Below are 288,358 nucleotides of genomic sequence, written 5' to 3'. Positions count from 1 at the left end.
TTCACCTTTCCAATCAAGAAATGTTAAAGTCAACATACACACATCGCTTGTTCAATGCATCGAGCTGAATGTGAAATGGGATGGACAAGAAAAAAGATCTCTTACTGTTCTTGTAGTAATCAGAAAAGTGCATGTCCATGTAGAGCTTCCCCTGCTTGCTGGCCAGGATGTAGGCAAGGACGGCCAGGATGAAGGCATCGAAGACGGCGATGATGGCGAGGTAGAACACCCATCGCAGCTCACAGCCTGCGGTGTTAGTGTACGAGATATCTTCCCCACACAGGGCCCGGTATGCAGAATGCTTATCCCAGCCGCTTGGGTAGATTAGGATTCCAAGAAGGAGGAAGATACCTGAGAAGAGACCAAAAGGAAAGAGGTGCAAAAGTGAATGCAATGAGATGTTTGCAAATAAATGCAAATTAATCTTTGATGGTAACTAAATACATTTCTAACAAAGTGTCTGCAGCAATTTCAAGTCAGAAAAAGAACTTGAAGAGATCAAAACGGTAAAGCAGGGCTTGACACTAACTTTTAATCTGAAAGTTTGGAGGAGAAAGCATAATAATCAACTTTGAATCTTAGTTGCCTGATTGGCGAACTGGACTGCCGCTAATATTGAGCCCTGAATAAAGAAATCACATGTCTACAGGTGATTGAAAGGGAAAATGAAGGGTAATAGAAAGCTATTATTGTATCACAATGCATATTATCAAGGTTTACAACATACCATGTACTGTAATTCTTCAAAATCAATTGAGCAGTTGTATTTGCAGAAGTCAAATGTATAGATATATTTTTCTTGCATACTATACCAGCTTCAGGAATATTACTTTACAGAAACATTTTACAAAACAAGCAAAAAATAATAGATACCTTCGTTTATTTTACCTGTCATGTCATTTCAAGAAAAACAAAAACATACACGTAAGAAACCTGAAACAGACAAAACAAAACAAGAACAAATGTATAGCCCAGTTTTTTGTTTTTGTTTTTTCATTTTAATGCACTGCAGCCAGTATCCTTCAGGACCAGCGAGTACCCAGTAATGCAAAATAAGATTGTTGCTTTTATCTTAGAATGAAACATCATCGAGTGATCAATACAAAGCTTGTATGCTACACAATAGGCCTTTGCACCAGAACAAACATACATGTAGGAAACAGAAAATTTAAATAACCATTTTTTATATGTTACAGTTGCATATTGATTATATGTTACATTTTATGTTATACAGTCACAATCATAATGCCATTTTTATGATGGATACTGTATACATGGTTACTGGGAATACATCATAACAGGCATATCAAATATCCCATAGAACATGCACAAACACTACATGTATATCCAAGACTTGCCATAGCACTTCATTTGTGTGAATACCAATGGCAGCTCTGTACATATGTTATAGTGGGTGTGATTAATATTCCATATCAATGTTGAATGATCCATTAAGAGCTACTGTGTGCAGTGCCAGAGGGAGAAGTCTATGGTACGATGATTTCAGCAAATATTGGACTTCACCCCTACTAAGTGAGATATAATTCAAAGGATCAACCTTGTTAATTCACCATACTTGATCTTTGATGATTTGTGGCATACTTTTTGTAAAGCAGAGGACTACATGTAGGTGTTACAATCATAAAGTTCTAAGCAAGTGGCAATGAAAACTGCACGTAAATGCTTTGTATATATGGAAGATAAGCACATTTAATGACTTCACTCTATTTTGAATACAAACATCTCCATGTTGCCAGTTAATATATAATTTGCCTACATGTTATAAAAAAGATAGCAGTACTTACTCTCAAATCAATTCTGGACATAACTTTGTTTTTTATGCATAGGCCTAACATGAAAAGTTTTGTCAAGTGAGGTAATAAATATGTATTACTTCAATGTACAGCCATCTTTTCCTCAACTCACATTATATGAAAGATGTGCAATGAATAAGTACAAAGTACATCATTCAAGTTATGCTTACTATGGTATTGATACTGACTTTGGAAGATTATAACCATTTCTCTGTGCAAAATGATGAAGTTAAATTTTGATTAGGCAATAGCTTTTGGTGAAAATATTTCCTTTTCTTTCTTGTATGGACATGTACATTGGAACATTGAAATTTCTTTATATTCCTTGTAAATCAGCATGGCTGCAAAGTTAAAAAAAAATATGTACATGTACTTGAGCAATTTAAAACTTTCACAAAAATGGAAACTTCCTGAAGAAAATATGTTCTCACTATACAATTGTATCTACAATGTACAGTGTATCTAGACTTTAAACATTCCATCAGCCTAATACAAGTCACAAAGTTTGCAGAGAGTTAAAACTTGCTTTCTGACAATAGGTATACTTCATGAAATCAAGTAGGTTTGCTAATGACTCAAACAAACATACACTCTTGTCATTCACAGTTGACATAAGTATACAGCGTAAATGGATTGAGTATCACATATACTGTATAGCAAAGCATTGATAGTTTATCTGACTTCAGAATGCCACTTACTGCCCTTTGAACCCAGTAGCTGTTGAACAAAGGAGACTGATTGCCCACACCTTTTGGAGACTATTCGTTGAATTGCAAATTTCTGCCTGAACGCACTTGCGAGTTTTTTTTCTTTTTCACAGCAATATAGCCTCACTCACAATCCACAGCAATTGAGTGTAACCTTTACACTATACTGACACTACCGGAGTCAAACTGTGCAAACCAACAGTTTCACCCGTGCCAACTATAATCTTGAAAGAGAAATTCATGCATGGATTTGTGTGGCTTCCCCTTTGGACGAGGCTTTTCGAATTCATGGTGAAAGATGTCATACATTGTACATGGACATCCAAGTGTGAGGAAAAACAAATATACCATCTAAAACTGTGCTAGAGGCATGTTATCATTATAACTGAAGTTAAACATGAATGAACTACACATTACTTTAATTTGATAAGAAATGGATATGAAAATAAAAGAGAAAATTCTCACAGTCATTATAAATCTAAAGCTGTTCTTGCCTTACTCGACAGAATACCTTTCACTCCAGTACCTTTCAAATTACTTTTCTAATTTCTGTTTTTGGTGAGAGAGGAAATGCAATTTACACATGCTTCTCCTCATCCCCCTCCTTTTTCTCTTTTTCTCTCTTGTTCCCTCCCTATCTCCATCTGCCATTATGTTTGTATGTTGATACATGTATGCAAAGCAACTAAGATTTTCATGATCAGCTAGCTGCATGTACACTATGATCGGCCCTATGATCACATTACAGACACTACAATCATAACTGGTAGGTATAAATGTAAATGTACATGTACATGTGTGTAGATCTATGTATGACTGTACAATATGTGCAAAAATAATATAATGAATGAAATTTATACATAATATATACACACACAATGCATGTACATGTAATTGTTCATGGTGATATGTATCCATGTGCTACATACATGTATACATGTATGTCTATAATAATGCATATAAAACTGATGTACACACATACAATGTACTGTATAATATAGTTTAAATGCACACAATGATATCATAATCATTTTTATCAACTTGGGATAATCAAGACTGAAGGTGCTGATAAACAAAGAACATAATTGAAATATAAATATGATTGTATCAACAATACAATGTACCTTCAAAAATGTTTCTTGTCATGCAATGGTGTACACTGGCACTGGTCCCAGGCCCAGTCCCAGGCCAGTAAATATCACTGTTGGACCAGCAACTTTTCAGGGATTGCTAAGTCCAACATATGACTGGTAAAATTAACAAAAATAACATTGTTTGGGCTTGTTGGAAAAAAGTACAGGACCAGCAAATTCAAGATTTGGACCAGTATTGAAAATGGGTTAGTGTGTAGCCCCGCATTATGTAACTTCAATTTTGTAGTGCAGTACCAATGAACATTTTTTTATTTATTTGATGACCTTACAGAAAATACTTTGAAAATGACATTTACCAGTATCTGTTTATGTAATGAAACTCTTTGTATGGTTGTTACACAATGTATATTGTATGTGTGCCTGCATTCATGGTTACTTCCACCATGCATTTTGAAATCATCTGCTTATTCAGCTATATATGCCATTATGATGATTCTCAAATCACTGAGCCATAGAAACTGCAAAACTCCAGGAGCTGTTCTACTCAATATTGAGGATCTTTGATATGATTGTGAAATGATGATTGCACTTGAACTGTTAATTGTATCACAACATTCAAATTGGGCTGCGAGGTAACATTATATATTATGTACATGTACACTTGTATGTAAAAAAAGAAAATGAAATATCTTTCATCTGAACACAAATAAGAGACCCGCACCAATATGACATCCTTCTACGGACATTGTCATAATCACACATTGTACATACACATTGTAGTTTATGATCCAGGGAATGTTAGTGGTATAATCACACTGTTCTCATTATATGATTTAGAGCTAGTATAATATGATCAAACTGCAAAGAGGGGAGAGATAAATGATATCCATATATACTGTGCCTCTGAACAAATAAGAGCCAATATGAGTCTTTTTCTCTAGATATATACTTCAAACTGCTTTTCTTTACAGGTCAAACTACATTGTATGCATTAGCAACTGTATAAAATGAGAACTAACATATTATTTCATGATTTGAAATGATACAATAATGGTATAGGTATAGATGGAGAAAATGAAGCACTGTCAACAGGTAACTATTTTCAAATCATGGAGCACGGAGCTACTTTTATTTCTGTAACAGGTACAGGTGATCTCATCTCAAGTTGCTCTCAGTCAAAGTACAATGTTGCTATTAATGTATTCCTAGAATGACTGATGTCTGGTACAGTAGGAAGTATAATGCCTTTCTCCTGCTTCCATTTGACCTTTGAACTACCCACATGACAAGATTTCAATGAGTATGATGTATGATGTGTACCTGCAAACCTCTACATGCCCCTAAATGAGCTTGGAGTTTGCTATCAAAAGTAGGACTGGCCAGCCCAATTCCAGCCCGCCCAATTGTGCATGATGAATGTCAGCTTTCAGAATGCAAGGTTCTCTATGTTTTCACTCTTTAACTTGCAAGGACAGACGTTAAATGATTAATTGTCCTGATTGACCTTGTTTGTTAATGTAGGACCAACAGAAAAGGATAGAGACAGGTGATCCCCAGTCCCATCAGCATGTGTTTAGGAACAAAATAAAAAAACACTGTATCTGCCTACATATACTTCAACGTCATTTTGTTTGTGTGCTTAAAAGAGTTAAAGGGATCGTATAGTTTTGGTTGAGACCTACAAACTATGTAACATGAGGTTTCTGTCATTTTTCGGTGAGATAATGAGAAACCTCTTATAAAATATGAAAGAGTATGTAATTTCACAAGGAATTCAACGTTTATATGATGAGAATCAGTTTAGAAATGGCTGAGATGTCCAAAAAGAGCGATCCTACATATTTGTAATAAAAGGTGGGTCTATTAAGATTGCTTTGTTTAACTTTGTTTTTGGATGTTTCAGCCATTCCAAAACCAATTTCCATCAAATAAACTTTGAAAGTCTCCTTAGAATGGTATGATGTCATAAGTGGTTTGGTGTATCACAAAATCCTCGTCTCCACCATTATTATACCATCCCTTTAAACATGCGTAACTGGTACTACCATGTATAATCTACACATAAGACTCAACTGTTGTGTCTATAAATGTGTGGTATACTACATGTACAGCTGTAATTTACAACTCCCCTTGACTAATAGGAATATTGAAATTTTAGTTTTTTATTTTAATGTACAGTACATTGTGTATACATGCCAAGCATGAACTTCACTATTTTATTATTTTGCCATGCATAAACACAAACACACACACACACACACACAAACCTCCAGGAGGGTGTTTTGGAGTTTTTCAGTTGTCATTAGTACCCATTACGAGGTTTTTGAAAAGTAAAAACATTAAAAATCAAAAGAACTGGATGCCCCACAATGCATTGTATCTAATTGTACTAACACAATGAAGTGGTGATTTATGAGATTCATGGTATAGAAATACATTGTATAATAATAAAATACCAAAGCAGGGATGCCAAGTTCAAAAAAAATTTATGAGTGAGATTTTCATGATTCGGCATCTCGGCGAGCGAATGTGCGCGCGAGCGAGGGTGTGGGAGGGGTTTTCCCTCTGTGGCCTCCCATGGAAGGGAACTTTTTCAATTTTTAGCTCTTAATGGTGTGATCAGGTGCATACTTAAGTGACTATATTTTACTTATTTTGAAAGACAAAAGGAAAACATACCTTCAATTGCAACTCTCACTTTAATCGTTTGAGCTATGCTCCTTATTGTAGGCCCAAGTTGCAGACTTTGCCCGATGCATGAGAAAAATGGGTGTCATGCGTGAGATCGTGAGACAGACCCTAATTGCTTGAGTCTCACTCAGAATGCGTGAGACTTGGTAGCTCTGCCAAAGATAGATTTCGCCCCTACATTTCTAGCTCTCTAGTTTTATCTTTTTTGGGGGTTAATAATGAAATTTCAATACAATGAAAGAAAACTGCGAGTCCCAAGGATTTCATTATCATGGGAGTCAACTGTACATACAACTGTACATACAATTTGTATAATGATGTGGATAAGAAATATGCATTATCATCAGGTAAATGCTTACATGTACATTTTTGTATTATAATGTTTACTTTTTAAGCGAGACATTACAATTTTCTTGCCTGTTCAATTCCTGAAATTGAAGGGTTTTTTTTTCACCATCTATTCCTATGAATACAATTAAAACTGAATATAAGACCTCATTCTCACTGTAAATCTATGGAAATGCAATGTACTGGTAGTGGTGGTTTGATTATACTTTCTTTTAACAGGTCTGATATTGCACTTTTAGAGTCTATGTTATATTCACAGATACACACACACATATTATATGTGTTTACATTGTATATGTACATGTAGAGCTTCAGACTATATAATTGTATAGAGTATACATGTATACTACATTGTAAGTATGCATATATCATATGTTTATTCAAGTACATACAAAATATTTTAATTGTCTATGAAATGGCCCATTACACTGGCGGATCCAGAGTGAGGCACATCGCTCCTCCTCTTTATTTTCTTGTTAAAACAAAAGAAATAAAAAGAAAAATGTGGGGGGGGGGAGTGTGCACCCCCTTTAATTTTGTAAAGGTGCTTCCCCTTTATGGAATACCTGGATATGCCCCTGCATTACAGATCATTTTAAACACTCTCTTTTGTACTTGAATCATTTAACAGATCTGCTCCCTGGACATACTGCACATCTAAGGTAGATATAAATATTTTTTGTAACTAAAAAAAAAAAATCCTTGAACTTGAGTAAAGTGAGATAAAGCCCACATAGATGACACTTTGATGATCAAGTAGAGTCAGTAGAGAGGTGTTGACATACCTGCACATAGCTGCAGTGTGCCGCAGATGAAGAAAACGGTGCCTGTCTTGCATGGCGATTTACATAGGAAGAGGAGCATCGCTACGATGGATAAAGCCACGAACAAGGCGGCGAATCCGACGAAGAAAGTCGCAGCCGCCATCGCGGGCACGGTGTCATTATCGGGCCCCTGGCCAATCCCGCTGTAATCCACCACTCCTCCGACGCAAGAGAGCTCCCCAGTGGTACTGTAACTAACGCAGTACTGGTAGAGGCCAAAATAGCCTACACCCCGGGCATTGGGTCCGTCCCCCAGCCAGTAGGGCTGGAAAAACACAACCAGCATGATGATGAAAAAACACAGGGTGAAGATGGCCCAAGCAATCGCAATAGCCCGGGCATTTCGGATGTAGTTTGTGTGATAATAATAAGCATAGGTCTCTTCTTTCGTTTGTTCGTTCGCCATTTTCAACAGTTTAGTACCGTGCTCCTATTCTCGGCAACAATTCAAGGAAGGCTTCTCGTTATTAGTGTTATGAATGAAGTTCGAAGAATCCGCGATCCGCCAGTTTTCATTACAATCTCACACGTTCATGAATGTATACCGCCACAGACTCATGGTGCTTCCTGCGCTATGCTGCAAACCTGTGCTGTATACTGTACTCCATCCGCTCCAAAAAAGGAACTGCAGACAGGTGATTCAGCTATCAGGGGAGAACAAACACCCAGTGCATGCATCGCTCAAACTGTATGAACGGTGCGCAGAAGGTGTCTGTGTTTACTTAGCAAGCTGTGTGACCATAGTCAGCTGCCATATATTGTACAGCCTTCAAAGTTTGGCAGGCCTTCGTGCGTGAGAACAGTTAGTATTGCATTCTTTGGATCTATTGTCATGCTAAGTAGGTGGGTAAGGGCCCCCTATAAGAGGGAGGAGGGTGCATATAGCGGTGTGTACCAGAACACAATTCCTGGCCAAAGCTTCCCCATGCATGCTCTGGGGGTCAAACACAGAGATGCGTGATTGTAATCTCGTGACAATTGAAAAACAAAATGAAAAAAAAAAAAAAAACCTGACATAAAAAATCGAAACACACACACACCCACACATGCACACACTTACTTGAAGATTGAACGTAGTACAATGTACAGTATCAAGATGACGGCAACTTAAATCCATGTAACATATATATTATTACCCATAAGAACCACTTTCCTAGAAAGAAATTCATAATTGTAGGCCCTACAACTGTTGAATATTATTAGAAATTTACCCCTTCTGAATACTGCGCAATTATGTTATTTAGATCACATGTGAACTAGAAGGAAAAAAAACACCGAATAAGATTGAAAAAAAAAAAGAATCTCTATTGTTTGGGTCTACTTGTTTTGGTGGTTTTTTTTCTTGTCTCATTGCATCATCAGCAGATATATGCATATCAGATCTTACAAGGAAAATGAAAATGATAGACATTGCAAAATATTTCAAAAATTTGTACGATATGTAACAATTCTTCAACCCATCCTAGGTGGTGATTTGTTCTTCAGAATCGAGCAAATCGTGCTACTTTTTTTGGAATAAAATCGACGAAAACATGTCACACGAATAGTAAAATAACAGTGTGCAACCCTTGTGCATTCTACCTAATTATCTACGGTGGTTTTTTTTTTTATTATTTTTTATTATTTTTTGCAATAAAATCGACGAAAACATGTCACATGAATAGTAAAATAACAGTGTGCAACCCTTGTGCATTCTACCCAATTATCTACGGTGGGTTTTTTTTTTTTTTTTTGGGGGGGGGGTATTTTTTTGCAATAAAATCGACGAAAACATGTCACATGAATAGCAAAATAACAGTGTGTAACCCTTGTGCATTTTACCCAATCGCACAACGAAACTGCAAAGTGCAGCCGAGACGAGGAGATACAAAAGAAGACGACAAAATAGGAAAAGGAGGAAAACGCATAAGAAAAATACCGTTTAGGTGTAAAGTAACCCGGATCCGCTGGACAGATTAATTTGTTGATTTGGACGATAAGCCGAACTGATGACGTAACGATTCTCATCAAAATGGATATAGTGCAGGAGACTGAGCGACACTATCCAAATTGGAATATTGTAAAAAATTGACCTACTGGGTGACAAAGGTGAGGTTAGTTTGACCCGACCTCAGACAAGGTGAACAGTTAAAAGTAAAGGACAAGAAAGCGAGATACACGAGCAGATCATATTCATGTCGAATTCATTATAAAACAATATTAAAACAAAAAGAACAATTAAGATAACGCATGCTTGTTTTTCATTGGAGACCGATTTTGGTTCATTTCTACACCTTCTAAAACACAGGAGAGGGATCACATTGCAGTGTATGAACATATTATATTATGCGAACAAAATAAGTGATTCGAATGATATAAAAAGAGTCTATGTGGTAATAGAATTCACATAATAACGTTACCGTAATAATTTCGTTCCAAATCATTTTTTATTCACTTTCATACTGGAAAAGTGTCGGTGTCATCATGCTTGGCATGAGGTTAGATGAGAGAAAGTAGGAGACAGTCATCCATTGTAGTCTGTATTTGAAGGGTTTATTTGCAAAAGGGGCTAGATCCACTTTTAGTACTTTAGAGAAAAATTGGTTTGTTTAAGAGAATTTGTACAGAAGTGTATGGAAAATCAAATTCTAATTTTGCGATAATTTCTATTCAAATGGTTGTCTGGTGGTGAAATTTACATTGTAACTAACTCAAATGGAATTCTGTGCAATGATGCTAATAACTCAATTTTCATCAAAAATGGATCTAGCCCCTTTTGCAAATGAGCTCTTCATTTGAAGGGCTTGTCTTATGTCTCAACGGTAGAGGGACAGAATATCGAAGGTTTTATATTCAAAAGACCATTGCAATTGGACGACGAAACCCGCTCAACATTGTCTTTGTCTATGTTTCAAAACTTTTTTGTTTCGTGTAAAAGCTTAATGAAACTTCTACCAACCCAATCATGTTTTCTTTAATGCAGTCAACTTGAATGTGGAAAGGCAATTCTTTATATCACTATAAGTCAGAACATTATTTCACAATATCGTTCTCCAGCCTTTTTTTTTTTTCAATTGCGGGATGATTGTTTTTACCCATTTTTTAGTCTTCATCACGAAAAAGATCACGGATCATGGCAGGACTTATACTCATGACTTTAGTTTATCATCACTGTTATGGACACACACACACACACAACACCATCAAACATTCTGACACTTATGAGGCTGATGGCGAAGAATATGCACAAAGCAACTTTATTTTCACTTGTCACGAGTTGCGAAGGATGACGGACAGATGGCGGCCTCACCCCGTCGGCTGCGTAGAGGAACTATGCTGACCATCAACATTCGCAATCAACTTATTCAGGGCTGTTGTCATAGAATACAAACGAGTATACCAGTAGCATCGAAAGGAAAGGTCTTGTTTCTTAAACATAATCTTCGGGATGTCAGGTCTTACTGGTTATTCTCTGCATGGAGGTAGAAAAGACCTCCATGTTCTCTGCAACATCATATATACACTAGAGTTACTGTTATATTGGCGTACAATGTATAGTCTTTTGCATCAGGGATTTAATATCAGACTTCAGCATTTTGCCACGAGGGACTGTCAGCGAGGTTCAGCCCAGAGGGCGGTCTCACTTCTATTGTATCGGCTGCATAAAGTGCAAGTCGTGCTGTGCTTTTCAGAATCAAAGGTTACATCAGGAGGTGTCATATACTAGTAGTTCATTATTCAAACAGCACGTAGGCCTATTTGCTCTTTACCCCTTGCGCATGCAGGAAGAGTGATTTTTTTCTCTCTCTCTATGATACCAAATATGACACGAACAATAATGACTTGCTGTTAAGTAATTATGATAATGATGGCGATAATGCCTACATGATGATAATAATTGTATTATCACTATTATTACATTCACAGATGGCCATTATCATCAGTATACTGTTATCATTACTCTTAATATTTGTTATCTATAAATCGCACGCAAAACCAAAAATTGAGCAAGAAATTGAAACAAAATGTGGCACTTTTACTGACAGCTCACTTAGTCTATCTATTGTAAGTGGCGTCTGTACACACTGTTGCCTATCATCATGATAGTACTCGGTGAAATATTGCGATATAAGAAGTTCATTTTATGATAAGAACCTCATGAGACTATATTCTGTCAGAACTATACGGTATTTCGATTCCTTTATTTCAACCTGCAAAGACATAATCACATCTATAAAGACGGAAATCATGCACTCAAGCAAACAAACCTCGGCCAAACCATTTTAATTTTTTTCACAGTTAGACACAGGGCATTGTGCATTTATAACATCGCTTAAAAGGACGTGACGTGAAATATTAGCAACTCACTCGAAAGAATTTTAAGTGTTTTCGTTTCTATAGTGGCACTTTAAGCAGTGAAGATTAGTCAGAACTCAAACTCAATGATAGTCCCGAGTGTCATTCAATCAAGGAAAGGCAGAAGCCCCATTTGTCCTCCATTTTCAAATTTCTTTCATCAGATTTTGTGGAAAGAATACATTTCGGGAATGGAAAAGTACGCAGCAATTTTACTTGATTTAGCAATATAGATGGAATAATAATTTAGATGAAAGCATCATTAGAATATTTCTTTCATCATGTCAACATAGACTTTAAATGTCTACATAGTTGCCAGGTGGTCTGATTCTATGAGGTGTAGTGGCGAATCCTGATTACCCATTATTTAAGGATGATGCGGGTGGCCCTTCGATAGTATCGGGCCTGACTTTTGCAGAGGACTTCAACTTGAACCACTATTGTGATGAAATCCCTATTGTGAGCTGTCTTTTTAGTTGCTCGCAAGAAGCGCCGCCGCGTTTGAAATCGTTATGTTATTATGAAGTCACGTTAAAGTCACACATTACCTATAGTGGTTGCCATCCAAACCATGCGGTGAGCCCATACTGTCGTCAATGATCCTGCCCTTATGTTTTGCAAATGAAGCAAATGATGTGAAACAGTATTACAGTTGTATATACATAATTATATTTTTTCTATAGACATTTGCCTGCTCACTCGCCAACGAACAACAACCATAAAGAAAATGAAGGAATAACGTGGCCCTCATTCTTGTCACGACTCACATAAATCTTTTGCTGAACTGTCGGGATTATAATATAACTTCTCATGACAATATACAATGTTCCGTGCTATGGATGAACATGGCACACACAATACAACGAACATAGTAGTGCGCGAGCATTATACGTGAGCACACAATGAGATAATCTCAATGTTGTGCTAAGAAAAAGAGAAAAAAGTAACATTTTTTTTTCCAAAACATGCCGATAACAGGATGCTCTTAATATCCCCTGGGACAGGAAACCACAGATGTTATGTTCTGCATGAGTCACGTTCAGAGTACAGTATAGATAGAGTTGCTATAAAATACAGGGAATGAATGCTTGTCTTTCCTAAGTTATCGAGTGGTATTTTGTAAAACAAAATAGGCCCTGAACAAATTTCAATGGGATATTTGATGACCAATAAATGCTTCTGAAATAATCGTCATGACCTTGTACTTTCCGGAAAAAAAAACACATGATGATAAAGATCATAAACCACAAAACAACTGGAATAGCAATGATGACGATGATGATACAATAAAGGTCATAATAATGATAATGATAATGAAAAGATGATACCATATATTGGCATTACTTCTAATTATATCAACAAGTCATCATCATTGTTATTTGCATTATCGTTGATATGTTATACTTTTATCATTTTCTAAAATAAAACGATTATAATGTTCCGATTACTAGTTATTGTGTTCAGCAGTGTCACCGCTGCTCTGTCGGATAGCCCATCCATTATCACTATTCCATAGCATCACCATCAGATGCTAGCTTTCACATCTTTGTCGAGCGGGACATGATGGGCCAAACAACTATTAGGTCCAACAAGGGTGTGCTCGATTTAGATCACTTCAGAAAGTTCTTTCACAAATTATTTCATCTCATTTATATGAATACACGTACAAGACATATGGGTCTTTATCAAAAGCCTTTTACTTAGCATAATGACCATAAGCTATAATAACATACTGAGGCCTCGTGTCTTGACTGCTAGTTTAACCAAATCTTCTACCTTGAATTAGAAAAACAACAGCTGTCGTCCATTTTCTCGTTGAAAGTCAGACTTTAAATGTTAGATGAATACACATGACCTACACATAATGTATCGAGACATCACAATATGGTAGGTGTAGTAAATATCAAGCTTATTCATTCCATTGTGTTTTGTTTAACAAGTTAAAAATAGCAAGTGCGAGATAATCCCTGTGTGGATAAAAGTGACCTGCGATACTGTATTGACCAAAACCACACACGATATACTGTTTACCACGATAACAAGAACATGCACCATTACATTTACTGTCACTTGTACTACCATTGCCAATTAAAGTGATTATTGTGTTGGTAATGTTCGTTTGCTTTACGAATTTAATCCAATCAAAAGACTCCGGAGCTTGTTATTCCGTAATAGTTGAACTTTGTACACTCAATAAAAGGATCATTATGTATCATTCAAATTTTCATTATTCATGATTTTACCATAGACTACGCCACGCTGCAAGTACAAATTCTTTCTCTTTTTTTAGACAATCGGTAGCCATACAGACGTCAGCGCCTCTCCCTTCCGTGCTTGTGTTTCTCTCTTTTATTTCGTGGCTTTTTTGTGACGGTCAAACAGTCCACGTCAACATTGGAAAAGATGCTTCTATAGTGTTTCACGGTTAATCGCAGAGCACGGTTGTTTATTCCCAGCGACCTTCTCTCGGAGGCTGTCAGGGGTACTGTTTGCATGAGGTCCAGGAGACTTTCCCCAGGATGACAATCCTTCAGGCGACTCTTCATCTTTCTGAGTGCGGCTGTCAGTTGGTTGCATTTCACCTGTTTGGTATGGGCGAGAGTAATCAGGTTGAGTGGAGGGATGACGTGATAGGTGCACCGTCTCTGCAGGATGTGGACCAGCATGGCTTCTGGCGTTCTCCCGACAGCCCTGCGCTGCATGTCGCTGACTCGAGGGTTGGCCATGAAGAGCAGGTGGGCATCTTGTATAAGCATCGGTCCCTTCCTCTGGATCAGCCTCTGCACAAATCTCAGACCAGTGACCAGGCTACTTGGTGAGTCTTCTCCTCCTCCGACGGACCTTCCCGAACTTCCGAGGTTGGTGGAAGAATGGCCGTGTCTGGTAGTCAGATCTGATATTGTCACACCTGATGACGGTGACACGGAAGTCTCAGAACGTTTGTAGTGGCCTCCGCCTGTATGAAGATTTTCATTCAGAGCGCGAAGACGAGACTTGGTCAAAGAAATCATGGAGCTTCCGTAAATCTGGAAACGGTCTGGGTGGGAGGAAAGAAGTTTCCTCAGAGTTTTCTTTCCGGCGATACAGCCAGTGCTCACAGATTGATGTCGAACCACTTGTGTGAGCAAATCTTGCGCCGAACACAACCCTTTCGTTCGGAGGTATCGCTCCATCAAATTCAGCGCCTGTGTGACTTGGTTATTGGTCTCTTGTCGGGCATCGCATAGCATCACCAACCCCGGAGGGGAAAGAAAACGAAATGTGTTTGGTTCTTTGATGACGAAATTTGTAAATTCTCTCTTGTTCGTCCCTATGACTCTCTTCTCGGCAGCGACTAATGTTCGCTGTCTCTGTATCATATCCAGCAATATTCCGACAGGTTGCGGACCATTTTCCCTCAGGATCTGGATGACTTTGTTGAGTGCAGACGTGTATGTTGACATGAAGTAAAGCATACCATCTTGCACGTGAAATAACGCTTTCACGACCGAATGGCACAAAACTATGCTCAAGTCACATTCACACATGTCATATTTCTGCTTCATTTTCACTTTCTCTTCACAAATGGTATCTATGGCGACACATCCTTCTTGCTTCGTGATAACTCGTTTAATCCAAGATATGGCACTGTGATGGTCACACGAATTGCAAATGGGAGCAGACGTAGCAGTACCAGCCTGAGAAAGTCGCTTGCTTGCCATTTTGGTTTGATCATGGAAGTTCCGACTGATCATGAAGATGTGCAAAGGATGCAACTTTCAGACAATTCAAAAGAAGCACGGTACGAAAAGATTGCCGCATGGATATTGTTCAAGTAAGACAGCCTTTGTCTTTATGCCTCAGCAATGAATTCTAAACTTACATAGAAAACAACTTCTTAGCAGTGAAAAAAAGGAGCCCAAAGTCTTGCTCTGTCGGTACCCCTTCCTGACATGTAGGCCTGTACAGTCAGTCCGGTCAGCTTTGCGAATCACGATCCGAATGTCCCGAGTGTCGGCGTGATAATATAGTTATACCTTGCTATATTATTACTCACATATGTTTTTCTAGACATAATCATCGAGAGGTCTAGAGCATCGCAAAGTAGTCAGGGGTCGTTGTCATTATCAATCGCGTTTCTTGATTCCAAGTCACCGGCCATTCCGTCTCTTCGAGGGATATGTAGGCTAGTGTATACAGCATATAATACATGGGACATTAGCCAGACAACGTCAGTGAACTTTTCCGCGTTCAATGCAAACACATGCAAACAGAGAAGAAAAGTGCGCAATGCCTGTATCGGCACGTGAACCGGTAGAAATTCTATGAAGTTGTATGAACTCTTGCGAAAGAGAAAAACGTCCAACAGTATTTATTGATTGAGACGTGTACTACATCAAAACTGAGAAACTACTTGAAAGCGACGACAACAGCGCAAAGTTTCTCGAATGGGGGGGGGGGGGGATTCTGCTGGTTTAAAATGCACACCGGCACCGGAGTATTACGGCAATTATCATGGTTAAAGGCGAAGTAATTCCATGCCGTCGAAGATTTCATCCTCATGGCAATTCGTTCGCTGTTCTGTGAGTTTAATTCCCTATTGCTGCATTAAATTGATCCTCCTTCGTGTTGTTATTTTTTCTTTTCAATATCTTCATCCCTACTATGCTCCTATTCATTCAGCTATTCAAATTGTTTTAAACGTCGAGTGATATTCGGAGTGTTACCTAACCGGGGAAAGTAGGCCTACCTCTCAACATGCCAATCGAATAGTGTCTATATAGACCTGTTTGGGGAGTTTGGTGAGGTAATTTATTAACTACACACCATCATTATTTTCTTCAACTTTGATACGTCTTGTTAATTTTGTAAAGACAATTTTATTCCTGAAGTTATTAATATGTATTTATTGACTCTACTTTATACGTAAGGTTGGTTAAAAAAAAAAAACCACACAAAGTTCAAAAAGACACATCATTCTCCTGTGTATGTATGTGTGTGTGTGTGTGTGTGTGTGTGTGTGTGTGAGTGTAACGTGTGACTTTTGAATGTAACACAAAGGAGAACGAGGAAGAGAATAACAGGAAGAAGAAGAAATCACCTTTAAAGATAAATCATTGCTCGTATCTGTATCGATAGTTAGGTACAGATCAGTGAGTTTCACCGATAAAAGACGTGATCTTCAAACAGGTGATGCATGGCGGCGCTATTTAAGTCGCTTGCTTCTATAGACTTCGATGATCATAATGGAAGGTCATTTTTTTTTTTTTTTTACAAAGAGTTCAGTGTTTGTCAGGGATATTGCTTTATTCCCGGCCTCTCATGATCTCTATTTAACTACGGTAGTTGGAGATTAGTGGGGATTCCCATAGATTCTGTGGGGATTCCCCGGGTGTCTGCTGCCCCCTCTACGTCGTACCATACACCACTCACACCTACGCCACAGCCAAAACATCGCCAGTGCAGTGCAGTGGGCACAGCAAGTGAGCGTATGACTCCGAATGAGATGATTTACCAGTTTGACTTGGACTTCGACTGCTAATCTACCGTACTCCTGCTATGATATTAATCTTAATGGTAAGTAGGTATAATTACTAATGTTTAACCTCATCCTGACCTGGCCTTTTGATCTTTCTTTGTACGATTAATAGACTAGGTTTGTAGCTAAATACGTAGTTAAATTTTACTGAGTTAGGAAGCAAGACCGTGAAGGTCAAATCTCTTCCGTCAATCTGACAATGACTGGAAAATATTGCCGTTTCGGCAGTGATTTAGTGACCAGTAGCAAGAGCCCAGAGGATTTTAATAAGAAACGCGCTGCTGCATGCTGGGGCGTGAGCAGAATCACTAGATCTATCGCTATCCTTTTCGTGTCTTTGTGAAGTTTGTGTTCACCAATAGAAGCAAATTACCCAATTCATCTTCAATAATTAAAAGTGGTTAAAGAAAAAAACAGTCTTTGAAGATTCGCTAATGCAGTCTGAATGAAAGAAAGGTAAAAGTTTAGTTGTTACTTTGAAATATCAGATATTGCATGGTGCATTTTGCACCAACTGGCATGGCCATGAGAGATGATACGTACCCTGACGGTGACCCTAAGTGAACTGCGACCAGCTGAGCTGACGGGACCATTGATTCATATGACATGAGCAAGGAGGTCTCATCTCACCCTCTTGTTCTGATGATAAATGCGGCGCATTGTTTGTTAAATGTGCCTTTGCTTTGTGCAAGATACCATGCTTGCTTGACCGAATGATCGATGTGTATCTTAAATTCAGGGATATGTTCTGCGTAGACGTCTGGCTTCACGGATTTCCCTCCTATGTCTACAGAGTAGAGCTGTAAAAGTAAACGTTAAAACATTGTTTTAAAAAACTTGTCTGGAGTAGACGGATATTTCTATCAACATGTCTACTTACATGTACACATTATTTTTCCTCTTCATTACAGGTTGTGATTTCAAAGATCGTTGTAAATTGCTGACCTGTAGACCTACTGAGTAATAGTAATAAAGATATGTAATCTTCACAGCCAAAATAACACTTACTAAAAAAAGAAAGAAGATAATTACAGGGGTGGTAGTAGTCGTAACAATTGAATGTTAATGATACACCCATAGGTGTACTCATTACTAAGCATGGTAATCAAAATACTGTAATCTTTAGCATCATGCTCTGATGATTTTTTTTCTCTCCATAAAAACAGACTGCTACATGAACACAGGGACAAGGGCTGCCATGGAGACCAATACCACTTTCTCTGGGGATGAAAATGCATCATTACCACCAGAGGAGAACAACAGACCAAAGAAGGAGGAGGAGGAAGATCTAGAGAAGGGGGAGGTGCAGGAACCAGAGGAGGTGGTGGCGGAGCGCATCTCTCTGTGTGTCTGCAGCGGATCCGGTCAGAACTCAGTTCAAGCACTCTTGACGTACCTCCAGACTGACGGGAAGATGAAGCCCTACGTGGGGAGGGTAGAGTTCGTGCGTCTGCCGTACAACGACCTTGACTCGTTCCGCCCAGACTGGAAAGACTACAATGCTGTCATTCTCTGCCACTCCATCCACAACAGACGTTTTGCTATTACGAATGTTGTGGATGCTCTCTATGACAAGTTCCTACCAAAGGCCAGAAATCACTTTGGTGAGTAGATATCCAGTGAGATTTTTCCAGAGCAACAAACTCTACATATAATTCCTGAATAGAAATTTGACAATTTTTTTTTATTATACACATGCACACCCGCACTCACACGCACACACTCGCCAAACCCAACCCCAGAATCATGTCTGAATCCATACTTAAAGTGCAGTTTACTGTACGTTAGTTTTTGATCAACCTAGTAGATAAAAAGACTAAAATCAGACTTAAAGGTTCTCTGAAATACAAATCGATGCATGTTGATTTTTGTGTTGGTTTATGTCAGGGATGATACCCTCAACATCACTTTTGCAGTGAAATGAATATCTAGAAACATTCCATATATTTTTAAGTAATTTTTCTTCAGATTGCTTGGATACACCCACAAAAAATCCTTCCAAACCAATATTCCTGTTGTGACCTAATCTGTCAATCATTGCTGAAGTACTCATATGTTTAACAAAAGACATTGGAATGCACCTTCCCTTCGACTCAGCATAACTTGCATATTTCTGTAATATTAATGTGACTAACAAAAGACATGGCGAGGGAACATGCAAGTTATGCTGTAACTATAAAAATAATTCTGATGCTCTTCTTTAACATAACTTGCAGGATCCTTGGCTCTTGCATTGTTTAGGATTCTGTTCAGAAGCAGAGATTGCTGATTTTAACTTGTGAACAATCTGTTCAGTGATAGCAAGAGGTTGATTTATGGAATATATACTCTCTGCTTTATAACAAATTGTGTCCATTACATTGATTTAGTATGTTTCAGGGATGATATTGAGGTTTGTTGAACAAATCAAAAATCAAAATTTTCAGGTGATTTTTATAACATAAAAAAAGCAAAATTGTGTATAAACATGATTAAAAAAATCTGAATTCAGATTTAAATGTACAGAATATCATGCCTGTATGTTTTATTCTTGTTGTGCTGGGATGGGATTTGAGGGGAATTTTGATTGATTGTGCCTTTGTTGTTGGACCTCGGGTGAATAAGAAATGCAGATTGAAATATTGTGCCTTTTTGTCTTTATTGTTGTCTCATTGCCTTGCAGGTCCACTAAAGGTGTTTGTAATAGTTCACGACTTTCACTGGCCAGTGAGTAACCAAGAAGCATTTTACGATACTTTCAAAAAGGCACAGCCCGCCACATTTGAGAATGCCAAATGGGTCTACGTTTGCGGCAAACTGGACGACTCGATTGAGATGTCGGTGGACGATGCCCAGGCTTTTCTTGATGCCATCAGATTCGTACACACTCAGCCAGCCCTGGATCAGTCTCCATCTCTTGCCCAAAGGTGCTTAGATTACTTCATCTCTATTAAGGACTGGATTCTCTCACTGATAGATTATGTGAGAGCTTTCTCGGAAGGTCACCAACGATCGGCTGTTCGTGAAAAGACGGGACTACAAACAGAGTGCAATGACATTGAAGCTGAATTGGCATCTGCATCAAAGGAAGGAACAGAGATGTAGCTATTTCCCGGAAGCAAACAGGGAAAATAGAGGTATAAGCGCATCCGATACTATACTGACAAAGCATTTGCAGAGTTCGACTGGTTGTGATATTAAATGTCTGAGTACCGTATGTTTTTGATGATTGCAGATTACTCTGTTTGATGCTATAAACATTTTGGTTGAAATGTTTGATTAAGCAAATGACCATATACTCGATGAGGGTCAGGACTAGCAGGCTATGAACAAAATTGAAAAAATGTTTATTTTGCAAAAGACAAAACAAATTGTAATTATGCACTAACAGGGATATGGATATATACGACTTTTAAGTACATGTAGTACAATCATTTTGGCTCCTCTGAGCAAAGGGCTAAAGTGAGCTCTTGTTGTCACTTGTTGTTTGCCATGCCTTATCTGTCAACCACCGTGTGATGTTCTTCATGCAATGGGATCTCTCCTTGACCATTTGACATCTTTACTTTCTTTTTGTAAAATACATGGTCCCATTTTAATTAAATTTGGAAGATATCATTCGTAAGGCCGAGGGATACAGTTTTGTTTATTAATTAAGCTGTTCGGGTGGCCCCCAATGGGGCCCAGGTTGGGTTTGAAAAGTCTGCAAAGTGAGTACCTGGTAACTCTCCAAAGATCCTCTCTAGTTCCAGTACCAGTGGATACTCTCACAGGTGAAGAGTGCAAGTTGTTCATGACAATGGCAGTGGTAGCCTGATCTGTGCCTCCTACAGCAATGCCCTAAAATTTGAAGTACTGATTCTAGATGACATAAATCTCCAAGTCTTCTAAAGTAGTAAAGTTGTGAAGCCCCCGTAGAGGTAGTCATTATAATTCTGTCTCTGCTAGAGGGTGTCTGAGTCTTGATGTTTTTTGGTAGTCCATTCATTCTTCGCACATAGTGCTACATTGTACTGTATGGCATTTCAAGAAAAACCACTGGATAATTTTCTGGGTACCTGACCTGTGTGTGCCACATGAGGTGTAGATGTGTGTATACATGTATATACAATTATATCAGCTTTTGGGCAAAATCCTGTTAGGTCAAAGGTCACTAAACTTTGGCATGAAATGACCCGTTTTCAGCACTATTTGTGCAATTTCTGTTCTTCTCGCATTCCTATGTCTTTACTGCTATGTACTGCTCATATTTTATATGTATGGATGACGAAAAGTAATTGCTGTCATAAAGACATATCTTTCTTTAGAGAGTGGCTGGCCATTATGCAATGAGATATAAATCAATTATCTTCCTATCTGTGGGGCAGATCCAGTTTGGCACATACTTCAAATATTTTTGAGTAGTGGCAACAAACATGGGGTCAAAGGGAAGACTGTAATGACATTCACACTGCCATATGTACTAAGCCAGTTAGGATTTCCAAAGTCCGATGGGGCACAGGTTAAAAGTAAAACACAGTTTCCATATGGCTGCAGAAACTGTTGATTTTTGCTCCAAAATGGACACTTGTGTATAAAAAATGTGTGATATAATGCTGTAGCAGCATGTGATTTCAGTTGGGTAATGACAAAAATGCGAAATATTACCCCAAAGTATGCTGACAGTATCGCATTCTGAGAACATACCCGATTGTGGTTGCTACGTAATGTTTCATAATTGATGACAAATTGGGCAATAGCAGTGCCCTTCGATTCTCCAGGCACGAGTGAATCTCATGTGACTTGTTGGGAAATACTACTGCTAGGGCACGGTCTATGGTCACATGAAGTTCTACCTACTCACTACTGAACAGGGAGAGGGTGCGTCAGGAATAAAAGTTGGGTACTCAAGTCTAAATTATTTTGTACTTTTGATCTCAAGATACTCTTAGATAGCTCATTATCCTGACAAATTCCGTCAGCCAGACAAGTTTCTTGGTAGACCCTTTTGCTGTATATTGAAAGCAAATTTCAAATGGTGGAAGATAAACTTTGACCCTTTTGAGAACTACGTTATACATGTACCTTGAAATCAAACAGTAATACTGGTATTGATGAATCTGTGTGTGCCCTGTGTTATGACCCTTTCCCTGGCAGGAGCACACTTTACTTGATACAAACGTAGTTGACGGTTGTGGCTCGAAATGGAAATCTGAAATCATCTGCGCTGCCATAATGAGCAAAGTGTTTAGCAGCAAATATTTTGTGTTACATTGTAAGAAATTTGTTGATTTTAGAATGGCAGCTGATTGCAGTTGAGCGAGTGTTGCATAATGCTCGTAAAAGCTTTAACTCTTGCATCAATTTTTTTTTCTTTGATTTTCAGTATTATATGTAAGCAAAAGGGACTAAGCAGTATCATCCAATGTTTTCATCTCTATTCTCTACCCATTAAATTTGGTTGTGATTTATCATTAAAGTGATTTTTTTGTGTGTTCATATTCATATATTAGATGTAATTTAAGACGTGTACAATATATCTACATGTATTTCTATCCAGCAAAAACATCTTTGTAAGCTGTAACTTGCCATAGTTGCCATGTTGATTTTTTGATGTTCACACTTTCCAGTACACCATTTTTGCGCATTCTGATGCAGAATTCACAGGTACATGAAATTTCTTTTGTGCACCTGACACAAAGATGACTGCATTTGATTTTCAAGGCAAGAATCGCACACTTTACCAACCTGTGATCATATTTCTCTAGACATACAGCTGTTACTGCTCTTTGTCGGTTTTGTTTTTCTCCTATTATATAAGTCAAGTTGACTTTTCAATTCATTGTCGCATCCTTGCAATGAAATAACGTGGAAAACCGGAAAACACTAACATGTTTGTTATTGTTGTTGTTGTTTTTCCTTGTGAGCAAATAAAGACAATGCAGTACTCTCAGATCATTACACTAGAAAGTATCTTGACTTTCTGGGTCATGCTGGATGTGTGTGGAAGTGAGCCAATATATATTAAAAAAAAAAAAAAAAAAAATATATATATATATATATATATATATATAAATTCCAAGCTCTAGCACACATAAAAATCAACACAGAACAGAGCTTCACGGCCAGCACACCATCATCCTATTTCCAGCAAATAACTCTTCACTTCAAGATCAGTTGCACTATGATTTCTACTATGATGGCAAAGCTGTAGGCCATCAAAGAGAATCGACTGTATGTAATTATATCATCTTACATTCAAGGTATTTGCTGTTCATATTATACACTGTATTTGTATAAATTTCCCATCTCTGATTCTTAAATTGGCAACATATGAAATTCTGGGCACCGTTTCCTAAAAGTTGTCAGTCTCTGACAACTTCAGTAAAATCCTTAGTTTTGAATGGCTGAGAAGCTCTGGTGTCTGATTGTTACCATGGTGATTGTCAGAGACTGACAACTTGCATCAATGTTTTTCTTTGATTTTTCAGTATTATATGCAAAAGGGACTAAGCAGTATCGTCCAATGTTTTCATCTCTATTCTCTACCCATTAAATTTGGTTGTGATTCATCATTAAAGTGATTTTTTTGTTCATATTCATATATTAGATGTAATTTAAGACGTGCACAATATATCTACATGTATTTCTATCCAGCAAAAACATCTTTGTAAGCTGTAACTTGCGAGATTTGCCATGTTGAGTTTCACGTGTACACTTTCTAGTACACTATGTTCACGCATTCTGATGCAGAATTCACAGGTACTTTACGAGCTGAAATTTTCGCGTACAGATATTTTCGCGAATTGCTACTTGGAGGACATAAAAACTTAATATTGGGCTCTAAAAGTTAGTTGACCCCTGCTTGTGACCTTTGACCTTGTGGTGATCATCCACTCCCCAAGGGACATCTACCATCCAAGTTTAGTCACAAATGGAGTTATGAATCAAAAGTTATGACCCATAATAGAAACGCGCCATAAAAACTTAACATTGGGCCCTAAAGTTCATTGATCCCTGCCGGACAGACGACGGAAGGACGGATGGACGACGGACGGACAGACGCCACAGGCGATCCCTTAGTTTCCCCGCACCTCCGGTGGCTCGACAAAAATCTTAGCTCTATTTTGCAGAAAACCCCATTCATTTTGGTTGAGCAGTCACAGAGAAATGTAGATTTTTGTAAAGCATGTCATGAGTCTGATTCTTCCAATTTTAGCAATTCAATGCTCTTCTGTGTGAACATTAGACAGAACTTGGAGGGAAGAGATTCCCGACATCCTCTACAAAATTCCTCATTTCTCTTTGACTACTAAAGCAAATCGAATGGGATTTTCTGTAACATGTGGGCAATGAGTTATAGTTTCATACACTGAATTTGTATTTAGATTGATTCACTGTTTTTAAAGATATTGGGTCCCATTGTAATTTTTTTGGGGGACATACTGTACAAGGTTAAAGGTTACAACAGGCAGCTTTAATTGGACCAATGAAATCTCCAGATTACATCTGGTTATCTGTGTGTCAGGGATGAAAGTGAATAATCTATGATGTATATGGCATGGAACTTGCAAAATTACTTTCTTACATAAGTATCTTGCAATATCCAATCTCATTGTAACAAGGTTCCACTGTATAATGCAAATTCATGCTTTTTTTTAAACTAAAGGAGAAACCATGTGTTGGGGCCATTGTGCAAACCCTGAACAGTACATTTATTGGTAAACTAGCAAGAGATGAGATTTATGATGCAATCAGTCCACAACACACTTGCTTTAAAAACAAATACAAATGTATGAGCACAAAAGTAACCAGAGTGAGTAGAAAATTATATGCTCAAACAAGACACAGAAATTCACACGCCTTCACCATCTAAATTCTTCTAATTTCATGAGGTAAATTCATGAGTTTATTGACCAAGTTTGCTGACACCTTGGGCATACATATCAAGACACTTTGTAGGCTACGTCTGTGACTGCATCATAACTCTTTGTTTTATATTGGAATCTCCAAACTGGTAAAGTTCTTATTTATCTTTTAAGGTTGTTCACAAATTTTACAACAATGTAAAGCTAGATTTACTCCCAGTTCTTGCTGATTATACAGGTAGTATGTAAATCTTGGCCATGGTATGAGCTAATATTGCAAGAAGAAAAAAATATACATAAATAAGACATCAACTGCTCTGTGACAGCCAGTCTCCTTCAATAATGCTAAAAATTGCTCACAAACAGCTATGTTTGAACCATTCGTGTTTGTTTAAAAAAGGCTTCAAATCTCCCTGTACATGCACAGAACTGTCTACTGAAAATCTCAACAAACAATTTATCCAGAAAGTAATTTTGGATAAAAATAGTTTTCTTTCCACAATTATTGAATGCTACATCATGACATAAACTCTATTTAATTCCAGAAAGATATTCCTATGTGGCAATGGAAAGTAGGTATTGGTACCTTAAAATCAATACGCAACAAGTATATGGTGTAGCAGCTTGTACAGCAGTTTCTCTATCATCAGTAGCAGCAGCAGCAACATGAAGAATATGGCAATTCTTTGTCATCATCTTAAAGCATATTGCTGCAGAGTCAGTTAATAGAACAATCTCTACCAAAAGAGGTGATTTAAAAAAAAATACATTGTATATACATATAAATATATATCATTTGGTTACAATGTAGACACAGTCACCCAGTCCTTTGTCTAAATTGTGCAATGGCCTTTCAAGTTTCGCATGCATGATGAAGTGTGAATAAAAGATACAAAATGATACCAAGACTAATCATGCACACAGATACCTGGCTCTTAAAAAAAAAAAAGGAGGAAAAAAAATCCACGAATTCTGAGTCAAGTTTCACTACTTATAGGACTTGATCTCCATTGCAATCAATGCAGTTCCCATGGCAACACTTCAAATGCTCCGTAGTGAACGGATGTTGCCTATCTATGTCCACAGTGAATGGTAATATTCCAATATTCCAAGGTTGCAGTTGCTGGGATATGCATGATGAAAAGGGGAAGTCCTGGATGCAAAAGCAAGTGTGGCTGGGAAAGGAGTTGAGACTCGGGCAGCTGTTATTCCATCTCATCCTCCGTCGTCATGGGGACAGGGGCTGTCACATTCAGTGAGCGCCACCCCACCGGGTCGTAGGTCCACTTGGGGTACATGCGCTTGTAGAGGTTCATCAGCACCGTGTCCTGAGACTTCATCTTGCCATCAAAGATGCACTTCATGTGGCCATGGGTGCCTGGAGGGAGAGGTGGGAGAGAGGTAGTCAGAGTAGAAACAAGTGACATTGGTCCTATTCAAGTGCTCAAAAGTGAACTTGACTAAACCAAACCATACCTTAGTGTACCATACCATACCATGCCATGCCAGATTGGGAACATTCGAGCACTCTGTGGAGAAAACATACCTTATGAGCTATTCTTGGACTCCAATTAGAACTAAGAAGGGTCACACGTTTTGTAGCAACCAACACCTTCACCTCACAGGCCAATGTTTTATACAGGTGTCCCTAATAAAAACCGACTCTTTGTATTATGACTAGTGTGTGTCATTTTTCGCGAGTAAGGCGCTATTTGCAAATTAAAAACACACGAAAATATGAACTCTTGATATTGACATGAGTGGGACAGCCCACACACATTTTTTCCATTCAGTACTGCACTACAAGATCGCGAATTTAACCACTCAAGAAAATGTCTGGAAGTATCGATTCATGAAACATTAGACTTGCTAAATACATGGTAAATACAGTATGTATCAGTAACCACATTTCCATGGTATGGCACTGTATGTTTTTATCATAATGCTTAGTATTCACTGTTAGCCTTCCATATTAAAGATAGATAAGAGTGAAATAAGCAGATGTCTTTAAACATTCAGAGAAGGTCAGAGGAAATTCAGTAAACGCTTCCAATTCTAAGTGCAAAGGCTGCAGCAGTTGGAGCTAAACTCAGCCACATATTCTTCTGACAGCAAATGTAACTCGTGCATGAAATGTGGTGAAAATTCCAGAGGGAACTATTAATAAACAGTAATTGCCACATTCTTTCAGCCATTCTTTCAAGGTGCTACGAACATATTGCACCTGCCTTCTTGCCTAGCAAAAAAACAATTCAATGCCTGTCAATTAACATGATTGTGTGCTTGCCTATTGCAGTATATATGAGGCCCCTGTGAATGCCCCTCTTGCAGCTAAGTGGTGGAAATGTCTTTGGATATGGACTACAAGGGGGGGGGGGGAGGTGATAAATCTTACCCAGTGGCTCTCTGATGTGGCCCCTCCTGCCCCACTTGGTGCGCAGCTCAATGGGCTTGAACCACATGATGTCCTCTGTAAAGAAGTGGAAGATTAGAAATCAGTGATGAATGAGAGATAGGTCCCTTGCAGAAGGAGACATGGGCACACACAAACACACACATACAATCACAACACACAGACACACACCTATATACTTGTTACATACACCCCAATGTATACACGTTAGGTGGAAAGGTATCAGAATGATAACTGCACAGCAAGGTTGCTGTGATAAGCATATCGGTAATTATCCTGCAATGAGAGATTAGAAATCTTCACTAGCACGTCCCTGCCAGACAGGGGTGTGAACAATCACAAACAAACAGACAAACAGACAACATCCAACTTCGTACATACAACACTGAATGCAAACACAAATCACACAAGAGGATACAAACAACTACAGACAAACTGACACACACTCAACTTGGTACGTACACCACTGAAGGCAAACACATTCAGATCAAAGAGGTCTGAATGATAACAAAACATGGTCAATGTGTCCTGTGTGATAGAACTTCAATACAGGCTTGTTGATTTCAAATGTACAAGGTAAATTTGGCTTCCTTGAAAGAAGGATAGAGGGGTGATGGACTGACACTACTATAACACATACACATTGAATGCTTTCCTATACTAGTGAGCTGTAAATGGACAATAGCCTGCATTATGAAACTTGGCTATTGAAGAAAACCCTACCAAATGCACACACACCTAGAAGCCAATTAAGGAAGTCATCCTAGCATAATTATGCAGCCAGACAATATAGGGAAACTGATGCAAAATTTTCAAGAGCATTATATGAAAAGAGAAATTTCATCATTGTCTCCATTTCTGCATACGTTTATGTCAAAAGATGAACATGTTCTTCCTCTCTAACCTCTGTTGAAGAACATGTATCTGACCACAGCCTGTCTGTTGATGATCTTGAAGGGATGACCACTGAGGACGACCCTCTTGACCACTATCCTGTCCGGATTGACCCCCAGCAAGGTTCCCGTGGCAACCAGGTTGTGCGTACCTAAAAGTAGAAGGATGAGAACAGCTGCATTTTAGCACTCACATCAGGAAGAGAAAACACAATGGTGTACACATCATGTGATGCTTTTTAATTGATTTATTGGGATTCGATGGTATTTATCCAATCAATCCAGTGTACATTTTGTTACATTAAGGCCATTATTATAGGCCAAATCTAACTACATCTCTACAGCAGACATTATTGAAAACTTTGAAGGTGGGATAATCATGGAGAATAGAAACATACACATGTGTGGTCATGTGAGAATATTGATTAACTTTCTTTAAGCACATTAAGAGCAGACCTCGAGTCAGGGCTACAAACTTCTGCAGATCAAAACATATGCATACAGCTACACAGTAAAAATAACAAAACCCCCACCATAGAAAAAAGAAGACATTCCTATTTCAAAGGTGATGATCATATTCTGGGTAAAAAGTGGGAAAATTTTAAACACTAATCATGCTAACAAAATTTAAGATAATCTTTTGCTTTTTGTTTTGTTTTGTTTTGTTTTTCATACAAAGCATGTTTCCTTGTTTTGGTTTCTTGTTGTTTGTGATATGAGTGAGTCTGCCCAAAATGCAAGACAGATGCAGGAATTAATTTCTTGTTTTTGCAGAAATCTGATACTTGGCACTCACCATCTGGGAGCTCTTTGAAGACCAGGACGGTGGAAGGTGGGAACATGATGGGGGCAAACACGCTGGCCACTGTGACAGCAGAGTCTTTGGGTAGAAACCTTTCATACTGTGGTGAGATCAACAGCAATGAGAAGAAAATTATATTCAAAAGTCAAAATACCTTTGTATACCTAGCACTGCAGGTGTTCACTATAATCGCTCCTTTGTATACCTAGCACTGCAGGCGTTAACTTCACCCACTACTGTATCCTGGCATATGTGCACGCACAGGTACAACAAGTACAAATTAGAGCAAAAAACAGCAAACGGTTTCTTCAACCGCTGCTATTTTCCTGCCTTTTTACTAGGCATTCTATTGTGTATTTGTTGTCTTTTTTTTTCCTTAATCAGCATAGAAATCAGCAAATTTTCATTCCCAAACATTACAATCAATTCATTCAATATGTCAGCAATCTTGGTGCCCATCAGCACTGCTGATAGGGTGCTTATTTTTCCTTGTTTTTTTCCCGGCAACGGAAAAAATGGAGTGCGGTGTATACACAGGTGCACCTTATACAACATCATTTATGGTACAAATATTACATTGTGTTGGAAAGAAAAAGAAACACAAGATCATAATCATACAATTGTAATATGTCAGCAGCATGGGATAACAAAGCCAAGCAAAAGCACAAGCAATTATGATGGAGCTCTACATTGAACAAAGCTGTGGGATTAAAGAAGTTGAGATAATAACCAAGGTGCAGAGAGCGGAAATGTTTTGTTTGACACAAACATAACACTGTGGTATCAGTAGAGACACCAGGAAAAAAAAAGAAAAATCTGTGTTTATTTACTGATACGGCAGCTGTACTCTTCCTACCTTGTGCTTGCCTCCAGACGTGTGCTGGGAGAAGATTGGTCCTGCCCTGAATCGCCGATACCCAACCTGAAATATCAGCGGCTCCTGCAATGCAAATTTAATATCATGTACAAAACAGTCTCAGAATTCAAGGAACACATATGATTTCACTGCTTATGCATACAAGAGATGTGGGGGGAAGGACATCACTTTGGTGATGTGGGCCCTCTGTTGTGAACATGTTTCTATACTTGCATTTCCACAAATTTAGTTTCACAAATTTCCTTCACCAAGTATATAGCCAAATCTGTATGTCACCCTTAAATAATGGCAACATATTTCTATGGTCTAACAGGTTAAAAAAAACAAAAAACTTGTAAAAAAGTATACCTATGATTCAGTAAGGATGAATTCCAAAAAAATTCACTTTTCTAGCACAATGAAAGAGCACTTGACCAACCGTTTTCAGAAAGCAGGGGGGATAATTGTTACCCTTAACATGTCAGTATCAAGTAGACAGAATTTGTAATTTTCATGAAAAATGAATTTTTGTGGAATTCCCTTTATATTTTCTTTACATTAGTAGTCTCCTCGTCCAGCGGTTCCAAAACCAAAACTTAAAAAATTCATAACTTTTGCATTGACTGTCCAATTTTCCTCAAACTTTCACTGATGAGTTCTACTAATGTTGCTGCTTTCACGCAATCCACATTTCTCTTTGGGTTTTGGTTTCCTTTAACAGAGGGGCAGAATGTTATGGGGGAGAGGAAAAGCATTTCCAGTTTCCTCCTTTCTGTAACTTTTTAGTAAACTTTCAGTACAGCTTTTAAATCCACTGTGCCTCATCTCGACCTCTGACAATCTAAGCACACTTTGTCACTCACCTTTGACTTGATAGGATCAGTGAAATCTGGATGCCTCCTGATGGTGAAGTGAAGTACAGACATCTGCAATTTAAAGCCATGGTGTAGACAAGGGTAACAACTTCCATGAATGCTTCTCAACTTTGCATATGTTGCTGGTAAGGCAATGACCCCCCCCCAAAAAAAAAAAAAAAATGAAAATAAAATTGTCATACTTTTGATGATTAGAGCAATATCTTTAAGGCACACTTATTAATTGGCATTTGAATGTACTTTTTCATATTTTGATTTGATGAACAGGTGTGTATGTGCCTGTAAAAGAACAATAAATTGCCACGCCTTTCAAATTTGTTACAATTCAGGCAAAGGGAAGTTTATCCAACCAAAGAGGGTTAGAGCTGAAATAAACAAGTGGTACAAACCACAACCGAACCGACGTTTTTATGAGACATTGGACATAAACGTGGCTGGGGATATACACCAAAGAGAACGAAAGAGATATATTTACACATATAAAAGAGATATACCAAAGCAAATACACAAGAAACATAATCAAAAGAATGAAAGAGATATACTGAAGAAAATGAAAGAGATATAATAATATTCAAGGGCTATACTGAGATAATGATAAAGATATATACTGCAGATAATGAAATAGACACCTTCTGTTCATGAGCCAGCAAGCCAAACACCACCAGGGAATGTAATGGATCGTAGTCATCTGCAATTACAATAGTCACAAACAAAAGAGAACAAGAGCATTAATCTTTACTGGGTACATCAAAATGAGCAATATTGAAATGAGAGAGATCACAAATAAGACAAGGAAAAGTAGAAATTACGCGGTGCGTAACATATGTCCCCGCCGGAAGTAGCATTTTGTAACAAAATGTGCAATATAGGTAAAAAATCAAGGTCAAAGGTCAAAGAAGTCAAAGGTCAAAATTCTGTGTAGAAGTTTTGAAGCCCTCACCTAGTGCCATCACATAAAGCAAATGGAATCGAAATTGGGTTAGAAATGGCGAAGGAGTAGCATTTTGTAGCCAATGTACAATATAGGTCAAAAATCAAGGTCAAAGGTCAAAGAAGACAAAGGTCAAAATTCTGTGTAGAAGTTTTGAAGCCCTCACCTAGTGCTATCACATAAAGCAAACGGAATCGAAATCGGGTTAGAAATGGCGAAGGAGTAGCATTCTGTAGCAAAATGCACAATATAGGTCAAAAATCAAGGTCAAAGGTCAAAGAAGTCAAAGGTCAAAATTCTGTGTAGAATTTTTGAAGCCCTCAACTAGTGCCATCATATAAAGTAAACGGAATCGAAATCGGGTTAAAAATGGCGAAGGAGTAGCATTTCGTAGCAAAATGTACAATATAGGTCAAAAATCAAGGTCAAAGGTCAAAGAAGTCAAAGGTCAAAATTCTGTGTAGAAGTTTTGAAGCCCTCACCTAGTGCCATCACATAAAGCAAACGGAATCGAAATCGGGTTAGAAATGGCGAAGGAGTAGCATTTTGTAGCAAAATGTACAATATAGGTCAAAGGTCAAGGTCAAAGGTCACGACTGAAATTCTGTGTAGAAGTTTCAAAGCTCCCATGTAGTGCTATCATATAAAGCAAACAGAATCAAAATTGGCTCATAAATGACAGAGAAGTAGCAAATTGAAGATTTTGATCACACACGGACGCACACACGGACACACGGACACACGGACGGACGGACGGACGGACACACGGACACACACACGTACGGAGCCCGTTTCATAGTCCCCTGCTCGAACTCGTTCGGCGGGGACAATAATACAGTCACTCCATAAGATTGATAATGACAATGATGAACAGAGGACAGCAATGAGCATTCTAGAGTACATCTAGATATAAAGAGCATATTACACACCCTGACTACTAAGTGCAAAGTGTAGCAGAAGACAGAATGTAAAGCAATGCAAACACTAATAACAGTCCACTCCTGTGAAATTTCAATGCACTGTCCACCACTCACCTCACGGAACACTTGTTAATTCTGTTCAGCTTTATTAGCTGCAAATTTAAATATCCTACTGCAAAGAAAACTCAAGAAAGTGTTTAGCATATTTAGCTGCACATCAAAATATCCTTTCATGATAACATTCAAGAAGGTAAACAATACATTTTATTGCAACTGATTGGCAAATTGCCGTTATCGACGTAACTATCCACCGATTTTTCAGTTTTTTATTAGTAGCCGTGATTAAAAATTATGGGAATATATACTCGTGTCGGATTCAAACCAGCGGTCTACTGTAAGGTTAATTTGTTAATCAGTTGCAATAAAACCAACTCAAATGCAAGAATTCATTAATTTCATACAACAGATTATGTTTATACTCACCAAAGACACTTCTAGGCACATCTGATACGTGGATAGTGACATAGTTGCCAACCTGGAAAGCAAAGACAAATATATTACTAAACAAGTGAATAAAAGTGAATAAATTCACAAATATGTTGATTCCCATCAATAAAGAAACAGCAATAGAGAATACGAGCATATATAACAAAAGCAACTTCACAATCCATGGCAGCAAAAAAAAAAAAAAAAATGTAGTGCTTTCACTAGAATATAATGCATCTGTGGTCGAAACAAGAATGACTTGTACACGATGTCACAAGAACATCTAACTAAACCACTGTCACATCCTGACATACCAGCAAGCAGGGAGGGGTGCATACCGTCATATCATGGTTTGAGGTGAAATGTACATAGCTGTCTACTGCATATGCCATACATTTCACAGTCTATTTGTTTTTGTGAATTTCAATAGTTCATCAATATATGTGAGATAAACAAGTCATGGAAATATTGACTGCCTTAACAGAAATGTCGTGCACATCATCTCTTAGGTGGGAAATCTCTTAATATTCTCTCGAATACAAATAATTCTTATTCCTCATGCTGCCACAGTGGTTATCGACTGCAGATTCAACAACAGCTATAGCATCTTCATGGCAATTACACCGGTCTGCTAGTTGCATAAAGCATGGTAGAGAGTGACTTTTGATCATGGATGACAGTTTCTAATACCTGCCTGATGGTCACAGGTTATCCCACAAACAATACTGTAAAACCAGAAACATTTGCGGCATGAAACTTTTGCGAATTGGGGCCGACGCCCTTTTTCGTGGCATGTAACTTTCATGAATTGGTGACTGGCATTCAATGCATTGTGTACATACAAAAAACTTTCGTGATTCTTGGCTCCTTGCGAAATTTGCAAAAGTTTCATGCAAGCAAACATGTCAGGTTTTACAGTAAGTCTCATCAGAAGACGAATGGATATCTGCAACTTCTGTACACAGCCATCCCTACATATTGTGCCACAAAACAGACATTATCTTTTCTATGTACGTATACAAGCTGATACCAGAGTCACACATTGTTGCAATGTCAGTATGGAACATCTGCAGGTAGTTGATAAATTTATCCTAACAGAATTTTGCAGTAAGTGTGTCACTAATCAGTGCACAAAATTTGTGACTTGTTACCTTTGCACACTAGTCAGAGGTGTTGCAATCAACCACCAATTACTACGGGAACACAAGTGACGGTGCTGTCGTCTGCGGACTCACCTCGGCCAAACTGTCGCTCTTGGTGGCCAGCACCCTTTTCTTGGTCCTGTCAAAGCTCTCAAACTGGAAGATCCTGGCGTAGTCATGGGGGAGGTTTTCCTTCGGGTCCCACGGTGATGTGCGGAAGCTCTTCAACCCCCGATACCTGGTATCGAAAGAAGGAGGAAACATTTTTTTTTTTAAATGCATCGAGGGAGGGAAGGGACTTGGAAGAGGCTAAAGTGAATAGAAATCTCTAACACCATATCCTGAATAAATGTTGTGCCATGCACACCACAAAGGTATAAGGCAAAAACTACCAAACAGTATCTCTTTGAAATTGTTTACATCGAAAATTCATATGTTCCTGACAGAAACAAAACCACAAATAGTAAGAATACTCTTCTTACATAAGATATGTGAAACTACATACTTCCAAGTACTTGAAAGCAATCATAGAAATGAGTAAAACAGAGACTACTTTTTGAAATATCACAGTTCACTCGAAGGCACAAATACTTTGTCTTTTACATTGAAATGTGAAAATCTATCACATCAAATCAACAGCAAGTCATAAACACCCTTGTAAATACATAAAATGACATACACCTTGTCCTAACATTACATTATTGAAAGTATCTACACTTAATAGCTTTCAGCAACAGAATCATCCCATTGCTTCTAACAATCAATAATGTCTTCTAGATTTGATACATGGCACATGCAGTTCCTGTAAGTGATACTTATTTTTTCTCTGCTGTAATGTGACAAATGCCTGTTCTTACCTTGCAAATCTCACTCTGGCATTTGTGTGCATCGGTGTGTCTATCTCATCTGGGAACATTTCATTCATCCGTTCTTCTCTGTACTTCTCGAGCCTTTCAGGGAAGGGGACCAAGAAAAAACAAATGCCATCATTTCCCCACCAAATGTCTTCAACTTGTAAGGTGCAAAACATAATTACTCCTACTCTAAATTGAAGAGAAAGGCACAAACATCACCAAAGGCAAAAACAAAAAAATGATAATGACTAAACTTGAAGTATCGATGCTTACATTTTCCGCTCTGCTTCCTCGTCAAAATGGACGTCGTAGCTCTCCTTGCTCCCGCCACTGATGCTGACCTATCAAAGAAAGTGCATTGAGAGGCAAAATATTAGATTATTTATCCACGCCATTTGTTACCACTAATTTTTACTGGCAATAAGATAAGAGTGCTAGAAAGTTGTGAATCATGAACTGTCTCAATTCTGTCAGCACATCAATACTCTTAACACTTCATTAAAAGTCTTCAGTATTACAACACAGCATTTCAGTTACATGTATGAAAATGCATGCAATAATGTGATGACTAACATTGCCAGAAAGTCATGATATGACAGGATTACTTTGTGAAGTGATTGAAACAGACTTCAGTGGCAATTGTAGGGCAGGCCGTCTGCCTAGAAAACTCACTGTATAAAGGATGCTAAGATGTAACAATAGAGGCTCTTGAGAGCCTCTTTGAGAGCCTCAATGAAAGAGATGAATGAAAATAAAACTTGAAAAGAAGTACATGTCCATCTGTACACTTATACTTTCTATCTTTCTCTCAAGCTTACACAAAAATCGATTTTACACCCACCCACCTACAAATTATCTACCTGCAAGTACATCAAAACAAAGATACATATATACACACAAATATATGTGCGCACATAGATATAACTCTGTAAATGTCCCCACTCACTGTGTCAAACTCCATATCATCTGCCTCCGTCCCACCTCCAACCACTGACTCTGAGTCCGCTGATTCTGGTATAGGAACATCATCATCATCATCCTCAGCTTCACTGTCCTACAGGGTTTGTAAATAGATGTAGACCATCACAAAATAATCCCAGCAAATAGAAAAAAAAATGTCAAGAATAATAACATCAAATTCTTAAGATTCAGAGGATCATTTATCACTGGTATCAGTGAGTTATTACCTGGCATTAATATTCACAGATACTTGTTGGTAAACAGAGATTGAAAGCTGGTGAAGGCACAAATACAATCAACCCAATCTGGAATGTCTCCCCAACCCATGTCACTGGGAGATGCTTGGCCTGAAAAAGATTAAGACTGGTATGTTTATAGAATGATGCTATTCATAACTCAGGAAATGTTTGAAGTCCAATATGTATCCTGTCTTGTAATGCACAAAGATTGTGGAGAGCAATTAACTTTGCACATAGTTATATAAATCATGTGTTCTATAATACTACAGAACTTTCTCTACTCTTTGTTACAATGAGACAGAGTTGTTGTGCAATACTCAAGTTGAATTCCTATGGAATGCAATGGAGCAATGTGATATCATGTAGACGACATTTAGACTGAGAAATGCAGCCAATATACCTCTTCATCTCCAGTCTCGTCATCCTCATCATCTTCCTCATCGTCATCGCTCTCAACGATCCATGTCGCCTGGTAGTCAGACGTGCCCTTTGGTACTCTCTTGACGATCTGCTTCTTGTTTTCCTCTTGTAGGGCTGCTACATCACAGAGAAAAAGAGAAAAACAGACATCACTGCTTGGTTCACTGACGAATGAAAGAAATTACTCTTGCGAAAATATCCTCTTATCAACAATACAGAAACTGCACAATATTGACACATCTTCTTTTGGAAAGTTCTTTGCACCCTGTCATAACCCCGTGCACCTCCACAAACATGAGCATAAACAGACAAACAGACATGCATACACTTGTAAATACATGTACACAAATAAGGGGGAAAAATCCACATCCACATCATCATACAAGCACACACACACACACACACACACACATGCACAAACATACACACACACAGACACAGACATACACAGGTTCCAGTGGTGAGTTTTTAAAATCTTAGCATGATTTTAATTGCTTGATTCTTTCAAAATACCTTAGAACTCGTAGAATTACACCACGCATTATGCCATTGACATTTTGCATCATATGGACTCATTAGAAGCACATTCTGATTTGATCCATAGCCTACTGCACCCACTCAAATGGCACAACATCTTTAGGGACTGTCTGTCCTAAGTTGTCAAATGGGTACTTCTGAGATGGGTCATTTTATCATGCACTTCTAACTTTTGATGGCATTTCTACACAAGCCTACACACACAAACTCACACAACAGAGGAAACAACACATTCTTTCTCACCTTCGGCCTCAGCGAGTTCTTCCTCCGTTGGCCATGTTTGCTCCCCGGCCATGGGGTCTGGTTCGGCCTCTGCCTGCAGGGACTCTTGGCTCTGGCTGTCAGCCACCTCCAGTATCCTGGGACCTTCTTCCATGGTCTCTGCCTCATCATCATCCTGTAATTTGAGATGGGACCACATCAGTCTTCAGCTGAGCATCGAGAAGTCAGTAACACATTGCACTGATGAGGGGGTGGGGTGGGGGGAAAGTGGAAGGGGCAGAACATTTGCAGCTCAAGCTTTTGTCCTCCCTTGCCACATACTACACCCGCTGGCAGGCAGGTTTTCATTGCACAACTGATGAGTCCTGCACATTCTCAAATAATAATTTCTGACAAGACCACCTATCCCTTGGTGGAGACTTAACAAGCACATCTCATAGACGACCACATATAGACCATTTCCGTAACTCGGATCTAAAAACTCTGGTACTATGTCTTCATAATGGCATACACACACTGGTCAATCTTTAATAGCTGACACAAAACTACATAGGCATTGGATTGCAAGCATATGACATGAAAAATATCATACAATATTGGCAGAAAGGGTTGTAGATAGCATCAGTGACTTTGCAAATGAATTTATGCAATATAAGTTAAAACAAAACAAAACAAAAAACAAAACATGGTAACAATGCACACAATAAACATTTGCATTTGGGGCAAAAAGCAACAAAGTTCACTCACAACAGCCATATCATCGCCATCTTTCTTCGCTTTCCTCTTGACCTTCCTGGGGTTCAAGGGGCAAGGGTCAGCAGGGCCATCAATTCGGGCCATTTGGAAGTCGCCATACCCGGGCAGGTGGACTAGTCCATTCACAGAGAGGGGTGCTCCTCTCATGAAACCTGTAACCTTCAGGGTTCCCCTCCCTTCCTGCAGTGAAAACACAAAGACTAGCAAATGAAAGTGAACATATTTCTTTTGCAGTGCTGTGAGGTGAAAGTGCTTAAAATTATATTGCAAAAACAAACTACTGCTCTAGTTTAAGCAATGTACCCTCTTTCCTTTACAAACTGTATTTTTTTACACAGGAATCCACAAAAAAGAGCACTTAGTAAATATACAAATACATCAAAAGTTGATGTAACAGGAATGAAATCATAAAATTTCATGCATAATTTATAATCTAGTATATCATTTATAACAACAAGTGCTTTTTCAACCTTTATACACTCAATAATCAACAGTGTTCTTGGTTTTTGTTTTTTGGTTATCACAAATGAGTCAGTACAGGCATACCTGCGTTTCGCTGGGTTCAAAAGTCACATCATCCGCCAACACGTGGGGTCGAATGTCGCGCCACTTGACCCGGTTCAGTTTCTGCTCCGCCAAGTGTCGCAAGAGAAGCACATTGTCCTGATCACTGTCAAGGGCATACAACTTGCCATCTGCAAACCTGAAAAGTAGTGAGTGAAATACAATATGTCACATGCACTTTACAAGATTAATAAGCTTGTTTTATGAACTTGGTCAGGTCAGGAACCCTTTACACCCTTTGACTTGTAGGGCAGCAATGAAGGCTCCCCATCCGTCTCTGTTGCTGACCATCCTGTAGAGAGAAGCTCAGGACTGTTTGTGGTCTGAAAATTCACCCTCTACTGTTCTTCTCCATGTCTGGACTAAGTAATATCATAGCACTATAATCTTTATTCAAGCATGAAAGCAAATACAAGAATGCACACATACATACATACACACCCACAAAAATGTGTACATGTATACAACTGACAATGAATGTTATCATGATAGAGCTAAGATATATACATAATCATATAAGCCTATACCAAACTGAGATATCAGATTACACATTCCTAATACACTAAAGAAGCACATCAAATATGGTTCTCATGATTGTAGCAAGAGAGGTGAGGCAATTATCAACATCATCATTTCTAACTGCAGCATGAATTTATCAATCCATTCCAAGTTTACAGGTGTAACATTTTTCAGCAAAACTGTTCAGCACAATCGGACTGCACATTGCTTCCCACAGCTCAATACAACAGTCCAGAGAAGCCAAGAGTGTGAACGTGTTTCAAGGGGCATGTGTAAAATGAATAACGTGAAATCTGTTAAGAACAAGATCAATGGTCATTACATGCATTTAAATCCAACGTTCCAAATTTCAGTGCACAGTTCAATTACCTTCTCTCGATTTGTTTCTGCAGGGACTTTTTGACTTCAGTTCGTTTCTTTAGCGGAACATCTTTCAGTCCCTGTTGGCAGAGGAATGAGGACAAGTGGTACTGGAATCATTAACAGAACAATACCTGAATAGTAATACCTTGATTCCTCCACAGAATATGAACCTGCTATATATATGATGACAAGGCACACAATGTGCATATTATACACAATCAAAACTCGGCTGAGATCACTATGCACAAAAACCGACAACACATTTAATATGTTCAGTCTAACCACCAGCCCATAGACCCATGAAAGATTTCATATCAACTACAATATTATCACTGGTTTTTATTTGCCTGTGAGAACATCTCCAAGACCACCATCATGAATGCTCAGTCAACAGGGTTTCACAGGTCTCAATTTGGTTGGGGATTTGGCTTGGCATTTGAAGCCAGTAATGAGAACTGTCCACTTTGAACTTATCCGTATCTGACATTTCATCTGTTTTTCAAATCATTTTCAAAAAAGTACAAAGTTAATTTTTTTTTTCTATTCAACACTGATGTGTAAATTAGCAATTATAACACTGATATGTGTAAATTGGCAATTCTGACACTGTCTCCACTGTGAAATTTTCATTACAATTCAAAGAAAATGATGACATCAAATTTTATGTGTGAAACTGAACAGTCACACTTGATTTTGATTTTGCAATAGCCTAACAATGCCTACCTGGGTGGCAAATGTGACGGACGGCAAGCCCTGGGCAAAGAGACAGGACAGGCAAAGGTCGCCCCAGTCATCCCAGCAGGCGTTGGGGTCGACCAGGCACAGCACGGTGTCCGCCGCCTTCGCCGTATCGAGAATGGCCGACAGGTTGCTGGAAGGCACGACAATGCTGAATCTCCTCTTGAATCGGGGAAGGCTGGAAATAAATTTAATCAAATCATTGAAATGTCACTAAGTACTTATTTATGAGCATGCACTGGACCTGAGATATTAATAATTTGCATGGTTGCAGTGCAACTCAATACAGCAATAAATGATTCACTAAATACAAAAATGTTCAATAGAGAGGCCTAAAGTTACATGACATATTCTTAAATGATTTTTTTCTTCTTCTTTACATACATGACACAATTGCTGATCATTGAAAATCACCTGGAATTGAACCAGATCAGCTCACATTATGATATAACTGCTGATTTGATTTGATTGACAACAAATACGATAGCACTTATAGCCATTCTCAAAAGTTTTATCCATTGATCAAGACAGTAGGAACATATTAAGATATCATGTTTACATTCCATAATCACACAAAAAAGGTAAAATTTCATCAATGCACAACACAGTATTATCGTTAAGATTTTGGAAAGATTCTGTAAGAAAGGGAATTTAAATCCTACAAAGAGAAATATGAAAACAACAGATCATACCAGATATGAAGCAAATTACTGTTGCTGCTAGGATACTCCACGGCATCACTGTCTGCTGCCCTCAGACAGCCAACGACACGGTCCACATCCACAGCACCGTGGAGGGGTAGGACCATCTAGAAATACAGAATCAAACAGAAGGAGGGGAAACATATCTGGTGATGTACAATTGTACATGTAAAGGAATGAACATGTGTATCTTGCACAGTCATATGTAGCCATTGCCAAACTACTTACAGTGGACTTTCAAATTACCAATTTCAGCTTGTGTTGCAACATCATTCTAAGCACAAATATAGGAAAAGATGCCACCACCAAGTAATCCTTTATTTCCTCTGGGTGTTATCTTTTTGAGAGCAATCATACAGTTCTGCACAAAGGTCATCATCAATATGCTCATATCCATCATTTGACATGGTTAATGCAACAAAGAATTAACCTGAATCATAAGTCAGTAAACAGGTTGCTTTTCACATAATTTATATATTTTACCTGCTTCACAATGTTAGACAATACAACTCTACACAGACTAATAAAACTGCATACAAATATAATTGAAACAGTGAGTTTAGTCACCAGAACTATTGCCATAAACACAGTTTGTAATACTCCTCAAACCCTGCTTTGAAAAAACACTGAGTGTTGTGAATCAAATAGTAACAGAGGCAATGAACAATACATGATATTGCATGGTGCAAAATGAAGTTCAGTGCACTCCCGTTACAACGAACACGGTTAAAATGAAATTCCAGTGAAAACAAAGAAATACATATTCAGCAATATAATCGGCCCTACGTTCTTTATTGTTTATTTGTCCGGTGGTAATGAAATGTCAATTTTAAGAAAGAAAACTGCCGGTCCCAAGGACTTTGTTATAACGGGAGTCCACTGTAGCCTCGTAAGTTTCTTACCACCAAGTTTGGGGGTGCATCAACACCGCCCATTCTCTTTTGGCTCAGCAGCTCATCTCGCTTTTGTTTTCGTAGCTGTAAGGCCTGCGTGGTTTGGAAGAAACCATGGAAACATGTTTGTTTGTTAGTTACTGTAAAGTTGTGTGATTCGTGTTAGAGGTTAACAAATCTACTGACTACCAGCTGGGACAACTCAATAAAGAGAAATATCACGGTGAATCTGACGTTTCACTTCTGGCTGTTTATTCTGCCATTTCTGGTGTTCACAATACCTTTCAACAACAGGGGGCGCTAGACCACATTAGTGGTTTACAACACTACAGTTACCTTCATTTCAGAGGGTCACTCGTGAAGCAATCACACCGGTAGATGCAAATGTCACGTGATCTTTGAGTAGATCCTACTTTCTCATTTCTCTACACCTGATGTGAATCACTCTATAATCAGAGAACACACTAATACTCTCACTTAAACATTTCTGGAAGACAAAGAGAAAACGATTTTTTTTTTTTTTTTCAGAAAATACTCTTCAGAAAGATAGCTGTTCTAAACTGTTAAATTCCACTTTTGAGTTACGAATTACAGAAATAGAGCAAGTAAAAGTGGCTTTATCTTCTTTTAAGTGGAACAGCTGGATGTTATTCAATGGGGGGGGGGGGGGGGGGGGGGGAGGAGAGGAGAGCTTGTGCATTCTGTGCATTAGGTACACTCATTTCTCTCATCCGAAACTGACTGTCCACAGAACTTTCCAATAGTTGTAGAGTAAAAACACCAGTTTTTGGACACTGAAGCTTTTCTGCAATATTTGTTCAACTCAAATAATACATACATCATTTAATATCTACCACAATGTATGTTAAATATATCTCACTAGTTTTTCTCAATGTTGATTTATGTAAAATACATCATAAAATTTATACTATAGTAGCCTATCACCTTGATAATCCCCCAGAACCCATCCGGCCTCTCCAGAATTCGGACACATGCTATACGCGTTCAATGTCAATGCGTGTACAAGACTGCTGAAAATGTGCCATGCCATACCTTGTTGGTGCAAGGTTGCATTGGGGACGTGGTGGTACCTGTTAGTGTCTGCGAATTCTGATCATTCAGCACTTGCATTCAACCCCTCGCCCTGTACATTAAAAGTCACTGCATCAGCAAATACAGAGATTTTGTTTTTCTTTTGTGTTTTTGAGGACACCATCAAACTCTGAGCTTGTGATGAGCAAAAAAAATCTCACAAGAGATTGGCATATTTCCTTTTTTAGCACTTTTCGGTGACCATGGTGACCCCGATTCTAAACACAGGACCTATTTTCGCTCACACTATATGGAAAAATTGCGCCGATTCTGCACTTTTGACAGCAAAATCTGGGATTTCAGATGGATTTTTGGAGGTGACTAAGGCACTCTGCTGTTGTGAACAACAGTGCCAGTATGTGAAACGATATGATGTGTGTTTTGTGACAATAGAATATGCTGGCTTGTGATAAGTGAAAGGTGTCCGCATTCTGGAGGCTGGCCGAAAACTAGAGATTTACTCTAGTTTCTTCTCGAACAAAATTCAAACCACACAGGCACAGTCATTAAGACTGCTCTATATTTACCTTATTCCTGCGATCAGCTTTGCTTAGTTCTCTCTTCCATTTTCTCGATATGGTCGTGGCATTTACTTTTCCTACAAAAAACAACAAAACAAAACAGCAAATGCGGCATGCCATGCCATCCAACACTATTACACTAACAAGTATGAGGATATCACTGTACAAAATTTTTGAACAAACTGAATTTCTACCACTGTAATGACAATAAGTAATTTATTCTAAAGAAATGAATGAAACAACAATGTCAACACTCAACAGTAGAATTAGAAACACTTGCCATGCTCACACAACTCAGGGTAGAATTTATGGATTTAAATTTACTTTAAATTTTAATATCTGAAAGTGAAACATTGAAAGAGGAGACTGATTCTCTGAACCATATTAATTCAGATATTCTGATATTGAAAATGTTTAGAATACCAGATGTTGAATGCCAGAAGTACTGCCTACACTAGTGGTGGTGTAAATAATGTGCAAATTACATCAGACATGTTATCAGTAACAGTGCAGTGCCAGTGGTTTATGGAATTATGCTTGGTACAATGTACAGTACCTACCTTTTAGTTGCACATCTATTTTCCCCTTGCTACGGTGACGTCCTGTCTTGTGTCCTTTATTTTGTTGCTTTAAAGGGCCTGCTCTGTGTGATGTTTTCGCCATTTTCATTTGACGGGTGACTTGCTTTGCACTTGGAAACTAAACACATGTGTAGGGCAGGGTTACACTGGTTGAAAATGCGTGTCTAAACACCATATTGTATTGCACAACTGCACTGATAGCCAATAATCGCATCTCGTTTATCCAGTGTGGCTCACGCACGTGTCCATAGCACTGCGTGTGCACTTTGTATGGCAAGCGAAAAGAGAAATTGTGAATTAAGAGGATAGTGGCCTTGAGATGAAAAATATTTTCTAGGCCCCCAAAGCTTCTTCAATATTTTTATGAAGATGATTTCACAAATATTATATGATGAGCCTTTAATCAAAGATAACATGTAACTATAAATCGGAAAGGTCAAATTATTAACGAACCAGTAGGAAAAAGAAGATTAGACCCTATTCCCATCAATCTTAAAAACTTCATTTTCCTCCTCAAAGTCATATGGGCCTAAACGTAAATTAATTCATCTGAAAGAAGTACGTTTCTCATATTGACTGTAGTAATGCGTAGTGGCACAACCATCCCGTTTAGATATGTAAGTAGACTGTATTTAAATCCATATTATATCTATCAATGCATGTTGTATGTTGTTTTCTTGTTATTTTTGCACCTATTGTTTGTACTCATAGGCCCCGAGATTGGGTCGAAAGAGTCAATAAAGATCTCAAAAAACAAAACAAAGCTGAATGTTGACTTAAGAAAATCCTTGTCTGACAACGTGGCAACTTATTTGTATGGGTATTCCATTAATGTAATTTGGAGATTAACATCATTTTTTTTTTTTTTTATTTCTCCCGATTTTCTTGAAACTAGTGGAGTTGTTAGTCAAGAACGCTCTGATCAAAGACTAGGTTCTTCTACGCACGCTCCGCTCTACACTCTTATGCATTGCATTTGACACGCAACCTGCCTGCTAGGTACACGTACTATATTACCTCCTCAGTAATACTGCTACCGCTTAGCAGAGAGTGCAGTGTACCTACCCAACAACAAAACCGAATTTGTTCATTAAAGCCAAGGGTGTTTGTGGAGGAACCAATACACGATTACAGGTCTTAATCGACCTACATAGGATGATCATACACACGGAATAAGGTGAGGGAAAAATTAGATTTTACTGAATAACGTTAGAAGTTTGATTTTACGTGTTTTATGGTAATGCCACTTCATAAAAACTACAAGTCGATAACTTGCCATGTTCATGATGTTATTGTTAAATTTTAATAGTGGTTGACCCATTAGTGATGAACAACGCCAACACTACAGCTACAGGACTGGCATTAAACTGCATGCTGCAGACTATTTAACGTTTTGCATAGCCTACCTCAAGTAAAATAATGTGATGCATGACGTGTGTACTAAATTGCAATTGCCAAATGCACGCGAAAATAATGAATAACCACTGTTAGTGTTACCAGTTTGAGACTTGCATGTAAATGAAATGTTATAAATTTTAGTTGTTATGTATGATTTGGGGGACTTAAGTGTTTGATCTTTGGGTTTACTCAGTGCCAGTGGTTTGAATGTCTCCACATCGTCAACCTGGTGGTTCCATGCATAGTGTCAGTTCGGGAAACCCACTCACAAGGGGGGCCCCTCCTTATAAGTAACCCGTCCCCCTTATAAGTAACCCCGTCCCCCTTATAAGTAACCCCCGGGGCACCCCTTATAAGGAGTCTCCACGCTTTTTTGCAATGTAACGCGAAAATGAAAGGACTGCGGCATTCGCTTGATTATGTCCATAAAGCTTCACAAGTTTCCTAGTTACTCACGAAATTTGAGCAAAATCGGTTTGAGGCATCATATCTAAAATCATGGATTTAAATGCGATGTCAAACGACCCATGCGAATGCTGAAATGCGAGCGATTACTGGCGTGAGTGTCGCCAGGCGCGGCGGCGCGGCAATGCTTGAGTGCAGACGTGGCGACTGAGTACGTACTCAGTCGCCACGTACTCATTCGCATGGGTCGTTTGACATCGCATTTAAATCCATGATTTTAGATATGATGCCTCAAACCGATTTTGCTCAAATTTCGTGAGTAACTAGGAAACTTGTGAAGCTTTATGGACATAATCAAGCGAATTGCCGCAGTCCTTTCATTTTCGCGTTGCATTGCAAAAAAGCGTGGAGACTCCTTATAAGGGGTGCCCCGGGGGTTACTTATAAGGGGGACGGGGTTACTTATAAGGGGGACGGGTTACTTATAAGGGGGACGGGTTACTTATAAGGAGGGGCCCCCCTTGTGAGTGGGTTTCCCGAACTGGTGTAAGTATTATGATTGTTCATCCATGTCCTCTCACACATCATTGTGAAATCGTCTTGTTTCATAGAGCAGAGAAGGTTTGCCCAAAAATGGAGGGAGATATGTTCTGGGAGGACTACGACGAAGTGATGGAGGACTACTTGCCCACCCTGGAGGACCTGCAGGCCATGGGTCTGGATCCTGAGGACCTGCAGGATCTGCCGGACGAGGATCTCTACCAGCTCCTTCAGGAGTACATGATGGGGGAGTATGAGGCGGACTACAGGGCTGGCATGGAGGCGCCGCTCGACGATGAATTCTCCCTCACACAACACATCCAGGAGTGCAGCTGGCCCGTGGCCCGCCAGGGGCTAGATATGATGGTACCATTACTGCTCCTGTGTGGTAGTCTCAGAGTGTCGGCCTTGCTGGGTAAGGATTAGCAAGTGAAGGAAGCTTTAATAAGAAATTTGAGACCTGTGAGACAAGGAGAGATAGAGGATAGCATGTAAAAGAATCTCGTGGAAAAATTAGGCACTTAACGTTGTCTTCATTACGCTATACATTTGCATGCTTGAATCAGTTTGTTTTCCAGAAGATTGATATTAAACACATTGTGGATAATAAATGGAATTTTCTTACACTCCATGCTTTAGAAATTTGTGCTCGAGTAATTTTTTTGTACTCGACTGAGTAAGATGAATTTTGTATGTTTTTATTTCCATGGAATAAAGACATTACATATTGGTAGAATGGTACATACTTGTATGTATAGGAAGCATACAAATTTGTGTTCTTCTAGATTTGTGGTTATTTCTGGTCATGCAAAATATGCAAAAAGTTCCCACTATTACAGCATGGCTTCATTTTTTTCTACTGGTCCAACCTATTTCTGTTGGACCAGTAGATAGTTCCCATATTTTACTAGTCCTGTTCTTTTCGACTGGCCTGGACAATTTCCTTTTTTTTTTTTAAAACCACTAATACCAGTCATGGCATGTTGGACCAGTGAATTTGGCACTTCCTGAACAGTTACTGGCCTGACAATGATTTTTGCGGATGTGGGACCATTGGACCAGCACCAGTGTCAAGCATTTAATTGATTACAATAATTGATTTAGTTTTTTTATTAAATCAATATAAATGGGAAATGAAGAGCAAAGTCAAACAAAAAGATAGGAACTTGCTGAATACCATGTCCACCAAAACTTGTCAACACACTTAATGTCATCAGTTGTATGGGACAAGTATTTGTACGTACAGTGTAATGAAATATGAATGGTTGTTATTCTTATTCTCTGCCAGATATTCCAATGAGTCTTCTCCATATTGTCTGCGCTGCCTCCGGACTGTTCTTGCTCTGGAATACCTTTGGAGTTCTCACGGCTTACATTGTGGGTGTCTCACTTCTGTCGTACATCCTGCTCTTGTGGCTGAGCTACAAAGGGCTGAAACATAAAGGGCCGATAACAGGTGTGGCGTGCATTGCAACACTCATTTTATGGTAAGAGCATGGTTGTGGTTTTGTTTATTTCCTGTCATTGAATCGAATACAGCATCATGTATCACATTGAAAGTAATCATAACAATCTATTTCTGATATGGGCATTGGAATTGCATGAATTCCCATTAACAGAGGGTCTGTTCTAAGAGAAATGGCTTGTAAAATAAAATGCAAGCAATTTTGTAGCTGAGGATTGCAAGGTATGTAATTATATTTTAGCTCATCCAAGCCAAAAATCAGTGAAGTCAGATAGTTAAATTGTTGCCATTATATTTTACTTTTGAAATCTTTGTGTAAGCGGTATTAATACCAGGCTGGTATGTTACCTGCAAACCCTTCAATCATTGCCAGAGAATGCGTGTAAGAAAATTTCCAGCAATGTGGTAATGAAATCATATACAACTTGTCTCTCTGTTATCTACCAGGGAATTGTGCCTGGCTGACCCCAGGGACTGGCATAGAATCAGAGGTGAGAATATTGCTTATTTGAAACACCATGCTGTGATTTATGAATTAGGAAAGTGTTTGCACTCTTTCTCTTATGCAGAGAAGTAGAAGAGTAGCGATACCCTTGAAAAAGATATAATCAGAGGAGAATTTGTGTTATCTATATGAGCCATGTGAGGATTGCATTTTGAATGAAGCAGTTAAAGGTACTTTTACCATCAGGAACAGTGATTAAAAAAATGTTCCAAGTTATCACATTTGATGCATATGTGTAGGTCAGTTGTATCACAAAACATCCTACAGATAAAAATTTTGCAACATAAAAGCGTACATCATTTAGTATAAGGAGTTATTATTTTTCTCAATAAACCATAACTGGGGACGGTTTGGTCGAGAACAATTTTATTATAACTATTGTTCACATTTTTTATATTTAAGCAATTCTTAACATTGATTATAAGGATTACAATTTTTACATTGGTTGTTTCTATCCCTAATTTCCATATTAGAAGTATTTTGAAGCACCAAAGCAGGGTTTTTGTTTCATCTGCAAATGGGAAATAATGCCTGTAAATGACCTGCTCTTTTCAATTCAAGAGTTGTGTGAAATTAAAACTTATACTGTAAGGACTGTGTCCATGTCAGTATCAAAAGCCTAATGACCTGATATTCACAGTCATCTCAAACAGCTGGTTTTTAAGATACATCTTAGTCTTTTCTCTCCAGCAATTCATTTTTTGGTAGAAAAAACAGCAACAATAGCAGCAAGTGATATTATAAATGGTAAAATTGGCTCTGTTGAGAAGAAAACATGAAAACACTAGGGTACATATCCAAGTGAAAAGGGGAAATCAAAATATTCTCACAATATGATACTGCAGTCCTGACATTGGCTATAAAAGCCATTCTCTGCATTCATTTACAGTAGTCTTGTCGTTCTTTCCCTTCCTCTCCAGGTTGTCATGAGGCTGCTAAATGCAACAAGTTATTATCAATCACAAGTCCACATTGTTCAGTCATTGTGCCATGTTTTTACTTCAATCTGATACCAAAGTCACATACCTCTTGCCATGGCGTTTTTTCATGCACCCTTTGATGTGACTTTGCAATCGGGCGAGCTGTGCACCTGATTAATCTCTAGTCTCTAAATCCTCTTTTTGTATTGCATTTGTTGAGCTTCAGTACATTGTGTAATACTATTCACTCTCTATTAAGTGGATCACAGTGGATACTAGTTTGACAGACAATTTGCTAGTTTCAAGCAAAGAGTAATCCTTCCAAGTGTGTGTCAAGTAGAAATGGGACTTTTGGTGACATTTGAAAATTTGCGAAGGGGACCCGTGAGTTTTCAAAATAGGAAATGATCATTGTTGATAGCTCAGAGTGTACATGAGGTTATTCTATTTTTAGAGATAATTTCGAGATATTGCATTCAAAGCCATATTTTCTATGATTTGCACTTTGTGGAAAAAAATATAGAATCAAGACTGAATTTGCCATTTGAACAATGGCAGTGGAAAGAAAAGTAAATACAAGCTTTCATGATCTTTATATGAGTAAAATCAGCAATTTTCTACAGTGGAGATCTATCTGTTACAGGAGGCAATACTTCGGCAAGTTTTGCAAATATCAGTCAACCCACATAATTTTACATGTATTAACCTGTTGAGGATGGTTTGATTTTGCTACAACACGCATTTCCCATAGACACTTGCCCGAGTATACTCGGGGCTCATCCTCAACGGGTTAAAAAATGGAAATAGATACACTGTAGTTTGTGTGGTAGTTATTTCTTGCCTTCATTCTTTGGTGTATATTATACATAACTTTCTTCATGTTCTGCCTTCATGATAGTGAAACAAAGAAAAGATATACCTAGATTATTCTTTGAATGTTATTGAATATAAAGGAAAATTGTTCTTACTCAATTCCTCTCAGTTTGGTATCATTTATTTGTTATTACCAAGGGTTCTATTGTCTATCTGTTAATCTTTCTAAATGTAAAAAACATTGCATTTATGTTGAAATATAATCTTGGTACTTCCGATCTGGCAATAGGTATTGAGCATTTTGTTTGTCCTCTTCTTTCTTTCTATCTTGTATAGGTGCTCAAATGATTCTTGTAATGAAAGTAATATCTCTGGGATTCGACCTAGACCATGGGGTTGTGCCTGCTATGATTGGCCTTCAAGAATACCTAGGCTACACCTTCTGTGTAGGGACAGTTCTCTTTGGGCCGTGGGTCAGTTTCAACAGCTACAAGTCCATGCTGCAACCAAACCCTCTGGTACGTGATCACTTTGTCACATGTTCCTTTGTTTTTCTTGTGGATTGATTGATTGATTGATTGATTGATTGATTGATTGATTGATTGATTGATTGATTGATTGATTGATTGATTGATTGATTCTTAGATCAATCAATCAATTTATTTTGTTCCCGTGTTTTGTAAATGCTTGTTTTGTTGTTATGTATGTATAGGTGTGTTTGGAGGTTGATACATTGTTTGTGAATGTTGTCGGACAAACTGTCTCAGTCTACATAGGTTTCAGCATGCTTTTTCTTTGTCTTTCGTTTCCTCCAAAGGCATTCACTTACTTATAGAAACAACACCCAGTATATCAGTGAGATCATTCTCTCGGTTATTGTCTGTGCTGTGTGCCATGTTTTATGCATAATGTCAATTAAAGTGATGGCACATTAGATACATCTGTGCCTTAGGAACAAGACTACACCAGTCACAAAGATATGACCCATATTGTAATGTATTTTATGAGCCAGGAAAAGAAGGATGTATGAGTATATGAAATAACTATTGACTGATCACACATGTCAGTGAATTAGTGACTCTTGTGATAATGTATATAATTATGTGATTTGCAGCAGTTAAGAGTAATATACAGGGTGAGGGTTTTTGTTTTTTGTTTTTTGTTTGTTTGTTTTTATAAGTAGTGAAGATTTTTTATGCCATGACTGACTGAATTTGTAATTTGTATTTTGTCTATTTTCATTCTTGTAAATCCATGCAGAGTTTCATGTGGATTCTCCGTGTTATTGTCAACTTTTTTCTGGCTCTCGTGTGCCTGAATGTCTCAGTCTGCATAGCCCCGTTTCTCTTTGTCCAGTATAAATCTAAGTGAGTATGCAATACAAACTTACCAAAATAAGAAATAATTTCTCATGTTTTCGTGGCTAAAAAAAAAAAAGGTGTAGAGAAACCATTCATATTGGTACCACTTGACTGTGTGCAAGATGCTCCATGTTTAACCTGCAGATTCAGACAGAAGATTTTATACAGTGGTGTATCACATTGCAGAGAAGTAGGTGTAAGGTATCAAGTCACCAACATTTATCTATACAGCAGTTGTGTAAATAAGGCAAGATCTTCAAATCAGCAAAAGAAACTGGCAAGACGTGTGGAATGTTACATTTAATGGTCGTCCACTTTTATCCTCAAAGCTGACGTAGCTAGTTTGTTCATTTCTTGTACATGCTTGTGTGGTAACAGTCATCTTCTGAAACATGTACAGTATGTATGGATTTTAGATGGGTTAGTATTCATATGCATCAACTCCCTTTCATTTGAGTTTATCATTACTCTGTTCGGGTAATCTGATTGATATTTATGAAGTCAGTGATTCATTTGTCAACTTAACTTCCCATCGCCTAATAGCACCAAATGGATTTCTGTTCAGCAAAGTAGTTTATAGTGTTACTGCTTCACAAGATTATCACATCAGTGTACATGTATATACCTATTTCTAGGCATGCACTTATCCATTGTTCGATACCTGCGGTAGATAATTTCCAAGTAGTCATAATTGCGCCTTTTTCCATTGATTGATTTCTACTGACAGATGGCTTAGTGCATATGGTGATGCAGCATCATTTCGGTACAGTCACTACTTTGTGAGCTACTTTTCGTCGGCTTCCAGCGTACTTGCAGGATATGGTGCGGTGTCACAATCAGACGGATCTGTCAAATGGTAAAACTGTGATTCTACATGCTTTTAAACCTGTTGAGGATGAGTTCCGGGTATTACTAGGGCATTTGTCTATGGGAAATGCGAGTCGTAGCAAAATCAGTCCGTCCTCAACGGGTTAATGTGCTTCAGAAATAGTGCGTCCTGGTGGCAGGTGGCCAGTTCTTAGTACATTTGTTACCAAGATGGTGAGGATATAGGTCCTCAATTTTACAGTACAGCAGCCCAGAGATGATAGAAATTGTTGAAGTTATCCAGGGATGTGAGAGTTCAGAGTTTAATCTGACCTCAAGCTTTTTTTTTTTTTTACTTTACTCAAAACCCACTTTCAGACTTACTGGAAATTCAAATGCATTGAATTGTTCACAGTTCAGTGCATTTCGTACTCCCCTAAAGTTTCTGATTTTTTTTTTCCAGATTTTTTTCCTGCAAGTACTCTCACATCTCTGATTTATCAGTATTTCTTTCTGGTCCCTACATGAGACCGGAATGCCTCATTATAACCATTTCTGTACAGTGTAGCTGCATTTCCTCTTTCACAATTACTAAGTGTACATTAAGATGGATATCCATTAATGATACAGATAATGTAATAGATATTGTGACAAATTAGATGAACATTCATTCTTGAGCCCACAGACATAAGTACTTCAATGAATGTGAGAGCAGCACTATAAACCATGTGGTTTGGGAAGAGAAGATTGGCCTGGTTGAATTAACCTTTATTCGCTGCTCACCAGGGTACATTCGAAAACCACAAGTAGCACCCATCAGCGAATATGTGCATCAAAGCATACTCTCATTGATAGCACTCGACGCCAGTCGAGATTCTTCAGCTGTGTGTCTCCTTACATAGAGATCAGTGATAAAGGTGTACTCTATTCATTGCGGGGATTTCCAAATAATCTGAGTAGGGCCATCTTGAGAGTGGATTTTCTTTTTTTTGTTGTAATGTATCTACTCTCTTTTATGTGAACACATACACTCACTTGATTTTGCTCTCTCTGTCCCTTACTCACTCTACCTACCTACCTACCTATCTATCTGTCTATCTATCTATCTGTCTATCTATCTGTATATCTACCTATCCATGCATCCATCAATCTATCCATCCATCTACCAATGGTATCCATCCATCTATCTGTGTATATGTCTATATTTCTCTTAAATATCTCTTCTACTCCCCTTTTTCTGTCCACATCTTGCACACAGGGAGTTTTCTGTTGCTAAGCCATGGCACATAGAACTGCCGAGGTCTCTAGTGGATGTTGTCACAAACTGGAATATACCTATGCACTATTGGCTGAAGAATTGTGAGTATATCTGTGTCATACCCGTAGCTACGTATGGTTCATATTGTCCTGTAGTGTTACCCACTAAACTGTGATGAAACACATTGAGACATTAGCAATGATGAAGCATGAGCACAGGCAATACTATACAGATATTGACTGGTACGGGGTGGAATATAACATTCTTTGGAACGCCAGGGAGTTATATTTTCCCAAGGGATTATATTTTCCCGAAGCGCGCAGCGCTGAGGGAAAATATGATCACGAGGGAAAATATAACTCCCTGGCGTTCCAAAGATTGTTACATTCCACCCCATACCAGTCGATATCTGTTATATTAGATGGCCTTGCCCTTGATTGTGCTTTACAGAAGAGCCTACACTAACGGCGCATAGATCTACGCTCATGTTAGCCCGACCAGACGCTGTGTGCGCGCTGTCGCGATTTTGTAGTTGTACAGCGGCGACTGGATTGTGTAGTTGCTATGCTCATGTCCTCGAACGACAGTAGGCCCCACTAACGTGATAGGCTTTAGTCAAGTAACGACGCTTTAGAGCCCTATAGTTAAATTATGCCGAGGTCCAAAAGATCAGCAGATGTTTTAACGTTAGGGTCTACTCACAAAACAAATCTAACTTTAGGCCTTAAACGTTATGGCCCACTGCACTGGGCAATTTTTATCATTTGACATAAAATTTGTTTCTACAGGTTGGCCCTTTAGTCGCTAACGTTAGAACCTAACTTGTTAGGCCGAGGGTCTAACGTTAGATCCTCTATGTCTAGATTCTAATGTTTGTTAAATGTTATAGGTCCTACTAGATAGACTCTATTCTAACGTTAGTCCTAATTTAGATCTAACGTTAGGGAGTTCTAACATAAGAATATACACGGTCTTACGTTACGTAAGTCTACCTTAACGTCTAAAAGTAAAACTCTGTAGAACGTAACGTTACAATGTAAAGTCTAACGTTAGAGTTACTCTTATTAGTGTCTAACTGTTAGTGTTAGAAGGGCCTACATCACATGTGTCCAAATTGGCTCCCCAGTCCAGTGTATCATCTTTATCTAGGCCTATTAAACGTTAGGCCCTACCCTGTGATTTTCAATCAATTTGTCTTGTGTCAGGACCGGTATAGACGCAGGCCTACCTTCTGTCATCAGGAATCTGCAACAATTTCAAAATCAGTCTTTTTTCCCCTCTGTTGCAGAGATGAACATTGTAGAAACACAGTGATTTGCAAACCAGTCTGCAAGTGTGAATCCAAACTTCGCGGGCCGAATGATATGTGCATACGTAGACGGTACATTGGGTAGCCTATGTTACACTGTACGTAACGTTAGCTTCCCGAATTCCATCCAGGCGCTGGCAGGCCTAGCGCATGACGCTACTCCGCGCCGCGCCGTGCCGTCTACTCTCTCACGTATCGTGTGTGTGTGTGTATGTGTGTGGTGACGGGGGGGGGGGGGGGTGAGTGGGAACATATTGTATCGATCCAGACTGCAGTTATCGATAGTAATCGTTTGCTCCTCCCAGTTACCGATGTGGTCCCACACACTTATATTGGTGTAATTGTTTGTTTTTCAACCGTGAGAGGGCGACACACATGGAAAAAATATATTCAGTTGACCAGTTGGTCAATATAACGAGCTGGGAGAATATAACATTTGCGATCCTCGCAAACAGCATCACGTGATGAGCTCTCGACCAATCACACACCAGAAACTGTCTAAGCCATCTAATATATACTTGTATTGTGTATGGTTTTTACGACAGTGTTTGATATCATCCCTAAGAGTCTCATGGTAATATCATAGCATCAAAACTAAATATTTTGAACAAATACATTATTTTTTGTATGATAACTAAATATTTTGAACAAATACATTATTTTTTGTATGATAATATTTTGTGTTTATCAAATGTTAAGACATTCTCTATTTTGATTCTTGAGCAAGAATGATAAAAGAGCTTCTTCTTCTTTTTTATGACAGATGCCTGAAAATACTGGCAAGTTTGAAGAGGAATGACACCTACATATATTGCATGAGATAACTGTGATATTTGCTGAGATATGATATATGGCCATTGTGATTCTTATCCTTACTGGGCATAATGTCCTTATTGATGCCCTATATATATTTTGTTCCTTTTGTTCATTCATGTCATTTTGGAATTAATAACATACTAAATTTCAAGTGAATGAGCATTTGTTTAAGGAACAAAACAAAGACAAAACAAAACACAGAACTTATTCATATATATATGCTAGATTGAGCACTTCACTGATCTACTTGAATTGGGTATATGATATTGTATTCTGAAGTTATCTCAAAGACTGATGTGCTGTGTATTGTAATAGCAGTCAGCGGAGACTGTTGGTAATATATACTGTAGCCTGTGTCACTGGACCGATATGATGACCTGAGCCATGGCATGCCTTTCTCTTTCTGCAGATGTATTCAAGACCAGCGCCCACCTGGGAAAATTTGCTGCCATTTTATTGACTTACATCGCCAGCTCAGTACTTCATGTAAGTTGTCATGAAGATCCATATCCATACCTCTAGAAGCAAGTGGGAAAATAAACTCTTTATTCAATTTCACCAAGTTTTCCTTCCGTAACGCCATCTGTGATTATTGGGCTGTCATGCATCAACTGTATACGTTGAATATTTTGTGAGTTTTTTATTTTTTGCAAATTTCGCGAGTTGGATGCTTTTCGCGAATTAAGAAACATGCGACAATGTTACCTCTAATATTGACATGATTGTAACGTGCACACATACATTTCTTCACTTCTGTACTGTGCTCCACAATCGCGAATTTAACCACTCGCAAAATTTGTGGTAAGTCCTGATACGTGAAGAATTAAACTCACTATGAAATATATGTCTTCATATACGTCTTCAGGTATTAAATTGCATCAAACTCAAGAATATTCCAGCAAGTAGTAGGAAATATCAAATGCATGCTCATACAGCTGTAATTGAGAATTGAATAGATATTACATATTAGATTGAATTTGAATGTATATTCCATTGCATATTACGATCACAATATCTATAATGCATCCTCCTATGAACATAATATTTTTTTAATTTATTTTTTAACTTGACTGTGTACAGTATGTATTTGACTAGAAATGAGGTTGTGATTTAAAACTTATCCTTGTGAGAACAAGTCCAAAGTTAAATTTAAATGCATGCAATTTTGTGACGTGATTCTCTTTACATCTTGTTGAAAATATCATCATCATTTTTCGGTTTTCATCTCTCCAATGCCTCTGTAAGGAGGACATCTGCCTGTGTGTTTCTCACTTAACCAGGGATATTTTTTCTCCTCTTTTGACAGGGCTTAAATTTCCAGCTTGCAGCTGTATTACTTTCGCTGGGCGTGTACTCCTATATAGAGCATGGTAAGATTTTGAAGGCTTTCTCAGTCAAAGAAGACTTTAGTGTGAATGCATTTTTGTTGTTGTTGCTATGATACGTAGTTTACTCTACTTGAAAAGAGAAGATTTTCTTGTTTACATTTTGATGCTCATATAGTAACAAATTGTGATTGTGGCTTATGAAGCAAAAAAAAAAAAAGATAATTATTTATACCTAAGAAAATGTGATGGCCTTACTTTTGTGATAAAGCCTACAAGTGTGGATGGGCTATTGAGGAGTAGAACAAGATTAGTTGTGAAATTTGACCTATACAATCTGTAATAATGTCATTCAAACCTTTGCCACATTTTTTTGAAAGTAAATTCCTCAGCAAATGGCAGGAATCTTGTCAAGATTTATATCACTTGTGAGAAATTCTACAACATGGGTGGTTCAGTATCAGACAGTAATGGCAAACAATATATTTCTTTGTTCATTTGAATACTTCAAAATTTTCTGCTTGTGTATGTATCTCCGCTGTCCGAGCCTCTGTGGTAATTTTGCTCCCCTTTCTGTTCAGTTTTCAGAAGCAAATTGGCGGATACTTTCAGTGCATGCATAAATGCCAGAAAGTGCAAAAATGTATGCGTGCATGAATACAAAGCCGTAAGTATATTGCCTGTTTGCAGAGTTGTCTTTGACACTTTGTGCTATTGATGCCCTGTGTGTATCTCAACATCAAAAGCGTTTCCGATATACCCATGGTATTATCTTTTATAGTCAAACAGAATTAGGTAATTTCACTCCCTTCCAATTATAAGGAGATGACTATAATATGACTGAAAAAAAATTGATGATGGTGATGATAATAATGATAGTGGTGATGATGCTGATGCAGATGAAGTGAAAAATCTGAAAAAGTGGAAAATTTGTACCCATTTAACCGAAAGGATGATGTGATTATGAGGTAAATATTGGAATTGTTTGTTTAGCCTGTACAGCAATTAAAAGGAGTACCCAATAAAGCGGTACCCAATTTGAGTTGAGACTAGAGACTATAAAAGTGTTTCAGCATGCCACTATTTTATACAAAAACCCTGTGTGGACTACCCTCATTTAACAATTACACACCACTACCACCCACCCATATATGCACCCTTAGTATCTAACTGTATATGATATGTATACATCAATCCATCCATCCATCCATCCATCCATCCATCCATCCATCCATCCACCCATTTATCTATTTATCTGTCCTTCTGCCTGATCACAGATGAATCCATTGGTCATTCTTGTGAACCTCCTCTTCAGCGGCTTGGCAATCTTCCATCTTGCCTACCTCGGTGTAGTCTTCAACACAGACTCCGAGTTGCAGGAAGAGGTAAGGAATGCAGCTGCTTTTTGACATGATATGCTTGCTGTAGCACATACCATTATAGTTAGATCAGCACACAGTATCTATAGCCATGTTCAGACGTATTTCTAGTCGGAGTAAAAATTTATGGCACGGCAATACAAATTCAAATTAATGCATATCTTACCACGACCCTTGTGTCCACACGATGGTCGTGGGAAGAATCTCCGACCAATTTATGTGCGAGGATCGGTGTAACTTCCGGAAGTGGTAGCGCCGCGCTCGTCGACCATGAGATTGCACTTTTTTTACCAGTGGCATTTGTCTTCTCCATTCTTGTTGATGGAAATGTCTGCATGAACGCTAGCTTCTTCGTCGCGATCGACTAGGTTAGAATTGCTCTACACGCGCACGTGTAGTCGCAAAATGTCAACATTGCGACTTGACCCAGGTAGTTTTACCTAGGTCGTAAGGCATGTAAGTTCATAGATACTCCGAGGGCTTGTCCGCATGGGCAATTTACTCCGACTGGCTAGTCATGGTAGCGAGATACTCCTGAGAAAACTCAGGAGTATCTCGTTCGGAGGAAGAGGTCGTGGTAAGTTCCTCCGATCGGAGGAAGTTACCACGACCTTGTTCAGACGGGCACTGCTCCGACCTATCCTCCGAAGTTACTCCAACCAAGCTTAATCCAACCCTTCTTCCGAAGTTACTGCGACCAAAATTGCCTCCGTCTGGACACAGCTTATATATCCTCCTGCACATTGGCAAATCATCTTTTGCCACTAGGTGCAACAAAACCTTGTATTTCAAATATGTCAGTTGTTCTGTATTGTAAAAAACACGGCAGCCAAAGCATTATAACAAATGGGATCACGTTTCCTTTGAAAAGCTGTAGTGACTGTGTGTTATCTGACAATTAATTAAAAAAAAAAAAAATTTTCACCAAAATTTGAGTTGCAAGGTCTTGTGACCCTGGTGATGCTATGCTGAATCAATGGGAAGGTTTACAGTGCATATAACCAAAGATGATGTACTTGTCTCTTTGTTTGTTTGTTTGTTTTTTGCTCATTTATTTAACTGCATTCGGAATACACTTTCAATAACCTTTTGTTTTCACTAGCTGCAAGCTTGTTACTGGAATATAACCCCCCCAAAAAAACAACAACAAACAAACAAACAAACAAACAAACAAAACAAAACAAAGAAAAAGAAATGTTTGTCTTATGTCATGTAAACTTATTCAGAAAGAGTGATTGCACAGGTTGGACTTTTTACAAGCTCATGAATGCCGATCACATTCAGGGATCTCTAAATGCCCTCGCGATGACATGCTTGGTTTTCAGCTCTCTTTGTTCACGACTGTCAGTGTTAACAACAGCGCAAAAGTCCTTTAAAGTAGGCTAGCAGACACGTCGCTAGTGGTAATGAGAGCGTCAATCCAAAGGTGTTATTCTCTCTCTCTTTGTAACATCTCTACTCCATCTTACAGGGCTACACAATGAAACACACACTGGACACATGGTCAAGACTGAATTACGCCAGTCATTACGTCGTGCTCGGAACCTACCTGTTCAACTGGCTCATTCAATGACCATCGTCACAATCTCCCTCCTCCCATGAAACTGGACGGGAAGATCAAAGGACAACGTGTTCTAGAGTGCACGTTGTAAAAAGTCTGGTGCCAAATGAAGGATTTGGTGAACAGTTCGCAAATTCTCATTATGTGAGCTTTTGCTGTGCCTTCTTTCAATAGTGCAGTGGCTGTATTTCATCTCTGTGAGGCTGAGCAAGTTTATATGTGCGTGTCTCATACATTTGGTTACTATTGGAAGGATAATGTGTGTGTTTTGCCAAAGATGGTTGAAAATGAAGGCACAAATGTAACTGTGGTTGCATCAAGTTTTCTTTTGGTTTGAGGTTGGCAGTGCACAGTTTCATTTTTTTTTATTTAAAGGCAAATTCTTTATTTCCATAAAACATGTTTTCATTCTTTTTCAAAAGCAATAGTTTTTCTATAGCGTTGCCTTTTTTCGTCATGACTGCTATTGTGCAGTATGTATTTTTCTTTCTTCTCTTATGCTTTAGTTCCTTACGAATTACTGTGGTAAAGAAAGATGTATGCATTGCCTAGGGAATCAACCTTTGACCATTTCAATACATGTATGTGTAACCCATTATTATCATTGTGATTATTATCATCATATTGTTCAATCATCATCATTGTTATCATGACCACTACCAGTGACAGTGCTATGCAAACACTGTAGATTTCAAGAAAGTAAATTTCAAAACTGCCACAGTTTTGCAGCACACTGTCTTTGTTGAAGGGGCAAGACTACTTAATATTATTGCTACTTAATTATAGGCAAGAAATATTTGTGTGAAATCATGCTTTTTTTAATCATCAGTAGGCAACACATAGAGCTTTCATATCATAAGCATCACATCCACGACTTATATAGACAGTATGGCATAAGAAATGACTGCATAGTCCATTTACTTTTTTCTTGTTATGGCATAAAATGTGCAAGAACTTTGCATGTGAGCTTGAATATAAAAGTGAAGAACATTGAGCAATTGTTGATGGAGATAGTCTTCCATATCCTATACCGTAAACGTAGAATATTACGCAGTGTGTCGACATATTTGTGTGCATGCCAATGTTTTTTCGAGACAGTAAACTATGTACGGAAATACTGTTCTGTAAAATTATGAACCTGTAAAATTATGAAACGGTGAAATTCACTGAAGTGAATGTGAAAAAATATTTATGCATAATTTTCACTTTTTCAGTAGTTGGTAATATTATCCAGTACCATGCAATAAAAGTACCCTATGTGCCTTGATTTAGATAAAAGTATGGATTGCCTTTACTTATTGTGTTATATGAGTGTACGTAAGTAGCAAGTATAAATTTCAGTGTGCTTTGTGCCAGAATTACTATCACATACTTGCAAGTTGTTTGTTTGGGGATTTTCATCAGTTTTTTTTTTCTTTCTTTTACCAAGTGTATGTGGGTCTGGTCTTATTCGTTCTATGATATTCATCTAATGTAACGCTGCCATAAAACTGTTTAACCTTGTCAAGTGGATTCCATTGTCCTAGTTTCTTCTTTTCTTTTCAGTATCATTATTCCGAGAATTAGGTTTTAGTAAAACAGTTTTCCAGGACATATTCAGTATGCATCTATTTAGCTCAGCTACATTCCAGTGGTATGATTACTTAAGATGGATTACAAAATATGTACATTTATGTGGTTCAGGTTTGCGGGGGAGTCAAGTGTATTATGAGGCCTACATCAAGTCTTTCACCAAGGGCGTGAATGGGTCTCACTCTTAAACACACATAATGTGTGTATTCCCTATTCATGGTGTTATTGGTATGTTAGTGTAAAATCTACTTAGTGTTGATGAATTACCATAATATAGATGTCTGATGTGAAATTTTGTTAATGTTCTGCTACTTCAAGAGGAGTTTTCAGACTTGGTGAGATCATGTGTGTCTGCAACATGAAATTCACTGCACTCAAGTGGTATCATCTGTATTGTTATTTTGCCGTGCATTTTTCATATGGAGTATATTGACATAAAAACAGAAATGAACTTCAAGAAATGAACTTCAAGAAATGCTAATTTTACTGCCCTCCGTATGCCATTTGTATACCTCTGTATACAGCCATGTAGCATTCTAGTCTTGTAGTGATAATTTCAATATGTGTAGTATTCCATTTCTATATGAACACATATTTATGACTTGTTTGTGTGTGTCTACACAATGTTCAGGTTAGGAGTACAAACCTCAAACGAAAGTAGGCTGATTTGAGGTTGAATTGGATAGGCGTCACGGAGGTCATAACGTGATGTATACTCGTAAATGCAAATGGCTTGATGACATCACAATCAATCATGGCAGATAAGGAAATTTAAGTAATATTATTCATTCACGGTGCTTTGGATGGATGCAGTATGCTGGGGAACTTTTTAACAGACAGCTGTAAAAGTGGAAATTTTCTATGGGGTGGAATTTTTGGTGTGCAATTTTGCACAACATGCAAGCTGCGGCAAAAAACAAAAGGGCACAAGTTTTTGTGCATGCTATATGTAATGTTATTCTATATCTTTGATGTGAAGGTAGGCCTTTTGTACATTTAATTCATATTTATATTGTTTGTAGCTAAGCCATAATGCAGACCAATGACCTTCTACTACAGTATATGCTGCCAAAGCAATAAACTGCCATGGCAGTAATGAGCTGTTTAATGTGCTTGCTCAATTGGTATAGACATTAGTGAAATTCATCGTACCCTGCCCAGCGAGAAAAAATACTCGCACAAAAATGTCCACTTTTACAGTATTCTGAATCCACTTGCTCTTTAGTAGATATTGCAGAAATTCATGGAGGTCAATATAAGTGAACATCCAAGTGAAAGTCTTAGCTGAAGAAAGCATGAAAGTGTATTTTTTTGTCTCTTTGTTTCATAATGATGGAATACATGTATGTATTTCCTGTATTACATTCATAATCATGTTGACAAGAATGTGAGAATCACAATAAAGACTATGATATGCCTGAAAGGTAGACATATTTGTGAGCGCATGGGACTGCTGCAATAAGTTGGTGTATGTTTGTTTCTGATGCATATGTCAAAGATGCATTTGTGTTTAACTTTTTGTGGTTATTTCTCAAACCTGACCCTAAAAACTTACGCTTTATGCAGTCATGATGAAACTGGTGAAACGGAAACAGAAATATGGATTCCGCCCTTTGTCAGATATTTTGGTTTTAAAACAAAAAGAAAGCTTTTAAAAGATTTGAAAACTTGCAGACTGCATATAGGCAAGAATAGAAAAGTGATTTTTGTTCTTTTTTTTTTTTTACTTCGATATAATTTCTCTGGTATTGCAGCAGACAGTATATGCTAAAGACTTGTATTGAACATGCCCTTTCCAGTGAGCATTTACAAATTTTAGCCTCATCAAAGGATATTTGACTGCATGTTTGCCTTTCATTTTCTTTTTCTTTTTTTGTATTCCATCCAGAATATTTTCCCCACCTATAGGCCCACCTGTTCCCTTCTTCTTTGCTGAATAAGCATTCTTTTGTTGGGAATGTGGTTCTTGTACTGTACTTAATAAATGATAACACTTGTTTTATAAAACAAGCTCCACCAAGAGTTCTGCTTTTTGTGTGTATGGTTTCTCTGGATGATTACACCAGTACATAGACAAGAGGCAGCAGGACTATACACTGTAGTTTGGATAGTGTGTCAGTGTTTGTGTATTGTTAGTGTTAGTGTAGACTGATTTTAACACAGTTTGTGAGCTAGATGCTATGTTTTCTTTGTAAGACAGGTAGTGATGTACATGTATACATACACATGTACTTGTATGATTATGTGTGTGATGTTTGTATAAATATTTGTATTATAGACAGACAGATACGGTATATAAAAAGATGTGGGAGTGTGTAAGATTTGTAAAGATTTGTAAGATTTTATTAAACTCTATGGACCCCCAATCAGGAGTGTGAGTCTCAATGAAAATATATTGACAATGAATTAGTATAGGCCCTATAAATATGAACATACATTATTTACAATAGTGAATAGGCCCTACAAATTAACATGAAATTGTGAGTTCTATTTGTGTGTCAGCTATTTTTTCACACCTCAAAAATCCCATAACTGAGAAACAACAACAACAACAAAACGGTAGATTTCCAACCACCTAAAATAAGTCACATTTTTGACAATATGGTTATGACATCAGAACAAGCCGAAATATCAGATGCCCCAAATCTCAAGATTTTTAATATGCTACAAATGTCTTTCTCATGATAAATATTTTGTGACCACAGCGTCTCTGGTGTATGGTATGGTATGGTATGGTATGGTATGGTATGGTATGGTATGGTTTATGAGATGAAATGTTCTCACAGCCAAAAGGCTGAATTGCAATATTTGTTCACACAATACATGTACATAGTTGATTAAAGAAGAAAGTATTTACAATTTTCAAATCATTCATCACTATTTACAAAATAACAATTGACATCATTTAATTACAACATTATTCATTATAAAATATATTACATTCACTACATTCAACACACTGTATGGTACGTGACAAATAGACATAAACTGAGTAAAAGGTGTGTTTGTGTGTGGGCGAGGGAGAGGGGAAAGAGAGAGAGAGAAAGAGGGGGGAGGGGATAGAGAGAGAGAGAGAGACGTTAATACCTTCACTGACTGTGCTGCTTGTGGTCCTGAAAGATTAATAATTACCACAAGGTCATTGACCACAAATATGTTTTTCTGATTTCTGCAACAGATATTAGTTCATAATCATATTATGCACATTGCATGTACCACAGAGCTACCAAGTCTCACGCATTCTGCGTGAGACTCAAGCATTTAGGGTCTGTCTCACGATCTCACGCATGGCACCCATTTTTCTCACGCATCTGGTGAAGTCTGCAATTTGGGCCAAAAATAAGGAGCATAGCTCAAAGGATTAAAGTGATAGTTGCAATTGAAGGTATATTTCCCTTTTGCCTTTCAAAATTGCTCACCAGATCGGAGGTAATAATAATTTAATGACCATGGGAGGGGGACACCCTCCTCGTTCGCGTGCGCATGCGCGCGAACGCCGAGACGCCGAGTCATAAAAATCTCACTCATAAAAGTTTTTTGAACTTAGCATCTCTGGTACCATGGAGCTGCGGAGCTCCATGTATGCATCCTCTGCAATGTTTGCAATACGTACGTATTTGGTATTTGCATACATGTAGGCTCTACTACGATGTAGTTTGACACTCTTCTGTCACAATGGTAAGCAGACCAAAAAAAAAAAAAAGAAAGAAAGAAAGAAAGAAAGAAAACTCCAGTATACTGAGTATCAATAACTTGACCGGGGTGTGTTCTTAGGTGCATGTAAGCAATTGAGTGTCTGCAGGGCCAGGGGAAAGCTTTTGTTGGTAACATATAAAATATAACATTGACATTGTTGTCAATCTCCCTCTTGGCATTCCATAGGCAGTTATCAGCTGTTGCTCAATCAATCAGCATGGGTGATGTGTGGCTGTGCACGTCGTGCCACCGCCGCGCCCGCGCTGACTGTCACGCAAGGCACAGAGCAAGCTGAGATGTCGAGGAGTCCACTGAACTGAACGTTTCTAGAGCGAATTCCGAGTTGCAAAAAAGCAGTATTCGACGATGTCTGACTCAATGACAGCACGTGAAAATCCTCGGCTAACGCAAGAAAGGCGAGGGGCGTCATTTGACAAACATGAGCTGACTCTGTTGCTGAACGGTGGTCCCCAGGAACTGCAGAGAATCAAATACATTCGTGAGTTGAAACTGTAGTGTTATACCCTGTATGCCTGGGCTGTAGGCTGTACTTTGTAGAAGAGCACCGGAGGTGATCAGTCAGATCAGGCGAGGTCCCCAGTGCAGTGGTGGTGGTGGGTAGCCTCCTCAGCAAGCTGTGCTTAATACATCTAATTAAGCAGGGGGGGGGGGGGGGGGGGGGCACTTTATTTCTGGCGCCACGTCGAACTTCTGGGCTTAATCAGCTGACCTCCAAAAATACAAATTATTATGTGCATCTGATCTCGTGATCTATCAAACCATGGCATTAGTTAAAGGACAAGTTCACCTTCATAAACATAAGGATTGAGAAAATGCAACAATATTAGTAGAACACATCAGTGAAAGTTTGAGGAAAATTGGACAATCGATGCAAAAGTTATGAATTTTTTAAATTTTTGTGTTGGAACCGCTGGATGAGGAGACTACTACAGCTTGTGAGTCATATGCGTACAACAGTATAAAGAAAATGTAAAAGAAAATTCAACATATTTTCACTTTTTTCGCATAATAATAGAGCACTTGACTTGCCTCTTTCTAAAGGCAGGGGGAATAATATTATCCATAACATTTGTCGGTAACGAGTCAGGGGAATGTGTACTTTTTTCAAAAGATGGAATTTTGTGAAATTCTCTTTATATTTTCCTTATATTGTTGTACGCATGTGACATCTAAGTTATTCATACACTGCAGTAGTCTTCTCATCCAGCGGGTACTGCACAAAAACTACAAAAATTCATAACTTTTGAACGGATTGTCTGATTTTCCTCAAACTTTCAATGATGTGTTCTACTAATATTGCCACATTCTCTCAATCCTTATGTTTATGAAGGTGAACTTGTCCTTTAAGTGAATTAAAACTTTCACTCAGTTTTATCAAAAGTTTACAGTATAATTTACATTAAATTTTACAATACTTTTCTTATATGGTTGATGAAATCAGTGACCAGGGCAGGGCAGGGGACTTGTTCAGAATTTCCCCATAAGTGTATGTCTATACAGTCGGGCCCACAACACAGTGAGTTTGGGCCCCCTACCATTCCATTCGACTGTGAATGTGATCCAGATTTGAGTTCAAAATTACAGACTCATTGGACATTGCTTGGTATGTGGTACTACATGTGTACCCTGAGAATGCTCAAGCTTACGATAGAATCTATGCATCCCACAAGCTACTACTTTGTTAGACAGAAAGATCCGTCTGTCCGGAGTCAAGTCTTTTTTTTTTTTTTACGTTATTGCTCTCCTCTGAGGGGATCCGTGAAGCCAGACTCGTCTCCGCAGAACATATCCCCGACGACCAGATATAGACCGATCTTTCCGTCAACTACTTTGTGTAATATGTTTGAAATGAAAGTGTATGTTAATTGACAGATTCATATCTGATTTAACAAGGCATTCTTCTAGATTTGTTGGCTTATCAGCAAAGCTGCCTTTATCCAAAAAAGGAACACCTACCAGCAGTATGTTCTGTATTGTGGCATAGCATCAACCTGACTAAAATATTGTAAATACCGGTACCTTACCATCATGCAGGAATGTTTTGATATCCCTCTGAATACAGTACTAAATAGCTTCAAAGTCAAAATTATCTGAAGTTGACTCCCACCCTGGCTTTACCAAGTCATATTAAATTCAAGAGACTTACAAAATACTGCTTTGTTCTCAGATGACGGCCATTTTAAATCATGGCAATGTCAAGGAGATTGAGCACAGTAAATGACTGATGCACTTTGATACCAATGCATTGATAACACCTCTGACCTCTCACTGTGCATATTCATGCAGACTGTATTTTCAAGATTGTTTGCTTTGGATCCTGCTATCAGGCCAATATCAATACAGTACTTGTGCAGTGTCGTTGTGCATTCTTGTTTATTAATCTGCATTACGGTCAAAGGTACCGGTACTGGTTACCAAAATACTCACCTTATAGCGAGGGATTTTACTGCATTCATACAGTTAAGTATATCAAATAAATTGTTTATATGAGGCAGTTTACAATCAAAATATTTTGCATACAAATCTGCAGAATCTCATTTTCTTTCAATTTTCTGCACTCTATTGCCATTTGGTTGGTTGTTTACTTTTTTAAAATCTAAATTTCAGTATAGATTATTTGTATATTTCTTCACTTGCCAAAAAATGCCAAAATGCCAACAAATTGTTACGGCTGTTATGTGCAGTTTCATTTTTTTTCTTTTTTTTCCCCTTTTTTTTTTGGGGGGGGGGGGGTGGGGGTGATCTAGGGTGATATTTGTAACATATGATAATACTAGATAATAGCATGAATTCAAGGTGTGCCAAATCCCCTCTGTGAGAGCACGCTCAAAGCGCATGCATACTATCATTACTCTGATCTCTTGATACATTATATTTCCCGCCAGCATTAGTGACAGTGCTTACTCTCCACTCCCTGGGGAGCATTCCAGCCAGTCACCATTTTACTGGTAGGCACATGCTGATCAACCACCATAAACATTCCCATCTTACCAGGTACCCATTTATCCTCCTTGGCAGAGAGCAGCAATGTGGATAAAGTGCCTTGCTGAAGGGCAAACGTGTAAGGCTTCGTGGGGCTCGAACACACAAACCCAAACCACACTATGATTCAGAAATGTGCGCTCTTATCCACTCAGCCACAACACATCCACATATTCTTTTATTTCTTCTTTAAAAAGAAGGGGGAAGGAGTCAGTTAGATTTATAAGGTGCCTATATGATACAAATTACTCATTTTTTTTTCTTTTGGTGGTGGGGGGTGGTGGTTACCACTCATATTTAAATGATTGTGCTCTGTTACTCCTGTCTGATATGATTCTCTACCAGAGTCCATTGTTCTCAGTGACCCCCACTTTGACCAGAGCTACCGGTTCACCCTCAGTCCGGCAGAGACTTTTGATCAGTCCGTGAAGCGAGCTGTACGCTGGGTCGCTGTCAAGGAGAAGTATAACCTCACTCAACCTAGGGATGACATGATCATATTAAGGTGAGAGGGACTTGGTGATTAACACATAATGTAGATATCTTTGGAACAGTCAATAGATTTTGTACAGTGTATTGATTTTGTAGATAAATCAGAATGAAGAAATGACTAGATGATAAAGAGCGTTTTGAAATTGAGATGGTGATGGTGCTGCTTCAACGTGACGGTGGTGGGTATGATGACTGTGATGGTAATGATTGTGCTTGTGATTTGAGGGACACAGTGATGATGAAGATGATGGTGATGATGATAACAATGAAGATGATGGTGATGGTGATGATGATGACTGGATGATGTTAAAGCTGTTTTTGATAATGATGATCAAAATCAAGATGATGATGTTATTCTTGTTTAAGAGACCTACTGTTGCCAGTACCACAGCAGTTGTCAGACGTAGGTAATTGAGAAGACTTGAGATAAAACATGCCTGTTTAGAACCAGATATCCTTGCATACAGTTGGTGAAAATGAATATGAGTGAATACTACTGATTTGTCATTCTGTGTCTTAATTCCCAACTTACAAGACTCTAGTTTTAGAGAGCACAGAGAGGCTCAGGTATATCCTGGTATGCCCCAAGCAAGTATTTCTACTGCCTTAATTCTCTAATAATTAATCCTCCAAAAATAGTTTGTACCATCAAGGCAAGTAGTTGCTTATTTCTTATTCACATGCCTGTAGATGCAGCACAATCCACAAATTGTTAATGAGGTTGTTAATCTACACATTGCAAATGTTTTCATTTGTGTCATCCTCAAAAGTATGATAATATCATATAATTTCTTGGTTGTTTATGCATATAAATACACATGTAACTCTTGTAGTCTCCTTTTTGCTATCCACCCAGATGCATGAACAACAACATAGGATTTGCAATCCACACACTGATGTTCATACCTTCAATTGAGCGACTTGGGACAGAGGAGCAGAAGGCCAAATGGTTGCCACTTGCCAGGCAGTACAAGATCCTGGGCACTTATGCACAAACAGAACTGGGACATGGTACAGTTTTCTGTGTTTGATTGCTTGTTTGTTATGTTTGTTTGTTTGTTTCATATTAACAGTAGGTGCAAACTTGAAAACAAATGTAAAGTTCATATGTGCCTTGCACAGGTGCATTATGTTGAGTCTATGCACAATTTGATAAATGTCATTTTTACTGGCAAGATCAACATCAGCATTGTCCTGATTGGAGTAATGTGTACTATGTTAGGCCTGTGTATTGTTTGAGTGTGTGGGTGGAGGTGGGGGGAGGATTATGAAGGTACTGGTATGTCACTGCTAGAATGTGTTTGTTGTTCTTCTTATTGTTATACCATGTCCACACAGAGTGTGTAAGGGATATAGAAATCTCTGTGTGTTTGGTCGTCTGACCTTTCTGTCAGTCTGTTACAAAAGATTTTGTCTTTTAGACTACTCTGTCATTTTTTCAGCAATTGTTGTTGCATGAGTAGGAGCATCAGCATTTATTAGATGTATCGTGTAATAGAATAGTTACAACTACACATGACACAGTCCCTCGGATAGGACATAAAATGGAGGTCCCATGTATGAGAGAGTCACAGCTCATGCACGTAAAAGATCCCGCTTCATTCATTCATCGCAAAGAGCAGGGTGTATAACCCGGTGAAGTGGTCCCACCCCACAACCAACTGGACCCCATGGAAGACCAGCTTAGTGTAGCTGAATATGGGCTATCCAGCCATCTTCACAGATGGAAAATGAACAACAACAACAACAACAACACAGTGATGACGAGAAGATCTTTCTTGAAACTGCTGTTAAATCGTTTGTGACAGGAAGTTCTTTATTTTTGTGATTCTTTGAACCAGGCACATATTTGAGCGGCCTGGAGACAACTGCAACTTATGATGAGATGACGCAGGAGTTCGTCCTGAACTCCCCTACTCAGACTGCCATGAAATGGTGGCCAGGGGCATGTAAGTGTCATTCATTTAAATCTGGATTACATCGTTATTATCTGGTATAGACAGAGCAAACTGTACATGTTGATCCGAGACCGCATCATGTTGGTTCAAAGAAGAACTAAGTAAGAGAACCACAGCAAGTAGTTTCAAGTTTCAAGTTTATTTTCCACATCTCATAAAAAGAAAGAAAAATGAAATCAATGTGATTTCATGTGAGCATAACAAAATGTACATACAGAAAAACAATCATTAACGAAATAATACACATAAAAATCAAGGTTTGTGACTCAGGATATGTGGTGAGTAGTGTTAAGCAATGTTAACAGATGTCTAATTACAATAATAAGATTGATTAGGATTATAATTTCTGAATCATCCACAAAATTCCAAATATCTCTTTGAAAGATGACTTTACTTGATTGTTGTCGTTGTTTGATCTTGTCGTGCACACTCTGTGTTTTCTCTGCAGTGGGTAAGACATGCACTCACTGCATCATATTGGCTCAGTTGATTGTCCGAGGTAAACGTCATGGAGTGCACGCCTTCATTCTTCAGCTCAGAAGCTTGGAGACACATCAACCACTACCAGGTGATTATTAGTTGTAATATTCTTTTTCTTTTTCCTCCTCCTCCAACTCCTCCTCCTCCTCCTCCTCCTCCTCCTCCTCCTCCTCCTCCTCCTCCTCCTCATAAGTTCTCTGTACTTGAATTTCTTTCATTTGTTTTCTCTTATAGTAGCGTAAAAAAAGGCGTTTGAAAAATAAAAAGGTTAATGACATTTTCTCATACCACACCATTCAGTTAACATGATGCCATAAAATGTTTCATATACCATAAAATAGCCATAGATATGTAGTATGTGATATAGTACAGTCAAACCTGTCTGTAGTGGCCACCCAAGGGAGATGAAAAAAGTGGCCACTATAGACAGGTGGCCGTTATAGACAGGTAATCCAACTTTGTGTGCATTGCCTACTTGTACATGCTGTGTCATCGTTGTATACATCTATAAGTACTTACATACATGTATGTGTGTACGTATGCACACGTGTGTTTCATGCATTGAACAGTGCCGGTGTTTATGAAATTGATGCACATCAGCATGTGTACAGTCGTGAAGAAAGCTAAACACTGATGCATTATTATGACTGAATGAGTGATGAATGCAGCGATGGCGAATAATACTGGCGATCACTAAACGTTGCCCATGAATGACTGGCACAGCTACAAAGCAGAAAAAACATGCTTTAGACAGATCGTCGCTATACACAGGGTCTTTAACAGGGTTTTTCTCGGGGGGGGGGGGGGGGGGGGGGGGATTTTTCAGTGGCCGCTACAGACAGGTGGCCGCTAAGGCAGGTTTGACTGTATGCTAGCATTTATTTCTATGATATATTATTCATGTGGTTTGTTGAATTGACTTCCTATGACACTGAGGATGCATTACATAGGATAATATTGTGTTTGTAAATGTCTGTAGTGGCCACCCAAGGGAGATGAAAAAAGTGGCCGCTATAGACAGGTGGCCGTTATAGACAGGTAATCCAACTTTGTGTGCATTGCCTACTTGTACATGCTGTGTCATCGTTGTATACATCTATAAGTACTTACATACATGTATGTGTGTACGTATGCACACGTGTGTTTCATGCATTCATACACAGGGTCTTTAACAGGGTTTTTCTCTGGGGGGGGGGGGGGGGATTTTTCAGTGGCCGCTACAGACAGGTGGCCGCTAAGGCAGGTTTGACTGTATGCTAGCATTTATTTCTATGATATATTATTCATGTGGTTTGTTGAATTGACTTCCTATGACACTGAGGATGCATTAGGATAATATTGTGTTTGTAAATGTCTGTAGTGGCCACCCAAGGGAGATGAAAAAAGTGGCCGCTATAGACAGGTGGCCGTTATAGACAGGTAATCCAACTTTGTGTGCATTGCCTACTTGTACATGCTGTGTCATCGTTGTATACATCTATAAGTACTTACATACATGTATGTGTGTACGTATGCACACGTGTGTTTCATGCATTGAACAGTGCCGGTGTTTATGAAATTGATGCACATCAGCATGTGTACAGTCGTGAAGAAAGCTAAACACTGATGCATTATTATGACTGAATGAGTGATGAATGCAGCGATGGCGAATAATACTGGCGATCACTAAACGTTGCCTAATGAATGACTGGCACAGCTACAAAGCAGAAAAAACATGCTGAATTATCGGCTCTTTGGCCGCTATAGACAGGTTGAAATGTACCGCGGGAAACAAAATTTGTGGCCGCTGGCCGCCTTAGACAGATGGTCGCTATACACAGGGTCTTTAACAGGGTTTTTCTCTGGGGGGGGGGGATTTTTCAGTGGCCGCTACAGACAGGTGGCCGCTAAGGCAGGTTTGACTGTATGCTAGCATTTATTTCTATGATATATTATTCATGTGGTTTGTTGAATTGACTTCCTATGACACTGAGGATGCATTAGGATAATATTGTGTTTGTAAATGTTGTACATATCGTTGAACTATGAGACTATTGTACCATCACATGTTTTCATTCCATCATCACTGCTTTGGTCACTCTATCCTGTCTTTCTCACGGTCATCCTGACATTCCTTTCTCCAGCCACCACCATGATTCATTACTCTCGACATAAATATTCTCCATATGGTCATTCCATCCCCATTCCACATTCCCTCCTCATGCCACCCAAGGTTTTGACTATGTAACCAATCGTTGTACAGTGTATATGTGTTGTAGCTAGTGGAGAATAAAGTACTTGCACCTTAGACTCCAAACAGGGCAGTCATGATTGTTTTATCCAGTCTCACTCTCAATGTAGATAGTACATAAAAGATAAGAAATGGCCATCCATAGGACTGATCCTTTTTTTTTTTTTTTTTTTTTTTGCTTGACCATGGGCAGTCTGGTCTGAAATTTCATACATATCATTCTCAATTTCATGCCAAAGAGGGTGTAATTAATAGACATCACTGTCTTTTAGTTCATCTTTCACTAATCGCTAGTATAATGAATACATGTACAGAGCTATTCTGTTATCTAAGTGATTTTGTTGTTGTTTTTGTATTTCCCAGTCAATATAATCATATATTTATACTGTTCCCAGTCAATGTAATCGTATGTTCGTACTGTTCACCTGGTATACATTATAACAGGAAGGACGATAGGAGACATTGGTCTGAAGTCATCCTATGCTGCCATCGACAACGGTTTCCTCATTCTGGAACAAGTCAGGATCCCAAGGGAAAACATGCTCATGAAGTATGCCAAAGTGAGTGGTGTATAGGTTTGTTTAGCTTTTCTTTTCTTTTTCTTTTTTTCTACCACATGGATATTATGGGAAGATTGTGGTGCATGATCAGAAATATGTAAAGCCATGGCTTCATATGATTCATATTGTCATGATTTCTGTCAATCTTCTCAGTCTTTTTAAACATGATATCTGACAAACAGATTTTGCGAGTTTACTGGTAATCGCAAAATTAACAACTCTCAAATATATTGCTTCCTATACGACAAATTTGCTGTACATGATCTCCAAGGTTTTAAATTACTGTCTTTCCTTCTAAAAAGAGATAATGCTTATTTCTTGTTTCGGCACAGTAGTACGGGATGCATGTGGCAGTTCCGTGTAAGAAAAGCTCACAAATCACACTCACAAAAGGATCCACAAGTAACATGTCCTCACGCGGGCCCCCAAAAAAAAAAAGGAATGTACAAATCTGATTAAGTGGTTCATTCCACACACCGTTACAAAAAAAGAGGTGATGATAACAACCTTGTGTGGTTCATCCTTGGAGATTAGCAATAGTCAGTATATCAACCCTGCCTAGGCTGCATTATGAATGAATGAATATCTTATGAGTCCGGACATGTTGTCTAGCAGATGCCACTCTATAATGCTGAGGGTGGGCTCTTATACAAATGATGCACAGGACACAGTGGATCAGTGAGAATTGGATGTGCGAGTTTAACTTTGGAACTGTTTAAACCCACAAGCACAGCGAGTAGGTTTTAGACTGTTCAAAAGTTAAACGAGAGCATCCAATTCTCACCGATCCACGAATTAGGCCTGTGCATCATTTGTGATATAAAATGGGCCCGTAAATTCATGAAATACAACCATTTTCCCCATCATGTGTCCGGTACACCTACAACATTATACAAGACTTGAGCCATGTGGTTGGATTTTACCGGATATATAGCTCAGTATGGAACAGTAAAAACCAATGCATGACAATTGACCAATCAGACTGCAGAGATTCTAAAGCCCACTTTATAAAACGTGATGTCATACTTTCTTGCTCACAACAAAACATATCCAAGGTCTCACAAGATGGAGTCTTCAGCATAGTTGGCAACCCCAAAGTCACCTACGGCAGCATGGTTCTTGTGAGGACGGCCATTGTCAGGGCGGCGTCGTACGAGCTCAGTAAATCCCTCACGATTGCAGTGAGGTACAGCGCTGTCCGCACCCAGGGAAAGATTGAGGACAGGTTGGTCACAGATTTCTGAATGGCTTGAAAAGGAGGAAGTTCAGAATGAGGAAAGGGGAAAAATTCCTTGTAAATGAAATTTTCTGCTCACATTCATCAATGAGGGGGACGCTGAACTCATTAAGGGATCTATATTTTGGCCTAATTTGTAACAAAACTTTCCAAGCTTCATTGATGAATAGATAAAATTTATTGATGAATAGATAAAGTAATGACAGTGCTAGCAATAACTAACCCAACATCTTGCAATCAGCCAAAGTAGCAAAAAAGAGATAGAAGATTTAAGGAGAAGAAAAGAGGTGGTTATACAAAAATCTGCTTGCTTAGTGGGACAAAGTTGAACTTCTGTGTAATTTTGCTTGGTTTGGTTTGGTTTCCTCTTCCATAGTTCTTGTGAGAGAAAAGTTTTTGACATCAATTTTGACATGTCAAATTCCCCTCATTTACTGTATTCAGTATGTTGACAGGAGCGGTGCTTACATGCATGCTTTTAATTCTTAGAGTGCAACTCTTCTGTATTAAAAATGCAACAACAATAAAACTTACTCCCCCTGCATCCCGCCTTTTCTTCCCATTACTTCGTCCATGACCAGCGGACCAGAGGTGCCCATACTGGACTTTCAGACCCAGCAGCAGAAACTCTTTCCAGGCCTGGCTGCCGTGTTTGCTATCTACTTTGCCGGTCAGCATCTCCGAAGGCTTTATGAGGAGAATGAGGAGAGCCTCCTGAAGGGAGACTTTAGCATTCTGCCGGAGGTAAAGCATCCATGAAAGAAAAAGGAAATGGCACCCTCTTGCTGGTTCCCTCCCCCCCCCTTCCCCCAGTTCCCGAGTGAAATTTTTTATAATTATGGTATTCATTGTCTGACTGTCATGTGTTAGCCATCAGCATAAACCATTCTACCAAAGGGATTGGCTTTGAGACATTAATGTTTTATTTTTCCTGATTCTGTCTTCTCTGTATTGTAAAATGAGGAATGTTTGCATACATTTTAATTTCGTAAATTTCGCGAGAGCCAAGATTCACAAAACTAAAATGCACTTGAAAGTTCTTGTGTACACTATACCCATTGAATGTTTGAGGCAACTCGCGAAATTTTCAGGCCGCGAAAAAAGCCATTGGCGCCAATTCATGAAAATTTCATACCGCGAAAATATTGTGTTTTATGGTACGCAAATTTTAGGTGCCCTTCTATCTTGAGGTGTGAACACTGTTGCTTATCAGTCCAGTTCTGCGTTACGGCCAACAAAGAGATTGTTTGAGTATATCAACCACTTTTAAAGCTAGAAGAGGACTATTTCCAATTACTGTGACTAACAAGTGGGGGCTACTTCTTTGAAAGGATAAGGGTCCTGTGAAAATTGGTCAGTCCAAAGGAAATCATTGATACACCCACAATGTCGATAACGATATCTAGGAGAGTGAGAATGAATTGAGGTAATAATTGTGGAATAGTTGTCTTTGTATAAATGGTCATATGGTCACTAGGGTGACAAGACCTTGTATCCCAAATTTTGGTGAAAATGACTTTTTTTTTATTAATGGTCAGATAATCAGTTAAGTGAGTCCTGTCCAAATCCTAGCTGTCTTACCCCAAAAATGAAGCCACCATGACATGTTAAAGGAAAGGCTATCCCATTTGATATAGTGCTGTGGTAACCATGCTTTTTTGCTCTCCTAAACATTTGACATTTTGAAGGTACAAGGTCTTGTCGCCCCCAATGACGACAATATATTATGAAGTATTGCCACTCATGATTTGTAGAATAGCAGTTTAGTCATGTGTCTGTTCCTACATAGTTTTACTTGTGAATTACTTCATCAGATTCATTTGCCACATTGAAAAAAAAAAAGACTGCCATAGATTTGTATGAAAGAAAATTCATCGTAACATATAGACAAGACGTGTTACAAAAAAAAATGATCAGTTGCACGTCATGTGCAAAGCGGATGAAAAGAAGCTACTCAATTGATATTATGGTCAAATGACTGCTTGACAGCTTTGAGATAAATGAAAGAAAAATATTATTCAGAGGGGGGAAGGCTCAGGTTTGAGTTTCTTCAGTTTGTCTCCCTCTACAAATGAAAATTTGTCCGCCTTGGACTACTTAACATAACAGTGTCGGAATTTCGGAGCTTGGGTATTTGTTCCATGTTCATCGTGTCACTGCCGGCAACCAGGGACAGCCTGGTGGTAGTGTCGCTCTCCGGAAAGTAGTAGATGACAGGTTTGAGTCCCACTGGTTCCTTTTTCCTGACATGTTTGTTAATTTACAGATCAGCAGTTGCTATCTTAACAAATTTTCATTTGTAGAGGGAGACAAACTGAAGAAACTCAAACCTGAGCTTTGAGATAGTTGTGGCTTTGCAGATTTTTCAAGTTTACTGAAATTCATTTGTTGTGTGTGATATCATTTTTCTCATTTTTATTCAGAATTAATTGTTCATAACCGAGTGTGATTCTTGAAGTTGGAGAATGTAATTGCAATTGCGATTTTGAATGTTATACACATCCTATATGTATAACATAGTGTCAAATGTGATTGACTGTAAGATTCATGATCAACATTCATTATTTCAAAGATGTATGATTGCTATCATCATTGTTGTTGTTGTTTTTGTAGCTGCATGCTCTTTGTTCAGGTCTGAAGGCGCTCGCCACGAGGGAGTCAGTTCTCCACATGGAAACATGTCGCTTTGCCTGCGGAGGTCACGGGGTCATGCTGCAGAGTGGTCTCCCAGAGCTCTATGACTGCTTCTCGGCCTCCTGCATATATGAGGGAGAAAACACTGTCCTCCTGCTGCAAGTCGCAGGGTGTGTGTACATTTAATACAGTGTAAATGAATGCAGATAGATACTTAGATAGATAGATAGATAGATAGATAGATAGATAGATAGATAGATAGATAGATAGATAGATAGATAGACAGATAGACAGATAGATATGTAAATAGACAGACAGACATATAGATAAATAGATAGACAGATAGATATATGAATGGACAGACATAGATAGATAGATAGATGGATAAAGTGCCATATGAATGCAATTATTATTATTATTATTATTATTATTATTATTATTATTATTATTATTATTATTATTATTATTATTATTATTATTATTATTATTATTATTATTATTATTATTATTATCACCATCACCATCACCATCATCATCAACATCATCATCATCATCATCATCAACATCATCATAATCATCATCACTTACAAGTGAAGTCCTTATTGTTACATCTATATCAAACCGCAGTCATATTCTTTTTTTTTTTTCAACTCAGGTATCTCATGAAGATTCTGAGTAGAGCTCAGATGGGTGCAGATGTGTCTGGCGTGGGAGCGTATCTGGCCAATCAGCCAGAAGACCAGTGGCGCCCTCACGACTCCCTGGATGGGGAATCCATATTCGCAGCATACAAACACCGAGCACAGAGGTATGCGTGTAGTACACTTGTAGTCACAATCAGCTGTGTGTAGATGCTCTGCAAATGTAGTGGGAAATAAAAGCTGCCTTTATCTTTGGGTGATCTTTGCACGCAGCGCCCTCAAACGCATGTGAATAAAGCTGAGGGGAGTCAAGCTTAGTGGGGTGCCCATTGACAGGTGGTCCTACTTGATACACTAGGCATCTCCAAAGGCAGTTTGGTCATATCTATTTTTTCATGTACACCCTATACCACTATTTGACTGGGCTGTTCCATAATGTCAGTACATTGGATTCATAGAATAATATGGCAGAACATAATGATGATGTAAGTGTGTTATTGAAATGTACAGTTTGATATGTTTTGAAGCCCTTTATCAAATTGTAATGATAATCATATTGGCTGAGTGTAAAGGGCATAAAGTGACCCTTTTGTTAATAAGTAGCTATCACTCAGTTGTGTACTTTACTACCATATTCAAAATGTTCAGGTGAGGTGAGCACACTTTAACCGACCCTGTTATTCATTTACCATATTTAACAGATCAGCCCCTTCTCAATCTGTAATTCTGTGATGACTCGTGGATTGTTGTTGTTTTTTGCTTTACATCAATTTTTATTGAACCATGTACTTATTTGTGTAGTTTCCTTCAAAAAAAAAATTGCCACATGTCATCAGACTCCCTTTTGAGATAGGATTTAGATTATTTGTTTTAACGAAGGATATTTACAGCATTCAATTATACTGTCTTATTGATCTGATCAATGTCATTTTTTACTGTAATGGTCAAGCAAAAAGTGAACTGTAATTGAGAACTGAAGAAAAGGAAAGTTGGGAAGGTCAGTGGGAGAGGCAATCTTTGTGACTTTTCATTTCAAGGTGAAGAGATGATTTCATTAAAAAAAGATATGCCTGACCAGTGTCATTCCTGACCTGCTCTCATGAACAGGTTGGGCCAGAAGGCTGGGGAGAGGTTGGCAGGCTTGATGGCACAAGGAATGACACAGAAGAGAGCCTGGAATGAGAGTGGTATCGACTTGGTCAAGGCAGCTCGGGTGAGATCATGGCTCAGCTAAAATGTATCCAGAATAAATTTTGCAGTAGCTCCAGGAGTTTGCAGTGGCTCGTAAAGTCATCCTTACAATTTCTTCAAGATCATATGAATTACACTGTCACTGTTTGAGTAGACTACTACTCCTTAATATGTCATTTTCATTTCTCAAGAGCATGCATGTATTAGCCTAAAATACATCAAGGGTATTTGTTTTGCATAAAGTGATTTTTGTTTTGTTGAGTATGCTGAAATGAAATACATTTGGGATCAAGTCAAACTCTTTGGATGCCCTTGGAAAGACAAGATGATTCCAGCATTTAGTTCAAACTCATCATTTATCATTCATTCACAGGCACATACACAGTACTTCATTGTGCAGTCATTCTACCATGGAGTTGAAGAGACTCAAGTATCTCCAGCTACAAAGAAAGTCTTAGAAGCCCTGTGTCGACTGTACGCCTTGTATCACGTCGAAGAGAATGCAGGAGAATTCGTGGTGGTAAGTTGTGAAAGCAGGTACAAGCCTGACAAAATTGGGAGAGGCCAAGTTTATGTGCTCGGCTTGTATTAGCTGATTTCATGTCTTTACAATGTCAGCTTCAGCATCCACTTTGATTTGTGTCAAACATCAAAGTAGTGAATGGCTCGATCTTAAGTTGTGAGACCATTTAAAGGGATGGTACAGTATTGGTGGAGATGAGAATTGGGCTTTCAACTTTTTCCGAGATACCAAGAAAACAGTTATGAAATAGTACAGAGTATACCATTGTAAGAGGAATTCAAAGTTTATTTGATGAAAATCAGGTTTGGAATGACTGAAACATCCAAAAACAAAGTAAAACAAAGCGATCGTAATAAAAGGAGGGTCTCACACTTTATTAGAATCGCTTTGTTTTGGATATCTCAGCCATTTCAAAACCAATTTTCATCAGATAAATGTTTAATTCCTCATGGAATTACATGTTCATTCATATTTCATAAGAGGTTTCTCATTATCTCACCAAAAAATGTTAGAAACCTGAAATTAGGTCTCAACCAAAACTATACGATCCCTTTAATTTGGCTTGTCAATGATGTAGAGTAGCAAAAAGTGTGTTTATATGTATATTCCTCAAGGTTCCTTCAGTGTAGTGCTTAGTTACACATTCAATTGTGGGAATGAGGGAAACAGTTTTTTGTTTTAAATGCTATTGAATCATTGAGACATAAAAACATGTTTTCAAATGATGTTTCAGAATTGGTAATGGTGATATTTCTCACTCTCAGCTCACTTTCGACAGGTGTCTCATTACAGCCATCACTTCATGGTTCACTGCCCACCTTTTTCTTGCAATGGCTATTGAAAGTATTCCTTTTTTTTAAAAGCAAAACACATATTTAGTGTGAGATCATCACTGCTTTATGATTTTGTGGACTCGTTTTATAGGATGGCTTCATCTCATCAGACCAGCTAGACTGGCTTCATAGACTCTACTTGGAGACATTCCCCGTAATTAGGTGAGTGAGCTGTGTTATTTTGATTCATTTGTCCACTCAGCAGCCACAAAGATTGCATCTTAAGGTGACATTACCAGGGTATGGTTGATGTTAAATGTTTGGAGCTAAGTGACATCTCTACTTGTGCAGATAAGACCCGAAAACATGTTCCATGAACTGTTATCTTGTGGAAATGCTTTAGGGGGTATTTCAGTTGCACTTATTGGCATAGACCGGCTGTGACACTCAAACAAAAGTTGGGCATAGTGTCAATTGAAATGCCATCTGAAATGGTGAATTATTGTTGATATGAATCTGATGACTGTAGAGTGGATCTGGATCATATATCTAGTAATGACTGGATGATGTTGAAGGCAGTGAATGGAAGGAAAGGCATTCTCAGGAATAATTTTACCCCTGCTCTGCTGACCCTGTGGCTAGCAAAACTTTTTCATCAGCCATATTGACACATAATGGTATCTCTAGATGAAATGGATTGAACAAGACTCCTAAAGGAAGGCTGCTCCTTTTCTTTCTACTACATTTGCGATATCCATATCATGTATCACATATGGGTCATCTATCTGAGCAGCAAATAAAGATACAATATGATTTTTGCAAAAATCCCTCAAATGTAATAAAAAGAAGTTCCTGAACTTTGACCTGACAACACATGTACTGTGAAACATTTTATAATTAGATACACAAATGATGATGGGAATTATGCAGGGAATTTTCAATGAGTACATTGTATTTGTCAACATATATTAGTCACAGTACGAATGTAACATGTCTACTGACCCAATAACGTATATATATATATATATTTTTTTTTTTCAGTACTACCTTCAGGGTACCCTGTTGTAACAAGGTCACTCACAATGAGGTACTGCTTTAACAAGGTCATTTCGGCGGTCCTGATTTTCCATTACTGTATGTTGCTGGTCTCATTTTTAGTACGTTTACAACGAAGTACTGGTTGCCTCATTATAACAGGGTTTCTCTGTACCATTACCAGTACTGCTAACATTACTTCTCGTAATACTATGCATGCCTGCTACCATGGCTTGGGGTTTTTAAATGAATACCAAATGCACTGGTCGTTTCTTTGCCTGGTGTTCTGATACCTGCTACGTGGCTGTGTTCCCTCAGACCAGAGGCAGTAACACTAGTGGACTCCTTTGACATCTGTGATGAGTTCCTCCAGTCCACGCTGGGCTGCTACGACGGCAACGTCTACGAGCGCATGTATGAGTACGCGAAGACGGACCCAAGAAATAAGACCGAGGTGAGTTACAGTCACTGTCCGGTACAGTGGACTCCCGTTATAGTGAAGTCCTCAGGACAGGCGGTTTTCTTTTGTTATCGAAATTTCGTTATAACCAAACAGATAAACAATTTTACTTCATTGTAACCGGAATTTCGTTTTAACCGTGTTCATTATAACGGGAGTGCACTGTACAGTGAGGAGAAGTACATGTGGAAAAGACACACTTACAAGCAATCATTTGAAAGCGAGGCAAAGAAAAAGAAGTGCTAAATCATTTTGTATTCTCAATCTGAATATTGAATTTTGTAATGAAGCCTGGGTTCAGATTTCATTGCATTCATTGTTTTCTGCATGGTACAAATTAAGAGATCACTTGAGCAAACATTCAAGTTAATTTTTAATTCTTCATTGCTAACTTTGAATGTGAAAGAATGTGAAAAATCATTGTAACAGATTACAGAGAAATATGAAGAAAATCAAATTACCACGCAGAAGGATCGCCAGTAAGCAAAGCTTAATGTTTTGGGCCGCATTCGATACACAGAAAAACAAGAAGTTATGAGAAAGTATCGATATACTGAGCTGCAACAAGACAACAAACTATTTCAGAAAAGAAAACATTAATAGACCTGTACACAGGTGATGCTGAGAAAAAGAAAGAACTAGCAAAATTGAAAGATAATGAGAAAGAGTAAGATAGAAAGTGATAGAATCTTCTATGTACAAATTAATATGATAGATGCATTCAACCAGTTGCCAGGTAACAGCTGGATGAAGCAACTGAACCAGTTATTTACATAAAACGGTTGAAAATATAAAGCAAGTCTGAACACATAAGGCAGAGTATGATTTGAGCTTTCAAAATGCCCGACTTTAGACTAATCATTCTTTTAAGTATACATTTGAACAAATATCATTAATTTACCCTTTCACTGTTGCCTGCTTTGTTTCAGGTCCATGAGACGTACTACAAGTATCTGAGGCCTCTACTCAAGGGATTGATTGCAAAACTTTGAGAGAAAGATAGAGATATATATAGAGAGAGAGAGATAGAGAGTGAAAGAAAGAGAAAAACCACGTAGCTTATATTTTACCCAATCTGGGACAATCGATAGAAAAAGAAAGAGAATGTGTTGATGAAGAAATGGTAATGGCTATTGGTGCTTACAATTCCTTGGACATTCTGTATGCTTTAAGTAATTTTGATGTAGGCACAGACAGGTCATAGATGTACCATCTTGCAAATAAATGCAATATATTCAGTGACCACTACCAAAGCATTAAGAGCAAGCACAGGCTTTGCTGCAATATCAGTATGTTTTCAGAGTGTGCTGGTCAGGGATCACAGTTATGCAAACATATATGAATATTGTACTTTGGAGCTGTTCGTTAGATATGCCGGAAAAAATACTGATTAGGTTTATTTTCTTACACGATGTTGATATCAGGGTAAATGCAGATGAAGGCACTGTAGACTATTTCCCAATAGATTATGATTATGACGTATCTGTAGTCAAAACATTTGCCATTTTGTGACACATTGGTATTTTGCCAAAAGAACTCAATTGTGATCAATTTGTGATGATTGGATATGCTCAGTTTGTTTACTTCGGATTTTGATTATGGAAGCCAGTTTTACATTGTGCCATTTCTTGTGTGTGTGTGTGCACTTACCCATGGTGTAAAACGAGGACACACATACGAACTTTACATTTAAACCGAGGATGTCCTCTGTACGCATACCATTCCAAACGGTCTGCTTTTGCATGCTTTTGCATGTAGGGGTACATGTTTGTAGGTCCTCAATTAGCATTATTGTAATAAGTCCTCGGTTAGATGACACACAGGTCCTTGGTTATGTGGTAAAATTCTTATTGGTAAAACAGCTCCTCAGTTTCCACAATAGACACGTATGTGTGTTTAAGTGTGTGTGTAAGTAAGTAAGAAAGAGAGATCAGTATTTTTACATCTTTCATATCAAAAAGAAAAAAAACAAAGAGCTAATAGTCTTCTAGTATATAAGCAGAATATTTTTAGATGAAATGGACCTCTGCTTATAAGCTGAAATCCAATTTTCTCCTCACAGTATCTGTGCAATTCTTCATCTTAAAGAAAAAGAAAAGAAGTATTTGCCTTTGTCACATGTGCTTGTAAATCAATGTACAAAGAAGAGATGTGATTTGTAGCTTATAACAATTTCTGTAAAGACACAAGACCAAAGATTGTTTCATCCTACTACCATTTATTCATCTTTGAATATTATGAAACAGTGTGCTTGGTGACTTATGTTAGGAATACAAGTAATCACTTTGTAAATCTAAAGCACTTCTTTCTAATAGCCAGAAGACATTATTTTGGGCATAAGAGAGTAAAGATTGATATCATTATGTTCTGACATTCAGAAAAAAAAATCAAGGCTCAGGCATTCTGTTGCAAGGTCTGTTTTGTCTAACATACTTTAATGTAAAATTATTTGTGTTTGTGTATACATACATCTTGATTTTGTATTCATTGCATTGGTGCATCATGGCATTCTCATTTCTTGCCAATAAGAATTTTTTTTGTTAATTTCATGTAAATTTAAAATATGATTGTTTGTACGATGCATTTGTCATCATTATTTTACTTGTGTATTTTTAATGACATTAGTTGATTTCAGATTCAGTGGTAGTGTTGGTAATGTTCCCAAACTTGAAGTCAGTCGGTGTTATCAGGTAGACCTAAAAGTACATTTTTTGTAGGTGTAATTCCAATATGATGACACAAATTTTGCTGTGGTCATGAGATAACACTAGTGTTGGGTATTGATAGTTATGATTATATTGGTTTTGGAGTGCAATTTGACTATTTTGGAGATAACACCAGCACTAGGTTTAGCACTGACACTGAACTTGAAATCACCTGATGTTTGTTATGAAATTTGTATAATGTACAGTCAACCTTGCCTAAGTCGAGTCTATCTGGACTGAAGAAATAGCTTCAACTTTGAGAATACTTGACTTATTAATATCAATAGAATATAAAAGAGAAGAGGACTTGGAAAAGACCTTCAACTTAGGTTATTATTATTCTTAAGCGAGGTCACCTTCAGCAAGGTTGACTGTAATATGATTATTGCACTGATCGATAAACCCTGTTGTTGTAAGTCATTTCGCAGACTGTCTCTGTAATCCCTTTTACTTGACCAACAAGGATTTTGGCCAAGTCTCCTTTTATCATAGGTTCACTGGGTGTGCTGACTTCCATGTGGTGCAACTTTGTGAGCCATGGCAGTGCGCTTTGGTCCCTGCTCAAAGTGACACAACTTCATACTTTCTCTCCCGGCTCTCTTCCTAGATCCTCCCCCTCACGATAAATGGTTTGCAATAGAGGATTGTTCCCCAATATTCTGGCTGATTTTGTAGGAGATCCGGGATGGGCAGCTCTCCTACAGGTTGGTTCACCTATACCCGCTGTATTCATGGTCCCAAGGTGTCACCATCTGGCTGGAATACTGGGTTGTCTGGCTCTGAATCTGACATTCTGGACCTGAGATCCGGCTTCCCCACCATCACAAGCATACCCCATGATTTTTCACATGCTGGTGGAGCCAGGGGTACTTCGACAGACTGCTCCACCTCTTGCTGTGTTTCTGGTGATACTGCCACCTTGATTTCTGCACAAGGGCCAGGAATCTCAGTGATCAAAATTATGCTTTTCACCTGCTTTAATTTGCAGCAGGAGAACGGGACCTATGCCAGCTTCCAGGTTCCTCATTGCGGCTGTGGTGTTGGGAGGAGTGGTTCCACTTGTCCCTTCCCTCTAATGGGGAATTTACTCTTTGGCCCCTGTGCATCCTCATGTAATGAGCCAAGAGGTTGTCTCTCCTAGAGAATTGCTTTCCATGCTGCTTGCAGTCATGGTTGTGCCGACTCCGATGTTCACCATCGATATGCCTGGATAAGCTTCAATGATGGCTGAAATATCGATGATACGTGTAACACTTGAAGAGACCTTTCTCAGGTGATCTGGACATGTTGGAATTCTGCTGTAGAAAGATATCAAATATGATGATAAATATATTTATTAGACTATGAGTCACCATATCGCCGAGGTGGATTTTGCCTCCAAGGTGGATTGCTTCGGGAGGAGTACTGGAAGAAGCTGGAGTATTAGGTACCTCTTCGTCAATGTGCAAATCGGTAAGGTTAAATATTGGTCTAACTTCTGCAGCTTCATTTGGGACCTGAGATGGTGCCTGGAGGACGTGACAATCCGGCTCCTACATAGGAGCATCACTACCTCCACAGACCTCGATCCATGACTGCAAAAGCTCACTAAGGAAGGGCTTCATGTGATCCACATGAATCTTCCTTTTCTTTCCATTGTTCTTCTCCTGTATCCAGAAGGTAACGTCCGATAACTTTCCAACAATCAGGAACGGACCATGCTACCTCCGTCAATCCCAGACTTTGAAGCCCTGATTTACAAATGGTTGAAGCTTTCCGACGTATACAATTTTCTACAGGTGTAGGCCCTTTCACATTCAGCGATGTCCCAACACTATTGAAGTGGAGAGGGGAATCTAGTGTCCTCTCTTGCTCTACAGGGTAGGTGTTCTTGTTGCCAGTGCACTTTGCTGGCATCTTAGTTCCAGTTGTCATTTTCAGAAAAATCACTGGCGTTTTACAGCCCTATCCAAACTGTTGCAACTGCTCTCTTGGTGTACGATTCTCTTCCAACAGTGGTCTGATTTTCTGCCTTTGAGTTGAGCAATGCCTCCTCTCCCTTTTGGACCACTCCCACCAAGACATCTAATTCAACACTGGGATGTAATTTCTCCACTGTCATGATGTGTAGCAATACAGAAGTTAATCATCAGGAATAGAGTGATTATAAGTCTCCAAGTTTGACGGTGAAGTTGTGAATGTGCAAGCAGAGTGGGCATTCAATTTGAAGGCACCACTGGCACTGCGGGTGCTACTGTTTCTTCCCGACAGGCGCTATTATTTCCCTCAGGTAGGGATCCTTCCATGCAGCCATAGTCACCTGCGGGCATATTCTATGGACAATGCAGATGTGCCTTTCACCTGCAGGCGCCTTCACCTGAGGGCGACACCTTTGGCTTCAGACCCTTTCACCTGTAGGCCCTTTTGCCTGCAGGCCTCATCACCTGCAGCCCCTTTCACCTGCAGGTGCCTTCGCCTGCAGGTGCCTTTCAGAGACTTCAACTCTCCCGCTTTCGACAGGAGATCTCTCGCCGAAACCCCACTTTTGCAAAATCTCCCGTTCTCCCGCTTGAGATTTAATTTCTCCCGCCCGGTCTCTGTGTCTCCCGTTTGAAATGATTTCTTACTTTTTGTCTTCATATGTTGAAAAATAAGCCTTATATAGCACGAGAGAGCATACGAGAACCCTAATTATTAGAGCTTCCAGGGCCCGCTTGGAACTTTGCGCTTGTGATATGCGCTTTGCGAGTTGGAGTCTCCCGTTTGCTAGGGGTTTCAAGCGGGAGAATCTCCGGATCAGAAGGTGCTTAGGGTTGGAGTCTCTGGCCTTTGCCTGCAGGCCCTTTTACCTACAGGCTCTTTCCTTCTTACCTTCACCTGCAGGCTCCTTTGCCTGTAACAGGCGCTTTCACCTGCAAGGAGAAATAATAGGCATGATATATTTACGTATTCAGAGACACGAGTCACCCTGCAGGCACTGAAAAAATTAGTAGGCATTTGTAACAAGGGCACTACTAGCACTGCAGGGGAAAGGGTCTCTCTTCAAATGCAAATTAGTATCACGTGAACATAATAATCATCATTAAGCAGTCACTTGGTCCACGAAAGCCATCCCATCGCTCCCACCAGTGTAATACAACTGGATTTCTCCAGTTACTGTGTGGGATCTTCTTTGGGTATATTCGTGGACATTTTACTCAGAGTCACAACAATCTCAATACACCGCAGTATCACGCTGAGTCAACATCATTCACCGCGATGACAATAGAAGTGGGTGTGAATTAGAAACTTTATTACCGTACTCACTGATCTGGCTGCCCATTAGGACAGTTCGCCTGTTACCAAGCATAATTTACAGTACTCGCCACATGGACGACCGATACACACAGCATAATACAATATGCAACAAAACATGGAAAGACACTGCAGACAACATCCACCTCCATTGAGAATCGGCTAATAACTCCTCACTTCTACCCCCGCCCCCAAGCGAGAGTGTATCAATGTGCGACCCGTGACCCCCCACCGAAACTCTTCCGGTCATGGGGCCACTGCATGCCCCCTATGTCCTACCAATTGTACACAAGACTTTTACTTCAGTGCTCTAAACTTATTTCATTACAATTTACTGAATGATGTTGCATTTCATGAGCTCATTCGTGACATTTTGATTTTTATTTATTTGTCATCTTTTTTTTGATATACACAATACATTCCTAAACATTCCATGCTTTTTATCAATGTTGTTACATGTACCTGCATACTTAAGGAGATCAAGAGTAACCTGGTAGTATTATTTTGCCCTGTTGCATGAACACTTTTGAACTACAATTTGCCACAAATCAGAGATTTGTCTGGAATACATCTAAGTTGAAATATTTTAAACCCAAGATGACAGCTCCTTTTGAAAAAAATAAACAAACAAACAGGTTCTTTCTTTTGAATGCAGACTCAGACACACATACAGACACCCCCACACTCACACAAATGTCTAGTCACACAGCAGGCACTGCCCTAAATCATTGTAATATGTATTATGTATATGTATATTATAATGAAGGTCTATCTGTAAATGTCAATTATCAGTATTTTAATGTGTACATGAGAAAGCAATAATGCAAAAATGATATCATCTGTAATATGCATAATAAAGACTATACCTTGCGCTTTATATGACTGAGAATAATTTCAATGTTTGGTGTCGTTATGGTCATCTCTTGTGAGCAAATGGGTAGTGTTGCAAGTATAATAATTTATGTAAAATGTCAAAAAGTCTTGTGGAAGTGCTGCTTGCCATAAAGAGATTAAACCAACAAATGTCGTTTAACTCCTCTCAGGTTCCCACCCTCCAAATGTCCCTGACACAACAGACTTGCGAGTTGAGAATGTCTTTGAGAGACTTAAATGACATGTACACAAACCCTGTCATATACAATACTAGTACACTTCTCCTCAAGATCACCTTTTAAAAAGTGCTGTGGACACAAAATGTATAAAAAAACAAAACAAAAACAAAAACTTGGTTGCAGATTGGAACAACAAAAAAAAAAAAAAAGTGGAACCTTGTTCTAAAAGCCACTGTGTTGGTATAAGATCAATAAACAGTGTGAAATTTTGTTTTATACACAAACATATCTTTTCACAAATGTGAATGGACGTGAATTGAATTGAATTCCACAGAGTGGGATGGAGCACCGTGATCAGCAAAGCTGTTTATTAGGGGTCCACTAGGGATGACCTACATGCACTGGCTGCTGACATCGTTAGATGAAGACAAAATGTTTTCGATCACAAGTGCATACTGGTGTACATGTATTTACCACTGACCACTGCATTGTGTGTAAGAGAGGCATGCGAGATAGCTCTTCTTGCTCTATCAATTGGGTAGCTGTGCAGGTGTGTGAGGCTATATATGCCATCAGTGTGTCATATGTGACAAAGTGCACTTGTAAAATACGAATAAAACTTTTTTTTGGCACAAATTTCATGACTTTTAAGACTTTCTATTTTGTATTTACAATCAGACACACACACATACACACACACACACACTCTTTATATATATATATATATATATATATATATATATATATATATATATATATATATATATATGTGTGTGTGTGTGTGTGTGTATACACTTAATTCAGGTCAGTTCATGGTAAAATATATGATTAGGTCTGTATGACAAACACAACAGAAAAGTAACTCCTCTAATCGAAATTGTTCTACTTTTTAATGAAAGGGTTTGAGCAATATAATTTGACGGGAGTGTTCCTATTCATATGTACATTTTTGATTAACTTCTGTGTGAAAATGAGAATGATCTGTTGAGTCGTGTAAGCTATCCATTATTTGACCCCTCATGCCATATCAATTAAAAAAGAAAAGAAAAGAAAGCATGTCTTACATTGAGTTCAAAGTAGGCCTACCTTAAAGTGCCATAATTATATGGAGATTTTTTGGTAGTTTCTCTAAAAGTATAAGAAAAGAATGGTAACTGGTGGCATCATATTGATGAAGAATAAAAAAATATTTACAGCATTTTTTTTTTCCTGAATCTGAATACTACATACAAGGCCAAGTCAGGGCTGGCTCATATAGGCTTAATGCCCGAGTGAGATGTATCTCGATCAAAGATGACAAACCATAGCAGTTGTCTTGATGGCGATCCTTTTACACAACCTTAGACTCCTGTAGGTAGACATATTATGCAGAGTTTTGGCTGCAAAATGAGCTAAGCGTCATTTTAAAACATTTTAAAGTATCATTAACTTATGGTCCATCGTCAGATAGAGCAAAATAAAACTTTTCCAATGATACCTCACTTGTAACATAACAAGGAATATTCAAGAAGTTGAAATTAAAGATATCCTATATTTTCTTATTATTTTCTTTGTTTTGAACAGCTTTAATCACAAATATCTCAACTGAACAAGAATGGAGTTAGCTCGTTTTGCAATAAAACTTTTCATGTATAGGCCTACTGGTAATTCTTCCGTTATTTCATGTTTGTAGCTATGAACTGTCAGATGTCAAAATTTTCTTACTCCTTACACCCTTTTCATGAAAAGCAGTCAAGGTAGATTATCTCAAGAACTTTTGTCAAAATCCTTGTATTTATGTGAATTTCAAGTCCATTCTGTAAAAGGGTGTAGGCCCATAAGCATTGATAGAATAGGTTTTCGAAGGAACACACTTGAAGAGTTTGTTTGCAAAAACCGATAAGTCCATATTTGCCAGATTGAAATATTTGCGATTAAAGGTCAAGAAAAATATAGAGAATAATAAAATTTTTTTTGCTTCTTTTGACCATAACTTCAAAAATATACCTTTATAATAGTGACCAATACATCATTTAAAAGGTATCATTTTGTACTTTATGACAGAGACTGTACTTCAAAATCTTAAAAAATGGACTTATCGGTTTTTGCGAACAAACTCTTCACTTTCTGTCCTTTATGATACCATCGTCTCTGAGCACACGATGTATGAAAATAATGATGAAAATAAGTTAAACTTTCCAGCTCAGCAGGCTCTACAATAGGGCCTATGTCCCCGCTAGCATGACTCAATGAGGAAATCAGTAATATCAAACCATGTGCGATCTAGTTTTTAACAAACAACAAAAATAAAGCAATCCATTTTCCTTCTAAATTCCCAATGTTTTGTTTTATCCTTGAGGAAATAAAAATATGAACGAGGTCAAATGTGTTCTTTTCTCAAAAAAAAATTTCGTCATGGAAACTGACGGCAACCGATTTTTTCTGTTCGTGAAGATTACAATGTATTATGTTTTTGATAATGATATTTATTAGTGGAAAAAATAAAATGAGCAAAGAAAATGTAATTCCATGGGGCTAAAACAGAAACCCCCGCCCGTGTCATAAAGATGATGAGCGCCATCTCTTGGTGAGATGTCTATTATCTGTGTTCACCAGTGGTGTTTACAGGAAGATTTCAGAGATTGTGAAAAGGTGGGCGCGGGTTTGAAGCAAGCCGCATCCGAAGTCTGCAGCGCAGCGGCCCTGCATCCACGGGTGAACCAAGGCAAGCGGCGCGGCGCCGGGTGATGATGTGAGTGCGCGCTCCATCTCTCTAGCTCTTCATCCTTCGCGTGCTTTTATTTGATGCGGCGTGAACTTCGTCTTTCTCCCCAGACAGGAGGTCTCCCTCTTCCTCATTTTTTCAGCTCATGTCCCTAATTCTGACTAACCCTGTACTGTGAATGGGAGAACTTGGTCAGGAGAGACATTGCTCGCTGCTTCTCTTGTTGTAGAAAATCTACTGTTTTCGTCAGGCTACGTGGACGACGGGATTATTGGCAGTCTTCTTGTGGTGGGCTTGGCATCAAGTCTGCAAGAAGCAGGTGAGGTCACTGTAGATGAGATGCGCAGGTCACAAGCTTTTGCTTGCAGCTACGGTTCTGTAGCTACATGTAACTGACGGATTGTTGTACACATCAAAAGGCAACCATCCATACCCATATATCACCAGGGATCGAATCAACTCAAAAGGTGATGATGTGGGCAGATAACTAGCATGTGTTGTAGGCCCTACATGAATTTTAGTCAAATTGGGTCAGTTGTTTGGTTGAAACACAATGTGAATTGTGATAGCTGTAAAGCTGGAGATGCCTGCCCAAGGACACAAGTCTTGACGACACTCACAATCAAAGAGTATTAAAATTAGTAGATTTCCTAGGTTGATTAGCACCGGGTAAGTTAACTTGGTGCAAATCACATTAGAACTGGATGTCAAAGCAAAGGCAATAATCATGCCAAAGCCACCACTTTCCTCCTCTGTCCAAATATAGTTGAATGCCAATGTGGAAAATCAGTGTCATCCTTTCGTACTTGCACAGAGGTTCATTGCGGTGTCAACATTTTATTCTAAATGTTCAAGGAGTGCAGTAATGTTCACATTGTGTGTGTGTGTGTGTGTGTGTATGTATGTTTAGACAAATTGATCAGATGTAGTGCCTAGATGATGTTGTGTCTATTGATTATAGTTCTATGTAACAGCCTCAATACCTTCAAATCTTAACTGAAAACTATCTTTTCAGCTGTAACTTTGTGAATGATGTGTGACATGTGCATTTGTGGGAGCCAGCGCCTTTGAATGTTTGTACAGAAAAATGGCACTGTATAAATGCTGTTTCATTGTCGTCGTCATCATCATCATCGTCTCAATCGAATTAGTCAAAAGAAACGTTTTCACACACAACACAAAGCCCCTGCATCATGTGTTTACTAGGTCTAAAAGATGGTTGTTTTATGGGCTGCTTGGCTTAGGTGATAACTTGCTTGGAGGTGGAGATGCCCAAGAGTTGTGTCAGGGAGTGTGGTAAGAAATCATTTTTGTTTTCCTTTTTTTTAAATGTTGTTTGAGAGTTCATAATTTATTTCTTTTAAAAAATGGTAGGCCTACCAGGTATTATGGTATTAATATCTTTGTGAAGATATTCAATGCTACTTTTTAACAATTACCTCCTTCTTGGACTTGAATCAAATGTTGATCCCATAGCAGTTTGTTAACAACCTTGTTTTGTAAATTTTGCTTTGTTATATAATTCTTTTTTTCAGGGTTTTTATATTTAAAAAGCATACTTAATTCCCCTGGATGCACTAGACCTAGACTTCCAAATACACTTTCAAGAACTAACAACCACATATTGACAAACACCCTGCAAATAAAGCAATTGTTACTCATCACCATGAAAGCAGATAAAGTCACCAAATTTTGTTTTTCTGTTTTTAGATATCATTCTGCAAACTGTAAGCTCTCCAGTGATAGGCCTACACACTGTCTCACTTGATCTAAAAGCAGATGGCAAGAAAGTAATGAGAAAGCTCTTGGGGGAGTCAGCTTTAAAGTTCAGAGACATCGGTCATCGCTGGAGACAACGAATTTGAACACTGGGTTGTAGGTCAATTCAAATTGCCTTGGTAACATGCTCTGTAGATGTAAAGTTTTGGATTTTGAGGCATGACTAGGTACACGTGTAATAAAATTTAGATGCGAGGTAATGAAGGAATTGAGCTGCATTGCATTTTTAGATAAATACAGCACTTCTTATATTTCTAGCAAATCACTTACATGTACCGGTAGTTTTCAGTTTAAAGTAAGGCTTCAATGATGGCAACTCTAACAGGGTAACGTAGATAACAAGTTTGGCCATAAATGATGTGTGCTCACAATGTCATGATGAATCTTACTCTTATTTTTATTTGGCATCAAAATCATGTACAGTGTTATTCTTGTATGCCTGCAGAATTGTCACTTAACTGCTCCAAAATGTACACATGTCAAGAAATGTGTGAAATAACACTGTATAAAACTCAATTTCAGTTAGGTAATAACAATTTTTCATCGACAAATCGGGCCACAACAGTAGCCACCGATCTTCGACACTAGAATCTCATGCAGCTTGTTGGAAAATATGATTGCTAGGGCACGATTAATCATATAGTCTACCCACCCACAATGCTGAATGGAGAGGGCTCAGGCTCTGGAATATAAGTTGTGAACTATGATCGAATTATTCTATCTGCATTGCACTTTGATCACGAAATACTCCACAACAGTTTATCATCCTCGCATAGCATGCCAACCAAGTAATTTTCTTGAATCATACTGATAGACCCTTTCATGTATTGCAAGCGAATTTCAAATGGTGGCAGAAGATGAATTTTGAGCCCGTCTGAGAACAACATGTTTGAGCATTAAGGGATGAAAGGGCTTTAAATAACTCTCCCTGTTTCCAGTACCGTACTTTGATGATTGGATCAACTAAAAAATCATACGTGTAACAATCTAGAGAAAAAAACAAAAGTGATGTGTTTTAGTTTCCTCAATATTACGGTATGAGGAGCTTTGGATGTGGTCATTTGTACAATCCCTCAAAGAAAGAACAAATCTTTCCCTGCACTTTAACTGAATGCTGCTGTAATAACAAAGTGCAGATTTTGATGATAGTGTAAATATCAAGGAAAGAATTTAATTTCATATCAAAACACTCTTTCCTTGGCTTGCCCTTAGTGATGTAGATGCAAATATTTGCTTTTATCGATACATTCAAAATTTTTAGAGTGATGAACTATTTTGAAGACTTGCCCAAGGGAAATCCATTCATTGATTTAAAAGAAAAAAAAATTGTAAAAGTATAGTGCTGGATTGAAAGTAATGGACCTAGCCATTGTTTCTATATTATATATCATGATGAAATTTTGGATCCCAAGGTTGATTTGTGTGCAACCTTTTGCATGATTTTTTTTTTTGTTTCATACATAAACAGCAATGCAATCTTTTTAGTAAAAATTGAAACTCACAGGCATCAACTATTCATTATAATTTAAAATATGAAATTGTTATCATTGTGTGACCATTTTTAACAAAATGACAAAAAGTCTAATAATCAGTATCATTATTATTTTTTTTTTTTTGGTTGCAATTACTTTGGTTTTACATTGTCCTTAGGCTATTATGTTTACTTTTTTGTGTGTGTGCAAATAGACTAGTGCGCTTAGAAACGCTCGTATAAAGCGCCATATAAATGTGATTATTATCATGGCATCTCATGTCTAGGAGCAAACTTCAATTCGAGCTGCACTCATTTTTTAGGAGTGAAGATAGTGCCAATATTCTTTGAATCTCGTAGTTGGTGTTGTCCTCTTGCATCAGCATAAAACAACCTCAATAATCTGTTCCTGCACTTCATATCCAATGTACACATCACCTGGCTAACTTCCTTTGGTACAATGTACTGTAAAACGAGGAATTTTTGCGAGCATTTTAATTTCGCGAATTTCGCGAGCGCCAAAATTTGCGAAGTTAAAATGCACGCGAAAGTTTTTGTCTACACTACATGCACTGAACGCCAGTGGCAATTCGCGAAAATTTCATGCAATGAAAAAGGCTGTCGGCTCCAATTCGCGAAAATTTCATGCCGCGAATATATCATGTTTTACAGTAATTAGGGACAGTTACTGAAAGATAAGGTACAGTGTACATGTAAGAACTGTAAAACGAGGAATGTTGCTGTGCATTTTCATTTCACAGATATTGCAAGAGCCAAGATTCATGAAATTAAATTGCATGCAAAAGTTCTTGCCTACACTATTTGCATTGAATGAATTGGCAATTCGCGGAAACCTCATGCCACAAATATATCATGTTATACAGTGATTCCTGTTAAATGCATCCAATATTGTATCTTAGTCTATTGTTCAAGTTATCCTTCTATTGTTGAATGAAGATGTGTATGAAGTGATGATTGTGCCTTAAAAATCAGTTTGCACAGACATGAGATGCGGGGGTGGGGGAGATTATTATCCTTATATTTTACATTGTCCTGCAGTATTGTCGAATCTATCATGACATTTCTTGGTTTTGGTTTTTGTTTTGTTTGTGTATTTTTTCTTTTTATGATGTAATGATGAGCGCTGCTCAGAGATTTGTAGAATACTTGTAGAATGACAACCTTGGATGTTGTGTTTAGCAGAGCAGAAAAGAGCTTGACCATACCGATGGGACAGTAGGGGACACGTCAGATTGTCGTGATTTTAATGATCTTTTTTCGAATACTCTACCTGCCTCTGAGTTTTCAGACAAGACTTCCCTGGCCGATGATTGCTTTGCTCTCTTAAACTTTTGACTTGAAGATGGTGCTCCCTTCTCTTGGGGCACACACACACACATCTCTCTACCTGTTCTGGGGGAAAAAAGGTACCACCCGGTAATTTCCTGTTCACATGAAATCCAATAACATTCACCCTTCGTCGGTGGTTCCTGTAAGTGCAGTGAACTTTATGAAGATTTGACGGAGAAAGCACTGATTCTTCTCCCTCCACTCCCACTGATGTCTGTCACGAACAGGCTTCAGCAATGTGCTGAAATGATTGTCATACAAGACACAGTCCCTTAATTGCCATAAATGTAGTGTTTCCCCGATCAATAATATTTGTATTCCTCAAAATTTGTACAAGGAAGACTGCTTCACCTTGGAAAGGAAAATTAAAGTTTTTCATCTAAGATTTTCATCTATCTATTGATTTTATGGCTTGCACTACAACTCAAGTATTTGTAAGCTAAGTGCTGCTTCTAGTCATGAAAGTTTTCTGAGGAGCAACATTTTACCAAAATTGTAGAAGTAGTAGTGGTGTACAACTTGTGTGACTTATGCATTTGTTTGTTTGGGTTTTATTTTTCAAAATAAAACAAATTGAAAGATATCGCTAGTCATTTGAAAGACTGAGTGACATTGTGGTATAAAATCCTTTTGTTGATGAAATGTTTGTATCAAATGTTGTAGGCTCCATATATCTCAATTCAATAAAAGTTGCAATAGTGTCAACTCCTTTCTTCAAATTCTGATTTGATGCTTCAGAAGCCCCCCAAATCTCTGCAGCCACCATGAACATTCATATCCCAGACTCAGTCTCAGATCTCAGATGGTGTGTACCAATGGTAACTGCTTCTATTTGTTTGTCTGTCTGTCTGTTTTCCATTCTTCTGTCTGTCCGTTCATCTGTCCATCCATCTGTCTTTTCTGTTGTTGCCTTGTTAAACAATCACTCAACAAAGTCACTGTCCTGCGGTTCATTTTTTTCATTCGTTGCCAAAGTTCAGGCGGTGGTCAAGTTTTGGGCAGTTCTTGTCTTGCCGGTAAATTGATTGGATTTGAATGCCAGATGCCGGCTGGGCGGATGCAGTATGGGTGCGCACTGTAAGATCATTCAGCGTACAGGAGACAAGAGGACTACTGTGGAGATTTTGGACCAGAGGGGGAAATTCTTGGTGACTGAACTGCCTCTCACCCTTCTCGACATCACAATTTATTTCACGGGATGGTCTCGCAAAGCTATGTACGCACTACTGTCTGAGTATAAATTTTGCGTGACGCATTTATCCTCAAATTGCATGTCTGCCTGGCTTGGGAGAAAGTAAGAGATTTCAAGCTTTCCCTCATTCCCTTCTGGGTGAGCTTCAAGGTGCAGTTAATCTACATGTCTCATGAAATATCAGTAGGTATCATTCTTGCCAAGCTTGGGGTATGTGGCCTTTATATGTGTCACATTTGATCAGGACGCAAATGCTTGACTCCCCCCCCCCCCCTCTTTTTTTCATGTTCCCACTGGCAGAAAGCAGAACATGCATGAGAAAAATGTTGTTTTATGTGCCTCTGAAACTAGAAAGTTTATCCTAGGTAGTTCTCTCACTGTGACTGAAAGTCTCCTCTACCTTTTATACTGTATGTTACAGGCTTTAAGAATTGCCACAAGTTTGATGATTGCATTGTCTTTGACAGTTTTGAAATGTAGTGTAAAAGTTGTATGATTACTTTAAACCCCCCCCCAAAAAAAAAACAAAACAAAACAAAACAAAAAAAAAACAAATACAACAACAACAACAACCAACAAAGAAAGACAGAAAACTTGAACAAAGATTTGAAGGTGTATTATTTGTCTCTATTGCAATGGTAGACATGCTTTTCATTGTGTATCTTATTTCTTTCAAAGTGTCTGAAAGTAACTTTCAGACTTCAAGGCATTTTTGTCTAAAGGCAAGGGGTTATACAAATTTGGGGAAACGGGTTGAGGAAAGTTTAGCATTCAAGAAATAAACTTTAAAAATCAATAAATTTGAATGATTTTTTCAGAAAAAATAGACATTTTCACCGAGCCACTTTCTAAAATGAAACTGATTACAAACAGAGATTGAACTTGCTGGTGATGATGTCAGCATATTGGGAAACATTTACATGAGAGAGCAATATTGATATTAATGTGATGATGCTTTTTATTTATTCATTTTTTTTTTTGGTATGCTGCCAAACTATTATGTTATACCACTTTCACTTCCACTGTCCAAAATACAAATAAAAAATTAAACACACTATGATTGGTGCATTTAGTCAGTTTCATACAGATAATTGATATATCCATTGGAAAATGATAAACACACAGATCATAGTGAAAGTGGTATTACATATTAGCTTGGCAGCATAAAAAACAACTAACGAACAAAAACAAAAAGGCTCTCCACATCAGTTATCGACACTGCCCTTTCACAGAAATGTTTGTCAATAGGTTCACATTATCACTAGCAAAGTTCAATCTCTCCATTTAGCCAGATTCATTTCAGGATTAGCTCAATGAATGGGTCTTTTTACCCACGCCGATGAAAATCGGCAGGGGGTTATGTAAAGGGTTCCGTATGTTTGTTTGTTTGTTTGTTTGTTTGTTTTTTTGTTTGTTTGTTTGTTTGTTTGTTTGTTTGTTTGTATGTTTGTTTGTTTGTTTGTTTGTTTGTTTGTTTGTGTACAAGATAACAAGAGAACGGGTAAACAGATTTGCACGAAATGTTCAGGGAATGTTTGGATAATGACAGGAAAGAATCGATTAGATTTTGGTGATAATCGGTTGACCCTTGCAAATTCTGTGTGACCTTGAAGTTTTGACCCCATGGTATAGTGACCATTCCGAAAATTTCCCGTTTCTCACTTTGCGATTTTCCGCTACCATACGAAGACATAAACTCCCCAACGATCCGACTTCGCTGCTCAAATGTTCGTAAGAATTCCGAAATTTACGTTTAGGCCTATTTGAGGGACTATGTCCTTCTAGATTTATGAAAGTTCGTTCTCCGTCATCACAAACTGGCCCGTATTTTGATGATTTTTCAAATTAACATTGATTGTTTTTTTCGTTGGAGGAGCATTTTGCTCGGTCGCAGTCACACTGCACGATATGCGTGCTCAATGTCAATGCGTGTGCAAGGCCGCTGAAAATGCATCGCGCTCTACACTGTTGGTGCAAAATTGCACCGGGGACGTTGCGGCGCTCGTTGGTGGCCGAATACTGGTGCAGTAGACATTTGCATTCAACCCTTGCATTGAATAATTCCCGTAGACACTAATCATAGGGGTAATTGCCTAGGGGGTACGTAAATTTTGTTTTTCTTTTTTGCTTTTGTGGATACCATCAAAGATCGTACACTCATACGACCTTTGATATCATCACACTCTCGGCTTGCTATAATCAAAATATCCCGCAAGAAAACGGCGTATTTCTCGATTTTTAGCGCTTTTTCCGCGACCCGTCGCGTAGACAATACTCTTAAAACTGGACTTAATTCGCGCGCGCTTGGAAAAGTTCCGATTCTGCACTTTTGACGGTGGAATTTGGGATTTTCGATGGATTTTTGGAGGAGACTTAAGGACTTTCCTGTACGTGAATGAGTGTTAATACCGTATGTGTAATGATGTGATTTGCGTGTGATGTGACTGTATAGAACCAAAGATCGTACACTTCAGTGTACGATCTTTGGTAGAACTCACTGGCTGGTGATAAAGCACACTGGCAATTAAGTGGCCGAATTCTGGTAGATGACCGAATGCACATTATGTTTACCCCGACTTTGTACTTAGGCGTAGGTCTGCCGCCTTTGACGGCCCCTCTCTAGTTTAAATTATGAAATCATGTTATTTTTCTGGTTTCAACTTACTTTGCAGATTGCTTGGTTTGGACATTTAAGGTATCATTTTTAAAAATTGATTTCCCATGTTAAACTTTGCTAAACCCTTTCCCCAAATTTGTAACCCTCCACCTAAAATAAAGAGAGAAAAAAAAAGCCAGAAATGAAAAAAAAAATGCCCTGATGTCTAAATGTTAGTTTCATAAATTTGTTTGTTGTTGTTTTTTTTTAATGGTGGATGGCTTCTCATCATTAAACAGGATATTTTGACTTAACAGTCGTAAAAGAAATAAGTCTTCCACAGATACATATGATTACATTTACGTTTGTATAATTAGCCTTTAAAAGGTATTTTTGTGGTCATATTACTATTAAAATTTCATTTCTATTTGCAATCATTCAGATACGAAAGACAAATATGTCTGCCAAACCAATTGTTGCTAACAAGCCCCATTATTAAAGTAGTCAACAACTTTAATTGCAATTTTAAATGTTATTCAGTTCTACTTACATGCTGTTGTTACCTAGCTACTGAGTCATCAAAACTGTTAGCAAAAGAGAGAGTTTATTTCATTTGACAGACACGCAATCATGAAATTATTGCTTATTATGAATTTGGGATACCCCGTGCATTTATCGTAATCATGAAAAGCAGTACATGAGAAAAACAGTAATTTGAGGAAAAGTGAGGCATATTTTAATTCTCGGTTTATTGGCAATTTCCGGATGTTGATTGATCCACACCTCGATAATTTTAGGCTAAGCTCCTGGCTAACTGGTTGTGTTGAATGATTGATTCATACCTGTGAGTATGTAATGCTGCCCTCTTGTGACAAGCCTACGTCTAATTCTACAGCTGCTGGAACAACCAAACTCACACAGGGTTGTTGCCTAATAATTTTCACTAGGCCAAAGATGTGGGCTGTTAGTTCATTTTGACAGGGTTCTGCCTTCTTCACAGCCCAAGTCTGAACTGTCAATCTTGTGAACAGCAATGAATGATTCCAATCTACAATGTAGAAGTTTGTAGATTACAGTCAACTGGCAACATTATTTATGATTCAGATGAACAATAAACAAATGTAGCAAGTCAACAGCTACTGGTACCTTGCTGTTTGATGCAGTAGACCTTCCTGTTAAAGGTACAGTTTACCTTTGGGAGCAGTGATTAAAAATTTTTCAAGATATCACATTTGATGCATATGTGTAGGTCAGTTGTATCACAAAACATCCTGCATATACCATGTAAAAATTTTGCAATAAAGCCTAAAATATTAAAGGAGATGTCACTATTTTTCTCAGTAAACCATAACTGTAGATGGTTTAGTCTATAAATATTTTTATTTCAACTATTGTTTGCATTTTGTATGTGTAACAATATTTAACATTAATTATACTGATTCAAATTTTTACATTGGTTGTTTCTATCCCTAACTCACATTGTAGAACTATTTTGAAGCACTGACGCTGTGTTTTTGTTTCATCTGCAAATGATAAATTATGCCTTTAAAGTAGTGTGACAATTGTACTTTTGTGCACAATAACTTGAGTTGTTTTCAACTCTGAGCATGCTGAGGCATGATCAACCACCTGTGCATACCACAGTGTGAATAAGTTATGCACAAATCAATATGAGAGAAAGGAAAAATGTTTGCAATGGTGTAGAAAAAAAAAATACATTGTAATTTAATGTCACAGGTGATGGCAATGTCAAGCATTTCATTAGAACAGGTGAGTGATTGCTAAGATTTCAAGATATGAAAATTTGCAATAAAGTCAAATGCATTTTAATATGTAGAATGCCTAACTTTTGTTGACATTAATTTTTGAGTAGGGTATATTGTGTCAGGTAAAGCTCAAATTTAATTAAAAATACAAGTATTGAGCTGTTTTTTTCCCCATATCTTGGCCAGTGTTGCCCATTCCTGACAGCTAACTTATCAGATTATTTGCCAGGTGAATTGTGCCATGTCATGTTCCATTGCATTGCTGACATTTTTTGGTTATTGTTAGTAATATTTTTTACAACCCTGATAAATGGGAAGTTTTTAGAGGCATGGCAGTTTTTCACTTGTACATTATATGCCAATGTATAATGGTCTTCATATTACTGGCTTTCTAATGTTATGAATAACTTGAGTAGTACTGATATATGAGGAACCAGAGTAAAAAATGGGAAAAGGAGAAAGAGCAGAGTGTTGAATAGAGATCTGGCCATGCTGGCAGTCTGGGCAGGACTTTGATGGACAGTGAAAGAAGTTGCCGAGCTGGAAGGAAAACCAATAAGTGAAAGAAATGTCAAAGCCTGAAGTACGGTCGACCCTCCGTAGTTGTTAACCTGTTGAGTGTGGCCCAACACGGTATTGAAATGCACAGTTGATGGCGTGGAAAGGTGAGTGTGGATGTGCTGTATGCAGCCAAGGAGGGATTTAGCTGGTAGGGGAAGAAAGGAAAAGAAGAGGGGGGAAGGGAATTAGAACCACAATGCTCAAGATTTGTGGGGCTTGGCATGGCATAAGGGCTTCCCAGCCCCCTTTCATATGTATGTTTTCATATGTTTACCAAAGCTTGTTCCCGGTTAGTTCCTGATGCATGACAAGGGAGGTTTTATTGACAGGATCTTTTATTTGGAGACAGACAGAAAAGTTTCTTTTTTTGTTAAATGTGTTTGTATTGTTGTCTCTTGTTTTGTGTTGTGTTTGTACTGTTGTTTTATTTTGAAGGAAAGTACCTGTTCATGCTATTCTGGGATGAACGGAAGATGCGGCCTTTTGACGTTTTGCGCCCCCTGCTGAAGAAAAAGAGCATGAAGATGGGTGGTGTATAGGCCATTGAAAGAAGAATATGCTCTCTGCTTGAAAGGGAAGTTTGTTATGAAACAGTGACTGATTTCTGGAGTGAAGGAACAAATATGTACAATGATTGTGACAAGGCAACTCGTTTGACACCATCATACTAATTTTTGATGGGTGGGTAATTCTGAAAGGGGTCACTGCGTGAGTGTTTAGAAATCAGTAGGCCTACATACAGTGACAGTCCTGAGTGTGATGGAGAATCTATGCATCAGCTCAGAACTTACACAGCAATTTCAATTTTAGGATGGATAGTAATGAGATGCACACATAACACACCCACAGAACTTGTGTTTATATGCATTTCTGTTTTCTTTCTTTTTTTTTGCGTGAAACATGGGCATAAGAAATAAGATTTGTGTGGTTGATATGCATAAATAGGACCAGCATTTTTATGTTGACATGGTATCTTAAAATTATTGTTTGGAATAATAATGTACAGTCTCTCTTTGCAACATATGCCCCATTTGTAAAGGTTTACAGCAGTTTGGACTTTGCCCTTCTGTGTACTGTAAAACATGATATATTCGCGGCATGAAATTTTCGCGAATTGGAGCTGACAGTCTTTTTCGCGGCATGAAATTTTCGCGAATTGCCACTGGCGTTCAATGCATGTAGTGTAGACAAAAACTTTCGCGTGCATTTTAATTTCGCGAATTTTGGCGCTCGCGAAATTCGCGAAATTAAAATGCACGCGAAAATTTCTCGTTTTACAGTATCTCTTTTCAGTGACTCCTTCTCACCCTTTCCCTCCACCACTTCCTCTTTATTCCTCAATCCTTCTTTCCACTCAAGCATTCTTTCCATCTCCTCTTTGCAAGCCATCCCATCCGACGCTGTGATTCCCAGTTACTGCCAGCTCCAGAGGTCTATAGGCCTAATGTATATAGGGCTTACATATCTTTTTTTCCGTTTCTTCTCGAGCTTGAATGTGCAGCAAGAATGTGATTCGTTGAAGTTCACCTTTGTGTTTTCTTCAGGATGAGGAGGTGAGAATGTGACATTTTGAAATTCACCAAGGCACCTTGTCTCGGACAAGAAAATGATGAGGAGGTGACCTGGTTTAATATAACAGGGTGTCTTGTTTAGGACAATAAAGGTACTTTGCCAAGTTTTGACAAATCACCTATTCACCTCCTAATGTGAAAGAAGGTGCCTTAACAAGTTTCAAGAAGTTGCCGTCTTGTCCATACATGCTTCTCTCCACATGTCTATTTCCTGTGAGTCTCATATGTCTCCACCTCATCCTGACCTCCCAGGTGCACTTCCTTGTTGTGTATGAGCTGAGGTTTTGTATTTCACAGGTGCCGTGGAAATTTGATGCGCAGGTAAAACAACTTTATTTATGATGCTGTCAACACACCAGCTAGTCTCATGTTTGCCCCAAAAGTTCAGTGATACATGAGATCATTTTGTTGTATGTGTTTAGTGTGTTCATGTTTATGATTTGATGAAGAGTCAATTACACTCTTTAATTTGTGCCATAATAGCATTGTTTGTAAGTGTCAATTTTCCAGTGTTTGGTATTTGATGTACAATTGGTTACCAATGTCACAATCAGTTAGGTCTCCTAATAATGCAAGGTGTTTTTTTAACTGAAATCCCAGAATTCATTTATGGGTTAACTGTACCAAAAACAAAAAGACATTTGGATAGATTTTCCTCACTGAAATGATGTGTGTGTGTCGGAAAGATGCTTGCAATCATATTGTGGAATATATTATTACTCATGCATATATTCCAGTCTTGCATACATTCGGAAGATCAAATCAATATCACTCTCTAATGCTGCCAGGAATAGTCCAAAGTGACCCTTATTTTTATATCTATATAGTAAATTTTTTGTTACTGTTGTTGTTGCAAAGACTCATACTCTTAACATGTAGGCCTACATATTATGAACAGTTGCATAGTTATACTGTATGAGGTCGAAAGAGATAGATCGAAAATGGAGAGAACGAGAGAGAAATAGAGAGCAAGAAAGATAGACAGATCGGAGGGAGAAGGAGGCAAGGAGAGATAATGAAGAAGATTTCTTAAGGGTGACGTCGAAGCTGACCATATAGATCCAACAGAAGAGTGTGAGGAGATTGGAGTGTGTGGAGTGAAGGATGGGGAGGAGAGAATACATTTTGTATGTACATTGTAGGGTTGTAATGCCGCCTTTTCAATGTGCTGGTTATGCGTGCCTGCCTGCATAAGATTTGCAGGATTATGCCACTCAAAAGGCTTACACTTGACAAAAGTGGGAAAAAGTTGACAGGATATCTTGAGCGGGTGGAATGCTGTAGGAATAGCTTGTACTGACGAGTAATTATGGCTTGTACCAACCAGTGATTCCAACAATGTTCTTCTGAAATTTTGATTGAAAAGGCATAATTTTCCTACTGTGGAAAGGAGAGAGGGATTGAAAAAAAAAAGTATCTTTTTGAAGGAATTTTTAAATACAAAAAGGCCAACACAGAGGTTATAATATGAGATTCTACTGGTTTGAGAACAAATGGGACAGTGATCATCTATTGTTCCGTATATCCAATCAAGAGATCTGCCAGAGAAGAAGTCAGAATACATTTTCAAAAGAGGAAGTACAAGAGTGCTTCAAGTTAAATGATCTCATTACATCTGTGAATTGCTTCAATCCAAGATGATGACCTGTGAATTGGAAAAAAGTAATAGTTAAGTTGACGTTTTGTGACCAAATTGTAGATCAATTCGTTTTCAGGGATTCAAGGAAGTTTGGCTGCTAAAAACAGCCTGCAGCAACATTTATACCACTGAATGCAAATCAACTATTACAAGTAGATTGATCACAAGTCCTTGATTTATGGTTGGGTCAATGATCTCCTCTCAATGAAATTTAGTAGTTTGAAGCTGTGAAGTCATGTTTCAATTTGTATTTTATGTGTCTATCCATATATTTGGATTGTTTGTGTTCATATGAACCTCATATGAGTATGACAATTTCTGACTGTTGTTGCATTTGTGTTTACATGTTTATTTATTTATTTATTATTTTTTTTGGGGGGGGGGAGTGGGAAGGGGGGTAGGGAATAAGGGTAGGGAATAAGGGTACGATTAAGGAATAGGTAGGTAAAGGGGGATAAGAAACGGAATATTAGGGTGGGGCGTACATGAAGGACAAATTAATCAAGTAATGATAAGGAAAGATAGATTTTTGTTTGTGTTGTTGGGAATGGGAAGTTGGGGATGTTTATGCAATAGATTTCATTCAAATGTGTCTTGTGTACTCATTGAGTGGAGATTAATTTGAAATTTGGTAATTTGTTTACTTGAACATTCAAGTAGAATGATTCCAGTGTACTCCTTGACAGGAGATACTATGTCATACATTCATTTTGTTTTTTCAAACATTCAAGTGGAATGCAAGACAACAAATAAAATTGAAATAAGCAAAAATTTGGAAGGAAAAAAATGTTTATAAGTGCTAATGCATAATGCTTCCAACTAGAGTGCCCACCAAAACACGGCTGTTACTTCATGAAATTTACATTTCATTGGTAGTCAGTGGATGTTGAAACATTGATTAGATTAGGCATTTTCAGAGGTCATCTTATTCTTTGTCCAGATCTGGTTTGCTAATGCTTTTCGGCAGGGAATTTTCCTATCACTTGCTCTGAAAACTCTGGTGTCATGAAAGCCAAATGGCATGAAGTGACAATCGTGGAAAAAAAAACCGCAAAGAAACAAACAAACTGATCCCTCAGGTTTGACAAAAATATCAAATCAGGAAGTGAGAACAGGTGAAGATGTGAATTAAAGATTAAAGGAAAACAGAGGGAAGACTGAACCTTCCTTCAGGATGATCACATCTTTAACACCTTGATGTTTTTCCTGGTCAACAACAAAAAAAAAAAAAAAAAAAAAAAAAGAGGGGGCGGGGGACTCGGCAGGTATAATGTTGTGTTACCATTTGATAGTGTGGTAAATAAACTAAGTTAGGAAGTGCACTTTTGTGAATGATTGATTGATTGATTGGAGATTGAGAAGAAAAAAAAGGTTGCGAGTAAGCTGTAAATGGAATTTACTCTAGTTCTACAGGGTTTACATTAATATGCGACTTGTGCAGGTTGGATAATACAATAGTGATTTATCTGTGTCTTTTTTTTTTAAAGTCCCCTGTGTTGATTAAAAAGATAGGTTCATCAGTTCTTTCAAATTTGTGAATTTATTGTTATTGCTTTTTTTTAAACTGCAGACCTTGTAACCAGCTGTGTAATTCACTTTTTTGATTACCCTGATTACTCATATGTGGATGAAATTAAGTATCTTTTTTACTTGGGCGATTTCTGTGTCATCACAATCATGTCATTCCTTTCTCATGACAATGCATCCAATAACCAGTTATTGCCATTGTGTGATTAATGGTATGAGAAGCTCTGCAGTAAAAAAACAAGAACAAAAGTGTGAGCAACTGCCCATAATGCAATGTGCATAAGAGCCATCTATCATCCCTCCCCTTATTTCCTTTTGTAAGTTCATTACTTGTAAACATTGGCTCAGCTGTGAGTAAAAATGTGTAGTATACTTGTGCTACCAGTGTCTCTCCAAGAGTTCATTGCAAGTTTTGGAAATTTTGTCAACCAAGGTCTACATGAAATCTGAATATACTGGAATGTGGGAAAATAAGATTCATAAAGTTTAAAGAGAGCTGACAATTTCCTCCACACACACACACTGGCTATACTGATGGAGTTATAAAAAAAAAAGAATAAAAACAGGAGTAAAATGTCAACATCTGTGGGAATAAGCTGAAGGGCATGAGGGGGAAGTTGGCTTGTCTGATTACTTCCTATTTCTGGTAAATCCAGAGAGGCTATAACCTTTTAATAGTAGGATAACCCAGATGTTTATGCCAATGGCGGTATAAAGAAAAAAACAAAATAGATCCAGATATATTATATTTGTGCTTGTGTTTTTGGCGTCATTCCAGTGCCAAACTTCAAATTTTCACATCATAGCTTGCGTGGTGTGTTAATTGCATCCAGTATTTGTGGAAAACTGCTTTTTGCACAGGTTTTAGGCATGAAAACATTTTATTACCCTTATTGGCATATTGGGTATTACCAGGTCAGTGTAAAACAGAACGGGTTGACTATTAAAACTTCAAAAATAAACCAGTCATGTGAGCGTGGCCAGAGGATGGCCACCCAGCCAGTTCTTAAAAACTGTGGTTGGTGGTGACTGGTCATTAGATTTTTATTAGTTGCTTGCATGTACTGGCCTGTTGTCATGAGTGCAGCCTGTACTTTTTATGCACCAGTATGTTGCAACTCAAAAGAAACAAACCCGCTGAAAAAAGAAAAGAAAAAGAATTCCCACATTTGAAGCCGGCCTTAATATGTCACAACATTCTGTTTGTGGTGATAATTCAAGATAATGAAACATGTGAAAAATTTGTGTGTGTGTGTGTGTGTGTGTGTTTGTTTCTATCTGTCAGTTGGTCTGTCTTTGTATCTGTGCATTTGTGTTCTTTTTTGTAAGGAAGTGAAACATACTCATGAAGTAGTAGACCTACTTTTCCCATGTCTGTTTGAAGGTCTCATTGAAAAAATAAGTCTGTATGAATACTGTAAAATACGGTATGTTCGCGGCATGCAAATTTCGCGAATTGGAGCCGCGACGGCCTTTGTTGCAGCATGAAATTTTCGCTACTTGCCACTGGCAACCAATGCATATTGTGTAGGCAAGAACTGTCACGTGCATTTTAAAGGACAAGTTCACCTTCATAAACATAAGGATTGAGAGAATGCAACAATATTAGTAGAACACATCAGTGAAAGTATGAGGAAAATTGGACAATCGATGCAAAAGTTATGAATTTTTTTAATTTTTGTGTTGGAACCGCTGGATGAGGAGACTACTACAGCTTGTGAGTCATATGCGTACAACAGTATAAAGAAAATGTAAAAGAAAATTCAACATATTTTCATTTTTTCGCATAATAAAAGAGCTCTTGACTTACCTCTTTCTAAAGGCAGGGGGAATAATATTGCCCATAACATTTGTCGGTAACGAGTCAGGGGAATGTGCACTTTTTTCAAAAGATGGAATTTTTTGAAATTCTCTTTATATTTTCCTTATATTGTTGTATGCAAGTTATTCATACACTGCAGTAGTCTTCTCATCCAGCGGTTGCTGCACAAAAATTTTAAAAATTCATAACTTTTGAACAGATTGTCTGATTTTCCTCAAACTTTCACTGATGTGTTCTACTAATATTGCTACATTCTCTCAATCCTTATGTTTATAAAGGTGAACTTGTCCTTTAATTTCGCGAATGTTGCTCCTCGCGAAATTCTCGAAATTAAAATGCACGCGAACATTCCTCGTTTTACAGTACTCGATTCACCAGCTCTTATTCTAATCAGGTAAAACAGTTCATGATAAAAAATCAGGCTTCAAAGTGTATCATCAAACAATATAATTTTGACTAATATCACCACTGTTCCATGGGAAGGTACCTTATGGAGTGTTGGAAGAGAATAAAAGAGACTTGTAGAATACTTTTTGCTGTTGCTGTTGGAGGAAAGGAGGTTTGTGTCTTAAATTTTGCCACCTGTTAGTGGGATAAATGATGGCTATCTTCAAATCAAATTTGGTAAAAATTTAGAGGAACTGCAGAAAAAAAGAATGTGCTGTGAAACCTGTAAGAATGCATTGAAATGGGAGGGGAAGGTGCATTTTCTCCCTGATTTTCTAATTTTGGAGTCGGCAAGACCAATAAGTTTATGAGTAGGCCCATTTACACTTGCTTGGAAAAATCATGATTTTTCTAAAATCGCGACATTTGGGTGCAAGTTGCTAAGCGACTACACCCAAACGCATTTGGGTGCAAGTTGCTAAGCAACTACACCCAAACGCCCTCGAAACATCGCCAGAAATATCGCCAGCAGGAGTGTGATTTTTTGAAACATCGCGATGTTTGAGGCGAAGTTAGCGAGTGTAAACCCCAGCTGCAGAAATATCGTGATTTTTCATCACGTGACTTTCGGTATCGGATTGCACCGGGAGTTCACGCGCGCTCCCGATCCCTCTTTGGGACGTGTAGAGAGTACGTCGGTCATTGGCCAGAGTACTGGTACACGGTACATGCTGTACAGGTCTAAATGGCCGATCCTTGATCGGCTCGTGATCTCTCACCTCCCTCTCCCTGATGAAACAACAGGGTGTAGTACATGAAAACTAGTAGCAGACCTGAAGTTCTACAACCACGTATCATCACCCCATGATGACTTAACAAAATAATGTTCTCCCAGAAATGCATTGATTTTGGGAGTGCCCATACTTCTCTCGGTATTATGTACATTGTTTGTGGAATACAGGAGTACTAACAAGTGTCGGTAAAACAATGGTGAGTTCTTGCTGTCGCCTGATAAAATACCAGTCCTAAAAAAAAAAAACGAGCCTGCTTCTCACTTTCATCATAATATCGGTGAAATTTCATGATCCTCCTGAATGCCGCTTTCATCAGCTTTCTCATACTTAGATGAAGTTTACACACCTACTACGTATGTGATCTAATATAGCAAGCTATGTAGTTTTACCATAAGTTTACACTCGAGAGAAACACAAATTTATGTGTGCATTGTACTGGTGATAAAAAGCCCTGGCTCAACGTTCCAACCAGCTAGCTGTAAACAAAATATACTGCACTGCAGTGAAAACGAACAGAATAGCGCGCGCTTCCACTCAGCTACTGCGTTGAAAAGAGGTAAATTACACATGCGCACTAACGACCAAAAAATCGTGATGTTTCGTGAAGCTCAAACTTCGCATACTTTTGCGCAAGTGTAAACGGTGGAACCAAAAATCGCGATTTTAAAAATCGTGATGTTAGTAGGTGTAAATGCGGCTAGTAATGAAACTGGGGGCCTGTTCACTCCTTGGGATAAGATATTGTGGGTAGGCCTAAAGTGGGTGAGCCTGAAAACTTGGTAAGTGACATTCTGATCTGTAACGACAGTACTTTATTACTGTCAACATCTCATGTGATGTCAGCTGGAACAGCTCCAAATGGTGATTGGGGGATCCACCCGCTGTTCAGACGCAAGCCAGTTCATACCAAAACTCGATAAAGAAACGACGTATAAAGAATAATCATATAACCGACAGACCATTCAGGCGTGGTTCAGACTCCAATCTCAACCGTTCTGGAAAACGTCGTATCGCTGCGCAGTTTCCCACTGCGCATGTTGTTATGGTCATGACATGGCTTCTAGCAAGAGGAATAGGGTCACCTTTCACACGAGCTCAGGTTAAGCCCCGTCCAGTTATACGGTTCTGTGTTCGCCATGTGTTTAGACGTACAATGGACACGATGGAATGCTGATTCGTTATCGAGTTCTAGTTTGAAATGATGCTCTGACCGTTGTTTTGTTATACGTCGTTTCGTTATACGTCATTTCGTTAGTCAGTGTTCAGACGTATAATTTCATCGTATAGCTATACCGTTTTGGTGTAGCTATACCGTTTTAGTATAAATTTTTTTTGCGTCTAAACACCCTGCCAGTCCCTGTCCCTATGTTTTTATCCTATTATTTGTCAGAGATGGCACAAACTGTAGTTTATCATCCTGTAAATTGGTGGTGTGATGTCACAGGCAGGGTGAGGGTTACAGTAGATAGCAATCTGTTGTCCTAAACCATTTCCTTGGGTTTTTCAAGGCTAGTACGAAAATGAAAACAGATCCCAGTTTTTGTTCTCGTTAAAGAATATTTGAGAGGATGTGGTATTATAATTAGTCCAGAAAGTTTGCAGATTGATAAGTGTCAAAGGTCAAAAGTCAAATGATGGGCTGTGGTGCAGAAGGTCATCACAATTCCTTCAAACTTTTTGGATTTGGGGAGAGCATGACATGATTTTTGCATGATTAGTTATATGCCGAAAGTCAGGTGCTATTTGCAAACTGAAAAACACACAACAAATATTGAATCTGATCCCAACCTGATTATGACCTGGACGCATACATTTCTCCATTCGGTACTGTACTCCACAATCGTGAATTTAACCAGTCACAAAATTGTGGCCAAGTCCTAATTCATGACAAATTAGACTTGCTATTAGGTAGGCCTATATGGCGTATACAATATTAGATATCAGCTAAATTCTCAAGGAAAGAAAACTGATGCAAACCAGAGATAGAGCTCAAGATGCGCAACAGTGGACTTTATGATTAGTGTTAAGTGAAAGATATAACCATCTCAAGAAGCTGAAGGTAGATTTTGATACTGACTTTTCTCTATTCAATAACTCTGCCTATACTCCTCTTGCAAGCACCAAAGTAGGAGTGGCTTTGACTGAGGCTAATCATGATGGGATACACTAGTGGCCTGGGAATTGAAGTTGTGAAATGCCAGTTACCTGCAGTAGACCTTGGAATCTGATTGGCAGGAAGTTGTTGGGTGATCATCCAAAACTGATAGAAACTTGTTCAGTGTGAAAGGAAATCCCCGGTGGAATTCGAACTGACTCCGGGTGAGTCAGGGGAACCGTTCCCACTGTCAGAGCCAAGTTTCTTCTCCCCCTTCCCTGACTGCCTTGCAGTGAGTAACTCTTGTTGAAAAGTCAGTGGCTTTGTGGATATCAAAATTTTCTTTGTGTTTGTTTTTACTTACTTCTCATTTACAATGCCAGTTTTTGTATCATCTCTTCATTTATGTCTTTGCATTATAACACTAATATACAGTGAATAATGAATTTAAAAGGGTGATTTCTAATCATAATTCAGATGTTGGAACCACTTTGAATCCGTAACACAAAAACTGTTTAAATTGTGCAAATGTTTAATAGGGTCTGTGATATTATCATGCAAATATCAATTTCAATCTTAATTGCAGAAATGTCAAGAAAAGGAGAAAAAGAAATGAATAAAGAGGAGCATTTAGTTTGTGAATTAATATGTCATACTGTGGGAAGATACTTGATATATAACACTTTCTTTATTCTTTTTTTGTTAGAGATATATATTATTACCAGTTTCCAGGGAATAATTTTTCAACTCAAATTTGATTAGCAATTTCAGCTGATCAACAATATTTCAAATGATATCCTGTACACTTCTATGGAAGAAAACTGCTACACAAAAGATAGTTTGTATAGCAGTGGTGTAAAAATGCATAGCAAATTGCGATGCGATACCAGGAAAATTATTCCCTGGTTTCATAAGATAATGTATGGCTTGATATAGAGATTTTCCTGACTTTGTAATCGTAAAGATTAAAAAAGACAGGAAAAAAAAAAAGAGATGAAAATGGAGCAAGATGGTTGAGTTGATATGCGTAAGTATTTCTGAGGGGAAATTTCCATATTGGCCAAAGAATGGTAAATCTTAGATTATTAGAGCTTTACAAATTTATGCGTTAATATTACAATTAAAACTATGAATAAAAAAAAAACTATAAAGAAGACACAATCAGTATGATTGATTCTTTTATCAGAGGTGTATGAGGATTGCCCACAAACGTATAGGTCCCAGTTGTCTGTAAATGATGAAATTACCACTGACAGAATACTGTAAAACCAGAAATATTTGCATGCATTTTAATTTCACAAATTTGTCGAGAACTAAGATTTGCAAAATCAAAATGCATGTGAAAGTTCTTGTCTACACTATACGTATTGAATGCCAGTGTCAATTTGGGAAAATTCATGCTGTGAAAATATCTTTATTTCATGCCTTCTGTCAAAAACCTCCAACCATTCAAAAGGACGAAGTGTCGAAGGCCAGTCATTATCATGTTTAGTGGTTGTGGATGCAATTTTCAGAGACCAACCTTGTAGCAAGAAGTCACAAAGGTGTAACAATAGTGTGATTCCCAACCCACCCCAGCCCCCCCCCCCCCCCCCCTCTTCTCCCCATTCAAAAATGGAGTACCATCAGCCCTCAAGTTGGCCTCTAAAGGTGTTAATGGTGGCACCAAAAAAATAGTGTCATTTCTTTCAGGAACATGCATATCATGCAACATGTATACTTAGTGTAGTCAGGGAGATGAAACCACCCACAGCCAAAGCCCTCTTGCCAGTAATGACAAAATATGTATGACTGCAGATGTCTGAAGAAGGCTATAGCATAGAAACTGCCAACAGGTCACACCTGTGAGGTGATGATTTTTAGGCCTATGCAGCCATGTTGATGGGTAGAAAAATAATTCCCATCATCTGAGGTGTTGGGACAATATTGGTTTGTAAATGTGTATCACAAATCTTCCTCTGTCTTCCCTCCTTGTTTCATGGTTGTTGTTTTTGGTTTGTGTTCGTGTTTGTATTTGTGTTTGTGTTTGTGTTTTGTTTTTGCTCCCAGTTGTGAGCCTTTCAGTCACTCAAGATGCAGCCTGATATTTCTTCACTATAATGGAAAGTGTCGGGCATTCTGCTAACTGAGAAGCATGCAGCTGTAAACATGATAGATAATGTGTAGTTGCACTGATGCCTTATATGAAATGGGTTAGTCAAATACTGGTTAGTGATTGGCTAAACAGAGTCACGTGATGGAGGTAAATTCATTATGTTTGCTCATGGGCGAACATTCTTGGTATTCTCCCATGGGAAAACATTTCCACGTAACAAATGACAGAAGGCCTAGGACCGCGCGTGCACGCCCAGTGAATTTGGCTCTGCGCGAGTGAGCGAGTGCGTTGTGCTATGCTGCATGCTATGCTGCATGCTATGCTGGTGGCCGTGGTTGCAAAGATCGTACACTGAATCTCTACGATCTTTGGTGGTTGACGTTGACGTAGTTGACTAACCCATATAATATAACAGATGATGACTTTTGTTGTCGGGAACATGTACCAAACGTTCCACCCTCAGGGTTTGAAATGCTATTTGGGGAGGCTATAAGTCCCTCGACTTCGTCTCGGGACTTATAACCTCCCTCAATAGCATTTCAAACCCTTCGGGTGGAACATTCGGTATGTTCCCTCCCCCGCCAGTCATCATCTATATCATGCTGGCTGATCCACTGATGATAACATAGTGATACATGGTAGATGCTAATCACTACAGGGAAATTTCGGGACAGATTAGTTATGTTCTGACGGCGATCCTTCACCTCGAGGATAAGCTGTATGGGGCGCCAAGTGTTGCATGGTCGATTTCGTTACAAAATCAGTCATTTTGTCAACGAAATAACTGATTTCGTAACAAAATCGACAAAATTGGAAAAATGACTGATTTCTTAACGAAATCTACCATGCGACACTTGGCGGCCCATAGAGCGTATCCTCGAGGTTAAGGATCACTGTCTGAACATAACTTTTGTCTATTCATATAATTGTTAATTGTATGCTGAGTATCCATGAAGATATGTCACATACCAGGTACATGTGTGTGGGTGTGTGGGTTGTGTGTATGTCTGTAATTCATGTTGCCATGGTAATATAAGTATTAAAAATGCCTCTTTGTTAACACTTTTTTTGTTCTTTTGTTTCTGAATAGTTGATTGTGCAAGCTCCTACATAGTTTTCATGGTGTGTAGACAAATAGAATTATGGCAATATGACGCAAAGTTCAAAATGCCAGAACATGCTAGTCAAAGAATACCAAAAGGAATATAAGATTGTGGGGGACCACAAAGGATGAGTGCAGGTATTTCTTGTCACAAAAACAATTTAAGGAAAAATAGGTTGCAGGAAGTACAGGAAAAGGTTGTCGATATGTTGATATTGATGCAGTTTTTTTTAAACCTACTGTATTTATCTACATTCATGCTGTGTGTGTTTATAAATTTATTAATGTCAATATTAAATAGAAATGACGCAGTATACCTGCTGGTTAGTAATACCAAAAGTGAATATATACTCTTGTGGGTGGTCTGTTGGCCAGTGATTTTGAGTGCTTCAAAATGAGGTACAGTTATCCTTTTTATGCAACTTAGTGTTGTATTGTTGCAGCTTGTATTCTTGGGACTTAAAAAAAAACCTATTTGGGGTGTCCTCGAATGCCTCTTTTGTGGATTGTCATAGTTGGCTGGTCTGATTGCTGCTTTGATTACCACACATGAGTGGAAGATTGTCTAAGGAGGATAGGTGTGTGCAGGTTGTGTCTCTAGACTGATGTTGATATCTGTAGAATGTGCATCAAAGCTTGCCCTGAGTCCAAGACACTGCAAAGAGCAGCGGAAAATCTTGATCCGTGCATTTTGTTTGACCGCCTTCCTTCGATGGGCATTATTTACCATTTGCAGATGAAACAAAAACACAGCATTAGTGCTTTATAATAGTTCTAAAATGTGAGTTAGGGATAGAAACAACTACTGTAAAAATTTGAATCCGTGTAATCGATGTCAAGTATTGTTAAATACACAAAATATGAACAATAGTTATGATAGAAATGTTTCCAGACTGAATCGTCTACAGTTATGGTTTATTGAGAAAAATACTGATATCTCCTTATATTTTAGGCTTTATTGCAAAAAAATGTATACGATAGGATGTTTTGTGACACAACAGACTTACAAATATGCATCGAATGTGATATTTTGAACATTTTTAAAATCACTGCTCCCAAAGGCAAACAGGACCTTTAATCGTTGAGTTGAGACGAGGCCAAAGATGTTGTGGTATTTTGTGATATAGCTGTCCCTCTAGCGTAAGATATTCTCCATGCCCTCATACACTCAGGGACCGTCATGAAATCGAAACCTGCGTGAGTGACGATGCCAGTGTGTTTGCTGTTGCTGAAAGGGAAGCATTGACTATGTGAAGACTCCCACAGTTGATATATTATATGTATATAGATCCTCAATATCACTGTCACTTGATTGAAAGAATGACTTCAATCGGTCGTATCTCTGATCTGTATGGAAAGGTATACTTGTCAGTCATTCCTGCCTGCTTTCAAAGACTAATAGTTGTCAACTTTCTTCTTTTTTTTCTTTTTGTAAAAAAAAAAAAAATGCTTTAATGAAGCCCCTCCCCCCTCCCAACCACCACCACCACCATTGCCACAACCCTTGCTGCCACGCCTGTCAAACGCATTGTTCCCTAGCTCCTGTCAGGGAGGTAAGTGTATTGAGAGGAACCTCTGCCACGCACACCTGACCAAGCGTTGCCGTGGAAGAGCTCTTTTTTTTTTCTGTCTCTTTAGTGAGCTCATCGGTCATGCATGGTCTTCCAGCCCCATCCGTCTGGAATTCTTCCCCTCCCTGGCTTCTTTAATACGCTATATTTGCTTTCTCACCTTTTATCTCGACTTGTCAAACAGTAGCCTTGCAACACCCTCTCTGAACGAAGGCATATTTCCCCCACCGCTTCACAGCGAGAATGTTTATGACTACGATTGGATCTGTCACAGATTGACAAGTAGATATCTCATTCTCATCTGTATAGTGCATTTGTCTTTTTTAGTATTGATTTCTACCACAATTCACCTTGCTTTGTAAAAGTGTGAAATTAAAGGGAATCATTACTTTATGTGGCTTTGTTTTGCAGAATTTGAAATTCCAAGGGGAATTTACCACAAATGTAGCATGGATTTTGTGAACGTAAAAATATATTAGTAGAACACAAGTTTGAGGAAAATATGACAATCTGTTAATCACTTCATAAGTAGGGTTCAACAATGTGAGATTTCACAGTCAGGGGAATGATCTATAAAGAAAAGGCAAAGAGAATTCTAGATGATTTCAGTTTTCTGACATAATGAAAAATCAGTTCACTTTATACCTCCTTAAGAAGGCAGGAGAATACTAATATCCTCTTATGAGTCAGCTACATATATCTAGGATATTTTTTTTTTTTTTAATTGCTTTTTATATGATGTTCTTCATAGTTTATTTATGTTGCATTTGCGTACTGTTGTGGCATTTCCATTCAGGGATGGTGGCACTTAGAGTTTTAAACACACAACTTTGAAAAATAATAATTTTTGAACAGCCTGTCCAAACTTTACTGATGTGTTGTGCCGTTGTTTCTGCATTCACTGAATTCACATACATGTATTTTAGGTAACGTCCCCCTTTAACAGCATTTTTTTCCCCCCTGCTAATGAGCTGACAGAAAGGATAGACGACACTCCAGTGGATCTTGGAATAACATTCATATAAACAAATGTATTCTGAAGTGATATCACTGTCTCTCCTTCTCTTGCAAACCCTGCCTAATCTCCTGAGATTTTGGCGAAGATTCCAACGCATGCATCATATCACAGCTCACATTACCAAGTGAATCGGCAGTGAGACATCGAAGAAGCCGCTTTTTTCTCTTTTCGCTCCCTCGATGCTCCTGTTCATTTTTTCTGTCCCTCCGTGTGAGATTAGAGCTCCACATATTCTCATGTATAAACCTGCTCTTACCATCAGTTGAATTTTGTGATGGTAGGAGCTTCTTACACTTTGAAATCATCAGGTCAAAGGTCAGTGATCGAGATGGTTTAAAGTCTGACATTCTACCATATCAAGCCATTAAACTTTAGATAAAATTTACCCATAGCTGTCATGATGACAGAAACTGTGGGAAGATGCACTGGATTACACCGTCATAAGAAGTTCTGAATAAGGTAAAAGTTGAGAAAGAGGAATTTGAATGCATGTGAGAAATATTATATGGTAAAAATCTGTCAAACTTTTGACATGTATTTTGCAAAACTATGACACAGTATGTTTGTCATGAAGACCAAGTCTGTGCCAAATGTGTTGAAGGTCTAGGGTCAAAGGTTACTGTGATATTTCAAATCACGGTATTCATGCATTGATGTTACATAAAATCGATCAGTCCATCAATTTATGATAAAGGATAGATTATTGCTCGTAAGATACCACTAATTAGGGTTTTCACATATTTGCTGAGTAATAAGTCAAGGGTTCAAGCCTACCAAAAGACTATCAAGAGTGAGAAAGAGAAAAAATGGTTGGTGCTGCTTCTGGTTTAGTGTAAACTTTATTGCCCAGGCATGTCAAAGTGAAGACAAGACATCTCAAGATAGGAGGACATTGTTACATCCACGCAGATATTTAACCTGTTTGGGACAGACCGATTTTCCTACACTGTACAACATGCATCTCCCATCTAGACCCATGCCCGAGTATACTTGGGATTCGTTCCTCAATGGGTTAACTTATTGTGTTCATCTTTTTTTTCTCTCTCTTTCTTTCTGTCAATGTGCTTACGTGGCAGGCAGGATGCGCAAATAGCTGCAAACAACCTTTTAAGTTTCCTTGATGAAAAGTTTGTGCTTCATTTGGTATGGGGGAAAAGATAAAAACAACAAATTACCTCTGGCTGCTCTAGCACTTTTTACCTTCAGCGGGTGTTACAGTTCTAAGCAGAGTCTTCACTCTCTGTGTATTTTTGTTGCTTCTGTTGTTACTGAAATAGAAGTGGAAATAGAACTGTGAATAATACTGGTAACTCTCCCTCACCCTCCCTCTGTTCCTTTCTCTTTCTTCTCTCAATTTCTTTCTCTTTCTTGGGGGGGGGGGGGGGGGGGGGGGAGAGGAGGGGGATAGGATGGGAGGAGAGAGAGTTTGTACCAGAGGTGACAAACTGTCATTCATAACTTGCATATCTTGTACTGCTACCATGCAAGCCCTTCAAGTGTGCTAATTTCAAGTTTCTTCAATGGGATGTGTGGTTTAGTGGATCACCAACTGAATCTACAAGTGTGTGTGCTTTGTAATGGTCATGCTGAATATGTTTTTCTTTTCATTCATTCATTTTTCATTTTTTTATTATTATTTTATTTTTTGCTGTTTCCTCTCAGTGTGGGGTATATTTGCCATTATGAGTCAATACATTGTCATGTTAAAACCTCTATTATGATTTTTACCGCACACAAAAAAGCAGAGGTAACCCTCATCCCGACCCCCCCCCCCCCAAAAAAAAAAAAATACCCATGGTTTTATCATAGTCTGGGAATTTATGTGTGGTTTTTTTGCTGTACAAATGATTGCACAGACTTCATTGTGACAAGCACTGAAAGAATGTGCACTGAACTGTTAATGTGTGGCAATCCATTAGGCCTATAGACAGTTCATATGTCTGTAATATTGCACAATGGAACATAGCATGATATCTGTGGAATTGCGGTTTATACTCTTTTCTTGCCTGTATACATAAAGAATTTTAATCAGGCATGTCACTGCAAATGGATACAGGTACAAGTCTCAGTATTTGCGTAACCTTATATAGTTTGCATTGGCAAGTGTTACTCTAATACTTGCGTCAAATTTAAAGTAACCTGTCTTTTGGGAATATTTCTTGTTATGGTGATAATTGGCAGTAATTAAGAGTGTTGGTGATGATATCAGTGCCAACCATGGCAATGACATTTAAGCCTTTTTGACGTGTTAATATCTAGTTATGAATTGATCAAATCACTGAACATATCATACAAATGAGGTACTTGGATTAAAAAAAAAAAAAGAAGACCTTTTAAAGATTTTGTTTGAAAATGAGGGAGCTGATAGTTTGCAGTGTGAATTGGGATCCAAACTGTCCGATCCTGTATATGTGGTGATGGAATAGGTGCAATAACCCTGCCCCACCCATTGGTTCCTTTCCCCCTCCCCCGCCTCCTCCAATTGCCCTTTCTCTGCAATCGCACACTCACTGTATACTGGAGAGATGTAAGCTAATATGGCAATCCAGGTGGAAGAGATAGAAAGCTGCCAGAGTGCTTGAAATGTGAGAATGAAAAATGGTGAACATGAGAGCATCAGGAGTAGTAAATGGCACCTGTTGTCAAAGAATGATGTTGTGGTGCTGGTAGAAAATCAAATGAAAGAAAGCTGAGTGTTAAAGAGACTGTAAGATTACTCTGGCAGCACTTCTTGTGTCCAAGAACGTATAACATGTCTGTGTATAATGTTTTGCATGGGTGTGTCTGTGTTTTTAAAATCGTACGCAATTCCGCAACGTCGTGGATAATAGATAGCTAAAGATACGCTAATCCTGTTATATTTCATGGTGTTGATATATCTGCAAATTTTGCACAAGTCAACTGATATTCACAGGAATAACTCATTATTACAATATTGACACTGGTATTACTCACAGAAGTGCCATGTGTATAATCTCTTTAGTGGGATAATACCAAGATATCAATCAAAAAAAAAAAGAAGAAAAGGACAACAATTCATCTTTATTCCATTGATGTGGTTCTCAAATAGCTAATCAGCCGCTCACAAAATTGTCTCAAGAGTCATGATGTGTGAAATATGCTTGCAAAATACGAGCTGCATGTGAGTAGTATGATATGATATCAGTACTCTATACAGTGTTGAAGTCTGCTCACTCACATTCTTTTTGAGAAAGTGAATCTAGATAAATTGACATGTTTGTACATCAAATCAGAATAAAAGGGTAGTTGTACTAGTGCTTTTCTGCATAGTCTAATACTAATAAAAGTAGTAATACTGGCAGTGATGTCCGTACCCACACACGGTAATTCCACCATCTAAGTTTTAGTGACCACAGAGAACCAATACTGCTATCAAAACTGTTGTGAGATGGCATTGATTTATGAATGGAGTGATCATGAGCCAAACATCTGGCTCTCATATCTTGTGAATGTGATAGAGATATTTTATTAATCAACTGTCAAAGTCGTAACATATGATATAATAATGATAATAGTCAAGCTTGATACCAATGCAGTTTTAATGGTGTAAAGGAAAGTACAGTGCTGGTGGGGGCAATGGGGACGGAGAGAGAGCTAAATAAAAAATGGCCTTAAATATTAATGACTGTATTACAGTCAATTACGAAGTCGTCAGTGACGGAAAAAAAGCTTGTGTCTGTTTATTGAAGTCATTGACCTACTGGAAAACAAATAATGGCAAATGATTAATGGTGCTGGGTGTCAAACTCTGTTCATAGCATATATGCTCCTTGGGGTAGGGATGGGGTGTGGGGTGACATCATAGGTAGAAGATGGTTGCCTGTGGATGAATTGGATCATCAGCTGAATATAGCTCGAGTGGTGAAATCATTGCGATAGATATATGCAGGGTCACAAGAGCAACATTGAATCTCATGTTGTGTTAAACCTCTGTAAAACCATAACATAGTTCTTTTGTGCCTGCGGAACTGTCAATCTTTACTCCGAAATGTACACTTACGCATAAGAAATATGTGGCATAATGCTTTAATAACACAATTTCAGTTTGGTAATGATGACAATTGATGTGAAATATTAAAAAGATTTGCCAGAAGTTCAAAATCCCAGAACTTCAGTACGCAATCATGGTTGCTATGTATGTAATTTTTCATAAATTACTGTAAAAGTGGAAATTTTTTTTGGTGCAAAAATAAAAACATGCGAATATTTTTGCACGTCATAACATGTTCCTCTAATACATGTCTTGATTCCACGGAATTACAATCACCTGAAATTCATCTTACTCAGCCCAGTGTGAAAAATTACTCACACAAAAAGTTCCACTTTTGCAGTGTGTAGATTTAGCCATAATCCCTTAAGGTCAAAGGTCTTTGGCATTAAGAATTTAACAAATGAATAAATGATTTAATAAGAATGTACAGTAACTTCATCCTGGAATGTCCAGTGGTATTATGACTTGGAAGGAAATGTAAAAATGAATAGGTAATTATGTATATTAGTGATAAAAGTTTCTACACAATCAAAGGTCTCTGTACTTTTAGTTAAATAGCTTTAATTGATAAGTGATAATTGCGGTCTTGGGGAAAAGGGTAGAAATAAAGATACAACTATTAGCATGAACACGACAGTGGTCACAACAGAATGTCAAGATCAAAGGTCATTGTACTTTGATTTGAAATGTGACAGGTCTATCTTTGACCCGATGGGGGCAGTCATCTGGACCACACCCATTATATTCCTTTTGATCACGTGGAAAGTTTTCCTGTCAGCCTTGCATCAACTGATTTTGAGATCTGCTCGCTCAGGGAAGTGCGTGGGAAATATTTTTTTAAAATCAAAATATGCAATTATAGGAAGATGTACGTAGGATTATAAGTATCACTTCTTTTTAAACAAATAATATTGTCCTACTTTGTTACAATAATAGTATTATAGGGTATATGTAAGTTTATGCACCAAGAAATTCTAGAGGTATTTGTTTGTTTGTTTGTTTTTCATGCTGCAGCCTTACAAGACATCACTTGGTATCTTGTCTTCTTTATCTTTAATGTGTCGTGAAGTCATAAAACATGATTTACAAGAAAGTATATGCAGGTGCAACCAACAACCACAGTAATACAAGGCCTTTAACAAGACAAGCTGTCATTCCGACAATGCCAGGGCCAATCCCTCGTAAAAGCCATCTTAAGCCCCGCACTCTTGCCACAGCCCGAACTAGGCTGGGGCTCCCGGCTCGTGTTTCAGAGCGCGACCCCAACTGATCATGACCCAATGAACCTGGCTAAGTCTTGTCAAAGGAGGAGCCCTAACTAATTGATCACAGTCAGAAATTCAAAACCAACCGCCGGGTAGCATGAACTTCTTCCCTTCATTTAACCCTTCGATTACCAGGTGCAAAGATGTGTGTTGATAAAACACAAAATGCTGTTTTGGTCTTCCCTAATAGTAGAAGTACTTTATAGAAAAGCATCAAAAGTGAGTGACTTAGGGGGCTGAAATGAGAGACAATCAGTTCTTTTCATAGCCAGCCATTTTGCAGAAGAAGAGATGCTTTGTTTGAATTTATATATATATATGTTGTTTTTTTTTTTTTTGGGGGGGGGGGAGGGGGCATATTTGGGAGAGAATTACAACTTGTAGAAGGATATTTTACAAAATGAAAAAAAGAAGAGAGACATTAACAGGACCAGTATTTTCGGAGAATTATTGATTGCTGATATTATGACCACAAATATATGATTTGATCATACATCAAAATGTTTTGCTCTATTTCATTTCAATTTGTTTTCTTTGTTTTGATTTTTGGTTTGTTTGTTTGTTTGTTTTTAATTGAACAGTACAGTAAAAGAACTGTTTAAAAGGCTAGATAAATAGCCGTACGTAATATCCGGTCTTTCCAGAAAGGTTGTGGATACGTGATGATTGTATGTGTCGTTCATCAGTTCTCGGTGTCACAGTGGAGGGCCGCCCCGGATGGAAACAGTGAATGTGGCAGCCCATGTGCCCTCATCGTCCCGAGAGACGCTCCTGGCTGCGAGATGTAATTTTGATCATTTACGCAGATGCATTTGTGTTTCTCCTTCTCGCAGATTAACTGACCGAGGGTGATTCAATTCACAGAGGATAGTCAAGAGACTCTCTGCTCCTAGATGTCACACCATATAATCGGCAGAAGCCCGCCAGCAAGAGACCAAAGGTATTTCGCACTATGAGGTGACTTTTTCACACTGTCATGATTGTTACCAGAGGAGTTGAGGAGCAACGTATCCATTTATCCATGACAGTTCAGCTTAACCCATTACTGCCCGAGCTTTCAGCAGTTGCTCAGCTATCAAAAATTATTATTGAACAGTCTAAGGCTGCCATTATATGTTTCAGTGCATTGTTTTTGTATATAGGATGTGTTTGTGGTTTGTGTGTATGTCTGTACAGTGTGTATGTATGTGTACAGTGCAATGAGGGTTAGTGTGATAAGAGTGTGAAGATGTATGTTTATTTGTTTGTTTGCTTGTTTGCTTGTTTTTGGATACTATATTTGCAAGTTGTTTCAAATCTTGTATCAGCTGTGTCCAGGCAAGGCAGTGAAAAACTGATGTATATATCGGTAATTTAAATTTCACGCAATCTTCACAAGCATTTGTTGTTGTTGTTGTTGATGAAATATGTTCACAGTTTAGTGTAGAAATCTTAGATTTATGATCATTATTGATGACATGTATAGCAACAGGATCTCTACCTTTGTCAAAAGCAGATTTTTGCTGGATATTTGCGTTCTTTAAAAGATCACTGGGGGTTTTTACCATTCGTGATTCAAAGTAGAACACATTAAAAAAAAATGCAATCAAAAACTGGCCCGTTGTATACACAATACAGAACCTTTTTGAATAAAGTTACATCAAAGAATAGTTTAATGCTGAAATGAAAGCATCAATGTAGCACATGATGTTATTGTGTGTATTGAATGCAGCACGCATGCATGCATTGTTGATCTATATGACTTCATTTACTAATTCCATTAGCCTCGAAAATGTTGTCATGTAGCGTCATAATGGAGTTCTTTACCTATTGATTACCGGTCCTTGAAAAGAGTGCCCATTCTGGGAACTACTTTGCTATTCATTTCCAGCAGTCATGGAAATTGGGTCGGGGAATATGTTAACCCAAGGTAGGTTGATGGATTGCGTGTCATTGATTGGTCAAGACCAATTATGGACATATCATCAAACATGTGATCGTTTCGTTAGAAAAGTAATGTCGGTGAAAGATAATGATACCAAAAGCAGTATAGTGTCTATTGTATACAATGCCTGTGGATGTTCCAGGCAAAAGAGACTGTGCACATTGTAGGCACATCCAAAATGGTACAATTCAATTCTCTCCTTTGGGTATCATCACATAAAGTGGAATCGGAAATAGTTACAGGAAATTATTTTTCCGGGGGGGGGGGGGGGGAAACAGTCATCAATTCATAAAACAAATTCAAGCATCTTTTCTTATTCTTTAACATAACACATAATAAACAAGAATGTGCAGTCAGTATTTCACCCTTTGTGGCACATGAGTCCAAGTTTTCTTTTTAGGCTTTCTGATGCAAACCGCCGGATGATGCTTTTCTCCCTTGTACTAATTTGGGCCCCTTTCACTGAAACATGAAAGAACACAGTGTTACAAGAAAGAAGAACTTCAGGGCCCCATTTCATAAAAGTTGATATGATAGCAACTCTTGCCGGAATGGCAACTTCCTATTGCAACAGCCAATCAGGAAGCTGGATTCTTGTTGTTACTATGACAATTGCCATTCCAGCAAGAGTTGCTATCGTATCAAGTTTTTATGAAATGGGGCCCTGATGATGGAGAATATGATGTCAAGAAAGGAGTGCTCAAAACATCTGTATAGTTATATACCATGAATCATGAATAATGCAAAATGTGGATCAACTAACTAGTATGTTTTACCATATTTAGTGTGTGTTTTTTTCTACATCCAGTTGCAGAAAATATGATTTTGAAACAAATGATTTGATTTTTCTCTCATGGAACTTCCATTTGGGTGTACCATTTTCCCATTTTTGTTTAGCCTGGTATGTGTTTTGCCTTCCAATGTATTCTTATTGTGCATTTGGTTTTGAGGTTGGTTAGCCCTGAATATGATTAATAAGTGTTACCCTCGCACTCGTCAGGGCCTGTAATGGGTAGATTCTTTACGCTCTATTTTGACATGTTTGCCACATGAGAGCTTGCGAGCTCCGTCTAGTGTAGGATATTCACTCTGAATAATGTGTCAACGGACGCAAGGCGGGAGGAGACATTATGTAGATGAAAGAGCCATTTCATACATGTCTGTCGGCTTCAAAGTATTCGGGCGGAGACTTTCCAATCGGAGAATATTAGATGCAATCATGATGAGGATGAATTGCATCATTGGCAATCAAGTCAGGGTTTTTTCCTTTCTGTCTTTGATATTTCTTTCTTTTGCATTGTCGGCAAGCAAGTCTTTTTTTTTCTTTCTGTTGTGTTTGTTTCTTTCCTTCTCTCGTTACTACGTCAGTACGAGCTTCCATGAGTAGCGGGGGGGGGGGGGGGGGGGAATAGTGCTCAAATGTGCACTTTGAGTTCAGGGTTGCAGTTCCAGTTTCAGACAGATCAAGCGATGAGAGAGGAGGATTTGGCCGAGTTGACGTGTCTCTTCTCGTACTAATGCTGGGGGATGGGATATCCTTCCAAACAGTCATTATCTTTCGCATCACGTTTTCATAAGGGGATCCATCTATTTTGGGGTTAGTTATGCCTATGCTAAAAGCAATACAATTTGCATCGTGATAGATGTATGTTTATGTATGTGTTTGAGTGCGTGTACGTGCGCATGTGTGTCTGTTTGTACGTCTAAGTTTGTCGGTGTTAGGCAAAATGTTTAAAAGTCAAAGGTCAGCAGGTAGATAATATCTTCCTTCCCAGAACCATGCCTTTAGTTTGAAGCCTGTCGCGCTCGTGGCATAAAGGGATCCTACCATTCAGTTATTGTACCCTTTGTGAAAGGGTGAACGTAGAGATGGGGGCAGGATTTCACTCTTTATTTGCTGAAGTTACAAAATCTAGAACTCACAACCTGATTCTTGTGCTACCTTGTGGCATCAAGGATGCAGAATTCAGCGAGAGGGACATTGTCCTCACACAGTGGGACGGATTCTCTTCAACACATCCTTTATAATCAAAGAGGGATAGAAGACCTATAGATTGCAAGACCATTTGTTAGTCTGACACCAAATATCAAATCAGACACAATGACTATCCCTTGTTGAATGTAATATCTGACCAGCAGTTTTGTCTGTCCTGACACCACAGGTTGTTCAATCATGAGATACTGAAAAGGGAAAATTCCTCTTTTGTAGCACCTCTGAAGGTAAATTTGATCTCTGTTGGCTTCTTCCTTTCTTTTGCTTATTGTACATAAGGGACTAAGTGACAGATTAGCACATATGGGATGAAGCTGCTCGTTAGTCTGTTCTCTAATGAAAACCCTGGCAATTGTTGTGTTGTATCATTTAGAGAGAGCTTGAGACTTATTCCACTTCCCTCTTCTTAACCCACTCGGCACTACATGCCATATTACAAAATGCCACTAACAGGAAACTTCTACACTCGTAAATAGGAATCACCTAGGAAATGTGTCTTACTCGATTGTTGCCCATGCTCTAGATGTTGTGGAAACATTATGAAGACTTTGGTTGCATAACGGAGTAAGTGCCATTTTTAAACATTTTGAAGTAAATCTATGTTCAGAAGTTGCAAAATAAAACCAGTCCAGTGATACCTCAGTTGTTCCATGAGAGGGAATATTTTTGAAGTTGTGATAACAATCATCCCATATTTTCTTGTCATTTTCTTTGTTGTTTTTTTTAGCAGTTTTAATCACGAATAACTCAAGAGGGGAGTGAACTTGTTTTGCTACCAAACTCTTCATATTATGTAATTTCTGGATGGTTAATGGTGAACTCCTCAAGAAATTCAATCTATTCAAAGACGACCTCAGTGGAATCAGTGATGTGCGTGAGCCAACATCCCTTGGTACCAAGGAAACTGCTTTCACTATGGCCATGGAAATATATTGCTGTATATCTTTAAAGGGGATGGCTAGTAACTGATCAGTGGGAATCAGTGGGAACGCTGGGGGATGATTGTTCCAATCCTTGTGGGATTCATTGAAAAGTACATTATATATCTATTGTTGTGTGAAAATTATTTGCTTCAGAATGGTCTCATATTTAAGTAATGTGCAGTTTAATGTTCCCAGGATAGCATGCCTGTGCAGTGACGGGGCATTAAACTGCACATTACTTGAATATGAGACCATTCAGAAGCAAGTAATTTTCACACAACAGTAGATATATAATGTACTCTTAAATAAATCCCACAAGAATTGGAACAATCATCCCTCAGCATTCCCACTGATCAGTTACTAGCCATCCCCTTTAACACATCTTTCTTCCTTTATATTTGGATATGAAATGTGATTCAGTAAATAATGGGGGGAAGGGGAGGAACTGTACAAAAAGATCATGTTTCAAGTAGATAATGCTCCAACTTGCATTCAGATTTCTTTCTTTGACATTGTGAGAGACTTTGTGCAGTTGTATCTCAAATTCTGTAGGGAGGAAATTAAATGCCAGGATAACATTTTTTAAAACAAATAATAGCTACCGCTGCTCCAACATCACATTCAGAAGTATCTTTTTTTTTTTTCATTAACATATTTTGCCATTCTTTTATGCAATTTTATCTCCTACAGGTCATGTTTGGAAAAATCTTCATAGATATGTTTATCTGTACTGCCCTGCATGCTTAAGAAGAGAGTAGAAATGTATATTTGCAGTGTAAGCCATGGAAACGTGGTTTTGATTGCATTCAAGCGGCAAGTAAGATGGCTGCAGTTCTGGCAAACACTTGTCTTCAAGAAAGGTAGAACGTCAGAAGAGAGAAAGCTTACAAGTTCTTCCGTCCAACTGCAGGGCAAGGATTTCTAATGGTGAGCCTAACTTCATCCTCGGGGAGAGACATCCACTGCTTGTTTGGCAAACATTAGAGATGCCCTATTCAGGTAGCTTTGGGATGTAATGTGACCTGACAGTATTTAACGAGGCATGACGTTTTCTGACAAAATGGGGGAAAACAAGAATAGTCACAAATGTACGATATGACATGCATTTTGAGCTAGGAGCTGGGACCTGGTTTGCTGCATGAGTACCTCTACCTATTGAGAAGTGCAGGGTCCAAAAATAGGTGGATCTTTGTATGATGATGGCCTGCAATTTGACAAGAATCCCAGCAAGTGTTGGCTTTTCTTTGGATTCAAAATATTTATCTTTCTTTGCTCATTCACATTTAGGTGATTTGCAGAAAGAAAACCCCCGCTAATTTTGGCATGTCAATTTACAAGATACTTTGTTGCATTTATCACTCCAGCTAAATGAGGATACCTGTATATTGTATGACAACTGAAAAGGCTTAGATGCGATAGGAAAAAAGGTTGCCAGATGACAGAATAACAGTCAACCAAGTGGAGAGATTTTGCTGTGGTTGTAATGATGAGTATTTGTTAACCCATCTACTCCCATACATGGTAGTATACCATAGACTGAATGATGGATGGCAAACCATATTCCATGGTCAGTGAGTTACATGTAATATCTATGCTGGTATGAGGGAAACCATGAGTCTTGTTTCTACTGAAAAATGAAAATTTTGATGTAATATGAGGTGATCTGTCATCAACCTTTTTAGGCGATAGATGCGAGGCAATGCGATGGATGATTTTCAGCAGAAACAGAGCGAGTACCCAAATTTGCAGTGGTGCCTGATGTCTCGAATTGCTACCGTGAGATTCCACACATTATTCAAGTGACCTTATACGCGACTTCCTGGTTCACCGCATTTAGCAAGTTCTCTCGCTTTACCCCACATTACCATACATTGCTCAGTTGAAACAAGTCACGTAGTTGTGAAATATGAGGTGATGCAAGTGTCAAAAATTCACTGTTATGAGGAGGAGTGCATCATTAGTGTATTGGGCAATTGGGAATACATTATAATTTATAGGTGAGGTTCCCCCTCCCAAAAGTACACTGTGTGCAACATATATTTTGCGGTATGACATTTCACAAATTTGGATTTTTAAGGCAATTTCGTAATTGGTTTAATTGGCAATCAAAAACCACATTGAGAGAAGTGCTATTCTTCTTGAAGAGAAGCGTTAGCAGTTTCCCATGTCTTAGACAATAAGCAACACATTTGTGTTATGTGAGGCAATGTTTTTGCAAGGTGTTGAATTCACAAATAATGCTGGATGTGTGACATTTGCGAAATATACTGCATTTACGTACACATGGATTAGGTAAATGCAGAAATTACGGAAAACACTCGGTGAAAATTTTAGGAAAATGAGATATGCCATTCTAAACTTTTGGAAGTTTTTGTTATACATGTGCTAAACTTGAATTCAATTTCAGACTCATGCTTTGTGAGCTGGGCAGATAACACCATTTTCCCAGGAAATCATCGTTTTCATTCTAATTTTTTTATATGTTATGAGAAAGTCAGCTTATTGTTGGCACACTGATTATCAGATTTGAATGTCGTATTCGCTTACCATTCAGAAAATTACTTAAAACATTTCCAATTTCATGTATGTCAGGATTTTCATGTCATTAAATCCCCCTCCATCACAAACTTTAAAAACACTGACTGAGATTACCTCCTCTGAACGTGATTGTACGTCTCGTCAACTGGTGTCAAATCCAACCAGTTGCGACAGCACGCTATTAGCAGTAATCCTTTGGAGTTAAACAGTGGCAGGGATCTCAGATAGAATTAGGCTCTCAATTTGTCCGTAAAGAGAGCTCTGTTTCTGAGAATATTTCTGTTGCGAATATCGATTTCGTGGCTGCAAGGTAGCTAGTGTAGAAGGCCATTTCTTCTGCGCACAGAAAATACAAAGAAAACATGTCTTCATTTTTCTTGTGTGCCAATTCTCCTATTTCTGCGTGATCGGTGCTAAAATGTTACATAAAGGCCATTCTGAAAGCAAAGTGTATCATATTCAGATTTAATGTTTGACAAACCTCAAACTACTCGCAAAGGGGGGAATGTCTTCCTTTAATTTACCCTTGTAAAAGTTATGTTGAGGCATAATGTGTGCAGGCATGTTCTGATACTGTTGCTTGTCTGACATAGGACTCACCACTGATATGGCATTTTGATGGGACCTCTGTGATCATTATCGTTTGCTATCCCATCTGTCATCAAAAGCTACTGTAGCCTTCAATAAAAAAAAAACAGAAGAAAAAAAAAATTGTGTGATCACAAGCTACTGTGTGACGTTCACAATTCGTTCCGAGAAAAATGCATCAACCTCATCTCACTGCTCCTGACTGGGTGTGATGTTACTCTCCTCTATACTCAAGGACTCACACGCAAATTTAGCTCATTGAATAATATCAGTCATGTTCCGGTTCTCTCGTTAATGCCCGCGCAAACAAACCTGACAGGCTACATTAATTAGCGCGCGATGAATACATACATGAGCAGAGTCAATCTCGGCAGCCACCTCCCTCGCGGCCGGCCGTCACGTCGCGTTGCGGCTCTCGCGTGTGTGAGAGAAAAGGAGAAAGAGAGAGAAGAAAGTGTGGCCGTGGAGGAGTCAAAGGACTAGAATCCAAGGAGAATGAGTCATCTTGATTATCTATTGATCCTCCGGCCCTCGGTGACAGACGAGGATCGGCAGAGAAAACATCCAGATTGGACCTGTCTCCATCTCACATTTCAGCCCGAACCCTTTCCCATATCGACTCCACTGAGTCTTCCTCCCACCACCATGCTGAATAACATTAAAACCTGGGTAAAGGATGTATTGGAGGGATCATTCTATGGTGGTACAAACGAACAATGCCGTTCATGTGTACTGTAGAGGTGGTTATTTTTATGCGAGTAATTTTTCGCGCTTGGCCGGGTGAGATGAATTTTATGTGTTTTTAATTCTGCAGAATCAAGACAGTTATTAGTTGAACGTATGACATGCAAAAATATTCATGTGTTTCAATTTTTGCACGGTTTCTGGTCCCATGAAATGTGTGAAAATTTCTACTTTTACAGTATCATATGTTTTAAACAAAGATACGTAATCAAAAGGTAGACCAATAAACCTGTTCATTTTACAGAGGAAAATAAGCCAAAGCATGCATTACAAACTTGTATCAAACTGTATGAATAACAAGGGGAGAAAGGTTTCTACTGTAACTCTATAACTGCTAAAATGCCTATCGGTCAGCACCAGAATGATTTCTCTCGTAAGAGATCTTTTCCTTTAATGATCAAACAAGGTTTACAGGTGGTTAATGACTCTTCATCCTTTCAAATAGGACACCTTTTTAACCATTTTTGGGGTTTTTTTTTTTAAGCGTCAATGTCCTGTGGATATGAAAGTACAGAATATATGATTTCATTTTTAATAGATACAGGAGAGATCTTTTTTGTATGAAAAAGAAAAGTTTTTTGTGTGCTTTGGACTTTACAGTGTGTTCTCAGTTGGTGGCTTTCCACCTGTAAAGGCCGCTAATGGATCAAAACATTGCAAAGGTATATTTAAATAGAGGGAAAATATGTTTGAATGGACCTGCTTGGAAGTTGTTTTCATTTTGTTAGAATAATGTTTTTTCTTTATTGTGCATGGCTGGTCATTCCTAGTGCCCATTGATGTGTAGACCCCACTCTGCTCACACATTAAACTTTAGAACACAAGAAATAGGCACCTATTTCACAGATTTAATTGCTGTCTGCTTTTTATTTCCCTCCACTTGACTCTGATACTTTGATGATGCAGCCTTTTGATCGTAACCACCACCACATGTGTCCCGGAGAGTGATGCTCTTTTGCGTAACCTGGCCCCATTCAGAAAGCTGTAAATCCAGCAAATTATTTGGCACAAACATTTGACCTAGACTTTAGACTTCTTGATGCGATATTATTTTCAGTTGTAATACCATGACAAAGTTTAGAAAGAGAAAAAAAATGAAATAAACAATATGAGCAGGAGTTGAATGCACAGGATAAACCACAGGCTTATGTGTAGCTTTCAAAGATATTGTGCATTTTTTAGTCTCCTGTTTACCCCAGCACCGATCGATATGAGAAACCCTACGCTGGGGTCATAATCCGCTTATGAAAAGCACTCCCCTCCAGTGGTACCAGTAATTCATGGCTGCCATATCTCTGGCACTGTTTTTTTTTTTTGGGGGGGGGGAGGGGAGGAGAGCTCTATAGTATCCCAATACCCTGTCTTGGATGATGGTGCTGGATTTATTGGGGGAGGGGGGGGGGGGGGAGAAAACTTGAACTGTGTGGGCCTCAAGTTTAAGGGAGGGCTGGCGTCGTAAATATTTTAATCGCGCTGGAATCGGCTCGGTAGCCATCGGGGTATAGCGATGAAAACTGGGCAGGGTCAGGGGAGACGGCTCCGAGATGCACTCTGCTTGAAGGAGATCAAAAGAAACCAAGATTAGTTGACTGCATGATCAAATTGAAGTGTAATTGCTTGTTCCGTGGAGAAAAATTGCTGCAATCAAATTTGACTTTTATTCGCCATATTTCTACTGTATAGGCGTAGTGCTTAAATTGTCACAGGACATTCTGGGCATGCACGCCTTTTGACTACCATGGAATCTTGTAGTTAAGTACCGGTGCAAATAAGGATAGTACACTTGATATGTGATTTCATGAACACTCTACAAAATATTACTTGAAGGAACAGATAGTTGTCACTGAAAACACAGACTTTGCAGTTATGAACTATAACATAATTCAGTGCAGAGATCACTCTGTTAATTAAAAATTATTGTATTTTGTCACTAACATGAAGAGTTACAGTAACACTGATATTCTTTGACAACAGTGATTTAAACCATTGCTGCGCGGTGTGATGAAAATGAAAGTGTCAATTGTAATGATGAAAAGCCAGTTTTGCAGTGCTTAAATCTAGCTGGATAGTGTGATTTAAGGAGCTTTAATGACATGTTGAAAGTGATAGCTATGTTTTGCAAGTTTACTGACATGAAAAAAAATCTTGATCAATTTTATATCATATAATAAGGACTAAGACTATGTGGTAATGAATTTCTAAATCGCAAATGATGCATCGGAAAAGTAATATGATAGAGTTTCAAAACCGCATTTCCTTCTTTTTAAGAAACTGTCATGATACCAGGATTCGTTGATCCTGAGACCACCCATGTCCAGCTGTATTTTTTTACTATAACTGTCCGCTGTGGTCATTAAACCTTGTTTGCTCCTCAAACATACAGCGGAAGAAACGTGAAATGATGCCCCTATTTGCCATCTGATAAGTTTGTGTACCCAAAGGTCCTTGGGGCAGTAAAAGGTCATCAGGTTATGATGAAGATATGAGATGGGGGGGGGGGGGGAGGGAGAGAGAATAGTACACTCCCCCATCCCACCCCCACCCCTTAATGAGCCAAGTTCACATACCAGAGATGCCCTAGGCAATTTTAGCAATCACTCCTAAAAAGACCTTAATCTGGCTGTTGCTACTGTGGGGTCAATTATGCAATCGGGAAGTGATGTCATTCTATCCTTACGTAACAATAGTAACAGATCGTATCTTGATGGTATATCTATTTGCCAAGAGGAGCTCTCATCTTAACTAGCCATTGTGCAGTGAGGTGTGTATGACAGAATTGTAAATATCATAATGTCACAAACTGGGTGATGCCAGGGGGCTAGTAGGCCTTACAATGGGGACAAGAAGTCAAGCTTTACTGAAATGTGAAAGGATGCTAATACAAATACAATGTATTTTTAACTATTGCCCACTGCATATAGCAAGCTTATCTGAATTTAAAAAAAAATTCAGTTAATATAGCACAGTTCATGATCAGGGGGGCATTTCATGAAGGAACTTGTCGGATAAAATATCTGACAAATCAATTATATCCAACAAGTTTTGAGAAATTCTTTAGTCTGATTGGCTGATTTCTCTGAACTTGTCGGATATAATTGACTTGTCGGACATTTTAGCCGAGAAGTTCCTTCATGAAATGCCCCCCAGGATACCATAATTTATGTCATACTCACTGCAGTACTCTGCTCCAGATAGTATTAATGGATGTAACACATTTCAATCAAAATGTTTGTACGTCACATTGGCTGATATTCAAATGACGCCCATCAAAATGGGCAAGTAAGCATCCACTGAAGGATTAACAGTCAATTTCATACCATTTTGTATAGGTTCAGTCAAACTGATTGTGACAGGGTATGAACTAGGTAGAGTAAAACATTAACATTTTCACACACATGGACCCTTCCAAGGGTGGTCATGGTTTGTTTAGGGACTAAAGAGTATTTTCACTTACACATGGACACTTCCAAGGGTGGTCATAGGTCGTTTAGAGGCTAAAGGGTTAAATCGAAATAGACAGTTCATCTGGCTGATAGAGCTGTAATTTTGATATTTTTGAAAGTATGCTTAATGTGTCTATTCCAAGTGTGGATTTCTCTCTTTCTTGTTTGTTTGTTTGTTTGTTTTGATAGCATGACAATGTTACAGGCTGGAGTTCATTGCTTCAAGATATTCATTTCATTACACCAATGAGTACACACTAGGGGCAGCAGAGTGATCGTTTGGTTGCAGGTTGGACGCGGAAGACAGAGTGTATTGAGTGGAGAATGACACCGGTCTTGCTGGATCACCTGTCGCGGATGCCCGAACTTGATCTCAAAACGTGTTTTACGGTTAGAGGATTTTAACGTCCGGTGCACACCAGGGTAGGAAACCTATACCTTGTGACTCTGTAGGAAGATGCTGGTAGGAACTTCTGGGGTTTCACACTTGCCAGAAAATACGTAGAAGTGCTTGTAATCACGTTTTTGAAATGTATTTGTTGATGTTTACAGTGCAGGAGAGGTCAAACACTAATTTCTATCGGTATAGGGCTCCTCTACCGTTCTGTAGAACACACCAGTATGATCCTCTCTGCAGACCCGAGTGACAGGAAGATCTTAAATTTGTGATACTTAGTCCATTTCTCCCTCTTTGTTTTCACCCCTACTTTATGAATATTGTAGCATGAGGAGGAATTCATATTCTTGCAAATTTTGTCTTCTGGTTCTTTGAACAGAAAGCATCAATCAATGGTTTGTACCTCAGCACTGCCTGTGCCCCAAAATAATAAGTAAACCTTGGCTAGCCCAACATTGTACCTTTTTTTTTTTTTTTTTTTTTACTCTGAGAGCATGAGTATGGTAAACAGGAAGATTATGCTGTGTGTCTCCGAGTATCAGGCATGAAGATACACCTGAGAAGAGCAAGGTTGGTGAAAGAGGAGAGAAAAATCAGGAATTGGACAGTGGGATAGGGATGTTGATTGGAAACTGCTCCCAACAGATCAAGCATACCTGCAGGTAGCTTGAAGAAGCAGACAAAGAATCATGTCGACTGTGTGAAATGAGGATGAATATCTAGAATCGGGGGTAATGTATCTAGGTCATGATAGATTGTGGAAAACAGGAACAGAAACCAGCCAAGTATCAATGCAATGTAAGGATGTTTGGTCTGGGTGCCCAGAGAAACGTTGTTTGGTAAACAAGGCGGTCGGGCTGTACGTGTAATTCTGCATGCAACATGTAATGCTACACGCTTGTTTAGAGGCTCCACTTTTTTTTTTAAGGAGGGGGGGGGGGGGGAGAAGGGAGTCGAGGGGAGGGGGTTAAACTCTTGAAGCAATGGGGCTCAAAACAGACATCAATCAAGATACAGGTGTAATTGAGTCTTAGGATCAGTTAACAGATAGCTCAACTGTCGGGCTCATCCCACAACAACAATAGAAGTCTTCTCTGACTTCTATACCTTCGCCCTTTTATTTCCCCCCTTACACGGATCAACAGCTCATTGAGCCGACCTTACATGCTGCCTGTTCCCTGCAGAGATGACAGTAAATCAAGATTTGTATGAGGGAATCCTCATTAAAGACCTGTATACTTTATCTCCTTTGATGTAAATTGGTTGAAAATCCCAGCAAAGATGTCTTACAAGTTTTAATGATTGGATGATTGTTTAAATTACATTACTGTTTGAAACGTAGGGTGATTCTGTCAGTGAGCACGAACGTGGTACACTGTAAAAGTGGATATTTTCGCACGGAAAATTTTTCGCACTCTGCCGGTTAAGAAGAGTTTCGCGTGTTTTTAATTCCGCAGAATTAAGACATCAACTACAGGAACATATGGCAAGCAAAAATATTCTCATGCTTTTATTTTCGCACTAGCTTTTTGGTTGCGTGAAATGTGTGAAAATTTCCACTTTTACAGTATTTAGTCCCAATTACCTTGCTCTTCCCTATTTTTCTCCGAATTAATATCATCAAACACAGAGGATAGTAAAACAGTTAGTGTGTCATGCTTTTTATAGAAGACTCAGGGTGCATTTTTCTTAGAACCATAATGGTGGTGACTGTCGGTTTTGCTTTATTTGTTTTTTTCTTTAGATGTGTATTGGTTTATGATTGTTATACTGACTTCACATAAGTTTCATTTCGAGTTTAAGTAATGACTAGATGCCTTGAAATTCCAAAATGCTTTTGATTTCTTTGCTGTTGTGGCCACATTATAAACAAGCTATTTGATACCATTCACACTGAGCGAATTGTTATTGTTTACATTTGAGGCAAATTTGTAGGTTCAATGGCTTTCACTCATGGAAAAGAAAAGTAAATTCTTGTTTTAACCCAGGTGAAATGATTCATTTGACATTGTTATCATGCAACAATTCTTTTCTTCTTCTGGACGTTGGATCTTTCCACTGAATGCTGTGCTATCACAGTCACAAGTGAGGCAAATTTGTATGTTCACTGAGTCATTAGTTTTCCTTACAAATCACCAAGGTTTGACCTGGCAGACGAAATAATTTGACTGGTTGCTGTAATGGTGATTGGTCTGCGTGAAGCGCTTTGATATCTCCATCTGGGCAGCTCCACTCTCAGCCTTTAAGTGCATTAAAATGAGATGAAATAAAATACAGATGTTGGGTTGCTTTGTTCCCTTTTCAGGTCCAAAGCTTGATTTATGGCAAAGGTGTATAGGTATTTACAGTCAAAGTAATGTGATGCCAGCAGCAATAATTTCTTTCTTTCTCCCTTTTTTTCACCCGTCCTTCCAAAGAATGCAAGAAAATATGCAGAGAACCTTTGAAACTGTTTGTGGATCGAGCGGCTTTGTTGATGATTATTTCTTTTCGGAGAGATTCACAATGGCAAACATGTGCTCTGTGTAATTTTGTTTAAGTGTAAGAGCAACATGCTATTGGCAATAAGGGTGTTGGGAAACACATGCGATATGGAGATGCAGACTTCAGTGATATGAAGAGACTTTGGACCATGGCGTTTTACTGGAAGAAGTTTGGAAAAAGGCTGTATGTTTAAAGGGTAATGACACAAATGTGTGTTTCAGATTGGAAGCATCACTAAGGCAACTATGATCAGGAAATGGTCAGAAACTTGTGACTGTTAAATGTTGGTAAATCATCAGTTATTGTGTCATGTGTGTACTCTAAAATAACTACAGGTCATGTGACTGAAAGTCTCCTGTTTTCATATTGTTGTTTCATCCAAGAGGACCTAAAAATAAAGTTACTTTTAATATGTCTTCTATGTTTTGCTGATACAGAACACATTATCCTGTAATATTTCGGCAGAGGCATGGAAAGTGCTCTTTGAGAAAACATTTTGGAAATTTCCATCATATAGAAAGAGGATGCCTTTATCTAAAAATTTTCAGAGGCAGAATCATGGTCCTAAATGCATTTAAGGCATTTTCGAGGGTTAGATAAACACAACCGTGTTTTCAAACATTTTTAGAAACGCTGATTTAAAACGCCATCCAAAGGGCGTTTTGAAACATACTTTTTGAAAATTATATAAGTACTGATAAGTGTTAGGGTAAGAGTAAAGATTAGGGTTAGAGTTTGGGTTAAGATTAGATTTAGGATTAGGATTAGGGGCAGGGGCAGAAGGAGGGTCTCAGGTAATTGTCCAGGGGTAATTGTCAAAGAATCCTGACTATCACCACTTTCAGATGATCAGGATGGCACGATACTGCTCTGACAGGATTTTATTTTTGCTGACTTACCAGTACTCAAAATATTGGTAACAAACTGATGGTAACTTAAATCTTTTTTTTTTTTTTTTTTGCTCAAAGTTTATTGATCCGTTGAGCCCTTACTCATGTTTTGTTTCTTTATCAAGTTTCTTTTTCTGTGATTCATTCATACTCCTTGAAATATTTTTGTTCTTGGTTCAATATTGAGTGAAGTCAAGACCACGATCTCGTGAGGACTCTCATCTCTGACTATCACCAAGCTATTTTAGTTTTGTCCATCATGTATTTCAGTTTCTTTATAATTCTGTCGGATTGACTCACTCTCAGTTTCATTTCAAATTGTGTTCTGTAAAAACACCAGCAATCATTTAGGCAGAACAGAAAATAGAAATTGCAATGTTGACTTATATTAGAATGGGGAATCTCATGCCTACATATAGGCATACACATAATTATACATACACATAGGCCTACATATAATTTCAACACTAATGTCAGTGTGAAGTATTAGGCATGGTATAGTACCTATCCAGTCACCAACTTTCACTCTTTTAAAGCTCCACGTTTAAACATAATCAGAGATGGTGGTAGCATGTGTACGACCATGCAGCTTAATTTCTTTTCCAAACTGGAGAAATAGTTATGCAGTGTCTCTTTAAGCTGTTGTCTCAACAAATCCAAGCTATTATTTTTATTTGGCTTTTTCATTTCGGGGAGCACATGTTTGAAGACTTTGAGGATTCAGATTTCAAAACAGCTTTTCTTATTTTTGTTTTCAGCAGGGTGTTTAGAATATATTTATTGATGATATATCATGTTGCAGGAATCAATCTTCTTGGAGTGTACACCAGCCATCTCCACCTATGGGATAGCTTGTCAGTGATTTTTTTTTTTTCACACAGATATGGTAAATATGGGACAATATTCTTTTGAGTTAGATCATCTATGACAAGCAGAAACAGAGCCAGATTTCATTCTCTTTTTCTGAGTAAGTGGTTTTTTTTTTTTTTTTGGGGGGGGGGAGGGTAGGCAAGTTTTATAGCTGCATACAAGTTGTCAAATATATTTGGCTTCTGCATGAGTATTACATTTTTAGAACAAAATGGAAACTAGCCGTATCTGTTAATGTTCTTTCCAGATTATGCATGGTGCTCCCAACCACAGAATATGCACATATATAAACTTGCTTCGGGCATTGCTCTCTTTTTCTTGCTCTCTCTCTCTCTCTCTCTCTCTCTCTCTTTCCTCCCCAGTGCTAAAAGTTGAGTGCACGGCATAACCTCCCGCATAGAAAGCTTTTTATTTGTGACTCATTGTATTATGAATTATCTTGAGCTAAAATTTATTCTTTATAGCTGGAAATCAGTACATTATCTCCTAACAGCATATCACCTTACTTTGTTCATTCTGAAAAAGATAAAGTCATATATGCGGTGCAAAATCATAAATCACTCGGAAACTTTATGAGCAATAAAGAATGATGTACAGGAATTTGAGCATAGAGTCATACATGCAGGTGCCACCAACCTTGTATGCAGTTTTCTGTTTGAAGCTCATGCATACATTCCAATACATTTCCTGAAGCAGACATGTACAATTGTATTCTATGGGGTGCTCTCGAAAGTAAGTTGTTCCTGTAGTCAGAACAGTTTTTAAACAGGTTATTGCACTCTGATTGTTTGGAAGTGGAGGAGGATGTTGTCATGGAAACAAGACAGACTGAGTGTGCATCTCCCTGGAAGGACTGGAAACAGGGGGATGGGGGGATAACTTCCTTGGCATTTTCTCATTTCTTTTTTTTTTGGGGGGGGGGGAGGGGCAAACGTTGGCAAAGTAGTCGAACAGGAAATGAAGGGATCTGTAAATCATTGCTGGCAGTATAGAGACCATGCTGGCTTATTAACCCAGAAGAAGTGCATTTCTGTATGCTCTGAACATGTTGAGGACGAGCTGATGTTGCTATGTAACATTTCCCATAGATACCTGCGCGAGTAAACTCGGAGCTGGTCTTCAAAGGGTTAAGGACCATGTCTTGGCAACATGCCGAAAACGCCACATAGAAGTGGGCCATCAATACGCCGTCTAATGAGGGGCTTCTATATGTGAACATGAACTAGGCAGTCAAGCTTCATATGAGTCAGGAATTTATCATGCTACATTGTATCTCCTTCTTCAAGGAGACCGCAGAGATATAATGAAAGATAGCTGCAACACGAATTGAGACCTGGTGGTCAGTCTCTCCTGGTCATCTGGTCATTACCATAGTACCGTCCAGTTGAACTTATCTTCAGTAGATGTGAGAGAGGGTCATAAACATATTGAGCATATGTGTTTGTGCGTGTTTTGTATAACACAGAGCATATGCAGGCTGGCATATGGTTAAGTTGAATTGAGAAAGCAGCATAATTTATGCATTCCTTGTAAGAAGACAAATCTTGCATTGAAAATTTATCTGTCGTAATCGGATTAATGTCTCAAATTTAAATGGGAACAGACATTTTTGCCAGTGTGTGGAGCAAATGTGATGAGTATGAAAATAGAAAAAATGAAATTCCCCAATACATTTTGCTTTTCAGGATATTCATGATCACCGAAGTGAGCATGAAATGGAAAACCCTGTGATAATGGAAGTATTTCCTCGTAGACTTTTCATTACTCATATAAACCACTTGAGAATATATACCCCATGACTCAGACATCACAAGCGTAATTTCTCTCTGCTTTGATGAATTCATTACCAAGTCCCACTTCATTCATTGATACCAGAAAAACAAAAGCATCTGGCATATGTGCGAGTGGTCATCTGATATGACCATCTATTTAGAGTTGGCTGGTCAGTCTTTGAGTTCTCCGCGTGATGCAGCATCACCGCAATACTCCCTTGTGTCGATGTTGGTAAACCAGCCAGAGTTGGAGGTTATGCGGCATCCACTGCACACGTTGATTGATGGAGCAGATATGTGCAGATGTTGAGGAGGGAGATCATGCTGCTCCTGTGCGCCGCACTTCATCGCGACCTACTTCCTGGAACAAGTTTGCGCAGTTGCTGACGGAGTAGAGGGACCCTGGCTGGTGGTGGTAAATTGCTACGGATTCATTATCATTCACGGTACCCATTTTCTGCTACTCATGTGTTTTTAACTCCAGTTTATTGGGCACCCTCTACTTTTTTTTTTCTTCCATATTGAGCCAGAGTGATAAAACATCCAGCACAACTGATCAATTCTGATTCTATCAGAATTTTGCCTACCTGTAGTTTGCCATGGTTTTTCATATATTTCTGCCAAGCTTGTGTGGCACCCTAGCATCCTTTTTTAATCTCCTGTGTAAGAATGCACCATTTTGCAAACAGAATGTCGTGCTAGTCTCTGAAGTCATGTGACCAATGGTTTTTTTTTTCCCCTCACACGACTGTAGGATGATACAATCTCAGAATGATGTACTTTCATTAAGATTACATGTTTACACTACACCATCTGTCCATTTTGGCTAATTTATCAGATATCTGTTGCTGTTGTGGTCTCCTCCTCCAAATCTCCCTCCCCCCCCCCCCCCCCAAATAAAAAAGAGGCAAAAATCTTTGTCTTACCCATAACCTCTCCTTCAACCTCCCACGTACTGCGAATAATGTTCGCCGTGGGAAGGAGGGGACATTTGTGCGGCCACGACCACCTTCGCTCAGAAGAACCATGGAATTAGGCTGGAACAGAAGACTGATGATTTCTGCGTCTGTGCGGATCCATTCGCAAACCTGTCCATCACTGCCAGCGAAAACTTAATGAGTTTTGAGGCAGGCGCTCTTTTTTCAGTCATTCCCTGCCCATTATCACACTAATTTGTAATTCAGTGGGTGGGACCATGGAGTAATAGGGCCCCCATTACAGGCACCGCGGTGGATGCAGTTCAGATGGTGCAGAGATTAAGAATTTCCCGATTCTGTCCAAAGACCCCATTTTATGTACATAATGTGTTCAGCATCTTGTTTTACCCAGGTGCCGCATAAGAAGGGTATTTTTTTTCTTTTCTTTTCAATCCTTTCCTTTCATTCTTTCTTTACTGTGCTTAGAATAGATAGGAAAACATCCACTCTCTTCTCCCTCCCCCATTTGTCTTTTGATCTTGCCTTCTTCTTCCTTGTCTAAAAGACTGGCAACTAGAGTCTAAGCTTGGATTGTAGGTGGCTTGTGTTTACACCTTTTCACGTATCAAGACCTATGTTCAATATGTGTACGTTTAAGCCTCTTCAGAAAGAAAGTGAAAGATGCATCCTGGGATGGTGCCTTATAATGGCAGTATATTCGGCCATACGGCTGCTATGCCTCATAAGCCACATCCAATTTTTCTTTTCTTTTTTTTTTTAGCAATTTAAAAAAGTGGAAGGATTTTATTCCAATCAAAACTTCCTTTCAAATTTATACACACATCATGTAGCTTGCCATACAATAATAGCATTATTTTGTCATGCATGCATGGCAAGTTATAGCATTGCAGTCGCTGCTATGGCTTTGCAAGCGTTAACGTACCAGGTACTTGTTCGTGGCTGTGTTTTGTGTTAAAACTGCAAAATAGGCATGGAAATTACAGCCGCAATCACATGTAGTAGTTGATGAATGTTGAATGTAGCATGATCTGTAAAATTAATCAATTAATTTGATATTATGGAGTTGCTCATTGGCACATTGTATAGTACCATATATACACAATTATGTTTGTGGTTTAACAGGTGATTTGCGAGGTTCGGATGACTCCTTTGGTTTTGGAAGCATATAGGTGGCACCCAAATATTTTTGATTTTATTTGATTCAAAATGGAGCAACTTTATCACCTCAAATACAGTATGTCATTTCCATTTGCAACCTGTTAGTGTACTATCCCCCTTTCAAATGAGAGAGTTCTGTATTATGATGTATGGATGTAGGATGTTTTTATTTGTGTGAATGCTCATATAATATATTGTTTAGATAAGCGACATTCTGATATCCACACAATGTTAATTTGTGTCTGAATGCTCTTATATTCTTAAGTCCTATACACGGCACTCACTAGCGTTAGCACTAACTAACAAATGAGTACACCACAAAGTATTAAAGGGTGTGTACAGTTCTGGTCGAGGTGAGGATTTAGCTTGTAACGTTTTGCGAGATATTCAGAAGCCACTCTATGAGATGTCAAAGAGCATACAGTTCTAAGGGGTATCAAAAGTTTATTCGATGAAAATCGGTTTTGAAATGGCTGAGATATCCAAAAACAAGGTGAAACAAAGAGATCCTAATAAAGTTGTGGCATGTCGCCTTTTATCATTAGCACTTTTTTTGATATCTCAGCCATTTGGAAACCAATTTTCATCAAATAAACGTTGAATCCTTCTTAAAATTACATACTCTTTCATATTTCATAAGAGGTTTTTCATTATCTCACTTAGGAATGTTCAAAACATGAATCCCCACCTCAACCAGTACTGTACAGTCCCTTTAATGCAATTAATTTACGCAAAGCCCACACACAGTTCGTACCGCACAAGGGAGAGACTCCTACATATATTTGTGAGCTTCCCATGAAACATGATGGTGCACTTACGATAACGTTTATTGTTGTGTCTGAATGGTCTCGTATCAATATGTCATATATCCATCTTCAGGAGATTATGACAGTGTTAAAGTCTTGTAGAATTTGCAGAAAAATTGTTTCAGTTAGAGGTGTAAGCTCACAAAGTTGACATCTTAGGAAATCCAAGTTGGATGAAATCAGTTCAACTCTCTATTTTTTACTTGTATTAAACGCGAACTTAGCAGAGTCCTGCAAATGTGACCTTTTCAAAATTTAGTGTGTAGTGCACACTCAGCATCTACTGTATAGTTTTGAGTGAAAGGAATGAAATGATGTGAATTGAATTTGACGTGTTGATAGGGATGGATTTGCTGAGAAGATGGTGTGTGTTTAGAGGCAGAACTCCGAGTGTCGGCAGCAGACATAATGGAGTCTGCAAACATTGCGTTTCCACGGCAACTGTTCATATCATTTGCTTGCGCCTTCTCCCCGAGGATTGTGTGCATAAATATGGTTATCATTCACGCTGCATTTCCAATGTCAATACCACAGAGTGAGTGTGTGTGTGTGTGTGTGTGTGTGTGTGTGTGTGTGTGTGTGTTGTGCATGCCGCCTGGCCATTGTTAGTTCTTGCCGCCAGCCCAACATTGTCCTCCGAGACAGTGTGTGAGGCAAAGTTGTCGCTCCTAGAAACCCTTCCACCCTTCATCCTTCGTAGGAGTATTTGTCATCTAGCGCCAGAACCCATTTTTCCAATCCCACACACACTCTCAATCTCTCTCGCTCTCTTTTTATATTAAGTGATGTGTGTGGGTGATGTGTGATTATTTGCAATTCCCTGTGCCAGACTTAGATTAGACCGGCATCAAAGCAGCCCCCGTCAGAAAAGTGCACGTCTTGTCGCGGCAACCCTGACGCTCAGCGTCGTGTAGGTGGAGCTGTTTGCGGCTCGGCACCGGAAAGCTGAGGCGATCATACCAGTGGAAGGAGATTGCATTCGTTGATGCAGGGACTGATTGCTTATGAAAGTGAGATTATTTATCGGCTGGAAATGTTGACTTATCTGTCAAGAATGTTCTCCTATGATACGATGCTGACACCATACTATCCACGTTGTTAACTCTTTGTGGGCCATGGTGCAAACCCCCTGTGTGCCACATTATTCTGAGACTGCAATGCATGAGTGATTTTTGAAAACATTCTGTTTTTCGAAGCCATGTAACTTTTTATGGAAGCGTTCATGCTGGAAATGCAGTACAGAAAGTGGTAGAAAAAAAATAGCAAGCTTTACTGTGATGCAAATTTCATGGCAAAGCTGCTTGGTTATGACTCTTTTAATATACTGTGGCATATTGCGTGTTATCGATCAGTTTGTGCGCGGTTGTACATTTGAGTAAAGTATGCAAAGTTGGCAAGCCTTCGACTGAGTTGGATTGTGAATGTGGCACACAAGGAGTCAAGAAGAGAAATATTTCTTACGACACTCCAGCAGCAATCTGTGGGTTATAGGGCTCTGGTGTGCATGTAGTTTAAGCAGTTCCACTCTAAGTTTAAGGTGACTTAAATAGATAGTGTTTGTTTTAAACCAGACAGGATACCTGTTCAGGCACAAACTACAGAGCTCATATGGTAATTCCACACAAAATCCTACAAGTTCAGCAAAATCAGATGCAAACTTCAAAGCATGTCTTATATGGTAATTTGAAGTGTCACATTTTATTCATGAAACGATGGCAGTATTCGCAAGTACAGGTATAAATAAGATAAGGTTGTGTTGTCATTGCTTTACAAGTTTCCCATTGACATGTGCACAGAGCCTCGCTAATTCTCATATGAAATCATAGAGAAATTTATGCATAGCTTTCAAATCTTATTAGTTTTGCTGTAATAACTCGGCAGAGATGACTTTTTAGGGATGAAGGGTTTTATTTGCAAATCTGGGACATGGGAGATGATGATCACCTCAATTGATTTTCTGCATTTGGTTGTAACCGATATCCTTGTTCTGCGAAAACTTGTGAAACTTCAGAATTCTACAACTTTCTCCTTTTACGTTCAATTTTAACACTTTTCCCATTTTGTTCGCGTTTTCATCATTTATATAGATCAACTTGAACATGAAGCAACATGGCGTTTTCAAAAACCCCACTGCTGAGAGGTGGTTGCTATAGACCCTGTTCACACTAAACAAGAAATATAAAAAATATTGCCACCTGTCCATTGTGGCTACCTGTCATGTGACATTGATTTGAAGGAATGGGAGGATTGGTGAATGTCGATTCTTGTCTGCTCCTGGAAGACATGCAAGGCATATCAGTTATATCCATTGGATTGGTGAAAATGAGGCCTCCTTATAAATTGAACTGATACGTGATGATCTTAGAAAATGTCCAGTCTTGCCTTTTCATAGATCACAAATGTAGCTCAGAAGTTGTGTTACATTGAGACTTTTGTCTTTGTGTCGTGCAGTGCACTTCATTGCTGGTCCTATTAAATAACAAGGTTAGATTTCAATGCGTGGTAGTGGGAGTGGAAGAGGTAATGGAAGTGGTAGGGGTGGTGGTAGTGGAAGTGGTAGTGGTAGTAATAGTAATAGTGGGAGAGGTAGTGGTAGTAGGAGTGGGAAAGGTAGTGGTAGTGGTAGAGGTGCTGGTAGTTGTAGTGGTAGTGGTAGTGGTAGTGGTGGTGGTGGTAGTGGTAGTGGTGGTGGTAGTGGTAGTAGTTGTGGTAGCAGTAGTGGTAGCGGTAGTGCTAGTGCTAGTGGCAGTAGTAGTAGTATAGTCAGTAGCAGTAGTTGGCAGTAAGTTGTTAAGAAGAGTGTTAAAAACGTTGCAGTCAGGGATTTCATCATAATTTTATGATGTGAACAGGTCCAAGACTAGCATGCTCTCTCCTGTGAGACCTTCTCTCTCTCTCTCCCTCTCTCTCTCTCTTCTCTTCTCTCTTCTCTAAACCTGACATTCTCCATGTGGCAAGTGTGAACCCATTCCTCATCAAACGTGATGAATTATTCAAAACAGTCGCAATTATGTCGCCATTTTCGGGCCCATCCGGATCCTCCACTCTCACTCCAACCATCATTAGGTTATCCCCGACTGCCGAGATGAGTGCGTGGTGTCGCCTTACCCACCAGTAATAAAGTTAGTAAGTGGAAGAAGTTTGGCTCGAGACAGTTTCTGGCAGGTCGCTCGCTGCACGCTTGTCTGAGGGAATTACATCGCATCCCCCGTCTCGTTCATCTTCACATGATATAAAGCAGTCATGTTATGGGGGCAATATATTATAAATGTTGCACATGAAACAAATAGGAATAGATCTTAGGCTGATTGTGGGGCCAGTGACTTCTCCTTTTGTTTTTCCATTTCTTTCCTCATAAATCTTTGTAGACTTTGACCTATATTCAATGTATTTTTTTTTCTTCTAAAGATTGAGGTGCAGCCAGATGATGTAGACAATACTTGAACACAAAGTTGAATGTCATAAGACAAAATTTGGGGCACGGGCATTTTCCCCGCTTCTGCCATAAACATTAAGGTGTGATTCTTTAGTAATCAAGAAGTCCTTTTACAATTCCATGTTGTAGTATATGGAGATACACACTATGATAATGTATATCGCACAAATTGTTAAAACAACATAGTATTTCAGATCATGTTTACCTTGTATTGTTCATTACCATTTGTTGAATGGAAATAAAGTACTTTGAAATGAATTGAATTGAATTGAACTGAAATGAATGGATTGGTTGATTGTTTTAGCAAATGGTAAGCCATAGTAAGAACAATAAAACATTGTCCAGTTTTGGAACAAACTTCTCATATTTCTATTCATTTACCTTCAAAGAAAGAGGAGGGAAGAACAAGCAAAACACTAAGGCCCGAATTCACAAAGGTGGTACAAATGAAACCATGGTTTAAACCATGGACAAAAACCATGGAGCGCCAAGTGTCGCATGGAATATTTCGTTATGAAATCAGTCATTTCGTCGATGAAATGATTATTTTGTAACGAAATGACAACATTTTGTAGCTAAATGAACATTTCGTTCACGAAATGATAATTTCGTTAACAAAATGGTCATTTTGTCGACGAAATGACCAATTTCGTATCGAAATATTCCGTGCGACACTTGGCGCTCCATGGTTTCTGTCCAAAGTTTAAACCATGGTTTCATTTGTACCACCTTCGTGAATTTGGGCCTAAGAGCATGACTTTAAAAAAATATATGACAGATGTACATGGCAAAAAAATGGACTGTCTAAACATGATACATGATACATAACTTGTTTGCATTTTTTTTTCCTATATGAGATTCCAGAATGTTGTTTCACAAAACTATTGCTACCATCTTTTGCAACAACATTCCTTTTGACAGGAGACTAACTACTGCATGCCTGATAAGACATTTTGGTAGTTTGAAACTATCCTGTTTAAGATAAACCTCATTTTTACAACGTGGAAACATTGAACATATTAAAAGTGTGTTCACACTTTTACTCTGAATATCGCACAGCCACCATGTGAAAGCAGAATGAATTCATCATTGTGAAAATTATGAGATATGTCGTCTTCTGGTGGTTTTGATATGCAAAGAGCACAACTCTGATTCTCTCTGGATATGTGGGATCATTATAACAGTATAAATGCAGTTGTGAGGTTGCATTGTGGCTCTGTTACTTAACCTTTCCATGTTCAGACTCTTGTTATACTGTAGAAGATCTTGTAAAACCCTGCATGGTTTCATGCCAAGGAGTACACACTGTGATCCTCGAAGTACAAAACAAGCCAACATATGTTACACTCTTATAGTGCAAACACTAGCTGTGTCTTCCTGAATTTTAATTGGGGATTTTAGCTTTACTGTCGGGAGCAAATGCTCACACTTGGTTTGTAATCTTCCCAATTCACACACTGTTGAGACACTGAAAAATCTTGCAAAATCAGTTTTTAATAGTGGTTTCATTCCAAGGAGTGCACACTGTGATTCAGTACAAATATACAGTGTAGCAACGTGTAAACACAGTGTGTTAAATGATGAATATTCACATTTCACACACCATTTTGACTACAGTGCAGGAAGTGGTCTTTCTGGGTGGGAAGGACCCATGCTATAATCCTGTGTGTACTTTCATTCAGATAACTTGGGAGTGCTCTGCTGCTATTTGCATAAGAATTACACGTGCATCATGTTGCGTGTGCTCCTTGTGGAGTTCTCACATGGGCTCTGTCCCTTCTTGTTTACACACATGCGTCATGCCGATGTTTGCAAATTAAACAGAATGACAAGGAGTATTAGCACAAATTGATCTTATGAAGATAGGAATACACTCTATGCCAGTTCAGCACGTTTCCCTCAGCTACACCACTGTGGACAGATTTATTTCATTTGAATTCATTTCCATCATTTCAGAGAGCAAAGTCAAACAGTGGTAAAGAACTGAGTCAATATGAATACAACATATGCTCAAAATATAAATATTCATAATAATTCATTATGGAGTTGCATAACAGTATTCCATAATAAACTATGCGCACAGCGTGGGCTGGGGTGACTGTTGTGGTACGCTGTGCTTCTCCGAATGATATACCGCCATCTTACCCCGCTGATGAGTAAACATCTGTGCAGTGTATATAGGGGCTTTGTGGCTCACTCTCAGTCTTACTTTTGCATGCATGCATGCCATGTTTGAGTGTGGATGAAGAAGTATGATCAGTGGTATTTAGAGATATAGAGATATTTTTCTGTGGATAACAATTTGAAGTTCCGTTTGAAAGTAGCATTTATTCCTTCAATCTCATTTTCAGTTATTGTGGAATGGAATTTATGCAGCTGTAGATGAATGTAGGATAGAGTATGTTACTCAGCATTTCTTCTTTTTTAAAATGTTTATTGTAATAGCATTACAAAATTCAGTATTTTGGGAATACTGTGTTAACTATTGTCACTGAAAGACGGTTGGGGTTAGTCTTGCATGTCTGCCAAATATTCAGTACTTCACTGGTTAAAAAATATATGGACTCAGTCATGTGCAGGAAATTCCTTAGCGTTTAGGAAACATTAATATGATGTATCATAAGTATGATTAAGCTTTTTGAATGTTTGGTATTAAAATGTACTATCATTGTGTCATACTCTGGTGAAGTGGTCCCCTCAAAGTTCATACAACTGGAAGACATGGAAGACCAGCAAGTTTAAGCTGAATATGGGCTATCCAGCCATCTTGTGTTGTACAGATGGAAAATGGAACAAACATTAGTACAGGTGTAGTAGTAAGCATTTTAGTGCTTTGCATGCAGCCAAGAAAGTAGTATGACAATCTTTGAATCGACTGATATATTGATCAATATTTGGTTAAAGATGAATGAAACCGCTGCAGAATAAATCTTTTGAAATGAATAAATACTGGCATGCTTTGCATTGTTTATTATTCACACACATAATATACATACATCTGCAAGTCTGCAAATTCCCCTTCTCATTGTTCTCCCGACTAATATAATTTCTCTCTTTACCCAAGTAGTGTCAACCATTTACTGGACCTAGTCACTTAACTCCCTGTGTGTATGGAAAATGTCAAGAATGTGTTTTTTTCCCCCCTTTCAATAGTTCCATCCAGTCCTGCTGCCATTTTTGCCCATTTTGCAGACCAGTTTCTGTTATCATTTGCCTCCCTCCTGGGCCCAGCGAGGGAACAAGGCACGGCTGCTATTCCTCCAATCTCAAAATATTGGAATCCAATACGCAGCAAATTTTTGGATGCCAAATCCCAGCCCCAGGGTGTCTGCTGACAGACCTTCTCCCCAAAGTGGTGACTTCACTAGATGATCGACCGACCAGGCTGGGGCTGCTTTAACCTCTGGGGACCGGGAGCCCTGGAGATGGTGTTGACATCTTATGCAGTGCACTTGCCGATGGCAGAAGAGGAGTTAAGCGATGAGCTGTCGGTCTGCATAATGTCGTCTCTTGCTGGCTTTCCAGACAGAATGTGCTGCGCTCTTTGTTACTGAAATATGAAGCTACATTGCCAGTTTCTTTTCCGATACCCCCATCCTCTTTTTATGTGTTTATTGATAGGAACAAAATTGTCTCAAGTCTACCATTGCCGTCAAGTGCAAGAACACACTGAAACTAGAACCCAGAGGAATACCCCCCCCCCCCCACCTGCAAAAATAAAAAAGAAGAGATTTAAATAAAATTGTAAGGATCTTCCTCAGATCATGTACATGTAAAATAGATATGATGAGGAGAAATGTAAAATGCTTTTTCAAAGTAGAATCTTTGCATAGAGATAATACGTTGTCCTAGTACTGAAAAATCCTATACTATTTAGAAGCCATACCTTCCAATGTTCATGTGTGTCCATAGATTTTCTTGCCCAAAATGTTAGCCTCTAGAATCTCTAAAAAAATGTCATGTATAACAATGATTTACCACAAAAGCTTGTCATTCAGGTCCATAACTTCTCAGGGTTACATCACAGTGATGTACAGCCTAGTTTTATTGAGAGATACATTTGTAGTGATTGTGGGGATGAGTGCATTATACCATAAGGAAAGACTTTATAGTGAGGGTGTGTGTGTGTTTCCCTTCATTTTTTATAAATGACCCTTTATGTTCTAAAAGTTTTAGCTGTCTCTGTTTGACACTGCCGGATTTCAAGAATTGGATCATCTAATGACGTGTGTTGACGTTGAATGTACGGGGACACTGGATGTTTATAATCACATGAAAATACTTCAAAAGACGTAAAATTGCTTAAGTTGCGGTAAGAATTAGCAATACGTTGCGTGCAACTGCACGGAAGCGTGTCTGATGTGACATGTGTCTCAGGCACACAATTTGATCATTCATGTCAGTGATAGGGAATGGCTGGAGTTGTATGTTCACACTGAAAACTGGTGTCACCAGTTTGGTCCCAAAAAGTATTACTGGTCTCACTAACTCTGATTGACATTCATGTAATACCTCCATGCGCATATGGTGAAATATCCTGCCGTCCATTGTCACCTTTCAAGACTCCCAGGTGGCTGCTTTTGTCCATTTGTATTTATTTAACGAGATTGAAGTTGCACCTTGAGTCCAAAGGGCTTACTAAAATGCTGCATCCACTTGAAAAGTGGAGGATATTGTCAATTGCCTTTTCTACCTATTTACACAGATTTGCAGTCATAGTTGATGGTGTTTACAGAGTCTATTGATGTTGTCATAATGAATTGGTGTGCAAATTTGACCCAAATATGTATTTGCTGATCAATAGCCAGCATACCAGGCATATCTTAACCTGTGAAAGAATTCAACCGTATTATTCCATGTGAGGCACATATCATGACATAGTGCAATCTAATGAATTGAAGGTGGATTGGAGTGGAAACTTGTGGAAGCTCAGATGGCATAACAGAGTTTGGATGTAAACAGCTGGAATGCATTTATAATGTAGTGAGGTGAAACCACCGGTGACACAGGTACTGTGCTGAAATAACACAACTGTATGATTAGCCCTGTTGAAGACTTGTCCTGAGTATGCTCGGGCAGGTGTCTATGGGAAATACATGTTAACTAACAAAATCAGCTCGTCCTCACTGAGTTAAAGTGCGAGGGCAATATTGAAGACATTATTTCTAGTATTGAAACAGGCATGCTTGGTATGTAAGAAGTTTACAAAGGGCAACATTAAGCAAAGAATCCTCCAAAGAAGGTTTGTATTACCTGCTCTTTCTGAGCATGGGTGCTGATAATAGTTAAGAAAAAAAGGAAATAGTTATACAAGTATAGTAAGGTCAAGAATGTATGTAAAGTCACCCGGATCACGGGGCACTAGAGTCTATTTTTCCATTTTAGTTAGCACTCAATGCAATGCTTACAATAACATGCATTAGAATAAAGCATGTGAATTGACATTGTGCAGTAACAGACTTTGATGTGTATGACATATTTTTTGCAAATTTCCCACAATGTTTTGAGGATCAAACTTTAAGTTTGAAGAGTTATTTTGAGTCTCATGACCAGACAGACTTGGAATTTGTTTGGTGTAATACTTGTTGCAGTTACCATGGTAACAACTCAAATGTTTACATCTGACTGCTTGATAGTCTGACTGTCTGCATAATACAGTAGTACAGTTATTGTAGGTTGCAATGAAAAGTGCTTCATGAAATTTGGCTGTTGGAAGTTTAAGAGCTAGTATGTGATACCGAAAGCCTGGCACATGCAAGTGGGGGATTGGGGGGGGGGGGGGGGGGGTGGGGGACTGATGGGGCCTGGGGTCAAGATATATAAAGAGCTGAGATGATCCGCACCTCTGGAAAGCATCAACTGTGTCAACTCTTTTGGCTCTTCCTCACCTGCTGTAGGTAAGGATGGGGGAATTCTGTAAGAGTTTGAAAGGGTGAGGAAGGGGCTTGAGTTTCTGCCCCATGTGAGGTCATCGACCCCATTTTGACCAGAATAAACAACATTCCCTGCTGGAGGGATGAAATTGTGACTCCTGTCTGGAGAAACAGCAACTGACTTGTGGTAGAATGTGTGGCCACTCCTGCGTGCAATGACGATGCAAACTTTTTATAGAGGGGAAAAGCAAACAAAATAAAACAAAGAAGAGAAAAGACAGTCTTCTTGATGACTAGCCTGCCCTATTTGATATCATTTAGGCCAAGAAAGATTTTTCCCATTTTTTGTTTTTGCTGTTCCCTCCCCCTCGAAAAAAAAAAAAAAAAATCCCTACCAGACTTTTTAGCAGTTTATGATAAGACTGTGTAAAATTGATTGTACTGAGAATAAGCTGTACTTTTTAATGACTGTCTTCTACTTTGTTTCTTTTTTTTTTTTTTGCTTCTGCAAATTGAATGGTAAAACATTTAATTATTGGTGCTTTTCATGTGCCTTTAGATTTGAACTGCTTTCATGGATCATTTTTCCTTTTGTTTTGTTCCATCTTTAGTTTTATTAGCACTGCAACGTCAGTATCAGGCATGAGCTATGAGTGTCCTGACATTATAAGATGACTTTATATGTCCCTGAATGGGTCTCTGTAATGTTAGAATAAATTTTCCCATTCGCTTCAGATGCGTAAGTTCTATAAGAAGTTCTGTGACTGTTTGAAATTTGATAACAATACTTGTGACTCATCAGGTGAGCAGCCAAGGCAGTCATGGCAGTGGAACATGGCTCCTTGCAAAGCAAGGGAAAGCGGCGTCTGCCTTTAGCACCACTGGGGTGTAAACATGAACTGGGTGTTTGGCACTTTTATTGAGGTCGATCAGCACAGGTATGAATCATGCATTTAAGACATCAAACTGGGCTATTTTCGAATCTCGGTTCAGCTCCTAGTATCAGCTAGAGCCTTCAGGAGGAAAGAAATACATTCAAGTGGCCAGGACATTTTAGAATGTCTGTCTCTCACATTGGTAACCAGATACTTTTGGGCCCAGTTTGCAAAATTAGTCACACGAGGACAATCTCACTCATCATAACATGGCTGCTGGGCTTTTGAACAAGAACTTGTGTGACTCATGAAAGATTCCTAGCTATCTTTTGCTTTGTCTAATTCTTTGAACCAGCCCTCCCCCCTCAAAAAAGAGGGGGGGGGGGAACACTCCAAGAATGTTCTTTATGAAAACTTTTCGAATTTTGTGATCGGAGTTCAAAGGTGTAGGGTCGTGTGTAGGTAACCTTTATTCTGTGCATTACAACTGCATGATACTTGCGCCAAGTATGTACCCTGTGTTTAGTCTGAACTTATTTCTGGTGTGAAGGTTGAATGATTGCACACAAGAGATAAGAGCAAAGTTCAGTAGGTTAGATTTGTAACAGGACTCGATTGGCAAAACATTATTAAAGTGTATCTGCACCCTGACATTTAAATTTGAGAGATATAAAAACATGTCCTTAGTACCCTAGAGAAAGTTCTTGCTTATCACAAAAAGCACTCATAACTGAGAAATATTTGGCCTAATTCTTCATATCCGTGATAAAACATGCATACAATGTACATAAAAATGTGGCAATAGTATGACAAGTATAACGTGACAATGTGACAAAACAAACTACCAAAGATATCAAGTGAAGGGGTTAATGAGAAGGCAAAGGGCTGTATTTAAAACTAACCCCAGAAAAGTAAATACAGTGTTTTGTCTCGTTTTTCTATAAACTATAACTGACAAAAAAGTCGGCACACGCACGCACACTCACATACATACACAAACAAAAGACATATAAGCACGTTAACGATACACAAGATGCCATTTTCACTTGTGTCTTGAATGAAGAAAACCTACGTAGATATTAGCATTGGCACTGGTATTGATACATGTACATGAAAGTGAACATTTTTACCATCAGTTTACATTGTGTTTTGTTATAAAATTGTAAAATTATACATCATTGGTTGTGTTTGTCCAGAGTTCAGTGTATGTGTTTTAGGATGTCACTTGCCGTCAACTCTTTGTCTGGCATATTTTTAGTAACAGAGATGGTCCATGTTGCCACGTATGTGTATTGTTTGCCCCTAACTGACGACAGTGCATCGCTTTGACAGCATTTGTGTGTAAAGCTGCCATATTGCCTTGATCTGCCCTAATATTTGTTCAGGACATCCACCTACACATTTTCCAAGTATTCTTTTTGTTGTTTGAAATTTGTTTTTTGTTTCTTTTGTGGGTTAAGTGGGTTAGGGTATTAAATGGCTTTACTGGAATCCATAATTGTTTGATTTGCTTAGTTTCAGACATCTGCACCCCTTCCCTTTCTACGCTTGGAAAAAGAAAGGTGCTATAAAGTGTACATGTATGGATGCGACACTGCAAACTCTTGAAAGAGCAACCTGATAATTCAGTCTGTTGTGTCAGCCAGCTCTTCTGTTGCTCAAGCAGCAAAGTGTAAATTTGATCTTGCATCGTAGCACTTGGATACCCATCAGCAATGTTGAGAATATGGTTTTAACCTTGGTGCTGTGATTATGCAGTGAGTCACATTGTGACAGGTGTAACTCAAGCCGGTAGTCATGAAATTGAAAACAAGAATTAAAAAAAAAAGAATCCACCATTCTATAATTCCAGCAAGTAATGAAATACACATTGAGATTGTGTACCGTTGTACTTATTTTATGAAGCATTTGGGTGACTTTAAATATTAATTCCTCCCAGAGTCGTGATAATGGGAGAAAAATTTATGTACTTGTGCAAGGCGTGTTAGTCATGCTGAAAATAAAAAAGCCGTAAAGGTCAAAGAGCAATGTCAGTCATATGTTCCAGGAGATTTTTTTTTCCTTCAAAGACACCATAGACTTCAAACTGCAGAAATGCTGCAATTAAAAGCAGTCCTGCAGAACATGGATTAGAAGGGCTTCCATGAGAATTTTTAGAGTTGGTGGTGCTGTTGGCATTGGCACATATTTTGGTAACAAACAAACAAAACAGAGTCTTTGTGATTTAAAACAGTCATGTAAAAAGTTCACTGTGACTTCTTCTTGCCTGCAAACTTTTTTACGACCTCTCCTCAAACTTTTATGGCAGGGGAGCCCGTTATTAGTCCTATCTGTCTGTCCATACTCTAGGCCCTCTTTAAAGGAGACCTGGATGATTTTCAGATTTTTACATTTGAACAATTATAAATTAGTTATACTGAAGACAGACTTTCAGAATTTATAGTGATTGGGATGAGGAATAAGAATGTTTTCAAAATTTATAACAAATCACAATGAGCAAGGATGATGACATGGCAGCCTCACCATAAGAATGCATGAGTTGGGGCTCAAGGAAGCAGAACAAAAGAAGGCATGCATATATTCTACACAGGTGAACTTGTTAAGCAAGTGGTATTGTAATGGAATTACACTACTACATTTCTGAAATATGTGAGACTCCTATGTCATCAACACTGTTCAGTGTAATTTGTTTAAGACTTTTCAGAGTATTAGTTTCTCAGCTCAAGGACCACAATAAATTCCACAAATCTAGACCTGGAGCTGTCGATTTGTGTACTACATGATGTGAAATTATGAAAATCATCTGGAATGCCCCTTTAAATCATCCTGGATCCATCCATTCGGTATAGGTCCCAGGTAAACCGAGGAACGTACAGTAGTCCCAAGGTTCTTTTCCTGCATGGGATTGTATCAACATCTGCTATGCACTCTGCCATATCCTGCATCATATATACTAATTTTTGTGGTTTGTGTAGAGAATGAATTGGAGAGGGATAAGAGGGGAGAAAAAAGAAATATGTCCAACTGTTATTGAAAAAAAGACAGGAAATGAATAGAGCTCTGGAATAATGCTGGCACAAAAAACTGAAGAGAGAATGAAAATGAGAAATGAGCTAGGAAAGAGAGGTAGAGGTGAAAAATGATTTGTAAGTGGGAGAAGCAGAAATAAAGAGAAGAGGAAAAATTCAAGAGGTAGGTAGAAAGATTGATGAATTGTCAGGCAGATTGAGGAAAAAGAGAACAAGTGAACAAAATCAGATAACATAGACTGATGTGAGTGCTGGACAAACTAGAGGAGTTGTGGCCGTTATCAGCAAAAATTAATGTTAAAAGGTATTGTTTGCCATTGGGAGCAGTGATTTAAAAAATGTTTGAGTTATCACATTTGATGCATATGTTTAGGTCAGTTGTATCACAACACATCCTACCATATAGAAATTTTGCAATAAAGCCTAATATATAAGGAGACATTACTGTTTTTCTTACTAAATCATAACTGTAGATGGTTTAGTCTAGAAACAATTTTATCATAACTATTGCTCACAGTTTGCATACATAACAATACTTAACATTGATTGAAATAGTTTAAATTTTTACATTGGTTGTTTCTATCCCTAACTCACATTTCAGAACTATTTTGAAGCACTAGAGCTGGGTTTTTGTTTCATCTGCAAATGGTAAACAATGCCTTTAAAGCTAAAAATTAGCCAGATGTGGACATCTTTGCAAATTGGTTTAGAATTTTGAAACTATTTGTAGTATGACAGAGAGATCAAGCATCATAGCCCTTACAAATGAGGCAGTGTGTTCAAGCAACGTCGCACTATTTGCCTGTGCTTTCTAGTCGGGAGTCTTTAATGGTAGGCTGCGAGCGCGTTCCCTGGCAAAGCCATCATGTGACCCAATCGCCATGTTTGCCCCAGCCGATTGCGAACAGTTTTGGGAGATGCTAATCAGTAATTAATTTGCGCGACATTGGAAAGTGATCGAGTCTGGGCTCTACTGCTGCTAGAGCCCTCCCCGGAGGAATGGAGAGAATTCAGAATGAAAAACATTGGCTCATTTTGGAGCTGGGCGATGGGAGGGGAATGCAGAAGATAAAGAATGTGAGAGATTTATCACTGGGAGATGGGGTGCGTGTTTGGGGAGAGGGTTGGTGTGAAATAAGGGTAAAGTCTGTGATACAGTTAAGAGCTGTGTTTACACTCGCAGCTCTCTCTCCCCTCTGAATCTGCAATACATAATTTAGCCCTTTCTGGATGACATCTTGATGAGCTGCGATCCAGTGCTCCGTGGCCGCATGTCTCATCGAAAGCAAGAATCATGAATTTAATCCAATTAAAGTAATCGCAATTATAATTCTATCAGCAAACATCCATTAACGATCAAAACATAAAGATGATATGAGCATGCTATGCAGTTTCTTGCTGAGGGTGATCGGCTGGTTGTAGCTTGAAATCATCTTTTGAGCAGTGAGATAACCTTTGCGTGGTAGAAAGGTTTTTGACACTTTGTGAAAGTGAGTGTCTAGTACTGTGTTTATCTGTTACTGTATTTGCCATATATTTCACAAGTCATATCTTATCAGATCTTATCAGATTGTGTCAGATCTTCAGTCAGTCGTGGCAATCTTGATAATTGTAAAAAAGTTTTGGACGATTCAAAAATTATCTACAATCAACGCGATCGCCACTACTAATCTCAGAATCGGAGAAGAGCTGATAATCACAATTACTCCACGATTCAGACCACGATTTCAATTATGGTGTGAATTGTGATAGACATAAACACAAATTTTAACATCAGCTACTTGTGGCCAATCATGGCACGCGTAGCAGATGGCACGACAGTAGGTACCCAGCATTAGCAACAGCCATCCTTATCAACCGCTGATAAGTGGATGTATTGACATGCAGAATATAATTTCTTCATATAGGGCAGATATTGGGGGGGGGGGTCCAAACCACTAGAAAAGAGACATTATATGCAAACTTTCAAATACTAACAGATCAGCAGTGCTTCACTAAATGATATTGCCAATTGTAGCAATTTTTGTGTTTAAGTGATTTAGTGGCCTAATCTTGGGTGATTTTGCTTATTTAGTTTTAAACAGTGCAAAGTGGTTGCCATGGTGGAGCAATTGCTAGCTTATCTGTTTGCATGGGGACAGGAAATGACATCCGACAATCGCCTCTCTTTGCGCAATGGATTTTCCAAATGGCTTCAAAGGCTGATGCACCTACACAGACAGAATATCAAAAGAATTACAGTTACAACATAACACCTCTGTCTGTTTTGTCAAAGGTTTGGAATTGGGGTCTGTTGCACCGGAGGATGTAGAGCATGGCATTTGTCTTTTTCGCTGCTTTTCATTTCGTCATCATAGCTCAATTATGGGTAACTTTTTCTGACAGAAGTTGTTTAAAAATCAAAGGGTTGCGCAGTCTCAAAGTCTCTCCCAGCTCCCGACTTCATTATCGTTGTTTGAGAGGCAATGTTGTTTGTGAAAACAGCGGATTGTGTGAAATACCGCTTGGCACGAGAGTGGAAACAATTTGTTTCTGCCCAAGGAATTTGTTTTCCCCTCTCTAAAAATTCAAAAGACCAGCCCACTGATTCTCATTCATAGTCTCAGGTGATCCATTTGTAGACTGCAGCGGAATGGCTTCCCCCGCTGTTTTCTAGGTTGGTGCTCCCAAACACGGTTATTTTGTTTCTTAAATGGGTTATGAAAAGTCAGTCCAGGCATCCACTGTACTGTGAAGTTTTGACACTGTTTGTTACAAAACTTTGTCACAGATTTTGATTTGTTTAAGATGTATTTTTTCCCCTTTTTTTTTTTAATAAGCAGGGATTAAAAATGAGCATATTTATACTTCAGCTGATATTGAATTCCAAACCAAAATGTGGGAGTGACAGGAATGTTATTTTTCTCTCCTCCAAAGGTACTGGCAGCTGTACAATTGTGGTTGTTTATGCATGTGTCCATTAAAGAAAATATACATAAATAAAGATGTTGCCTGTTGACTTTAGAGCTAGAAGAGAGCAGTTGGTAAAGATAATGTATGAATATAACATGATGAATCTGTGATGTGCTTATGGGGGGGGGGGTCATGAGAGAAAGTTCATTGATCTAGGGTTTAAGTTTGAATGACTAAATCCTCTCTGACGTGATAATTCAAGAAACGATTGATGTTATGTCGTCACATTTTCCATGAAAGTGGAACATGATGAGACTACTGTGGCAAGATGTGTAGCAAAAGCTTGTGAGGACACAATGTGGTGTCTATGGTCTAAACCTAAAATGAAATGATTTGCAAAATCACGTGAAATATTTTGTTGTGTCACTGTATGACTTTTGCTGCAAGGTTTCAGAATGACAGTAGAATTTCACTGATTAGATAATACATCAAATAATGTGAAGTTGAAGGTCAGTAATGAATAACTCATAACTATTCTATTTGAGTTAGTTTTGAACTGATTTTGTTGTTGTTATTGTTGTTGTTGAACCATAAAGCAAGCAGTACAAAGCAATTGGCTCAACATACCTTTGCCTAAATATGTGTATGAGAGAGGTTCATAGAGGTGAAAAACAAAACAAAACAAGTAAAATGAACTGCTGGTATGTGCTAAGATACAGTGAAGTTTATGGAGGCAACTGTATTTATGAGCATCGTAATGTCAAATGTTGCAAGTTTTATTCATAATGAGATATATTTATTGTTTAAAGTTATGCTTTGGTAAGTGTAAACATATTGCATATGTTTGATGTGATGAACAATCACAATATAGTTCACTCTAACCAGCAATGTAGGAAAGATATTACTGCTTTGATTTTCACTTTGTATTGAACTCTGTTACTAATTCATTGAAATATTCTTTTATGGAGGCATACAAGTTTGTTTTTCTCCTCTTCCCTGTCCTAAATATGCAAAATTCTTTCTCTGTTTTTCTCTGCCTTTATTCTTTATCTATCTCCTTCGCTGTCTATATTCTGAATATATAAATTTATCTCTTCTGCTGTCTATATTATTTCTTATCTCTCCTTCATAAACGTCTTTCACTTCTGGCCATGTTTGTTGCTTTGCTGTGTTTATGCTCTGGTGGCTGCTGTATGATGTATGTATACCATCTCTGTGTTGTCTTTGAATCTCGGAGGTGTCACAGGCCGGTGACAATGAACGATGAGAGAGAAATGTCAAACAGGTGTCATGACACATGAAGCACTTTACCCCGGTAGCTATTATCATCATATCTCACCAGCCATCGGCAGTCATGCTGTCAGGAGTGTGTACATGAAACATCCTTAGACAATACTCTCATGAGGGGGCGGAGTAGGGGGGGGGGGGCGGGGGGAGGGAGGGAGAAGAGGGAGGGGTGGTGGAATACATCATTGACTGGATAATACAGGTAAATAATTTGAGTGCATTAGTCACAGTCGGCACCTATTCACCATGCCTGCTGGAGCAGGGAAGCTCCGGAATTGTATAACCTGCGCGGGCCCTGTCTGATTGTTCCAAAGTTATCACCCGATTGATTTCCGTGTGGAAGGCTATCTTGTTGATGAAGCTGCCATCGCCTGGATTGGATGTAGAATGTGTTTTGCTCCCCCCAAGGAGGAGTGTCATGGGTAGCTAATCTCAGTCAGCACCATTAATCATCTTTTCCCCAAGATCAGGCTCAGTTTTTGCGACTTGACTGTCTGCCATTCTAGTGCAGTATAAACACCTTTTGGTCTATCCAGAACAAGAATAGAGCTTGAGGAACAATGACAATGAACAAGATCTTTTTGATATAATGTACTTACAGATTTATAAGGGAGTTGTGTTAATTGTATGTTATTTTCTGTCAACAACAACAAGGGCATTGACACTGTACAAAGTCCAAAGAGTTTGTGGTCTCTCAGCTCCTAGCTGATGACATGGAAAAGACAGGAACCAAGTCTTATTTACGCAAAAATATGATGAAAAAGAAGTTTTGCCAACTGTATGTCTTGCAAAGAATATGATGTCGTGTGAGCACAGAGACTTCATTGGTCGTCTTTTTCTGACAGTACAGTAAATCTGATGGTTCTGTCAAATAATGTTCTTTCATGTAAAGCCGCAAACAAAAAAAGCAAAACAAAAACAAAATCTCAGTCCCAATTGTAAACAAGTATGTCAGACTGCAAACTGCAGAAAAAAAAAAGCATGCATTCAGTTGCGATTATCTTAAATCTCAAGATTCTAATTCTCAAAGTCTCTTCAATTTATATATCGAGATGTGGATGAGGTAGAAGTACTGAAGGTACTCGCCCAATGAGCCAAGAAGCAAGATGCTACATTTGAACCCAGTTTACTCCTGTGCATCAGTGGACAAACACTGTGCGTATGTGTGTGCGTGTGTGTGATGATAATGTTTGTGTGTGTGTGGTGTGTACGTGTGTGCGTGCGCGTTCATGGGACTCCTTTTTCGTCTTTCCGCGTATCTTTCCTTGAGCTTCGGGCTTGATTAATTGGCGCGGGGCCCCCGTCTCGGCAAAATGGTAAGTGATGCGTTCCTGAGGAGAGACATATCTGAGGTGCCGTGGTATCGATGGAGATTAATCTTGCAATCTGTTGGAGCACTTAGGATGGGATTCCGAGGAGCATGATTGGGGTCTGAGTAAATACTGACATAGCAGATGATGTGCACTGTCCACACCATCCCCTTTTTTATTCTTATATTTTTTAAATGATTCTTTTAGTAGATAGTACTGTGGAAACTTGATGTTATTAACTATGATACAATGAAACACCTATACCATAGGAAACTCTTCTGTGGTACCATTGAAACAAATACCTTGGTTTTCTATCATCTTACGTGGTTACTGATATAACAAGTTATATCTGACATACATTAACAAAGTTTCTCAGTCCCACTAACCTTTTTATAACAAGTTTCGTCTTAAAATGTATGGGGACAGGTTTCAGGAGAAAGGGAACAATGTAACTCCAGAGGTTGAGTTTTGTCCTTAGTACCCCCCCCCCCATATTCTATGACCCCGTTTACACCAACCGAGAGGAAGGCCTTTCGGTTGATGTAAACGCACAAAGTCGAAATGCAGTACCAAATGGGGTACCAAATTGCGGTACCAAATGGCGGCCCGAGACTACCTCGAGGAGGTAGTCTCAGGCCGGCCACGGGCTGGCCTTTCGTTGGTGTAAACGCAAGCGGACCCTAATGCGGGACCTGCCCTCTCAGCTAGCTGTAGAAATCACACTGACGTCACGCACCGGTTTGGTTTCATCAAAGATCGTACACTATGTACGATCTTTGGTTTCATTTTGCGTTCACTTTCATTGTGTCATTTTGTGCAGCTGGGACCGGTGACCTGCGTATAGAAAACCGGCTGCTGTCTCAATATTTTTTTTTAGATTATTTCCTTTTTGACAGGTTTACCCTAATTTTTCCGATTAAAATTCTGTAATCAAATGTCGGAGTAATGTTGTCTATATTAACAGAATACAGTAACCCTTTCGTTTACAACAGTCCCAATCCATTAGAGCTCCACAAACGACGAAAAGTAAACACACGGGAGGGGATTTCTCTCCGAGGCCGCTGCTCGACAAGGCAGTGTAGACGCATGAAAATGCGAGTCCGAGGACTGCAAAGCGGGCCGGCCTCAGGCCGGCCCAAGACCGGCCCGTCACTGTAAACGGGGTTTATAGGTGTTCTGCTGTGTCTGCCATTCCTGTCATTCGTTTGTGCAATTCACTCTTCATACAGGCAGACGAACTGAGGGACTGCTATCATTTCTTGGATGTTGTATAGACTGTTGGGTTATACTCACAGTCAATTCACATAATATCATCATGTAATGTATGCATGCAGAGCACAGTCCTGTTTCCTTGAAATGTTTAGGCTTTAAATAGTTACAGAACTTTAAGAAGTTGCAAAAGTCAACTTCTGTTTTACAGCAACTATATCAAAAGAAAAAAAAAGGAAAGTATAACTTTTACATAATACTACACAAGGAATGCACTGTGTACAATGAATGCATTCAAAATGGCTTTTTTTTAATTTTGTTTGTTTGTGGGCAGGTGTACATATTGCTTTTGTGCAGTTGCTCTAAATATGATTCCAGAAGAGCTTCAGAAAAAACCTTACTAGTCATTTGTTGCTATCTACTAATACTCTGTGTGACTTGCACAACTGCGTGCCAGTTGTAGCGAAATTATTAAAAGGAAGTATCAATGGAATGTTTTGAAACACTATGGAAAATGCCAGCCCCAAACTTTGTGACTCCCACCTACACAGTGTGTAGGCTGGAAATTGGTGAGCAGATAAGTTCAAGGGGAGGAATCCACCCTCTTTGGTTCACCACACCTGTCACCACGTGAACCCACAAAATTGCCGCGGCGATGAATAAAACACTCCCACGTTCCTCCCCGAAATATTCCTGGAATGCAGGAGAGAGACTCATCTCCGATGATGATGATGATGGCGAAAGGACGAAAAAGACGGAACCAGGAGCGGATTTGATGTCACTTTCGCTAAATCAGGCATGTCAGGGTTTGAGCATCTGCTGGATTCAGTTTCACAACATGATATCATGGACTTTGAAATTATTCGTGAATAGCGTTAAAAGTTAAAACCTTTCATTCCCAAAGCAAGAGCAATTGGATGTCCACGATATCACAAAATGATAACATGGACTTTGCAGATATTCACGAATAACATCAGAGTTCATAAAAAGTTCATGGAATATTCATAAATAAGATAAGAGTTGAACCTTTTCATTCCCAAAGCAAGAACAATCTGATGTCCATGATATCACAAAGTGATAACATGAACTTTGAAAATATTCATGATAAAATAGGGGTTCATAAAAGTTCATAAAAGTTTATAAAATATTCATAATAACATAAGAGTTGAAACCAGTTTATTCTTAAAGCAAGAGCAATCTGATGACCATGACATCACAAAATGGAACCATAGACTTTGAAAATATTCACGAATAACATAGGAGTTCATAAAAGTTCATAAGAGTTCATAAAATATTCATAAATAACATAAGAGTTGAAACCATTTATTCCCAAAGCAAGAGCAATCTGATGACCATGATATCACAACATGATAACATGAACTTTGAAAATGTTCATGAATAGTATACAGAGTTGGAATGTTTTGTTCCCAAAGCAGGAGCAGCAAATTGCTCTTGTTTTTCACGTATTGTGATTCAAGCTCCCAAGGTGGAGTATAGTTTTATTACTCATCAAATAAAAGATAGCCTGGATCCATGATTGGTGACACTGTTAAAAGGGTTTATAAGTCATCTGTAAACTTTCATATCTGTGTGGGACACTGATATTGTTGTGTAACTTCACAAAGAGTTGATGTAAACTTCATTGTGTGTATCATGCTGGTAGGACCTCTATATATGAGTGAGCATATACAGTTTAACTGTAGGCCTTTGTACTCTTTGCTACAAGACTATAATTATGATATCAGGTATGATGGACTAACTTGACAAAAGGCCAGCTCTGTATACTATTGGACCAAGTGGTTTTGTAACAAGACCCAAGTCCTAACGGAGTTTAGCACAGATTCCAGAGACTATTTTGGGGGTGGTGGCATTTCTCGTTTGGACCTTGTGATCCGTCTTGATTACTGGCAACAGCCAAAAGATAACGTCATCCTCGCCATTGAATATCCCTGGTCATCGATCACCCTCGGCCGACGATCACTCACCAGGGTAATTCATTTCGCGTCCCACGGATGGATTCTTCCAGTGAGTCAGCCGTTTGGAAATGCAGAGGTCAAAAGATGAAGTTGGCTTGTTATAATCCAGGTTAACATACTCCAAAGAGACAAGTCCTCGATGGCCCGAGGGATGATTTTAAGAGCAACCAGATCTCCACTTCAGCTTGTCATAGCTTTGTCTCTGGCTGTTGGAGAATATTCTTCACCTTGCTTGTCTCTCACCTTTAGCCTATATTGACAGAACTCGTATATTGTATGTACAGTCCTAAAAAAAAATGTTCATCGAAGATTAAAGAAAGTTTGCATTTAATCCTGCCTGAACTATGCGCAGATCTACCAAACAGTCGTTTTGTGAGCTCCCAACTCTTCTCCCATTACTATCATTATTTTTATTATCTTGAGAGAGAGAGAGAGAGAGAGGTTTCTTGTTTATTCTTGTCAGGACCAGCATGGCACTCTTCTAAAAGGAGGCCTATTAATATATTGCTTTTGCCATGGCTTCGTATTCCAGCGCTGAAAAGTGGGATTTGTGGCGCAAGTACGCATTGCCAACTTGAGACTTCATGCCTGGGCTGAATCATGGTAGCAATAACCAACATGTATCAACCAAACAATTCTGAAAGTGGCCATTTTTCCGATCTTACTGTTTTGTGCTCATCACACGCCTTCTAACACTAAAGCTACATACATAATTAGCCCATGAAGTGCTGAGGGTATTGTGAGCATTTCTGTAGGATGTAAGGAAAATACAAAGAGATTCATATTTGGAGTAAATTCCCCTATAAAACAATCTTTCCTCACCGTTCATGAAGAGGGAAGGCTGAAATGTCGGAATACTTGGTACAATTGTGCACAGACATAAAATCAAGCAAACCAGGGCAGTATACCCTAATGTATTGGTACATGTAAATGGTATCAACAAGGCCTGTTGATGATGATGATGATGATGATGATGATGAAACAGAATTTATATAGCGCCCTTTATCTGTAGAAACATTCAAAGGCGCCCGCCACCATGTAGAAGCTTATTGGATGGTCAAGTAATATACACGATATGTCATTGACAATACAGTGACATTTTTCTGATTATCAACATTAGTGTACATCTTTTTCTTTGGTCTCTCTCATTAATTTAGAAATGCAATTAAGACCAACGCAACCGATTCCGATTGTCAGTTAATGAGCAAAAATGCACAATATCATTGGTTTGGCTGTCAGATGTTAGGGTTCTTGGTTTGTGTTTGTTCAGTTTGTTTTAAATTTTTACTTTTATAATGTCAACATGTGTTTTTTAGTCAGTAAATTGAGAAACAGCTCAACTTGATTCAATTGTCCTTGTTCGAAAGTGATGCTCAATCTATTCACTACTTTTTATATTACTCTAGGGCATTGTTTCAACTTTTGATTTACGTGAACTTAGCATCAATATCGTGTGATATATTGTGCCAGATTCTAATAACCAAAATCTCTTATTATGACTATGTTATTGCCATATACTGTGCATAAAATACTGAAGATGATTTTCATTCTTTTTTCCTTTCTTTCCCCTGCCCCAGATCTCTGTGACAGAAACTTTTTGTAGGATCTTGTTTGTGGCAGAAATCCTGAGACAGAACTAGAACTCAAAAGGTAAGATGCTCTGATATATACTTCCTGTATCTCGGACTGTTGCGATGTATGACGATGTCCTTGGATGTGAAATATGCCCCTGGTTGCATCTTTTGTCTTATATTTTCCTTGTGTAGGAGGAACTATACATCATACAGAGAAATGTCACGCCTCATGAGAATTATAATGCATGGCAGTTATATATTACGTGAATTGTCAGTCTTCACTCGATGGTAGCAGCAGAATGGATACACTGCAAAATGTTTTATTAGAAGTAGTAGGCACACCTGCTGGTAATATCCACCAGGTCAAAGTGATTTTAATCAGGCAACCAAAGTGCAGTGTACACCAAATTTGATTACTACAGTGTCAATCAAATCATTTTCAAGCCGCTCTACATCTTTCTCTTCCCTTTAAAAAGAGAATATATAATTGTTATGCTCCCAAGCAATCATATCACTAAGTGGCCCCTTTGCCGTCGATTCGCATGCATCCTGGACCATTCTCGAATCAATGGAGATGGGTTTGGGACAAGGTTGGAAAGATTGTGGTGGAATAATTGGGGTGCACTTTCCTTTGTTGAGATTCCAATTGGAGGGGGCTTTGTTGTGATAGTTAATCCTATTTTAATTCAGTAACATTAAAGTGAATGGATTATAATGCTATATATATTTTCTCTTTCTCTTTTTTTTTTAATGGGGGAAGGGTGGAATTGGGGCTTTATTTGGGATTTTTTATTTGCTCTAGAGCCTTCGTTTGATCATGTACGTGTCTAATACTGATTTATAAGTGTGTGTATGTGTGTGTGTGCTGGATTTGATGTTTTTAGTGTAGACTTCCTGTACTGATACAGAAAAAAAAAACCAGCGATCTTCGGTAAAAGTTTCAGTGCTGCTTTGTTCTTTACATGCTGTCCCATTACTCTAATTTGTTTGACAGTACAGTCGCAAGTGGTACTGGCTGGAACTGTTACAGAACCCAGCATCATTTAGGAAAATGTGACAATCCTGCTAGCAGAAGCCAAGAAACTTTTCATAGGGTGCGTTCATCAACTCACTTCTGGGAAACAATATTCAGGGAGATTTGGGCAGTTGATAAACACAAAGCTGTTTTGATTATGGGGTTAGAAGTGCCTTTCTGAAATGCCCCCCCCCAAAAAAAAAAAAATGTGATTGCAAACACATTAGAGCCAGAAACGCGTTACTGTGGAAATGGTAAATGCAAAGTCTTATATAACTTGGACCTGCCCACACCAGCCATTGCCAGTGACACATCTCTGCTCCTTGGGTTCAAACTGCGTAGTGGAGCTGTACTCACGACAGAGATGATAAACACATTAACTCGGGAAAAGTAATCCTAAATGCCTTTGCAAAGGTGTTTTAATAGTGGGTATTGAAATGTGTTTCAAACATGGGGAAAATGATAAACGCAGCCAAAGACTTCATTCGGTTCAGCACATCTGAGTAAAACATTCCAGTCGTGAGGCTATGTTTATTTGTGCTTTAGGTTCGGGTACTTTTTCTGATTTTTTTTTTTTTTTGGTCCAACACGAATTGTCACAACTTCTATTTCGATGTGCAGACATGTATGTATTTAGCTCCCTGGGAACTTTTGGTCATGAGGATGGCTCAGAAATCATGTTGATAAGATAAAGCTCAAAAGCATGGAAACTAGAGTGAAGTAGACATCATAGGTAGAGTACTGTATTTATCAGTTTGTTTGCAAGTCATATCTGACTCTAAAATCTTTGCGAGGTGTTTTGCTGCAACACCCCACTGCATCATTTGAATACACAAAGTTGGTAATACGACAAAGTCAGATTTAATATACATTTGTTATGTAAGCTGACGAACAAGCTGCTTATGTACCCTGCGATTGCGATGTGATTGTGTGTGTGTTTTTTTCGTCTTCCATCGGTGAGCATGAGTAAACAGCGGAAGTGTCACAATTTGCCGAAATATTTGATCATCCGCTGTCACCTTTTCTCGATGCGCGAGTACCTAGCAAAGGCGGTGCATGGTGGGGCAGTCACTGGTGGGTATCCACTATGGCGAATGACCCCTTTCCCCCCTTGTAGAAATCCCCATTGCTGAAAGAAGCCTCGGTGTATTGGGTGCTCCATAAATCACTTGTCAATGCTTTTAAATTGGATTCCTTTTGTTGTCATAGCCATCCTCATTCAAGGGCAAATAATTGTTCAGAAAGCTGGCAGATTTTATTATTTTTCTCTCTCTTTCAAGAGATCAAGAAAATGCCAGGCGCAGTTGAAAGGAAATTTTGGATAGCTTTGAGCTGTTGTGAAAAGCATCATCTCTCAAATGGTAGTTTACCTTGCCTTTTTTTTTCCCTGCATGGACAAAACAGTTTAAAGTTGTTTGGTGATCTTGAAGCCTATATACTACATAACATAGGATTTGTCCATGGGTACATTTACTTCACAAAAAGAATTTTGTTGTTTTCTAATGAAACAAAGCAAGGACAATTTAGATGTGTGATAAAATATAGCTTTTGACAAGTGTAAAGAACTGAAATTGGTGTGTTCATGTATGAAAACCAAATTCTGCCCTCAGTATAAATTAGATGGAAAATATTTTGCTCTCACATGACATAGCATACTGAGGCATTCTACTCTCTTTGATCAGACTTCTTTTGTCCTATTTTAATTTTCCTGCACAGCAAGAAATTTAGTAATTAATTTGCATTTTACATATTGAATATTGACCAGAAATCAAAAACTTATCTCTGTTTTACAGAGAATCATTGATATTCATGTAACAAGTAGGGCTTTGCACCATGTATGGAAAAGTTGCTCATTTTGTCACTGGCCCTTTTGAATGCTACATGTATGTAGGAATTTTGTGTGTATGAAATGTACCTGATTAAACAAAAATCATATCAGTTCCTATGCATCAAATTCTGTTTCTGGTAGTTAATGGCTTTTCGATACAAATTTGCTGTGAAGAAATATATTGCTTCAATTGACTTTATAGTCTGGCATGATCAGGCTTGTTGGTGGGGTCATGTTAAATGAGATATTTTTGTTACATTCAAAGCCATACAAGAAAACTTCTTGCAGAGCTGGTGTACAAAATTAATTAGTAAGTTTTTCATCCTCTAAAATATCTAAGAATTTGTAAAATTTAGTTGGCAATTTTTACATTTTCTTTTGCCAGGAGTTAAATAAGTGTAGTTCCAGTTTATTTGTTTGCTTGTTTGTTTGTCTGTCTGTCTGTTTGTTTGTTTGCTGGCTGTTTCAAAAGTTGATTTTCTGTTTGACAGTGACAACTCATAAGCTATAATCATGAATATAGATTGCATTTAGCTGAAAGTTTGACAAATTGTTAAAGGACAAGTTCACCTTCATAAACATAAGGATTGAGAGAATGTAGCAATATTAGTAGAACACATCATTGAAAGTTTGAGGAAAATCGGACAATCCGTTCAAAAGTTATGAATTTTTGAAGTTTTTGTGCAGTAACCGCTGGATGAGAAGACTACTGCAGTGTGTGAATAACTTAGATGTCACATGCGTACAACAATATAAGGAAAATATAAAGAGAATTTCACAAAATTTCATTTTTTGAAAAAAGTACACATTCGTCCGACTTGTTACCGACAAATGTTATGGGTAATATTATTCCCCCTGCCTTTAGAAAGAGGCAAGTCAAGTGCTCTTTTATTATGCGAAAAAAGTGAAAATATGTAGAATTTTCTTTACATTTTCTTTATACTGTTGTACGCATATGACTCACAAGCTGTAGTAGTCTCCTCATCCAGCGGTTCCAACACAAAAATTTTAAAAATTCATAACTTTTGCATCGATTGTCCAATTTTCCTCAAACTTGCACTGATGTGTTCTACTAATATTGTTGCATTCTCTCAATCTTTATGTTTATGAAGGTGAACTTGTCCTTTAAAATACCAGGCCTTCAAATATCCGACTCTCAATAGGCTTGAGAATACACAACCTCTTTAACCTCTTTAAGTGAGAGGCAATTTATGTTCCTCATACTGTTGGCCTACTTAAAGAATAATGCCTTGAGCTCTTTGTTGAAATTATGACATTTGTGCCGGTTAAAAAAAGTATGAAAGAGAGAAATGTCCAGAAGCTGGCAATCAAACCAGATAAAGATGTCTCAAAGAATAAGGGGAAAAAAGTGCAGACATCTGTCACAGCTACCGGCCATCACGGTATAATCAGCAGCACCTGGTGCGGAGGACTCAGTGCCCTTTGAATCCAGCTGCCCATCTCGTCTGGGTATGTCGCAACGTAATGGCATGTTGCAGTGATGGGAGTGACAGCTCACTATACCTTCCTAGCATGCACTCACACACACACACACACACACACACACACACACACACACACACACACACGCACGCACACACACACACACACACATACATACACACACACCTTCCCTTTCTGTCGCGAGAGAGTTAACAGACAGATACAGCTGACCTCCCCCCCCCCCCACCGAGATGTACTCAACCTCTGACGTAGAACAACATCCCCCTCAAAATAAATCCCTTTCCCTCTTACCCTAGCTCTAAAGGTTTTCAAAGTGCTGCATGGAGCATCTATAGGCAAGGACACCATTTCAAATATGAAATCTTCTCCATGATCAAATGGACACAAGGAATTAATCAAAATGATGCCAACAATGAAAGTTCATTCAACTTGGAAAATTTCACTTGCTTAAGTACAAAATAATCTTTCAAGTTTCTATTATCAATCTACATTTTTACTGTCTGTTTGACTTCACTCTTTTTAGCAAACATGGGATTGATATTTCCTTGAAGAACAGTTATAAAACTTCTCATTTCCTCCAGTTTTATATCAAGTCATAAAAGAAGTCATTTACCATGTGTTCCAGTGAACGTTGGATAAAGAAATTGCTGTAGAAATGTAATGTTGACCGTCAAGATGCCACTCCATCCTACTGCATTACAAAATTTGATTGCACTAGTCCCAGAAATACGTATCCAATGTTGGCAGCTTTGATACATGAATTTAAAGAGAGTGGTTTTCGGTATGTACTTATAATTTAATTTTGATTTTTGCTTCGTGTTCGCATGCTGAACACTCTATGCGAATTTATATATTCTGAGGAAAAATTTCTTTTTGCATGATCAAACTTGCATTGGAGCTTTAAACCCATAAACTACTGCAAAGCCACACATGCTTTTTTCGAGGGTTCTTTTTGAGTGTGCCGCAGTGTAACAGCACAGACGCAGATCGGAGTGACAGCCCAATGCCTTTCCACACACCTGACCTTCCCATAATGAGATGTGACACCAGATAACTCTAGTGACAGAGACTGCTCCAGGAAGATTTCCACCTTTTGACAGGGAGCCTCTTCCATGTCTTTTCATCCCCGCTCTATCCACTAATATTTATCCTTCTCTTCCCCATGCATTCATGCATTAGACACACTACCTGCATGACCAAGGAGGTTCTAGGCATTAGCAGTCTTTGAAATCACTGGAAAGCCACACCTCTGTGGCATGAGATAATACGTGTGTCTATTTTGCTATGATTTATACCTGTAATGTTATGAAAAAAAAATCAAAACAGAACTATCAGAAAATGCAATTATTTTAGATGCCAAAAATCTTTAAATACTCTTTCCCAGCTTGCAGTGATGTTTTTATAGTGAAAGTCAAAGTATTCACAAACGTAGACCACACCAACACTACCTGTACTTATTTTAGACTTCACACAAAGCCTCTACAGAAGATGAAATTGACATTTTAGGTAATAATTTTCATTGGGTGGATCATTGGTGTCTCTTTTATCATATATTATGAAATATGCACTGATAATCTTACATGGATATGTGATAAATGAATTTGAAAGTTGACAAAGGAAATAATAGTCCACGTACCTTATTGTGATTGCCCTTGTCTGTGACATATAACACAAAAGCAAAGAAATAAATTGGCTTGTGTATGTATGTATGTGTGTGTGTGTGTGTGTGTGTGTGTGTGTGTTAAACCATAGGTGAGTTCTCAAGGTGCATGTAACACCTCTTGGTGTTTGTTTACACTGAATACATTAAACCTAAAGTTGAGTTCCCAAGGTATACTTGTGAGGTGTGTGTGTGTGTGTGTGTGTTCATTTAATGCACTACTTCATAGGGAGTTGCCAAGGTGTATCAGCTTTTACTGTGTGTGTAACTTGGATACAATGAACAGTAGGTGAGTTCCCAAGGTACATGTAGCACCTTTTGTTTTGTGTGTACATGAAATGTAGTGAACCATAGGTGAGTTCTCAAGGTGCATGTATCACCTTTAGATGTGAAATGTCAGTCATTCCTAACAACCTTGCTTTGCTCTCAAATACACACTTTCAGGCCAAATAGAGCGGTGGCTGTGGAGAAAGCATAAAAGTGTTTACTCTAGCAATTACAGCGTCATATCGTCCGTGCTCGTATTGTGATTCCATATAATGCAGAGAGCCGTGGCTGGGAAATATCATGCGTATTTACCCCATGGCCTGGTGGTAGTAGACCACTCAAATCAAGTCATCAGAGCATATTCTACATCTGATAGCACCTGTATAGCATTCGTCTTGACTCAGAGAACATTTATCCACCCACACAGATCTTTAGCTAGGGTCTCTGTTTGTGCTTGAGAAAGCATCCATTGTTCTCTTGGATGACTGACAATACCATTTTTTGCCTTGAGAATGTTATCACTTCTTTTTATTACTCCAGATATGATGAATTAAGGTATACAGACTAAAACAGATGAAGATGGGGGATGGGAGAAGTGATGTCTTGCACACTGCATCAGTAGTCTGCCTTTTGGGTAGAGCTAGAGTGTAAGTTTTCTGTGTGTGTGTGTGTGTGTGTGTGTGTGTGTGTGTTGTTGTTGTTGTTGTTGTTGTTGTTGTTGTTGTTGTTGTTGTTGTTGTTGTTGTTGTTGTTGTTGTTGTTGTTGTTGTTGTTGTTGTTGTTGTTGTTGTTGTTGTTGTTGTTTTGTTTTATTTTATTTTAATTTAGCATTTTTGCATGTGTATGATCCATTGCTTGAAGTATAGCCAGTTAGGTAAAGGGCCTAGTTTGTAGAAAATAACTTCTGTATTTTAGAAACAGCAGGAAATTCTTACACTTCTTTTGTCAGTGCTCTAGTATTCATCTATAAATGTTGTTATTCTCTCCAACTAACTTATCATTTTTCAGTGCAGGGAAGATGGAAATCAACGTAGAGAAATTATGCTTGCAGACATCTATACTTTTGGTCTGATTGAAAGATGCAAACATAAAGATTGTTTTTTGTCACTAAATATGCAATATTTTTCTGGCAGAGCATTGACATCTTTTGTTCACATGAGAGTGCTCTTAATGTCAAAACTAATTTTGATGCTCAGTGAAGGAAACTGAAATGACTCCAAAATTCAGCATTAGATGGACACATACATATCCCCTCATTTTGAGCCTTCTGAGTAGGCAAACATCCTGCAACATATGAATTGCAGAAGCCACACTCGTGCCAGTAAATGAGAGCCATGGTAATATCCTCTCAGTGCATTTGTGCTGTATTGATGAATTCTGACAATACATAAAATGGAGGGGTTCACGTTGCACACAACCTTGAGACTTGCTCACAAGAAAGACGGCATCGTGTTATCTCAGCGTTGCATTTGGCGTGCGAGGAAATGAGACCGGTATCGCACACAGATGCAGATGCTGTTTATCTTCTTTTCGTTCTCAGCTATATCCAAGCAGGGGCGAGAGTTTTATTGTCCCCGATTCGGTGTGAGAAAACACAAGAGGAGATGAACCAGCCGTTGCCTTTGAAGGTTGCAGTATGCGAAAGCTCCCTCCCACTTCACACCAGACAGATGTATTTGTATAGGACCCCCTTTCTCATGACTGAAATAAGATGGATCTTTAAATTGTTGGCTCAGTTCTTAAAATGATGCCAGTCCCACTAGTCACTATTGGGATTTAGATTGCAATGCAATGTGAAAGTGCATTTACCAACCTGCAGGCACAATCTTCTTGATGCTACGAATATAGATTTTGATATTTCTGAATGAGTACTTGTGTGGTTCATTTCAACATAAAAATTGTTCATCTACATTAGTTTATGTGAAATTGGTCATGAATATGAGACAGCTAGTTAGATAGAGCTCATTTCCCTCATTTTGCACATTGTCTAAACTCCTTCAAAATCTACTGAAGATGGCTATACTCTAAGCATCACAATATTCCACATTACCAAACTTGTATAATAAAAGCAATGAAATTGCCTAATATGTTTCATTATTTTGAATTGTGATGTCAAATATTTACCCATTTTTCCTGGATTTCCTCTGCATCATTAATAGAAGAAGTCCAGTATTCCACATTAAAGTAATCAAGGGAGGAGGGCATTCCATTGAAATTAAATCATTGCAGCTTATCTCATATCAAAATGCAAAAATTTCCAAGGTCATGAAGGTAACAAGGTGCACAGAAATCCGTCTTTGGTCCAGGGCCCATGTCGAATAGGAGCGTTCAGCGAAAATGAAAGGAAATATGAAGACCAGTTATTTTTTCTTTCCCTCAAGAATTACACCTGAGATTCCTGGAGGTGCAAGGCAGAGTTTTCAACATTCATTTCTTCTGATACCATACTTTGTAACTCTCTGCACCTGAAACTTGGGGCGGCGGGCTTTACTTGGGACAAAGTACTCTCAGTTCTCCTTAGGCACCTTCTGCAATTTCTTTAGTATGTTACCAAATCTTGCCCGAGAGCTAAATTCAGTGTTATGACTGTTATGATTAATGAGTTATTATTGTAAAATGCACTTAAGAAAATAAATAAATAAAAGAATTGAAGTTTCCTCTGGCCATAGTATAGAGCCTTGCCAGTTATCCCTTAATAGCTAACTAAAAGGTGCCATTTCGACATTGCGTGCAAAGAAATGGTCAGTGGTAGTAAACCTGGCAAGAGTTTAAACATCAATACGATCGTTGGGGAAGATTTGAGATTGTAAGTCTTGGTGGTTAGATCCCATGGCACTCTGTGTATGAGAGAGATGAAATTTTGTCTGATGTGTCAGATCATCTTGGGTACCATGACTTCGAGAATGTGCTATCTTCATATCTATGTGAGCTCTATGCTGTTGCCTGTCTACCCTGCATCAGAAAATATATAATTTGAAAAATCAAATGTATTTCAAACTGTGCCACAGAGTCATTAAAGGTCCATGCAGGGCATTGAAACTTATACGCCTTAGAGAAATATTAAAAAAGTGCATTGTAAAAGACAGAAGACTGTGCTTCCAAGAGCTTAGGAGGTTTTTGAAGAGAAGAAAAGAAAAATCAGAGCATCCCCAGCCTGCAGCTTGAAGGCTATGGATTAGCTGTTGAATTACGGGTGTGACCTACTCTTTTGATTTGCTGGTAACCTTTAGGTTAATGTCTAAATTATGTGCAGTGTCTTCCATGAAGAGGTTGTGCCTGGATGCTCGGAAGGTGTCCACATTCGAATCACGAAATGCTGCAATATGTGTCGGTCTACTTCTCAGCGCCGGGAGACGGGAAGCGGATCCCCAAATTAATTTACGGGGGAATCAGAGCACTGAATGGTCGATTTGAATTGGGCAGGAGTGTGCCACAGTTGCTACCAGATACTATTTTTTTGAGGGTGTGCGGCTGGACCTAAGATGTTATCAGTAAAACCTGAGGAATAGTGTCCTGACGTATGGCCACTAATGCTTACATGTCTGTTACAAAGCGCCATGAAAAAATCCTTTCTCACTTCAAATAGTCTCTTATTGGCAACACAACTACATAACTGGTTTGATATATATATATAGTCCTGTATTTTATGTAAGACTTCTGGCAGTGAATTTTTGAATAGTTGCAATTCACCATGCCATAGACTCTTGCATGTGTCTTTGTTTTTGCTAGAGCATTACAAAGTTTTATTGCTATCCTGGCCTTTTTTCAAACCATCTAAATTTCCGGAGGATTTTTTTTTCCTGTTGTTAGTGTGCAGTATAAAAATAGATGATAATATTTAGATATGGAACTGCATGCTATGAGGCTTGATGATAGGAAATGAAATTCAGCTCCTTATATCGATTTGTTGCAGAAGGCATGCAACCCAAGTTCAAGGGCTCATTATGTCTGTGGTCAGTATGAAAGGGGGCGAGGGGACGGCACTGCCGTGGTGAAGGTCATTCCGTACTTGGGCCTGGTGGATATCAAACTGTGGGGCTCGTGTGAGGCATCCTGAGAATTTAAAATACTGCGTTGATGTCCGGTCGATATTTACCCTCCATCCCTCCCTGTGCGGAAACTTTTCAAAAGCCCTCTTTGTGTGTACGTGTCTGTGTGTCTGTCTGTCAGTCTGTCTGTCTGTGGGCATTTTGTGTGTGTGTGTGTGTGTGTGTGTGTGTGTTTGTGTGTGTGTTTGTATGTGTGTGTTTAGGTATGTTTCAAAAGCTTTTCAGGAATGTGAAGAAAAAAAAAACCAAGGTCTTATCCTCCTGTACCATGAAGACTGCTTTGTTTATCTCTGCTCCCTGTTCCTCCCAAAGTACTCATGCTTATGTTGCTCTTAATAACAATATTTGCTATCCAAGCAGAGTGGTCTGATCATATTACAGAGGAAGTGAGTGCTTCTGTGTGCTTACTTGTACTCACAGTTTGGATGTGCAAGTAGCTGTGTGCAAGCTGTCGTCAACCAAAATAGGGATCCATGTCCCCTGCACAATCGTTCTTTAGAGTTTCCAAGAAATTTTTTCTTTCTGTCCATTACCTTTTATCTGTAATTGTTGTGACGTATGGGTTGTTGTATCCATCGCTTTGTTTGTATCTGCCTCTGAGATTGAACATAGGAGAGATAAAATATATTTCCATTCCCACAAACATGGGCATGTTTTAACATTTATTTTCATTACTAACCTTACATTGAATACTGCAAATAATGCATAACAACAAAAAAATGAATGACAGTCAGTGCATTTTGAACTTCCATTTTCCACATATGCAATTTATTCACTTTGATATCAAGCAATATCACTGTCAATAATATGACACTAAATTGCCTGCTAGAAGTATTATTTTGAGAGATAACAGTAGTGGTGGCGATGGTGGTTGACATAGTGCTCGTAGTTTTCCTGAGGATGTACAGTGGCAGTATTATCTAAACCAGCAGAAAATTGTAACTTAATGGAAGCAATCAAACAGTCACAAACATGATATCATTTACAGAGGAGTGTTTTTGCACCATTTCTGTGGGTGTGCAATATGAATTGAAAGGGCATTGGAGATGTAAAAAAAAATGCTTTTCATATCAGCCGTGTACACATAATACAAGTGGACATGTGTATTCAGGTTGACAGTGCAATCCTATTGAATAAATAATTGGTCATCTCTTTCTCTCTCCCTCTTTCTCTTCCTCTATCTCTCTCTCTCTCTGTTTCTTTCTCTCCAGTTTGATTTCTTTCTTCCCCTGACTTGGCAAGGAATCAATGGCGGTGATAAAAACGTTGTTCTTCAATGGCCGCAGAAAGATGTGATGTTGTCAAATTCAATTTCAGGAATAATACGCTATTGATTCCAGGAGCAAGCCCCGACTCTCATTTCACGTTGGGAGTCCGAGCATCATTCCTGCATGTGGAAGTATATGGCAAGCAGGGGGTCACTATCCCAGAGGCGATTTGCAAATTCAGCTCGGAGGAGGTCGCCGAAAATGAAAATGTGGATTTGTGGTAGTTGTTTTTTTCTGCAACTTGTAATATGGAAAGAATTGTTCTTAAATTGGCCCCAAAGTGGTAACATTAGAGGGGAAAAGTAGATGTGGATCATAGGAAAGCAGCGTGATTGCAGACGATACCAATATTGATTGTAATTTGGGTTTCTACTGTGTGTGGCTTGATTGGATATATATATATTGTGTGTGTGTGTGTGTGTGTGTGTGTGTGTGTGTGTGTGTGTGTGTTTCCTTTTTATTGGGGTTTTACCCCTTACAAACATTCATAGGCCAGCATTGTGATTCAACATGCCACAGTCACCCCTTCATAATTGTTCCACTTTTCAATGTTTTCATATTTCATCCACATTTTCCTTTCTTCCTCATGTCTTGCTCTCTTGTTTTTATCTCCTAGTTGGCATTGTTTCATCTTTCTGTCTGTTTTACTGTTTAAAGGGATTGTATAGTTTTGGGTGAGACAAAACTTAAGGTTTCTAATACTTTTTGGTGAGTTAATGAAAAATCTCTTATGAAATATTAAAGAGCGTGTAATTCCAAGATGAATTCAACGTTTATTTGACGAAAATTGGTTTCGAAATGGCTGAAATATCCAAAGCAGAGCGATCCGAATGAAAGGTGGGACCCACCTTTTATTACAATCGCTTTATTTTACTTTGTTTCTGGATATCTCAAGTCATTCCAAAACTGATTTCTACCAAATAAACTGTGAGTTCCTCTTAAAATGGTATGCTCTGTACTATTTTGTAAGTGGTTTCTTGGTATCTCGTAAAAAGTAAAAAGCAGAATCCTCATCTCCACCAATACTATATCATCCCTTATTAAACTCTTCCGTGTTTTTTTTTTCTCTCTCTCCCTATCGTTTCCATTGTCTCTCATGCTCATTTGTCTAGCTTGACACAGGTTTCTTCAAGAGTGCATGGGTGAAATTAGCTCTAAGTATTTTTCCATGGACCCAGTGCTTGTCCCAATGATGAAAACAATTATACATTCTGTTCAAGATTGCCATATAGTTACTACACCCCTTAATCTCTTATTCATCCTTATGTAAGTGTAGATGCAGTCAAATTGCACAAATTTAATATGGGGCTGAATCATGTTTTGTGGGTTTTTTTCAGTCAAAACTGGAGAGAGCTCGCTCTGGAAATTAGCTGTCTTCATCCTGGGATTTTGAGAGTGGAGTGCGTAATGAAATTATCCAGAGAGCAATTTTTTTTTTCTTCCGCCAAAAGCACTTTAATCGGATGAATATGGATTTGAATCCTTCCGTCGGACCTAAATTGAAAATCCTCCAGGTTTCTTTGTGAGCAGATTAGCGCTGGTTGGCATATGATGCCATTTGTCTGTTATGTGGAGTCAGCCAAGACTGCAGTATTTTATTTTTCTCCCGGCATGCCAGATAATTGCCCTCAGAATAGCAGCACAGTGTGAGTTTAAATAATTCAAATGTTGAGAAGTGGTGTTTATGTAAATTTATCTTGAAGTACTACAGCTTGTATCTGTGTCTTATTGCAGGTTTTGTACAATCAGTAAAGAATCAAAAGGACATAGACATTGTGCAAAGTTTATGAAGCTGCTTTGTATGTTTATTAAATGTGCTAGCTATAGGATGTCAAAGGTCACATGGCTTCTGTCCGGCTGTTTTTGTTTTCCCTTCTTCATCTGCAATCTGAGTAGTCTCAGACGTACAGTCCAAAATTAGTTAAATTTGACCCATCTCCCGCCGCCGCCGGGAGTATTGAAAGTACTTGATCGGAGAGAGTGATTTTTGCTCTTGAAAGGAATTTTGCTTGCATTGTGTGTGATGAGGAAAAAAAAAGCAAGAGTGTATCAGATGTTGATTTATAGTGTTATTGTAGCTGTTGGTCATTCTGATACATAATGTGTTTGTGTACGCCTTATGGCACTGATTATTCTAGATGTCTTAAAGTTGCTTTTTTTTGTCTAAGTCACTCACTGGTTTAGTTCTTTGAAATACTTTGAATAGAGTGTTTCATAATTGTTGATTGATAGTATCATCATCATGAATCGCTTCTTTTAGTAATATCTTGGGTAAGTCTTCAGAGGGGACATGATTCAGCCATTCACCAGTTTCCTATCTACTGTAGATAATGATGGTCTCGTCATCCCATTGATGGTAGCGAGCTATAGATCTGCAACGCGAATGCTACGATGACACTAATCAGGCAAAAAATGGTGTTCTGCACTTGTGCCAGATAGCTGTGTCCATTGTTCGATCCGAGAGGAGGCATCGTCTAAGCATTTGTGTCGCCAGCGTAAAGCTCGCTACTGTAAGCCCGGATACTGGATGGAGTCTTGATAGATATTTGCTGTGCTCAAAAGGAAATGTAAATCACTGTTATTTATGCCTAAGTTTCAAACAAAACAATAATAACTGATTATCACTCATTCCAAATGAATAATTGGGATCAGTTGGACCACTTTGACTTGGTTTTATGTACCTGGGTGATGTTTGCAGGCCTATTTTTTTTTTGGGGGGGGGGGGTTGTTAGTGCTTCTCCAATGTGATGAGAATGAGATACATATTGGAGATGGGTGTAACTTCTGTTATTGCTAATGGGTCGGTGTTATCGCATGATTGTTGTTTTCCTCTCAGCTGTTGTACATGTAAGCCACTGTAAAGGCAGAGTTATTGAAAATGATGGTGATATCAGCAGCTCCTATTCATTTGTCTGAATGATCCCTAATGCCTTAAGCCAGAAGTACGCATGCAGAGGATTTATTTTTAATGACTGCACAATGAAGGATTCTCTCGATTATTGTGCATTTGATGGACAGCAATAGTCAACTTAGCAATTTTAAGTTCTATGATTGGGAAGGTTTAGGTGAAATGGAAACAAGTGAAAGCAAGAATTACATGTGGGGCATTGTCCTGCGCTGGGTTGTTCCAGGAAGGATGTCGACTTTGTAAATCAAATTTGATTGTGAAGCGTATCTCGCATGTAAGAGAAACAGACTGGTAATCTCTTTGATGTGTCACAAAGAAGGCTTTGTAGCCGCCACTGAGACAAGGCAGGAGTTTGTGAAGATGATTCCTGTCTGATGTGTTCGAGTGCCAAATCAATGAGCTTGCCGTAATGAGGATGCCGTGTACACAGTCTCTGTATCTTTGCCATGAATCATGCACCTGCGATGAAAGTAAAATTATGGGGTCATTAAAATACCATGGTTGCTATATTGCTTTGTTACCGCACAGCGCTGTTAATGTGTCGTGAGGATATGTTAATCACCGACTTATATAGGGAACCTCTCTCTACCGTTGATTTGACTTTGCACGACTTTTAACTGTGCCAAGCATGATTTAAGTACCCTGCATGTTATCATAAGATGCTCGTTAATAAATGCAAACTCTATATAAACCAGAGTGGTGTCATCGTGGTAGTGCTTTGCCTTAGGATAGCAACCCCCTTGACATATGACTGGAGTGTATGATACCAGTCTTCGCTAATGCATTTGACACATCCGCATTCATTTAGCGGGGCCCCACGCTGTGGCATGCGGCTCATTGGTGGGCCATTCATAATTCCCAAATTACGGCCGCGCCGCCGCTGACAACAGTGGAAGTGACCCTTCAGACCCGGCCAGGGGATAGCTTGACCATGGACATGAATATGAGTCTATCCATTAAAGGCTTCATTTATGGAGACATGGAGGGATGATGCAAGTGCAAAGTTTGTGAAGTAGATTGAAGGAGCTGGGGGGGGGGGGTGGTAGATAGGGAGGATGAGAGATAAGATATGTTCATGGAGACAGACAGATGGACAAACAAACTCTTAGATGCGCAGAGATGCGCCAAGAGGGGCCAGTATCTCCTCGTGCCTGTCTCGTAGCACACTCTAGTCAGGTTTGCATACACAGTGGACATATACAAGGGCAAAAAAGGAGTTGTGGTAACCTCCAATACCAGTAGACTAATTTGTGAAACTTCCCACAGCGTGTGCGTCGTCAGTAGAGAGTTCTGTGATTGTACGATGTGGTATTGGTCCCAGAACGAACTTATGGGATTAAGAAAACAAGTATATGTGAGCATAAGAAGGAGGATATGAACAAAAAAAAAAGAAATATTCTTTTACTGCAGTGGAGAGAGAGAGAGTGAGATTGTTTGAGCAGATACTTGTGAAGAGGAGAGTGTGGTGTCTGTACAAACAGAATTTTGGCAACATGGACTTAATTACATTCCATTTCAATTCCTGATGCTTATTCAGTTGCAAAATGAAAGAAATGCTGGGTTAATTGAAAGGAACCAAACAAACTGCAAAGAATGTAGTAAAAAGTATACCATATATTAAAGTTGTAGACTTTAAAGAATATAATCAGAATGTTGGATTTACCATTTAGCTAAAAAGTGATGTGGTAAATCCTACATTTTGAGTGTTAGATTTAACATTTACGAAAGGTTTGAGGAGTGACAGCATTCGAAATATTGGATTAACCATTTCATTTTTAGAATTTCCACACAAAAAATTAGTGCTCATCAAGAGATACCAGCATTGCCACATCATAGAAAATGTCTGAAAAGCTTTGGACCAAGGCATTCATTTTTCTTGCATTTCACTTATCAAAGCAGTCATTGAAATAATTCATCAGCTAAATCATTCTTATCACTAGTGAAAAAAAGAACTCTAGCTTACTTTTGTGGTCATTATTTGCACAAGTCGAGTGGATATGAATAGTACTTTTTTTTTTTTGCAAGCAAGCAAGCAAGCAAGCATGAAATGAAGTAATTCAGAAACAAAATTTAATAGAGTCTACAGATCATTCAGTATGTAGGTAATTTTGTTTATACAAATAGAATGAATGCTATGCTTACAGAGGAATCTTTGCAAAGTAATAAGATTTTCAGCATCAAAGATAGAGAGAATGAGAGAGAAAAAGGGATGAATAAAAAGAGATGGAATGGAGGGTGAGAGAGAAGGGGAAGGAAAAACTGATTTGAGTAGGATTTGTTTCATATTTCATGCAATCTTGCTAACTTAATGCATAGTGAAATCCCAATCAAGATTTGCTTCCATGACATGTGATGTATGGAAGGCACAACGAAGTGTAATATTACAAGTAGACTCTCCTATTGTTATTTAAAGACTCTGTGCTAGGAGAGCAGCAGATAGTTACAGTTCTTCTTCGCTGCAACCTGAGCCGTTCTAAGGCGATATTTGCCGTAATTTACTGGCAAACTTGAAGCTGAGCCAAATGAGTTCACTGACATTTTGGGTGTGCTCTTTGGGGTGCATAATTCATCAGGAGGGTGAGGCGTATATCCCCCGTGAGAGATAGGCCCACTTTTATAGCGGCATAAATATCCATCGACTTTCAGGATTGTGACTGGTATTAGGATGGATACGATGGCAGCATTATCTTGTTGCTTTTTTTTTGGGGGGGGGGGGTTGCCAATATTCACAAGTGAATCTTTCATGGAATAGTAAATGTAACCGAGTTCGGAATGTGAAGGAGACAGATGAAACTTTGTGATTTTAGTCAGAATTTCAACTTATATGCGATACTAATGTCTTGCAGTGGTTTCTGCACTCATTGTTAGCATGGCAACAGTATGCTTTCTAGCAATCATATGTTGCTATGACCAAACCCATGCCCCCCCCCCAAAAAAAAAAGAAAAGAAAAAGGCAATCCCGCAGGAGACAGAGTGTTCATGTTACAAGTTGGACGATATTATGTTATGACCATTGTATAGAATGATGAATCTTTTTACAGACTTTAAGTCCTGTGGTGCATTGCTATTTTCTTGGGCTGCTTTCTCTGAGAAAAGTTCTCCAAAATTGATATAATTTGCATAAAGTGCTTTACATATTCAAATTTGAAATCTGCATTAGCCACTAAAGATAAATGGAATGGAGGAGACCAACTAACATGTTAGAACATAATTCACCAAAATCACCAATGAAAGCAGGTAGGATCAGGGAGGTGAGGCTGGTGGTAGGATGAAGATGTCAACTAGCTGGGGTGAGTACCTAACTCAGAATGTTGAGCAGGAATCAGATGTGGGGATGCAATAGATAAATGGACATCTGAATGGGAAAGGAATGAAAGTGATGAAAGGAACAAAAGAAAGAGATAGATAAGCATGGGTGATAACCTGCAGACCTACACAAACTGACCTTTAAAAATACCAAACTAAAACTGGAAAAAAGGTTCAAGCAAAAGAAAACGCTAGAGTATGTCAATTTAGCTGTCTTGCAATATAGTGCCACATAAGATTCCTGTCATCTTCTTTATGTACTGGGATTTTTAGAAAAGAATGTTTCAGTCCTGTTGGCACTATCTACACATGTGTACTTGATTTCTATTCTGCTATCAAAGTGCTTGTTATTGGCATTTTTAGTGGAAATACCAAATTTCATTGTTTCCAGCAACAGCAAAGGATGTTATGGATTTTTGTGTGAAATGACTTTATGAAATAATTCTGGGCGAGCATATCAGTGGGGGAAAAAAAAAACTCTGCCACTGGGACTTCACAATATCATCTTGAGAACACTGGCATGATCCACAAACAATGTTCATCAAACCATCTACGTGAAAGAGGCCATGTATTTAAATCAAACGAGAGAAGATGAAATGCTACGTGGAGCCTTCAATTATTCACTAACACTCATATCCAACAAGGAGCTCTCCAACACATCCCGGTCGAGCCTCCAATACTTTCGTGACGAAAGAGTGTAAGGCGGTAGCCAATGGACACTTGACGAGAGCGCGCCAGGCCCTGCCGGCAATGCGCTCCAGCGAGTGTGAGAAAGTGGATGACCATGCATCATAACGAGGCATGAGACATCAACTAACCCACTTTGAAGCATCGCGGACCGTCCGGCCGGGAATCCATCCTGCTATGTTATTCATGTGTCTATATCCGCTGAGTGCTAGCTCTCCCTTATGTTAACTCTCCTTATACTGGCATTGACATCAGAAATGTAAAGTAATCTGCACAGAAACCACCCCGCCCCCCCCCCCCCCCCCCCATATTATGCTCACATCAAACGTCATCATGCAGTTTGTAAATCTAAGTTGATGCCTCAAAGCAACACAACAAATGATACATTTTATGCATTTACCCGGTTTCAACCAATTGATACGTCATTTGAATAGCTTTGCTCTTTAATGTGCTTTATTCAAATGCAATGTGGTATATATATGCAAAATGTTAGTTGAACAGGCTAATATGAAACACACACAGTATTAAAAAATGTGTGTGTTTTTCCAATTTTGCATGCTGTGTTCTGACTATCATTGATCTTATGCCTTCAGGAACCAGAGTTTCAATTTGTTCAGCCAGTCACAACTGAAAACAAAAATAGAAAGACATGAATGAAACAGATCAAAATGCTATAAGGTGAAGATAACTTGGCGATAAGTCCCACAGTATGCAAAACATGTCCTTGGGATAAAGGGATTCTAACAAGATTTATGCCCCACTTAATCTGGCTTAGTGAGTCAAGAGTGCAGGGTGATAATGCTGAGACCTTGATGGATTAGATTTGTTGTAAATCTCATTTAATCTAAAGTTTTGATAGGGCCTTTGAAGCTAGATTGAATATACATCACCAATGAATGCTATGCAGGCCATGTATCTTGCAAGAACCAGTGTCATGTGGTTTACATAGATGTGTAAAAATGAGAAAAGAAGTGCTTGTGGGGGTTTTTGTTGTGTCATTTGTTTGTTTTTTTTCGAGATACCAAGCATGTTGGTATCATTATGTGTGAGTTTTACTGTGCTCGCTTTTATAAATGAAGAGCTCATTTGCAAAAGGGGTTAGATCCATTTTTGATGAAAATTGAGTTATTAGCATCACTGCACAGAGTTTCATTTGAGATAGTTACAGTGAAAATTTCAAATCCAGACAAACATTTGAATAGAAATTATAGCAAAATTGGATTTTGATTTTCCATACACTTGTGTACAAATTCTCACAAACAAACCAGTTTTTCTCTAAAGTACTAAATGTGGATCTAGCCTCTTTTTGCAAATAAACTCCTCAAAATGTAAGTTTGGCGTGCTTCAAGACATCAGTGATGTGTATTATAGCATTGTCAGCCTTTTCTGATAGCGGCAACAGGGTATAACAGGACAGATTGGTCCCAAGTTTTATTAGGATGGATGCAGTTTATACTATACTGAGTAAAGCCCTATCACTTTCATCAAGTGCAGTGTATCAATAGAGCAACTCACTGCATGAAATAAATTCAGTATGATTGATGGACTGTAAAAGTGGACATTTTTTCGATGTTGAAATTTTCGCGCATTTCGGGCAACAAGAAACTAGTGCAAAAATAGTGAAAAAAACTGCTGATACATTTAGCATAAGTACACATATGTTTTTGTGGTTGATGTCTTGATTCCACCTATTTGAAATGAAGCAAAGCTCATCTTACACGGCTGAGTGCTAAAAGATTACGTATGTGAAAATAACCACTTTCACAAGAGTTTAAAGTCGGTTGTGAACAGAATGCCATAGGAGTATTTGATGGAAGGTGGCATAAGTAAACAAACTCTAAATCAAACTAGAAAGAAAACTGCTGATACATTTAGCATAAGTACACATAATTGTGAGGATCAATTTTTGTATTTTTGTCCAATGCACTGAAACCTGTTTTATCTCAATCTCTTTCTCGGCCCCTCAAGACATTTGGCTAGATTTATGGATTTACCTCTTGGGTATTATCCTTTTCAAGGAATCTCTCATTGCTTCCAGTTCTTGCATCTTCAGTTTTGAATCATAAGCGGGGTTTGGATTATCGGGGGAAAATGTGTCTAAAACGGGTATGCCAGGCTTTGTTTAACCTCTTTGACATGAATGCATCTTGTTTCATAACATACACCATTTCTTCTTTGTTATTCATACTTGTAAATGCAATTGCCTTTATGGAATCTCAAACAGGGATTATTTCGTTCCCTTTCTTTATTTTGTAGCCTTTGGTCTTTTCGATCCCCATCCACAAACAGCCTTACAGTCTGCAATTTGTATAAAGCCATAACTGTATAAAATCCGCAGCATGATTAAGGTGTATTCTCAGAGATGCCAACCAGTACAATTTTCTTGTATTCAGTATGATCAGATAAAATGTGTGAAACACGATAATGCAATATTGCCTCTTAAAAGTCTGACTTTTCATCTTTTAAATGAAAAAAAAAATGAAGCCAATATAAACTGTGGAAAACTGCAGAAAACTGCGTCAGCATTTAGAAAGATATACTACTAAATTCATGCAACCCATACAAAAAGGTTGAACAATGAGCCAAAATGGGTGGGAATATACCAATACTTTACAATTTTCTCATCATTGTTGATGAAGTAGCAACATTTTACTTGCCCGTCCTTACGAGGGGAAACATTTTTTTTCTTTGTTGTTGTTGCTGTTGTATCATCTGTCTTGAAATAAGTATGGCTTAATAAACTCCGCCGACTACATCTTAATTACCAAAGTTTCTGTGTGAGCATTTTATAGCTGTCATCATTTGCGACTCTGTTGTCTTGCATGATGAATTAGTGTAGGTACTGATTTTGGTGCATGTCTTAAAGATTTTAATGAGACATTGTAAAATGTGTTTTCAGAGAGCATGTATTGTTCGTAGGACACAGCCGTGGCCTTGAAATTGGAATGTTGTCCTCCTCTGTTTTGGTTATAACATCCTCATTTAATTACGCCGAGGTTAGGAGCCAGCCAGTGCAATTTAATTAATGGTGGCTAATTACATTGGATTGCTCTGTGCGAGGAGGCCAATTATACGGAGGTTGCAATATGGCAGATGACTGGCTCGACGTCGAAGGTGGCTTCTCTTTGCTGCCATGTTGTGTGGAGGAGATAGACATTATAAGTATATCGCGCATCAATTGTTGTGTGTCCACCAGAAATTTGTGTTGTCACACGCACACAATCACACATGCACTCACACTCAAACCCCGAGGTTCCATCGCGTGGATTTTGTATTTTCTTTTGCAGTATGGAACGTTATTGTGCATATCTCACAGGCTAATACCTGGGCGAAAATAAAAACATGATTACAAGTATTCTGCTTGCCCCCCTTTTTATTTATTTTTTTGTCCATATGAATTTGTTTCACTATTAGCAGTGTGTCAACAGTCGGCCAGGCGAAGAACATGCAATATTCATTTCATTTCATTTCATTTCATTTCATTTATTTCCACTTTCATAATTGGTTTACAAAATTTACATAAAAAACAAACAGACAAACAAATTTGTGTGGTATCAAATATGATAGTGGTGGAACCATGAGAAGCACAAAGTAGGTTTATTGAAAATGATCCCTAAACAAATATCATGATGTAAATATGTGTAATCATTCATATTCATTTGTAATCGGATTGAAACAAACATTTCAATGGATGGAATGTTCAAATATGATGCCGTTATACCAGTCATCTAAAAGCTTTCCTACTGTGGAATACTGTAAAACAAGATATATTCGCGGCACGAAATTTTCGCGAATTGGAGCCGATGGCCTTTTTCGTGGGAAGAAATTTTCGCGAATTGCCACTTGCGTTCAATGCATATAGTGTAGATAAGAAATTTCGCGTGCATTTTAATTTCGCGAATCTTGGCGCTCGCGAAATTCGCGAAATTAAAATGCACGCGAACATTCCTCGTTTTACAGTATGAAGATGAGATCCTTTTGTTCCATCGGGCTCCTTTATGGCTTCCAGTGATAAATTGTTTTGTAGATATATACCACCAGACATTTCAATAATAGTGTTCATTGGAACACACAAACATTCTAAGACAAAGCAAGGGAAAGTTTCAAGGAATACTAAATCTTCTTTTGTTTCTGCCGATAAATGCATCAGTAAGTTGGGGTGGATTTGGATTTGGCATTTTACTGAGGATGTCTTCAACATTTAAAGGTCCTGTTTACTTTTGGGAGCAGTGATTTTTAAAATGTTCAAGATGTCACATTTGATGCATATGTGTAGGTCTGTTGTATCACAAAACATCCTACCACATGAAATTTTCACAATAAAGCCTGAAATATAAGGAGATGTCAGTATTTTTCTCAATAAACCATAACTGTAGACGGTTTAGTCTGGAAACATCTTTATTATAACTATTGTTCACATTTTGTGTATTTAACAATACTTAACATCGAATATATGGATTCAAATTTTTACAGTGGTTGTTTCCATCCCTAACTCACATTTTAGGACTACTATAAAGCAGTAATGCTGGGTCTTTGTTTCATCTGCAAATGGTAAATTATGCCTTTAAGCAAGTACAGGGAAATGGGTGATATATATTATATGTATTTTTATTATTATTTATTTATGGCTGCCCAATGCATCAGTAAGGTACTCTGAGTATATCTAATGAGCCCAAGTCTTCTTTGTTAGGAAACCTTGATGTTAAAACAAGATTGTCAGAGTAGAGATTTGCAACCAGTAAGGAGTCTGTTAGATCCTCAAAACTGTTTCTGAAAAATGTGTGATCTATCAGGATATATTTTATAAATGTGGCTTATGCAGGTGAATTGTTTAATATACAATCCCTTTCACGCCACAGTCAGCTCCAGTACACTGTGTTGGAGGGAGTGGATGTGGTTCAAGAGAATAAACTTGCCAGCTATTTGACTGCACTTACGTATTTCAGAGAGATTTATGAAGTCAGCCCTGCTTTTTTTTTGTCATGGATGATGGGACTTTATTTGGAAGTCTGCTGAAAGAGACTTGGTTGTTAACAGCTTTAGTTGTCAGATTCCACTCCTTATCCCCCCCCAAAAAAAAAGAAAGAAAGAAAAAGAAATAGCAGTAATGGTCACTATTGGCACATCGTGTTTCAATGCGACCAGATCAAACTATTCTAATTCAGAGAATATCATAGTAAAACTGAAATAGGATGAGTTTGATGTTTCCTCACTATGACCAACACAAAAAAAAATCAAAGAAAGAAAAAATGCAAGAAGGATATTTGTATCCTTTAGATGAATAAGAGAGTTATTCTAAGAACCCCTCCCCCTCCCCTCCCCCCCCCCCCCCATCCCCCTCCCCCACCCCACTGTAGGGCCAAGATAACATAGTCCTATGATGATACATCTCTCCCTCAGTCATGTTCTGTAGTGTGGGTGAACAAGAACAGTTGTGATCATCCATCACTCCCTGGGCAAGTGCAAACCTTAAAGGGAAGATAAACCCTGAAATTTAGACTTTATTGATATGTTAAGAATAACTCAATAGTGATTTCTGCCAAATTTCAGCACTTGTGGCCGCCTAGAATTTCATAAAATTCAAATTGAAAGAGTCCCACGTCGTCTGCTACGTCTTTCCACGCGAGTCGCCATAATGTGCGACATCGCCACTCCCCAGCGAGAGTTGTGACGTGTCAGAGGACTAGCGGATCCCAAGTTCCCGGATGTGTAAGCAGGCTAACGCGTGTAAGTCAGTAGCACCATGGTGTTCTGTCAGGCATTTGGATGTTCGAATCGGGCTAAAAAAGGCAGTCAGAAGTCCTTTCACACCATTCCTAACAAGGAGAAGAATGCTGCTTTGTTTCAAGAATGGGCTGTCGCAATAAAAGTGGAGAAATTTTTGAAACCAGGTTACAAATGGTCGAAAAGTGATGTGATCTGCAGTGACCATTTCGTGGACTCCGACTGGGAGGAGGATCTTATGGCCAAGTACTTGGGCACGGAGGCGAAGAAAAGAAAACGTCTGAAAGAATCGGCGGTTCCGTCACGATTTCTACACAAACCGGAGACATCTGTGGTCCGGAAAGGCACTGAGATGAGAATTGTCGAAGCAGAGAAAAGAAAGGTAATGTGATTTTCATGTATTTTGTTCGTGGTTTGCATCTTCGTCATTGGTGACATTGCGAGTATCATAGGTCGAGCATGTGTTGCACCACCCCGCGTGTGCGTGTTGTTTACGTTTATTTGTATTGTATGTAGGCCTAGTCTAAGACGGAGACCCAAGTTTTCCAAAGGGGTGAAATTTTTGCGCCGAGTTGTTTTTTATCGCAGTTGATCGTTAGATAGCCATATTTCGACGTGATTATGTCATTTTTACTGAATTGAATCGTAGTTTACACGACAAAAGAAATCATGGGCGTACATTCTCGAGCAGGAACGAGACCCAGTTTATTTATCGAGTTGATCGGCATGCACACACACACAGTCGCACTATAGAAGCTGCATAGAGCTGTGCATGGACGCCGTACTCCAAATACTCGCCGCGTTCTTGCTCACGTTCGTTATCATCCAGCTACTGAGTAGCTCCGAGCGAGCTCCGTACACCGTGGCTTGTGGCTGTGCATTGTGTTACTGCGCGATGCGAGCTTGTGCTAGTTACGTTACTGTAAATAGTGTTAGTGTTACGAAAAAAAAAGAAGGAAAAAAAATGAAGTTACACTAGAACTTTAGAACTAGCTAGTGATGTCTAGACGTAGTACATACGAGTAGAACAACCAGGCATGGTAAATTACTAATATTAACAATATGTAGTGATAGTACTAGTATACTAGTTAGAATTTTCTAAACCAAACGTTTAGCAGTAGCCAGTAACACAGTAGTAGACCCCCTGCCACCCTCCCAGTCTTGTGACTGTGAGGCGGCTGTGCTGTGACAGTCGACAATGTGGGAAAAGCTCTAAAAATGCTGTGCACAGTAATGTTACGTTAGAATTTTGATTGATCAGGGTATGTAAGAAGCTTTTTTTTTTATTGTGGTGGGGGGGGGGGGGGGGAGGGGACACATTTGGTGATGATTATTGCCTGCTGGCATGGGTCGGGCCTAAATAAGTACTAAAAACACTTCTACTCACTAGCCCCAGGGACTGAGCCCGGCTGTCGCAGTTACACAATATGTAGTAATAATAATGCCATGGTTGGGTGTACCTACGTTAGAGACCTAGAATGTCATAATCATATGCATTGACATCCAAGATTTTTCAATCTACAGAAACTTATAGAGTCCATCTATGATGTTGTGCTGTACAATTGCATATGTGTGAAGTGCATGTAAACTAATGCTTCTCCTACGTGCATTTATAATCTCTGGTACATTGTACCCATCGTCATTGTTTTGCTGTTGTCATTGTTATATTTTTTTTTTTCCAGTTAAGTAATATTCAGATATCATTAGTTACTCCCTGCTTGTTCATGAAATATGGACAAATATCTACAAATGTACGATCTGGCACCATATTCCATGAGGCCGGAGACCGTACCGATATTCCTGTATTTCGTGCCAGGGGGTCTATATTATATCTCTTTAAGTGTAGATCTACGTGAATTCTGTAGGTGTAGTGTAATCTCATTGGTAAAGTTACACAGGCAATCCGGGATTTCACTAACCTTCTTTTCGCTCATTTCCTCTCGTGAATGAAATCACCGGCTGCCAGCCATGTTGACTTACGTCTCGCGAGCTGATTATGCACGCATACATTGTACACGCGCAGCTACATGTAGCTGTGTAATACCATGATGTCATATCAGGTAATACAGAAAATATACAGTGGCGGATTTTGTGCTTGTGCACAATATGACTTTATTCACGGAATACGGGAAATATTCAGTGGTTGGTTAAGAGTAACACAGATAATATGGGATTTTATCAATTACAGTGTACTTGTTTGACCAATGAGATTACAGAATTCACGGTCACTAAAAGATAAATGCAAATCCTCAGTGAAGAGCAAAAACCATCATGCTCAGTCTCATATGTGCATTGTTCCTTCTTCAGAGGATGTTGTTTCAATGAACAGTGTTGTTGTGTTTAATAGACACGTACATGTACCATACTATTTTAGTACTGATATTACAAATTTACACATTAGTGGACAGTAAAATAGACTGTGAAGCAAGTCATCCATAAAATCAACCATATCACTGTCCAGAATTTGTCCACCTGCTACAAATACATGGAGAACTAAAACCATTGTAATCAATGTTTTGATATGCTTAAAATTGTGCTTGGTCAAATACAGGCCTACAATCATATTTTGGCACAAGCGGTCGAGTCTTGGTGCATTTTTTTAAAGCAAGTTTTTGTTCAACAGTTGCCCTTAATTGGCAATCAAATTGAACAGACTTTTACTTTTTTTAGGGCAACCCAAATTGTGTATTATTATCACCAAAGATTAATTTTGCATTTTACATAAATGTAGCATTGGTACCCGGGTATTATTTTGATATTGGACGTGATGTACATTGTACAATGTGTAATGGGATGTCCTTGATTTGCTACATGTACATTGTGTATTGTTGAATTCGTAACTAATAACTAAATGAATAATTTTATTTTTTTTTTGGTTTTTTCATTTTACTAACGTAACTGGGCCATGAGTAGAAAAAAAAAAATCAAGTTTGTGGAGACTGTGGAGGTGTGGGCTGGCATCGCTAGTACAGTATGTAATCTTGCTTTAGTGTATTAATTTTGAGCAAAGAACTGGGCAAGATTAAGGTACGGTTGTACATGCAGTCAAATGAAGAGCAAAGTACTGTAATGCTATACATCTCTAAAGTGACGTACTGGTAATCAAGAGTATAAACTCATCTTTTCCTTATGAAATACTGATTACAATGTCTGAAAAATAAAATGGCCAGAAGCCTGGTATCAATCTACAAGGTAGTATGTATTGTACTTATACAGCAGAATACATCAGTATGAACATGGTGATTTTTTTTTTTTAATGATTGATAGTACCAAGTATATCTACACTTTAATATAAAGAAAGAGCAAAAACAAAACAAAAACTCATGAATTTTGTAGCAATTTTAACCATTCCCATGGTTAACTTCAATTTAGTTTCCATGGATTTAATTTTCTCATCAAAATGAAGAAAAACAACTGATACAGTGCTCACAGTGTATTTGTACCCCAATATATATTTCTTCTGTGTAGATATGATTGACAGATTGTGTATGCTACAAATGTAACAGGCATCCAGTAAAAAAATGTGCATTGATGCTCGCATGTATTCGTACGCCTATTTAACGTTTTAAACCATGGTCTAAATTTGTACCATGGTCTATTAAGTTTAAACCACCTTTGTGAATTTGGGCCTATACGTTTGCAGTATTGAGATATTTCTGTTCTTTAACAAACTTGTTGTTTTACCAAAGGATAAAATGCACTAATCTTTGGTCTGATTTTTTTTCCCTTTTACATTGCAGTACATTGAGAGCGTTCTGCAAGAGCCATCAGTTGTAAATGTCAGGGATGTGCCAGGATCATCACATACAGGGACTGCATCTCCTCACATGGTGAGTTTATATGCTTCTATTGGTGTTATCTTTAGAATTTTATGTTTCTCAGTTGCACGGTATAATTTTAGAACCCGGCATACAGGAAGTGTACAAGGGGTATTATAGGAATCAGCTTGTGGGCGGGCGGTTGGGCAGTCAGTTGCAAATCTTGTGCTGCTAACTCCTCCTACAGTTTTGAAGCAATTTTGATGAAACCTGGGGTATATGATGGCATTGAGATGTAGATGTGAAATACATATTTTTAATGTTTGTTGGAGAAAGCTTTGCCATGGTTACCATAATTTTTTCTAAACCTTGTGGAGTGAACTACTTCCACACTTTGTAGCAATTTATTTCAAATTAGGTATGTACTGTATAAGGATCTACATGTAGTTGTGCCAGACACACTTTGTGTTTCTACCTGACAAGGTGTTGCCATGGTAACACTTTATTTTCTTGAAAATCTTGTGGAGTGAACTACATTGTACATAAATGACATTTAGATGTAGAAGTGCAAGACATATTTTTTGTGTGTGTGTGTATACATGTGTGTGTTTGACTGAGAAAGCATTGTTTAATTGTAACCACAATTTCCCCCAAACCTTGTGGAGCGGACTACTTCCACAGTATTTATGCAATTTATATAAGTTTTTAAATCCTCAAGAAGGATCTGAGCCAAATAAGCAGGCCTATGTATGATACATGTACCATTCAGTTCTTTGACTTCGTTCTTATTTTGTGTTGGATGAAAATGTTTCAAGCTACATAACGAAAAGAAATTCATTTAATCATTCAATTATTGATTGAATGACTTCCATGACTACATACAAATGTAGGTAAATCCTTGGCTCCAGTACAGGCAGTATACTGGAATGCTAGGATCATGATATCCATGATATACATGTAGACAAGTTGGTAGGGTATAATACATTAGAATTTTAATTTTGAATTAGCTATGTGTATGAAGTATGCATTTTCATCGTTAGTACAAATCCAACTCTCCCGCCGAAAACCCATTTTTGCAAAATCTCCTGTTCTCCCACTTGAGAGTTAATTTCTCCTGCTTGAAATGATTTCTTACTTTGTGTCATCGCATGTTGAAAAATAAGCCTTAGATAGCATGAGATAACATCTAGGACCCTAGAGCCGGACCCCGGCAACAAGGAACTTAGCGCTTCGAGCACATCAAGTTGGATCCTCCCGTTTGCTAGGGGTTTCAGGCAGGAGAATCTCCAGATCACCAGGTGCTTGGGGTTGGAGTCTCTGTGCATATGATTTTTTTTTCTTTCCCCCAGAGGGGGCTAAATACAAAAGCAGGTCCTGTAGCGAATTCAAGGGGCTCTTGGGGACATGATATACAGTAGTGTAAATGTGGAATTTTTAAGAAATAAGTTAGGTATACCATAATGTGTACTATCTTCCAGAGCTCAGTGATTACTGTTAGGGTGGAAAAATTAGCATGCAAATATTTTTGCTTGTGAAATGAACTGCTCTGTGATGTCTTGTTTCCGCGGAGTTAAAAGCACGTCAAATTCATCTTACTTGTCAGAGTGTGGAAGATTGCCCGATGTGAAAATATCCACTTTACAGTAGGCGTAAGAGTTTCCTCAATGAATGCAAAAGGGGTTTGGTGGTGCTGTTTCTCATGCCTATTGCTGTACATGTATTTGAATTGTGGTTTCCTACAGATGGTGATAGAAGAAGAAGAAGAAGAAGCATGTCCAGATTTACACGTCACCTATGTGCCTTCAACTTCTGAAGAGATACCTTTGTTTTCAGACCCTGTAAGTTATGTGATATTGTGCACTCAGTTGTTTGGCCATGTCATAATTGGGTAATTCCATGAAGTTGGGGCAGTGTCCATGTAGCATCATGATATTTGAAAAATACATTTCAGCTAACTCAATATTAATATGCTTTACATTTATTGTTTGTAGGCTTTACATTTGCATTGAAGCCACACATTTTCCTGGAAATTTTGTGCCATTCAGACTCATTTTGATGAAGTTATCAAACAATATATGTGTCCTGTAGCATCGTGACGTATCCATGTGGTATCGTGATATTTTAAAATTTGGTCCTAAGAGACGAATTATGGCAATTAGCTTGACCAAAATTTGATGCAATATGCATATTTACAAGATATGAATGAGATAGCTAAATATCTCAAATTTCCTGTACACAGTTTTAATTTTAAAAGAAAATTACAAAATGTATCACGATGCTGTGATGTCATTTTTTGTGATATTTGGTGGACACTGCGTAGCATAGTGACACATTGTGTAATTTTCTTGTAAAAGTAAAACTGTGGAAAGGAGAGTTATTTCTGACTAATCTAGTAATTATGCATATTATGTATATCTAATTTTGGTCAAGCTAATTGCATTAATTTGTCTTTGAGGACCAGACCAGATTTTAACTATCATGATGCTACATGGACATGTTACGATGCTACAGGACACCTTTACATATCATTTTAATAACTTCATCAAAATTGAGTCTGAATTCAGAATGGCACAAAATTTCCAGGAAAATGTATGGTCTCAATACAAATGTAAAGCAGGCTATAAACAATAAATGTGTGTAGCATTATTAGTTTGGAGTTATGCTAAAATATCACACTGTGTGGCCCAACTTCACAGAATTACCCAATAATGATAATTACTTGAAATCAATTTTGTTTGTCCTTTTGCTACTTGGCTTGTTAATGATATTGATCCCTAGCTGTTCCCAATGTGTAGTATGTTTTAATTGTGTAGCTGTTTTAATTGTGTGCGAGTGATCCACACTAGTTTGTTTTTCGTTCAGGCCTGGTCAGCCAATAAAACCTTTCCAAAATCAAGGCCTTTCAGTTCATTTTAGTCTTCACTCAAATTTGAAACTTCCATTCTGGAAAGTGAAATTTGGCAGACTGGCCCCAAAGCTCATTTTTACTAATTCCAGGTCATAAGGTTAGTGTTACTTGTGTTGAACTCTATGAGGATATGTATTTCACTATGCACATAATTCATCCCTGGGACCAGTCTCTTTGAAGATAACAAACTACATTAAATACATGTACATAGCTGAGTAATACTTTGATTTCATTTATTTTTTCATGCCAGCATACAACGTAAGTAAAGTCTTTCTTTTCATTTCATTACCATTCTTGTCAAATGTTCCCTTTAGAGTTCAGATGCTGCAACATTTTGTTTTTGTGTTGTTCTAATGTGAATGTTATTTGTAAGTTCATTCTAAATGCCTATTTCTTGCTTTATATCCCTACAGACTGTTACTCAGGAGGAAACAAGCACAACTCATTCATCCACTTCTCATCAGATGCCAGCAGCTTCAGAGCCTGTAAGCATAGGTTTTATACGTCTCATAAAAGCCAGTGTATTTTGGTATTCTGCTGAAAAAAAAAACACAACAGCAACAAACAAACAATAAGAAATGATGAAAAAAAAGGAAAATACCCAAAGCTCATTACATGAATTAATAGAGCTTTACGAGCTCAGAAACCCTTATGAATTAATTTAAGAACTATAAACTCATACATTTTAAGATGCCTTGGCTACAAAGTGTCGCTACATGTACAATTTGTAGAGGCATTATGTTATTGGGTTGTCCATCTCCCCGTCCATCCTTCCTTCATCTGTTCATTCCGTCATTGTCTTTCCGTCTGTCTTTCAATCCACAATTTACTTTGTGGACAGCATACATGTCTTGTAACTTTACAACTATTGAAAGGTTGTGATGAAACTAAGTTGTACCCATCAACTTTTGGGTGCATCATTTAAAGAAAACAAAAAACAAAAAAAAAACTTTTGGGTGCATCTATGCTGAAGGTCAAAGGTTGGAGTTCAGTTTGAAATTCTTAAAGGACAAGTTCACCTTCATAAACATAAGGATTGAGAGAATGTAGCAAAATTAGTAGAACACATCATTGAAAGTTTGAGGAAAATTGGACAATCCGTTCAAAAGTTATGAATTTTTGAAGTTTTTGTGCAGTAACCGCTGGATGAGAAGACTACTGCAGTGTGTGAATAACTTAGATGTCACATGCGTACAACAATACAAAGAAAATATAAAGAGAATTTCACGCAATTTCATCTTTTGAAAAAAGTACACATTCCCCCGACTCGTTACCGACAAATGTTATGGGTAATATTATTCCCCCTGCCTTTAGAAAGAGGCAAGTCAAGCGCTCTATTATTATGCGAAAAAAGTGAAATTATGTTGAATTTTCTTTACATTTTCTTTATACTGTTGTACGCATATGACTCACAAGCTGTAGTAGTCTCCTCATCCAGTGGTTCCAACACAAAAATTTTAAAAATTCATAACTTTTGCATCGATTGTCCAATTTTCCTCAAACTTTCACTGATGTGTTCTACCAATATTGTTGCATTCTCTCAATCCTTATGTTTTTGAAGGTGAACTTGTCCTTTAAAACTTTCATTATTACCTTCATAACTATGCCATACGTGACGGTATTTTCCTGAAACTTAGTGTGTACATATGTACTCTTATTTCCATCAAAAAAAGGACTCTCGAAAGTATTGGGTCAAAGATCAAGTGAAAATGCTAAAATTTAACTTTTTTCTCCAGATCTCAGAAATTGCTCAATGTATCCTCATGAAAGTTAGAAATGTATTTGTGTACTGCCTGAAAATGCTTTTCTTGGAAATGCGTATTTGGCCAAGGGGTCAAAGCACAGGTGAACGTGATAAAATTAATGTTGAATTTACTCTCTTCCTCTCTCCAAGGAGAGCATTCAATGCATCAATGTACTGTAAAAGTGGTTTCTTTCGCGGTGGTTTTATTTTCACGCTTTTCGCGCTTTGAGATTGAACTGCGAATTTAACATCACACGAAAATGTTTTGAACCGTCACTTGTTACAACGATGTCATTACCGACCACGAATTTAAACACACGCAAAAAAGTCAGCACCGATGGAAACCGCTAAATTTTCTGTACGCGAAAGAAACCACTTTTACAGTAATCTATTTATGTGTGATAGTATGCATTCTGCAAACGTATATCACTAAGCCTACAGTGTACCTGTGGAAATCTTCCACCCATTTTCGCCCAATCCAATGTGATAAGCAGTACTTTTTGTGGTAGTTATCTGCATGGTTGGCACTCCGCGAGAAAGTTATGTACACCTTAATCGCCAGCGATAAGTCCGCACTACTCGAGAATTTTTATGAAATATAAAGCAGTAAAGTCGGTGTGAGGCCTATACACCAGCACAAGCAAATTATTTTCTTTCTTATTGCTTTTACATTGTATGCACAAAAGGAATGTTATATCTACTGCCGTTTCTTGTTTGGAGCCAATGTATGTTTAAAGGACAAGTTCACCTTCATAAACATAAGGATTGAGAGAATGCAACAATATTAGTAGAACACATCAGTGAAAGTTTGAGGAAAATTGGACAATTGATGCAAAAGTTATGAATTTTTAAAATTTTTGTGTTTGAACCGCTGGATGAGGAGACTACTACAGCTTGTGAGTCATATGTGTACAACAGTATAAAGAAAATGTAAAGAAAATTCAACATATTTTCACTTTTTTCGCATAATATAGGAGCACTTGACTTGCCTCTTTCTAAAGGCACGGGGAATAATATTACCCATAACATATGTCGGTAACGAGTCAGGGGAATGTGTACTTTTTTCAAAAGATGAAATTTTGTGAAATTCTCTTTATATTTTCCTTATATTGTTGTACGCATGTGACATCTAAGTTATTCATACACTGCAGTAGTCTTCTCATCCAGCGGTTACTGCACAAAAACTTCAAAAATTCATAACTTTTGAACGGATTGTCCGATTTTCCTCAAACTTTCAATGATGTGTTCTTCTAATATTGCTACATTCTCTCAATCCTTATGTTTATGAAGGTGAACTTGTCCTTTAATCAGCAACATTTACTTTCAAATTATGTAATCTTGTACATATAGTTGTCATTTCCAACCATACATGTAGCATCATGCATAACTGTAAAATTTGGCAAATTCCCAGAAAGAAACAGAAGGTGTACAGGGAATAAGCCTCTTCTTTATTTCATTGTAAACAGATGAAGAAAGAAGCAGATGGTGTACAGTGTTTTACAATAAGCCTCTTCTTTATTTTATTGTACAAAGGTGTCTCGGGAGTCATCGAAGTTGAAGCGGAAACGAAAGGCAAAACGGAGAAAGAGGAGCCCTTCAAAAGTATGTTTATTCAGGCTGTTGTGAATAGTTGTAGATAAAATCTGTAGTCATTTTGACTGTCATTTTATTTTTCAAGAAGTATCATGCCAAGAAATACATAATGGCCAAAAATGTTAAAAAATGAACAATATGACTTCATTGATCCTTTGCATTGTTGACTAGGCTGTGTATTAGACACCAGTTGGAAACCAGCAGTCATAGAGATAGACAAGTGCTAGTCAGTTACAATCCAAACGTTGTAGATAACACAAACTCTCCTTTGCGATGTATTTAATTTGATAAGTGAAGGGTATATATAATGTCCAATGCTGACAAATAAGACAAAAACATGAAGGCCCTTCGCATTGAATCAGTGAAGCACCTCTTCTCAAGTATATGTTCTATGATGTGCAGAATTGAACTTTCAAGCAAAGTGCTAAGTTGATTATTCTATTGGCTGACAAATCATTTTGTTGGTTTAAACTGCATTTGCAGATTGTTGATATTACTGAACCTCCTTTGGTACAGTGCACTCCTGATATAATGAACATGGTTTTCATGAAATTCCGGTTACTATGAAGTAAAAATTCAGGCTGCATTGTTTATTTTGTTCACTTATAATGACCTTTTTATATATCGTAAGAAAATTGCCCGTTCTGAGAGCTTTGTTATGGTGGGAGTCCACTGTATATGCAGTCATGTTTTTGTTATCTATCCAATTTTTAAAGATACGACCCAAGATGAAATTTCGAGAGTAACTGAACAATATATGATATAAAACACTGCATATATTTTTTTGTGTGTTTCGATTGATAAAGGATATGATCACAGTATTACAATTTATCAAATTGAAGCATATTTTATATTCCATTCTTTAGTATCATGGAATATAAAGGCTGTAGATACATGGGATAAGAAGTAAATGGTACACATTATATGTTTACATTTTTTACCATTTGGGTTTCATTCGAAATTACAATTCTGTTTGCTTCATTTCTTCATGTTTTACAGAAACAGAAAAGCAGTGAATCCCCACTGGCTGTGAACTTGTCTGATTCGTCATCCCAAACACTGATCACTGGATGGAAGACAACAAAGGATGAGGCAACCCAGTGGCCAGAAGACTTCACGTACCTTTCCCTGGACCACAGCTACGCCGTCACCATGGCACCTGTGCTTCGACCCGGTGGCTCAGTGCGTGAAGCAGCAGGATATCAATCTTCACATCACACAACTACACCACAGTCTCTTGAAGGAACTACAGCTCACCCACCATCAACTTCAGAACCTCAACCACCATCTCCTCCAGAACCTCAACCACCATCTCCTCCAGAACCTCAACCACCATCACCCCCTGAACTTCACCCACCGTCGCCTCCAGAACCTCAGCTACATGTACCATCATCTCCTGAACTTCATCCACCGTCACCTCATGCATCCCATCTACCGTCCCCACCAGAATCTCATCCACTGTCGCCACAAGGGCTTCAAACACATCAGACTTCAGATGACAGTGAATCTGATCCATCATCATCTTCATCGCAGTCTTCTTCATCGCAGTCTTCTTCATCACAGTCTTCTTCATCACAGTCATCATCACAATCATCACCATTACATCCTTCCGATGACTCTGACTTTGCATCACCTGATGATGAATCATCCGGTTCAGATCCAGAAGCCGAACCAGGGAATGCACACTACTGCTCAGAGAAGAAGTACATCATATTTGAGAGTCACCTAGATCAGCTGCTCTACGGCTTAAAGTGTGATAAGTGCACCAATGGCCACATTGCAGAATTGGTAAAATCAGTTGTGGGGACAATGCTTGCTGTCAAGGTGTTTTGTGTGTGTGGCAATATGGTCACACGATGGACAGCACAGCCAAGCATTGGCAGTCAGCCTGTTGGAAATATTATCACATGTGCTGCCATACTCTTCACTGGGAAGACGTATGAAGACTTACGTTCTGTTTCTAATATAATGAATTTGCAATTTTTGTCAAGCACAACATACTACGACATTCACGACAACCTCCTCCTGCCGACCATCAACGCATTCTATAATGCAGATATCAGCAGTGTCAGAGATGAAGTCTCTGGTGCAGAGGTCACTGTGTGTGGTGATGGCAGGTGTGATTCACCGGGGTACAGTGCAAAGTACTGTACTTACACCTGCCTTCACCATGACACACACAAGATACTTGGCATGGCTTTGGTCCATGTCAAGGAGGCAACGAGCTCCGTAGCCATGGAGAATGTCGGCTTTAAACGCACTCTGAACAGCCTCCTTGCAGCACAGTTGCCAATAACTGTTGTCGCTACAGATCGCCATCCAAGTATCAAGAAGACTATGAGGGAACAGTATCCCAATATTAGTCACCAATTTGATGTTTGGCACTTAACGAAGAGCCTAACAAAAACTCTAACAGCCAAGGCGAAGCAGAGAGACTGCCAGGAGCTTGGTCCCTGGATCAAGGCCGTCTCGAACCATGTGTGGTGGGCAGCACAAAACTGCAAGGAAGACGACATCATGCTCATTGAGATGATACAGTCGCTGACACACCATGTGTGCAATGTGCACACGTGGAACTCGGGGGAACGATTCCATAAGTGCGCCCACGAGGATCTCCCTCCAGATGAGATGTCTACGAAGAAGTGGCTAACACCGGGAAGCAAAGCACACGAAGCATTGCAAGAAGTGCTTTTCAACAAGCGTCTGGTTAATGACTTGAGACTCCTGACGAAGGCATGCCACACAGGAGCTCTAGAGGTGTATCATTCACTCTATCTCAAATATTGTCCGAAGCGCAAGCACTTCGAGTACCACAGCATGCTTGCTAGAGCTCAGTTGGCCATTCTAGACCACAATGCCAACACTGGAAGGGAACAGGCAACTGTGAGAAAGCCAAGAAAGGGTTCAGGGCAGGAAGGAGCTGGGCAGTTGCGATTTGTTTGGTCCAAAGCAACAAAGTCATGGGTCATCAAAACCGTTCCTGTGAAGAAGTCATACGACTATGTCCGGAATATGTTGGTTGCAGTGCTGGAACTTAAATCGGGAACTGTGTCTTTTCCAGCCCCAGAGATCCCTGTGCTACCGAAAAACATTGCTGCAGTTCCATGCCCTCCACGTGAGGAAATGCTGAGCCAGGCCACTTCTCGCTTTGTCAGAAAATAAATCAAGTGGACTGGAAACTGAATCATTCATAACCATGTATTTTTCATGAGGTTATCTTTGTACTTCCCAACATAGCTTGGACTTACAGAATCTACCAGGTACAATGTACATGTACTTGAAAGATCAATTTTTAAATTGATGCAAGTTTAGATGCGTCAATGTTTTCATGCAACGAAAGGAAGCATAGACGTGCCATTATAGAGATTATGTTTTCATGGTTTACTATCTACTGTATAGCCAGAAGCTGTCACCATGAAACACCTGATCGGTCTGATAGTTTCTTTCACTTTGGTTACTGAGCATTTGGTGCAGTGAAACAATGTTTTATTTATTGGTTTACCTACAAATTTTGCGCATACAAATTCACTGAAGAATAATCTGACACTACCAAAGCAGGAAACAAAAGTACATATTTTATATACCGTCATATATCAGACAAATTTTTACTGACAAAGTTGAACTACAATACTTTTATTTTGGATTGTACCAACAACAATGTGACCTAAAATAATTCTATTGATTTGAGCAACTTAATATCAGACGAGGCTGACTATTCATGTACAGGTTGTACCTGCAACCATCTCAAGAGGCAAATCATCTTGCAAGTGTGGAGCTTCTTTCATGTATTTGGCCAATTGACACTTGATTTTGTATTTTTCATCTGTTTGATTTCATATTTTGAAGCTTATAACATGTACGCGCACCCTGTAGCCTTTGTGTGTATTGTGAAGACTGACTGTGATTATAGTAAGGTTACATTGTACAGTGTATATTGTACTCATAATAAGGGAAGCATAAAAATTAGCCCTTGTAAGTAGCTACATGTATGTCGCTATAGACAGGCTTATTCACATGCAAATTGCTTTTATAAAGGCAAGATATAGTCTCTTCAGGCACACAGTCTTTATGAATGGGTGTAATTTGAGCAGGTTTGACTCCATTTTGGTTTGACTCCATGTTAAAGTTTGTCAACATTTTTTGATGGGTTATACTAAATATATTGTTATAGCAGTCTCATTTACCACCTGTGAAAGCAAGCTGAATCATTTACTTTGAGCTTTAGTTCCTAATTTCTAATAGTCTATATATGTACATGTAGGTAGTAACAGAACATGTTTTTGCGTAATTTAACAGTGAGAATTAATGGTTATCTGGAATGATATAACAGTATTACAATGGTCTCGATTTCCTTGTTGCAGAAAGTGATTAAGTCTGGACCGACCTGATTTTATCTGAGTACAGAACAAATACTTTAGAAATATCAGTTTATGCAACTGACGTGGATGTGGTAATGTGGGCGAACATGTCCACCATCTGTTTGGTTTACCATAGTGATGTCCTTTTATTTCTTTTATTTTTGCGAAGTTGTCATTTACGTGTCACTCACAACCCATGTACACGTGTACATCATTCAAGGGATTTTATCAGAGCAGTCACATTGCAGTGACTTGAAGTCAGGCCAGACCTTGGTGTGGTCATGCTTATTTTATGTATTTTGTTGAAGAATTGTGTGGAAGGTTATACGCAGAGCTTCTACATGAATAATGCATATAGCCACATATTTTTGCATGCGATACGTGTATGTATTCACTCTTTATCAGTGAATGTTATTTTTGTGTTTGGCCACCAAGACATCTGCAGTATTATAGGAAAGGCAGCTCTTTAGTGTCTCGGCAACAGAGCAGATGCGAGACATATATGTCACTTTTTCCTTCCACGGTAGTCTTGTCAGCGTCAAGAATTTCATCAGAGCAGTCACATTGCAGTGACTTGAAGTCAGGTCAGGCCTTGGTTTGGTCATGCTTATTTCATGTATTTTGTTGAAGAATTGTTTGGAAGGTTGTACGCAGAGCTTCTATATGAATATAGCCACATATATTTGCATGCGATACGTGTATGTATTCACTCATTATCAGTGAATGTGATTTTTGTGTTTGGCCATCAAGACATCTGCAGTATTATAGGAATAGTGCCTCGGCTACAGAGCAGATACAAGACATACATGTATATGTCACTTTTTCCTTCCACGGTAATCTTGTCAGCGTCAAGAATTTCATCAGAGCAGTCACATTGCAGTGACTTGAAGTCAGGTCAGGCCTTGGTGTGGTCATGCTTAAATTTCATGTATTTTGTAGAAGAATTGTTTGGAAGGTTGTACGCATAGCTTCTATGTATATAGCCACATATTTTTGCATATGTGTACAGGACTTGTATTCACTCTTTATCAGTGAATGTTATTTTTGTGTTTGGCCACCAAGACATCTGCAGTATTATAGGAAAGGCAGCTCTTTAGTGTCTTGGCTACAGAGCATATGCGAGACATATATATGTCACTTTTTCCTTCCACGGTAATCTTGTCAGCATCAAGAATTTTATCAGAGCAGTCACATTGCAGTGACTTGAAGTCAGGCCAGACCTTGGTGTGGTCATGCTTATTTTATGTATTTTGTTGAAGAATTGTTTGGAATGTTATACGCAGAGCTCTACATGAAGAATGTATATAGCCACATATTTTTGCTTTACGTGTATGTATTCACTCTTTATCAGTGAATGTGATTATTGCGTTTGGCCATCAAGACATCTGCAGTATTCTAGGAATGGTGTCTCGGCTACAAAGCAGATACAAGACATACATGTATATGTCACTTTTTCCTTCCACGGTAGTCTTGTCAGCGTCAAGAATTTCATCAGAGCAGTCACATTGCAGTGACTTGAAGTCAGGTCAGGCCTTGGTGTGGTCATGCTTATTTCATGTATTTTGTAGACGAATTTTTTGGAAAGTTGTATGTAGAGCTTCTACATGAATGTATATAGCCACATATTTTTGGTTACGTGCATGTATGTATTCACTCTTTATCAGTAAATTGAATTTTTGTGTTTAGCCACCAAGACATCTGCAGTATTATAGGAAAGGCAGCTCTTTAGTGTCTCGGCTACAGAGCAGATGCGAGACATATATGTCAGTTTTTCCTTCCACGGTAGTCTTGTCAGTGTCAAGAATCCAGGTTAAAGTTTGCAAGGGCAAAACTTGAAATCCTCTGATTCAAATACTGTCTATGAGTTGACATGAAACATAATTCAGATAATGTGGGAGTGTCATGTGTCATGCAAATTCAAGTACTATTATGTTACATTCTGTAATAGTAATACCGTAACCTGTACAGTTGGTTGTGGAGTTTCAGGCTAGTTGCACCTGTACATGTATATGATTTCATTTGATTTTAAATGTATATTACCTACAGCTGTATGTAAATATACATGCTGTATTATGTCAGTGTAATATCAGTGCATGACTGATTTACATGTTAAGTTCTCATTCATATCTTTTCGTTGGAATGTCCAAAGGTGATGTGATTTCGTAGGAATATTGTTGATAAACAAGTTTGTTTAGAAAATGTAGGTCAAGGGACACAGGTCAATGAACTTGGCCACAAATGCTACATGTGTATGTACGCTACACCCATTTATTGGTATTGGGGTTTGCAGGTGGGAGGGTAGATGCAACCAGGTGGCAATGTGATGTTACAATGAGATAACCATGGTCATAGGTCAAAAGTAAAGGTGTAAGGTCAGTGTACTTCATGCAATCTTTTTCATTTCCATGGTAACATAACTTCAGGTAGTTTGTATGTGTTGATCAAAGTTTTCCAGCCTGATAGTTACCCATAGGCATAGTTATTACTTCTTGAAGAAGGTAGCAGTCATGGAGTTTTGGGGGAATGGCAATAAACTTATGTTTAATTTGTTGTGCAGAACTTTAGATAGCAGTATATGTACGTATATCTGATTACAACTTTGCATGAATATTGCTTTTATCCAGTTTAATGTCATTATGAGTTTACCATGGTCAAATAGAAAGGTTTAGGAACTATTGTACTTATGGGAGTTGTGTCAAATCGGTGAGAGACTTGATAATGTATTCTAGGGAAGGAATTGATATATTCCGGATAATCAGTTTGCTGAAACATGGAAATAACTTAAATATATGTTTTGCTTTTTATTACATTGACATATTTCTCACCTCTTTTTGTTTTTATTTGCTGGAGTGAGTGAGTGAGTGAGTGAGTGAGTGTACACCTTGTACAAATGTACGTCATCAGGCATCCACCACTAACTTTATTCATATATTTTTTTTTTTCTGCAGGGGGCTTAGTTTGGCCAAGCAAGTAAAGGATAAAGGCCTAAGTTTGCCCCTAAAAGTCCTGGATGTTGGCCTAAAACAGAGCAAAACAACAACAGCAACAAAATAATTTCGGTAGCCCATAAGGGCAGGTAAAATTTGACAATTTTTACTGGCTCTGTCCCTGACATTTTCAGAGAAAGAGAGAAGAAAAAAAAAACAGAAATATGGAAGCTTGACCATAGCTCGCACACACACACACATGCACAATTATATACAGCGCACTCCCATTATAACCAACACAGTTTAACAAAATTTCGGTCACAACAAAGTAAAAATTAAGGGCCGCAACATTATTAGCTGTATTCCAATTGTTTATTCATTCTGTTATAACGAAATTTCAATATAATGGAAAAAAAATGCTGGTCCCGAAGACTTTGTTATAATGAGAGTCCACTGTATATAAATACAATTGAAAAGTTGAAGGTCTTTTTCCAAATGTTTGTTCTATCAATGCTCTTCTATCTTGTAATTTGACAGTTCTGACAATTTTAATGTTGCTTTTTATCAAACTGTTTTAACATGTTTGTTTGCAAGCACCAAATTCCATGGCTAAAGTCATTCATGTCTTGAACCTGGTGTGTATTACATGGTCAGGCTCAAGTGTTAACACCCACCATCTCCCCCCCCCCCCCCCCCCAAACAATAATAATAATAATAAATAAATAAAATAAAATAAAAAATAATAATAATAATATAAAAAAAAAAACACCAACAAAACACACACACACACACAGAAACAAAAACAAAAACAAAACATGCTACTGCTTGCATTATGGGACAAGGTAGGCTGTGGTGACATGAATACATCTGTTCTACACATGTATCTCGTCATGTAACCCCTCTAAAGTGATGTGTGTTTGTGGGTGGGGAGGGGGCTTAGCTGTACCACTGCAACGTTTTGATGAATGAACTGTACAAATGTATTGGTAGAAAGTACTGGTATGATGTACAACTGAACAGTGTAGACACCATATTCTATACAAAATAGAATAAACTAACATGCAAGGTGTTTTCCCTAGTTCATTTACAAGAATGTAGGCCTACACTGTAAATACTATGTACACTGTATTCTCAATGAGTTCTCATAGCAACTCCTTAGTACACCTGCATGAACACATTTTTACGATGAGATTCTGCTGTTCTTCATGCACAACCAAAACATATCCACCAACACCTCAATCACATTGGTCAGAATCTTCTCGCATACATGTAACGCTGTACAAAATTACCATATTCAAGGAAATTACATTGAAGTAAGGTTTATTATATACTGTATAAAAAGTAGTTTACAATAATGGACATCACAAATATGAGCACTAACGAAGTGTCCCTCCATATTTAAAAGCATTTACATGTACATGTACTGTACATGTGTATGTACTGTACATATCTCAGGGTGGTCCACGAGGGGTTTTAGCATGTCGCTGCAACATGCTAAAATTCTTGTGCAACATCCTAAAAAGCCAGCAACATGCTATGCAACATCCTCAAGAATTTGCAACAAGCTAAAAGTAAAAGTATTCAAAAATGTGCAAAACATGTGCATAACGTAAGAAACATCAAACTACCAGGTACTTTAGATATTTGTGTGCAAAACATGAGAGAGAACATTGAATGTAAGCAGCACAAAGAGAGATAAGCAGCAAAATATTGCCTACTAAGTACTCATCGTGTGCGCTCCGCGCATATTCAATTTCTGCAATATTCTCAGATTCTGAGCTTGCAACATGCTAAAATTTCAAGTTGTGGACCACCCTGTATCTACATATTCATTCACGATTGTTTGGAAGCACAACATCTTCCCTCAAGGTAAAACCAATCTGGTTCTTCTCAACAACAAAAACCAAAGTTTCATAATGCAAAATCATACAGTAGAGCCTCGGGGTTCTCAAGACAGTAAATGAAAACTTCTTCGCATACATGTTATTCATAAGACCAAAGAAAATAGTATTAAAATAGTTGGCACTCTAAACAGGACTAAATTCTATATTTTCACTCCTGCGCAATACATGTACCAGTAATAAGTACATGTACCAGTAATAAGTACATGTACAAGTTTTCACTTTTCTCAGATTTTTGTGTATTTTAAATTGTAAACTCGGTCATGTATAATGAGACCCTTAGGACCAAGACAATTTGTTCTTTATATATTTTTGTTATCAGTATTCAATAAACAATAGAAAACAAAGGAAATAAATTCATTGGGACCTGAGGAATTAGTTTGTTACATTGTATATCAGGTATTTTGTTATATCTGATCTCTTTATGTCATGTTTCCACTGTACTTCACCATTGAAACATAATACATCCGCTGACACTTTGCGGCAGAGGCATAAAAACTGTCCATAATTATGACATGTATGGCACACAACTGCGAGGACTTATACCAAGGAGATTGTGATGAATAGGACAACAATGGAGCACAAGCGCATCAATATACATGTAGCACACTGATCTGAATCAATGCTTATGTGTCATCAATCACTTGGTTACATTGGTTCTGTGATTATGACTGTTAATGAAAATTGCATCAAGTTCCTGGAAATACACACTGACAAATATTTTGTATTTCTGGGGGATATACATTTAGTTATTGACAATGACATTTTTTCTTTCCAATGAGAAATCATAACATGTAAAACATGTTGCATGTACGTAGTTCCTCCAAACTTAAAAAAAACAAACATTTAAAACCAGTATTAGTCTTTCTTTTAAGTTATAATCAGAGCCAAAACATAATTACATAAAGAAATAGAGCTAGCAAAATTACCTTGTTATACATAAATTTACCACATGTTTTTATAAAGTTTTTATTTTTATTGAGGGTTTACCACACATGACTATTCAATTGGTATCGGGTATAGGCCTACACATACTGATTTCACACAAAGCCAATAGCATTTCCATTCATAAACAAAACATGGAATGTATATTTATACAAGGCCTAAAAGGTACCAATCTGCGTTTATTTCTGGCTGAAGAAGTATTGTTATACACAAATCTTTGGGTGTACCTAACTGGTTTGCTGACAATACATATCCTTGCAAACAAAAGTTTGCAATTTAAAGAATAAAGCATATGGTATAGACATACTTGAATTACTGGCAATAACAATCTTTCCTTACATTGTATATTAACAACATCAAAAAATTTACTCAAAGAATGACTCTAAAATTATGAGTAAAGAGGAGTTGCTTAGTTGTGCATGCACATGCACAAGCTACCCTTGTATTTTACACTAAAAATTCAGCTGCATATGTGCTGCTATGGAAGGTCCAAAACTGTCCAAGTGCGTGCAAAAAAAAAAAAAAAATAATAATAATAATAACAGTAAAAATAAGGGGAGGGGAACAAAAGAAATTGACTGCAACATAGTCCTAAATGGCCATCTCCTCTGGGACTGCAAGAAGTTCTCCATCATCACTCAAACGGAACCCAGTGTACACGTTGTCTGGGGCTGGGAATGTTCCTCTGACTTTCTTTACTGCACATGCCGGGATGACTTTTCGTATGCCCTTGCCAAGGTAGGAGTGTACCCAATAAGTAAACATACGGTAGGCAGCGTACCTGTAAGACCTGGACAAAATAATAAAAAATATGACACCAAGTTTAAATTAGTGCATTCCCGTTAGAGCAAACATGGTTTTGAAATTCCAGTTACAACAAAATAAAAGCTCAGGCCGCAACATTATTCTCTCTACATTAGGTCTATGTCGTTGTTTTTTTTAATTGTTTATTTCTTCGCTTATAACAAAATTTTGATACAAACAAAAGAAAATTGCCATCCAGAGGACTTATATATACATGTAACAGGAGCAGAGAGTACACTGTATACATAAACGTACATTGTAGCAATGAGTACCAATGACAATGTAGGTGTAGATCTATGATAGCACTGTCGCAGAGCTGTGTTTGAAGGCACACGCATACATTGACAGTATTGTCCTAATTAAATAATTATAATCCATGCATGCAATGTCAGTGGAGAGAAGGGTCCCACCAGGACCCTACTTTCCACTGACATTGCATGCATACAATTATTATTAGGACAATGCTGTCAATGTATGCTTGTGCAGACAAACAAAGCTCTGCAACAGTGCTATAGATCTAACTGGGAGTGTTACACCTACATTGTCATTGGTACTCTTTGTACAGCTTGTATGTACACCTCGTAAGGTCGTACAACTGTATATGCAAGAAAGAGTGTCACTCGGTACGTTTACAAAAACAATTCAGCAAATGCTCCAACTTTAATACAACAGACTCAGAGAGCTGTTACTTTGCATTTACTAGTTATAGTGAAGTTACAGATTCTAAAAGATAAACTTTATAGAAAAGAAAAAAAAAAGATTGTTAGAAGACCCTATAATTTATTTGGGGTGTGTTTGTACGGTCGTGGTATGTATGCTGCAGAGACTCCAAATCTCCCGTTTTCGACGGGAGATCTCATGCCAAAAGCCCATTTTTGCAAAATTTCCCGTTCTCCCGTTTGACTGAGATTTTATTTCTCCGCCCTGACTCTGTGTCTCCCGGTGGAAAGGATTTCTTACTTATTGCCATCGTGTATGTTGAAAAAAATAAGCCTTAGATAGCACTAGAGAACATCTAGAACCCTAGGAACGTTGCGCTTCGCACACATCAACTTGAAGTCTCCCGTTTGCTAGGGGTTTTGGGCGGGAGAATCTCCAAATCAGAAGGTGCTTGGGGTTGGAGTCTGTATTGTAATGCTGCGTGGGGGGAGGGGGGGATTCAGTAAAATTCCTCGCCCATCAACATCATCAATCAGTCTCACTTTTTCTAATTATGAACAAAATCAAGCCACATATTCAATCGAAGTAGAATGGAGTCGCAAACAATCATGGTAAAACTTCTTACGTTACAGTGACATTGCCAAGTGAAGGGCATGGATGGTGTATGGTCTGGCTTGACTTACTTATTGGGAAGAACTGCAGGCACATTGCCTCTTCGGTCGTGTCCCCTGATGTCCCCACGCGCTATCAGTGTGGCTCTCAGCACTGCAGGGACAAGACAGACCTTTGGAAAGTCCTTGTGAAGAGTAATACATTCACATTTTTCTTCCTTCATCAGTGGATGACAACTTTCCTCTTCATGGCAGCAACGGCACTGCAATGGGGAATCCAGTGGAGTGCATTGGTGACAGTGGCACCACCAGTTTCCGTCCATGCGATTTGGAGAAGGGACAGGCGCTGGCGCTGGTGCAGGCGGGTCATCATCCCTGCCACTTGTAGATCTACGGGCTTCCATTTCTGCTGCAGAATACTGCGGTTCGAAATTGTATGGCATTGGTCCAGCCATCAGTGAAGGATTACGGAAACTATTTACCGGTATATACAATTCAAAATATACAATTCAATGTAGATGGAACCGTGAAACAAAACTCGAGCTGGAATGGCGTGAACGTAAACAGCGTGAAAATCAACAGCGTGCAATATACATGTAGCTACAGAGACGTGTGTGTGTGTGTATAACAAAGCTAACTGTGTACAGACAGTACATAATGCGCGACGCGACTTGACTGCTTGGTTGAACAGCGTGTGTCGGATGCATGCAAGCTCGCGCTCACGCTGTTTGTACTGGATTACATGCACGTCGGCGTCACCACCACTGCTGCTGCATGATTGTGCATGCATGCACTGTAGTAGCACGAAACGGGTATGAAATATCGAGACTACGTGGGATCGGTAGCGAACATTGTTTACCGAGCCTGAAGCTGCCAATCTAACAGAGTAATGATTGTAAGCACAAGAAAGTAAATATTTACAATTTATTAATTATTTTAACCCTTAAATAATTACAAACCTTCTAAAAATATTATTTTATTGCAAAAAATATAATTAAGGTAGAAACAAATGGAATTTGTAATGAATATACTACGGATAAGGGGAAACTGAAATAGCCAATCGACGCCCCTCAGTCCGTGGTCCTCTGAAACGTCATCACAACGCGGGGGGCTTGAAAGCATGGCGGACTCCAGTGTGGCAAAGAAGCAGACGACAATGGTCTTGAAAATGTTGAATAACTTTACTAATATTCATTCACAAGAGGCCAGACACCATAAACGTGTCAGTAAGCATACTGTGAACACTCACAGTGAGCCAAAAAGCCAGGGTTTGTCTTCCCTTTAAAGAGATGGACATTAGGAACAAGGGTAGCCTTGTACCCAGCGGCCCAGCTATGTGTTTTATGACCTTGTTAGAGCCAAAATGTCTTAAGTCATAATTTTGTGGCAATAAAAATAAGACTGTGGTATCAGTTGTGAAGCTGTAGGGGCCTGCCAATGTTTATTTCAGAATATATTATGCAAGAAGACCAAATATACTGTACTGGAAGCCATAGAAAGGATTTGAATAAAAGCATCGTGTGATGTCTTATTCTTCGGAAAAATAAATATTCCCATGAAAGTTCTGATACTTGATGATTGTGTCTTCAGCACTTTCCACCATATCAATGAGAAATCAAGAAGATATTTTATTTTTAAGAGCGTACTTTCTTTTTAAAGGGTTCAAAGTATTGAAATGTAATACACCAAATGTTGGAATGATTACTGATACCAGGGAGGTCACCTCCGTGCTGATACAGAAGAGTTTTTTTGTCACTTGTCACAGTGGTGTGAATTCTCCCACTGAATGAGTCTCTGATGTTGCAATGATACTGCCTTCTTGCTCCTCCGTGAACCGCTCTGGCTGGCATCAGCGGCCTTCTTGCAAAACATTCTAAAGGTAGCAATGGAGACGGTGAGATGTGTCGTGGGAGTAGGACAGTCGTCTCTTTGTTCCAGGGAGCCTGGAGACTTCAGTTTCAAGTTGGTCCATCATGGAGCATGAGTCATATTGCTTGGAATGTGGTACTCACAAACACACACTCACATAAACACATCACACACACACACAAACTCACAAACACACAGCTCCCCTCAATACACAATGCACCTGCTTGGCCTGCATTGCGATTTGTGATATGACACGGACTACCCATTACGTTTTGCAGCATATTGCCGCATCAGTTACTGCTAGGGAAATGTTCTTGGCTCAGATTTCTCACCACCAGAGCTAGTCTCTGTTCAGACACTTATCATCCAAGTTTGTAGCGCAGAACTGTAATAAAAACCAGAAATGTTCACGTACATGAAACTTTCATGATTTTCTTGTGTAACCAAAATTTGCAAAAGTAAAATGCATGCAAAAATTCTCATCTATACAATGCATTGAATGTCAGTGGCAAGTCATATTTCACATTGCAAAAAGAGCCATTGGCTCCAGTTTGTGAAAGTTTCATCCCCACCAACGTTTCTGGATTTGCAGTACGTACGTTTTGTTTGAAACAAGCGCAAGCTCATGTTCAATACAGTTTCATGCTTAACCATCTCAAATTATACTTTAACATGCCCAATCATGGTAGAAGCTCTTAAACAATAAACATTGCATGACAACCATCAGATGTTGAAATTTCCTAGTAAGGGTTTATAAAGCCAGGTTTCTGGAGTATGTTTACAAGAAAACATCCTACAGGACCTAGAATTATTCCACTTTCCATGTCTGATCCTTGAATTGAAACCAACTTCAGATTTGACGGGGTCTGGTGACCAAAAACACTACATCAGGTTTCACAGCCTATTGAATCATGATTGAAATACAAGGTAATTCAGCAATTTCTGTTTAATGGTACCATGAAAAAAGCTCCATTTTCATGTTTGATTGATTTTTTTTTGTATTTCAAGAATCTATGATAATCTTATTGAGGCTGCTCCATTGAGCTGATTGGCATCCATACCACGTACAAACGTTCCCATGCACAATGCGGGGGGGGGGGGGGGGGGGGGGGTAGAGAAATGTGTTATAGCTGAAATTTTAAGATAAACATTCGAAGATGTCGTGTCATCATTCTCATACAAAATGTCAACTAAGATGTCACTGTCGAGTCACTTCGGTATTGCTCTCCTTTGTTAGGTTGCATATCTCTCTGTCTGTCTTTCAGGGTCAACTCTTTCCATTTGCTCCGTTTGTGTGACCCATTGTTCAGAAATTTCATATTTGATGAGCCAGGGACATGGGGCTCTGTTGTCATGTAAATGTTGCATTGTGATGGGAGACATCCTTTACATTCCAAATGATTAGGCTACCTGATATGCACCATGAAGTAAAAAAAAAGAGAAGAAAAACCAAACAGTTTTTCTCTCTTATGGTACATGATTACACCCCATCCTGCTGTTATTTGTCTCAACAACGACAACATAATTGACAGCATATTTTTGGTTACTCAATGAATCCTTAACCAGGAAACAGGGTATGGAATTCCTCTGTTGAGGATCGTGAAGGAAAAATTATGTCGTGAGCATTTAAGTCAGAAAGATACAATAGCCACATTCACACATACAAAGTAGTGGGATAACAATCGCAATTCATATCTCTGGATATTTTGTTAGCGCTCACTTGGAGAGAAGTATCCAGCTAATTGACACACACAGCATACTTCACTGTGTGCGCTTCTCTTTGCCCTTTGTTTTTGTGGCATGGTGCTCACACTGCTGTTGTGCTGCACACGCTAATGTGATGTGCGCTCTGAATATTGGGACGTAAAATCTCAGGATTATTTGGTCCAGCGTTCACACAAACACAGCGGGGCGAATTATCGCGATAATTCAGGAATAAGCACAAGGGCAATTCCGCGGTTAGTAACGTTACATTTAAAGAAATTTAGATATTTATTTTTACTACTAAATCACCATTTATTCATTTCAAGTCAAAATCATTTTAAAACATGTTCATCCTTCCTAGGTCTATGATATAGAAAAGAATGAGTACAATCCAATAAATATTAGAATTGCTATGGCAACTAAAAGGGCTGGTTAGTAACGTTACGAAAAAAGGACATGACAAAAAAATCAATGTCTTAAAACAAAAAGTGTGCAAAATTTCAAGTTACTTAAAACAAAATGTTGCATTAATTTCAATTATTGCATCATGACAAATGTTCACACAAATATTTTTAGCAGTTCGACCGATGATTTATTAGCTAGACCCCAAATGCATGGTTAGTAACGTTACGGTTAGTAACGTTACATTTGTCCGGAGTAATTCCGCAGGTCATTTCACCCTTTTGTAATCAACAAAATGTCACATGACTTCTGGAGTATTTAAATGTATTCATCTTTTACCTTTTAGCAAAAATTTGAAGAAAAAATTTCAAAGCAACCCACTGTAATTTGCATTTAAGTGAATTTCAGCATCCCCAGTCCCACATGTACATTTTAAATGATGGTTTTAGATCTCGCAAAATCAATGAATATGAAAAATAAAATCTACTGAATTTGAAAGACCTTAGTGATTGGTGAACATCCATGGCATTAGTTAATACCTAAATTAAAGAGTAAGATAAAGAGGCACATTTCTTTTATCCATGTCATGTCCACCTAACTGCGGAATTGCCCACAAGATATCTTGGGATTTGCATGGGAATGCTGATTTGCAAATAATTGGTGGGATATTTGGGTCCACACAGGCAAAAATCTTGAAATTTCAATCCCATGCAAATCTTGAGATTGTATTCTGCTAGTTCCCATAAATGTGAATCCCACATCAGAAGTAGTTGGTGTACAGGATACCCTACCATTAGTACCGAGGAATGCCTACCCTCACAGCGGAATTCATGGGTAGGCTGATAAAGGCATTAATGCTTATCATGAACATGCCAGCTATTGAAGCAGATAGAAAGATAGATAGTACAGTCCTGCTTTTGGGGGGGGGGGTGCAACATCATCCAACGAGTCAATCAAATTACAGGCATAACAGAATTTATTCATTTTCTAATTCAAACTGCCATGCCCCTAATGAAATTAGACTCTATCTGACTTTGTGGGCCTCACAATAATGTGTGTGAAAGCTGCGTTGCCACTACACCACAAGTGATAGACATGTTTTGATCATTCCGGAAAAATTTAGACATGACCAAAGTGACAGGAGCTATATTTGAATGTTCCTCTATCATCATCAATTATTCATGAACGACCCATGAGCAGACAACGACATGATGGAAAAAATGCTATCTAACAAACAAAAAAAGAAGAGTGCTTGTTGATATTGAAACACATTCGTTACTGTAAAAAATAGTGCACATGTTACAGTTGAAGGCGCATGGTGCTTTGATACGAAATTGATTGAATTTGATGCCCCTGGCTCTTTCTTCATGAAGGAGCGAGGATGATGCAAGCATATAATGCAGCATAATGGAGGAGGGAGGAGAGGAGGAAGAGAGAATGGGGTCTGTGTTTGAAGACTACATGGAGTTGGGGATGCATTTGTGCCAGAGGATCATATTGAAGACTGGGGGGTGATGTGATGGGAGTGGGAAGAGTCGTTGCCAGGCAAGAGAGCGATCCGCGAGCGCGAGTGGAGAACAGGGAGGGATCTTACAGAGTGACATGCTTTCTCTCCATCTCTCCCTCTCTCTCTAGAAAGTCCTCTCACTGTGTAGGAGTATGCATGGCTGCCTGCTTCTATCCATCTACCATCTCTTGTCCACAGTAGCTAGTCACCGGCTTAGCCCTGCTCTACTCTGCTGCGGCGGTCCGTCTGTTCTCCAGCGGGCGGACATTTCTCTGTGACATTGCATCTCAGGGAGGGATCAAGGGGGGGAGAAGCTAGCTAGAAGCTGCCAGTGTTGGAATTATACCCCTTGTAAACCCCCCTCGCCCAAGATTTGTTGCCCGAGTTTTCAGCTGGTTTGACTTGTGCCATTTGTTCATTCTTTTTGTTCGGGTGGATTTCGAACTCCCTCGCTCTGGAATATTTCAGTGAAGGCTTCAATACTCTATCCTCGTGTCCAGTCTCAGCCAGCTGTGTGTGCCATGTGGATATAAAAGGCTTAGTGGTGTCATCCAGCCAAGAAAAGGAGACTTCTGGTGGGTAAGATGGGGCTAAATTCCCGCACTTGTCACATAAATGGTATAGAGGGTTTGTGACCCAATTCAATACTGGCCTTGATACTGATGTTTTGTAAATTGGAGCTAATTTATTATATGAATATCATCGTTATGATTCCACAACTAGCAGCATAGACTAGATGTATGAGTACGTACACAGTTTCATACTCCTTTTTTATATGCCACACATATGAAGTACGCATATGCAGAATGATGTATGAGATGACGTTTCTTTACTTTAGGGGGTACGAAACTGCATCAGTGCCGATGTGTGTGGTACACTTACATGTACCTGTGAGGACCATGAATTGAGTTTGGCTGCAGTAGGTCAGCAATCTACGTCACTGAGAAAACTCTGATTGATTTATTGACGGTCCAGTTCGTAATTAGCCATTACGGGGGGATGGATGTAAATTGCACAACAAAGCCAGAATCTGGAAGATGGGGGGTCTGTTCAATATCTGATGAGGAATGAAGTAACCCATCAAAATTAGTTTTGATTGTATGCACCAACATTTGTGACATCTTTGCTCTCATATCCAGCTTGAAATTGAGTTGATAATGATATTGTCCTGCCTATTGGCTGTCACAGTATGGTGTCTTGCGCTTGATGTATAAATTTATTCACTCTAACGTCGTGCTGCATTTCTTTTCCTTTTCACTTTGTACATGTGTATGGTCATGGATCTTATGATTATAAATAAATGTTTTGCCACAGTCAGTTTCTCCATGTGTTGTGACAGTCAGTATCCATGTGCAGGGCTGCCAACTCTCACTCATTGAGAGTGAGACTCACTCATTTTGGTCCTTTCTCACTCTAAAACTTTATTTCATTTGCATGCATTTCTATTGATCTCACTCATTTTGACTCCTAAATTATAGCATTGGCCTATGGGAGTCTCACTCTCAACTAGTTTCCAATGTTGGCAGCCCTGCATGTGGAAAAGTGGATAGTTTTTGATCAAACAGTTATGTCATTTTGTAGTTGTGTTTGAGTGGAAGCTGGCAGCAGTTTTTGGAGTAGCAACCTGATCTGGTCATTATCATCTGAAGTTCATGTTGCAGGTGGTGTGTAAGAAGTGCCGCGCATTGAAAGTTAAATCATTGCAAAATTTACGCAAAACTCTTGAAGTTTCTAGTGAATATTACATGACAATGAAACTTTACACACGAGTCTCAGCTGGAATAACGTAAACGCTAAGTGCAAACACAAGCTCAGTGTAGTGATTTGTAGCCCCTCCCCCACCCCCCCCAAAAAAAAACAATAACAAAAGGGGGAAGAAACGAGCTTTGATGTGTCCATGAGGAGTGTCATTGTTTATGCATTGTGTACAATGGTTTATTTTTAGTAGGAGGCAAGACATGCATAGTGTGTGTATGCATAAACACCCATGATCCATGGAAAGGCGCATCCTGTCAAAATGATCTCCCTTCATTGTGATTAATGTAGTCGCTGTCATACATCAGCCATGAATGGACTTACGTTGCGGTGTGGAACAACATGAATGGTATGAGAGAAGGGGATGGACGATGGAGGGCAGATCTATTTCAGGAAACACTAGCTGTTGAAACAGTCACAACTCACAATCACTGCATTTGCACACAAGTGTTCATGAAATTTCCATAGGTTTAGATGGATGCAAATTGAAGATCTAATGACAAAGTGAAGATGGCATAATTTTTTTTTTTGACTAGTTGATTAAATTATCTACCCATAATACACTCATGTGATAATACCAATAACCAAGCCAGTAGGAGAGTTGTGGGCTTGAATATCATTGCCTCATTCACTTTGCCTTTATGATGATAAGGCCAAGTAAAAAAAGATAGCAGTTTCTCGTCCGGGTTTTTTGAGCAAGGCGATGAGGGAGGTCCATACTATTTGATATCTTACTATTTTTTCGAGGATTGTCAAAATGAAAGTAATATGTGTTTCTCTTCCGGTAATTCCGAGAAAGGTAAAGAGAGAGGGCTTTACTATTTTCTATATCCAATTTATGAAATGAAATATCACTCTGGTAGCTGTGTTATGAGAGACCAGGTCCCAAGTGTATGTCTTGCCTGCACTCTGCATTTTCAAACAAATAGATTATGTACCATACTTGAAATGAAACTTCATGCATGCAGAAATACATTTGCTTTTTCTTTCCACTACAGATGTCAAGGGAAAATGACCATCTTAATACTGGTATTTAGTGTTGTAATGGCATTTCTGATACCAGTGTACTTGCAATTCTAATGTATTGTGCTATTAAGTGAAACAGGTATAAAACCTGTCTTTCAACAAAGAATGTACGACTGAAATAAATTCCATGATATTCAAAACACTGCTTTATTCATCATTGGTGTTTGTGACTTTTTGTGTCCACACAGCTGGTATGTGTAGAACTGCATTTCTTCACAGTACAATAATGAAGCACATTCAACTGGAAACTGGCTCGTACAATTGCAGATGGATGTCAAAATAATACTAATATGGCATTATATAGCATTAAACATTTAAAGATGTCTCTTCATGTTCTAAAAAGACATTTGATAATCACTCATCATTTGGATGATGAATGATTGTATACCACACTACAGGTGATACGACTCACGGCCGTGTCCGTGAATTTACATCGTAAAGAAAAGTATCCCGCAGAAATACGAGACAAACCAGAATCCGTGGAAAAGTTATTTATTTTGTAGATACACCCATTTGATAATTCTACTCTCTAAAAAAAGATCGAGTGAAAATATTCACTCTTAAAAGAGTGAATACAAAATACTCATTTTGGAGTGACCTCGGGGATCACGCGTACGCACATTTTGCCAATACGGTGCGGCGTGCGGCACGGCCACTGCACCGGCACCGTATTGTCCTTCCGACACTGCACACACATGCACAATCACATAGTCACAATAACATGAAAATGTATACAAACTCGATACAATCCTCACAAGCATTTGTACAGTACAATTCATCCGCTTGAAATATGAGAAACGGGAAAAATACGAACAATGCGCGAAACATGCGTGGAATATCAGCGATTGATCGCAAAAATGTTGCCGCTATTGCGTTCACGACGTACCGAGTGCGCTGTACATCACAGCTAGCCTCGCCTAGCCCAGGCCCGCCCGCGCGCGCCCATCCAACTGCAGTTCGACCATTGAGTTCGACTGCTTTGTGGGTCATTCCTTCTTGCCAAGCTTGCAGTGTGATGAAATGCATGCGTTATTACATACACACTACAGAAGTTACAGCTAGCTGTCCTGTACAGCTAAGTAGAGGACGCAAGGCGTAATTAGAAATGAGACATCACGATTGGTAGGTAAATTGTCGATTTTTTTTTCGGCGGCCGAAAAAATAGTAAATATCAAAAAAGTCGATGCGGCAATCGAAAATCGATGCGGGCGGGGAGCGGGCTGGGACGAGAATTATGAATTTTGGGTATTTTCAGCGCCATTTTGAAAATTAGTAAATAGTAAAAAAAATCGATGCGGCGGCCAAAATCGATGCGCGCGAGGACGAGAAACTGGTTTCTTTTTTTACTTGGCCTAATAGTAGTGTGTTATAAAAACATATGAAGCTTTGTAATTGGTCTCTTGAATCGGACACTGTGGTTCAATTGTTAATGAAACTTGACTGTATTGTCAGACTGTACGCTTTTAGGCAATGTCACATATTAGCATGGAATGGAGTCCCCGTGTCATGTATGGCCAAAGGGACTAATTTACCTGCTGTGTAGTAATAGTCATTAACCATGACTCATTTCTGAGAGAGCGAAAGAGTGGAATTATCTTTTTGAGTCACTACTGCCCCCCCCCCCCCCCCATATACACAAATATACAATGCCATTTTTGCAAATTAAGGCTTTATTTTTCCAGGGAGAGGGGGGTTCAGTCTGATGTGATTTTCTCATAAATATTCAGTCAGTTAAGGCCTTGAGGTCCAAATTTGTTTATCTTGAAGGGGATTGCTGATGCATTTTAGCTCAGCTCTGGTCTAGCAGCACACTAACGGAAATCATCCAAAAGTCGTGTCTCATGTGATGAGATGTTGCAGGAGCGGAGGAGAAGATCAGAATGTGAGAAGCTCTTCCTGATTTGATTGAAGGCTTTCTAGTTGACGTTCATGTTCTGGTGTGGAGGGATGAGCATTTTGATGTGGATTGATGTTTAGAGTAGAGATGGCAGCTTTGGAAGGAAGCGGATGAGACATGTGGAAATGATTCGAGGAATGTTGGTTGTCATGGCAACTGTGAAAGTTTATACCACGCCACTTCCTACTGGCATGGGAGTCCCCGAGTACTCACCACAAGGGGATTCGCTAACATCGAGACCCAATACCAAGTTATGGAGCATATATTCAAGTTTCCGCACAGGGACATTTTGTGGGAGGGCGGACCATAAGTCAAGCCAGCTGTCAAGTGCTGAAACTTTTGGGTTTATTTTTGTTGTGGCCGTGGGCATCCCAGGACAGCTTGCACCGATGCTGACTCTCTGGTGTGACGCAGGTCCTGTGGAAAAAATATACACTGAGGTTTGATGGTGGATATGATTTTGGGCTAGGCAGAGGGCTGACTGGCTATCAATGGCAGAGGTCAACAATGGATGAAATACTGAAATACCCTGCATACCCTCTCCCCTATGCCCCCATATTTCACTCCCCCTCCCCTCCCCTCCCCCCATATTTCATTCCCCTCCTCCCCCCTTCCCCCTCCCCCCAATGAGAAAAGTACCCATGTGGTGACAGATGCGGTACACAAAATCAGATCGTTATGTTCCAGCATAGCGTCTCTGCTTACTCTCTCTACCCCACTTCCCTTCCCCGTCTCTTGATATGTCTTCCAATATCTATCTATCTGTCTATCTATCTATCTATCTATCTATCTATCTATCTGTCTATCATTCTTTCTTTCCTTTTCTGTCATGCTTGAGTCTTTTAATATCCCATAAGTTAACAAGAGCTGTAGGTACCTCACAAAGTTGAAACCTGTCATCGTGCTATATACCAACCCAATCTCTGATTGGTCCTTCAAAATTATGAGGCCCTTAGAAAGAAATTTCTATTTTCTATGAGTATGACAGTGAATTATCCAAATCGGCCTAAACCTTGATTTTGTAGGTGACAGTAATACATAAGCTCCTTTCAAGAAATGTATAAGGAATGAATATCAATTTGATTTTTGTTTCTGTCAAAAATGTTTGATGAACCCTCGTCTTTGTGTAGAACCTAAATTCAAGCGATTTTGGGGTTCTCTTTGTGGTTTGAGGCTTATTGGTGCTGTCAATCATCTCCTTGTTATTTCTCTTTGTTGTTATACCATGTCTCTACTTCCAAGAGTACAGTGATTTCTTTACCAAACAGCATTTCCTCAAAACACCCAAAAGTGCACATTCTTGTTTAACATTGCTCCATCATGCCCTTCTCACCCTCTTCGAGTTCTGCTGGGAGAGCTAGGGTCATTCCTGTTTCTGATTACAGTCAAAGCCACCGTGAAGGTCACGGCATGGCAAACATGCCACAAATCAGGAAACGTTATGAATGGAAGTGATCAGCCGTTGACTTACAGTCTTTTGAGCATGAACGAGCAACCAAGAATGACAAGACTTCTTTGAAATCATTATTATTATTGTTATTTTTTTTCGGGGGGGGGGGGGTGGGGTGGGTGGTGGTACAACAGTTTGTGGCTTGAAAACTTTGCTGAACTCTCTTTGGGGGAACATTTCAGCACTATGACACAACAAAGATGGTTCTTTTCAAGCTTGAAAGGAGCAAACCTTCTTTTGCAAGACATAGTATCTTTTGCAAGACATATAGATGATTACTTTGAGCTTGAGAGGAATCAACCTCATTTTGCTAAACAAAAGTGATTACTTTCTTAGCCTGAAAGGAAGCAACCTTGTTGTTCAAAAATTTGATGATTACTTTCAAGCTTGAAAGGAAGCGACCTTCTTTTGCGGAGACATTCTAGTTTATTCAGCTGCCACCAGGTCCATCTGATGATTGTGACCAGTATGGAAAAAACAAGGAGGAGACAAATATTTGTCTCATTCTTAAAGCTAAACTTGAACTGCCCTCAGGTCAGACAGTGTCAAACGTGCAATCAGTATAGTATTCCAAGGCCAGAAAAAAGTAATAATATACATGTGTATATAGATAATATTTGTTACTCATATTTCAGCTGTCCTAAGCAGAAAAAGCAGATAAGATTCGGTAGAGCATGATTCTAAAACCATGAGTTTGATGTTGTTTTCTGGTCATCATTATTTTTTCGTTTCATTTTATGATGGACTGATGTCTGTTCAAGACCTTTAACTACCACCCCTTCCTGCTTGACATTTTGTTTGAAAAATGATGGCTACTACTGTTTACAATGAGGTATGTCATGAAAACCTGGAATAAAATAGATAATGTTCTGGCAAGTAATCGTGTCAAATGAGCTTTTGGCATTCTTGTCATTAGGTGTCGAACAGATTCTTACTAAGGCAGTTTTGGTGACCATTCCAGCTTTCAATTAAGTATATTGTGCTGCAAGGTATAAGCAAACTACATTGTACATATGTGTTGGTTTTTCTCAAGGAATTGTGAATGATAAATGAGTTTATGTTAATCTCAAATCTATGTACTGATTTAAGTGAGATTTACAGAACACACAAGACCTCAAGGGGATGATCCCATAATCCACCAGGATGAGGATCTGTTTACCATGAAGGTCTTGCAGACAAGAGATAATCTAAAACCCAGAGTGAGCAAGGATGCATTGTCACTGAAACATACTACCCCTTTTAATGTCTCACTCTCATGGATTAATTGTAGATTATTCATGTGGGCATCATAAAATGATGAAGTTTCTACTTACATCACTGAGGCCTATATATAGTTGTAATGTTGACATAGTCATTTAAATCACTTTGAAGTTCTTTGTGAAATTTATTATCTGGTTCTTGATTATAGAAAACAGAAGTTGTGCCTTGTTTGCTTGTCATTGGTGAGGTTTTTTTCACAGAAAACTTAAATAGAAAATAATATCTTTTAAAGATCATAATGATCATGATGATGGGCTGCACTTCTTGAACAGCTAAAGACTGGTTCTCGTCATTTGAAAATACAAAACAAGAAAATTTAGGGAATTTTTCTTAATATTGACTTTCTTGTACTGATCTATGTCAATAAGATAAAATAATCATCAAAATAATGTTAATCCATGTAAATCTGCAGAGAGGGGTTTAGGTCTCACCTCTAAGAGAGAAAGAGAGAGGGGTGGGGTAAAGTTTCTAGAACGCATTACTTTTCTGTCAGTACTTATCAATAATCAGATTTGTGTAGGCATCGAGAGTCAAGTAGGCCTATAGAGAAACTTTGTGAAGACATGCCATCATGCTGAAGCAAGTTATACAGAAGGAAATCTCATTTTATCATATAGGTTATCACATGAAGATATGAAATGAAGTACTTCAGAGATGGTACTTCAAAATGTTAAATTCCAACTATCTAATCACAGATTTTGAAAATGTCTTGGGTAATATGTGAGGTTCAACTGGTTATAGATTTCAGGGAGTAGAGAAGGGATCCCCCGTTTGCTGTATTTGATGTTCCTGGGGTGGGATAGGGGCAAGGAGGGGCCGTCCCGTAGTACAAGTGTTACAAGTTGACCAGAGAGTGACCACGCATCCTCTCCGCCCCATTAGTGCAGTGATTAAATTCGTCGTCTGGCCGTTGCATGCATCGAGGGAGGCGACCGACTGCTTTGCCGAATTATGATCAAGTTCTGAGACGAAACCAATCAGGAGGGATGTCTGCTCCCCTTGTTTCTCGATTTTCTTTCCTCGGACGACGAGAGGGTAGGGAGGGAATTCTCTGGAGAAGTTTGGACTTGATTTGTATGCAGTCCACTCTACTGCCTCCAATTTGCCAGCATCGGGAGGAAGGAGACGGACTGAAGAAAGGAGGAGAATGAGAGGAAGGGAGCAAGAAGAGTTGGAGAGGTAGTGTGTTCCAGGACATTAAATGGACAGAGACACAAGTGAAAAGTTGTGGAGACAAGACAGAATCAAGATAGATGGTGGAATCATGAGGGGGAGATATAAATTGTGTGCCAGAGAGAGAAGAGGAGGGGGATAGATAGAGCAGGAAAGAGAGAGAGAGAGCAAAAGAGTAAAACAAAAATGCAAGTTTGTGTTCAGGGCTCAATTGGGTTCAGTGTAGGGGAAGGGAGAAAAAAAAAAGAGAAGATAATTTATTTTAAGAGTTTTCTGCAGTCAGATTGAAGTATAGGGACATGCAAACCTCTTGAGTGGGAACAGAGCTCTTGAAAAATGGAGGCTACACATTTTAGATGAGAGTGCATCTCAAGAAATGTTTTGTATCCTATGGATGAAGGGAAAGAGAACAACACACAACAGGTCAGTGACAATTTAGGAGAAATCTCACAAATATAGAGAGAGTCAAGACCATTTCAGCATAGTGATATACTGGCATCACCACTGTCAGCAACCTGGAATGAGATAAATTCTCCACCTTGCATTGGCATGGTAACACAATCCTTGCCTTGACTGTACATACAGTGTATTATAGTGAACGTAGTTCCTGCATATCATACATGTAAGATCTGGATATAAAAGGAGTTTTATCAAGTGAGGCATTGCCTTAAAATATCATACAGCATAGATTGTATACATTAACTTCAAAATAGCAATCTGGGTTGTTGGATTTAATGCTTCTGATTTGTGCGTGTTTGTGAAACTTCCACTTATTTCAGAGGTATGCATAAGGCTTTTGTGTTTGTGTATAATATTGAAGATTACTCGTTTGACATATTCCAATACAAGGGAAGTTGATTCTGCCATAATACCTGATCTAGCTATGCATTTGGTGTTTTCATATTAAATTTTAGTCTCTGCCAATTCGCAAGTATGACTTCGATTACTGTTTTGGATCTCTGTGGGATAACATGATAGAAACAACTTTTTCCAATTTGGTGCAGTCTTATTATCATCATGTGACAGTCATCATTAGACAATCTCTCAACTGTATTTTCACAAGATTGTATACACTAGGAGGAAAGTATCTCATTCAAAAATCATGTTACAAACTGCTGATGACATTGGCCCATTGAGGACTGACTGATTTTGCTAGAACACGCATTTCCCATAGACACCTGCCCGAGTATACTCGGGACTCATCCTCAACGGGTTAAAGTGTATCTTTGCAGGAGCTGGATGCTGTAGTCAGGGAGGTGTCTGTGTTTCTGAAACATCCCTCTTGGTTTGTAATCACCATTACATTTATCATGCAAGAGGAAATGCTTTTGTTATCAAAATGTGCGATTTTCCAATCTTATGTATTCAGTATTTTTTTTTTTCTGCCTGGCTTCCTGCTTTGCAATGGATGGCTAATGAAGGCTGACAGATGTGTATACCAAAGGGAGTTAGAACAATCATTTAATTTACTGGGTGCCTTGACTTGTGTGCTTTGCCAAAAAGGGTTGACAGGCTCGTTGTTGTTGTTGTTGTTTTTTGTTCTTATCAAAGACTTACTAATGTGTGACTAGAGCAGATCCCTTCTGCAAATCAGGTTCAAAGAATTTCATGCACTTGGAGACAGTCAATGGGCTTACAAGATGGGTTTGTCTGGGAACCCTAATCCACCTCTTCTAAAGGACCCAGGGCCACTTCCCTTTAAGAACCTAGGCCACCCTTGCCCCACTCTGGGCTCAAGTACAAAGAACCGTTTCCTGTGTTTTGTTTGGTGGGGGGATCTCTATGTGCCCTGATCCCATTCATTCATTCCTTGTGTGTAATCAGAAAGGAGAGGTTCATTGTGAACGGACTGCATCATCTTTACCCGCCAAGAGCTCGGTTTAATGGCAAGAGTTGTAGTTTAGGTAATGTTATCTCTGATATCATAGATTTGAGTGTGTTGAAGAGATCAGCTTCTAGTTATGTACCTGCTAGTGAAGAGAGCATCAAAACCAGCGTTGCATTATAGTAAAGATTCTAAGCAGATTCTAGATGTGCAAATATCAGACTTTCTTAAAACGGTTTCAAACAAAATGGTTTCAAATAGTGCCATTCTCTACCTCATACATATATTAATGAATAGTACAGTGTTTTGTTTCTTTGTCTGTTTGCTTTGTTTATGTCTCCTTCATAAAATGCCACAGAGCATTCATTATTTCCCTCATTATGTGAAGATGTAACTTTTGAAAGTATACATACATATTGTTTTAATTATGATGTGCATGGTATGCGTTGTCTCAAAAACAGTTGGATTTTTCTATAACGTTATGTTTTAGCGTTTTGGTGTTGGTTATTTGTGAGATCGAATTTTGGTGTAAAATGTGCAATAATATAACACAGAGTGTTGGTCATAGAAACAATAGTATATATTTGTTTGTTAAATATACATATTGTACGTGAGAGTGTGTGTAATAGTGGAATGAGAGTTAGAAGAGAGAGAGAGAGAGAAAGAGAGAGAGAAAGAGAGAGAGAGGGGGAGAAAGAGGGGGAGAGATGTGCAATTATCAGATGCTATTTTCGTATATACAATGCACACAATGCGAATCATTGATTGACTGATTTGATGTAATGCGCTGTGTATAGATTGAATGTATTCTGATATGGGAGTTTATGTATATTACGAAGAGAAGATTGTGAGGATTTTTTCCTTTTTTTTAATCACGTGTTATACAACACAACATCTGTATTAATTATTAAGTATGAATGACTGGTATATATAATTAACATAAATCTAGTGTTGTTGGTTTTTTTTATAATCGTTGAGAACAGTAATATATTGTATCTGTAATATCTGACTTTGTTTTGTATTATAGGTTAATCTAATTGTGCAATGGTTCTGATGAATAAGATTGACCCTTTGTTATTTTAATGTATTTTTTTTTTCATCGCTACATTGTATTTTGTGAGCATTTTTAATGTATACATGGCCATTGTTAACAATGTCTGTAATTCAGCCTCCGGGCTGCGAAAGATATTGATTAATAAAACACTATTTCAATTCAATTCAATTCAATTAAAGCAGTATGTTGGGTAATTCATTTCTTCCGTATTCCCCCCCCCCCCCCTTTGTACGTTCATGACATTGCACACCAAAACCAGACATTCCAACTAGATAGGATCATTTCAGTGAGTACCCAACCTGAGATAATAGGCCTGCTTGTTTCTCAGATGAGTTAAACCCTTTTATAGCTCAAGAACCCTACATGTGTGTAGTTAGGAGATGCCACAATGATGATCTCTGGGTTAAAGGCATTATTTACCATTTGCGTGTAAAACGAAAACCTAGCTTTAGTGCTTCAAAATAGTTCTAAAATGTGAGTTAGGGATAGAGACAAACAATGTAAAAATCTTAATCAATATAATCAATGTTAAGCATTGTTAAATATACAAAATGTGAACATTAGTTACAATAAAATTCTTCCTAGAATAAACCATCTACAGTTACGGTTTATTGAGAAAAATAGTGATATCTCCTTTTACTTTGGGCTTTGTTGCAAAATCTTCATATGGCAGGATGTTTTGTGATACAGCTGACCTAGGCTACACATATGCATCAAATGTGATAACTTAAACATGTTTTAACTCACTGCTCCCAAAGGTAAACAGTACACTGTACCTTTAAAAGATGAACGAAGAGAGAAGAGAGAGTGTGTTTACTTTATATTAGCTGGCCTTACTAGCTGTTGTGAAAGTGTAGCCACTACCACTTAACTGTACTAATTATAACATGTGAGGACCATTTGGATTGAAACTCATTAGAATCATGAATTGGTTACACAAGGTGATCTATGTGTCAAAGGGTTGTTCTTTTCCTCAGTAACTTGTACCCCTCCCTCATTTTCCCTTGACTATAAACACAGAAGACTGAATTGTATCCATTGGCTACCCCTCCCTAGTCAAGTGAAGGTAGGCCAGACCTCACCCCACCCCACCCCACCCCATCAGCACTCTTTTAGCACACACCATACAAAGCTTGCGTTTTGAAGAGTCAACCCAGGGTCACATACCAGCCAGCCATCCATTCATGCCCGGTCCACTGCACAGTCTCTCATTGTACTCCTGTCGCCTCATTTGCGGCTGGCTGGGGCTATGCACCAGCACCACCACAAGAGCGCAAGGAGAAAGATCTGTGCACACAGAGCTGGCTGAGCTGAGGTGTACATTGCACGCTGAGCTGCACACTCGCTCCCCCCACTCAGTCTCATTCTATCTGTCTCTGGCATAAGCACTACCGTCATCTACGGGTGGATGGACTGTACATCTAATACCATCTTTGTCATTCATTCCCTCGCCGTCCGTCTTCTTTGGCCGGAGTCGGAGCCCATTTGTGCCGCTTTATTGCCGAGATCGGGCGGGGATTAAGAAACTACACATTCCCATTTATGTCTATTTCATGAGGCTGATAAACTTGCAGCAGAGTGTGTGTCTTTCTCTCCCTCCCTCTCAACCTGTACAGTTCTGCTCGACCTCCACACACTGGATGAGGTGCACGGGTGTTTTGCTACGCTAGAGCAGAGGAGACGCTCGCTCTCGTGTTGTCCGGCCTCTCTTTGCCCAAATCGAACGGCATTCAGGGAGCAGACACAGCAGCACACCACGGAATCTATACGTGCGGATTATTTTACTCACAGCAGCAGAGTGCATATATTCCCAGCACAAGCAATATAAGTGTTGCATGTAAGTATGTGAATGTCATTTCTTCTTGTGGGGGATTTCATTAACCTCTATTTTAAAGCAGCAAGTCAGAGCCTATGTTCATTTCACAGTATATAGTGATGGATTATATTTACTCCACTATAGGTAGCTGTCTTAAATACATACATTCGAAAATCACTTTGTGGGACTATCATTTTATTACTGTATGTGTGGGGAGTATTATGTTGTATGAAAGCTATTCAGTATTTCAACCTCGGTCAGTGTTGTCTGAAATTCTATACATCAGTAGCACCTGCCACAAAGTATCAGCTCATCATATCATGTCATCTCATATTCACAGTCAGTCTACATGATTTTTATAATACTTGTAGGCTATATCTCAATTCGTCATTACTGCTCTTTCTGAAGGAAATGGATAGGGGGTGCTTGTTGCGAACGGAGACAAAAATGGGAGCCAAATTGCTTTTAAGCCGATTGCCGTCAATGGAGATGCAGTGAACTGAATTCTTTGGATCAGGAGGAAAATCATTGACTTCGGCATTGCCCTTTGCAGTCAAGGGTTTCAATTCCTATTGTTTAGATGATAATCCAAGCAGAACCGCTTCCCATTGTATATTTAGCTTATATGAAGCCTTTCTATCTAAGCCCTCAATGATCCTTATCCTCTCAGTGGTTCTGAATAATGCAGGGCTACTTGGCCTGCACTGTAGATCATGGCTGTGACTTTGGTGCTATTAAAGTGGGTTACCTAAGACCATTTTCTACTCCAAATGCAATTATGGCATACACAATTGTAGTCTCTCCATTTTTATAAATCCATCTATCTATCTATCTATCTATCTATCTATCTATCTCTCTATCTATCTATCTATCTATCTATCTATCTATCTATCTATCTATCTATCTATCTCGTCATTCATCTATCTGTCTCTCTATTTATCTGGCTCTGTTGACACCTCTTTCACAATATCAGTAGAAAGATTTTTTTTTTCTGTTCATCAAGAGAGATGTGACTACATAAATGAAACCATGATATTCTTAAATGTGCCAGTGATTTTAGTGTGAAAGTTGGAACAAATTGAGAAGTAAACACACTGAGCATTTCTTGCATTCCCTCTGTTCCCTCCTTCTGTTTTGGTGTAGTAGGATCCCAATAACACCCATCTTCTTTTTCCTTCTTCGCCATCTTTTTCTCTCCCTTCTTTTTAGTTCTCTTTTTCTTATCTACTTCTTTTATACCTTTTTCTTTTTTGCTTTCTCCTTTTATTCTTTTTCCCCAATTTCTCCTCATCATCATGCTAACCCCTTCCCCTCTTTTCAAGTTTGCTGTAGCAGTTCCTGTGTGTATCACAGTGGAAATGCCATGATCTGCCTTCTTGTGTTGGAACTTGGATTATATAACCTGGCAGCAAGTTCACATTATTTCCTCCGTACTTTATGTCTTTTACTATAGGCCTGTGTCTGTCCATTGCAGTAATGACTGATTTATGTCTTACTTTCATCACATGCAAAACCAAATAGAACAAAAAAAAAAAACTCTATTAACAGTGGCATGATCAATTGTACTTTGAACTTTGCAGATTGACAATTTACATTTTACATTTTCAACCCAACCCACCCCCCCCCCAAAAAAAAACCAAAACCCAAACAAACAGAAAATCCCAGATCTGACTACAAGTGTCACAATTACCATCATTGTCACCATCACCATCATCATCATCATCATCATCATCATCATCATCATCATCATCATTATCATTGTCATTGTCATCATCATCAGATATAAGCAAAGTATTAGTCCATTGTCTCACTCACTGCTCAAAATGGTTTTTATTATCTTTTAGCATATCACTACTCCAGTATGCAGTATCAGCAATCTGACTCGAGGTTTCTGTCTCGTCTTACACTGATGGGTGTTTTGTTTCAGATTCACACCTTCTGGTGGGATTTCTGGAGCAATTAAAAACCAAGCAGTGAAGATAATGACATGTTGAGACCACAGAAAGGGGTTTGGGGAGAGTAATTTTAGCACCTTAACTCTCTTCTTTGTCTCAGCTTTTCTTCTTTTTTTTTTTTTTGGTCAGATTCTTTATTAAGAGGTCAATGGCAATTAGGGGCAGAGGGATATGATATCAGATCGATGTGTCAGGGTGCATCTATGATTATGTAATACTCTTACATATGCAAAGCAGTGAAGTCTTCATTATCAGGAGGTTATTGAACCCGCACCATTTTGTGGCAGAGTGCTAACCTAGTAGGTGCATGCAATCAGGGATATGCCGTAATCAACCCGCAGTGTTATGAGTAGAGGATTACATTGAAGGGAGCGCATGATATTTACATGTATGCCTTTACTGAAAAGGTCTTCTGCACATGCTTAGATTCGGGATTATAGTTTATGTACATAGCCATTTGGATGACTCACTGCTCTGTTTACAAAGAAATGACAATGTGTGTGTGTGTCTGTGTGTGTTTTAGTGTGAGCTGTGTGTATTTGTGTGAGTATGTATATGTGGGGGGAGGGGTGGTGTACCTGATTGAACGCCAAGATGAAATTAGTCTACAACTGATGCTTTTCTGACCAATGAGGACAGAGTTAATCCGATAATAGCAGATACTCTCGTTAACCCATTTCAAAGTTGAGCCGAAGAAGCAAAATTAAATTGCTTCGTGGATGGAGTACGTGTATAACATTATTCAGAGTTCCCGATTCACTACAATGATAACTTCCCACAATCTTTCAAGAGGTTTTTTTTTTTACAGAGACCAGACAAATTATCCTATGGAATGCCCTCAGTGGCTGCCGTGATAAAAAGACCGCCGTGCATCCGCTGTTGTGATCAGCGACTCGCCATTGTTATGGAGTCTGGAGGCATCTGGTTTTATAGCTCAAACACTCAAACATATTGTTTCCTTGGCTGGAATAAAACCCCCACTCTGGTCATTTGGGCCACATGGTCTGTTTAATGCCTCGACCATGAGGGATTCTCACCTAGTCATTATTGCCGGTAGTGGAACGGCATCGTGTACTCTACGTATGATATTTGTGAGCGAACCATATGGGCCCAGAAAATATCTGTATAATGGGAAAGAGAGAGAGAAAGAGAGAAGCAGACCAGAATTTTCCTGTCATTCTTTTTTTCCGCACTGCTTCTTTTCTGCTCCACCACCCCAGCACCAAACCAATTATGACTCATGAGTCCAGTGTTTGTACTGGCTATGGAACCATGCTGGGTTTAACCCTCTCGTTGACACCTAGCGATAAAACAGAAGATGCCCCTAAGAAACCGGGGCAAACCTCCTGGCCCATTCAGACTCGGAATACCATTAGTATCTGGATATACTACGGAGTATCAATTTCACGGCTCTCACTTTGATTTCATTTTTTTTTTAATTTGATTTCTGCATTTTTGAAAGAACAAAATTCCACTGTTCGCTGACAACTGGAACACCACATAAAAAAAAGAAAAGTAACTCTACATAACTGCATGAGCCATCATGAGTCAATGCATTTTTGTGACACATAAATGTGATTATGATGTAAACTGTAAAAAGAAGAAAATATTGGTGATAATTTTGGTAAATTAACCATTGAATTAATATTATTTCATAGGAAGATAGAATGTCCTTTGTGAAGTCCAGGATGATCTGTGGTATGAGGTTTGGATTTTGACATCTCACCATCCATAACAATGCATTTCTTTGTAAAATGTCACCGCTTAGGCCCTACATTCTTTGCCTGATATAAGATGCTGAAAATCAAGCCAAGTTACAAAATGACCAATCCTTCTTTTTATTTCTTTTTTTTTTTTTGGTCAACCAATCTGATTGGGGGGGGGGGGGGGGGGATTAATCAGATTAGAAATGAAAATATAACTGCCCTAGAGTGACAGTGGCAGTAATAAGTCCAGCAAGCTAGAAATTATTCAGGAACTTACCAAGATGGTGATTCAGCAGGGGGGGGGGGGGGGGGGGGGGGGAGGGGGGGGGCAGCAGGCATACAATTCACCTGCTGGAATTCTGTAATCGAGTGTTCTTGACCTCTAGCCAGGCTGCAAGAATAACTTGTTTGGATAGAGTCCTGCAACATTCCTCCACATACCCTGCTGACCACTAAAATCTCCCTCTTTATGGCCCTACCTCCCTCTTCCATCCTCCCACTCTTGTAATTCTGTGGTCTGAACCCACAATTGAATTGTTCATAAGAATAAGCAAGACAATGATTCATGCAAGCAGTCTTCCTTTTATAGAATTAGTTCCCCCCCCCCCCCCACTCTTTCTTGCATTTCCATTTGATGATTCGATATTGACACAGATCTCGGCCATTTGAACGATAAGCTGAGATGAGTAGCTTGCTGATAAGCTGTTACCAGATTTCTCCCTAGCACTTCTGTATTATGCCTCACCTACTTTCATTTTCCTTTGCCATCAAGGTCGTAGGATGTCATCTGTTGTGCAAACATGGCCCTATCAGAACAAAACATGTTTGGTAACTGCCAAAGGAATTAAGTGAATAGAATCCTGGTCAGCTTGAATTAATTTTTTTACATTTTTTTTCTGTAAATCTAGGCCACCTATTTGTTAAAAAGAAGAAAAAAAAACTATCACTGTATCAATATTTTGCAAACAGATTGCTTTTACAGAACTTAGAATGTTGGTAAACCGTGAAAACAATGCCAAGAGGAAGCTAATGAGAAAGGGAACATAGAAAACACTTTGGGGGAGATGATCATAAACAGGTCACAGTCAAGCGAAAAAGATATATACTTGTTTTTTGAATAATTTGTTTCAGTGCACTTAATTTTTGCTCTCTTGTTCTGAGCGAGCTGATTTGCATCTATTCTCTGCTGTAATAAAGGAGGTACTAAATGGAAAGTAATACTTCAGTGATAATTCAAGGGCAATATGACAAGTAATATACAATGTAGGCCTATGTGATGGCATCTCTTTATTATCACTCCTGGAAAATGAATATCACACTGTGATAAAGAGCATGGTAGTCCTACTCAATTCATATTATACAAAAGAGACCAAATTAAAGACAAGACAATTCTTCGGGCTTAGATACCATTTCATGTGATATTGCGCTACATTAATATTGTGAATCAATTAATTATTAAAAGTAATTGTGTTAAAATTCCACATGATTATTTATATTTGTCTGGTCACATTCTAGAGTAGGGCGTACATGAATGTGAATTGATAAGTTTTTCTGATGTTACTTTTGGCAAATTCTTCCCTTTAAAGATATACAGGTTTGTATGAAAATTTGGGTATTCAGTAAATCAGAACACATTTTACATGCCGAAGATTGTAATCTGTGTTGCTCTTCAAATTTTCATCTAAACCAATATTATTTAGTGTCATTGATTCTCTAGATGTAGCCTTGTCCATCAAATCTTTCATTTTAGAAAATCCCTTTATTTGACAAATGTTCAAAAATTATTCTGTCATTGCAGTAAACATGTTTATTCAACGAGGGTGTTCGCTGGCTTGTCACACCAATTCTGATATTACGGTTTTGCCTCCGGTGCTGTAAATTTGGCAAAAATGAATTTGTCATTGCGATCACTCTATTTGGTTGTAAGACCTGCCCGGTATGATATCATTGCCCTTGTGGCCGCTCGCTGTGAATGAAGTATCCTTGTCCGCAGTAGTTGATTGATGCAGAAATCAGATGTTGCAGCCATTACTAGGCAGCATTGATACGTATTGGTCTTTGGTCGTGCGTTTAATTGGTGGCGAGCAAATCAAAAACCAGGGCTCTTTTGACAATGGGCCTTCAGAAAAGCCCTGATTGAATGTAATGCTTGGGAATAAATGGAACAGTGTTTAATTATGCTCCAGCATTTTTCTTGGCAGCATGTTTTGCTATCCAATTAATTACTGTCGCATCAATTCCCAGTGGCTAAAAATGACTGTCTGCTATATTTCTCCATACTGAAGCAGTCCAACTTAGTGTGAGGATCATACCAAAGTCATTTTCCCTATGGAAGAGACACATTCTAAGTTGGATTGGACAAAAAGCTGGTGACAATTACTACAGTTCAACCTGTTCTGCGTGTCTACCTTCACAAACAGAATCTGCAATGCGTCGTGATTACCGGGCATTAGAAATGCTGACAGTGAGTGCTGTGCGTGGCCACCATGCAGCGATCCTCTAATTCTTCCACTTGTTATTTTGCTGCGAGCTCGACAGGTCGTAATCTCGTCCCGCATGTCAGTCGTGGCCTCATCAGCATGTTTTTATAATCAGGTCGCTTTGTTCGGGAGCCGGTTTTTGCTCGCTGCCGCACATCTTGATGAGGACGACGCTCAATGGGAAATGAATTCAATTACCGACCTTCACGAATGTGAATCGAGGAGAGAAAACTGCCATTTTGGCGCTCGGCCCCCTCCATCGGCCAAACACAAAGTGGTATGTGATGTACAGGTGCTCATTATGCAGGCTGTTGCCCTCCATTCATTGGTGATGGTATTTGCCTGCGATCACTGTCAGATGAAAAATTAAGAATTCAAGATATGCATCAAACTCCCTCTACTTGTGAACATGGCATTTCACTGTCATCCTCTTCTGACTGTATATGTCAATCTTCTTTGATGTAATATTCATTCACTCATTCATTAATTCATTTATTTCATCAGAGGTATAAAGTGCCTTTTCAGTGTAATTACTGATTTTTGAAAGGGCAATGGTATTTTTTTTTGACATTGGAAATGCATACTGTACACATTTGATGCATAAAATGCCTTTTCAAGAAAGAAAAACAAACAAACCAGCATAATATCATGTATGCCTACACTGATTTATTACAAATTGAAATAGCAATTTAGAATGATTACACCATACAAGTTTTCGTACTTTTTACATTGTCCAATTTTGAATTGGATGTTGGATAATTCATGCCATTCAAGGTAGTCATTTATCTTTGTATCCCACGAAAGGATGACATTTTATTGACTTAGCCTACTGAATGCACTCAACCATTCTGCTACATATACATGTAGGTCCTCGATTTCTCCACCCGTAAATTTACGAAACGTCTTGCCCTAGTTTTTGTTCCTGTCAGAGCGATCCCACAGTGCATTTATGCCATTTCAGTGATCAAATTTCTCCCTCCCCTCCCTCTCCTTCTGGATAGTCCCATGTAGTCATTATTGTGTGTAGCCTTGACTGAAAAGATCAAGGTATAAAAGTAGAGATTTTTATATGCATGTGTGTGTGTGTGTGTGTGTATGTGTGTGTGCGCGTGTGTGTGTGTGTGTGGAAAGCCTTGCTGTAGGCACACACTGATTTCACTAGCCTTCCCTATTTTCCTCACACTCCTTCCATGTAGCCTAGAGGCATTCTTCACAAAGACCTGGGTAATTCTGTTGCAATTTCAATGTGCACGGATGAAGAAATCCAGTTTGGCTGAACTCTTTCTTCACTCGGCAGGGTAGAAACGCAGGAGAAAGGGGCTTGACACATTTTTATATTCCGTCCTCTTTTTTTGTACCTTTCTTCTTTTTTTTGGGAGGGGGGGGGGCACTGTGCTGTTAAAGCTCTTAGGATATAAACACAACATGCTTCGCTGACGATGTGCGAATTCTTGCCCAGTGCTTTCTAAGATTGAACACGTAATGAGTGTGCAGAAGTCAAAGAGAACAAGAGGATCAGGCTACGATGCCTAACTGGCTGTGAAGAATGCATGAATGTTGGTTGGGTTGCATATGTGTACTTAAATTTGCCGTCGGTGGCAACGAAGTGGAATTTGTCTGTATACTGCAGTCTCCTATGTGTTGGTTTTCCATGTATATATAGTGTAGTGTCTATTGTGATATTTTGACTATGTGAATTTGATTTTTGATTTTATTTCCATGTAAAATTCTAAAATAATAAAGGAGATTGTACTTGGAAATAATTTGGTGCCTGTACAATCTAATGCCAGCAGGAATGGGCCTCATATCACTAAGATTTGAAACTGACTATGAGGATGTTTTAAATCAAAAGTACAACTTACTTGCACTTAATCAAGTGCAGGGCCAAGTGACAATGTATTTTTGTGAGACTACCCAGCAACTATGTAGGCCTACGTATGCTTTTTTTAAAAAAATGATATTGTCTTTCCTGTCAAACTTTTAGGTACATTTTCATTTTGACCATGAAATGTTCATTACTCTCATACATTTTATTCCCAGCAACAACATTTTGTTTTTAGAAATCTCTATTTGCCCGCCCTGTGCGCTTGTCGTGCTAATTCATGACATTATCATGCATCAAAGATGTTTTTTTTTTTTTTTTCAAATCCCTTGTGGCTTTCTGCTTTCTTGCAAGGTTTCATCCATCATTCTATGCATGTGAGTATTCATGACAAAATATGGTTGAGGCTGGATTTTTCGGAATTGATCATGTTTATTAACGCAGCCGTGCCTGAGAATAAAGCTACATTGCAGATCAACCCCCGTCCTAGTTCGAAGGAGAGATAGACGCTTCACAGGATTGCCGTACTATAGACTTACAATTTGTATTTTGATTCAGTTCAGGATCCAGTGCGGGAGTTAAATTTCTAGAATGAGGTAAATCCTGTTCTGGAGTCTTGCGTATGATTCCAAGATTGTATTTCATAGCTATAAATGTATCAGTTTGCAGAAACATGTGGCAGCTTTTGATTTGCAATTTATAGGTGATACTTGCTGTATGAATTATGATGAAGGAAAAGTGAGGTCTGAAATCAAGACTATGAGAGGCCTTGGGGGTAGTAGAATATGAGGAGCCAAGCATACATTTCAGTGATGAATATTTGATGTGGTGATAAATTTTTTGGTGGCATTTCTTCAGAAATTTGTCACCTTGGGCCTTCTTGGTAGAAGAGTGCTGATGGGCACCAAAGATTTATTCACATTTTCATGTTTTCTTGGATGCGGAATTATTAATGAAGTAATTGATTGGATTTCAGTGGTTATTGCCTGAGTGAAGACAGATGATTGTTCTAAGTTTTCCCTTCTTTTAGCGCTTTTGTCTTGAATGGACGACAGACTTAAGTCATCCCTAGGTAGGCCCTGCATCATTGAAGATACAGTTCTATCCCTTTGAAGTCAGACGAGAATTTGTGGTTATGGTTTTGTTGTTGTTGTACAGACTAATAAAAGATATAACAGAAGCTGTTATAAAACGGAGAAGGCAGAATTGGAGGATAGACAAGATACTCAGGAGATGTGCTGGAGACAATATGTCTGAGGAACCACTTCCATGCCCCCCCCCCCCCCCCCCCCCCACACACACACACCAGATAATGAGTTGAACTGCAAATTTTATTTGGTGTGAATTAGCATTTATGTGTATAGCTGATGTGCTGTTGTTTTTACTGCTTTTCTGATTGTGTGATTTGAATTGATATGTAGGCCTAAACATACATCATTCATTCCCTGTTGTTTATTTCCCGTGCGTCATTAACGAAAGTCTGTCACCGCACAGATGCCATAAACTTCCCCAGTGAAAGGAGTTGTAAAAATTCATGACCCACATCCTTCACTGGATTCAGGATGCCTTCGGTATGAGTGATACTCACAGTAGTGTTCAGCATCTATACATACATGTGTGATACAGAGGATGGGCATCTGGGTCTTGCCGGGGTAACATTTCTCCATCACCAGTGGTAAAGGCTCGCCATTTGGGGTGCGATTTATGGAAGCGAAACTTCTCAAGGAGAGTTTATGCCATCTGTCCGTGGAAACCCTCACCGAATGCTACCACCAACAAGCTGTGGTTTATAGTGTGTGCCTAATTGGGCCATTAACCCTGCAAGTCTCAAACTGGCATTTGAAGGGGGCTCCTAGAAAGGTAACATATTCAAGTACAGTTACAAATAACAAAAGATTTATGTGTTTGGGTTTTTTTTAGGGGAAGGGGAATAATGAACAATGAATATTATAGTATAATCACAATTATCATTATCATTGTCATTGACTCAACTATAGGACATCGAACAAATGGTACATACTACAGTATCCTTACAACAACAAATCATTAGGCCTACATTCAATCCGCTGATCTGTTGAATTGTGTAGGGCTAACAGTTGATGGTTAATTCGACAAAATTTAATAGAATAATATGAGTAGTGTGTAATAAAAGATGTAGGCCCTAGACTGCTACTTCATCATTTTTGTCTCGTCGTTTATTTAATGAATTGGATAGAATGACTCCAGAATATAAAGATTGGAGAGCTGTAGTATGTTTGTGTCAGGAGGGGGTGAGAGGTGCACCTTCCTTCATTCTTAACCCGTTTAGGACGAGTCCCAAGTATACTCGGGCAGATGTCTATGGGAAATGCGTGTTGTACTTGTAGCAAAATCAAACCGCCCTCAACGGGTTAAGCAAAAAACAGGTGATGGATGTATTTGATATCAAATGCTTAGTTTGTGGTGATGATTCCAATTGTAATAATCCCTTGGCCAGGATTGGGAGATACGCATCCTCCCCAAATACCCTTTGCCCTTTGACGGCCGCCCTAGGCAAATGTCTTGAGTTGCCGCAAGTTGCCCCTGCCCCCCCCCCCTTTTCTTTTTTGGCGGCTGAGGTGATGGGAGAAGCAGGGTTATCGGGGCAAGACGAGGACAGATTACCGGCAGACTAATGGCAGTGAGCTAATTGGGCCGGAATGGGATGAACGGGAGTCCACACAATGTAATGAACCCTCCTCCTCGCTTCCCCTTCGCAAGGTGATCTCTGATGCATCGTAATGTGACTTTGCGAAGTTCGGTTCCATTTGATGACGCCGAAGGGAAGTGCTCTAAGTGCATTTGCGTTCCACGGAAAAAACAAGGCACATATAAAGCATCTCGTGTTTTGCCCTCATTTCCTCCATGATATATTTATTTCCCATTTGTCTTGAACAAGCTTTATCACAGTTTCCAAGCATGCCGATTGAAGAGTGGTTCACTTTTGCTTTCTCAGGGGGGTTGCTATTTTTAGTATACATGGATTATGGAAAAATGAATTTTTTAAGGAATCTCAAAAACTCATTAGGCCTACCCTTCACGGGTCAGGTATCTCTGAGTCAATCTATCCCTTTGGTTGCTTTAAATTCACACCCAGACAAGAGAGGAACTGTTGGCTTTCATTGCATTTCTTGATGATACAGTAGCTTCTGTTTAGCCTATAGAATTCCAGCCCAAATGTGTCAAACATTTCCCCCTTTGGCATAGCAAACCAGTGTAAGGACAGAGTATTGAACACACATATCAAGTGGATTGTTTCAGGGGAAATACAGAAAGCCTAAATATAAAATATTCAGATGCTTCTGTTGCTATACCAACAAAGAATTAGATCCACAGTGCAATTCTTCTGCGTACACAACAGAAATTTTCGAGTTACTTTTTGGACAGAGTGGTTACACAACCTGCAAACATGATGGGAGGCCCATGCTTTTGAGCAAGCATGGCAGTGGCATTTACAGGCGCTCATTAATGCACACCCTTCGAGGAGCCACCAAGCTGAACTGCTCCGGCAACACAAACTCATCACTCATCATAGAAGATCATCTCATGTTGCAAGGCAAAGTCCCCAGATTCATCCCCTGCAACATGTACCCATTGTCAGCACCGGCGGTACCTCGGTGCCAGTGTCATGTACGTGCGTACCATGAAAGGCCCGCTATGAATACTTCTGTGAGGCTTGGAGATGCTAATGAGCACCCACATAATGGACCGACAAAGAATTTCCTTTCATTTATATGCATTATGGTGAAAGAAAGGAAGTATCTCCACTTAATGGGGTATATTGCTTTATGGAAGGAGAGGGGGTTGAAAGGGAGGGGGAATAAGCATCATAGATGATGCTGTGTATACAGGACACAGTGACAGGATAACAACAGGGCAGGTGATGGGGGTAACAATACCACGTGCTGTTACTGGTCCCCGTGTTGTCATTTGGAGCTCGTCCAGGACGCAAGCCATTGTGAACCTTTTTTGATCAGAAATAAGGAGCCAAAGAAGGAGTGGATTTAATTTAATGGCTTAGCTGGGCGGATAGTACACTGAAAAAGAGAAAGAAATCATTTATACCCCTTTCACGGTAGGGGGTGTGAATGAGGGGGGGGGGGAGGTTATTGACACAAAATGTCCCATGCAGAAAAAAAGGAAAAGTACGTCAAGGATCCAGCAGAGGGAAGAGGAACTGAATATAAACTATTTCTTTTGCATTATATCTGCGAAGGTGATGATTCAACCTAACAAGAAGTGTCTGCAAAGGTGGCAAGGTCTTTATGGAAAGAAGAGGTGCTAGTCACCATAGCAACATCAGCAAGGTTAAACTAGTTCAAACAAAGGATGAGCAAAAACTGGAATTAATGACGTGATGAAAAACTCTTTGAGCAAAGAATAATACAGATGTCCAGTAAACGGGCAACCTGGCATTCAGAAAAAGAAAGTGAAAAGCAAAAGCAGTTGAAGAGGATGCCGAGGAATGATAAGTAAGAAGAGTGGTCAGTGGAATGGAATTCAGATCAAAGGGCCTGATAAGGAGGAGACATTAAGTGACTACCAACTCGTAATGGTAACGTCTCAAGTGTTTTGCCAGTTGAGTGTGATTGATTTTCACTCTGCGAAGGACCAATCTCTTAAAATAGGGATCGGTTAATATTAGATAGGCATACGTGAACACCGGGATTGAATTCTGGTGCCTAGTAAAGACGGCTGTGAAGCCGTACTGAAGGAAGGAAGGGTTCTTAGTCGGTAGGAAGGAAAGTGGAAGGAATATTTGAAATAAGGCACATGTTAAATTACTTGTTTAGCTAGTTTTGCTACAAATTAAAATATGTCTCTATGTAGATGATATCTTTGCTGCATGCCATGGAGAGGTTACAATTATGATGCTAATATATGTATTCAGACCAGTCTATCCCCGCGTTCACATTGGTCCCCGCAACGCGGGGAAAGTCCCGAGCTGTGGGACTTTCTCCTCCAAAACCATAATGTGAACGCTCACTGGGACTTGTCCCCCCGTCCCCGCCAAGCAAGTCGGGTACGGGGACAAGATTTGGAGGGGAGAGTGACCTTGGGGCGAAATTGATAGCGTCCAGCTGTGGTCATTAGATGTGCGCATGCGCTATGCCTGGCAGAGCTCGCCCCAAGCCCCAATTGCCCCCACAGCTCGGGGACAGATGAGATACCAATGTGAACGGTCAGTCGTAAAAAAGATAAGATCTCTTGTGGCTGTCCCCGCGTCGCGGGGACCAATGTGAACGCGGGGTATGAAGACAAGGAGTGAGGTGTGTGGACTCAAAACATTTCATTTGCTTGTTTTGCAGGGTGTTTGGACACAAGAAATTTATACCAAAACGGTATAGCTAAACGATGAATTCATGTGTCTGAATGCTGACTAATGAAACGATGTATAATGAAATGATGTGTAATGAAACAACAGTCAGAGCATCGTTTCAAACTGGAACTCGATAATGAATCAGCATTCCATTCATGTCCATGTGTGTCTGAGCGTGTAGCGACCATAGAACGGTACAACTGCACAAAGCGTGCACAAAAGGTGACTCTATTCTTCTCAGTAGCGGCAATGTCATGACCATAAGAGCATACGCAGTGGGAAACTGCGCATCTGTACGTTTTCCAGAATGGTCGAGATTAGCGTCTGAAGGATCTGTCAGCTATGCGATGATTCTTTATACATCGTTTCTTTATCGAGTTTTGGTATAAACTGGTTTATGCCTGAACATGGGGTAAGTTGCTTTAACTAAGCATCCCTGGGAGCATCTTTAAACATTCAGGGCATTGACCGGGATTGTTTTCAGATGCCGCAACTTCAGCACTAGCAACATGATTAAGCTGTCAGAAGAAATTCTCTTCAGGAATTGTGCTCATGTTTGATACTCAAGTAAACAGTTTGTGGCACATTCGTTATCATGATCATCATTGCCATTTGCAGGGATGGCCTGCCAATAAAGATAGAAACTAATGATACATATGAGAGTACATGGAGCTGACTGTAGTTAACTTGTTATTGCATGATGGATTTCAGGGTGTGATTTATTTTAAAAAAATGTTGTTTTTTTATTTTTATTTGTCAAGATGTTTATCGTGCATTGAAGGTACATCTTCATGCAGGGAAATGGAGCTCGGTGAGCTTGGTTTGTGGCCAGACTCTGGTGGTTGCCATGGATATACACTGTATGTATGATGAGCAATGGGTCTGAGAAGGATGCAAATGCATTGTTCCTTAACCCGTTGAGGATGGTTTGATTTTGCTACAACACGCATTTCCCATATATGCTTGCCCTAGTATACTTGGGACTCACATTGGGACTTAGCACTGATAATCTATTGAATAAGGACTTGGTTGAATACCTTTCTCAACAGGTGAAATGCCATTTTTGTAAATTGTTCATTCCTTGAATTCAGCAAGGGTGGAATTTTAGGGTTGTATTATACCAAAGTGCACAAAATTTCTAAAACAAAGATGACGACTGCATAAGTGTAAAGATGCAAACACAGTGGTGGGTATGTGGGACCTGGTTGATCATTTTGAGTTTATAATGTAGTTATAGTGTAATGGTTTATTCACTATAGAGCTTTTTGTGTTTTCCACATTAATTTCATGGCCTAGATCTTACGGACACCAACATTCTGAACCACATCATTGTGAACAAAGAGCTGACTATGCAGTATTTCTTCTTCTTTTTTTTTTGGGGGGGGGGGGTAGTTTCTCGGAGCGAAATCAGGCTTTAAGAGCGATGTCCTCCCACTCAAACCTCCAACTCTAATAAGTTGGATGATGAGTGAAGGAAAGGAGCGGGGACAAGAACTGGGACGACAGTTTTATAGAGTTCATGGCACCAATCATATTTTGATTGTGATGCTAGTGATGAAATCATGCTACAGACATCTATATAGGCCTATACCTTTAATGTCGTCGTCGTCATCAATACTGTAAAACTCATCTTCATCGTTATTACTCTCTCGCTCGTCCCCATTAACTTCTTTTTCATAAACATGAACATTGCAATTTGAAAAGGTTGGACAGTCCACAGAAAAGTTGGTGTCAGATGGCCTGTTTTGGGAGCGTGATATATTGAGGGTATGGATATACTAGTATGTCAGGCAGGTTTTATCTCGGTGGATCTTTGAAATATTTGGATGGCAGTGGTATATATCACTATTTCTAATAAGATAAGAATTACTCTTAACCAAGCTGCTCTGAAGTCTTACCTAGTTTTAGTGTGACATTTTCATATCCAGTATCTTCAGATGGTATCACTCTATTGATCATTTTGCCATGCTAGTCTCCTCCACACCATTTTGTTTTGTTACGTTTATTGCAAGGAGAAATTCTAATGGTCAAAGACATGAAATCAAAATCGAAATGATGACACATTATCAGCAGAAATGGATGTATGATGTGTTCAGTGGTATGATATACAACATCATGCCTCTTTAGTAATGTTAAGATGCGCATCATAAATCAGCTGGATATGAATAGGTGGCGATCTCGAGTCTTGTTCTCGATGAGCCCCGACAGAGTAAAGTCTGGTGGAGTAAGACTAAGCATCCATCCAGTCCCAGGTGTCCTTGGCAGTGGTGGATGGGGAGGAGAATAAAGAGGAGGTAGATGGATGATGGTTAAAAAAAAAAGGATGAGAATGGGGGAGACAGACTGACAGACACAGAGAAAGAAAGAGACATCCGACTCCAGGATCAATAATATATCATTGCTGAGCAAACTGGCTCCAGCCTCTGTGATGGGTTTCCTGCATGCCCCCTTCATACTGATTCAAGTCTCTGGTTAGGTTCAGGTGAGCTCTGAGCTCTGAGTTGAGCTCACCCATGGCTTGTTCGGATGTCTGCCGGTTGCAATTCACTCTCTACGATATACACGGGAGATTGGGATGGAGTTCATAGCAGTGTGAACCCACACAAGCTCTGAAACCCACATGCTCTGTTGCTGCTGATGATCAGGAAAAAGCTATTGTACACCAGGCCGACCCCAGACTCGGTAGCAGTATGAATGGGAGGTATCAGATGCTAGACTGCAGCACCCCAGCTGGGGTATCAGCAAAATTGAGATTATTACGCAGCTCATGTCGTGTAATAGTGTCTCACTGCATTTGATTAAAAGGAGTAAATTGTTTAGATGTTTAGCACTTTCTGTTTTCTTTAGCTGAGCAGTAGGAATGAATCTCTGCGAAAATATTGCCATTAGGCTTCTGAAGCAGTACTGAAAGCCCGGTGGAAATCATGTCTGGATATGACATTAATCAAGGGGAAGTAATGCACATTAATCATTCCACTCGGTAGTCCCAAGGTGGTTGTAGATTCAGCTCATTTCCCTCGGGCTCATGTGCACAAAATCTGCACTTCTTGCAGGGTGCTGGCTTATCTACATTAAGTACCTGTTTGCCCGGCAGTTGATGAGAAATGTACACGTAACCGTGGTGACCAAAAGTCAATGTTTGTAGAGGCCTTGACGCCACTGAATTTACTTGAGAGGAGGATTGGACTGATTAATGATGTGAGTCAGGAAAAATCCATTCAGCTAACAATAGGCCTACATGATTGGTGGGAATGTGTTGTTGTAGCTGCTGTAGTCCCACGTGTTGAAAAGAATGGGATTATTGACAGTCTTTTGTGACTGGCTGGTAACTTCACCTCAAAGCCCAGGGAGTGACGTTCATTCCTAATGTAGGTGGATTAAAGATAGTCTGAGTCAGGTATGTCGCACATCACAGAGACTTTGATCTTCGTCCTCCAAACAAATCAAGAGATATCCAGGTCAAATACAGATTTGTTCTCAATTCTCTCACCGCAGACAAGTCGAGTGGACAGAAACAATATCATTGGCTCCATTTTTCATGCTGGGCAGCTGTACTCCACAGTCTGTGTGGTGCCAGGGTGCTGATATTTCCGGCAATAATGATGTTGTGCCACAGTTTTTCTTTACCAATTTCCCCCCAATGCGTGGGTTACGAAATGGCTCCCATTTCTATCAGTGGTGCACTTGGCCCCTCCCAAAGATGGATATGTTGATATCAAGATGGTCCTTCATGCATCCATTTCAAACTGATATCGTGGCAGAATCAGATACTTGTGTCACGAATAATATCTCTCATTGTAGGGATTAGGTACGGTATATGGGGCAGCAGTATAAAAAGGAAACAACTTGACACTAATAATGAACTGATGATTATGTCGATGATGCTGATGATAATGATTATAGTAAGAATAATGATAATGAGAATAACAGTGATAATTGTAATGATATCAATGATGACAAAAACAATAGTATTGACAATGATTATGATGATTGCTTGTTAGACGAAATTGTCACTTCTCAGCAGTCAATGATATAGATACAGGATATGCTGGCAAAGCCATTGAGAAGAAATTGAAATAATGATTTAGGCCCTTCATTCCTTTCAAGAATTCAACACTAATAGAAGAACACCCAAACTACCACCCTGACAGTAGTCTCGAGTTAGTTTTTGAGCTTGACTCCTAACTCCAACCCCACAGCCATCTCTGTTCCTCTGATCCTCTGTGCTGGATTTCACACAAAATACAAAATATATTGTTTGTGATCACATTTCTGAAATACATTTTCCTAAATTTGTTTAAGTATCTATCGGGTGTTCAGACACTGAAATGTGTCTCCTTGCTGGTCGCATTGAAATGCCTGCAAACAAGTTTTCAAGCAACAGCTGTGTCACAAACTCGGTAACCTGTCAATCAAACATTCCAACTCTCAATCTGCTTAGATAGCAGGAGTACGACGTACCTGCATGCACGTACCATTGTGGAAGTGAATACAAGGTCAAACTAAGTTTCATGAGCTCTTAATGCTTGTTGGTAAAGGTGAAACCTTTCTCCTTGCAAATGAGGAGCCAGAATGGAGCAGAAATACAGGGAATCACCTTAAGACTGTGATTGCTTGAATGTTAACGTGAGGAACTTGTATTGGGAAAATTTTGGTTCAAGTTTGTGTTCAGATTTCACACTCCATTACTGTAAAATGTGTTTAGGAACACATTTACTACTGTGTCTTTTGCATGCAAGTGTGAAACATCTCTATTTCTCTCCATGCCCCCCCCCCCCCCCCCCCCAATAAAGCTTGGACAGATGATAAAGTGCACTGATGTACTAATGGACATATTTATTGCCTCTGCTTGTAACGTGTTTATTGATCTGCTCTGACCTCGTGGCTTATCAACTGACCTGGCGCCAGAGACAGTTGCATACGTAATCTTTGAACCTGACTCCATGCATACCTGCCCCTTCCTTACAACCATCTCACTAAATAGCACCGACTTTGGATAAACCAGCAAAACCGTGGGTTCTATATAGTGTACGTACGTCCTTCCGAAATGTCTTCCATATGTGTCTGGTTTGCATAGGGGCACAGGGTTTCCGACTCGGCCCCTCAAGTGGCAAGAGAAAGTGAAAGGTGAAAGCGGATTTTCTGTGAGTATGCATATGGGCATGACTTGATTGCTAAGACAACATAAAGGGTGGCTTGCACAAGAGATTTGGTTTGAACAAGGTACTCCGAAAAAAGTTTGTTCAGAGTGATCTTAGTGTGTGGAAATCCCTTGGAGTAGTTGAATGGATGCCTGAAAAAAAAGGGAGGAAAAAGAAAAAAAAAATGAGTGGGAGAGAGAAACTCTGTTCACAAGTCCCTGTAAGCTTTTGCTAGTAATCGAGAAGTGCCACATTGTGTGTATGTATTTGAATATTTTCCCCTCACGGAGTTTATTCTATTACATTTACAAGGAGTGTAGGCCCCACAATCGCCTGCAACAGTTTTGTGTACAGAGATTAGGGCGAATAAAAGGCTCTATCCCCCCAGTGCTGAACACAGCTCAAAGGAGGAAAGTACTTGTAGATTAGTATTTGTTTTTCCCTCTGTGTGTTTGTGTGTGTGTGTGTGTTGTTCATTGTGTATTGCTGTCAGATGTGTTCTCAAATTTGGGGGGGGGGGCATTTTAGTCATGTGTACTGTGTGTGTAATGTGTTGCTCAAAATTACTATAGAAATTAACTATAAACATTAACTATCATGATGCTAGGTTAGATCTTCCAAGCTTGTCTGCATTTTGGAGAAAAAAAAATCAGATTCTGCAGCATTAAATGTGATAAATGTGAAATTAATGGATAGGATTTAATTGGATATGACAATGGTTAACTTAAAAAAAGAAGAAGAAGTAATGTTATCGTAGGATATGTTTTGAAAAAAATCATGTCTATAGGCTGAATAGTACGGTGTTGAATGTTTTGGGGGCAATTTGCAATGCCTTGTAAGGCAAATATGGATCCACCACAGTTCAAATTGGCAACAATTTCTCTAAGAGGAGCTCCCAATTAGTATTTTGTTATGATATTTACTGTTCTGTGTTTTTTTTTTCTGTTATGGAAAAAATGAAAAAGTATGTTTTTGAATATCAAAACTTTTAGTAAGCACCCTTAATATGTGCAATTTTCCTTTAAAATAGTCATTTTTGGGTGTGATTTTTGCCTTCAATTCATAGTGCATCAATGTATTTTCTGATCTGCAGATCTAGTAGAGCTTGGCAGCTCTGTACCACTTCCGATCATACACAAGCTAAGTAGATATAGATGTCTATACTCAGGATGGCAGGATAAAGAGCCCATCAAAACTTCATTGTGGTCACTTAATCTCCCGCTACGTGCAGTATGACTACTCACAGACAGTGGATTGGCATGTTGGATTGATGATAATAATCCTTAAAGGCCTCGTGTCACATCGTGGCATCAATCTCTAACGACGATGCGTGCGTAATCATTGCGTTCAGCACTGCACGTCCCCCTCAACATCTCATTTTAGCTTGCTGCAAGCGTCTGTGGCTCGCATGCTCCTCGACCACTTTTCTTTTCCCATCCAGCCGGGCATCTTGTGCCACATCATATCACTTTCAAATAATATGCAGGATAAATACTGCTCACCCATACTCACTTTCTCTTTTTCTCTCCCTCTCTCTCTCTCTTTCCTGCTCTCTTCTGTTCTCCTCTGCTCTCTTTGCTCCACTTTGAAGCCTACAGTGGGGCCCTCAGCAGGGTTGGCTGATGGAGATACACTGTAGCTCCTAGCTCCTTTGTCATTATAAAAAGGCGTATGTGGCATCATCACTTGACTTTTACAGCTAGAAGGCTGTTAAATATATTCACTTTTTATGGGGGATTAATAATCTTGAAATTATTTCCTTTTTTTCAGCTAGTTCTCATGAGTTCTAATGAATAGATTGTTTTTTTCTTAGTCTGTTAATGACATTGACAATGGAGAAATCATTCAAAAATGCAAGGACTTGACCCTATTTGTTTTTGCACACTTTTGAATCTGAGTACATAATGTACGATGTATGAAAGCAACTGTTGAACTAGTAGGGGCCAATCTAAATGCTTTGTATCCCGGGGATAAAAAAAAAAAAAGAAAGAGAAGAAAGCATTAGATACTGGTATTATTGCCAGAAATGAGCTAAGACTTGCATGCAGTTAGACTAGTCTAAAGCTTGCAATCAGATTTATGGCATAGAAACTTATCTTGTGCTTTTCTTCTTATCTGTTTCAAATAGAGATTTATTCTGTCTTTGAGCCAAGACTGCCCAAAATTCTTCCTCTCAAAACATCATAAACAAATGTCCTTGTATGGGAATCATGTATCCCCTTGACCGTTCTCTGACTCCTGTCACTGTGGTGGCAAGTGACACCAAGTATGATTAGAATCCATGTTTGCACATCCTTACAGATTTCTTGAAGGTCATTTTTTTTTTTTTAATCAACAATCTGCTCTTTCAACCCCACAATAACTAACTTTAAGTGGAGGGTGGGGCTGCAATACCTATTGGCCCCAAAGATCACTTGTGAAGCACAGTGATGATTTTTCTGTTATTCATTCCATCCCCAGCCAGATTGTAGGAAGTTGACAGAAATGCTGACCCAAGTCCTCTCATAATATTTTTTTTCATCCTACAACAATGTGTCCTCCTTGTATATCACATACACCTTATGTTTTGTTTGGGGGGAGCACCAACTACTCCCTCAGCTCTCCTCCAGCCATTTCTGAGGTTTCCAATCCAAGCAGTATCTATAGCCTCCTGTCCAGTCTTTTCATCTTAAGAGATAATCTTTGTTAAACAGAGGCATGATAAAAAAATACTGCAGGTGCACATCTCTTGTGGGATTGAGATGTCGGAAGAAGACATGCATCCAAGGAGACAGTGCTGTTTCAGTAGACTATAGACAGCGTCACTGATATTGGGCCTGAGTGAAAATTGCAGCTGAAATGTGTACAAGTATTGAAAAGATTGCCACAGGTTGAGTGGCATTATTGCATTGAATGTGGTGGGAGCCAATAAGTCAGTCTGATTTTGCTCTCCCAGTCAGGTGACTATGATTGTTTATAAAGGATCGCAATATTCATGTGACCATTGTCATCTCATAAGCCTCCCACAAGATTTTTAGACAAAAGCACTGGTAAACAGCATGTATTGTTTTGGGTTTTTTTGTCAGTTATGCAGGATGTGTAGCAATTGCAACCATCAACCCTTTGAAGTGTCTATATCTTTGCAACTCTACTACTGTGTGATGATAAAGATAAGCAGATTTGTCATTTGTTTGTTGTTGTTTTTTTTTTCAAAAAGAGGATATTTGGTGAAGATTTGTGTGCAGGTCAATGAGACAGAACCATGAGAGTCAGTCAGATATCTCAGTCATTTAAATATATTTAGCAAACAACAGTTTTGTGGTGTGACATATGAAACTGTAATAATTCCATAAATTTTCTTATTTCATGTCAAGTTTAAGAGACTTCTAACATTCTACTTTTTTTTTTCTGATTTGTTGAGGTCAACTTGTGGAATGGCGTTTCACTTCGATACTGTTGTTTTCTTTTTGCTTCTCTTTTTTAAAGTACGGAGTGCTCAGTTTCAGTTGGCATATTGTGGTGGGTTATTCAGCAGTCAGGTCAGTCATTGAACTTGACTTCTCATGTTTTCATTTCAACCCTCACCTTCAAGATAGATATAGAGGCTGAGCCATTCTCGGCCATGTTTATGGAAGGGATTAGGGGAAAATTGGCCCCAGTGGAGTGTGCAGGATCAAGTCCTTTTATCTTGGCTGGCCTAGCAAAGTGTGCATTGTGGCATGGACCCTACGTGGCAATGATACTCTTGGCAAAATATTACATACAGTTTGTAGACTTGTGTTTACTTACACATATTCACTTGAATTTCTATTTGAAGGATTGTGATTGTAATTATATAGATAAATTTGTAGACTTTGATCTTTGAACATCAAAAAGAGGGTATTTAAAAAAAAGGCTGGGTGGGTAGAGCAGTGGTATGAACTTCATGGTGAAGTTTGCTGTTTGCTGTTGATATGATGCATTTCATGGTAAGGTTTTTACCATTGAATCATATATGAAGTAGTTTTGTTTTGTTTTGTTCTGTTTTTGTTTTGTTTTTGTTTTGTTTTTTTATGTGTTGACTGAAGATCCACCCTCAAAACTGGATGGTAATATCACATTTCTGGTGTAGGTGTGACAACAGCCATTCACTCACTCAGGTTTTTCCCTCTTGAGGGTGAAGTATGTACCAGGTATTATACTCAAAAGAGAATTAATCCAAGGCTAGCCGTGCAGAATGTTCTTTGATTACACTTTCAAAGCACACCACTGCAAACCCTCTGTGATCATACTTTTCTTCTCCTATTGTCATGATAAATGTTCCACAAAATATTTCATTTGTCCTTATTGGGGTATGAGAAATTTTACGTTTAAGCCCACCCCCCCCCCCCCCCATATATCCCTAGAGCCCATTTACAGCTCTGAAACTTCAGGATTTGTGTTACTTTGCCGGTAATAAATCTTAATGGCCAATTAGCTCAATGCATATATATTGCCAGTTCATTCATGATGACATCACAAACATGCTGGGATGCAATCTCCTTAATTTGTTATGTCGCTTTCGTTGCCTTCCGCTCACTGATGATCAGTGCCTTTACCCATGGAACTGTCAAGGACATGTAATTGTTGCACCGCCCAGCGTGTGTGTGGTGAGATGAGTCAACTAGGGATCGCATCCATTAGGTTACCATAGTAACAGGAGGAAATGCAAAGAACTTTTCTCTCCTCAGTTATTTACGAGTGCAGATTTGATAGGGAACTGGTGGAAAATGGGTCAGAGAGGTTTTTTGGAGGTTGATTCAGGTAACATCTCATACCTACGGAAAAGAAGGAGTCAAGATTTTTTGACTTGAGCGCTCCTGTGGATGGGAGCTTGCATCGGCAGCTAATTGATCTACTTGATCAGGCGCTGCTGAGCATCGTTGGAAAGGAGCGATGTCACCTGGACTCCCCCGGTTCCTCGTCTCAGGGATGGAATGCAGCCAATGCTTCCTCCGAATGTCTGTCAGATTCCAAACTCAGCTAGCCTTCGGCAACCAGGAGTTAGTTTCCGGGCTACTGAACTCTTGTCATCCGATAGGTCGCGACGGACGCAGCATCCAGGGGGGCGCGGCCGGGCGCGTGGAGCCGTGCTGTGAAGTAACACATGTCTCGCTGTTTATCAATCCAACATGGCATTGATGGCCCCCATGCATTGATGCTGATGCCTTGAACACGCTCTCGACATTCTCACACGTCACACATATTTGTCAGTCAAGAGTTTTGAACATGAATCAAAGCACTAACTAACAGGGACGATGATGGAAAGTACAACGTCATGTCATTTTTTTTTTTCAAGCAGTTTTCATTGATTGTACACATAGAATGATGAGAATGATATTACTCATTGTAGCAACCAGTGTAACTGATGTTGCAGTTCTCACAGTATGGTTATTAATCAAAGCTGCTTGTACACTGAGGTATGTAAGTTTTGAGAAGTTATGAAATATGTGGCCCCAGGCCCAAGAAAGACTGGTTGGGTAGTCTCATGATCTGTGTGTTCCAAAAAAACAGAAACAACATTGAAAAAAAAAAAAAAAGCAATTATCTCTCTCTCTCCTTCTATCCACACCTCAGACACTGTACGTCCAAAAGTTACACATATTATAAATCACACTTCGCCGCAAGAATGCGAATTGAGCCTAGGAGGTGAATTTATCGGGGTTACGGCTGTGGGTAAAATTTCATTGCATCCAATCTTGGAGAGGGAGAGCCGACAAATGTCAACAGAGCAGTATAGGCAGCAGAACGTTTGATACGGTAAAATGATAACAAGGGGGGGATAGGGTAGGGGTATAAATGTATTTCCACTTCCCATGGGGTGTCATAAAGTTAATGAATTTTTCACCTTTGCCCATGACTTGGTGACAGGTTTTGGTATAATAGGTGGAGGTATTAGTGTTTGTGTGTGTGTGTGTATGACAATGTGTGGCACAAAGGTAGAGTTTTGCTTTTGGCCAGTACTGAATATTTTGCTGCCTCTGTAGTTTAGTATATATTGCCCACTCAGCCTAGTTACTAGGGTGCCACACAGTATGTAGGATTTATTATAATCAAGTGTAGTCTGCACTGATGAATGCTGTTGTTCAATATATCTTTATGCAAGATACAGAGTTCTAGATTCATTTCATGAAATCTGATTTTAAATGGGAATGTTGGCCTCGGAAATGTGGCCTATAGGCCTATGATACTGTGGTACACGTACAGAGGGAATGTTTTCCTTCATTCCTGATATTGCCATAAGTAGGTGTGGGCACAGAGTTTAGGTTCATTGTGTGGGCCAGCCAGTGTATGTTATGTGTCACATCGTGCTGGTTTTCCCCATTAGCTCATGCTATCAAACAAAATGGTGACTGTATTGTCTTCTATGTGGCAACCTCGAATCAAGTACAGTGTAAAACACAAAATGTATGTTTGGGTTGGGAAACCGTAAAGTTGTCTGAGTAGGCCTACTGACTGTGTTGCACTGACCTGATGCTCTAATGACATCTTTTTTTAAGAGGGCATGTATACAGCTTGGAAGAGTCGCAAGAGTTGCATCGATTCTTTAATCCATAGTCTAATAATAGCTTCAATGTTTTCTAGAAACACCTCGTAATTAAGTTGTTTGACAAGTGCTGTCCCCTTTTATGGGGTTTCTGACTTTGCTCCCCCTCTTTCACTCCAAAGAGCAGAGCTAGGTCACTTTAAGTGAAGGCCAGAGTTTACGAACAAAGGGACTTAATCAATGCCGGCGGCATTGTACTTGTAGATGGAACTCGGACCGCAATCAATAGAGGGGGAAGGGTTCATGCAGGTCGCAGAGCAGGACCTCTCCCTGGTTGGGAGTTTCTACACCTGGGTGTATTTCTGGAGATGGGCTTTTATAGTCACTCTGGGGCAGTGCACAGTGATGCTGTGACTCTTGGAAGTGTACCAGTAAAGTATACCCGTACTGCCTATTACCAAGGAGCTTCAAGCTCCTTGCTATTACAGAATTGGAGGAAGGAATAGATGCAGATGAATAGAGATGGGAGGGATCTGAGCTGAAATTGGGTGAGTGAAGTACTGTTAAGTCACCAAAGTGGCACCGCAGCCTCAAAGTGGTGGAGGTAGAAGCGTTGATTTTCCTTTGAATGTTTTTTTTTTTTCCCCTCCTCCTTTTGTTTTGAATATAATGAGGTTTGCTTTAGGGGCAGGAGAAGAAGCAAATTGACTTCTTAATGGCATGTGTTGGAACAAATGCAGCCCAAAGGAGCAAAGTAAATTGCAGTTTTCCATTTCCGACATATGAGGTAAAAGGGACCCGAGCAACATTTCATGGGTATTGAGGCTAATGTGTGGATGTTATTACTGCTTCTTGAGTGTAGGGCTGTGTGCAACCTTTTTGTCGTCAGTCAAGACACAAACACTGATCTGCTTTGTATATCGAGCAGTGGGTCAGGAATATCCATCTGCAAACGTATTCTTGTTCTACCTGTTCCTGAGCATGTGTTTTCACTCCGGAAGGACAAGGAGCTACTAGGATTATTTACCACAAGGTGACTACTGGTAGGCCTACATCTAAGGGATAATTAGGTCTGACCTTGATGTAGCATTTCCAGGGCTTATCATTTGATTCATTATTACAACAATAATAAGTCCTAAATGATAATCGTGAGGATGTGCATTTTGTTGCACTTTATTCCTCTGGTGATTTACAAATGAATTCGCCTTTACTGTTTGTCACTGTACAGAGATATTGATTCCCCCCCCCCCCCCCCCCCGAGTGCATAGTAGATCTGCTCTGTGTATGAATAGCATTCTGTTCACAGGAAATTCAGCAAACATTGGTGCTAATCATTTGATCCCCCTGTACCCCCATTGATTCCAAGCAACTCTTGAAAAGCACTTGATACTTATCAGTAACTACATGCACACAAGTCATTAGAAGTAAATCTAGTGGTACCGGAGTGTGTATCCTTACTCATCCTATCCAAACTGCATGCTGTAAGAACATGGAGTGACCATCTTATGAAACTGCATTTATGGTCTTCAGTAGGAAGAATTCATCAAGAAATAGAAACTGATTTTTCCCAATAGGCCTATGTACTCAAGTAGTTTTTATGCATTTTACACTTTTCTAAGATGCTGTTACAATGTAATTGTGCTCAAGTCTGTGTTCTATGTCAAGTTAAGATAGGGAAACAGATGTTATAATATTGAAATTCTTAAACCCGCAACTGGTGCGTGAAAGGAAATACAATACTTACAAATGTAGGTAGAGCTACACTACTGTACGTGCTGTGCAGTGATCTCCAAACATACATTGTACATTGTGAGCAAAGAAAATGTTTTCTGTTTATTATAGATTGCTCAAACTTAGATACTAGACTTCATCGGTTGTTTCCCAGGCATATTTCAGTAGTACTATCAAATGCTGTCAATTAATGAATTTCTTTTCATCACCGTTGATATGCCAGTTGTGTCCAAGGGCTAATTAAGATGTCCTGGCTATAAGACATCATTCTTTGACTGCATGTTTTACAGTGAAGCCCTTGGGGTCAGCTAGACACTGCCAAAGGATTTAGGTTTCTGGAGAGACCACTCGAAGAGTCTCAAAGGAGTTGGGTGTCCAGAACAATGTCCTGATGTCACAATAGGCTCCCTCTGATCATCCCTTTTATCTCACACTGTGTATGTGGATCCCTGTGTATGTGTGTGGGACAAGCGCTCCCTCCCTTAAGTCCTCAAACACCCCCATTGTTGTGAGTCCCATTGAATGTTAGTATGAATTTAATTAGTGTTTGTATTGAAGGGATTAAAGAGACAGAAAGGGGCAGAAGAGAGAGAGAGAGAGAAGGAGAAAACAAAAAGCACAGGAACTTTTTGGAGGCTATAAGCCCAAGACATGGGAACTTGTATGGGTTAAATTCCTGCTCAGGGCTACATCACACACTCACACTTGCACCGTAGTCGCATTGATCAGCTTTGTACCCTCCCTCGAAATGGAAAGGTGGATCATCATATAGATACTGTGGCAACTCTTGGCACCCCCCTCGCAGATAAAAGCATGTTGTTTGGCGGTAACGAGAAACATTAGCGCAGTGTGTGTGCAGACAGTAGTGGAGATAGCCGAGAACAAAGCAAAGGGAATAGATCAGCCTTAGGGAAAAAGGCATTACCACTCGTACTCGCCATCCGCTGCGGAGTGAGTTCATCATCTTATCATATCCTTGAGAGGCCTCGCTGAAGAAATTTGATTTCATGGAAAGGGCATCCACCGGCATATTCTTTTTTCCTTTTTTTTTTTCATTTCTTTTTTTTTTTCTTGCCGCAGGTAAAGTTCATTTATAATGGCCACAACACAGAGACAGTTTGATTATGCTTTCAGTGAAGTGTAGTGTTTGCATGATTCATAGGTGATCATCTCTTTTCTGCAGCAGTTAATGCTTTGCTCCACTGAATTTATTCTACATCTTGTCTGTCTGATGAAAAAAAAAAAACTAACTCAGTTTAAAGGGATGGTTACAGTTTTGGTTGAGATTGGAGATTCAGATTTTATCTTTGTTTTGCGAGATAATTAGAAACCACTTGCGAAATATGAAAGAGCATATAATTCCAAGAGGGAATCAAAGTTTATTTTATGAAAATTGGTTTTGAAATGGCTGAGATATTGAAAAAATAAAGTAAAACAAAGTGATCCTAATAGAAGGTGGTGGGTCCCACCTTTTATTAGGACCTCTATACCCATCCCTTTAAAGTAGTGTGTATACCATTCTCTGTATACATGTACCTTGGATGTGGTGTGCATACAATGCTAAGACAAGTGAGGGCTCTTTGGATATGTGTGTGTGAGTGTGATGGTAATATGAGGGTTTATAGTCGTCATAATACAAAATGATTACTTTCTGTACAAGGGAAAATGCCATGATTTTGTGTGCATATTATGTACATTATGTTTTCTTTGTATTTTCTTTATACCATGGAAATATACTGTAAACGTCGATATTGTCGCATGATTAGGCCTCATTTTTCATGCTTAGTAGCTCAAAAACATATTCCAGGTTCTTGAATTCACACTGCGTAATTGCTTTATACTCATGTTTTCATGCGATTGTAGGAAGTTGTGCTGCCTGATGCATTCGAATGTATGGCCCACGCAGAAACTACAAGTACTGCATACACACACACACACACACACACACACACTTGTAGCAGGGGGGCTCCACTGACGAAGCTCACGATTCAAAATCTGCAGAGAAAATTGTGAAGATATTTTCACGTTTTCTGGAATTTGCGCAAGCCAAAAGTAGCGCAAAATACGCAAAACTTAATGTACTGCAAAAATTTCTGCATTTATGGTAGCATATACTGTATACGCAATATATATAGCGAGTCTACATTTTCACAAATTGGGACTTCCCAATGATTTTGCGAGTGGTTGAATTCGCGATCTTGGAGCACAGCACTGAATGAAGAAATGCATACATGCACCCGCATTGGACATTAATATCGGGATTAGAGTCAATATTTTTTTAATGTGTCTTAAATTTTGCGAATAGAACCCGATTCGTGAAATTCGCGAAAATGAAAACCTTGTGAAATATTTGGTGTATACAGTATTCTATTGGGATTTTATCCAGAATGGTGTGTTCTGTATGTACCATAGGGGCGACACTTCATTGTTCTTTGTCGGCATGTTCAACTAGGCATAGGAATGCCTGGCATATTTGTTTCACTTGACAAAGTATTATTTGTTAGTAAAGGCAGATGGCATAGACAGTAAATAGTTACAGCCAGGTTGTCAAAGCAGCAATCAACAGCCAACAGGAAGAGTACTGTGTGGGGGTGTTGTAAACAAAGAAAAAAAAATGTCTCTGACAGTTTGTGTTCAGTGATCTGTTGACAAATTACCCATCTGTGAAATCCATGACTCATCCTAGTCCAAATATGTATTACAGAAACATTGTCAGAGTGTGTTTAGTGCTTTCTGATACAATTTGGGAGGTGTTGATCGTTGTTGCTGGATGCTCACTTATCCTCGTTATCTCTTTTTTTCTTCTCTCCAGTGTATGACAGGTGACGGGGGTCGCAAGCCGAGCTTTGCTGTCTGTAAAGGAGCATGGAATCTAACCAGGGGTTGGAGTAGATGTCTTTCTTCCAACTTCAAGAGTGAAGTGCATCTCTCCCGTTTCCCTCCGTCGAGGGTCTAATGAGGTGACATCTCAACAGCTGGGGAAATAGCCCAACGTTTTGGCGGGTCACCTTTCTCTCGTCGGTCCCCATCCGGACCTAGCTGCGCCCCAGCTCCCCGTTTTTTTGTTGCAACAAGTGAGGGAGAGCTCCCGAAGAAAACAGAGGACGTCATTGTTGCCGGTGTGAACCACTCCAGCGGCCGGGCGCACTGAATGAACCCCAAGATTGAGAGAGAGAGAGCCAAGCTCGAAGGAGGAAAAGAAGAGTGGGTGGAATAAAAAGGGGAAAGTGTATTGGGGGAAGGGAGATTAGCATTGACTTGTGAAAGTTGTTGGGCCCTGCACCAAAAGGGCTTTTCTCAGGGGATCGCGAACACGGAGGATATTGTTGTGTTTGCAGTGGGAAGAGATTTGCCGTGGAGAGGTGTCAAGAGCGGAGAGGGAATTAGTACAACTCGACAGGGATTTTCTCCGTCAGAAGGGGTGGTAGAGAAAACGCAGAGAGGATGGAGACGTCCGTAGGACCACACACACTAGCAGCAGTACTACTGGTCTTAGTTGCACTCGCGCTGACGAGCCTACCCAATGCAATAGGACAGGAAGTGAACTCTATGTACAGGGACTGGTACGTGCCCGAAAGCAGAGACTCTGTCCGCGACGCCGACGTCCTCGAACCGAGCATCGGCATTTGGAAGCCCGTCTCGCCGGGATGGGGTATACCGGATACCACGGCAACGGTCGGAGTCGCGTTTAGCTACACAATACCCAAAGAGGCTTTCAGAGGAGATGTGGATAAGTATGAGGTGAGTTTCATTTAAAAATTCACAAACTGGGGGGGTGTTTCACATAGAATTTAAGTCGATCTTAAAATCTTATGGTAGGCTGTGTGTGACTTCAATAATATTCTAACTTTCATGTAAGAATGAAAATTTTGGAGATTTTTGTGCAGGTCTTGATTAACAAAATGATTAAGTAAATGACAAAGAATGATTCTACAAATTTTGATAACAATTTGAAGTGGATTCTGAAAATATTAGATAAAAAGAGAAAGTAATGGCACACCATGATTTTAAGCCAATCTTAACTTTGAAGCTCGACTTAAGTCCTTTGAGAAACACCCCCCAAGACCATCTGGTCCTGTCAATGTTTCTCCCGCACTTACATGTATGAAGAGGTGAAAGGTCGTGGAAGGAGGGGGAGGAAAGGATGATAGAGGTGCATACACAAGCTGAGGACAGTGCAACATTTGTACCAACATGACCCTTTTCATATGAGAATAGATCACCCCAGGCTCCTAGTCACTTTAGTGATAATTTCTTCTTCGTATTATGAAGGCGGACATTCTGCTATCAGTCTTTGCAGAGATTTTGTTTTTAACCATGATATAGCAGTATTTTTTTTTGAGAGAGAGAGAGAGAGGGTGCTATATATTAGGTGACCATCAATTTCATTTATACTGCCGAAGGATGGCAGGCAGTCAGTACCATAGGACAATATTAGTTTATGTTTTTGGAGGAGATTGGATCAACAGTTTACGGCGTATCTATCCATTATCACATGTCCGTTCGAGGACATCTTCATTAGTCATCAAAAATGTACAATATCCCAACGTGACCAAGCTTTAGTGGTTTGCCCGTAGTGATACATTATGCAACAATGTAATAAGTTAAGAATTGATCAGTACGACCAGCAATTCTGTGAAATACATTCTTGCGATTCACAACAGAAACCCCCTGAATGAGCTTTTCAAGGTGAGAATGTTTGCATATCTATAGGTATATAGAAAAGTGATCTAGAAAAGAAAAGAGATTTTTTTTTTTTTTTTAATCTAATTGGGGTGAGGTCAAGCAATGTGACATCATTCAGGTTCTTGTGACTGTAGAAACCTTGTCATCTCATCTTCTTAACTTGTGTGAAGGGGGGAGGGAGTAGGTAGCAAGACGAGATAATAGTATCGTCATTGCACACTTTTGTCTTTTCTCCTTCCATTCCACATTCCTGATGGGTTACGCACACCTTGTCATTGATTCACCCTTCTGTGCCCGCAACAAGCTCCTGCAGTGGAACAATGGCTTTAGAGGGGGGTAAAAAGAGCACCCTTCTATTGTTGTCCTTCTGCGGTTGTATGGTCCTTTGCCATAGCTTCCTCTTCTTCTTCGTGGATCCCTTTTCTTGGCGCTGGTCTTGCGGGGGATGAAGCGGAATGAGAAAGTGAAAGGACGAACCGATGATGCAGCAGGAAGAATAATTGATGCAGCTGAGTGACCGGTGTTGTCATTGGTCCGCCACCCGAATAGCCCAAACAGCATTTAGCGGAATAATGGGCCTATTTAGGACGTGGGCTTTTTACACAGAAGACAGGTGCTCAGTCAAGTGTATGAATCAATTCCGTATGATACCAAGAGGATTTAGCCCCACTTGTTTCCACAGGCACACACAGTCACACAGTTTCTAAGTTTAATGCTCATTCACATGTGACATATCGTCACTGGGATTACAAAACCTTGTATTTAAAATTATGGTGAAAAAACACATTTTTGAATATTTGGATGGATTGTCAGATAATCAGTTAAGTGACGTCCTGTCCAAGTCCCAGCTCTTCTACCCCCAAAATGAAGCCACTGCAGCATGTCAAAGGGAAGGATCCCATTTGTTACAGTGCTTTGGTTGCCATGTTAATTTTTGCTGTCCTGAACATTCAACATTTTTGAGATCCATTTTGTTTTTTATCGCCCCAAGAACAATATAGAGCAAAATAAGTCTGATTGGAGATGGAAACAAATAACTTTTTTTCCTATCCACTCTTCAAATTTTGACCATGTGAATAGTCAAATGCAATTTATATGGATTCAGATGCCTTGCATATGCTAATGATTGCAAATTAGCTACTCTTATGTAAGCAGTGATGTAAACAAGTATAAATTTACAAGAACCCAGAAAGTAACTTCATTTTTCTTTTTTCTTTGCGTGAAAGGAAATCAAAAACATAAATTTCCCATGTGTGAAAGAGTTTTACTTGTATGTAAGTAAGAATAAAACAGTGCAGATATCAAACTCTTAAAAAAAATAGACAAATTAGGAAGAGGACTTAAGATTATCATGAGTCGAGACACCATGTCTCTAGGTTTACTTTTACTCATTGGGCTGAAAAGACACTTCATTCCCCATGCAAACTTTTGCAACAAATACCATAAATGCAGACACCAAGCTTTACTTGCATTATCGGGATGAAACTACAAAGAGCTATAAATAATATGTACAAAACAATGCAACTGATGTAAGCACTCTGCCACGGAGAGGGAAAAGAAAAAGAGAAGAAAATGGAGATTCAGACGTGATGAGCCTGAAGCGAAACGGACAGAAAATGGGCTAAGCCCCATCACCTAATTGTGTCTCGGAGCCAGGCAATTCAAGAAAGAAGATTTGCTCCAAAGCCCCCGAGAGCGAACATAATGTCAGCAAACCGTCTTGTGGTATGGGAATGAAACATCATACATGCAGTGTGTACTTGGTTTATGCGGGATGTGAAAATGTCTCTGCAGCGTTGCCTTTTTTTTTCACGGAGAAGAAGCTTCATGTATGACTCTGATCAAGATATCTTTGAGAGTATTACGATATCACCCATTTCCAAGCTGAAAGAAGCTGTTTCATTCCTGTAAAGTCAAGCTGAAAAGTAGACTTAGGCAGTTTCATGTGTGAAACTCAAAAGTGGATTTCTAGGTGGAGCAATGTTACAGTCGCGTGACAAACTCATATTTGCTTGCAGTTTGCATTCGCAAGTCTTGGCCCCTTGTGAAATTCATGGAAGTTTCATGCAGGCAAAAATTTTTGGTTTTGCTGTATTTTTTCAATTTGACCATCAGCTATCTGCTTGCTGAGTATGAGAACTGACCATCGTGAGCTAAAATCGTAAATCTTGAGCCATAAGGAATTAATTACCCCTCTTCAACTGGGCAGTATACACCGGTAGATCCACAGCTGTCATGCTTGTAGCCGCCTCATCACATCCCCATCACCCAGCTCTGATGGCCCACATACACACTACTCAAATATTCCTACATGTAGCTGACCCATTGAAGGTGATTATGCAGTAAAGAGTATTTAAACAAGCCAGTTGTGCACACACTGTTCTCCCTCAGATATTTTGTCCCTCTGCATAAAAAAAAAAGGTCCACCCTGATACAGTCTAGCCTGCAATATCATTGGTCCACTCAGCAGAGCGCAAACTGGCATAGTCTCTGCATTTTAGACGCACTTGAAACGGTATTTGCACTATAAATTGAGTCACTGTCATTGGCATTAAAGCCTGGCATCGTAAGTGTTGATAACAACCCTATGAAGGGAATCTGGTTTAAACAAAAATCCCATGTAGTCATTGGTCATGTGAAGTCATTGGCCATTTTCTGCATGCATATATGTGATTGTACAGTTGTATATTGCACAAGCCAGCATCAGTTGAAGGTATAATCATCTGCAAAAAAAAAAGCAAAATAAGGGACAGCAAATAAAACCCTACATAAGTAGACTTCTCGTCCATCTAAATTTTAGACGGATGATTTAGATCAAGAAGCCATACTCAAAAGTATTCTTTGAGTTATTGAATCTAGACTTCATATACAGGAGTTTTTGACATTTTTGTCTCCTACTAGGACTGAACTTATATGATTTGAACTCTTTCTCCACAATTTACTGCTCTAAGTCACGAAAGAAATTTGCTCTCATCTTTTTGAAGTAGCTGCTCAGTAGACCAGATTGTGTTGAAAGGGCTTGCAATACCAGATGAGTTACTATCTTTAGAATATTTGATATGAAGGTGGTGGGGAAAATCCAAACAAGTTAAAGCTAGTCAGCTTTGAAGGAAGACTACGTTTGGGGGAAAAAAAAAGAAACAACTTTGCACTGTTCCCTTTGGTAAAGTAGGCCACAGTATTAAAGGTGAGCTACAGTCCTTTATGCTGCATAGGTCTGCCTCAGGGGAAAAAAAAAAATCCTCTTAAACAACAATAACATCAGCATAAGTTTACCCATCTCCTTATTATAAAGTCTCGAGGCAAACTTCAGAGTTTTAGGAAGAAAGAACAAAAGATACAGGGACTGCAATTATAGAAACCTTCAGCTGTTCTGTTACACTAAGCATTTTATCCCAGTTGATAAATAAAAAGGTATTGCTTTAGCTCCAATCTGAAGAATCTTGTCAATAAAAGAGAAACATGAGTTTATTGCTGGTAAACCTAGGACACGTGCATCGCAGTTTCACGTAAGCACTTGCTGTTTGCTTTGATCGAGCATATTTACAGGCATTACCGCGGCTTGTTTTTCGTGTTTGATTAACATGTCAACTTTTTTTTTTTCTATGTGATTTCTTAGAGTACTGCTAAGGCAAACTGTTTTTGCTTTGTGTACCCAGTATTTTCAGTAAAGATATTTATTGCGTTCCTACTGTAGTGTGTGCTAGCTTGATACTCCTCATATAAATGATAGAACAGAAAATAATGTCTCAATCAATGTCTTCATAACCAATCATGGTAATACATTCTATGTATTGAGGCTGTCACCAAGCTTTGGTATTCTTTGTTACATTTGACTTGTTCATATTTACAGCACAAAAATAATAGAAACACAGTGAAACCTTCCGCATATGATGTACTGTACAATTAACTGTAGCATCAAAGATCAATCATGTGCTAAAACCTCAAACTTTTTCTCTGAAAGTAATCATGGACATGGGCATGGGACGTTTCGAAATCAGGGACAGAGCTTGCATCAGCTGTGACCAGGCTCATCAAGCATGAAGGAAAGATAATAGCTGTGATTTCTCTACCAGTGGCCCTGAAGGAGATTTTCAATTCAGGGAAGACTCGCCACGGTTTTTTTTTTCTGCCAGCCACAAATGCACTCTCTTTCTGCCCTTTCGTCTGTTCGGATCCTTCCCTATTTTTCGTTCTTCCTGTTTTGTTCCATTTCACAGGAAAGAGAGACCGGAAATTATGATTGGATGTCACCTTCTTTATTGTGTCTAGTCAGTCTAGGAACCCGTTTCAGTCCAAGAGACCACATTTCTTTGGTTTTGCACTTTCTTTTTCACATTTCATCATATCTTCATCATATCTTTTGCTGATCATTTTAAGTGTTTTGTAAGGTAGAGTTGTAACAAACAAACAAACAAAAAATTCTCATTCTTGTGATCCTTTTGTTGTTTATCATATGACTTTTTGTTTTGGTTTACAGAATTTTCGTAAGCTTCTTAATTGCTAAATTTAGATGTGGGCTCTCAAATTGGCAACACATATAGAAAATAGAAGTTCCTGTCTCTCTGTCAAATTGGCAATTCCTTGTAAAATTTCTTTCTGATTTTGTGCGGCTTTAATGATAATAACCAGTTTCATCTGATCGCTGGTCCAATACAAGATATTAAAAGAAATTATGCAGTGCCAATTTTAAAAAGAAAGATGGTAATTTCTCAGGCAGTAATCCACCCCCCCCCCCCCCACCCCATTGATGGGTTAGGGGTTTCGGACTATTAATGAATGACTCAAATGTCTGCCATTTATCTGTTGTAATGGGCAGTACAGCAAACTGGATTAAAAAACATCCCATTTGACTCTTTGGGGATCCCTCAACCGAAAAGGACCATGATGTGTGTTTAGTCACGCACGGTTCTAACCAATCATCAGGAATTCAATGGATTCATGGGTTGTTGTTTTTGTTTCTTTCTCCCCTGTATTTTTTCTGTCTTTTTTTTTTTTTTTTTTGCTGAGTTCTTCGTTAGATTGGGGGGGGGGGTTATTGAAGCGTCAACCACTGTCAGAAGATGGCTGAAACCTTGGGAATCCCGTTCCTTTCTGTTCCCATGTTCTCTCGGCCCTTTCTTTTCCCATCCATGCATGTGTTTGTTGCGTGTGATTTTAGGCAAAGTATGTGTCTACCTCCAGTCACAACAGGGAATGTGTTCTTAGGAAGAGGGGGGAACACAGTCTAGATATCAGAATTGTTTCTCAGACCAGACTCTACAACATTTAATAGAGCTGTTTTGAGTTTTAGCAAAGATGCTTTTTGAAGTTAATCAGTCGAATCAAATTCAGAAAACAACAAAGAGATAGGAGAGTGTGCAGTATAGGCACATTGTTGTGCACAAACAATGTGATACTCGATGTCTTCTCTTTTTTTGGGGGGGGGGTTGTTACGTGATAAAGGTACCTTTTGGTAAACTGTTGAGGAATATAAATGAATATATTCTGAATGTTTACCCCCTTGGGAATCTGTCCTACATAGTTTCAGTATGATAAAGAATCAAATGTTGCAATATGTCCACAATGTGAGTCAATATCTAAACTGACTGAATACAAGTGATATTTGGTGAAAACATATTTTGCATTGACCTTTGAGTGATTATGCTCTCAAATGGTCCTTAACGTTAAGTTGAGATGTTAAAGGGGTGGTACAGTTTCAGTTGAGATGGGGCTTTAGGTTTCCAACTTCTTTTGATGGTGATTTTTGAGTAATGAGAAACCTCTTGTGAAATATGATAGAGCATGAAATTCCAAGTGGAATTCAATGTTTATTTGATGAGAATTGGTTTTGAAATGGCACTGAGATATCCAAAACAGAGCAATCCTAATAAAAGGTTAGACCTACCTTTTATTATGATCGCTTTGCTCTACGTTGTTTTTGGATGACTCAGCCATTCCGAAACCGATTTTCACCAAATAAGCTTTAAATTCTTCTTGGAATAGTATGGTCTGTACTATTTCATAAGTGGTTTCTTGGTGTCTCGCAAAAAGTTAAAAGCCCAATCCTCATCTCCTCCAATACTACTGTAAAACATGATATATTCGCGGCATGAATTTTTTCGCGAATTGGAGCCGACGGCCTTTTTTGCGGCATGAAATTTTCGTGCACTGGAACTGGTATTCAATGCATATAGTGTAGACAAGAACTTTCGCGTGCATTGTAATTTCACGAATCTTCGCGCTCGCGAAATTTGCGAAATTAAAATGCACGCGATCATTTCTCGTTTTACAGTATACCATCCCTTAAAGCTACAGCGAAACTTATGGGGATTTCTCCTTTTTTTGGGGGGGGGGGGGTGGCTGCTTTGGGGTATGATTCTTCTTGCTGCTTTTGTCATCTCTGTGATTATCAATAATGGGAAATTTGAGAACTTGTTGATGGGCGGAACCTGCCACCACTGTTTTGATTGTTCCCCCGAAAACATTCAAACCAAAGTCATTTTCACAATCATACTGGAAGGAAGTGGTGGGGAGGCACAGACCACAGAGTTCTCTCACGGGGATCAATGGACAGTACCACAGAACCACAGCCCGCTTTACTCTGCAATTAAAGGCATAATTTACCATTTGCAGAAGAAACTAAAACCCAGCATTAGTGCTTTAAAATAGTTCTAAAATGTGAGTTAGGGAAAGAAACAACCACTGTAAAAATTTGAATCCGTATAGTCGACGTTAAATATTGTTGAATAGGCAAAATGTGAATAATAGTTATAATAAAAATGTTTCAAGACTAAACCGTCTACAGTTACGGTTTGATGAGAAAAGTACTGATATCTCCTGGTATTTTAGACTTTATTGCAAAAATTTTATATGGTAGGATGTTTAGTGATACAACAGACCTACACATAAGCATCAAATGTGATATCTTGAAAAATTTTTAAATCACTGCTCCCAAAGGTAAACAGGACCTTTAAACTCTACTTCCGTGCAATGTTCATGTAGGTGTCAGACAGTTCGTGATATCAATTCATGTGGACCTCCTTTGACCCAGTTAATGGTTAAGAAATTGACTTGGTGGGATTTTCCACCTTTACCCACAAGTGAGTATTACGTTTCACGATGTATCAGTTTTCAAAACAATACTACCCTCAGAATAACACTACCAAAACAAAACTACCTTCAGAATGATACTTCCCTCTCCTTCAGTAAGCTCTTGTTGTGTTCAGGCTTTTCACTTTTCATGAAGTTGTCATTAATCAAGGTTATTTTTCATGCTTTTGAGCTTGAAGTGAAAACAGTATTAAGTGCTGTTTAACCTTGTATTGTGGCAGCTCTTACAACTTTACAACACTGCATGATGGTAGTTAGCAGTATTTTTTTTTTTCAAGTGACACATTGCATTATGGGAAAATTTGAAATATGACAAGTTTCAAGCCATAGCTTTTGAAATAGTACCAGTTGCTCTATACAGTCCTATTACCTGCAGATCACCTACACGTAGAAGTTCAACCATTCTTTAGACATTGAGAGAGTTTTGTTCATTAAAAAAATTGTCTCATTTAACATAGTACACCACCCCCCCAAATAAAAAACCACATACACAGATATACATTGGTGGGACTACATTCAAAGTATGTGCATGGTATACAACTTTTTTGTAGTTTTACGTAACAATGTACATCCTATCAGTGTAGTAAGGTTGCAAACCTCATGCTGTATTAAACGATGCATGTTGTGATATCTTCCAGGTAGAATTTAAGGCTTTTTTTTTTTTTTCAGGGAAGACGGTATACTAGTAATCACAGCAGCAGGTCATTACCAAATTATTTTGTTATTAAAAAACTGGACTTGATGGTCAAGTTCATATCAAAAGAGTTCATTCAAACAACAACAACCGAAAAGCAGCGAATTGCTGGCATCTAGACAAAGTGGGCAAAAAGGAAGTTCTGGAATATTGAAGTTTCTGATTTTTTTCTTTAAAGCAGTGGTCAATATTGGTCACAATTACTTGTGGAAATTTGATCTGGTAGTGACATCAGGTTGAGTGATTCTGTTTTTTGATGAACTCCAAGATGAAGTTATGTAATACAAAATTGAGAATTAACAGTCCACATGAGCGCAAGTGTTTTACGGGGTATTACCGTGCGTGAAACCAAAGTTAAAAGATGTTTGGAAGGTTTTTGTTGTTTTGCTCTCTTTCATTATGGATGTAGAGTGTTGATGGGATATTGAGCACTGTGTTTACAGTAGTGCTGCTAGTGCTAGAACCCTAAAGGAATAAATCAAATCAGTTGAGTGAAACATGCATGTACCTGCAACTACTTTATGGCACTAAATATCAATGTAGGATTTCATCTCATGTTCCCTTTTACCGTTACCATTACTGCGTGCATGCTTCTCCCTCACAGTGGAGTACCCACTCTTGTGCACGTGGGTGTAGTCTACAGGCATGGGACCCCCTCCCACCACCTCCTTGCCCCCCCCCCAATCCTCATTCACTCTCTCTCTCTCTCTCTTTATGACCAGAAAAAAAAAAAATGTACTGGATATTCTTGAGACTCCGTTGGGATATTTGCACCATTTACTGCCTGAATTATAATAACGGGTGTCCATGCATTCAAGCTTTATACACCATATTGAAGGGCACATACAAGTTGTACACTGTAGGTCTGTGGATCATTGATCTTTAGTGTGTGTGACGGATACATGTAGCATTTGTTTGTTGTTTTTGTCTTTCCCCTCCTATGTTCTTCATTAGGGCCTTTTAATACAGACTGTTCCCTCTGTGTTTCTTTATTATTTTGCAATCGTTGGGCTATGCTTTGTCAAATTCTCAGGGAAAAAAGGTGAGAATATGCAACTCTCATAGCGCATTTGTTTGACATTTTAAGAAGTTAGATTCATTATTCTGTTTGCACCAGATGTAGGCATATTTAGATACATATTGTATCCAACTTTTCAGGATTTTTGTCCATGATGCAAAATAATTTTAAGAGGACCTATGACAGCTTTGAAGCTCGTTCAACATATTCCCGTGGCTTGTATTGCTGTATATACAACCTTTTGCATTTTTACAAATGAAAAGCAGTGTATAGGCCTTTTCATTGAATCAGTAGATGGTACATGTACATGTATGTACCATGCCCAGCAAAGGAAAACTTCAACAAACTTGGCATGTTGTATTTAACAAAAGTAGAACATAGGCCTTTTCGTTTCGAAAAGTGTTCTCAGTCAACTCCCATGGTGGATATGGTAATTATGCCGAAGAGGTTGATATTCATGAATGTAAACTGTATCAGTGTGATATGGAAAAATGGCTGGCGGAATCTCTGCATAGACCCTTCATCAAGTAACATCTGGTGATTTCCATGTTGAGAAAGCACAGGAATGCTTCTTGACCCACTGCTCGTGATGTTTTTCCCTCGGCTGATGTTTTTCCCTCGGCTGCGTAAGAAAATGGAAACAAGCTAGGCATTCAGAGGAGGGTATTCAACAGCTTAGCTAAGCGGCTCCAGCCTGCACAGCTGCAGAAGTCATCTGGCTGATGAGCTGCGAACTATTCATCCCAGTCGACTGAAACGGGTGTCCCCAAACAAGGCTTATTTGTTCAAAAATCTGTTCTTACATGCACCGGTCTGCCACAATTGCCATCTTGTTACACCTCGATAACAAACACATGGAAAGTTTCTGAAATGACAGGGGTTTTTTGGGGGAGGGGGGAGGGGAGAAGGGAGTGAGGGAGGGGTGAGATAGAGGTAAATCGAATTTGTGGCACCCTCATTAGCTGTTGACAAAGTGGATGATGTTCTTTCTCAGCCCACCATGTTTTCAGCTCACAAATGTTGTGAGAGACAAGCATCACTCTCCCACTCTGTTGGCTGCCTGCTTGTTTAAACCTTTGAAAGCAACAAGTGGTTTTTATCATTGTTGTTGTTGTTGTTGTAGTGTAAGTGATTTACAGTTTGCACTGCACATATTGCCTAATGTAGCAGTGCTGGATAGCGTCACTGCATTATTTGAACCATTCGTGCACAATTGCCAATATTACAGTTTAAGGATGCAACTGTGAATTCCAAGATGAAGCATTGAGGGTGCATGTTTGTCCCTGTCTGGCATATTTTTCATGTTTCATTCTGAGTTTTATGTTAATGCTCAAAACACCCATGTAAGATTAATGAACTTAAGTTCTGGATGGGATCTCCATTGTGCCTCACCCCTCGTCCATAACTGAAGACTTTAATCAGTGGTCATCTCTTCATGGTCATGATAGTCATTTTGCAGAGGTGAAACTGATTATGGAAAGATGATTTAGCAGGGTGCTTTTGTTTGTCCATAGGTGAAAGAAAAGTACATTTGACCATGAAGCTACGACACCATGATGCGACCATGCAGAAAGCAGATTCTTGGGGCAACGTAAATTTCAAGGGGACGTTGAGCTCAGAAGAACAAGCAAAAACAGTGAGGCTCCAATTGTCCAGATGTGTGGGTTTCCCGTGGGGCATTATTAGATTCAAGCAGGCCTGTGTCTGCGGTAATGAAACCACCAGACGTCGTGAGGATCTGCTCCAGTATTGCCGTTTCGAATATCATATTCACTCCTTCATCCACCCACTCCTACCCCCTTCTATCCCCCACCCCCATATCATCAGGCACACCAGTGTGTGTGCTTGTGCTTACACCAGTGTGTGTGCTTGTGCTTCCAGTCTGTATTCAGCTGCCCCTGCAGTACTGTCTTTTGCCGTATGTGGCAAAAGAGCAGATGTAACAATTGTAATCAAATACTGAGAGTTTTTGCGCCAGTTCAGAGGGACAGAAATATCTTGCTAATTGCCAATCCTGATGATTTGTTGATTTGGATCGCAATTTCTTTTTCCTGTACCCGTGTGACCCAGAGCACAATAAGGCATAATTTGAGTCACGATTCAAATCCCATTTTTTCATGTCTGTCTGTGTTAATGGACCCACTGTGCAGAAACAGCAAGTAGGGAAGGCTGTGATTTTTGTAGATGCGCAGTGCTTTTGTGAAAGAAGGACTGCAGTGTGCACAGTGATAAAAGGGCGGAAGAAGACTGGAGCGCTAATGGGATGAGCCGTTTCATCTCGGGTGGTGTTCCTGGCAAGGAAATCTTCAACTCCCCGTAATTGGAGGAGAGGATAACAAGATCTGTGTTTACACACCAGGAAATCCTGTTTGGAGCCTCCCAGAAAGAGAGAGATGGGGATGAGGTCATTTCTTTAGCTAGACCAAAGGAGGAGGAGGAGGAGAGGGGGAGGAGGGGGTATGGGAAGAGGGTAAAGAGACAGGTGGATGGTCAAAACCAAGAATAGGGTCTAGGAGACATCTCCACCCCCGAGAACTTGCACCCAAAACCTGAGTGGAATCTTTTCATATACATATATGAATACTGAAGCCTCTGGAGTATTTAGCACGCACACATACATGGGCACTCAAATTAGTTTGCTCACATTGGACTGACCATAAAAAAAGATGTATTGTATGCCAACTAATCCTACTTATACCAATATAATCATTCCTCTCCTTCCAGGAAGAAAAAAAAATAACTTCAGCTGTATGTTCAGATCTTTTTGCTTATGTCTTACAAGGAAATTTTGAACAAGGCCCTGATTAAATGAAATCTGGCCTATGAAATTGGCTTTCTGTTCGGTTAGTTCATACATTGTCGTACTGCCACTTCACGGACTGCACAGTGGTCATCACCTTGACTTCAAGTCACCACTAGAGGGCAGTAGACCACTTTATATCCTGAGCCTCTAATGCTTTATTACTGCATTAAACACACTTGGCATTGCAGGTGATGAAAAGTTAAAGATGTGTACAAGATAGCAAAAATTTGTTTGTAATACAATGTTTTATATTAAAGAAAGAAGAAGCATTGCAGAAATACTGCTTCACTATTTTAGTGATCAGCGTCTATAACTGAATTCCTGTTTTTTGTAATGTAAATTATCTGTGTTATTACCCAGGATATGATTTGGAACCAACTGACATATTTTTTTTTTTGGGGGGGGGGGGGTGGAGGACAGCATTTGCTCTGTAATCAATGAAAGTTTTACTTTTTCATGACTGCTTTAAAATTTTGTTGTGATTTGCCATATGAGTGTTCATGTTCTGTTTCTTTTTCTTTCTTTTTTTTCTACAGATTAGAGAAGTTGGAACACAATCCTTACCAAAGTGGCTGTATTTCTGCAACAAGACAAACAAACTGGAAGGTATACCAGGCTTAGAGGATGAACGCCAACACTTCATATCAGTCACTGCCTTTGGAAAGGAATCAAACATTACAAAGCAAAGCTCAAACACCAAGGATGTTTTCAGTGTCAATGTGCTCCACCATGATGCACCGCAGGCAAAAGGTACCGAAGACTCCAAATCAACGAAGCACCAAGATGGCGTGGTTGTGTGTCCGCCGGAGAAACCAGCAGTCAGGGCAACGATTATCCTCGACGCTGACTGGACCATGCTTACTCCTCAGGAGAGGGTTCACGTTGTATCCAAGATGTCCAGGTACTCGAGAGTATCCCTGACCGCCTTCAGGCTGCTGCCAGAGAAACAGGATGTGAAGGGCTACCAGGCTCTTGCAGCTGGAAGTGGCAACGTGGTGTCGGCCCTGCACGAGGGACTGTCTCTGAGCTGGGTGGTGGGTTGCGGTAGGAATGCCGACCAGCTTCCGGTGGTGACCATCTTGGAGGGCGCATCCAAAGATGGCTCAATGGCTGAGAAGTTGGGCTATGACATCAAGGGCTGGCACGTCAGCAGCAATACCCCCATCGTCAAAAACAGAGTGAGAAGACAGGTCCCCATCATGGGTACTCCCGTACCAACTCCGCTCCCAACTGGTGCTCCCAAGCCGACAGAGATTGCCCCAACCACTGTCACTCCATCAACGCACATTGTCCCGTCAGAGAGTTCTCCGGTTCTGAGCAGTATGATCAGAACGGCTGGCACTCAAGATACCATGACCATGATGGTGTCAGACACCCAGACAACTCCTGGAAAGGTGTCAGTGTCCCCAACAGTCAAGGCCTCCAAAACTTCTTTCTATAAAACACCAGCAATAACACCGACACCAACACCCACGGCCATGGCAACACAAGTTGTAACGTCTTCAGCAGTGCCAACTGAGGCACCTACACGTACATTTAGCCCACCTGTACCATCCATGACGTCAACAAAAGGTTTGCCCAGTGTACCTACGGTGACTTCAGCTCCTGTTTCAAGTGCTACCCTTGCACCAATGACACCATCAACGGTTGTTATCATGCCAACACCAACGGAGCCTGTTACCACACCATCAGCACCGACTACACCAACAACACCTACACCAAAGGAAACAACAACAAAAGCTAACAGGCCGCCGAAGAACCCCAATCCTGTGGAGAGAATCGATGTGTTTGTTGGTGTTCCACTGGTGTATGTCATCCCCGCAAACACCTTCTATGATCCTGAACAGGGAGACACTCGTAACCTGGATCTTACCCTTCTCACTCTTGATGGCTTGGAACTATCATCTGACTTCTGGCTTAAGTTAGACAAAAATAGTCAGACCATATTCGGGTACACAGACAAGGTCCTGGAGCCTGCTTCGTATGTTCTAGTTGCTCAAGATAGAGGAGGAATATACGTCAGAGATGTCTTTGACGTTCATGTCATAGACTCCAACACGATTCCAACAGAGCCTCCGCCAGTCGCCATGGGTGCCACCCTGAATATCGACTTTGATGAGTTTGTCAACAACCCAGCGCTGCAGCTAGACATTCTCAACAGAATAGCTAGTGTCTATGGTGATCCAGATGCCAGCGCTCTCACCATAACTGGCATCAGGCGTGGTTCGGTCATCCTCTCCTTCACCAACAACACCATCCCCAAGGATTCCTGTCCGATCGACCTCATCCAGGAGTTGATGATGAAGCTGGTTGATGAGGATGGCAAACCCACCCAAGAGCTGATTGATGCCTTTGCTCCCGAGTACCAGATATCTGGTGTGGAAGCTTCTCCTCAGGGAACATGCGATGAAACGACTCCAGCAATGACCACCCAGACAACCAAGGCATTCCCGCCTTCAGTTGATACGGGTACAAAATCTAACGATGCGTGGATTACAAATGTCCTTCCAGGAGTAATTGTGGCCTTCATAATCATCCTGGCTGGCATCGTCGTGTTCATCCTCTACCGAAAGAATCGCAAAGGCAAGCTGTCCGATGAAGACCAGAACACCTTTATCAACAAGGGCATTCCAATCATATTTGCAGAGGAATTAGATGAGGGTGACAAGCAACCATCATCCACTCCCCTCATCATGAAGAACGAAAAGCCCCCACTGCCACCGCCGGAGTACTCTGCCGAAGACGGGACAAGGCAGCCACTCCTGAACGACAACAAGCCGTCTGACGATGCAGACAAACCTGGAATGCCCATGGTAGATCTAGGCGGATCCCCGCCGTATGAACCTCCTCCGCCTCTGACCTCCTCGCCGCCAGAGAGCAGGAATCCCCACTCGTCGAGCACGACGCGGTATCAGTCACCCCCCGCGTACGTCCCCCCTTAACCCTTCCGCCCTCCTCAAATTTTGGTGATGTCCCTGAGCAGACTTTTAAGAAAGAAAACGATAGTCCCTCTCAGACCAATGCCTTGAAAAAAGTTTTCTCTCAGAGCGTCACTCGCGTTTCAACTCACAACAGTCTGTTCGCGTTGGTCAGTCAGCGATGCCATCGTAAAGACAAGTGGAGGCTTCAAGAGTACGAGCCAAACTTACAAATGTGCATGATGAAGACAGGACAGTAACATATTTTTGTTTTTTTGACTCAAAAACTTTGTAGTTATGAGGAGAAAGAGGAAATGGGTTGAAGAGACATTCTTTGAATTGAGTTTGACCATTTTCATAAGTACTCAAATTTATTTAATGTTCATGTCTTGTATCATCTATGTAGAGGAATATTCAAATATTGTGCTTTACCCAAGGTATTTCCAACTTACACTATATCATGATTTCAATGTACTTCATTTCAGTAGTAGATTTTTTTAATGTCCTATAAGTTATTAGATATTGTCATACAGCGCAGCTTCTGGTAGGGGAAAAAAAATCAAGCAAAAACCTGTTTTCCAGTCTCATTCATTCTTCCAATAATCGAAGCCGCAAGTATCCGAATATTCATTCATTTTATGCAATGCTTGTACCAATGTGGTGAAATGCTCCACAAACCTGCCAGCAGCATGTGCCGAATGAACAGCTTTTTGCCGAAGCCACGGCACTCTTTTGCAATATTAGCATTGGCAGTGCTCAATATTTATAGCTCTGTACAATGTAGCACTCGATTGGTACGAGACACTGCTGTACGTACCGTTTCCGTGGCACACGTTATGCATATTAATACCTTTAGTTCTTTCATATTATCTATTCCCCCATTAGCCGTCAAGCTCTGTGCTTATTCTTACATTATGTTTGTGTCATTTGCTATGCACTACGTATTTATGAACAGTGATGGGTTGGATGCATTAGGCATTGTTGGTAGCCAAGACGGAGAAGAAGTGTGATATAAGGTATTAAGAATCTTCTCAGCCACAAACACTTTCATTCTCACTTGTACTCTGACCATGTGGATCAGAAAGCAAAAGTTACATGCGAAATTATTTTTTGTTTTAGTCCTAAGCAAAAGACACAACTCAGAATTCTCAAATTGTATTTTTTGTGATTTTTTTTTCTCTCCCCAAAGAATGGATCTTCATTCATTTGTCTTAAATTTCTGTGCTAAATCCTAAACTGCTGCGTTGTAAAATCTATCTAATTTGTCAAGAGGACGTTGTGTTGAATTTGAAGTACTCTCTCTTCTTCTTTTTTAAAGAGACATTTTGTATAGTCAGTCTGTACTAAAGAATAAAGTACTATTGTATATAGCATAAGGATTTAGGAATATTATGTGGTTATCTGATGTAACATTGTCATATTTTGGTAAAGAGTTATTTACATTTTGATCAGCATCACGCTGGCCATAGGAGAGGCAAGTCAGGGGAGTGAGGGTGACCAGAAGGCGTTGCCTTCCAAAGTCCAGGCTGTGCTAGCATCATGTGTGAGCAGTACTGCAGTCAGAGTCAGATGAATGGTGTGGTCTCTTTTGGGGGGACTCAAAAGTGATGTTTTCACAAACTAACAAACAGACAGACAGACAGAGAGACAAATTAAAAAAAGATTCACAGTCATGGATGGGTTGATATCTGTATTGGTCCGTGGCTTGTGTCAGATTTGGCCTTTGATAGCAGCAGATGTAGGCAGTATGATAGGTGGGGATGACATTCAGGTACTGTAGGGAAGATTGGGGAGCTGGTCTGGTACTTTCCACTCCTCCAACTTCTGTTCTCATGTATCGGTAGGTAAGATGGATAAAGCCAGACAAAGGTATGAGAGTCTCTTTTCTTTTTCTTTTTTTTTTTAAAGGAAAAGTTACTGTCTGATATACTTTATTCTTTCTGACGTATCAGTGGAAACTGGCTTTTTCAGGTGAATTATAGGAAACTATTCATTTCTGAGATCATGCATTGATAGTTTTTAGTAAAAACCACTTGTAGGTTAGGAAGAGTGAAGCTACAGGTGTAGTTACTTGTCCTGTGGTGATTTCTTGGTTTCACTCAGTTATGATTATGATAGTGACTTTTTTTTTGGGGGGGGGGGGTAGGTAATGAATCAGGGAAATGACTCTACTATTTGCTTTTACAAAACAGGTGCAAAACTGCCACTAAATGACACATCTCAGATCTTTATTGTGAATTTTACCTTTGCACAAAAGTGTTGGCTAATGCTTGTCTTGAGATGTTTACCTCTGGGGAACTCCACTCACGTGTATGTTCTTGGTAACATGGGATGTCACTGCCTGTAATAACATCATTTTGGCAAAACGTTTTTTGCTTAAGAGTTTCCAGTCTTTCGGTTGAAGAAAGGGGCACATACTCTATTTTCCGGCTTTTTTTGCAATTGCGTTTTTATTTGCCAACTTGTCCCTTTGTGTTTGTGTGGATATGATGTGGTATAACTGTTACATGCATACGCTCATGACAGGTTTACATGCAATTGTTAAATTTCTTCTAACGAGATCGGTTATATTGTATGAATATTCTCGTCAGGCTGCACCATTAATGCCCTATAAAGGTGTTCTTACGTTTTTTTGCTTTGCCATCACAAAGGAAAACATCTCATGTGGCAGTACTTCTGAAAGAATGATACGAGTGGTAATACCAAAATTGAGTAAAAACAGATTTTGGACAGAATGCTGCATTTATGTTTTCCACACTACTTGGAAACAAACTTAGATAGTTCAGATCATTTTGATAGTCAGTGAAATGATTGTGCAACAGCATAAAAGAAAACGGTGATGAAAGAAGAAAAAACAGGAAATGGATTTGTAATATGTTGCTTCAGGTCACTGATTTAGTGAATGAAAAAAAAACAAACAAACATGTGCATTATAAGTACTTTGGGCGTTCATGCCCCGATAAAAGATTACTTATTGAGGAGTGGAGAAGTACTAATTGTATGCCTTGAAGTTCTCTGCAGAGAGTGAAAATGATATTGAGAAGAGTAATTCTCTAAATAAAGACAAGCTACAAGCTTGTCTGTCTTATTATCTTTCTGTCCTGCTGGTTATCTGCATTTATTTCTGTCTGATTCTGATTCAAATCATTCAGTTATGAGCTATAAGCCTTCTTTGTATTTTTGTTGTAATTCTCCCCGATATCCTCTCCTCTATTTTTGTTATAGATATGAAAAGTATGACAGATTTTAGTGTCTGTGTTCTTTCACTTTTGAAATGAGTTATCTTCTTGGACTAGAATGAAGAAGTTGCTATTCAATTTTGACGCGTCCATGTAGTGTTGGAGTCACATTTCCCTTGTTACTGCTCTGACTAGCGTAAGGGTCCCAACACTGAATTTATCCTTGTAAATAGTACTTGTTTTCGATCTTGTGAGCATAACTATTTAATTCAACAATTTTGATACTCATTTTTTTTTAATGTGAGTTTAGATATTCTGCATGAAACTTGACAATTCACATTCATGGGCTATTCTGAAAAAAAAAGAAAAGAGAAAATGCCTAAATGAAGGGAGTTAGTGTAGGTAGGCTCATTATTATTTCATGATGTTAATTGTTCATGTTCGATCAGTTCATAAGCAGGGCGTGTACCTTCCGTGCTCTGTTGCCGTGGCAACTGTCACCCTTATTATCACTGCACATCATCCTTCACATGACAGAGCTATATTTTTCATTTCTCGTTTAGATCACACTGTGCACGTTTGTTTGCTTAACTTCACTGATTTAACACCGCTTTTACCCGAGTTTGCCAGGCTGCGTGCTGTAACACCGGTTTTACACGACTTTGCAAGGCTGCGTGCTGTAACACCGGTTTTACACGAGTTTGCAAGCCCGCTTGCTGTAACACCGGTTTTACACGAGTTTGCAAGGCCACATGCTGTCCGTGTAGAATGCGTCTGTAGATGACTACCCTGCATATTTGAACATGGTTTGCTACTTTAGAAATTATGTTGGTGTTCAGGAAACAAAATTGTATCAGTTCAAATGCATGTACAGAGTGTAAGTTACTAAAGGTGCTTGAACAAATGACAACTTGTAGATATATTTAAGCCGCATTTGTTTTCAGACTTTCAAGATGAGTTTGTATATTTGAAGGTTGGTTTTTTCTTCCCAGTGACCAAATGTACCCGTGTTTTGTTTTGTTTTTTCTTGCTCTTTATATTTTTTCTTTTTTTTTTGCAAAATGTTCAGAAGTGAGAAGTTATCACTTGCATATTGAATTAGAACCTGTTAGAGTTTTATATCATTAAGTGGAAATTGAAGGTGAAGATATGTAGCTGGTTTTCTCTTCTTTTTTTCCCCCAAGCTGGTGGAAGTTGATGGGAAATGCCTTTTTAATGCAGCAAATCAGCCAGTAAAATTAAATTAGAGGTAGAGGGAGTCTAATGCAGTTGGTGATTACATTGATTATTCTTACACTGATGCAATCATACATTTCTTTTCCAATTATTGAGTGAGATTAATAAGCACAAAGCTATGCTTAAAATGTACAAAAATGTACACGGAATTGAGTGTGCTGACAAAGTCATGCGTTTGTCGAACTGAGGAAATCTCCTGTATTCAGTGGAAATACAAACAAAAAGTTGTATTCTCAAATAGTGGCCACCTTTATTATGTAGATCGTGTGTAAACTGGGATATGGCAGGCTTGAATTTATTTCATATGATGATATGTATAGCTCTATTTCTCTTTGACCTTTTTTCCCTTGACATTTATTACAAGGTCTGCTGCTTTAAACACTTTTTATTCTTTTGTTTTTCAGCCAAAAGGTGTGGTTATAGATATGTGTATATTGTTTTTGTACTCCAAACTTGCCGATCATAGGTCATCTACGTTGTGCGGCCCCCAAGTATTTATCAACCTTTATGTACATGTATGTATGTATGTAAGTCTGTTTCTTTATAATGTTCCTTCAAATAATAAAAGTATACTTGTTTTGTGATTATACTTCTGCATGTCGTGACTTCGAGATGTTGCTTTGATGATGAAAGAAAACAATGGTTGATGAAGATGATGATGATGATGATGATGACAGTGGTGATGATGATGATGATGATGAGGAGGAGGAGGAGGAGATGAGTATGGTGATGGTAGTGACAATGACAGAAAGAGGAGGATGGGTGATGATTGATGATGATATTAATGGGGAAATGATGATGGTAATAATGAGGAGGAGAATGAAAGATGATTGATGGATGATTATGACAAAAGATGATGGCAATAATGTGGAGGAGGAAAATGGGTTGTGATTGATAATGGTAATAATAATGAAAGATAATAGCGATGATAATGTGGAGGAGGAGGGTGGGTGATGATGATGGTGATAATAATGTGGAGGGTGATGATGAATGATAATTGATGGTAATGAAAATAATAGCTTATTAACTCTTTGTGAGATACAGTACTTAGAAACCATTTTATGAAATGTTAAAGAGCATACAATTAATTCTAAAAGAATTTTAAAGTTTACTTGATGAAAATTGGTTTGGAAATGGCTGAGATATCCAAAAACAAAGTAAAAACAAAGCAATCCTAATAAAAGGTGGGACTTCAGGATCACTGTTTTGGATATCTCAGCCATTTCCAAACCACTTTTCATCAAATGAACTTTGAATTCCTCTTAGAATCATATGCTCTTTCATATTTTGTAAGAGGTTTCTCATTATCTAAAAAAATGATCTTCAAAAGAAATTGGAAAGATGACGTCCCATCGATATGAGAAAGGGGAATTATTGATGGTGATGATAACGTCGGTTGAGAATGATAAGGGCGTTAAGTTGCCTCTAAACCCATAGTGTTCGGGACAACTTAACGCCCTTCTCATTCTCAACAGACGATAATATGGAGGAGGAGGAGGAGGAGGAGATCCCTGTGTGATGATTGATGATGGGTGATAATGGTTAAGCAGGGCTCGACACTAACGGTGGCCCTGTGGCCCGGGGCCACCAAAAATGAAAGTCGGGCCACCAAATTTTAAAAAAGGGCAAATTAGGTGGCCCGCCTCGGGCCACCAAAAATGTTTGAAAAGTGTGTCAATAAATTCGTAACTTTTTGCGCCGGAAATTAGTTAAATTTGTTTAAATGATGGATGAAAAGGACTGAATGTGTGCCTGAGAATGAGTGTTGCGAGTTTGTTGAGGTTTATTTATGAGTAGATATGTCCAGCTTCCAATTCTTACAATGATTAAACTTAAATATTTGACTCATTTTTTTTTATTAAAAAAAGGACTTTTAATGTTTTTTATTGTTTTTTTTTGGGGGGGGGAGCCACCAAATTTTTCTCTCGGGCCACCAAAAATTTGAAATCGATGATTTTGGTGGCCCCATCGAGCCACCAAAAAAAAAAAGTTAGTGTGGAGCCCTGGGTTAAGTGATGGTGATGATGATAATGTGGAGGATGAGTGATGGCTGATGGTGGATGATATTATGATTGGGGAATAATGGTGATTATAATGTGGAGGAGGAGAATTGGTGATAATTGATGATGGATGATGATGATAATGACAGAAGATGATGGCAATGATAACGTTGAGGAGGAAAATGGGTGGTGATGAATAATGATAATGACGAAAGATGGTGGCGACAATGTGGAAAAAGACGATGGTTGATGATTGCGGCTGATGATGATGATGAAATGATGGTGATGATGATAATGTGGAGGATGATTGGTGATGATAGATGGTGGATTGTGGTAATGACAAAAGATGATAGCGATGGTAACGTGGAGAAGGAAAATGGGTGGTGATGGATGATGGCAATGATAATGTGGAGGATGGGTGATGATTGGTGATAGATGACAATGATGATAATAATGATAATGGTGAAATGATGGTGATGGTGATAGTGTGGAGGAGGAGAATAGATAATTGATGGATGATATTGACAAAAGATGATGGCAATAATAATGTGGAAGAAGAGGGTGGTTGATGATTGGTGATGGATGATGATGATGATAATGAAATGGTAATGATAATGTGGAGGGTGATGATGATTGAAAGATGATGGTATAATGTTAATGTCGAGGAGAAAGGTGGGTTATTGATGAGGGATGATAATGGTAAAGTGATGGTGATGATATTAGTGTACATTTTAAGAGGAAGATGGGTGATTATAATGATGAAAGATGGTGGTGATGGTAATGTGACGTAGGAGGAGGATGGGTGATGACTGACGATGAATGATGATAATGATTAAAGATGACGGCAATGATTATGTGGAGGATTGGTAATGATTGATGATAGATGATGATACTCTGGGGGGGGGGGGAAAGTGAAAGATGACAGTGATGATAACATGGAGGATGGTAGGTGATGATTAATGAGGAGGAGGCAGATTAAGGATAAAGAGTGAAGATGAGAGGTATGACAATGGATGATACATATGTGCCATTGAAACTGAGGAAGATGATTAATGATGATGGCAGTGACAATGATGAGTAAAATTATTATACAGTCATGTACAGACATTCCTTTCTCAATACATGATAAGGTCAGAGATATTGGCACACTCCAAAATGCGGTAGTACAGGTACTCCCATCAGAACAATTGATATAATTATTTCTGAATTTTCTCTAGGGAACATATCGGATCAGTATTGTATGAAATAGACTGGAAAACAACAACTATGGACTTATCTAGTTTTACTAGGGAGATGGTCCCACCTCGTAGGTTTAACAAACGGCTAACTAGGCCAAATGCATCTTTTTCATTCGCGGCGCTTCATTTTCTGTAGGCACCAGGCGTGAGGATGACGCACAAGTGTCAATAGAGGGAGGCAGACAACTAAATTGACCGAGCCTCACTTTGCCGTCCATTAAACTTTAGAATACCACATAGTACAAGTGCAATGTTCGAGTCCTGTCGCATAAAAAGCCACAATTGAATGACAACGCCATGCATCAGATCAACCCTTCATCAATCAATTCAATAAGTCAACTGATAAAACTTACCTTTTGTATTATCAGAATCAGGCGTTTAGATGTCCATCAATATATTTTTTCCGTCTAATTGTGCATGGGCGTCCTTTGACGGTGATATGCGTGTGTACCTCCTTGGTATATTATGTAAATACCTACATACATAACAGCGGTGAAAAAAATAAAGAAAATAAGTAAATACATATCCAGGTATATTGAGAAGGTTACTACTATAGCTTAATTGTGTCACTGGTCCATTTATAAAACGAAATCGTAATTCCAGATCTCCGCAGTTCCTGCCCTTAAATTACTTGAATATATTGTCATCTCAGCCCT

The 288,358-nt window shown here is 38.9% G+C and overlaps 6 protein-coding genes across 11 annotated transcripts in view; 4 read left to right on the top strand and 2 right to left on the bottom strand.

The window, feature by feature from the left end:
• LOC139732101 (LHFPL tetraspan subfamily member 3 protein-like) overlaps window positions 1-8,095 on the bottom strand; it is a 9,187-nt gene extending 1,092 nt beyond the window's left edge. The window contains exons 1-2 of the mRNA XM_071642969.1: window positions 7,440-8,095; window positions 106-351 (exon numbers count right to left, since the gene is read on the bottom strand). Of these exons, the coding sequence (XP_071499070.1) occupies window positions 106-351; window positions 7,440-7,884 (691 nt within the window). The 5' untranslated portion in view covers window positions 7,885-8,095. The remainder of the gene's footprint in view (window positions 1-105; window positions 352-7,439) is intronic.
• A 9,183-nt stretch (window positions 8,096-17,278) lies between these two features.
• On the top strand, window positions 17,279-20,415 carry LOC139732133 (uncharacterized). The gene is made up of 3 exons (XM_071643007.1): window positions 17,279-17,369; window positions 18,498-18,935; window positions 19,994-20,415. Exons 2-3 carry the CDS (start codon window positions 18,506-18,508, stop codon window positions 20,413-20,415), a joined length of 852 nt encoding a protein of 283 aa, XP_071499108.1. The 5' UTR covers window positions 17,279-17,369; window positions 18,498-18,505.
• A 5,947-nt stretch (window positions 20,416-26,362) lies between these two features.
• Window positions 26,363-44,517, bottom strand: LOC139732100 (pre-rRNA-processing protein TSR1 homolog). Its single transcript, XM_071642968.1, has 22 exons — window positions 44,415-44,517; window positions 43,861-43,931; window positions 42,251-42,334; window positions 41,340-41,455; window positions 40,633-40,825; window positions 39,916-39,986; window positions 39,010-39,166; window positions 38,458-38,643; window positions 37,729-37,882; window positions 36,929-37,065; window positions 36,276-36,383; window positions 35,603-35,670; window positions 35,333-35,425; window positions 34,569-34,713; window positions 33,331-33,382; window positions 31,626-31,684; window positions 30,985-31,047; window positions 30,122-30,205; window positions 29,260-29,365; window positions 28,475-28,615; window positions 27,553-27,627; window positions 26,363-26,535 (listed from the first exon to the last, which is right to left on the bottom strand). Exons 1-22 carry the CDS (start codon window positions 44,515-44,517, stop codon window positions 26,363-26,365), a joined length of 2,439 nt encoding a protein of 812 aa, XP_071499069.1.
• A 2,354-nt stretch (window positions 44,518-46,871) lies between these two features.
• LOC139732099 (protein-serine O-palmitoleoyltransferase porcupine-like) lies at window positions 46,872-60,641 on the top strand. Its single transcript, XM_071642966.1, has 12 exons — window positions 46,872-47,193; window positions 48,067-48,265; window positions 48,691-48,734; window positions 50,818-50,999; window positions 51,742-51,848; window positions 52,570-52,698; window positions 53,908-54,008; window positions 56,442-56,518; window positions 57,339-57,402; window positions 57,939-58,024; window positions 58,635-58,742; window positions 60,208-60,641. The coding sequence occupies exons 1-12, from the start codon at window positions 46,872-46,874 to the stop codon at window positions 60,307-60,309; spliced, it is 1,521 nt and encodes a 506-aa protein (XP_071499067.1). The 3' UTR covers window positions 60,310-60,641.
• Window positions 60,642-65,877: 5,236 nt separating this feature from the next.
• LOC139732098 (peroxisomal acyl-coenzyme A oxidase 1-like) lies at window positions 65,878-83,774 on the top strand. Its single transcript, XM_071642965.1, has 15 exons — window positions 65,878-66,064; window positions 68,914-69,073; window positions 69,917-70,071; window positions 70,902-71,009; window positions 71,467-71,586; window positions 74,173-74,288; window positions 75,344-75,513; window positions 76,107-76,269; window positions 78,139-78,329; window positions 78,815-78,967; window positions 79,908-80,013; window positions 80,365-80,511; window positions 81,439-81,509; window positions 82,641-82,776; window positions 83,712-83,774. Exons 1-15 carry the CDS (start codon window positions 65,932-65,934, stop codon window positions 83,772-83,774), a joined length of 1,992 nt encoding a protein of 663 aa, XP_071499066.1. The 5' UTR covers window positions 65,878-65,931.
• A 59,134-nt stretch (window positions 83,775-142,908) lies between these two features.
• LOC139732126 (dystroglycan 1-like) lies at window positions 142,909-281,138 on the top strand. 6 transcript variants are annotated; one of them, XM_071642995.1, is made up of 5 exons: window positions 142,909-143,141; window positions 169,062-169,134; window positions 233,982-234,202; window positions 263,651-264,579; window positions 277,668-281,138. In XM_071642995.1, the coding sequence occupies exons 4-5, from the start codon at window positions 264,283-264,285 to the stop codon at window positions 280,071-280,073; spliced, it is 2,703 nt and encodes a 900-aa protein (XP_071499096.1). In that variant the 5' UTR covers window positions 142,909-143,141; window positions 169,062-169,134; window positions 233,982-234,202; window positions 263,651-264,282; the 3' UTR covers window positions 280,074-281,138. The 6 variants fall into 6 exon arrangements, with proteins under 6 accessions (XP_071499096.1, XP_071499097.1, XP_071499098.1 ...); XM_071642996.1 differs by lacking the exons at window positions 142,909-143,141; window positions 169,062-169,134 and adding an exon at window positions 221,321-221,500; XM_071642997.1 differs by lacking the exons at window positions 142,909-143,141; window positions 169,062-169,134 and adding an exon at window positions 221,321-221,504.
• The last annotated feature ends 7,220 nt before the right edge of the window (window positions 281,139-288,358 follow it).

This window comes from Diadema antillarum, unplaced genomic scaffold (genome assembly GCF_040938485.1).
Source record: "Diadema antillarum isolate AM-2024a unplaced genomic scaffold, OU_Dant_1.0 seq00000400_RagTag, whole genome shotgun sequence".
Lineage (NCBI taxonomy): Eukaryota > Metazoa > Echinodermata > Echinoidea > Diadematoida > Diadematidae > Diadema > Diadema antillarum.
The sequence above is the reverse complement of the archived record's forward strand: the minus strand, read 5'-3'. Positions and strand labels throughout refer to the sequence as shown.

Bases quoted from the DNA above. Each gene is read 5' to 3' on its own strand.
- LOC139732133 (XM_071643007.1), top strand. From the start codon at position 18,506: ATGAACACAGGGACAAGGGCTGCCATGGAGACCAATACCACTTTCTCT. The intron at 18,936-19,993 runs GTGAGTAGATAT...ATTGCCTTGCAG, and splicing joins AAAGGCCAGAAATCACTTTG to GTCCACTAAAGGTGTTTGTA.
- LOC139732099 (XM_071642966.1), top strand. From the start codon at position 46,872: ATGGAGGGAGATATGTTCTGGGAGGACTACGACGAAGTGATGGAGGAC. The intron at 56,519-57,338 runs GTAAGTTGTCAT...CTCTTTTGACAG, and splicing joins TCGCCAGCTCAGTACTTCAT to GGCTTAAATTTCCAGCTTGC. The intron at 58,743-60,207 runs GTAAGGAATGCA...TCCATCTTACAG, and splicing joins ACTCCGAGTTGCAGGAAGAG to GGCTACACAATGAAACACAC.
- LOC139732126 (XM_071642995.1), top strand. From the start codon at position 264,283: ATGGAGACGTCCGTAGGACCACACACACTAGCAGCAGTACTACTGGTC. The intron at 264,580-277,667 runs GTGAGTTTCATT...TTTTTTCTACAG, and splicing joins GAGATGTGGATAAGTATGAG to ATTAGAGAAGTTGGAACACA.
- LOC139732098 (XM_071642965.1), top strand. From the start codon at position 65,932: ATGTCTGACTCAATGACAGCACGTGAAAATCCTCGGCTAACGCAAGAA. The intron at 70,072-70,901 runs GTACAGTTTTCT...TCTTTGAACCAG, and splicing joins ACAAACAGAACTGGGACATG to GCACATATTTGAGCGGCCTG. The intron at 78,330-78,814 runs GTGTGTGTACAT...TTTTCAACTCAG, and splicing joins CTCCTGCTGCAAGTCGCAGG to GTATCTCATGAAGATTCTGA.
- LOC139732100 (XM_071642968.1), bottom strand. From the start codon at position 44,517: ATGGCGAAAACATCACACAGAGCAGGCCCTTTAAAGCAACAAAATAAA. The intron at 37,883-38,457 runs GTTGTGAGTGAA...CTCAAATTACAG, and splicing joins AAGATGGCGATGATATGGCT to GATGATGATGAGGCAGAGAC. The intron at 28,616-29,259 runs GTGAGTGCCAAG...TTCTACTTTTAG, and splicing joins CTTCAAAGAGCTCCCAGATG to GTACGCACAACCTGGTTGCC.